The sequence below is a fragment of the Aquarana catesbeiana genome, linkage group LG10, assembly GCF_042186555.1.
Source record: "Aquarana catesbeiana isolate 2022-GZ linkage group LG10, ASM4218655v1, whole genome shotgun sequence".
In the NCBI taxonomy this organism is placed as follows: domain Eukaryota; kingdom Metazoa; phylum Chordata; class Amphibia; order Anura; family Ranidae; genus Aquarana; species Aquarana catesbeiana.
Window position 1 is genome coordinate 203,335,337 of NC_133333.1, and position 288,358 is coordinate 203,623,694.

Consider the following 288,358-nt stretch of genomic DNA (forward strand, 5'->3'; position numbering starts at 1 on the left):
TAATAAATTCGTGCTTAGTAATGAAATGTGGCACATTAAATACAAAATATGAATTAAATATGAATTAAACGTTCATTCTAAGTCCCAAAATGATTGTGAAAAACCATTTGGTGAATGGATGAATAAAAGTTAATTGAAAAAAAAAAAAAGAACATTTAAGGAAAAAGAAAAAAGAAAACACCCGTGCAAAAATCAAATAAATGAAAAGTCTATAAGATGCAGGGAGACTTTCTTCAAAAAACATTGAATAGGAGTTTATAGTTGAATCCACCACCAAATCAAGAGTAATGGACTCTTACCAGAGTTCCATGACAGAGGATCAAGGTATGCAGAGAAGTACTGGATGGCTTCAGGACAAGCAAAAACACCAATACCGGACGGTCCCCTCCCGACCGATCAGATCATGATGGAAATCCCAAGGTGCATAAAAATATATAGAGACTCCATAGTGTAAAACCGTAATTTATTCAATATGTTAAAACAAAAGAAACACGCTTACAATGTTGTAGATAGTAAAAAGCCTGAAGTCTGCTGTTCCGGCCGCTCTGTCCTACGCATTTCGTAATAACTTACGTTGTCCAGGGGCACATTTTCCACATTTTTCCTCTAGACATTATTTGGAAGCCCATAATAAGGATCCTGCTAAAACTATTTTTTTAGGGATCGACAAGTATACATGTCAATGGAGGGATGAGTCTTTGGTGCGAGGCTAGAGATGGCATGGATACACAAAATTAAATGCTACACACCGTTCGGGTTGAATGTCGACATAGACCTGAATGCATTTATTGATAATGCCTGAATTTTGTCCTTTTGGGAGGTTGACGCGCTGACGTCATCGCGACCTTAATGTGGGTGTATGCAACGCCGGCCGTTGAACTGTTCTTATGGATGTTTTATACTGCATATTCTTGTAAGTACAATTCCTTTTATTTATTAAACGTGTCAAGCGGATTCACACTATGGCTAGTTTTCTTTTTTCTCCATGATCCTGAGCCTGAGTTGATGTATGGTCCGTCATCTGCTGTACTTCCAAGTTCACGTTGAGCACAGAGAAGTAGCGCCATTGGTTTGGCGTCCAGATCTCCAGTTTACACACAGGCTTATTAAGCTTGCCTTTTGGTAAGCGTGAAATCTATGTGGTGGTGGATCACGAGTGATGTTTTTTATCCCATGTTTCTACAGAGCCTTCACTGGGAATAACTGAGGGATTCGTGTTTTTTGTGTTTGGACCTTTCAGTCTCTATGGATGACTTTCATGGTCACATACTTTCATTCACTTATTGACTTTTATTCATTTCCAAAACACTTATTGATTTTTATTCATTCATACATTGTTTTCACCAGTTTTTTAACACAATCATTAGTGCAGTTTTTTCCTGTTTTATTGTTGTTTTTTGTGTATATCTCACAATTTAACTGCTGCTGGTAGAGATTTGGTAGTTTTTCTATTTCCATTTACTAAATTTAATGGTTTGGCTATTGAAACCCACATTCTAAGGAATTGTGGCCTTTCAGGCTCAGAGATACCTACCTTGATTAATGCAAGGAAGCCAGGTTCCAGAGTAATTTATTATAGAGTCTGGAAGGCATATGTTTCTTGGTGTGAATCCAGGGGTTGGCATCCTAGGAAGTATGTCATAGGTAGAATTCTTGCCATTCTGCAAATGGGGCTAGAGATGAAACTGGCCTTGAGTACTATCAAGGGCCAAGTCTCAGCCTTATCAGTATTGTTTCATTGTCCACTTGCTTCGCTTTCTTTGATCCAAAGCTTTATACAGGGGGTAACGTGGCTTAATCCACCGGTTAGAGCACCCCTGAACCCTTGGGACTTGAATTTAGTTCTGTCGGCATTACAGAAACAGCCTTTAGAGCCGATACGGCATATTCCTTTGGTCCTTTTGACAAGGAAGCTAGTTTTTCTGGTAGCCATTTCTTCTGCAAGAAGGGTATCAGAGTTGGCGGCTCTTTCTTGTAAAGAGCCATATTTAATCGTTCACAAGGATAGAGTAGTATTGTGTCCTCATCCTAGCTTTCTGCCTAAGGTGGTTTCAGATTTTCACCTAAACCAGGATATTGTTTTACCTTAACTTTTTCCAGAACCCTGTTCTAAGGAAGAATAGTCACTACACCCTTTGGATGTAGTGAGAACAGTCAAGATCTATTTGAAGGCGACTGCTCAGATTCGGAAAACAGATGTTTTTTTCGTGTTCCCTGAAGGTCCTAGGAAAGGACAGGCAGCATCAAAATACACTATTGCCAAATGGATTCGGCAGGTAATTATTCAGACCTATTCAACGCGCACTTCACCAGGGCTGTTAGTGCTTCGTGGGCAGTGCATCACCAAGCCTCCATGGCTCAAATCTGCAAGGCCGCAACTTGGTCTTCAGTCCATACATTCACCAGATTCTATCAGGTGGATGTAAGAAGGCATGAGGATATCGCCTTTGGGTGCAGTGTGCTGCAGGCAGCAGTAGAGGTCACGGTCCCGAACCCACCCCCCCTCCTTAGGACATCACCGCAGCCGCCATCCAAGCACCCCGTTTCTCTAACAGCTAGACTCGGGGGACAGACCATGGCTGCGGCCTAGCCCCTGGCCAGCCAACACCTCTTACCCCTCCCACACCTGTCCATTGGTCCCCCGTGCCCTCTACACCTGGGACACCCCCTCCTCGATACTGGACCTCACTACAGGGGCACAGGTTAACACCGAAGACCAGGATATCCACGGCTCTGGCCCTGACCAGCGTCCATCCTAGATCCTCCTAGACGCAGCCGCAGCATCAGTCCAACCAGTAAGTAGTGGCCAGATTCCCCCTACCCTCTGCCCCCCCTCCTCATATTTCCTTCTGGACTATCCTGCAGACAAGCCACCGGGGTACCTAGTAGTTGATCCAGGGTCCTCGAGTCCGATTGCCCCTCGGGGGGTCAGGAAGGAATTTTTTTCCTCTGCTGTAGCAATTGGCCAGCTCAGATAGGGGTTTTTTGCCTTCCTCTGGATCAACAGAAGAGCGGTAGGTAGCCCCTCCATCACCTCCAGAACTTCCCGCACCATCATTTAGCCCGTCAACTACACTATTCCAGTAGCAGAGGCAGCTGTTTGATCCCTCCTCCCCAGCAAATTCATCATCCTTCCTTCAGCAACTTTGTCTTCCCCGCCATGTGCAATTTCAAGTACACAGCGGACGCCTTCCACAGAAACACTGCCTCAACTTTACCAACCGCCACTCAAAAAAGACTAAAAAAAGAAAAATTACTAAGGACCAACCCACAATCAACCATCAAATACAGGGAGTCACCAATCCAACCACAACAACTAGCATGCGCCCTGATCAACACCAGATCGGCAGTCAAGCACAGACTGGAAATCCATAACTTCATCATCGAAAACAACATAGACTGCTTATTCATCACGGAAAGCTGGCTAACATCCAACTGCAACACCATCCTAACTGAATTGGTGCCTGAGAACTACAGAATCCTAACTGAGCACAGAATAGGAAAAAAAAGGAGGAGGCCTAGCAGTGATCTTCAAATCGTACCTTGTGTTCACCAAACCAACTTTACAGAACTCAGTGCCTTTTATGGAGACACTCTCCCTGCATCTTCAAACAACACCCCAAGACACCATTCACATACTACTATGCTACAGACCACCAGGACCAAAGACCAATCTCCTTACACCACTCACTGAATTCATTTCAATGCACACCCTGAAAACCAAAAACTTTCTGGTTCTTGGGGACTTTAACCTCTGGGCAAACTCTACCCAAGACACTATCGCGACCGCCTGCATTAACCAACTGGAAGAACTAGGTCTTCAACAGCTGATAAATGCTCCCACGCACGGTTCAGGACACACTCTAGAACTCATCTTCAAACAGAATATGGACATCAACATATTCAACAACACACAACTACCATGAACGGACCACCACGCTATCAAATTTAAAATCACCACTAACACCACCCTCCAAAAACAGAAACATGCAACAACACACTGGAACAGATCTCAGAAGAAACTACATTCTGAACTCTTCAAAACCATACTATCAAACAAAATACCATTACTAAACTTAAACCTCTCAACAGAACAAACACTAAACTCCCTAAACAAGGCATTACTACAAACAGCAGACTCAGTGGCGCCAAAACGCAGAACATTCATCCGCAAAAAAAAACTCGAGATGGTTTAATGGCACTCTCACCCTACTCAAGCAAGAACGTAGAAGAGCTGAAAGTGCATGGAGAAGAAATCCTACCAAGGAAAACCATACAAACTACAAAGTACTCACGGTGAAATACCACAAAGCAATCTTCCAAGTCAAAAAGAACATTTCTCGAACACCATCTTAACTGCCTTAAACCAGCCGCGGGAACTCTTCAAAATAGTCGCCCAGTCAATGAACCCAACCTGCTTAGAGCCCCCAACAAATGATACTCAAGAATTTTGCAATGAGTTATCAAATTTCTTCATCAACAAAATCGAAAACATTCGGAAATCAATTCAACAGAAATAAACAACCAACCTCACTCAACCAAAGCAAAAAAGGGATATCGGCACGAATATCACACAACCACCGGATTTCTCTTTGACCCCAATCACTACGGACACGACTATAAACATTATGAGAAGCCTTCGAGACAGCACATCACCAAATGACATCATTCCCACAAAACTTCTGAAAGAATGTTCCGACATCTTGGCCCCTACTATAACACACCTCATAAATCAGTCGTTCAACCACCCTCAAGCAAGCCATCGTCAAACCCCTGCTAAAGAAACCCAATCTCTACCCTAAGGATCCTAACTACCGCAGACCGATAACAAACCTCAACACCATCTCCAAGATTATGGAGAAAGCAGTAGTACAACAGCTACAACGCCACCTGGATACCCACCAACTCCTGGACCCTCTGCAATCAGGCTTCCACCCAGGCCATGGCACAGAAACAGTACTGCTCAAAATGTGGGACGATGCCCTTGAAGCAGCAGATGACGGAGAATCATGTCTCTTGGTACTGTTAGACCTCAGTGCAGCATTTGATACAGTGGACCACAATACTCTACTTGTCCGCCTCACAGAAGTAGCAGGAGCCACAGATTCTGGTCTAAAATGGTTTGCATCCTTCTTAGAGAATCTCAGACAGTGAAACTAGGAGCATTCACCTCTGAAACCCGCGCAATCTCCTGTGGAGTCCCTCAGGGTTCACCCTTGTCACCAGTGCTATTCAACATCTACATCCGCCCACTCCTCAAAATCATCAAAAAATCGGACCTCTGCTTCCACTCATACGCTGATGACACCCAACTCTACTTTTGCATCACGGGACAAAAAGACCACCATCAGCAATTAGAGAAATGCCTCACTTTGATAGATGACTGGATGACCATTAGCTCCCTCAAACTCAACGGTTCAAAACAGAACTTCTTCTCCTACACGCTAACCAAAATTCCAAAACCAAGACTCCGTGGACACCTCCCACCATCTTTGGACAGACCATCTCTCCAAGCACCAAAGCCAAGAGTCTCGGAGTTATCTTTGTCTCAGAAATGACAATGGATGCACAAATAGGATCAGTAGTTAGCGGATCTCACCATCTCCTCTGCCTGCTACGTAGACTCATCCCCTTCATCCCAGAAGAGGACAAAGCAGCAGTAGTTGGAACAATCATCAATTCACAACTCGACTACGCAAACTCGCTCTACATAGGATTACCCCAATATCAGCTCCTACAGGTCATCCAAAACGCGGTGGCAAGACTGCTAACAGGAGAAAAACCCTGGGAGTCCATTTCCCCATCCCTGAGGAGCCTACATTGGCTAACCATAAAGAATCGGATCACATTCAAGACCCTTTGCCTCACCCACAAATGCATACAAGGAAACGCTCCTCAATACCATCGAGATAAAATAAAACGCTACACACCCAATCGCAATCTTCGATCAACTAACCAAAACCTCCTCCTCATTCCCAAATTCCGCTACAAAGCAAAGGGAGAACGAAGATTCGCAGTTCAAGGGCCTCGGCTATGGAACGCACATCCGCATGGAAGAAAACCATCTGGCCTTCAGGAAAAAAACTCAAGACCTTCCTCTTCTAAGAAGCTGACAACACAAAACGCATTCAGCGCCTTGAGGCGATTCAGTTCACATTTGCAGTGCTTTACAAATTATTCATTCAGTAGAGGTCCTCAGGTCTGATTGCACTCTACTTTTGTTTGTGTCCCCTCCCCTCAGGTGGCATTGCTCTGGGACATCCCAGACAGTAATTACTGTGGCTCTGTGTCCCGTGATGTACGATAAAGAAAATAGGAATTTTATAACAGCTTACCTGTAAAATCCTTTTCTTGGAGTACATCACAGGACACAGAGGTCCCTCCCCTCTTTCTGGTTACAGGTTTATTGCTTTGCTACAAAACTGAGGTACTCCCGGTAAGGGGAGAGGTTATATGTGGAATTGAACTTCCTGTTTAGGGTGTGCCAGTGTCCATCACCTGAAGGTGCCATATAACCCAGACAGTAATTACTGTGGCTTTGTGTCCCGTGATGTACTCCAAGAAAAGGATTTTACAGGTAAGCTGTTATAAAAATCCTATTTAAAAAAAAAAAACAAAAAACGAGGGTTTACAACCCCTTTAAACAACTGTGTACATTACATGTAACGTTGAAATTTGACCACTAGAGGTCATCATAAGTTATTTGATATAGTATAAGCATATATATAAGTAATATTAACTATTAATCCCATAAATGTGTTGCTTAAAATTAAGATCTGCTATAATAAGTTTGTAACTTATTTTAGGTATTTATATGTGGATAGGGTAAAAATGTTGATATGAATTTATATTTAAAGTAACTTGTATTCCAACTTTTAATACTTATGAATGAGCCCTACTGGCTTCCAATTGTAAACAGTAACCGGGAGCTGTCGGCAATAGCTTAGTTACAGCGCAGGGGGTGAGCGAGTGAGCTCCCAGCACAGAACTGTGCCAGCTGTTTGTATATATTTGTAAGCATGACGTAAAAACCCACTACAATGCTGCCCCATGTATGGGTATGGCTTTCGTGACAGATTAAGCATTCCAAAACTCTTCAGTGATCAACCCCACAACGCCCAAGTAGACATGATGAATATGAAAACGCCAATAAGAATAACATAATTTATTGCCCAGAAGTAATATTAACTATGTTTATTCATTTTTATTTCCAAAAAACACCACACAAAACACTTTTATTTAAGAATAAATTAACTGAAATATCATTTGACAATAACAATGTTATCCTACTTTTGTATGTAGTTTTTATATTATGGTCATGCATAAATACTACATATGTACACATTTTATCTAGTTTATAGTTTGCATTTGTAAAGTATCTGCAATCATAGTTAGTCGGCTCTTCAGGCTTTCCCTCTTCTGTTTTAAAACCGTTTCCACAGATTTGAATTCTTTAAGAATTTCATCAAATTCTTCCACAAAGAGTACGTCCAGTGCAGACTGCTCACTTTATAAAAACAGAATAAAGCATCTCTTTAAATTGTGCACACAACAAAGCAGTGTTTGGTAAATTTTATTTGTACGGCATCCCTCCAGATGTTACCCGGGCTGCATGCTTAACCCTCTTGGGTCGCTGCAGCTGTGGGTTGGACACCCCTGTCTTTGAGCTTGTGCCGAGGACATTGTTTGACATCATTCAGAATTAAATTACAGGTGCATTGATCTGCAGTTGACCTCCTCCTGACCTGCATTTGACTTGCTTCAAGCAAATTTAGCATTCTTACAGGCTTGTATGGGAATGCAAAAACCAGTTGAAGAAAACAAAAGGATGCTGGCACAAGCCCTGAGGCAGGTGTGAGAGTGCTTATTTGGTTTAGCATTTGATAGATTTCATAGATTATATTAAATGTAACCTCAATGCTAAAAAAGTGTTAAAGAATTATCACTGAATTTGTTTTTACAGTTGCAATAAAAAGTATGTGAACCCTTTTGGAATGATATGGATTTCTGCACAAATTGGTCATAAAATGCGATCTGATCTTCATCTAAGTCACAACAATAGACAATCACAGTCTGCTTAAACTAATAACACACAAAGAATTGAAGAAATGTTACCATGTTTTTATTGAACACACCATGTAAACATTCACAGTGTAGGTGGAAAAAGTATGTGAACCCTTGGATTCAATAACTGGTTGAACCTCCTTTGGCAAAAATAACTTCAACCAAACGTTTCCTGTAGTAGCAGATCAGTCGTGCACAACGCTCAGGAGTAATTCTTGACCATTCCTCTTTACAGAACTTTTTCAGTTCAGCAATATTCTTGGGATATCTGCGGTGAATCGCTTTCTTGAGGTCATGCCACAGCATCTCAATCGGGTTGAGGTCAGGACTCTGACTGGGCCACTCCAGAAGGCGTATTTTCTTCTGTTTAAGCCATTCTGTTGTTGATTTACTTCTATGCTTTGGGTCGTTGTCCTGTTGCAACAACCATCTTCTGTTGAGCTTCAGCTGGTGGACAGATGGCCTTAAGTTCTCCCGCAAAATGTCTTGATGAACTAGGGAATTCATTTTTCCTTCGATGATAGCAATCCGTCCAGGCCCTGACGCAGCAAAGCAACCCCAAACCATGATGCCCCCACCACCATACTTTACAGTTGGGATGAGGTTTTGATGTTGGTGTGCTGTGCCTCTTTTTCTCCACACATAGTGTTGTGTGTTTCTTCCAAACAACTCAACTTTGGTTTCATCTGTCCACAGAATATTTTGCCAGTACTGCTATGGAACATCCAGGTGCTCTTGTGCAAACTGTAAACATACAGCAATGTTTTTTTGGACAGCAGTGGCTTCCTCTGTGGTATTCTCCCATGAAATCCATTCTTATTTAGTGTTTTACGTATCGTAGATTCGCTAACAGGGATGTTAGCATATGCCAGAGACTTTGTAAGTCTTTAGCTGACACTCTAGGATTCTTCTTCACCTCATTGAACAGTCTGCGCTGTGCTCTTGCAGTCATCTTTACAGGACGCCCACTCCTAGGGAGAGTAGCAGCAGTGCTGAACTTTCTCCAGTTATAGACTTTTTGTCTTACTGTGGACTGATGAACAGCAAGGCTTTTGAAGATACTTTTATAACCCTTTCCAGCTTTATGCAAGTCAACAATTCTTAATCATAGGTCTTCTGAGAGCTCTTTTGTGCGAGGCTTCATTCACATCAGGCAATGCTTTTTGTGAAAAGCAAACCCAGAACTGGTGTGTGTTTTTATAGGGCAGCTGTAACCAACACCTCCAACCTCATCTCATTGATTGGACTCCAGTTGGCTGCCACCTCACTCCAATTAGCTCTTGGAGATCTCATTAGTCTAGGGGTTCACATACTTTTTCCACCTGCACTGTGAATGTTTACATGGTGTGTTCAATAAAAAACATGGTAACATTTAATTCTTTGTGTGTTATTAGTTTAAGCAGACTGTGATTGTCTATTGTTGTGACTTAGATGAAGATCAGATCACATTTTATGACCAATTTGTGCAGAAATCCATATCATTCCAAAAGGGTTCACATACTTTTTTATTGCAACTGTATATTATTTAGTTCCTGATGGGATAAAGTACATGTAGTACGAAGTCACATCTTTCTAGTTGCCCTAAAACACTTAGGGCTCATGCACACTGCAGCTAAAAAAAAAAAAAAAAAGCTGCTTTTACAGGCATTTGAGATTTTATTAAAAGAAGGGGGAAGAGAAGGGACACGCCACCTAAGTGTAGAGGTTAAAAATTCATTTAATAACACAAGGATTAAGAATCACTTACAAAATGATGTAATATACATTGCTCATCAAAGGCAGGGAAGGGAGGAGACCATGCCAGAGCATCCTCCAGATTCAGCACCTTCCACAGGGTCTGTAGGCATGATTTCAAAGTCCTCAGAGAGTCCTGTGGCCACCAGGAAGTAAACCAGCGTGGAACACGCTCGGAAATGATGTCACTGGACAAGAGACGGCTGGGAGATCAGGCTACGCGCTCGGAGCTCCAACTCAGGCATGTAGAAGGAGGTTTACTTCCTGGTGGCCACAGGACTCTCTGAGGACTTTGAAATTACTCCTGCAGACCCTGTGGATGGTGCTGAATCTGGGGGATGCTGTGGCATGGCCCCCTCCCTTCCCTGCCTTTAATGAGCCCTTTGATGAGCCTTTTATATCACATCATTTTGCAAGTGATTCTTAAAGTGGTTGTAAACCCTTTATAACCACTTTTTGCTACAGGTAAGCCTATAATAAGGCTTACCTGTAGCTACCCCGGATATCTCCTAACCCTGCACGGTTTCGAAGATATCCCTTGTATCAACATGTGCCGACGTCATCGGCACATGCGCACTGAAGCAACGGCGCGTCCGTGCCATTGCTTCAGCTAGTATGCCGTTACCGGCAGATCCCGTGTGCATGCGTGGGAGTGACGTCATCGCAACTCCAGCCAATCACAGCGCCGGAGCCTGCGATACCCAGAAGTAACTCCAGGAGCGATGGCGCCGGCCGGAGCGGTGTACGAGGGCCACTGTGGGGGCTTCGATCTAAGGTAAGTAATTCATAATGAGCTAGTATGCTGTGCATACTAGCTTATTATGTCTTTGTCTTGCAGGTTTTTTTTCTGTTTTTGTTTTTAAGTAGGTTTATAAATATACACACACACACACATACATATGTATATGTATGTGTATATATATATATATATATATATATATATATATATATATATATATATATATATATATATATATATATATATATATATATATACATATACACACACATACACACACACACACAGTATCTCACAAAAGTGAGTACAACCCTCACATTTTTGTAAATATTTTTCATGTGACAACACTGAAGAAATGACACTTTGCTTCAATGTAAAGTAGTGAGTGTACAGCTTGTGTAACAGTATAAATTTGCTGTCCCTCAATATAACGCAACACACAGCCATAAATGTCTAAATCGTTGGCAACAAAAGTGAGTACACCCCTAAGTGAAAATGTCCAATTAGCCATTTTCCATTCCCGGTGTCATGTGACTCGTTAGTGTTACAAGGTCTCACGTGTGAATGGGGAGCAGGTGTGTTAAATTTGGTGTTATCGCTCTCACTCTCTAATACTGGTCACTGAAAGTTCAACATGCCACCTCATGGCAAAGAACTCTCTGAGGATCTGAAAAAAAGAATTGTTGCTCTACATAAAGATGGCCTAGGCTATAAGAAGATTGCCAAGACCCTGAAACTGAGCTGCAGCATGGTGTCCAAGACCATACAGTGGTTTAACAGGAGAGGTTCTACTGAGACCAGGCCTCACCATGGTCTACCAAAGAGGATGAGTGCATGTGCTCAGCATCATATCCAGAGGTTGTCTTTGGGAAATAGACATATGAGTGCTGCCAGCATTGCTGCAGAGGTTGAAGGGGTGGGGGGTCAGCCGGTCAGTGCTCAGACCACACGCCGCACATTGCATCATATTGGTCTGCATGGCTGTCATCCCAGAGGAAAGCCTCTTCTAAAGATGATGCACAAGAAAGCCTGCAAACAGTTTGCTAAAGACAAGCAGACTAAGGACATGGATTACTGGAATCATGTCCTGTGGTCTGATGAGACCAAGATAAACTTATTTGGTTCAGATGGTGTCAAGCGTGTGTGGCGGCAACCAGGTGAGGAGTACAAAGACATGTGTGTCTTGCCTACAGTCAAGCATGGTGGTGGAAGTGTCATGGTCTGGGGCTGCATGAGTGCTGCTGGCACTGGGGAGCTACAGTTTATTGAGGGAATCATGAATGCCAACAAGTACTGTGACATACTGAAGCAGAGCATGATCCCCCTCCCTTCGGAGACTGGGCAGCAGGGCAGTATTCCAACATAATGATCCCAAACTCACCTCCAGTACGACAAAGCTAAAGGTGATGGACTGGCCAAGCATGTACCAAGACCTAAACCCTATTGAGCATCTATGGGGCATCCTCAAACGGAAGGTGAAGGAGAGCAAGGTCTCTAACATCCACCAGCTCTGTGATGTCGTCATGGAGAAGTGGAAGAGGACTCCAGTGGCAACCTGTGAAGCTCTGGTGAACTCCATGCCCAAGAGGGTTAAGGCAGTGCTGGAAAATAATGGTGGCCACACAAAATATTGACACTTTGGGCCCAATTTGGACATTTTCACTTAGGGGTGTACTCACTTTTGTTGCCAGCGGTTTAGACATTAATGGCTGTGTGGTGAGTTATTTCAAGGGGACAGCAAATATACACTGTTATACAAGCTGTACACTCACTTCTTTACATTTTAGCAAAGTGTAATTTTTTCAGTGTTGAAAAGATATAATAAAAAATTTACAAAAATGTGAGGTGTATACTCACTTTTGTGAGATACTGTGTGTATGTATATATATTTGTGAAAAAAGTCCAATAAATAAAATTTTAAAAATCAAATTTCTTCATAAATTTAGGCCAATATGATACAAAGTTTTTGGTAAAAAATCCCAATAAGCGTATATTGACTGGTTTACACAAATGTTATAGCGTCTACAAACTATGGGAAATACAGTGGATATAAAAGGTCTACACGCCCATGTTAAAATGTCAGGTTTCTGTGGTGTAAAAAATTGAGACAAAAATAAATCATTTCAGAATTTTTTCCACCTTTAATGTGACCTATAAACTGTACAACTCAATTGGAAAAAAAATGAAAGTGAAAATAAAAATGTGGTAGCATTAATAGGGAATGTGTGTGGTGTGGGAATGCTTACCATTCCCACACCAAAGCTGAAAAGTAGTTTTAACCACTTCAGTACTAGGCACTTTTAAACTCTTTCCGCCAAAGCCAATTTTCAGCCTTCAGTGCAGTCACACTTTGAATGACAATTGCATGGTCATGCCACACTGTACCTACAGTGAGGGAAAAAATAGGGTTTTTATAACAGCTTACCTGTAAAATCCTTTTCTTGGAGTACATCACGGGACACAGAGCAGCATAGTATTTATGTGGGTTATAGGCCACCTTCAGGTGATGGACACTGGCACACCCTAAACGGGAAGTTGCCTCCCTATATGCACTGCTAGAGTGCGCTTTGATTTGAAAGGGAGGAGTTTTCCTCTTTAAACCCTAAGCCTGAATAATAACTTGTCAAATCCATCTATACATTATACATATACTTTGACGCTGTCTGTCCTTTCCTAGGACCTTCTGGCAGTACAAATAGAACATCAGTCTTCCGAAACTGAGCAGTCGCCTTTAAATAGACTTTGACTGCTCTTACTACATCAAGGCAATGTAGTGACTTCTCTTCCATAGAACAGGGTTCTAGAAAAAATGAAGGTATAACAATATCTTGGTTCAGATGAAAACTTGACACCACTTTAGGCAGAAAACTTGGATGAGGACGCAACACGACCTTGTCTTTGTGAATAATTAAATATGGCTCTTTACAAGAAAGAGCAGCCAACTCTGATACTCTTCTTGCAGAGGATATAGCGACCAGAAAAATTAACTTCCTTGTCAAAAAGATAAAGGGAATATGCCGAATCGGCTCAAAAAGGCTGTCTTTATAACACTGATAAGACTAAATTCAAGTCCCAAGGGTTCAAGGGTGACCTAACTGGCGGATAAGCCGCGTCACCCCCTGCATAAAAACACGGACCAAGTAATGCGAAGCAAGTGGTCTTTGAAACAATACCGATAAGGCCGAGACATGACCCTTAATAGTACTCAAGGCCAGCTTCATTTCTACCCCTAATTGCAGAAAAGCAAGAATTCTACCTATGACATACTTGCGAGGATGCCAACCTCTGGATTCACACCAGGACACATATACCCTCCAGACTCTATAATATATGATTCTGGAAGCTGGTTTCCTTGCATTAGCCAAGGTAAATACCACTGACCCAGAAAGCCTGCGATTCCTTAGAATGTGGGTTTCAATAGCCAAACCGTCAAATTTAGAGTTTGTAAGGTAGGAAGGAATACTGGTCCCCGCAAGAGCAGGTCTGGACGTGGTGGAAGGGTCCATGGGTCCCCTACCGCTATTTTTACGATCTCTGCTTACCAGGAAATTCTGGGCCCACGCTGGGGCTACAAGAACCACGCAGCTTCCTTTCCTGCTTGATCCTGTGAAGAAGCCGTGCTAGCAGCTGAATAGGGGGGAATGCATAAATCAGTGATAACTGATCCCACGGGGTCACCAACGCATCTGTCCCGTATGCAAATGGGTCCCTTGTCCTTGACACAAAGTTGTCCAGTTTCTTGTTGAACCTGGACGCCAATAGATCTACATCTTGGGTCCCCCATCTTTGGCATATAGCCAAGATGTCGGGCTGAAGAGACCATTCTCTTAATAATAATAATAATAATAACTGCTGGCGACTCAAGAAGTCCGCCTGCCAATTCTCTATTCCTGGAATGAAGACTGCTGATAGGCAATGTACATGCTTCTCTGCCCAAGCTAGGATATGGTTCACCTTCCTTTGGGCTGCGTGACTCCTGATGCCCCCTTGGTGATTGACATAGACCACTGCTGTGGCATTGTTGGATTGGATCCTGGCAGGATAAACCCTTAACCTGAACGTCCAGGCCCTCAGAGCCAAGCGTGCTGCCCGATCTGATGTTGATGGGCAAGGCCTTTTCGGCTCTGGACCATTTCCCTTGGACAGTCGCTTTTTCCTGGACTGCTCCCCAAACCGAAAGGCTGGCATCTGTAGTTAACACCTTCCAGGTTACTGGTAAGAAGGATTTTCCCTTCTGCAGATTTTTGGTTATCCACCACCAACTGAGGCTCTGACGCACCTTTGGGGTTAGATGCATTGGGAAATTTAGACCTTGAATCCTCTTTGTTCCAAGCAGATAGGATACTGTTTTGCAACAGTCTCGAATGAAACTGGGCATATTGAACAGTTTTGAATGAAGCCACCATCTTTCCTAACAACCTCATGCAAAGGCGAATGGAGGGATTCTTTTTCATCCTGACCACCTGGACCAGCTCCTTTATGGCGCTGATTTTTGTCTGAGGCAGAAACACCCTTTTCTGGGCTGTGTCTACGATCAGACCTAAGTACTGCAGCCTTTTTAGTGGTTTTAAGGAAGATTTCTCTAGGGTGAGGATCCAACCTAGTTATTCCAGGTAGTTGACTGTGCTGACCACGCTTTGGTCTAAGCGGGCTACCTACTGATCTATTAGCAGGAGGTCGTCCAGGTATGCCAAAACTGTTATACCCTGAGCCCTTAGTCTGGCCAGAGGTGGGGCCAGAACCTTTGTAAATACCCGAGGTGCAGTAGCTAGACCAAAGGCAAAGCTACAAACTGAAAATGGTGCCGCTCCACCTCAAATCGCAGATATTTTTGGTGAGCGAGAAAAATAGTTACATGCAGGTATGCATCCTTGATGTCGATTGATGCCAGAAGTTCCCCTCCTTGTAGGTTGGAAACTACTGACTGGATTGACTCCATGCAAAAGAAGCGGATATTCAGGAACCGATTTAGATCCTTGAGATCTAGAATGGGTCTGACATCTCCATTTGGTTTTGGCACCGTGAAGAGGTTTGAATAAAACCCTAACCCCTGCTCTTCCATGGGGACTTCCATGAACCTTTTGAGACAACAACCGGTCTAATGCTAGGAACAGAGACTTTTCTGGATCTTTGGGGACGTTTGACTTCAGAAAGCAAGGAGATGGGAACTCTCAGAACTCTAGTTTGTAACCTAGAGCTACTGTGAAGACGACCCATCTGTCCTGAATTTCCTCCTGCCAGACCCCTGAGAACTGCAGAAGTCTTCCCCCCACTCGAGCGAGTGGGGACGCCCCTTCATAAAGAAGCCTTAGCATTCTGTTTTGTAGGTTTCCTTCCCCAGGACTTTTTCTGTCCCTGGGCTTGACCTTGAGGTTTACCTCTTGACTCTGATGGCGGAGGCCGTCGTGACTGCCTAGAGGCTGATGCCCCTGGGCCTGGAGAAGAAGCCCGTTTAAAGGAGGGACGTTTACTCCTTCTCTTAACTGGTAAAAGGGTACTTTTCCCACTTGAAATCTTTTGGATGTATTGGAAGACCAGCCAAAAGCTTTCTGCACGGCGCCTCGGCTGACCAATTTTTCAACCACAGGATCCTATGCATATGCACTAGCAAGAGGGTAAGGCACGATGCCTGATGAACAGAATCCTTAATAGCGTCAATTGCAAAACATAGTGCCCTTGGCAGTACGGCTAAGTCACAGGCCTGCTGAGTGGGGACAGCCTTAAGCACCTGCTTCAATAGATCTTTTAAGGATTGACAAATGCCTATTGCTGTGACTGCCGGTTGAGTCACTGCACCTGCCAAGGAAAAAGAGGTTTTCAACAAGAATTCCATCTTTTTAGCCGTTGGATCCCTAAAGATCTGGGCATTCTCCACAGACAAGTTAAGCTTTTATTCACACAGGATATACGTAGCAGCATCAACTGATAGTATGCACCATTTTTTGGTGAATTTTTCCTCCATAGGATAAAGTGTTGAAAACTTTATAGGAGGAAGAAAATGCCTGGGTGCCATTTTGGAGGAACCAGGAAGTAATCTCCATAATTTGCACTTTCAATCAGACGGAGCTGCCACTTGTTATGGGGGTAACCAGTATTTATAAATACTCAGCCAGTACAGTGGTCCAGCACCCCAGATGATGACTTCTAAGTCGAAACACGTCGGAAGGATATGCTGAGACCACTGTCTTCTTTTATACAAGCGCATGATTTTACTGCTAAACATGTGAGTGTATTTCCTTTGCTTTTTATATATTAAAATTTCCATATGGAGTTACGCTATATGCCTTCCTCTTTCTTTTAATGATTGGGATGACTGCCTATATCTACTGAGTCCATCCATACCTTACACCTGTCTGGAGGTCCATCTGGAGGTCATATCTGGATAGAGCATCTGATCCCCTTGGTATATTATACCACAAAGCTTGATTGATTCACTAGGTGTACACCTATTTGAGTTCAATCCCTCTGGTAAGCAGCTTCTGGTGTCTTTGGTGGTGGATCTACTATCAACTGTTATTACATCATACATATTTGAAGTTAAAGACTGTCACTATATTATATCCACATGTGGTTGAGGATTATCATCACACATGATTGAAGCTTGTCACTGACTTTTTTCTTTTTTGGACATCACACGTCCAAGTTCCTCTGTTTATAGACATCACATGTCATAATAGAGGACCGCTTGGAGTATTTTTGAGCACATCATTTATTATTCACGTTTTTTGTACTCATATTATTTGTTATGGTGTATATGATCACATAAACGCTGCACATTTCACCCAATTTGTCATTTTTGCAAATTTATCCACTGCTGTGCTGGCTGCTTTAGTTTTTTTTTAAATTTTTTTTATAGACAGTGCGGTATATATTTGTTTATAATTGGAAGAAAATGCCTATCTGGGTGATACCACTCAGCTGTATGAGCGGATCCAGTGTGAGGAGCTGGGGAGGAAGAGGAGGAAGGGGGCCGCCGCGACCCCTCGATTGGGGGGGCGGAGAGAGCACGGCCATCCACCATAGCTTCTATCCCCCTAGCTCCTGGAGGGAGAAGGAAGCCGTATTACCCATAAGGGGGACGCTAAGACCTCTTCTTGGAACACCAAGGGACTCCCCCTCCAACTTTCCAGTGGCTGAGACCAACTCCTGGAGAAGCCTGGCTGTCTCCTGCTGACACTGAGCGAAATGCTAAGTAGCATGGTAAGGTATGTGCTTTTACACCCTCTAGTGGTGAAAACTAGGCATGGCAATATTTAGCACAAAAAAGAAATCCATAAGTGAACTTGAAGTTCCTTAGGATTCCACTTACCTTTTCCCGCCGCAGGATTCTGTGGTATAACCAGACAGACCCAATCTTCACCCATCACGGCGGGCTGTGTTTAAAACCTTCAAGGACCGGGTCCCTTTTTATCGGGGTTCCACTCCCTTGGACCTGTATAGCACCCTGCCAGAAAGCTTTATGGTATTAATTGCATGACCAAAGCACTGGGTCCCAGGGTTCAGCCCTCCAAGGAGAGGCATTACAGGCAAAACCTTGTTTATTCCGGCACGAGGCCCGGGTACCATCCACTTTGGCCTTAATGGCACTTTGAATGGATCCGGTTGCATGGTTTGCTTGCTCCAGCAAGGAATGCTCCAGTGGAGATCTTCATAGTACATCTTTAACCGTGACCAACACCTTAGACAGTGGTGAAAAAACTGAGGTGCTCCCGGTATGGGAGGGGTTATATAGGGAGGCAACTTCCTGTTAAGGGTGTGCCAGTGTCCATCAGCTGAAGGTGGCCTATAACCTACATAGTAATTACTATGCTGCTCTGTGTCCCGTGATGTCTGATAAAGAAAATTGTTTGATCCCCTGCTGATTTTGTACGTTTGTCCACTGACAAAGAAATGATCAGTTTATAATTTTTATGGTAGGTTATTTTAACAGTGAGAGACAGAACAACAACAAAAATATCCAGAATTTCAAAAAAGTTATAAATTAATTTGCATTTTAATGAGTGAAATAAGTATTTGATCCCCCATCAATCAGCAAGATTTCTGGCTTCCAGGTGTCTTCTATACAGGTAAAGGACTGAGATTAGGAGCACTCTATTAAAAGGAGTTTGTCTAATCTCAGCTTGTTACCTGTATAAAGGACACCTGTCCACAGAAGCAATCAGATTCCAATCTCTCCACCATGGCCAAGACCTGTCTAAGGATGTCAGGGATATGATTGTAGACCTACACAAGGCTGGAATGGGCTACAAGACCATCCCCAAGCAGCTTGGTGAGAGGGTCACAACAGTTGGTGAGATTATATGCAAATGGAAGAAACACAAAATAACTGTCAATCTTCCTTGGTCTGGGGCTCCATGCAAGATCTCACTTCATAGAGTTTCAATGATCATGAGAATGGTGAGGAATCAGCCCAGAACTACACGGGAGAATCTTGTCAGTGATCTCAAGGCAGCTGGGACCATAGAGACCAAGAAAACAACTGGTAACACACTACGCTGTGAAGGACTGAAATCCTGCAGCGCCCGCAGAGAGTAGAATGTGAGTGTGTAGTGCTAGTGTACATTACAATTACAGCAGGCCTGAGGCCTCCCCTCTGACCATCGTCCGTCCAAAGCACTGTGCGTGCATTATCACAGGCCTCCTCTGACCACTGGCAGTGGCATCCAGGGTACTGTGCAATACAGGCCATCCTTCAGACCCGAGACCACCATCCAGCACTGTGCAGCATTACAGGCCTCCTCTGACCAGTGACCACCAACATGGCGGCATTAAGAGCACTGTGCATTACAGGCCATCCCTCAGACCTGAGACCACCATCCAGCACTCTGCAGCATTACAGGCCTCCTCAGACCCCCATCTAGAGCACCCTGCAGCATTGAAGGCCTCCTCGGACCACCGTCCAGAGCACTGTGCAGCATTACAGGCCTCCTCAGACCACCATGCAAAGCACTGTGCAGCATTAAAGGCCTCCTCAGACCGTCCAGAGTGGCTAAATATGTATCTGCGAGTTTGTTCAAACCTAATACCATAAATAATAACATGATATTAGATTTTTTTACTCCAGGAGTATATAATGAGTTTGGAAATTCTATAGAAATGATTAAATAATGCATTACAATTTAACTAAACGCATTCAATTTCAGTTGACTAAAATACGATTACTAAAATGGCACTAGAAGTAAAATGGCATTTTAGTCAAAAGACTAACTAAAACTAAATCTAAATTTGATGCCAAAATTAACACTGGTCTGAAGTTTGAACATTTGATTAAGAGGAGAACTGAGTGAAAGTGTTGTGGTCAGATGAGACCAAAATCGAGCTCTTTAGCATCAACTCAACTCACCATGTTTGGAGGAGAAGGAATGCTGCCTATGACCCCAAGAACACCATCCCCACCGTCAAACATGGAGGTGGAAACATTATGCTTTGGGGGTGTTTTTCTGCTATGGGGACAGGACAACTTCACCGCATCAAAGGGATGATGGACGGGGCCATGTACCACAAAATCTTGGGTGAGAACCTCCTTACCTCAGCCAGGGCATTGAAAATGGGTTGTGGATGGGTATTCCAGAATGACAATGACAAAACAAACAGCCAAGGCAAAAAAAGGAGTGGCTCAAGGAGAAGCACATTAAGGTCCTGGAGTGGCCTAGCCAGTCTCTAGACCTCAATCACATAATATGTGGAGGGAGTTGAAATTTCGAGTTACCAAATGTCAGCCTCGAAACCTTGACTTGGGGAAGACCTGCAAACCTGGTGGCCAACTACAAGAATGTCTGACCTCTATGATTGCCAACAAGGGTTTTGCCACCAAGTATTTGTTGTCATGTTTTGCAAAGGGATCAAATACTTATTTCACTCATTAAAATGCAAATCAATTTATAACTTTTTTTAATGCGTTTTTCTGGATTTTTTTGTTGTAATTGTGTCTCACTGTTAAAATAAACCTACCATTAAAATTATAGACTGATCATTTCTTTGTCATAGGGCAAATGTACAAAATCAGCAGGGGATTAAATACTTTTTCCCTCACTGTACATGACATTTTAAAAAAAATTTTTGAGACAGATAGAGCTTTCTTTTGGTGGTATTTAATCACCACTGGGCTTTTTATTTTTTGCTAAACAAACAAAAAAAAGACTAAAATTTTTGGAAAAAAAAAAGTTTTTTTTATTAATTTATGTTATAAAATTTTGCAAATGATAATTTTTCTTCTTCACTGGTGTGCGCTGATGAGGCTGCACTGATGAGGTGGCACTGATATGCGGCACTAATGGGCGGCACCGATGAGAAGGTACTGATAGGTGTCAATGATGGGCACCACTGATAGGGCTGCACTAATATTCAGGGCATATCTGTGTACATGTCGACTGTCACACTTGCCGGTTACCAGATCACCTCTTCTCATGCTGTGACAGCGTGTGAGGAAAGTACTGCCAATAACTGGCAAGTATGTTTACATTGTGATCAGCTGTAATTGCACACAGCTGATCACATGGTAAAATGGCACTGTGATTGGCCCTTTACTGTGTTGTGTGATCAGCTGTGTCTGAAGGTCACAGAACACGCTGGGCGGGTGTGGTTCTGGAAGGACATAGAGCCGTGCTCTAGCCTTCTTTCAGCTATAGCGCAGGTCTGAAGTGGTAAAGTCGTAAGGAAATGTGTTTAATTCTTGTCAAAAACTTCACAAAAGCTTGCTGATCACACTGCATTTACACTAGCTGAAGCCTATGGGAACAAGGCCTTAGAGGGGATGTCCCTCAATTGTGTTGTGTTTGCAGGATAGGAAAGAGAAGGTAAGTCCCCCAAAGGGACATAGATGGCAAAAAGTCCTGCCAGGGTTTTTTTTTTTTTTACCATTCCTTACTCGATCCAATGTTAAAAATTAAAAGGGAGCCTAATGCCGTGTACATACGCGCAGTCTTTTCGGCATCAAAGTTCCGACGGTCTTTCGACGGACTTTCGAATGAACGGACTTGCCTACACACGATCACACCAAAGTCCCACGGAGTCGTAGGTGATGACATACGACCGGACTAAAATAAGGAAGTTCATAGCCAGTAGGAAATAGCTGCCCTTGCGCCCTTTTTTGTCAGTCGGACTAGCATACACACGAACGGATTTTTCGACCGGACTCGAATCCGTCGGAAAGATTTGAAACATGTTTTAAATCTAAAGTCCGTCTGATTTTCGACTGAAAAAGTCCGCTGCAGGTCCGATGAAGCCCACACACGGTCAGATTGTCCAACGGATTCGTTCCGTCGGACCAGTCTGGTCGAAAAGTCCGCCCGTGTGTACACGGCATTAGATATGCTTTAATATTACTACTTATTTTGAAAGGCATTGCTGATATTACTGACTTTAATAAGCACGTTTACCTCAATGACTTTGCATAGTTTGAAAACAGGTGGTTTATTTCATTGCTTACATCTGTTAAAAGAAAAAAAAACTGCTTAATACCAAATAAATGTATTCACACACTGTGTAATTGCTAATCGAAAGTACTAACCTTTCAATAACTCAAAGTCTTCTCCTTGGTAGATGTCTAAATCAGAAGATGGCTGATTTGTTGGTAAGGCATACTGAAGCATTTCTGAGTCTGGGACCTATCAGCATTTGAAAGACATTAAAAGCAGATACATAATTACTGAGTTACTCTAGTTAAAAAGAGGACTATAGTTTAATTATCAATATGTTTACATGACTCATGCCATTCCTTCTTCTGTTCCAAGCTCCTCATTGATTCCTCTCATGTCACAGCTCTCTAGAACACTCAAGACAGCTGTGAAAACTCTGTAAAAATCAAGTTTACACTCTTTCAGGTTCCTGTCTTCATCGTTCTCCCATTTAGGTGGATTTTTTTTTCTATTGGCTGACCTCAGCATGCATGCACTTGAAGTAAAAAAATATAACTGATGCAGGTACACCCCAATGATTCTAAATCAGAGGATCCACAGAAAATGAACCTTAAATTTTAACAGTCCTATAAATGTAACACCCTGACACCACGGCATGTTTCCCTACATGATGATACAAGTCAGTGTTTCATATACCGTGCATTCAGAAAATATTCACGAAACTTCACTTTTTCCACATTTTGTTATGCTACAGCCTTATTCTAAAATAGATTAAATTCATTATTTTCCTCTAAATTCTACAAACAATACCCCATAATGACTACATGAAAGAAGTATGTTTGTAATCTTTGAAAATTTATTAAAAATAAAAAAAATGTAAAAATCATATATTGGGGTCTACCTTCGGGGACCCCTTCTCCTCTCCTCCCTGTCTTTTCTTTCTCTTTCTTCTGCTCCCCTACCCCTGCTGTTACCTCTTTTCTCAGGAAACTTCCATTGTGCTTGAATAGCATAGTCTATCTTTAGTGATGTAACTAGGCCGTAACTCAGCAGTTGAATGACCATGGTATTATACTCTTGAGGGACAGTTGAATGTATATTTTGTTCCGACTGAGTCTACATACGCAAGTTAAACCCTCAAACAGCTTGATAAGTCAAAGTCTTATTGCTTTAGTTACACAGATTGTCAATGGATAGGCCATGCACAGCTATTTTTTTTTCTTTACCTGTACTATACCTAATGCAACACAATGGCATTTCTTTATATATTATCTGTTATGCTATCTGTTGATCTTTTCATTAAAATATTTGAACGAGAAAAAAATCACATGTACATAAGTATTCACAGTGTTTGCTCAATACTTTCTTGAAGCACCTTTGGCACCAATTACAGCCTCAATCTTTTTGAGTATGATGCTACAAGCTTGGCACACCTATTTTTAGGCAATTTCTCCCATTCTTCTTTGCAGGACCTCTCAAGCTCCATCAGTTTGGAAAGAGGGGGTGTCGGTGCACAGCCATTTTAATCTCTCTCTCTCGAGATGTTCAATGGGGTTCAAGTCTGGGCTCTGGCTGGGCCACTCAAGGACATTCAGAGTTGTCCTGTACCCACTCCTTTGTTATCTTGTGTGTGCTTAGGGTTGTTGTCCTGTTGGAAGATGAACCTTCGCCCTAGTCTGAGGTCCAGAGCACTCTGGAGCAGGTTTTCCTCAAGGATGTCTCTGTACATTGCTGCATTCATCTTTCCCTCGATCCTGACTATTCTCCCAGTTCCTGCCTGCCCATCCCCACAGTATGCTGCTACCACCATGCTTCACTGTAGGGTAGGTACTGGCCAGGTGATGAGCGGTGCCTGGTTTCCTCCAGAAATTACGCTTGCCATTCAGGCCAAAGAGTTTAATCCTTGTTTCGTCAGACCAGAGAATTTGGTTTCTCATGGTCTGAGAGTCCTTCAGGTGCCTTTAGGCAAACTCCAGGCGGGCTGTCATGGTTGTTCTTCTGGAAGGTTCTCTTCTCTCCACAGAGAAACGCTGGAGCTCTGTCAGAGTGACCATCGGGTTTTTGGTCACCTCCCTGACTAAGGCTCTTCTCCGCCAATCACTCAGTTTGGCTGGGCAGCCTGCTCTAGGAAGAGTCCTGGTGGTTCCAAAATTCTTCCATTAACGAATAATAGAGGCCACTATGCTCATTGGGACCTTCAATGTTGTAGAAATTTTTCTGTATCCTTCCCCAGATCTGTGCCTCAATACAATCCTATCTCGGAGGTCTACAGACAATTCCTTGAACTCCATGGCTTGGTTTGTGCTCTGACATGCATGTTAACTGTGGGACCTTATACAGACAGGTGTGTGCCTTTTCAAATCATGCCCAGGCAACTGAATTTACCACAGGTGGACTTTAATCAAGTTGTAGAAACATCTCAAGGATGATCAGTGGAAACAGGATGCACATGAGCTCAATTTTGAGTGTCATGGCAAAGGCTGTGAATACTTATGTACATGTGATTTATTTGTTTAAAAAAAAAAAAAGAGCAAAGATTTCAAACAGACTTCTTTCATGTTGCCATTATAGGGTATTGTTTGTAGAATTTTGAGGAAAATAATGAATGTAATCCATTTTGGAATAAGGCTATGACATAACAAAATGTACTTGCCCAAATAGCACAAAATGCCCCCAAATGCCCCATTTTGGAAAGTAAACACACCAAGCTATTTGCTAAGAGGCATGTTGCAGATCTCGCTTTTGTCACAAAGTTTTGAAAATTGAAAAAAGAAAAAAAAAATATATTTTTTTTTACTTTCCTTTCTTAATTTTCAAAAACAAATGAGAGCTGCAAAATACTCACCATGCCTCTTAGCAAATACCTTGTCTACTTTCCAAAATGGGGTAATTGGGGGGAGGGTTGTGCTATCTGGACATTTCAGGCCATCTGTAACTGTGATAAGTAGTGAGGAGTAAAATCACAATTTTACGCCTTTAGAAAGCCTGAAAGCAGTGCTTGGTTTTTGGGGTCCTGTAAGTGGCTAGGCTCCCAAAAAGTCTCACACATGTGGTATCCCCATACTCAGGAGAAGCAGCAGAATATATTTTGGGGTGTAATTCCAAATATGCCCATGGCATGTTTGAGCAATATATCATTTAGTGACAACTTTGTGCAAAAAAAAAAAAAAATATTCCTTGGACTTAACATGCCTATCAGCAAATAGCTTGGGGTGTCTACTTTCCAAAAAGGGGTCATTTGGGGGGGGGGGGGGTTTGAACTGTCCTGGCATTTTATGCGCAAAATTAGAAGCTTATGTCACACATCACCCATGCTTCTAACCACTTGAAGCCTTTGGAGACACTTTTTGTTTACATGAAAAAAAACATTTTTTTTTTTTTGCTAGAAAATTACTTTGACCCCCAAAAACATTATTTTTTTTTTTTAAAGCAAAGATTAAAATGGTGGGTGCTGCAATTTTTCAAATGCAATTTTATGGGAGAAAAAAACACTTTTAAATTTTGCCCAAATGTTTGATGAAATAAAAAAGATGATCTTATGCCGAGTACCAAACACGACATGCTTTAAAATTGCGCCCGAGAAAACCATGGAAGACGGTGGGAGGGGGGTTTACGTTCCCTTCCACTGCTTGTAAAAGCAGTCTAGGGGCTAATTAGTTGCTAGGATTGCTTTTACATGAAAGCCGACCTCTGGCTGAAAAGAATGATACCAAGATGATACCTAAACCTGCAGGCATCATTCTGGTATAACCACTCAAAGTCCAGCAACATACCAGTACGTTGCTGGTCCTTGTTGCGCATATATTGTAATTTTTTTTGTTCATGCAGGCTGTGGGCTAAACGAAAAAAAGAGATTTATTGGTGGGTATGCCCATTATTAGAATACCGCCCTTCATCCATCCACTTCTAATGATGGGCATACATGTACCATTTTTTTTTTAAACTGTGGTGGTGAAATTACCTCCTACAGCTGCCGATTTTCGTATCGTGAGAGCAAACGCTGTTGCTGTCAAGATAAATAAATCAGTGCTGCAGCTGAATGGCGTGCCCGAAAAGGAAACAATGGTAACGATAAAACAATAACTCAATAAAACAACTTGATTTTTTAACGCAATCTGTGCCTAAAAAATATATGCCAAAGCATGGGGGCAATCCGCCTCTAATGTTAGGAGCAAATCGCTCCTCCCCCCCTGCACCATGTTTCGGCATATCTGCTCTTTTTTTTAACTGTGGTGGAGAAATCCCCTCCTACAGCGCTGGTGTCACGGCTCTACATATCGTGGGAGCAAACGCTGTTGCTGTCAGAATAAATAAACCCACGCTGCAGCTGAATGGCGTACTTGCTAAGCAAATGATGGTTAACAATAAAACAAAGTAACATTACAGTATAACAGTAAGACATGCCATACCTGCAAAGCAAATACAATAAAACATAGTAAAAATAAAACATTACAGTTCTAAAATACAGTAACAATAGAGAGAGAACAATAAATATAGAACAATAGAGAGCGAACAATATAGCGGACAATAGAGAGCGAACATAAGAGAGAGAACAATAGAGAGAGAAGAAAAATAAAACCACAACTATTTTTGGCTTTTGTTTATATTTGTTTTGCACTTTTATATAAACTGTAAACGTTCCAGATTAGGGTCTCTCAAAATGTGATGTCCATATCATCTTTCGAGACCCTGTGTAAGTGTGCCCTAGGACTGTGCAATGCTGTACCCTACGCTAATACTCCACTAGTGTGTGGTAGTGTTGAAATATTCACCAATGCAAAGACCAGGTTGGTCAGGACAGGAGGGACAATAAAAGTGGGGGTCACGCCTACATCCGTGTTTTCTGCAGACACATCTTCTTTGGGGATCTCTTTGGGTAGGGGTACCAGGGAGGACATACGGAAAATGCCTCTCAAGCAGCTGGCTCACTGCATTTGGATTGGGAAGTTGGGCCAAAGCACCGTCTGGAAACAGAAGGGCTGTGATGATCTCTTCCTGGAATTTAAGGAAGGATCCAGTTCGTCCTGAAGCTTTTATAGCAAATAAACATTCAGCAGAGCCAATTGGAATAAATATACAGACACTTTTTTATACCAGCGTCTGGGCCTTACGAGCAATTAGGTACGGTGCCTACAACTGGTCGTTGAGGTCCATGCCTCCCATGTTAAGGTTGTATGCGTGGACACAGAGAGGTTTCTCCACAACACCAGTCACCGTTTGAATTTGGACCGCCATGTCTGCGTGAAGGGAGGGCAGAACGAGCAAATTACTACATCTCAAGCAGGCTCTCTGCCCCAGCCAAGACGGGAATCTACAAGCCGCTAGGGTAAGCCCCAGAGATTAGATCGCACAGTGCTACATGCGCCAATTCCATGATCAAACAAGTGAATAAAAAGTGGTACGCTTGTGTGATAATTGTCCACATACAAGTGTCCACATACAAGCCTTTCCGAATAAGGGTGACACCAAGTCCCACACAATCTTACCAGCGCTCCTCATGTAGTCTGGGCAGTTCTCCAGCTCTAGGTAACTACAGTATCTCTTCCCTCGTAAACCATAAAACTATATGCATAGCCTGTTGCCCTGTCACAGAGCTTATACATCTTGACGACGATAGGATGTACTAGGCCGCTGGTGCCTGTCAGTTCACCAGAAGGATGAGCGGCACTAGTACTGGCTCTCTGCTCCATACAAGAGCCCTGCGGTTCTTGCACCTCAACAACAGCAGAAGAACGTGGTCGGGTACACCTGACCTTGGCAGGGACCACTACTCAGTCGTCAGAGCTATCTGTCAGGGTGCCACTGCTGTCTACAGGTTTGTATTCTGAGCCTAAATCTGACAGATGGGTGAGTTCCTCTTCATTCTCATCTGTCATGCTCAGAAACGTGTAGGCCTCTTCACTAGTGTACCTTCGATTGGACATTTTGGCCTCTAAATTTACTGCTACAACCAGTGAGACTCACAGGAAAAAAGAGCACCTGTCAGCAACTGCTTCAAACGCTACCAAAAAAACTTTTAGGGTTTGCATGGATCAGGCCTGACTCTGCGAATGCTGCAGTTATGAGTTTAGTGTTTTGTAAGTGACAGTGATCGATTGATACTGCACTTGGGTGGACTAGGCTGGGCTGGGCGGAGGGGCTAACGCAGGTGCTAGCAGGTATCTGGGCTGATCCCACCAACGCTGCGTTTTTGGGAACCCTAAACTATTGGGGACGCTAATATACTTCTGATCAGATCAAAGATATTGATCCGTTCAGACACTATACTACTAAGGGAGGTGTATGGTGCGTGCGAGTGTGTTAGTGCTACTGGCACTAATCTGACGCTTCCTGGGGCGACGCAGACCCTGACTGACACTAAAACCTAACTGATATCACCCGCCGGGTGATCAGGGGGTTAAACTTTTTATTAGGTAATGTACGGCAGGTGACGCTATAAAAAATAACTAACCAGCGTCACCTGTGACACTAATACGGTGATCATTGGTGACAGGGGGTGATCAAGGGGTTAAACCTTTTATTAGGGGGGTTTAGGGGGGTCCCTAGACCTATCTGGGCCTTCTACTAAGTACCCTAATGCTGATCAGTGTCACAAATGACACCGGTACAGTGATCAAAGAAAAATACGAACACTGCACTGGGTGACACAGTGACAGGGAGTGAAGGGGTTAACTGTGTGTGTGTGTGTTTGTGTGTGTGTGGGGGGGGCGATCCGGGGGTGAAATGTGTGCCTACGTGTACTATGTCAGTGCAACTCACGTTTGGGTGTCCTCTCTCCGGTACGGAAAAAAATTCAAGAGGGAGATAACATCGCTTCCCCTGCCTGTGTTTACACTTACAGGCAGGGGAAGCATTTCATTCGTCAGAACCAATCAGCAGGTCCAGGCCAGAAATCATTGGCCTGGGCCTGGAGACTGATCAGGTCTGAAACGAATCCGATCGTCATGCGCCCGCTAGGCGGCCGCCTGCCCGACGTAAGGTATGGTCATTTCACCCACCGTTCTGCATTCTGTAAAACTGCGGTGGCTGGTCGGGAACCGGTTAACTGGCTGACAGTGACGTCGCTAGTGGCACGAATACAGTGAACAGTGATGATATGTTATACTGTACTAATGACACTGGCTGGGAAGGTGTTATCATCAAGGGGAAATCAAGGGGTTACCTGTGTGCCAAACAAGTGTAATGTGTTCTGCTTTTACTCACATATCTGGCTGCCTTTTCTCTATGAAGTCAGATTTGATTTCTGGGAGAAGAAACAGCCATATCGCAGTCTGTGCACAAAGTTCTGTGCATTTGTAAACACAGAACTTTGTGCTGTGATTGGCCACAGTTAATCAGCAGGTTTCAACCAAAATCATTAGCTGAAATCTACTGACAAACTTGTGCTGTGTCCAATCACAGTACAGGTCAAACCCGAAAGAAAGGCTGAAACGTACAAATATTGTATCTGCTGACTTTTAATAAAAGGACACTTAGCACACTTTTATTGTGTTTCTTACTTGCAGTGTAATTTGCATATTTCTCAATAAAAAATGTATTATGGGGAAAAAAGGACACTTAGCTGTCCAGGGATCCAGCGCTGTCCTCACCAAGGCTAGTTCTTCACTAGTTTTTGGGCTCCCGACGCTGGCATCCCAACTGTTGGCAGCCAGCTATGCTGCTTTAAGCTTCAGAGCTGGCTGCCATTGCGCATAAGCGAGCTACGCCGGGCTTTGTGAATGTTTCTGCAATCTTCTGGGTCCTGTGATGTGTCCAAGAAGACTGCAGGGAGGGAGGGGGAGAGGAGAACATCAGCTTAGATTGCCTAGGTTCCAAGCCGAAGTGGGTACCTGTCAAAATTTGGGAAAGGATGGGGGGTGAATGACTTAAAGAGGAACTTCCCCTTTTGGGTGAAGTTCCGCTTTAAAGCTGAACTTTGGGACACCCAAAAAAATCTCCCAATCCTCCCTCTCCCTTTACGTAACCCTCACCATTTCTTAATTGTATGATAAAAAGTCGTATCATATGGAAATACAACCTTTAATGTCAATAATCGCTGTCAGAATTCTGGGTGCGGTGGGAGGGCCCTGTGTAGTGCCACACATTTCTTATGCCGCGTACACACGAGTGGACTTTTCGACCGGACTGGTCCGACGGACTATCTGATGGACTTTCGGCAGACTTCCAACAGACTTTCCCAACGAACGGACTTGCCTACACACGATCACACCAAAGTCCGACGGATTCTTACGTGATGACGTACGACCGGACTAAAATAAAGATGGTGATAGCCAGTCTGCTCGTGTGTATGCGGCATTACTGCACAGAACTACCTATCCCCCATTAACCACTTGCTGCCCACCCACTGTCAAATGATGGCGGGGTGGTGTGGCTTTCGTTCTGGGTGGACGTGATATGACGGCGCCCAGAACGGCCGCTCTCGCGGGCACGCAGTGCGGCGATCGCGGCCGCGCCGTGTTGCTAGGACACGCCGCAATCCCGATCTCCGTAAAGAGCCGTGGCCGCGGCTCTTTAATCATGTGACTGGCTGTGTCCACTCAAAGCCGGTCACATGTAAAAACAGAGATGCCGGTAATCGGCGGTCCTTGCCTCACACTGGTAGAGTGTGAGGTGAGGAGAGCCGATCAGCAGCATCTCCTCACAGAGGACATCTAGGCATGTAATCAGGGCACTGATAATCAGTGCCCTGAATACAATAAAGCGCCTACAGTGCCAGAAGTGAGTGCCCACCAGTGCCAACAAACAGTGCCCACAAGTACCAGCAATCAGTACCCATTAGTGATGCCAGTCAGTGCTGGCTATCACTGCTGCCCATCAATACCCATCCTTGCTGCCCATCAATGCCACTTATCAAAGCCCATCAGTGCCCAGTGCTGCCTATCTGTGCCCATCAGTGCCACATATCAGTGCCCATAAGTGCAGCATATTCGTGCCTCCTCATCAGTGCCCATGAGAGCCACCTCATCAGCGCCCATCAGTGAAGGAGAAAAATTACTTATTTACAAACTTACTGACAGAAACTAAGAAAACTTTTTATTTTTCAACATTTTCAGTCTTTTTTATTTATTTATTTTTTAGGAAAAGATAAAAACTCAGAAGTGATTAAATACCACCAAAAGAAAGCTCTATTTGAGTGAAGAAAATTATAAAAATGTCACATTGTTACAGTGTAGCATGACCGCGCAATTGTCATTCAAAGTGTGACAGCGCTGAAAGCTGAAAAATGGCCTGGGCAGGAAGGGGGTACAAGTGCCCTGTATTGAGGTAGTTAAACTTTGGGAGTGTGATGAAATGGTTGGGTTGTTCTGTTGGGGTGCCAGAGTTGTATTCTTTTCCTGTCACCGCTCCCATATCTGGCTTACCAGCCCCTCCTTTTACAGTTCAGGATTACATAAAGGCATGAGTGCTGTTAGTTTGAACTACAGCAGGACTATTCCATGATCCCTGCTCATAGAGAGAGTGGAAAGTGGTGACTTATGCCCCGTACACACGGTCGGATTTTCCGATGGAAAATGTCCGATCGGAGCGTGTTGTCGGAAATTCCGACCATGTGTGGGTTCCAACGGACATTTTCCATCGGATTTTCCGACACACAAAGTTGGAGAGCAGGAGATAAAATTTTCCGACAACAAAATCCGTTATCAGTAATTCCGATCGTGTGTACACAAATCCGACGGACAAAGTGCCACGCATGCTCAGAATAAATAAAGAGATGAAAGCTATTGGCCACTGCCCCGTTTATAGTCCCGACGTACATGTTTTACGTCACCGCGTTTAAAACGATCAGATTTTCCGACAACTTTGTGTGACCGTGTGTATGCAAGACAAGTTTGAGCCAACATCCGTTGGAAAAAATCCTAGGATTTTGTTGTCGGAATGTCCGAACAAAGTCCGACCGTGTGTACGGGGCATAACTGTGTAAATAGGAAACCAGTGCTTTCCTGATATAAATATCTACGTCAGCTGGTTCTCTGACAATATACTGCAGTAATGCAAGAATTAAAGTCGTTCTAAAGCTTCAAGGTTTTTTACCTTAATGCATTCAATCAATTACAGGATAAGTGCACCCTAACACTAAAATCTCTACATCTACAGACACTGAGGATCTAACACCAACCTATCTAACCCTGTAAAGAAGAAATCAGTATACATACCTTTTCTGAAGTCGATCTGACCAGATCCCACGCTGAGCTGTCAGCTGCAGCTTCGCTGTGGAGGTGAGTGCAGAGGACCCAGCCAACAACATAAGCCCCATAGTAAGTCTATGGGTAACGTCACTCCCCATTCATTTCGGCTGTGTCCTCTGCAGAGCTTCCACCACTGGAGACCAGATTGGCTTCAAAAAAGGTATGTATACTGATTTCTTCTTTATATAGGTTAGTGTTGGATCATGGATGTCTGTAGATGTAGCGATTTTAGTGTTAAGTGGTTAAAGGATAGGTCCACCCTAAGGACCAGGCCTAGTGTTGTTTACAAGTTTTGAATCAGGATTTTTTGCTAGAAAATTACTTAGAACCCCCAAACATTATATATATTTTTTTCAGACACCCTAAAGAATAAAATGGCGGTTGTTGCAATACTTTTTGTCACACTGTATTTGTGCAGCGGTCTTGCAAGCGCAATTTTTTGGGAAAAAAATACACTTTTTTGAATTAAAAAATAAGACAACAGTAGAGGTAGCCAAATTTTTTTCTATATTGTGAAAGATAATGTTATGCAGAGTAAATTGATACCCAACATGTCATGCTTCAAAATTGCGCCCGTTTGTGGAATGGTGACACGCTTTGACCCTTAAAAATCTCCATAGGCTCCATAGGTTTTAAAAATTTCTATAGGTTACCAGTTTTGAGTTACAGAGGAGTTTATTTGCTAGAATTATTGCTCTCACTCTAATGATCGTGGCGATACCTCACAAGTGTGGTTTAAAACACCATTTTCATATGCGTTCGCTTCTGCGCGCAAGCTCGGTGGGATGGGGTGCTTTACATTTTTTTTTTTCTTATTTATTTTACTTTTTTTTTACACTGTCTTTTTTAAAAAAAAAAAATTGAGTCACTTTTATTCCTATTACAAGGAATGTAAACATATCTTGTAAGAGAAAAAAAGCATGACAGGACCTCTTTAATGTGAGATCTGGGGTCAAAAAGACCTCAGCTCTCACATTTACACTTAAAAGCAATAAAAACTATATATATATATATATATATATATATATATATATATATATATATATATATATATATTTTTTTTTTTTCCAATAATTATTTTTTCCCCCTTTAAGACCATTGGGCGGAAGTGACATTTGACGTTGCTTCGGTTATTCAATGGTATGGAGGCCAGTGGGGGTTATCTTTCCCTCACTCTAATCCATGTCTCTCAGAGGAAAGAACCCGAACGTCTCCGCTGCTACCGACGGCTCCTGTATGCGTCGGAGACCACTGGGGAGCGGTGGGAGGCCCCTCTCCCACCCCCGATAAAAGTGATCTTGTGGCGAATCCAATGCAGAGACAAATTTTATCTGAAAGTGGACAGCCCGCTGTTTAAAAAGATAACGTGGTTATGGCAGTTATCTGCCACCATAACCCCGGTATTTAACGTCAAACAGCCGATGTATAACGATGGTGGTCGGTCCCCATAAGTGGTTAAGGTAAAAAAGCTTTCTCTGCTGCAGGACCCCCCCCCCCCATTTTCTTATTTTCTTACCTGAGCCAGATCTGATCCAGCGATGTGCACGAGAGCAGCCGCTCTCGCCACTGTCTCCTTCCTCATTGGGCAGATTTATAGCAGCAGGAGCCGCTGCCAATCAAATCCTGGGACAAGGAAGTATCAACAGACGCAGACAGGGCGGCTTGGGAGTGAGCAAAGTGAGTTTCCTCCTGAACAGGAGGGGCCTGGAGCATCGGCGTGGGGACCCCATAAAAAGCCTTGCACAGAGCTTCTATTCTATGCATTAAGGTAAAACACCTGCATGCAGTTCCAACCTCAACCCCTCCTAAATACTTACCTGAGCAAGAGATCAATCCAGCAATGTGTGAAAAAGCAGTGGCTTTCTCTCTCTCTCTCTCTCCTCTTTGGACAGCAAGGCAGCAGTAGGAGCCATTAACTCCTGCTGCTGTCAAAGACAGACAGTAAGGAGGGGGCAGGGGCCGAGCTGCGCCCTGTATATCATGGACACACAGAGCAGTGGCTTGGGAGTGAGCACACACGTGCGCCCCCACAGCAAGCAGCTTGCTATGGGGGCACTCCGCAGGAGGGAAGAGCTAGGAGCGCTGGTGGACATTGCACAAAGTAGGCAAGTATGAAATGTTTGTAATTTGAACAAATAATTGCCTTTAGAATCACTTTAAGTTGGCGTAGACAAGTCACCCACCTGCTATAATGTAAACGCATTATGCTTTTTTTCCCTGCTGTTCCATTGTGTGAAGAGATGAAACATGCAACCGCTCTTTAACAGTGCATATGAGTCAAAAATTCTTACCAAAATATATAGTAGAAAAATATTCCCAACACACTGAATTTACCCCCCCTTACAGGTCAGCATTTACAACAATTTGCACAGCCACATTCTTAAAATACATACTGTAATGCCCCGTACACACGGTCGGACATTGATCGGACATTCCAACAACAAAATACATGGATTTTTTCCGACGGATGTTGGCTCAAACTTGTCTTGCATACACACGGTCGCACAAAGTTGGTCGGACATTGCAAACGCGGTGACGTACAACACGTACAACGAGCTGAGAAAAATGAAGTTCAATAGCCAGTGCGGCTCTTCTGCTTGATTCTGAGCATGCGTGGAACTTTGTGCGTCGAAATTGTGTACACACGATCGGAATTTCCGACAACGGATTTTGTTGTCGGAAAATTTGAGATCCAGATCTCAAATTTTGTGTGAAGGAAATTCCGATGGAAAATGTCCGATGGAACCTACACACGGTCGGAATTTCCGACAAAAAGCTCCCATCGAACACTTTCCGTCGGAAAATCCGACCGTGTGTACGGGGCATAAGTCTACAACATATAAAAGGACGGTATTGCCACCTAGTGATGAAATCCAAAAATGTAGGTACTAAAATAGGTATTCCTGTCAGTAAAGAACTACTTTATTTACAGTGTCAGTAACAGATTAGGTATTAAGAGAAAGTACTGAACAGTACTAAGGGGGCGTGTCCGGAGCATGGCTGGGTAGGTGCGTACCTAAGGAGCTTCCGCATCTTTACCTAATTAATCGCATCCAGGGGGCACCTATTTTTACCACTTATGTCTCGTTTCCACTGAGCGGATCAGTTTGGTTCGGTACAGTTTGAATGGCCTAGAATGGTCCGGTCTATTCTGGTGAGCGTTTCCACTGCAAGTGGGACCACAAGGGGCCATAAAGGGGTTTAGAAAAAATGCTAGTGTGATGTCATATTAGTGCGACAGGAAACTGAGAATCAACAACAATGGAGGTCATCCAGCAGCTCATCTTTTCTCTAGTTGCCTTTTGGTTCTTTATATTTAAAAAACATGCCGCACTGTATGAGAGAAGGTTGCGAGCAGCAATGAGAAACACAGCAAAAAAGAAAAGAAAACTTCTAGCTTGGATATGTAGCCGAGAGGAGAAGTACACCTTTATGCGGCAAAGACAAAGACGGCAGCGCTATAGGGTAAGCAAATGACCCACCTTCCTGACACACACACACACACTGACCTACCTACCTGACACACACACACACTGACCTACCTACCTGACACACACACTGACCTACCTACCTGACACACACACACTGACCTACCTACCTGACACACACACTCACACTGACCTACTTACCTGACATACTCACTGACCTACCTACCTGACACGCACACACACTGACCTACCTACCTGACACACACACTAACCTGCCTATCTGACACACACACACACTGACCTACCTACCTGACACGCACACACACTGACCTACCTACCTGACACACACACACACTGACCTACCTACCTGACACACACACTGACCCACCTACCTGACACACTTACCAAGAATAATGAAAAATGTATATGTTGTATGAATATTTCTTTTATTTTATGATCTGTTACCATCTGTGTTTGTTATTTTTTTAGATGCTTCTCCTCTTGGCAAAGCAGCGCAGCCGACCAGTCATTTGGGCTCTCCCTCGCGCCAATGAATGGTGGGATGTGACCGTCCCGGGATTCACACACACACAGTGGGTGCACAATTTCAGAATGTCTAAGGAAACCTTCTCATACCTTTGTACAAAGCTAGGTCCAGCGATGGAGAAGCAAAACACTAACTTCAGAGCCAGTTTGCCTGTCATTTTTACAAGTTTTAATAAAGTATTACTGTATTGTTAATAAAGTGTTACATTAAATCAGACATACTCAAAAAAGTCTCTCATGATTTTTATTTCACAAAAAAAAAATCTATATATTCTAGAAAGTCAAAATGTGAAAAATATATTTAAAAATATTTTAATAAAAACTTAACTAAAAAATTTTTAACGAAACATGTACAAGTGTACAATTCCTGTGCTGCATGAAAGGCCCTACTGTCTGGGTGGTAACCTGGGATCACGACTGGCTCCAAGCACTTGAACAAGCTGACCCAGGACACCAAGGAAGGCCTGGTTGAAGGTAGCCAACTGCTCCATCTGCTGCCGGGAGATTTCTGCCTCCTGGCGCATAGCTTCCTGTGCATCCTGACGCAGTGCCTGAAATCGCCTCTCAAAAAGGTTCTCAATCCTTTCCAGCTGCCTTTCCTCTGATGCCCGCATCTCCTCCATGACTGTGCGCAGATCCATCTGCAACAGTCTCCTTTCACCTGTAATATACAAAAGACCAGAATAGTTTTTGGAAGCATCAGTCCCACCACACTGTACCCCCTGCTCTCCTGTCCCACCTCTGTTCCCCCTGATATTCTGCCCCACCTCTGTTCACCCTGCTCATCTGCCCCGGCAATACACCTCCTTTCACATCTGTTCCACTGCTCTTCTGTCCACTGCTGAACCCCCTTCTCATCTGTTCCACCACTGTACCCCCTGCACATCTGCCACACTGCTGAACCCCCTTCTCATCTGTTCCACCATTGTACCCCCTGCACATCTGCCACACTGCTGAAGCCCCTGCTCTTCTCTTCCACCACTGTACCCCCTGCACATCTGCCACACTGCTGAAGCCCCTGCTCATCTGTTCCACCACTGTACCCCCTGCACATCTGCCACACTGCTGAACCCCCTTCTCACCTGTTCCACCACTGTACCCCCTGCACATCTGCCACACTGCTGAACCCCCTTCTCATCTGTTCCACCATTGTACCCCCTGCACATCTGCCACACTGCTGAAGCCCCTGCTCTTCTCTTCCAGCACTGTACCCCCTGCACATCTGCCACACTGCTGAAGCCCCTGCTCATCTGTTCCACCATTGTACCCCCTGCACATCTGCCACACTGCTGAAGCCCCTGCTCATCTGTTCCACCACTGTACCCCCTGCACATCTGCCACACTGCTGAAGCCCCTGCTCATCTGTTCCACCACTGTACCCCCTGCACATCTGCCACACTGCTGAACCCCCTTCTCACCTGTTCCACCACTGTACCCCCTGCACATCTGCCACACTGCTGAACCCCCTTCTCATCTGTTCCACCACTGTACCCCCTGCACATCTGCTGAAGCCCCTGCTCTTCTCTTCCACCACTGTACCCCCTGCACATCTGCCACACTGCTGATTTATTTTAAGAAAATGCACAATTACAACTATCATGTCTTACCAGTGTGCCGGGGTGTATTGGGCGTACTCTGTGGTTGGCTACTCTGTGGTTGGCTTGAGGAAATAGTACTGGCGTTGCTGAAAGAGGTTGAAGGTCCATCATGGGAAACGTTTGATGCATCATTGGAAACTCCATCACTTGTTTCTGAAAATGCACATATGGTTATATATATTTTTTAAATGGTTAGCAGAGCAAAATTCTATGTATAATAAAAAAAAACTCACCAAAGGGGTCTATCATGGATTCTAGCATTGAAGTTGCAGAGTCCAAACCTCCCTCCCTGCCTTGGTTTGCTGGCCTATGACCGTAAATGGCGTCCATGGCATCGTACCACTTCCAAGTACTCCGACTGTTTCCACTACGGCTGTTGTCGTCCTTAAATTTTTTATATTGGCCTTTAAGCTTCTTAAGCTTTGCCCTACACTGACCCGACGTGCGTTCAAACCCCTCGCCTGCCATCCGCTGAGAAATATCTTTGTACACCTTTTCATTCCTTACCGATCCATCAAGCTCACTCTGAATAACGCTATCACCAATTATGCTTAGGAAAGTAGATAGTTCCTGTGATGACCAAACACGGCTGTTGTTAGCAGGCATCCTTCTCCTTTTATTCTCCTTTATATGCAGTTTGTGTGGCGCTTTCCTTTGACATCATCATAGCACAGCAGAGGGTTCTGTGTCAGCCAATCAGTGGAAAGTATCGTGTGATGCCGGTAGCTCCCCCCTAAACGAACCGTTCCATTTTCTATGGCCCCACATCTGAAGCAGGACCCTGAATGGAGCGGTACGGTTCAGCTGTATGGGCCGCTTTCGTAATGGAAACACCCAAAATAGCGTACCGTACCGAACCGATCCGCTCAGTGGAAACGAGGCATTACTGTCCCCTTGACATTATGTCCAGGAACAGAAGCTCCTAGGGAAGAAAACGGGATACCTCAGTGCCGGTAATTAATCAATTTTCTGCCTTACTTACCGAAGCAAAGGAGTCACATCGGCCCAGGATGGAACCGATCTTCATTGCGTCATGTCAGAGCGACAAGGCAAGAGATGCTTCAAGCCGGGAACAGATTGCGAGGACGGCTTGGCTGGAGCCCGTTCCACTCCCTTCACAGCTGCATACATGGTGTTCTGTGTCCCCAGATGACGGTTTAGCATATAATTCCAGCACTACAAACCCATCTGCTATTTTTTCTTGATTCCTCCATCTCATCCTTTATATTATTCCTCTATGATGATTTAATTTATGATAGAGATGTGATATTGCTGGAAGGTTAACATTTTAAAAATGTCATTCCGTATTATCGTATGACTTAAAAAAAGATTTAAACAGCTAGAGGACGCTACTATATTTTAAACTTACTATTCAGTATAAACTGATGTGCTGTTAATCTCCCCTCATAGGACTGTCATGTATTTAAAGCGGACCTTCAGTCATTTTTTCAACTTTCCATCTATTAAATCTTCTGCCCTTGTTGTTTTAACTTTGGATAGTAAAACATTTTTTTTTCTGCCAGTAAATACCTTATACAGCCCACTTCCTGTTTCTTGTCTGGTAAAAAGCCTAGGCTTATGACATCAAGCACAGCTCTCTCTTTCACCCTAGTGAGAGTTTGCCAGGAAGGGAGGGGGGTGAGTCATAAGAGGGCCAATGAGAGCTGCAGAGCTGGAGGTGTGTCTCTGTGTGAATCCAGGAAGTGAACAGGCAGCAGCTTCAGCTGCCCACAGTTAAAATGGTTGCAGCCAGACTCAGTGGAGGGAGATTTCTGCAGCATATTTGGCAAGTACAGAATCGCAGTATATATAAAATAATATGCAAAGCGGTTGGATGGAAGCTCTTTATTCAGAATGGCAAAGATATTTTTATTACAAATTATCTGATCAGACTGCTGTTCCTCTTTAATGGATTTATTTGGGATGTTCTATAGAACATATACTTTATTCGGTTCCTTGACAAATGTAACAATTTGGTGTTTAGTAGAGGTAACTTATCAAAGGTTCAAAATATACCGTATTTATATTGCTGAACTTGACATATTGATACATCGGGGTTGATTTACTAAAGGGAAATCCACTCTGAACTGCAAGTGCACTTGTAAGTGCAGGCGCTGTAGATCATTGTAGAACTGAGGGGAAGCTCTGAAATTAGGGGAAGCTCTGCTGATTTTATCATCCAATCATGTGCAAGCAAAAATGCAGTTTTTTTATTTTCCTTGCATGTCCCCTCAGATCTACAGCGACTGCACTTGTAGTGCAAAGTGGATTTGCCTTTCGTAAATAACCCCCATTGCATCATAACATCGTCCTTTGATTCTAATCCTCATGGACAGGACCCCAGTTTCCTTTGACTATGAATGTTGTTCAAATATTTATAGTTCTGATTTTAAAGTGAGGGAAAAGGTGTTTGATCCACTGCTGATTTTGCAGGTTTGCCGACTGACAAAGAAATGATCAATCTATAATTTTAATGGTAAGTTTATTTTAACAGTGAGACAGAACAAAAACATCCAGAAAACGCATTTCAAAAAAGTTATAAATTCATTTGCATTGAATAAGTGAAATAAGTATTTGACTCCTTCACAAAACATGACTTAGAACTTGGTGTCGAAACCCTTATTGGCAATCACAGAAGTAAGACGTTTCTTGTAGTTGGCCACCAGGTTTGCACACACCTCAGGAGGGATTTTCTCCCACTCCTCTTTGTAGATCCTCTGCAAGTCATTAAGGTTTTGAGGCTGACGTTTGGTAACTGAAACCTTCAGCTCCTTCCATATATTTTCTATGAGATTAAGGTCTGGAGACTGGCTGGGCCACTCCAGGACCTTAATGTGCTTCTTCTCGAGTCACTCCTTTGTTGCCTTGGCCATGTGTCCTGGGTCATTACCATGCTGGAAAACCCATCCACGACCCATTTTCAATGCCCTGGCTGAGGGAAGGAGGTTCTCATCCAAGATTTGACAGTACATGGCCCCGCCCATTGTCCCTTTGATGCGGTGAAGTTGTCCTGTCCCCTTAGCAGAAAAACACCCCCAAAGCATAATGTTTCCACCGCCATGTTTAACCACTTGCTGCCCGCCATATAGCAGAATGACGGCGGCAAAGTGGTTTCAATATCCTGACTGGGCGTCAGGATATTGACGTCCGTCATATGACGTCCGCAGGATATTGAGTCGCTGCGCACCCCTAGGGGGGTGCGTCACGGCGATCGTTGTTGTGGGGTGTCAGTCTGACACCCCGCAACACCGATCTAGGTAAAGAGACTCTTTACCACGTGATCAGCCGTGTCCAATCACGGCTGATCACGATGTAAATAGGAAGAGCCGGTGATCGGCTTTTCCTCACTCGCGTCTGACAGACGCGAGTAGAGGAGAGCCGATTGGCTGCTCTCCTGACAGGGGGGGTCTGTGCTGATTGTTTATCAGCACAGCCCCCCCTCGGATCCCACCCAGGACCACCAGGGAAGCCGCCCAGGACCACCAGCCATCCACACTGGACCACCAGGTATGCCCCCTAGACCTCCAGGGAAATACTAATCTGTGCCCAGGCAGCTGCCAATCAATGTCCAGGCAGCTGCCAATCAGTGCCCATTCACAATGCCTACCACTGCCAGTGCCACCAGGGATGCCTATCAGTGCCGCGTATCAGTGCCTATCAGTGCCACGTATCAGTGCCACCTATCAGTGCCCAGCAGTGCCGCCTATTAGGGCCACCCATAAGAACCCATCTTTGCAGCATTTCAGTGCCCATTAGTGTCGCCTATCAGTGCCACCCAGTGCCACCCATGAGTGCCCATCAGTGCCGCTTATCAATGCCCATCAGTGCTGCATATCAGTGCCACCCATCAGTGCCGCCTACCAGTGCCCATCAGTGCCGCATAACAGGGCCCATCGTCAGTGCCCGCTCATTGGTGCCACCTCATCGGTGCCGCCTTATTAGTGCCTGTCAGTGCCGCCTTATCAGTGCCCATCAGTGAAAGAGAAAACTTACTTATTTACAAAATTTTTTAACAGAAACAAAAGCAAAACTTTTATTTTTTTCAAAATTTTCGGTCTTTATTTGTTTAGCAAAAAATAAAAATCACAGAGGTGATCAAATACCACCAAAAGAAAGCTCTATATGTGGGAACAAAATGATAAAAATTTAGTTTGGGTACAGTGTTGGATGACCGCGCAATTGTCATTCAAACTGCGACAGCGCTGAAAGCTGAAAATTGGTCTTGGCAGGAAGGTGTATAAGTGCCCTGTATTGAAGTGGTTAAAGGTGGGGATGGTGTTCTTGGGGTCATAGGCAGCGTTCCTCCTCCTCCAAACAGGGCGAGTTGAGCTGATGCCAAAGAGCTTGATTTTGGTCTCATCTGACCACAACACTTTCACCCAGTTCTCCTCTGAATCATTCAGGTGTTCATTAGCAATCTTCAGACGGGCTTGTACATGTGCTGTCTTAACCACTTAAGGACCGCCTAACGCCGATTTACGTCGGCAAGGCGGCACGGGCAGGCAAAATCACGTACATGTACGTGATTTGCCTCTCGCGGGTGGGGGGTCCGATCGGACCCCCCCCCGGTGCCCGAAGCGGTCCCGTTCTGTTCCCCGGCGATCCGAGATGAGGGGGAGGCCATCCGTTCGTGGCCCCCCCCTCGCGATCGCCGCCGGCCAATGGGAACACTCCTTTGCTGCTGTATGCTAAACAGCAGCAAAGGAAATGATGTCATCTCCCCTCGGCTCGGTAGTTTCCGTTCCAGCGCCGAGGGGAGAAGACATCAATGTGAGTGCACAACACACACACACACAGTAGAACATGCCAGGCATACAAAACACCCCGATCCCCCCCCCGATCGCCCCCCGATCCCCCCCCAATCACCCCCCCCCCCTGTCACAAACTGACACCAGCAGGTTTTTTTTTTTCTGATTACTGCATGGTGTCAGTTTGTGACAGTTACAGTGTTGGGACAGTGAGTATTACCCCCCTTTAGGTCTAGGATACCCCCCTAACCCCCCCTAATAAAGTTTTAACCCCTTGATCACCCCCCATCGCCAGTGTCGCTAAGCGATCATTTTTCTGATCGCTGTATTAGTGTCACTGGTGACGCTAGTTAGTGAGGTAAATATTTAGGTTCGCCGTCAGCGTTTTATAGTGACAGGGACCCCCATATACTACCTAATAAATGTTTTAACCCCTTGATTGCCCCCTAGTTAACCCTTTCACCACTGATCACCGTATAACCGTTACGGGTGACGCAGGTTAGTTCGTTTATTTTTTATAGTGTCAGGGCACCCGCCGTTTATTACCGAATAAAGGTTTAGCCCCCTGATCGCCTGGCGGTGATATGCGTCGCCCCAGGCAGCGTCAGATTAGCGCCAGTACCGCTAACACCCACGCACGCAGCATGCGCCTCCCTTAGTGGTATAGTATCTGATCGGATCAATATCTGATCCGATCAGATCTATACTGGCGTCCCCAGCAGTTTAGGGTTCCCAAAAACACAGTGTTAGCGGGATCAGCCCAGATACCCGCTAGCACCTGCGTTTTGCCCCTCCGCCCAGCCCACCCAAGTGCAGTATCGATCGATCACTGTCACTTACAAAACACTAAACGCATAACTGCAGCGTTCGCAGAGTCAGGCCTGATCCCTACGATCGCTAACAGTTTTTTTGGTAGCATTTTGGTGAACTGGCAAGCAAGCACCAGGCAGCGTCAGGTTAGCGCCAGTAGCGCTAACACCCACGCACGCACCGTACACCTCCCTTAGTGGTATAGTATCTGATCGGATCAATATCTGATCCGATCAGATCTATACTAGCGTCCCCAGCAGTTTAGGGTTCCCATAAACGCAGTGTTAGCGGGATCAGCCCAGATACCTGCTAGCACCTGCGTTGTGCCCCTCCGCCCGGCCCAGCCCAGCCCACCCAAGTGCAGTATCGATCGATCACTGTCACTTACAAGGCACTAAACGCATAACTGCAGCGTTCGCAGAGTCAGGCCTGATCCCTGCGATCGCTAACAGTTTTTTTGGTAGCATTTTGGTGAACTAGCAAGCACCGGCCCCAGGCAGCGTCAGGTTAGCGCCAGTACCACTAACACCCACGCACGCAGCATACGCCTCCTTTAGTGGTATAGTATCTGAACGGATCAATATCTGATCCGATCAGATCTATACTAGCGTCCCCAGCAGTTTAGGGTTCCCAAAAACGCAGTGTTAGCGGGATCAGCCCAGATACCTGCTAGCACCTGCGTTTTGCCCCTCCGCCCGGCCCAGTCCAGCCCACCCAAGTGCAGTATCGATCGATCACTGACACTTACAAAACACTAAACGCATAACTGCAGCGTTCGCAGAGTCAGACCTGATCCCTGCGGTCGCTAACAGTTTTTTTGGAAGCTTTTTATTGAACTGGCAAGCACCAGCGGCCTAGTATACCCCGGTCGTAGTCAAACCAGCGCTGCAGTAACACTTGGTGACGTGGCGAGTCCCATAAGTGCAGTTCAAGCTGGTGAGGTGGCAAGCACAAGTAGTGTCCCGCTGCCACCAAAAAGACAAACACAGGCCCGTCGTGCCCATAGTGCCCTTCCTGCTGCATTCGCCAATCCTAATTGGGAACCCACCGCTTCTGCAGCACCCGTACCTCCCCCATTCACATCCCCAACCAAATGCAGTCGGCTGCATGAGAGGCATTTTTATGTGCTCCCGAGTACCCCTACCCAACGAACCCCCCCAAAAAGATGTTGTGTCTGCAGCAAACGCGGATATAGGCGTGACACCCGCTATTATTGTCCCTCCTGTCCTGACAATCCTGGTCTTTGCATTGGTGAATGTTTTGAACGCTACCATACACTAGTTGAGTATTAGCGTAGGGTACAGCATTGCACAGACTAGGCACACTTTCACAGGGTCTCCCAAGATGCCATCGCATTTTGAGAGACCCGAACCTGGAACCGGTTACCGTTATAAAAGTTAGTTACAAAAAAAGTGTAAAAAAAAAAAATATATATATATAAAATAAAAAAAAATAGTTGTCGTTTTATTGTTCTCTCTCTCTATTCTCTCTCTCTATTGTTCTGCTCTTTTTTTACTGTATTCTATTCTGCAGTGTTTTATTGTTATTGTTATTGTTATTATGTTTTATCATGTTTGTTTTTCAGGTATGTAATTATTTATACCTTACCGTTTACTGTGCTTTATTGTTAACCATTTTTTTGTCTTCAGGTACGCCATTCACAACTTTGAGTGGTTATACCAGAATGATGCCTGTAGGTTTAGGTATCATCTTGGTATCATTCTTTTCAGCCAGCGGTCGGCTTTCATGTAAAAGCAATCCTAGCGGCTAATTAGCCTCTAGACTGCCTTTACAAGCCGTGGGAGGGAATGCCCCCCCCCCCCCCCCACCGTCTTCCGTGTTTTTCTCTGGCTCTCCTGTCTCAACAGGGAACCTGAGAATGCAGCCGGTGATTCAGCCAGCTGACCATAGAGCTGATCAGAGACAAGAGTGGCTCCAAACATCTCTATGGCCTAAGAAACCGGAAGCTACGAGCATTTTATGACTTAGATTTCGCCGGATGTAAATGGCGCCATTGGGAAATTGGGGAAGCATTTTATCACACCGATCTTGGTGTGGTCAGATGCTTTGAAGGCAGAGGAGAGATCTAGGGTCTAATAGACCCCAATTTTTTCAAAAAAGAGTACCTGTCACTACCTATTGCTATCATAGGGGATATTTACATTCCCCGAGATAACAATAAAAATGATTTAAAAAAAAAAAAAATGAAAGGAACAGTTTAAAAATAAGATAAAAAAGCAAAAAAATAATAAAGAAAAAAAAAAAAAAAAAAAAAAAGCACCCCTGTCGCCCCCTGCTCTTGCGCTAAGGCGAACGCAAGCGGCGGTCTGTCGTCAAACGTAAACAGCAATTGCACCATGCATGTGAGGTATCGCCGCGAAGGTCAGATCGAGGGCAGTAATTTTTGCAGTAGATCTACTCTGTAAATCTAAAGTGGTAACCTGTAAAGGCTTTTAAAGGCTTTTAAAAATGTATTTATTTTGTTGCCACTGCACGTTTGTGCGCAATTGTAAAGCATGTCATGTTTGGTATCCATGTACTCGGTCTAAGATCATCTTTTTTATTTCATCAAACATTTGGGCAATATAGTGTGTTTTAGTGCATTAAAATTTAAAAAAGTGTGTTTTTTCCCCAAAAAATGCGTTTGAAAAATCGCTGCGCAAATACTGTGTGAAAAAAAAAAAATGAAACACCCACCATTTTAATCTGTAGGGCATTTGCTTTAAAAAAATATATAATGTTTGGGGGTTCAAAGTAATTTTCTTGCAAAAAAAAAAAACTTTTTCATGTAAAAAATAAGTGTCAGAAAGGGCTTTGTCTTCAAGTGGTTAGAAGAGTGGGTGATGTGTGACATAAGCTTCTAAATGTTGTGCATAAAATGCCAGGACAGTTCAAACCCCCCCCAAATGACCCCATTTTGGAAAGTAGACACCCCAAGCTATTTGCTGAGAGGCATGTCGAGTCCATGGAATATTTTATATTGCGACACAAGTTGCGGGAAAGAGACAAATTTTTTTTTTTTTTTTTTGCACAAAGTTGTCACTAAATGATATATTGCTCAAACATGCCATGGGAATATGTGAAATTACACCCCAAAATACATTCTGCTGCTTCTCCTGAGTACGGGGATACCACATGTGTGAGACTTTTTGGGAGCCTAGCCGCGTACGGGACCCCGAAAACCAAGCACCGCCTTCAGGCTTTCTAAGGGCGTGAATTTTTGATTTCACTCTTCACTGCCTATCACAGTTTCGGAGGCCATGGAATGCCCAGGTGGCACAAAACCCCCCCAAATGACCCCATTTTGGAAAGTAGACACCCCAAGCTATTTGCTGAGAGGTATAGTGAGTATTTTGCAGACCTCACTTTTTGTCACAAAGTTTTGAAATTTGAAAAAAGAAAAAAAAAAAAAGTTTTTTCTTGTCTTTCTTCATTTTCAAAAACAAATGAGAGCTGCAAAATACTCACCATGCCTCTCAGCAAATAGCTTGGGGTGTCTACTTTCCAAAATGGGGTCATTTGGGGGGGTTTTGTGCCACCTGGGCATTCCATGGCCTCCGAAACGGTGTTAGGCAGTGAAGAGTAAAATCAAAAATTCACGCCCTTAAAAACGCTGAAGGCAGTGATTGGTTTTCGGGGTCCCGTACGCGGCTAGGCTCCCAAAAAGTCTCACACATGTGGTATCCCTATACTCAGGAGAAGCAGCTAAATGTATTTTGGGGTGCAATTCCACATATGCCCATGGCCTGTGTGAGCAATATATCATTTAGTGACAACTTTGTGCAAAAAAAAAAAAAAAAAAAAAGTGTCACTTTCCCGCAACTTGTGTCAAAATATAAAATATTCCATGGACTCAATATGCCTCTCAGCAAATAGCTTGGGGTGTCTACTTTCCAAAATGGGGTCATTTGGGGGGGGGTTGTGCCACCTGGGCATTCCATGGCCTCCGAAACTGTGATAGGCAGTGAAGAGTGAAATCAAAAAGTTACACCCTTAGAAATCCTGAAGGCGGTGATTGGTTTTCGGGGTCCCATACGCGGCTAGGCTCCCAAAAAGTCCCACACATGTGGTATCCCCGTACTCAGGAGAAGTAGCTGAATATATTTTGGGGTGCAATTCCACATAGGCCCATGGCCTGTGTGAGCAATATATCATTTAGTGACAACTTTTTGTAAATATTTTTTTTTTTTTTTGTCATTATTCAATCACTTGGGACAAAAAAAATAAATATTCAATGGGTTCAACATGCCTATCAGCAATTTCCTTGGGGTGTCTACTTTCCAAAATGGGGTCATTTGGGGGGGTTTTGTACTGCCCTGCCATTTTAGCACCTCAAGAAATGACATAGGCAGTCATAAACTAAAAGCTGTGTAAATTCCAGAAAATGTACCCTAGTTTGTAGACGCTATAACTTTTGCGCAAACCAATAAATATACGCTTATTGACATTTTTTTTACCAAAGACATGTGGCCGAATACATTTTGGCCTAAATGTATGACTAAAATTGAGTTTATTGGATTTTTTTTATAACAAAAAGTAGAAAATATCATTTTTTTTCAAAATTTTCGGTCTTTTTCCGTTTATAGCGCAAAAAATAAAAACTGCAGAGGTGATCAAATACCATCAAAAGAAAGCTCTATTTGTGGGAAGAAAAGGACGCAAATTTCGTTTGGGTACAGCATTGCATGACCGCGCAATTAGCAGTTAAAGCGACGCAGTGCCAAATTGGAAAAAGACCTCTGGTCCTTAGGCAGCATAATGGTCCGGGGCTCAAGTGGTTAAGCAGGGGCACCTTACGGGCGATGCATGATTTCAGTCCTTCATGGTGCAGTGCGTTACCAATTGTTATTTTGGTGACTGTGTTCCCAGTTGCCTTGAGATCATTGACAAGATTCTCCCGTTGTAGTTCTGGGCTGATTCCTCACCGTGAGATCTTGCATGGAGCCCCAGACCGAGGGAGATTAACAGTTTATTTGTGTTTCTTCCATTTGCGAATAATCGCACCAACTGTTGTCACCCTCTCACCAAGCTGCTTGGCGATGGTCTTGTAGCCCATTCCAGCCTTGTGTAGGTCTACAATCCTGTCCCTGACATCCTTGGACAGCTCTTTGGTCTTGGCCATGGTGGAGAGATTGGAATCTGATTGACTGATTGCTTCTGTGGACAGGTGTCTTTTATACAGGTAACAAGCTGAGACTAGGAGCACTCTCTTTATGAGAGTGCTCCTAATCTCAGCTCGTTACCTGTATAGAAGACACCTGGAAGCCAGAAATCTTGCTGATTGATACGGGATCAAACACTTATTTCACTCATTAAAACGCAAATCAATTTATAACTTTTTAAAAATGTTTTTCTGGATATTTTTGTTGTTATTCTGTCTCTCACTGTCAAAATAAACCTACCATTAAAATTATAGACTGATCGTTTCTTTATCAGTGGGCAAACGTACAAAATCAGCAGTGGATCAAATACTTTTTTCCCCTCACTGTATGACCATTGACATGTTCACATAAGCTAGGGTTGATGTCGTGAAAATCATTAGCGATTATTTATTTTATTTTTCACTTTTAATATCTACTGCTGTTTTCTCATAATCTAAGAAAATAATAGTATGTTATTTGATTTTATATAATCAATCAATATTTTTGCTTCATCCAATTACTATAATTTTGCTGCGTTAATTTTGCTGCAGGAGCTCTGCCATCTATGTTCTACCACCTTCCCCTAAGTAGGTTTTCCCTAAATAGTTTCAGTATGTTTCAGGGCCTATTTATTACTTAGTTACTGAGGCTTAAGTTTTTTTTAATTTTTTATACCTCAATCCTCAGTCCCTCACCCTCCATTCCTTCATTACACCCCAATTCCCTTTCTCATATTCCCCTGATACAATCGGGGGGTCCTATAATTATATACTGAAAATTCTTCTCTTATACAGCTAAAATGTCTAAATTAACTATAACCTCACTAAATAGATGATGTTAACACATCCCTGAAAAAAGAAACATGATTCTAACGGATTTGCGAAAAAAAAAAAAAAAAATGTTGCTTTTCTTCAAGAAACACATTTTTTAGCTTCTAAAATACCTAAATTAACCACTTAAGGACCAGAAGGATTTGCCCCCTTAAAGACCAGGCCATTTTGTGCGATACGGCACTGCGTCGCTTTAACTCACAATTGCGCAGTCGTGCAACATTGTACCCAAACAAAATTTATGTATTTTTTCCCCACAAATAGAGCTTTCTTTTGGTGGTATTTGATCACCTCTGCAGTTTTTTTTTTTGTGCTATAAACAAAAACAGAGCGACAATTTTGAAATAAAACCAATATTTTTTACTTTTTGCTATAATAAATATCCAAAAAAACCACCAAAAAACTAAATTTCTTCATCAGTTTAGGCCAATATGTATTCTACATATTTTTGTTAAAAAAAATAATAATAAAAAAAAAAAAAAATCGCAATAAGCGTATATTGATCGGTTTACATAAAAGTTATAGCGTCTACAAATGGGGGATAGATTTATGGTATTTTTATTATTTATTTATTTATTACTAGTAATGGCGGCAATCAGCAATTTTTAGTGGGACTGCGACATTGCGGCAGACAGATCAGACACTTTTTTGGGACCAGTAATATTTATACAGCGATCAGAGCTAAAAAGTGTCAGTGTACTGACTAGAGGAGGAGAGAGAGATCGCTGTTCCTGATCACTAGGAACAGTAGATCTCTCTCTACTCCCCTGTCAGAACGGGGATCTGCCTGTTTACATTGACAGATCCCCGTTCTGGCTCTCTGAGGAGCAATCGCGGGTGGCCAGCGGACATCGTGGCCGCCGGCCACGCGCATCGGCTCCGGCGTCGCGTGCGTGCCCCCTATAGCTTCTTAAAGTGGATGCCGTACAATGAGGGTGATTCGCTCAGCTGTGTCAACCTGCCACAGTACAACTGCGGCGGCTGGTCAGCAAGTAGGTAAAAGATAAATATTTTACAGATATATATCATTCAGGCTCCCCATATAAAAAGTCGGGAGGTGTTAGTATTCTCCTAGCATGAACTTCCCAATGGACTTTTCTCAACGAATACAATAATGAAGGAAGATGTCTCTTCATTAAAGGGAGATGTGCCAACCAGTTAGTGACATTTGCTAACCTATATTTTCCTAATCGTAATCAAATAGATTTTTTAGAATCATCCCTATCCAAATTATCTGAATTTGCGGAAGGTATGGTACTAGTGGGAGGCAATTTTGATTTAGTACTAGACCCAACCATAGACTCCTCCAAAGCCACTTCCCATCTCTCACTTTCTGCTTATAGACGTATCAAAAAATTCCTTAACCAATATCAATTAGTCGATATTTGGAGAATACATCATCCAACGACTAAGGCAGGGATCTCCAAACTACGGCCCTCCAGCTGTTGAGGAACTACACGTTCCATGAGGCATTGTAAAACTCTGACATTCACAGACATGACTAGGCATGATGGGAATTGTAGTTCCTGAACAACTGGAGGGCCATAGTTTGAAGGCCCCTGGACTAAGGACTACTCTTTTTTTTCTTCCCCGTACATTACACATATACTTTCTTTTGCCACACATTCAAATATAGGGAATATAAAACATTATCTGACCATGCTCCAATCGATCTCACTCTGACCTTAGAATCACCATCATCTCCTTCTTGGTCTTGGCGATTAAATGAATCGCTCATACAAGACCCGGCCATAATAAATAATATATCTTCTGACCTACATAATTGTTTCACCTCCAATAATACCCTTGATTTTTCTCCTGACATGATCTGGGAAGTCCATAAGGCCTATATACAAGGATCTTTCATTAAGCTGGGAACTGCCCTAACTATGTAACTGCCCTTAAGAAAAAAAGGAATGAAAAACTTAAGGAACTGATATCCCAAATCCAGAAACTTGGACTTCTTCAAAAAAATTCCAAACTCATGATAAATTGGAGGAACTCACTTCCTTACACTTTGACCTCAAGACTCTTTGTTTGGATAAAGTAAAAGCCACCCTTATTAGATGCAAGCGTCATTTTTATGACTATGGAAACCAATGTAGCAGATCATTTGCCAATGCTTTGCGCAAACAGAGTCAAAACAATTGTACCTATGACCTTTTCTCTTGATGGTTCTAGGAAAATGTATTCCAAGGAAATAGCTAATAGTTTTAAGGATTATTATTCCTCCCACTATAATTTAAACACCCAAGGTACTAATAAACAATCAGAGATCATATTCACATTAAAAAAAAAAATGTTCTTTCTCATTCGGGACTCCCTTCCCTGTCGTCTACCTCATCATCCCTCTTGGATACACCAATCACAGACCTGGAATTTGCCCAGGCTATTTAAGAAACATCAACTGGTAAAGCACCCAGACCTGATGGCTTCACACTTTCCTATTAAAAACAATTTTTATCGCTCTTATATCCACAAGTATTTCTTAAAGTATTTAATTCTCTTCTTATCCAACCTTCTTCTATTTGTCCTACTGCATTATTGACATTCAGTTACAGACCCATTATTCTACTTAATGTAGACATTAAACACTTCAGCCCCAGTAGATTTGGCTGCTGAATGACCAGGCCATTTTTTTCGATACGGCACTGCATCGTTTTAACTGACAATTGCGCGGTCGTGCGATGTTGTACCCAAACAAAATTGACGTCCTTTTTTTCCCACAAATAGAGCTTTCTTTTGGTGGTATTTGATCATCTCTGTGGTTTTTATTTTTTGCACTATAAACAAAAAAAGAGCGACAATTTTGAAAAAAAAACACAATATTTTGTACTTTTTGCTATAATAAATATCCCCATTTTTTTAATTTAAAAAAGCTATTTTTTTTCTCAGTTTAGGCCGATATGTATTCTTCTACATATTTTTGGTAATAAAAATCGCAATAAGTGTATATTGATTGGTTTGCGCAAAAGTTATAGCATCTACAAAATAGGGGATAGATTTATAGCATTTTTATTTTTATTTACTAGTAATGGCAGCGATCTGCAATTTTTATCATGACTGCGACATTATGGCAGACACATCGGACAATTTTGACACATTTTTGGGACCATTGGCATTTATACAGCGATCAGTGCTATAAAAATTCATTGATTACTGTAAAAATGTCACTGGCAGTGAAGGGTTTAACACTAGGGGGCGATCGAGGGGTAACTGTGTTCCCTGCTACGTGTTCTAACTGAAGGGGGGACGGGACTTTCTAGGAGAAGAGATAGATCGGTGTTCATACTTTGTATGAACACACAATCTGTCTCTTCTCCCCTCAGAGAACCGTGTCACAAGCGACTCGCATCGGCTCGCATCGGCTCCGGGGACGAGCAGCGGGCACGCGCCCCTAGTGGCTACAAATAGAAGTGACGTAACATGACAGCGATTCGCGCAGCCGAGCCATGTTGCCGCAGTACAACTGCAGCGGCTGGTCGGCAAGCGGTTAAACTATTTGCAAAGATAACAGCATTAAGACTTATACCTCACCTTCAGAAACTCATTCATCTAGATCAGGTAGGATTTATGCCAACTAGAGAAGCTAGAGATAGGACAATTCATGCAATCAATATTATCCATTCGGCCCTTTCAAAGAACGATCAAGCTTTTATTTTATCTACAGATGCCAAAAAAGCCTTTGATAAAAGTGACTGGACCTTTATACGTCTCACTTTAGAAACTATAGGTTTAGGCCCTCATGAGATCCTGGATCTCATATGAGGACACAAGGTCACTGTTAGCAGCTGCAACAGACAGTATGTTGCAACTTTTAAAGGCACAGTAACAAAGGGAATAGTTGGTAAACTGTGTTAGCGAAGGACATTTTCTTTGTGAATGTTTACTCATCTAACAGGGACAAAAAAATGGAAAAAAAAGGATAAATCTACTCACCTCCATAATTCTCCTGCGTTTGCAACTTTTACGTTCATCCTCACAAGCAGTATTTGCCATCACACCTGGAAACAGATGAAAAGCAGATGGGGAAACAATACCTAAAATAAAGCAAAGCACAGTGAAGACAACAAAAATAACAATACAAAAATAAATATCATAAAGGGGTCCAGTTCACTTTTAGTCAATCATCGGCTGAATAAAACATGAATCCAAGTTCATTGCAGCCACAAACTTGTTTTAACCACTGCAGTACCATGCTATAGCCAAAGACGGCTACAGCGCGGCATCCATAGACATTCTCCCAGAACCCCGCCCCTGTAACCTGCATCAGGCGCGCTCTGTGGGCACTGTGTCCTTCGAACTCAACTTATCAGGGATTGGGGTAAAGGGCCAATCACAGCAGCCCTTTACCATGTGATCAGCTGTGTCCAATCACAGCTGATCACATGTAAACAGACTTGCCGGTTATCAGCAGTCCTTTTCTCACACGCTGTGTCAACACACTGTTTACTCTAATAATCAGGGGCACTGATCATCAGTGTCCAGATGATCAGTGCCGCCCCATCAGTATCAATCAGTGCAGTTTAAGTTTATCAGTGCCACCTATCGGTGCCCATCAGTGTCTCCTATCAGTGCCCATCAGTACCGCCTCATCTGTGCCCATCAATGCAGCTTATCAGTGCCCATCAGTGCAGCCTCAACTCCATAAAAGGCCATGTACACATAGGCTTTTACGAGAGTTTAGGAGCACGACCCTGTGGCCCATATAGGCTGTGTGTACATGAAGCCTAAACAGGTCTATGGAAAACATGCAACTGAAGGTTTGCATAGATTTCTTTCTCACCTTAGCCCCTGTGATTAGAGGTCGACCGATATGGGTTTTTCTCTGGCTGATGCTGATACTTAGAAATCGCGGTGGCCGATGGCCGATATAAGATGCCGATTTTTTTGGGCCGATATATTAGGCCGATTTTTTTTTTTCCCTTCATCTCATAAAATCTAACAGTTAGACCCCTTTCACGCTGAGGCGTTTTTCAGGCGCTTTTGGGCTAAAAATAGCTCCTGTAAAGTGCCTGTAAAACGGATCCCCTGCAGTCTCAGTGTGAAAGCCCGAGTGCTTTCACACTGAGGCGATGCGCTGGCAGGATGTTTAAAAAAAGTCCTGCAAGCGGCATCTTTGGAGCGGTGTATATCGCTCCTCCACCACTCCTGGCCATTGAAATGAATGCGCACCGCTGCCGAAGCGCCTGCAAAGCGTTTCGGCAGCAGCGCTTCAGGGGTGCATTTAACCCCTTCCTCAGCCGCTAGCTGGGTTATAAGCGCCCCGCTAGCAGCCGAACAGCGCCGCTAAAATGACGGTAAAGCGCCGCTAAAACTAACAGCGTTTTACCGTCAACGCATGCCTGCTCCAGTGTGAAAGCAACCTTAAGAAATACAGAAAATTTTTTACATTTAAACATTTATTAAACAAAACAAACCTTCACTCAGTTCACTTGTATGTATAATTTAGATTAAAAAAAAAAATTAACGATATCTTAAATATTAAATACACAAAAACAGGTAATCAAAACTTTTGGACGAAATAAAATGGGCTAACTTTACTGCTTATTTTTTTTTTTTATTTCATTAGTGTATTTTTTTTTTTTAAATTGCGTTTGAAAGACCGCTGCGCAAATACCGTGTGACATAAAATATTGCAACAACCGCTATTTTATTCCCTAGGGTCTCTGCTAAAAAAAATATATATATATATATATATATATATAATGTTCGGGGGTTCTAAGTGATTTTCTAGCAGAAAATACAGGATTTTTACTTGTAAGCAACAAGTGTCAGAAAAGATTTAGGCCTCTTTCACATGGACGATCCGTATGTCCGCTTTTCATCCGAAAACATACATTCATCCCTATGGAGCGTCGGATGTCAGCGGTGACATGTCCGCTGACATCCGACCCCGCTCCAATCCGAAAAGTGTAACGGAGGAAAAACCTACTTTTCCATCCGTTTTCGGATCGGATCGGGTGACGACGGACACTACGGTCCGTCATCATCCGATCCCCCCATAGGGGAGAGCGGCGCTCTGACAGGTCCGTCGCTGCATAGTGTGCAGCGATGCACCTGTCATCTTCCTGCTCAGCGGGGATCGGCGGAGCGATCCCCGCTGAGCCAGCGGATATTCACGGGGCGGATCATCACTGATCCGCCCCGTGAGAAAGAGGCCTTAGTCTTTAAATGGTTAAACTGAGAACTTCTACACAGGGAGTTCAGCTCATTGATAAAAGAACCTGAAAAGATACAAAAAGATACAATGTTTCTTCTTATCAGACCTGGCAGGCTACACAGAGGAGAGAATCCTCTCCACAGATAACAGAAGTCTAGTCTAGTCTATTACAGAAGTCATTTGCAAGTCCCGCTGAAGTTATAATCGGCTTTTTTTATCAGCACAATCGGCCGATGCCGATTAAAGTGGGGTTCCACCCAAATTTTGAACAATATCTGTATGTATTCTCTTCCTTGCCTAGATGCTGACATGCCGTTTAAAAAAATTTAAATCGCCGTAATTACCTTTTATTTTTCTATTCTTCTTTGCACTTCCTGGTTCTCCTCCCGTGGGAGTAGGCGTGTTTCTAGCCTCTCCCAGACTCCTGGGAGCTAGTCTCAGGCTTCCCAGGATGCCACTGAGCATGTGCGGGAACAACCGGTGAATGCTGGGAGCACAGCATTCACCACATCCAGGAAATAAATGCTTGTGGGCTTCAAATGCCCACAATGAAGATGGAAACCGCCTGCAGTGAATAATATAAGTTATTCTTTCCGACGAAATCTGACACAGGCGGACATATTACACACAATATGTGAGTATGTAATGCTGAGAAGAAAAGTTTGTGAATGAACTAAAAAAAAAAAAAACGATAGATAGGTGGACCCCCGCTTTAAGTAAAAAAAGACAAATATCGGCCGATATATTGGCCGGTCGATATATCGGTCGACCTCTACCTGTGATGTCATGACATGGGCTGAAGCGATCCTTCGGCTCCTGGAGCCAACATGCACTAAGCCCTGGTTCACATCTGTGTGGTTTCCCAGCGGCTGCATTTGATTAGGCACAGCACCCTATTCACTTGAGTGGGCTGTTGTACCCACTGAAAAAGCAGGGAAAGGTCCCTGCGACTGCATTTTCTGAAAACCGCAAACTGCTTTTCATGTTTCCCTAGACAAAAGGGAACATTTAACCCTTTCAGTGCAGTGGGAGTCCTATTGCAAAAGATGACTTTGGATTTTACATGTGCATGGTTAACTGCAATACGACAATATTGTCAATATGGCAATTAGGGTGAGATTTACTAAAACCAGTGTACTTAGAATCTGGTGCAGGTGTGCATGGTAGCCAATCAGCTTCTAACTTCAGCTTGTTCATCTTTGGTGTCATTGGGAGGAATGTGTGCCCCTTCATTGGTGTCAGTGGGGGGTATTATAGGTTGAATTTCAGTGTTGGCAGGTTGAATTTCAGTGTTGAATTTCAGTGCTGGCAGTCTGAAGGAAATGATTGGGTTTTGTGTTGCAGTTTGGGCACTCGGGCTCAAAAAGGTCTAGTTCCACTTTAACCACTTCCCGCCCGCCCTATGGCGGATTGACGTCCGGGAAGTGGTTCTGTTATCCTGACTGGACGTCATATGACGTCCAGCAGGATAACATGCCGCCGTGCGCCCACGGGGGCGCGCATCGCGGCAATCAGTGGATCGGTGTGTCAGTCTGACACACCGCTACACCGATCCTGGTAAAGAGCCTCCGGCGGAGGCTCTTTACCACGTGATCAGCCGTGTCCAATCACGGCTGATCACGCTGTCAATAGGAAGAGCTGTTGATCGGCTCTTCCTCACTCGTGTCTGACAGACGCGAGTAGAGGAAAGCCGATCGGCGGCTCTCCTGGCAGGGGGGGTCTGCGCTGATTGTTTATCAGCGCAGCCCCCCTCAGATCACCACACTGGACCACCAGGGATAGCCACTAGGACCACCAGGGAAGGGGCAACATGTGGATGGCCAGGTATGTACCCCATGGCCATCCACATGTGCCCAGTGTGCCCAATCTGTGCCAATCAGTGCCCACAAATGGGCACTGATTGGCACCATTATGTTGCAGTGATGCCCAGCAATGCCACCCTTAGAGGCATCACTGCCAATAACCAGTGTAATGAGTGCCACCCATCAGTGTCCATCGGTGCCACCTGTCAGTGCCCATCAGTGCCCACCTATCAGTGCCCATCTGTGCCAACTATCAGTGCCACCCATAAGTAACCATCAATGCCACCTACGAGTGCCCATCAATGCCACCTATGAGTGCCCATCAGTGCCGCCTATGAGTGCCCATCGGTGCCACCTATGAGTGCCCATCAGTGCCGCATACCAGTGCCACCTATCAGTGCCCATCAGTGCCACCTATCAGTGCCCATCAGTGCCGCCTATCATTGCCCATCATCAGTGCCCGTCAGTGCCACCTCATCAGTGCCGCCTCATTGGTGCCACTTAATCGGTGCCCATCAGTGCCGCCGTATCAGTGCCCTTCAGTGCAGCCATATCAGTGCCCGTCATTGAAGAAGAAAACGTACTTTTTTACAAAAAGTTTTAACAGAAACAAAGAAAAACTTGTTTTTTTTTCAAAATTTTCGGTCTTTTTTTATTTGTTGCGCAAAAAATAAAAAACGCAGAGATGATCAAATACCGCCAAAAGAAAGCTCTATTTGTGGGAACAAAATGATAAAAAAATTGTTTGGGTACAGTGTAGCATGACCGCGCAATTGTCATTCAAATTGCGACAGCGCTATAAGCTGAAAATTGGCCTGGGCGGGAAGGTGTCGAAGTGCCTGGTATTGAAGTGGTTAACCACTTCAGCCCCGGAAGATTTGACTGCTGAATGACAGGGCCATTTTTGCAATTCAGCACTGCCTCCCTTTTACTGACAATTGCGTGGTCGTGCGACACTGTACCCAAACAGAATTTATGTCCTTTTTTTCCCCACAGAGTTTTCTTTTGGTGGTATTTGATCTCCTCTGTGGTTTTTATTTTTTACGCTAAAAAACAAATAGGAGCGACAATTTTGAAAAAAACACAATATTTTGTACTTTTTGATATTTATATAATAAATATCCCAATTTTTTTTCAAAAAAGCTAATTTTTTTCTCAGTTTAGACCGATATGTATTCTTCTACATATTTTTGGTAAAAATAGAAAAAAAAAAAATCGCAATAAACGTATATTGATTGGTTTGCGCAAAAGTTATAACGTCTACAAATAGGGGATAGATTTATAACTTTTTTTTATTATTATTTTTTTTACTAGTAATGGCGGCGATCTGCGATTTTTATCGTGACTGCGACATTATGGCGGACACATCGGACAATTTTGACACATTTTTGGGACCATTGGCATTTATACAGCGATCAGTGCTATAAAAATGCATTGATTACTGTAAAAATGTCACTAGCAGTGAAGGGGTTAACACTAGGGGGCGATAAAGGGGTTAACTGTGTTCCCTGGGAGGTGATTCTAACTGAAGGGGGAGGGGACTGACTAGAGGAAGTGACGATTTGTGGTTTCTAGCTAATAGGAACACATGATCTGTCACTCCTCTCAGAACAGAACACGGATTTGTGTGTTTACACACACATTTCCGTGTTCTGTCCCTCGTGCTCACGATCGCTCATGGCCGGCGGTCATCGCGACCGTCAGCCACGAGCAACGGCACACCCGCTGTGCAGCAGGCACATGCGCACTCCTCCGGCGGTGCGTGCGCATGCTATCCCGATCCCGCGTGCCGACCTGCCGCAGTAAAATGGTGGCGGCTGGTCGGCAAGCGGTTAAGCTTTCTGAATTAAAGTTGAATTAAACCTATGAATTTAACTGCTTCCCAAAACAATATAGTTCAAGGCATGCCATTATAATGACTGTCACAGCTGTCTCTGCTCTCAACCGAACTGTCAAGCCATCCGACTTCAATGAACGGGATCCGACTTTGATCCCGATAATACCAGGCCCTGTGTGTATGAATCTTAAGGGGAAACTCCATGCCAAAATGAAATTAAAAAAAAAAAAAAAACGCATAGAATAGGATCCCCCCTCCAAGACCACATCAAACCCTTAGGTCTGGTATGGTTTTTCAGTTTTTAAGGGGAACCCCCCCCCCCAAAAAAAAGGGCCCTCAACATGTGTGGGGGGGGGGGGGGTCTTTGGGGCCTTCCAGATTCCGATGAGCCCTCCTGCCTGCAGACCCCCACAACCACCGCCCAGGGTTGTCGGGAAGAGGACCTTGTCCCCATCAACATGGGACAAGGTGCTTCGGGTGGGGGTGCAGAGCCCCCCTGCCCCAACCCCCCAATATTGAGGACATGTGGCCTGGTATGGTCCAGGAGGGGGGCAGCTCGCCCCCCCCCCCTTCCTGACCTGCCGGGCTGCATGCTGGGATAAGGATCTGGTATGGATTTTGGGGAGGACCCAAAAAGACGATGATCAGACTTGAATGATATTCAATGGATAAAATTCGGACCAAAGTAGTGCAGGAACCTTTTTCAAAGTCGAACCGACTTGTGTCGGACCAGTTAAGAGGCCTCTTATAGGGAACCATTGATTTATACACGTCATGCGACATGTACTCCCAATGTCAGGGCATTTTTCATACCAGTGTGAACCCGGCCTTAGGGTAGATTTAGAGATGTGTCTAAATCTCCCTTTCCTCTGAAGCCTGATCAGCGTCCAGATTGCACTCCAGAGGCTGACAGGTGGTGAGGAAGCAATGCGATGCCCCCTTACCGCCTGTTTTACCCCATTTTTGCTGACAAATACTCTGCAACCCCTTTTACTTAAATGTACAGTATTTGGCGGGCTTGGCCTCTGCTGATCGCTACATATCAGGTAAATTTGCCGCAGGTGTGAAGCAAAGCATTGTGCCCGAGTAATCTAAACACCACTGTCCGCTGCCTATTGCAGCTTAAGGGGGGCGATTGGCGGACAGCAAAAACGTGACTCAACCACGTATTTTTGCCATCCTACAATCACACGTCTAAATGAAGAGTTAAAGTGGAGTTCCACACACTTTTACAACTCTTCAGCATCCCTCACTAAGCTGTGCACTGTAAACAAATTGGATATATATTTTTTTTCTCAGCACCTACTGTATATCTGTTGTATTCATTTTTCACTTCCTCCTCCCTGGCCGTGGCCAATGACATAATTTCCTGTTTGCAATGCCTTCTGGGAAGGGGCAGCAACTTCCTCTGACACTGCCGTTGCTATGGAAACCTGACCTGAAACCTATTACACTGCTTGTGCTGCACTGAGCATGTGCGAGATCTGCAAGGATGAGAACCAGGAAGAAATACAGTCTGGCTTCAGATGCCCACACTTAAGATGGCCATGGCCTGCTGTAAGTTTATAAAATAACAAATTAATGCTATAAACTAACAAAACAGACCTTAGTTTACAGACTAACTTTACTAGAATACATTAAGCTTGTGTATTATAGGGGTATTTTTATTTAAAAATTATAATTTCGGCCGGAACACCACTTTAAGCAAGCCAAAGAGGAATTCTTTCCTTCCATCACTGTTTAGTTTCTGCATCAACACAGTCAGCATTGATGGGGGAATCCCTCTCACAGGGCTATGGTATTCTGCTGGTGGGGATATGCAGGGATCCTGGCCGGCAGAATACAATAATTACTGCTAGCAGCTATAGCTGATAGCAGTAATAGCATGTAAAAGAATCAGAAAGGCTTGTTGTACCCAAGTCGATCGATAGAATGACTTGTGGGTCGAATCAGCCTACCCATATAGGGATCAAAATTTGGCTGTTTCCTGCTGAACTAGCTGAATTTCGATCCATGTGTGGCCAGCTTAAGAGTACAAATATCTTTGACAGTTATCATTCATGCCTTGTATGTAATTGTTTTGCAAAATAATAATCTTGGTGGGTTTAGTTGCACTTTAAACTCTGGTTCACACCAATGCGATTTGACAGTTCAAACTTGAAATAAATAAAGTGGCATACCGCGCTGTGAGAAAATTGAGCTAATACAAAAATAATAAATTAAACTGAATACAAATACCCAAAAAGAAGCTGCTGCTACAAGTGAGATACACACAAAAATAGATAAACCAGAAAAAAGCAGCGCTAACCCACCTACATTGAAATTGTACAGTAAAGATCAATATGAAAAAAAAATTTATATAAAAGGTGATCTGTATATTGAAAATAGATTAAATTCAAACTAAAGAGTCCATCTTCTTAATTCCACAGTGCTAATAGTGCTGTAATCAAAAGTTCAATAGTATCCTCTGCCGCACCGCCAGTGCCAAACACCCAAAATGCTCGCTTACCAGACAGGCAAGCAATGGAAGCTTGCGACCTATACCCGGCCAGGGCCTTTATCCCGTCAGGAGCCAAACAGATGGATACCAGGAAGAACCCTCAGGCCAATCTCTATACCAGACAGGGACCACCAAACTCATGGTTCACAGATACCAAGTGTGAGTAGATGCAGATACCGTTCCTTCTTCCTGATCCTTCTCGATGCATGACTGATCACACCCCATTTGTAGCAATGGAACCGTTCAAAATCGCAGCGACTTTGAAAAAGGTTCCCGCACTATTCTGTAATTTCATTGCGTCTTGCATTGACTCCTGTTAAATTAAGTTGGAAGCCCCAATGAAATTGCATTGATAGTCAGTTTTGAAATTGCGCTGAAGTAGCGTGTTAACCCCTTCCCTGCCAATGACATTTATGCAGTAATCAGTGGCTATTTTTAGCTCTGATCGCTGTATAATTGTCAATGGTCCCAAAATAGTGTTAAAAGTGTCCGATCTGTCCGCCACAATGTCGCAGTCCTGATAAAAATCACTCATCACCGGCATTACTAATAAAAAAAAAATAATAATAATAAAAATGCCATAAATCTATTCCCTATTTTGTAGACGCTATTACTTTTGCGCAAACCAATCAATATACGCTTATTGCGATTTTTTTTTTACCAAAAACATGTAGAAGAATACATATCGGCCTGAACTGAGGAAGAAACCTGTTTTTAAAGCGGAGGTCCACCCATCTATGCAAAAATTAAAAGCCAGCAGCTGCACATACATAACTAATAAGCGGACACTTACCTGTCCTGGAGTCCAGTGGTGTCGGCACCGCAGCTGATGTTTCCATCAGCTGTCGGGTGCTGCCGCCTCCATTGCGAGTAAGGGAACCCAGCAGTGTAGCCTTACGGCTTCACGCCGGGAACCCTACTGCGCATGCGTGAGGCTCCACTCCTCTCTCCTACTGCCCCGGGACTGTGACATCATAAGGGGCGGGGTCACCGGGTGACATCACCCGGTGGCCACGCCCCATGCCTATATAATTGGTTGCAGACCTCGCTCACGGCATTACAGCGAGAGGGAGCGTTGTGTCAACATCTCTGGAAGAGAAGAGGGAAGAAGACATCTCTAAAGACCGGGCTCCTCCGCTAGCAAAAGAGCGGCAAAAGAGCAGAAGATAGCGGAGGAGCCCGGCAGAAGGAAGAAGGCACCGGAGAAGAACCAGAAAGCGTGGAGACGACACCGGAGAGAGGGAGAAGAGGCCTGAGAGACCCCCGAAGTCAGAAGAAGACCACCGGAGCTGTCTAATAAATTACTTTTAAAACCTGTGTAGTGTGTTTTTTTTATTGACACTTTTTCCCCAGGTGAATGGGTAGGGGTACGATGTAGCCCATACTCATTCACATAGGGTGGGGGGCCGGGATCTGGGGCCCCCTTATTAAAGGGGGCTCCCGGATTCCGATAAGCCCCCCGCCCGCAGACCCTGACAACCAACGGCCAGGGATGTCAGGAAGAGGCCCTTGTCCTCATCAACATGGGGACGAGGTGCTTTGGGGTGGGGGGGCGCCCCCCCCTTGCCCCAAAGCACCAACCCCCCCATGTTGAGGGCATGCAGCCTGGGACGGTTCAGGAGGGGAGGGGGGCGCTCGCTCGTCCCCACTCCCTTTTCTGACCGACTGGGCTGCGTGCTCGGGTAAGGGTCTGGTATGGATTTTGGGGGGACCCCCATGCCGTTTTTTCGGTGTAGGGGGTGCCCCTTGAAATCCATACCAGACCGAAGGGCCTGGTATGCTCTTGGAGGGGAACCCATGCCGGTTTTTTATTTAAAATTTGGCATGGAGTTCCCCCTCAAGATTCATACCAAACACAGTGCCTGGTATTGGCGGGGATTGCAGTCGGATCCCCGTGCTAGTCGCTCATCGGGAAAGGAAAAAACATTTTTCCTTTCCTGATGAGCGAGCCAGCTCGGCGCTGCTATCACAGCTGACACAGTGCACTGCGATTACCTGCGGTTTTGTGCGGATAGCTGCGCTAAATCGCTTCTGGACGCAGTCAATTCTATTTTTTCTATCCGCACAAAACCGCATGTAATCAAACCGCAGCTAAACGCAGTGTGTGAATGGGGCCATAGGAAAATATTGTCTGCGTTTATCTGCGATAGAAAACGCAGCTAAAACCACAATTCTATCCGTCCGTGTGAAAGGGGCCTTATACAGCGATCAGTGCTAAAAGTAGCCCCTGATTACTGTATAAATGACACTGGCAGGGAAGGGTTAACACTAGGGGGCGATCAAACAGTTAAGTGTTCCATGGGAGGTGTTTCTAAGACCCCTTTTACACTGGGGCGCTTTGCAGGCGCTACAGCGCTAAAAATAGCGCCCGGAAAGAGCAGCTCCTGTCTCTCCAATGTGAAAGCCCGTTCTTCTCTGATCTATTTAGATATACAGTATAAAATGCACTTTTTATCGTTTAAAAAAATGTTTCCCAGTGCTTAACCTTTCATCCAATTTCTAATTTGCTGCATTTGTAAATTGCAAAGGTCGGTATAAAGAAATAGTGAAAAAAAAAAAAAAAAAGCACTTGTGGGTTGAACGAATCTTTTTTTGTACAATTCTCCTTTAAGGGGCGTAGCAGGGGGTGTGTCCTATGTCTAAATCCTTTTGCTGATAGGTGTCCCTCATTCCCATCTCAAAAAGTTGGGAGGTATGAGCTGGCATACCTCCCAACTTTTTGAGATGGGAATGAGGGACACCCATCAGTAAAACTATGCAGGCATAGGACACACCCCCTTAAAGGAGAATTGTACAAAAAAAAAACAAGATTGGTTAAACCCACAAGTGCTTTTTTTTTACCACTACTATTCCTTTATATTGGCTTTTGGAATTTACAAATACAGCAATTTAGGAATCAGATGAAATGTTTAGCGCTGGAAAACACTTTTTGATAGATAAAAAGTGCATTTTATATACAACTATATAGATCAGACCAAAATGAGGGACAAATGAGGAGGAATGAGTGACAGAGGGACATATCTCCTAATCAGGGACAGTCCCTCGAAATCAGGGACAGTTGGGAGGTATGCGCTGGGGTATCAGACATCTGCAGGGTGGTCACTGCAGTAAAGCACTATACCTGTTGCAGTGATAATGTCCTTCCCAAAAAACACACAGTAGCTGCAATCACGTGCGGTATTGGTGCGTTATGCCGCTTTTAGATCTCTGCTGTCCAATGCCCTGTCGGTGGTTGCCACCTCATCCCTTTAATCCAGGACACATATGAATTACACAGTTTCTGAGGCTAAAATAATGCAGATAAGGCACCAAGTGAGTTTAATTACCACATTAATTAGCCACAGAACCTGTGTAATTAATGGCATCCTCATCTGCTGGTCCTACAATGTACGTGATGACGTCAGAGAGCTGTGATTGGCAGAGAGTCCTACAGCGTGGTAGCCAGTGATATCTTCTTATTTATCACCCCCCTGAATTAAACCACAACTATTAAACCCATTGTCATTTGAAGTTCTCAGTCCAGCCAGGGTTCAGGTATAGGTGGTAAACACGTCTATCTATAGATTCTGGGGATAAACAATGCTATGAGGAACACAACTGGTTCCCCTTACTGAGGTGCTCTCTCCCCCTCTATACCGTGTAGACACGACATACTGCTCCTCCCCTCCCCTTTGTACACCCCCTCTGAAATATACCGGGAGCACGTGACGTCACCAGAAGTACAATATGGCGGCCGGCCAGTCCTCGAAGGATCGCGCGTCACCACTGCGGAACTGCGCAGTAAAAGTTGATTGGCAGGGATGAGGGCGCCAATAGGAGAGCGCCGCCACACACACGTGACCAGCAGCGGGCGGGGCAGTGAGGGTGTTCATTTCTGGTCAGGTGATCAGTGCAGTGATAGTACAGCGAGGAGGAGTGACAGTGTAGGCGGGAAAGATGGGAGAAGCCTCCCTCAGTATATGTGTTCATTGGAACACTGCAAACCTCTAATAAAACAATTGAAAGAGTCATTTCTAATATTCTTGTTTACTTTGATGTGCTAGAAGTAATAGATGGAGGTTCTGCCATGAAGGGTTTTGTTCAAGGACTTCATGTTAGACTTCAGATAGACTTCAACATTGCTTGACAAAAGTTTCCCTGAAAAAAGAAGAAACTAAAAAGGAGCAAACATGCAGAGATTGGAATCTAACACATCCCCTCCCCATCATAGGGTTGTCACCTCATCCCTTTAAACCCGAACACATATGAAATTAAAGTGGAGGGCCACCCTGAAAAAAAAAAAAAAAATCACCAAAAATCCTTAAAAAAACATTTGAAAAAAAAAAAAAAGTTTTAAACATACCTAAACCTTTGTTGCTAGGCAGTCTTCCTAATCTGCCTCTTCCTCTTCCGCGGCGTGTTCTGCTCCTCGGTGAGCGGCCCCGTTGTCTTCTGAGAACTGTGTGTGTTCCCAGAACACCACGGAGCCATTCACAGAGCGCCGCGCAGTAGGAAACTGGCAGTGAAGCCGCAAGGCTCCACTGCGTGTTTCCCTTACCTCGGGCGGCCGACATCGCGGGCACCCAGAACAGGTAAGTACTTATTTAAAGTCAGCAGCTACAGTGTTTGTAGCTGCTGACTTTTAATTTTTTTTAAAGGCCGGAATCCCTCTTTAAGGCTTGTACACACTATAAAAAAATCGGGCCAACATTTTCGTCCAAAGAATTTTGGTTCATCTGTTCCGATTTGCTGTGAAACAACGAGAAAAATCGGACGATCATTTGCCCGATTTTCTTATAGCGTGTACCCCAATTACTAACTTAAAGGGGTTATAAACCCTCATGGTTTTTCACCTTAATGCATTCTCACACTTACCAACTGTCCCGGATTTCCTGGGACATTCCCGGGATTTGGACTCTTCCCGATTTTATTGTTTCCCGGGAAATGTCCAGAGAAATCCGATTTTTCACGATTTTTCCCTGCTGCCGCTAGAGGTCCGCGGCTGGCAGAGACATTTTCTCTGCCGGCCGCCATTTTTAAGAAGACCAGGAACGACTGGGTGGCTAGACGAGGCTCCTGCGTCGCCGCCCACCCTGTGCCCCGCTCTGCCTCGCCCCGCCTACCCCCCCGCCCCGCATGCCGGTCTACGGCGGGGGTTCTATTGTAACCACGCGGCTGGCGGAGGGAGACATTATTTTGTATACCCCCTCCTACTAGGACACCTGAGGTAAGGGGGGGCACCGCTGGGGACACCTGAAGTAAGGGGGGGCACCGCTGGGGACACCTGATGTAAGGGGGGCTCCGCTAGTGACACCTGATGTAAGGAGGGGCTCCACTGGGGACACCTGATGTAAGGGGGGGCTCTGCTGGGGACACCTGATGTAAGGGGGGGCTCCGCTGGTGACACCTGATGTAAGGGGGGGCTCCGCTGGTGACACCTGATGTAAGGGGGGCCCTGCTGGGAACATCTGATGTAAGGGGGGCTCCGCTGGTGACATCTGATGTAAAGGGGGCTCCGCTGGGGATATCTGATGTAAGGGGGGGCTCCGCTGGGGACATCTAATGTAAGGGGGGGCTCCGCTGGTGACACCTGAAGTAAGGGGGCTCCGCTGGTGACACCTGATGTAGGAGGGGCTCCGCTGGGGACACCTGATGTAAGGGGGGGGCTCCGCAGGTGACAACTGATGTAAGGGGGCTCCGCTGGGGACATCTGATGTAAGATGTAAGGGGGCTCTGCTGGTGACACCTGATGTAAGGGGGGGCTCCGCTGGCAACATCTGATGTAAGGGGGGCTCCGCTGGGGCCATCTGATGTAAGGGGGGGCTCCGCTGGTGACACCTGATGTAAGGGGGGGCTCCGCTGGGGACATCTGATGTAAGGGGGGCTCCGCTGGGGACATCTGATGTAAGGGATGGCTCCGCTGGGGACATCTGATGTAAGGGGGGCTCCGCTGGGGACATCTGATGTAAGGGAGAGCTCCATTGGGGACATCTGATGCAAGGACGGACTCTGCTGGGGGCACCTGATGCAAGGACGGACGGCTGGTGGCAGGCGACGTGGCAGGTGACACGCTCAGGGATCCCACTGATTCGGCATTATGGTGAGTTGAATGATTTCATTTTATATTACAATGTAATAATAGAAATAATGCACTTCAATCATCCTGACACCATAACAACCATGGTGCCGGGATGATTGAAATGCTAACACCAGGTGTTTGGAGTACCTTTATCTGCTGGTTATTAAACTTTCTAGAATACACATATTTCCATTGTTGTGTAGGATCTGGGCCTGCTGTGCCTCCACCCCTCTCCCCCCCTTTGCCTCTCCATCCCTCATTCATCTCACACTCTAACCACACCCCCTTTGAGCCACGCCCACTTAAGACACGCCCACTATTTTGTATAAACCACGCCACCACTCCGCCTACAGCCAAAAAAGTGTCCCTAAAAAATTTTTTTCAATGTTGGCAACTATGCATTCTATGCATTAAGGTGAAAAACCTGCTGTAGTGCTGCAGCCCCCGTTTTACTTACCTGAAAGCTGTCATCTTCCGTCCAGGAACAAGCACACCAGATCTAGCTGGTGTCTTGTGTCCTGATTGGATAGATTGAAAGCAGCGCAGCCATTGGCTCCCGCTGCTGTTAATCAAATCGTATGACGCGGCGCTAGGGGGTGGGGCCGATTCCTGCATTCTGTGTGAATGGAGACAGATGCAGGACTCGGGAGTGCGCCCGCACGGGTGTCCACCTTAGGAGAGCTTTCTCCAACATGGACACTCAATGCAGGGAGGAGCCACCAGCGCCGCTTAGGGACCCCAGAAGAGGAGGACCGGGGCCACAGTGGAGGTAAGTATGACATGTTTGTTATTTAAAAAAAAAAAAACGAGGGTTTACCCCTTTAATGCAGATAAGGCACCAAGTGAGTTTAATTACCACGTTAACCGCTTCCTACCAGCCCAACGTCATATGACGTCGTCGACGTTGAGTGGTGATTAAGGATGAGTTCAGGCGTGTTCGCGACTCCACGTGCCCGCGCTCACCAAGAAGCTGACACTCCGCAGTGCTAATCACAAGCAGTGAGACATTTCCTGGTCCGCGGCTGCACAGATCGGGAAATGTCTCACTGCCTGTGATTAGCGCTGCGGAGTGTCAGCTTCCTAGCGAGCGCGGGCACATGGACTTGTGAACATGCCTGAGCCCATTCTTGGCAGTGATATCTGAATGATGTCTGCAGTTACAGGCAGTGGCAGCTGGTGCTCAAAATTTTTTTTGGGGGGGCGCAAACAAACTGAAAAATTCTAAAAAAAAACCCCATCAATTGGAGCCTCACTGTACCCATCAAACGCAGCCACTGTGCCCATCAAACGCAGCCACTGTGCCCATCAATTGCAGCCACTGTGCCCATCAAATGCCGCCACTATGCCCATCAATCGCCGCCACTGTGCCCATCAAACGCTGCCACTGTGCCCATCAATTGCAGCCACTGTGCCCATCAAATGCCGCCACTATGCCCATCAATCGCCGCCACTGTGCCCATCAAACGCTGCCACTGTGCCATCAAATGCTTCCACTGTGCCCATCAAATGCTGCCACTGTGCCATCAAATGCTCCCACTGTGGCCATCGAATGCTGCCACTGTGCCCATTGAATGCAGCCACTGTGCCATCAAATTCTGCCAATGTGCCATTGAATGCCGCCACTGTGACCCCACCCCCCCGCCCGCTCACTTACCCTGTCTCGGTGGGACAGCGGGTGACGGCGGCGAGCGGTGTCCTCCATGCGTCTTCTCCCGTTCTCTCCTGTAGGCGATTGGACGCCTGATAGGCGTTCAATCACAGCACCTGACATTTCAGCCATTTAGGTGACGGGTAACAAACCCGAGCACCTGACTGGCGGAGAGGCGGTTCAGTGTTAGGAAAGCGAATATTCATTCGCTTGTTTAACACACCTGGGTGAACTGCGAGCGCCAAGGATGTTTACATTCCTTGTAATAGGAATAAAAATGATAAAAAAAAAAAATGTAAAAAGAAAGCATCAAACTAGAAAAATAAAATTAAAATAACAATAATGAAAAATCTGTTAGGCAATCAGCCACAGAACCTGTGTAATTAATATGTGTTTGGTTTTAAAGGGATGAGGTGGCAACCCTACCCCATCAAGGATAACCCCTGGCAGCTGCAGCTGTTAGGCCCCTTTTACACTGCTGTGACTTGAAAGTTGCGCGATTTTGTGGCCGCGATTTTGACACGATTTCAGGGAATGCCTGTGTAAACTTGAGGTCTATGGACCTCAACTCGCATCAAAGTCAGACCAGAGTAGTGCAGGGACTACTGTGAAGTAAGTGCGACTTGAAGTTGCACAGATAGGAATGGTTATCATTGGGAATCATAGGGTAACGACTTGTCATGTGACTTTGATGTCCAAAGTTGCAGGAAAAGTTGCATAAGTGTGAAAGGGGCCTTATAATACCAGAACATTACCTCCCTTTCCAGAGCGAACACACTGGCTGGAGACTGCACTGTCCACTGCTAACTCTTTCCTGGAAATTCAGGAAAGCAGTGCTGAGAGAGCAGAAGCGTGTGTACTGCAAGGGCTGGGATAAGAATTTTAACAGACAATTTACTTTGAAATGGTTATTTTATTGTGCTCAATGTGTCTAACTATAATATATACCCTCGCCGGCCACTTTATTAGGTACACCTGTTCAATTGCTTTGGTGACACAAATTGCTAATCAGCCAATCACATGGCAGCAACTCAATGCATTTAGGCATCCAGACTTGGGGAAGACGACTTGCAGAAGTTGAAACCGAGAATAGCGAAGAAAGGGAATTTAAAGTGTTACTAAACCCAGGAACCTGCATTATCTGGTCCCCCATGGTACACAGAGCATGGGAATGCAATTATTTTAGTAAATATGGATTTCTAAATACCCTTTTTCATCAACAGCAGTATATGGGAGCCTTGAGACTTCTATCAGTGTCTGCTTAAAGGAGAAGTCCAGGCAAAACCTAACTAACGCTAAACCTGCTCTGTGCCATATTCTAAGCCTAATCTATCTAACCCTGTAAAGCAAAAGTTGCTGTACTTACCTGTTCTGCACCAGATCCGGGCCAGTCTCCAGCAGCAGGTGATGTGTGCAGGAGAGGACCGACAACAGCTGTGAAATGAATAGGAAGTGATGTCACCCATAGACTTACTATGGGGCTTCCGTTGTCGGATGCCTCTCCTGCACATGCCTACACAGCGAATCAACGGCTGACAGCTGATGCTGGGACCGCAATCGGATTGGCTGCAGGATAGGTAAGTACAATGATTTTTGCTTTACAGGGTAAGATAGATTAGGTTTAGAATGTGGCACAGAGCAGGTTTAGCAGGAGTTTTCATTCTCCCCTGACCCTCTGTCTGGACAGTCCCGATTGGCCCTGTACTGATCAAATGCACTCTCCCAAGAAAAAAAAAAACAACTCTTTAGCAATACACACTAAACTGAGCATGTGCAGCCTGACTCCTAATGCTCTGTTCTATCCAGAAACGGGTTGGAGTCAGTGAAAGAAGGGGAGGAACAGAGAAGACAGGATCACACAGTCTTTATACACAATGCAGAGTATTAACCCCTTAGGTTCCACAGTGAGTATAACAAGCATGCTTTACTGCAATTACAGACTGATTTTACTGTTGTGAGTTTAGTAACACTTTAAGTATCTTTGAACGTGGCATGGTTGTTGGTATCAGACGGGCTGGTCTGACTATTTCAGAAACTGCTGATCTACTGGGATTATCACGCACAACCATCTCTAGGGTTTACAGAGAATGGTCAGAAAAAGAGAAAATATCCAGTGAGCGCCAGTTGTGTGGAGGAAAATGACTTGTTGGTGTCAGAGGTCAGAGGAGAATGGGCAGACTGGTTGGAGATGATAGAAAGGAAACAATAACTCAAATAACCACTCATTACAACCAAGGTATGCAGAATACCATCTCTGAATGCACAACAGATTGAACCTTGAAGCAGATGGGCTACAGCAGCAGCAGAAGACCACATTGGGTGCCACTCCTATCACCTAAGAACAAGAAACAGAGGCAACAGTTCGCACAGGCTCACCAAAATTGGACAATAGAAGATTGGAAAAACGTTGCCTGGTCTGATGAGTCTCAATATCAACTGCGACATTCAGATAGTAGAGTCAGAATTTGGTGTAAACGACATGAAAGCATTAATCCTTCCTGCCTTGTATCAATGGTTCAGGCTGGTGATGTAATGGTGTGGGGGATATTTTCTTGGCACACTTTGTGCCCCTTAGTACCAATTGAGCATTATTTAAACACCACGGCCTACCTGAGTATTGTTGCTGACCTTGTCCATCCCTTTATGACTACAGTGTCCCCATCTTCTGATAATGCACCATGTCACAAAGCTGAAATCATCTCACCACTGGTTTCTTGAACATGACAATGAGGTCCCTGTACTCCAATGGCCTCCACAGTCACCAGATCTCATCCAATAGAGCACCTTTGGGATGTGGTGGAATGGGAGATTCTCATCATGGATGTGCAACCGACAAATCTGCAGATTGAAGATTGATGTTGCACATGTAGCACTCTTCTAGTTAGGCTGCTAGAAAAAATGTAGTTATTGGCTGTTGCTGTAGCCAGAGGAGCAATGATTGTTTATTCGGGGCACTGGCTGGACATTGATTGCTTCCCCCTGCCTCTAGAAGAGGTTTCTAGATTTTAGTGAGGGAGAAATAAAATCACCAGCCTGAATATTGAGCAGGGTGCAGCCAATCCCTGGGGAGGTGTGCCCAGATGGTGGCTGGGAGAGTTGTTAACCACTTTCGCCCCCCTAATAGTACATTTACTGATAGCAGGCAGCACAGCCAGGCACAGCAATGTACAGGTCACAATCCACTCCCTAGTTTTCAGGCGAGCATACTCCCTGCTGATCTGTGCTGTGATTGGACACAGCATGAATTAGTCAGCAAGTCACAGACAATTATTTTGGCTGTATACCTGCTGATCTGGACTTTTTGGGATGAAGCATGCCCTCTTAAAGTATGTTTAAACTGCAGGTCAACTGCAGCCCATGTTTGTAAAGCGCTGCGTTTTCCTTTCAATTACAGCTGCATGTATTTGAATAGGAATTGCATCATTTCACTCACCCATCGTCATGAACTTTAAGGGACTGCCTCCACACCTTTGCTTTACCTTAATGCATGGGATTATGTACATTTTACTACAAAGCACAATAAGGCATGGCCAACGGTGAGTTGCAATGCTATTCATTTTTAATGGCACCCCAGCACACCTCAGTGTACATGTGTTTTAGCACACCACAACTCGTGGACGTGGATCACCTGTGCATTGTAGTGAAGTGCATAGAAAAAAGGTGCTATTTTTTAACACTGAGGGATTTTGCATAGCGGGTAGTAGGTAGCAAAAAAATGAGATTTCCATTAACGGTTGACTATAATCCTGTATTTGTTTTGTGTGAAAATCAATCTTAGTTGGGGAAGGTGGGTTGCTGTATAGGAGTTCCCTTTGGTCATCTACAAGGGCACCTACACATGTGTGTACCTGCCTCACAGTACTTGCGTGTGCACATACCTGGTGTCAACATTGATGATAAACAGGCCATTTAAGGCTCAGTGTTGACTTGTCTTTAGCTGTTTCCTTGCGGCCTGACTCATCATGGTACCTGGTTACCTGCCTGCTGACAACTCTGTCTTCCCCCGTGACCATGTTCCCGTCTTTGATACAGTATCTTGCCACCTAGCTGCTGAAGACCCTGGTCTGCTTTGTGACCTTGTCCTTGTTTCTGACCTGGTGCTTCACCTTGAACTCTGCCTCTGAACTTTACTCATTTACTACAATCGTGCCTGCTTGTAGGCAGGTACGGTCTACTTTCTCAACTGCAGTTGGCGCCGTTCCACAGTGGTATCACAGCTTGAGAGGAAGTCAAGGGGAACACAGTTCCTCTATAGTTTCCTGGGTCACTGGGGAAGCACCCGATTGGATGCTAACACCACATGTGAGCCATCTTGGGTCAGGCAGAATCCACTTAAAGGGGTTGTAAAAGCAGAATTTTTTTTTAATCTTAAAGGCTGAGCCCCCTAACACTTGTCTGAGCCCATCTCTGTCCAGTGATGTCCACGAGTCTCCTTCCTGATTGGCTGAGACACAGCAGTGGTACCACTGGCTCCCATTGCTTTCAATCAAAGTCAGCTAGCCAATCAGGGGAGAGAAGGGGTGGGGCGGGGTCAGGGCTCTGTGTCTGAATAGACACAAGGACCTGTGACTCAGCTTGGGTGCCCCCGTAGCAAGCTGCTTGCCGTGGGGGCACTGAACAAGAGGGAGGGGCCAGGATCACAGAAGAGGTGCCCGAGAAGAGGAGGATCAGGGCTGCTCTGTGCAAATCCAGTGCAACAGAGCAGGTAAGTATAACATGTTTTTGTTATTTATATAGGAAAAAAAATAGCCTTTACAATCACTTAAGGCCACAAGAGCTTTCCAGCCCTCTTTCCTGGATCCCCTCATCTACACAGCCAGCTTCCAGACCCAGCAGAGCGGCAACATCGGAAAGGAAAAGACTTAGCGGAGGACGATTTCTGCAGCATATTTGGCAAGTACAGAATCACAGTATATGTAAAATAATATGCACAGTGCTTGGAGGGAAGCTTCAGAATGGCAAATATGTTTTTATTACAAATTATGTGAGCAGACTGCAGTTCCTTTTTACCTACTTTAAGACCAGCTGGTTGGCTCTCCTGGGCGAATCGCCGTCATTGTACGTCGGCCACTTTAAGAGCGTCAGGATCGCGATGCCGGAACAGATGCGCGTGGCCACCCACCCGCGATTGCTCCTGAGAGAGACAGAACGGGGACCTGTCAATGTAAATAAACAGATTCCTGTTTGTCAGGGGAGGAAAGACAGATCTGCTGTTCCTTGTGATTAGGAACAGCGATCTGTCTCCTCCTCCAGTCACTACACTCCCCCCCACAGTCAGAAACACCTCCCTAGAGAACACTTAACCCCTTGATCGCCCTCTAGTGTTAACCCCTTCCCTGCCAGTGACATTTATACAGTAATCAGTGGGTATTTTTAGCACTGATCGCTGTATAAATGTCACTGGTCCCAAAAAAGTGTCAAACGTGTCCAATCTGTCCGCTGCAATGTCGCAGCCCCGCTAAAAATCGCTGATCAACTCCATTATTAGAAAAACATTTTTTTTAATAAAAATGGCATAAATCAATCCCCTATTTTGTAGACGCTATAACTTTTGTGCAAACCAATCAATATTCGCTTATTGCAATTTTACCCAAAATATGTAGACGAATACATATTGGCCTAAACTGAAGAAATTAGTTTTTTTACATTTTTTTTGGTTATTTATTATAGAAAAAAGTAAAAAAATATTGTTTTTTTTCAAAATTGTCAGTCTTTTTTTGTTTATAGCGCAAAAAACAAAACAAAAATAAAGGTGATCAAATACCACCAAAAGAAACTTCTATTTGTGGGAAAAAAATGACATAAATTTTATTTGGGTACAACATTGCACAACCGCGCGATTGTCAGTTAAATCGTCGCAGTGCCGTATCGCAAAAAATGGCCTGGTCATTAAGGGGGCAAATCCTTCCGGTCCTTAAAGCGGTAGTAAACCCTCAAAAAATCATTTAAATTTACAAATATTTCAAAAGACATCATCACTGATAAACGATTGATCACTCATTTGTTTTACAAAACGTTTCTTTTACTGTAAAAAATTGTTGTGCTATCGCCGTTTATTTTGTGTCTTCGCCAGCGCCATCTGTATTGTGGGTCTTCCGCGTCTGCTATGATAAACGCTTTCGCACACAGTACCTATTCATCTTGTTAATCCCGCACATGCGCAAGATCCTCTTGGGGACGAAAATGATCAGGAACCATCGCGGGAGGTTGGGGCTGACATCTACAACAGGAAATGACGCAGCCCCGACATACACAGGCATCTGTCCGGCCGGGTCTCGAGTTGCCGGATTTTAGCGATGTTACGGCGCATGCGCTTGTGACGTCATTCAACGAAAAAATTGCAATAACACAGGAAGGAAGCAGGTAGGCAAAAAATAGATAATTGCAATAGCTTGGGGATGTTGGGAGCCATGATAGGATTTAAAGTATGAAATTTGAGTATACAGGGTGAACTTAACAACTATTGCGCCCGTCTCTATAGTTTGTTGTTTACCGGATGTTTATTGCCTTCTGGTGATGAGAAGTGTCATTGCCTGCTAAGACCCGGGTAGTTCATTGCCTCCTAGGTAGTGAGAGATGTCACTGCTTGTTAACAATAAAGAAGTGGTGAAGCTGGAGTGACCATCATACATGACCTGCTTGCTGCTTTTCTCAGACATCTCAAGTCTCCCGTGACTCGCGTAATCAAGGTACTGGCGAGGCTGCAGATGGGCACTGATGAGGATACAGATGGGCACAGTGAGGCAGCATTATTGGCACAGTGAGGCTGCAGATGGGCACAGTGAGGCTGAAGATGGACACAGTGAGGCTGCAGATGGGCACTGATGAGGATACAGATGGGCACAATGAGGCTGCATTGTTGGCACAGCGAGGCTGCAGATGGCCACAGTGAGGCTGCAGATGGGCACTGATGAGGATACAGATGGGCACAGTGAGGCTGCAGATGGGCACTGATGAGGATATAGATGGGCACAATGAGGCTGCATTGTTGGCACAGCGAGGCTGCAGATGGGCACAGTGAGGCTGCAGATGGGCACTGATGAGGATACAGATGGGCACAGTGAGGCTGCAGATGGGTACTGATGAGGATACAGATGGGCACAGTGAGGCTGCATTGTTGGTACAGTGAGGCTGCATTGTTGACACTAATGAGGCTGCAGATGGGCACAGTGAGGGTGCAGATTGAGGCTGCAGATTGGCACAGTGAGGCTGCATTGTTGACATTAATGAGGCTGCAGATGGGCACAGTGAGGGTGCAGATTGAAGCTGCAGATTGGCACAGTGAGGCTGCATTGTTGGCACTGATGAGGCTGCAAATGGGCACAGTGAGGGTGCATTGTTGGTGAGTGTGACACAACATTATCTTTTAGAGTATTATTTTATTATGGCATTATATTGTTAATTATCTTTAAAGTACTATTTTATTATGTCATATTATTAATTATCTTTAAAGTATTATTTTATTATAGTATTTTATTATGAATGGGGGGAGGGTTGTCGGCACGGAGCGTGACCTCCCTGAAATGAGCTTGCCACCTCCCTGAAATGAGTTTTTGCAGGTTGGGATGTCTGTTTTCTTGCAGCTTAGAAGTCAGTGAGGTTGTAGAGCTGGAGGCGAGGTGTGAACAATGTGGTGTAATAATTTTCAGATTGGTGGAAAATACACACGGGCATGGTTGTTTAGGCTATAAAGTGGACTTTATTTTGTTTGGTTCAAGTTACAATACGTGTTATGATAAAATTGTTATTATTGCACTGTCATACAAATGTTTATATATATTAAGAGCACAAATACTGTAAATATTTTACATGGTGGCACTGGTATTGTAAGGGGGATATGCGGTATATACTAAGCATTATGGCTAGCTATCACACCCTCTTCCCTCGCTGACTCATTAGCTGTTTCTATATTAGCATTTAGCTAGTAACTGAATCTGATTCATCTGCTTCTTCCTCTTCTGTTATAAAACATACAGGGAGCCAGGCACGTAATGTTGGTGATGGACACACAAACAATTATGGACGTAGTAATCATGGTGGTGGGTATTCTGCTCAAGGTGATCATGCTAGGAAACAGCCATAGCCTCAGAAATGTGCACAGAATATGAATGATGACAACAAAAAACCCCACAATACACACAAAGGTGCCTTTTTGAGGGGTAATTTATATTCTACACACATATTATGATGTAAATGTTATGCATTTTATGGCATTATAAAGAATTAGGGAAGATCCCCAAGGAAGGGATTTTGATAAAAAAAAAATCTCACAAAAAGAGACGCTGGATTTGAATGCTCATAGCGCATAGCCTTGCTTCTCTATTGTTTTTTCCCCACTTGTCTGTGATCTCTGACCTCCGATCGTTCCGGTGATGTCACATTCGCTGTGCGTTCCAAGCTGGTTTAGCACAGCTTTCTGGATTTCTTGAGGCTCCAGGAGCTCTTTCCATCTCTGCCCACCAGCTGGAACCAAACAACACACAATCCCACAGGACGTGGCCCAACCAGTCACTAGCTGTAACTCAGTGTAGGGTGGTAAGAAACATAAGACTGTTTATTGAAACACAGGTACAAGGAGATATACACTCATAGAAATACCCCTTCTTTGCATAATGTCACAGGGCGGGGTAAACTACAATCAGTAACAAGAGACATAGGTATGTTCAAATTTTTCATCGGTAGATAGTCTTATCAGCAGGCAGGGCTGTTGGAGAAATCCCCCTCCCCCCTCTAGCAACTATTGATTTATGTGATTTAATTAACCCTTAAAATAGAAGTATGGGTTTGGGGGTTATTGCAGATTTATACTTACCTCAGTGGATCTAGCATTGTGCCGATGCTGCATCTGTCCCCTGGCGTCTCTGCACTGAGAACCGAGCCATCGAACACGGCCGATGGCTTAGTTCTCTCGGCTCCCCGAGAGGGGAGAGCTGCTGACTGCCAATCAGCAGCTCTCCTGCACTGCTCCTCCATGCTCACTGGAGCGCAGAGCTGTGGAGGGGCGGGGAGCGGCCATCTCAGCCTCTCAGCAGCTCACTGAGCGGCTGAGACGGCTATAAGTCCAGGCACCTGGTGCATCCAGACTCCCAGAGTCAGAATGATGCAGTGCCGGGACTGATATTGGTGATGTCAGCAGAGAGAGGAGTTCAGACTGCTCTCTGCTGAAAGCGGGTCACAGGAGTGCAAAACGAATGGCACTCCTAGGACCCATAGGAGCAGCCCAGCCAAACTTGCTCAGGCTGGACTTCTTCTTTAAGTTAATCCACATAAGCATATACATCCCATAATATTTTTATGACAGACAGAAACAATAGAACAATGGGATACAGCCACTTAACAATAAACACATAACAACCTCCACCCCACCTCAAACTGTCTAGCAATGTTCTATAAGACACTCCTACAATATTCTAGCAGTCTGAAAGGTGGAATTATTTATCTTCCATATGTTTCTTGAGGGAGATTGTTCATAAATATTACTGTCCCAAGTAAAAGAGCCCCTTCAACTTTCAACACAAACCACACATATAGAACCCAGGATAACAGGGGTAAAATGAAATAGTCTAATAGACACAGGGGGACTTACACATAAGAGGACCCGGGGGAGCTGGAAAATGGGTTTTCAGAGCTCTCTAAGGTAAGCTGGATTCCATGAGCCCCCCACCCAAAGTGACTCCCATCACAGGGGTGCTCTGTAATAATGTTAGGAATAAACTGCCCAACCTGTTCTCTTCTCTCTCCACAAACACTAAAAGGAAGTGATGTCACAGGATGTGGTGGGAATCTGTGCTTAAAAAAAATACATACGAAAAAAACATATGACAACAAGCATAAATACCTGTGTCTCTGGTTGGCAGTTGGACATTTTGGCTGAAACACCGATACATCCTAGCTTTATTGTTGCTGTGAAGCAATTCATCTACTGTCAGGTTTGGCATGTTTTACATTTATGACACTCCAAAAACACAACTTCCAAATGTAAATGTCCTCAATATAAATAAAAAAGGAAATAAATATGAGTGAAATATAAAGTCAGGAAATGGACGTCATTAGAAGTGCACTGATTCTACTAATAATGGAATATTTGAAATCATGCGAATCATGATATATTGCACAATTGGTTCTGTCTTTGCAGGAAACTATAGTTTGCTGCATGTGCAAGATAACCATTATATTATAAGTACTAATGCTACTGTATATGACGCAAGAAAATAATTGTACAACGCATTGTGTAATTCTTAATATTACTTACAGTATGTCAGTAAACAATATGATTCAAGTGTGGTCTGATAGCTGCACTCATGACTCAACCACTCAAGACAATGTCTTTGCATTGAAGAAATGGTTCTCCAAGATCTATTACTTGAGGACCCCTTTAAACCAAGCCACAGATGTAGAGGACTTTGCCCGTCCACATTTTAGATTGTAAAAATTGTCATCTATTTGTGTACTACTAAATATGACTGTTATTGAATATTTTTAAGAAACTTAAAACTTTCAGATCTCATAGGTGCGCGCAGCATATTGCATTAGGGCAGTGGTTCTCAACTCCTGTCCTTAGGACCCACTAACAGGCCAGATTTTATGTATTACCTTGGGGAGATGCAGACTAGAATACTGCAAGCACTGAGCAGCAAATGAGATCACCTGTGATGTATTTCCGTTATCTTGCAAACCTGGCCTGTTAGTGGGTCCTGAGGACAGGGGTTAAGAACCACTGCATTAGGTTTTGCACCCCAAAGCTCAAACACACTTGCTTTTCCCTGCAGCCTCAGCTGCACTAGACAGTAAATGAATTGGAAGTGATCTGTGCTGAGCAGCTTCCTGTTCATTCACAAACTGAAGCATAGTAAACACTGTTTACTATATTTCAGTTATGAATGAACACAGTGAGTGTGTTCATTTAGAAAAAGAAGGGGCAAGTAAATAACATATTGACTAGCCCTTTTCTCCGCTCTCCATTCTGAAGCATTCCCCGCAGCAGCCTAGGGGAGAGGAAAGAAGAGGACGGAAGGGAGGGGGGCAACATGGGGGGAAGCCTGGACAGTAGGGGCAGTTGGCACTGCACAGAGTGATTAGGGTGTTCCCAGGCACACCTGGCAACCCCCCTGCGCATGCCTGTAGCAGATCTCTGTAGGCAAGCAAAGGTATTGTTGAAATTGTGAGTTGCTTTAGGTGTAGCAATCCAAGAAGTAATACCTGGATCCAAGCTGGACATTCCTGGCTCCACATTTTAGGCAATTACTTATGAAGCAACACATCATCAACTGTTAAAAAAGGAACCCTGCGGTGGATTTTTATTACCTGGTGAAAAAAAATCCAATGTTCATATAGTCTCTGCTTTTTTATTGGTTTATTCTTGCAGATTTCAAAATAACAATTTTAGCTAGTAGCTAGTTTCTTCCACAGTTTCACTATAGCATTCTTCATTGTCTTTATTACAGTCAGGTCCATAAATATTGGGACATCGACACAATTCTAATCTTTTTGGCTCTATACACCACCACAATGGATTTGAAATGAAATGAACAAGATGTGCTTTAACTGTAGACTTTCAGCTTTAATTTGAGGGTATTTACATCCAAATCAGTTGAACGGTGTAGGAATTACAACAGTTTGTATATGTGCCTCCCACTTTTTAAGGGACCAAAAGTAATGGGACAGATTAACAATCATTCATCAAACTTTCACTTTTTAATACTTGGTTGCAAATCCTTTGCAGTCAATTACAGCCTGAAGTCTGGAACGCATAGACATCACCAGATGCTGGGTTTCATCTCTGGTGATGCTCTGCCAGGCCTCTACTGCAACTGTCTTCAGTTCCTGCTTGTTCTTGGGGCATTTTCCCTTCAGTTTTGTCTTCAGCAAGTGAAATGCATGCTCAATCGGATTCAGGTCAGGTGATTGACTTGGCCATTTCATAACATTCCACTTCTTTCCCTTAAAAAACTCTTTGGTTGCTTTCGCAGTATGCTTCGGGTCATTGTCCATCTGCACTGTGAAGCACCGTGCAATGAGTTCTGAAGCATTTTGCTGAATATGAGCAGATAATATTGCCCGAAACACTTCAGAATTCATCCTTCTGCTTTTGTCACATCATCAATAAATACAAGAGAACCAGTTCCATTGGCAGTCATACATGCCCACGCCATGACACTACCACCACCATGTTTCACTGATGAGGTGGTATGCTTTGAATCATGAGCAGTTCCTTTCCTTCTCCATACTCTTCTCTTCCCATCACTCTGGTACAAGTTGATCTTGGTCTCATCTGTCCATAGGATGTTGTTCCAGAACTGTGAAGGCTTTTTAAGATGTTGTTTGGCAAACTCTAATCTGGCCTTCCTGTTTTTGTGGCTCACCAATGGTTTACATCTTGTGGTGAACCCTCTGTATTCACTCTGGTGAAGTCTTCTCTTGATTGTTGACTTTGACACACATACACCTACCTCCTGGAGAGTGTTCTTGATCTGGCCAACTGTTGTGAAGAGTGTTTTCTTCACCAGGGAAATAATTGTTCGGTCATCCACCACAGTTGTTTTCTGCGGTCTTCCGGGTCTTTTGGTGTTACTGAGCTCACCGGTGCGTTCTTTCTTTTTAAGGATGTTCCAAACAGTTGATTTGGCCACACCTAATGTTTTTGCTATCTCTCTGATGGGTTTGTTTAGTTTTTACAGCCTAATGATGGCTTGCTTCACTGATGGTGACAGCTCTTTGGATCTCATATTGAGAGTTGACAGCAACAGATTCCAAATGCAAATAGCACACTTGAAATGAACTCTGGACCTTTTATCTGCTCCTTGTAAATGGGATAATGAGAGAATAACACACACCATGGCCATGGAACAGCTGAGCAGCCAATTGTCCCATTACTTTTGGTCCCTTAAAAAGTGGGAGGCACATATACAAACTGTTGTAATTCCTACACCGTTCACCTGATTTAGATGTAAATACCCTCAAATTAAAGATGAAAGTCTGCAGTTAAAGCAGTTAAAGCACATCTTGTTCGTTTTATTTCAAATCCATTGTGGTGGTGTATCGAGCCAAAAAGATTAGAATTGTGTCGATGTCCCAATATTTATGGACCTGACTGTATGACAAGCATCAAGCATGCTTTCAGCTTTGCAGTCACATTTATCATGCTGTTGGGATTTAAATGACAGCATCATTTTCATGGCTGACAAATCACTTCACTTTACTTTTATTCTGCCTGTTACTCACATTTTTGTTATCCCACAAATTTTGACATACAGACAAGAGCGGGTACACAGATCCAAACACAGACATCCTTATGACATAGATGCTTGACCAACAGTGGCACTGTAAAATATCCAGTCACAGAAAGATCCAGCACACTATGTGCAAATATAGTTTTTTTTTTACAGTAGACCCATATAAAACCTAACCAACATTTCTGAGACAATTGGTTCCACTTTATCAAGGTGATGATACAAAGCAGTGGCATGCATGTGATGTGTATGACACACATACATTTTATTACCAAAAGTATTGGGACACCTGCCTTTACACACGCATGAACTTTCATGGCATCTCAATCTTAGTCCGTAGGGTTCAATATTGAGTTGGCCCCACCCTTTGCAGCTATAACAACTTCAATCCTTCTGCGAAGAAAAGAACGGCTGCACACCACAGGAACGTTCCAATGATTTTATTCCAAAAATAGCAAATAACAACCAACAAAGACAGGATTCGGACACTCTGTCTTTGTTGGCTGTCATTTGCTATTCTTTGAATAAAATTGTTGGAACGTTCCTGTGGTGTGCAGCCGCTCTTTTCTTCCTATTGATCATCGGTGGTGAGCCGTGGCTTGCACCCAGCGCATCCGGACTGTAGTGATTGCTCGCCAGGAGCGGCGTCTTCCTCGTTTGACTCTTTTAGGAATGTTATTGGACTGTTTCCAGAAACAGATGAATGTTTCCAAATCCCTGGTAATGATTAAAATGAGAATAGGAGGGAGACAATGCTTCCTCTAAGAGAATGGGATCTTTATTGGAGACATCAGTGTCTGTTACCAAGGTAAACACACAGATAGTAAGGTTTAGTTTAAGAAAGTATTACATTTATTATCGCATAATTGCATAAAAAAAAATCATCTTCACCCCCCCCCCCCCTCCTTATCCACACACGCTTTACATTAATATATAGATTTACCAGGTTCCCCCTCCCCCTTTTTTATCTAGTGTGGCTCATTAGGGCTATGTATACAATTCTTCCCAAAGATTGATGAATATGCTCCACCTCATAAGTATCTGAGCTTGAAGCACAGATCTTATATGTTGTTTCTCTTTTTGTTTACGTTAGCTACTCACTAATTAATTTGAATTGCCTAACGGCATTATTCTACAAAATTTAAATCCTTAGATCAGGGGTCTTCAAACTGCGGCCCTCCGGGTGTTCAGGAACTACAATTCCCATCATGCCTAGTCATGTCTGTGAATGTCAGAGTTTTACCATGCCTCTTGGGATGTGTAGTTCTGCAACAGCTGGAGGGCCATAGTTTGAGGATCCCTGCCTTAGATTATTGGTATTATTATCCGATTCCCTGGTAATTACGCGATCCGATACCTCCACTATCCAACCCTGGTGGATCTGACTTCCACTGGGTAGTTGCTGTAGTTGGCTGGCCTTCACAGCTGGATCCTGTGCATGGAACCACGCCACGATTGTCCAGGGAGGCATCTTAAGCCTCAAATTGGGTAAGCACCCACATTTAAGTAACCAAAACCAAGTGATTATTATCTATGATTCTTAGACTGCGTTATTAATGATATGTTTTATGTAACCTAGATGAAACTATAGATGCATGCGGTACCTTTGAAGAAGCATGTCGGCCCTTCTGCATATCCAAGCATTTGTTGTTATTTCTTATATCAAGTATCACTTATTATCTATATACAATGATGACTATGTGCTTTTTCATGCTATTATGCGATAATAAATGTAATACTTTCTTAAACTAAACCTTACTATCTGTGTGTTTACCTTGGTAACAGACGTTGATGTCTCCATTAAAGATCCCATTCTCTTAAAGGAAGCATTGTCTCATTCCTATTCTCGTTTTCTTATGGAAAAGCTGTCCACAAGGTTTAGGAGTGTGTCTATGGAAATTTTTCAGAAGAGCATTTGTGAGGTCAGGCACTGATGTTGGACGAGAAGGCCTGGCTCGCAGTCTCTGCTCGAATTCATTCCAAAGGGGTTCTATTGGGTTGAGTTCAGGACTCTGTGCAGGCCAGTCAAGTTCCTCCACCCTAAACTCGCTCATCCACGTCTTTATGGACCTTGCTTTGTGCACATATTCATCAATACTACATAAAAATGATTATCTATATGGATACCTGTATAACTTCTGGTATCTCCACTGAATATTTGTTTATCCAAGCATAGGCTACAGTTTTATATAGTTATAATCATACTTATATGTTTTTCCTAATACTAATTAGTTTCTTAAAACACTTCTACTTATAAAATCACAATATATATTTTCTTCATACCAAAGTTGTTGGGTCCGCAGATGCCAAAATTATAATATGTCTCTGTGACCTACAATATCATAGATAGTTTGAAATGACTTATAATAACCTTATAGATACTTTAAAATATTTTTGACTTGCACCAACTTCAAATCTTTCCCACTGGATGTTTAAAGATGACTTGTTTGTCTAAACAGTTCCTAAAATTCACACAATGGGTTTTGTTAGCCAAGGTGTTAGCTATTTAAACAGTCCCTCACTTGAACACAATGGGTTTAGGCCAGGTGAGGTATTTTTTATGTGAGAATAGTCTGTATAACCTTGTATCCTATGGCTATAAGGATAGTTTTCGTTTATTCACTAATACCATGCAAATATCTCCTTGTTTTGTGACGAGAGCAGCCATTGTTCCATGAGTTTTCCTCACAATACATGCTTGTAAAAGTCTTCAATATTTGAAGTAGTAGAAAAACTTGGTAAAACACGAGAACGTCAATTTTGTCCTAAAGGTCTCCAAAAGGGCAACAGTTCAATTATTGCAACAACACAGTTCATTTACTTTTTGAGGCCTAAGCATCTCTCATGTTTCTGCCAGTAAATATAAAATATATTTCTTCATGAATTCACAACAGGGGGAACGCTGATGTAAGTGATTCCCACTTACCTCAGGGTCCACAGAGTTCCTCCTTGCACTGTAAGGGGGAATCCTGCAGACTGATGTAAAGGGGAATGCTGGGAACTCTGATAAAAGGTGGTCTCTGGTCATGATGTGGGGGAGACTCTGGTGACCAGAGACCACCTTCCACTGAGTGAATACACTAAGGTAAGAGGAGAACATTTAGATCAGTGTCCCCTTACATCCCTCAGAATGGCCTGGCAGCACTGTCATTGACCTCCTCTCAGGTGCACCATGCAGGGCTCAGTCAGACGGCTTTAGCTTGGAAACTCTGGTTTTATCCTAAAGTCTCCTCTCCAGTGTCCACACATGTCTGACCCCTCCCGTGACCCCCATTCTGGCGGCGCTCCCACTCTTGACTCCTCTACAAACTCTCCTTCAGTGACTACAGACATGATAAAAAGACAAGAGATGGTTAGAGGCTGCAGACATTGTACAGGAGATGGTCAGAGGCTGCGGACATTGTACAGGAGGTGGTCAGGGGCTGCGGACATTGTACAGGAGGTGGTCAGGGGCTGTGGACATTGTACAGGAGGTGGTCAGGGGCTGTGGACATTGTACAGGAGGTGGTCAGATGTTAATCTGTGGACAGCCTGTAAAAAATATGGCTGTCCGCAGCCTCTGACCACCTCCCGTACAATGTCCGCAGCCCCTGACCACCTCCCGTACAATGTCCGCAGCCCCTGACCACCTCCCGTACAATGTCCGCAGCCCCTGGCCACCTCCTGTACAATGTCTGCAGCCTCTGACCGCCTCCTGTACAAAATAGAACGTATTAACTCAAAAAGATAGACTCAAAACACATGTGAGACACCTGGTGGTTGAAGGTGGTATTATTTGAACTCACTAAATTTCCAGAGAAGGTTAATAATTAAGTCTCTTAAACCAATGGAAAGTGAACCAAACCTTCTGGGCAGAGCCATTATATTTTTTATGGTCTTATTATCTGAAATGGTATTTAGAGGCAAGGAAGAGGCCAAGAGGGGAAGGAAAAAAGAGGAAGAAAGGAGGAAAAGGAAGGGAGCTCAGGGATCCACCCTGAGGGGGGACACTGGGAGATACACACACTCCCAGGCTGACACTCATGCACCATGCATGAATACATATCTTTACATTCATGAAGATTCCTCGACACCTGACACTTAGAACTCGGAGGTCACAAGAAGTAAATCCTCTTTAAGAGTATCCATTTTGAAACTACGGCAGCCATCTTAACTCTGGTAACCAGCCAATAGGAACAGTAGCCATCCTGGAATGGGTAATTATGTTATGTGATTTTATCTTGTATGTTCTCTCAAATATTGATATTGTCAGAGAGGATCTCGGTTCAGGACACTTGCTGGGCACTCTGGAGTGCGCCCCGTCGCGCTGGCTCGCGCTGGCGCCGGTTGCCCTATTTAGGTTGCTGGGATGCTGTGCTCGATGCTGTCCGATCATCAGCTTCCTGTTCCCGTGCTTCCTGTTTCCTGTGTACTGTTTGATCTCTCTGTGACCCGGCTTGTTTATTGGACTCTGCTCTGCTATCCGCCTGCATCTGAACCCTGGCCTGCCTCCGACTTTGAACCTGCCTGACCCCTCTGTACCGTGCTGACCCCCTGCTGCCAAACCTGCTTGTGACCTGGACTTTGTATCTTCCTGCTCCTTTTGTACCGTGCTGACTGCCTGTTGCCAACCTTGCTTGTGTTCGGATCTGCCTGCTCCTGCTCTGCACCTGTAGCTGACCTACAGCCTACCTATCATCTCCTGCCAGCTTGCATCAGGACTTTGGGCCTCATCCCTGCTAACCACCCGCCAGGCTCTCATACCATTCTGTGCTCCAGTGCCTTCTGTGTGCTCTATCAGGGGCCGGGAACCAGATACGTACGGGAGGCCATCCTCTGCTATATCGGGTTCGAGAGTCTGATACGGGTAAGTCTGACAGTATCGAGCAGCCATGTCCGAGCCCGAGCAGGGGACCTCTCCCATGGAGGAGCTATGCAGACACCTGGCGGGTCTCACGCAGGCTGTGAAGAGCCTTCAAGAAGGTTATACCAGACTGGAGGAACGAATTCAGGTGCTATCCTCACCTGCTAACCCGCAAGGTGCTTCTGCTACAGGGCTCCCACCTGCACCCTCAGTGGTTATGCTACCTCCCGAACCCAGGGTCCCTACACCCGAAAGGTTTACCAGAGAGCGCAACAAGTATCGAGTATTTTGTAACGCTTGCGAACTGTACTTCGCCTTGCAACCACGCACCTTCTCCTTGCAAGCAACCAGGGTGGGTTTTGTCATCTCTCTTCTATCTGGAGAACCACAGGCGTGGGCCCACCGTCTCCTGGAGCAAAAGTCAGTCTGCTTGGATAGTCTGGATACCTTCTTTACTGCCATGTCTCAATTGTATGAGGACCCTCAGTTAAAAGCCACAGCCAAATCCGCCTTACACGCCCTACAACAGGGGCGCAGGCCTGCAGAAGACTATGTTCTGGAATTTAGGCATTGGAGTTCAGACACTGAATGGAATGATGCGGCCCTGCGATACCAATTCCGCTTAGGATTATCCGATTCGCTCAAAGACGAGCTGGCACGGGTAGGCGTACCCCAAACTCTTGAAGACCTTATTAACCTGTCGGTGCAGATTGATTGGCGCTTGAGAGAGCGTCGTTCTGAGAGGTCGGTCAACCAGTTCCGCCCCACTTGGGTCCTCCCCAAGGTCCCTAGTGCTACCAGCTCCGTAGGCCAAAGCCTTCAGGTACTGGCTGCCTCAGCCCTTGACACTTCTGAACCGATGCAACTGGGGCTTCTCCACCCATCCCTCACTCCCGAAGAACGACAACGTTGACGGGTCAACAACTTATGCATGTACTGCGGGGAATCAGGTTACTATGTGAGATCCTGCCCAAATAAGACACGTAAGTCTGTTTCAGCTACTTCTAAAATCGCACCTGCCTTGCCTAACCTTGCTAACCATCTGGCTCTCTCCATTACCCTCCAGATTCCAGGACAGGATCTGCTTACCCCAGTCATCATTGACTCAGGAGCGTGCAGTTGCTTCATTGATCCCACCTTTGCGACTCAACACCGTATCCCTCTCCGGACAAAATCGCAGGGACTTGCTGTCTATCTCGCGGATGGTTCCACCCTCAGCTCTGGTCCAGTCACCTTGGAAACCATCCCACTGCTAGCCACCATGAACACCTGTCATCAGGAAACTCTCCGGCTGGACGCCATTTCTTCACCACTCTTCCCTATTATTCTAGGAATGCCTTGGTTGCAGGCGCATAACTCCAGTATCGATTGGGTTTCTGGGGAAGTCAAGTTCTCTTCCAGTTACTGCCAACAGCACTGTTTGCACGGAACTCCTGCAAAACCCAGTCAACTCTTGTGTCTGAACACCGACACGGAATCACAGCAGGCGATTCCCATCCCTTACCAGGACTTCTCCGATGTCTTTAGCAAAAAAGGGGCTGAGACCCTTCCGCCTCATAAACCCTACGACTGTCCTATTGAGTTGTTGCCCAGATCTGAAGTTCCTTTTGGGAGAATATTTCCTTTAACAGAGCAGGAGCTGGGTACTCTCAAGGTGTATATCGATGAAAATCTTAAGAGAGGCTTTATCCGTCCTTCAACATCACCAGCCGGGGCAGGCATCTTTTTTGTTTGAGAAAAAGGACCACTCGCTACGTCCCTGCATCGATTATAGAGAACTCAACAAGGTGACCATCAAAAATCGCTATCCCTTACCTCTTGTGCCAGAGCTGTTCCAAAGATTGGGTTCAGCAAATATATTTACCAAACTCGACCTCCGTGGGGCCTATAACTTGATTCGCATCAGAGAGGGGGATGAGTGGAAAACAGCCTTCCGTACCAGGTTCGGACATTTTGAATACCTCGTCATGCCCTTCGGCCTGTACAACGCACCGGCAACTTTTCAACATTTCGTAAATGACATTTTTTGTGACCTCCTGGATTTATATGTTATCGTATACCTGGACGACATTCTGATCTTCTCCTCTTCTGTTACCGAACATCGCAGGCATGTCAGGAATGTGTTAACCCGGCTCAGGCAGCATGGACTCTATGCTAAATTGGACAAATGCGATTTTGAGCTCCAGTGCATTCAGTTCCTTGGCCTAATCATCTCTACCGATGGTGTTAAAATGGACCCGCAAAAGGTTGCAGCTATTCTGGACTGGCCCGCTCCCTCCGATAAAAAAGGGGTCCAACGCTTTGTCGGTTTCGCCAATTTTTATCGGAAATTTATAAGGAGTTTTTCTACTATAATTGCCCCCATCACAGAACTGACTAAACAGGAAAATCGATTCTGTTGGTCTCCTCAGGCGCAAGCAGCCTTTGATAAACTCAAGGAACTTTTTACTTCCGCTTCTGACCTGAAGCACCCAGACCCTGCCTTGCCGTTTGTCCTTGAGGTGGACGCATTGGAGGTCGCGGTAGGGGCAATACTGTCTCAGCGGCAAGGTGCCAAGGCTCTCCTTCATCCCGTAGCCTTCTTCTCACGAAAACTTTCTGATGCAGAAAAAAATTACGATGTAGGAGATCGTGAGTTGCTGGCCATTAAAGCAGCACTTGAAGAGTGGCGCTACCTATTGGAGGGGGCCGCTCACCCCATTCTGATTTACACGGACCATAAAAATCTTGAGTATTTGAGAACGGCCAAGAGATTGAGACCACGACAGGCAAGATGGGCTCTGTTCTTCTCGAGATTTCAATTCCACATTACGTATAGGCCAGGTACCAAGAACACCAAACCAGATGCATTATCCCGTATGTTTCATGACTCCAGGGAATCTCTGCCTCCAGACACCATTCTCCCTGCTGGAAGTTTTCTGCTTTTTCAGGGAGATCTTATATCCTGGATCAAACAGGCCTCAAGAAATTGGTCCCCTTCTGTGGAAGGCGAGGTAAGCTTGCAAGACGGCTTATTCCGATACAAGGATAAAATCTTGGTCCCAGAGGATCTGAGGATTGCTGTACTGGAACTCTGCCACAACCACAAATTGGCTGGGCATTTTGGTGTGTTGAAAACAACAGAACTTGTACAGCGTACTTTTTGGTGGCCCCAGCTGGTAAGCGACTGCAAGAGCTTTGTGGAGTCCTGTATTACCTGCGCTCGGAGCAAGAGCAGCCGAACGAAGGCCTGGGGGCTATTAAGGCCCTTACCCATGCCAGAAAGGCCATGGAAAATGATTGCGATGGACTTCATCGTTGAGCTCCCGTTGGCAGAAGGCTACTCCACCATCTTCGTCATTGTAGACAGACTGTCCAAGATGGCCCATCAGCTTTGGAAACTGCAAAAATATTCATTAACCGCTAGCCTACCGCCCACCGTCATATGACGGCCGGACGGTAAGCCTATTGTTCTGAGTGGACGTCATATGACGTCCACCGTTTAAACAGGGCATGCGCGCGATCGTGAGCGTGCAGCCCTGTACTGTCGGTGGCGGCGTGTCACCGAGACACCGCTCGTCACCGACAGGGGTGAACAGCCACTGCGCATGGTTGTTTACCACGTGATTGGCCGTGATGAAGTCACGGCCGATCACTAATGGTACATCCCGCATTGCACGGCGCATGCGCGCGATCGTGAGCGCGCTGCGCGTGCACGTCGGTGGCGGCGTGTTCCCCGGGAACACTGCTCGTCACCGACGATAGTTTACATCCATTGGCCAGTACTGTGTACCATGTGATCGGCTGTGATCCATTCACAGCCGATCACTAAGTGTAAACAAAGACCTGTCACTAGCTGTTACTAGCCCTTCTCTCCTCACACACCGTTTCCAGTGTGAGGAGAGAAGAGCCAGGAGCAGTGAGTTACAGATCTTTGTATTTGTAGTGTCTGCACCAACACCACTTCTGTCCCATCGCCCCCCCCAATTGTCATCTGTCACCCAACAGTCACCCCATAAAAAGTGCACCTGTCACATAGAGACTGCCATTAGTGACCATCAGCGGTGCCCTGTCACCCACCAGTGACCGTGCCCTGTCACCCGTCACCCATCAGTGACCTGCCCTGTCACCCGTCACCCATCAGTGACCTGCCCTGTCATCCGTCACCCATCAGTGACCTGCCCTGTCACCCGTCACCCATCAGTGACCTGCCCTGTCATCCGTCACCCATCAGTGACCTGCCCTGTCACCCGTCACCCACCAGTGACCGTGCCCTGTCACCCGTCACCCACCAGTGACCATCAGCGGTGCACCCGTCACCCATCAGTGACGTCGCCTGTCAACAATCTGTGACTGTCACTGTCCGTGGCCTGTCACCCATCAGTGACCGTGCCCTCTCACCCGTCACCCATCAGTGACTGTACCCTGTCACCCATCAGTGACCATCAGCGGTGCACCTGTCACCCATCAGTGACCGTCGCCTGTCAACTATCTGTGACCATCGCCCATCACACCATCACCTCTCAGTGAACGTCACCTGCCACCCATCGCACAGCCCATCAGTGACCGTCACCTGCCACCCATCTGTCACCTGTCGCACAGCTACCCGCCACACAGCCATGTCCAAAAGAGGATATACAAGTGAGGAGGCGTTCCAGATCCTCTCTATGACTGATGAGAGCACCGGGGAGCTCTCATCAGAGTCCCATTCTGATTCCGAATCAAGTTCGGCATTTGAGCCGATCGAGAGTAGCAATGGTTCGGATGAAGAATGGGTCCCTGCTAAAAGGGCACGACACTCTGGAACCCAGGAAGTCGCCAGCAACCGGGATTATATTCCCAGTACCAGCTCTGCCACCAGAAATAGGCCCCAGGAAGAAAGGCCCAGTACCAGTGCTGCCGCCAGCAATAGGCCCCAGGAACAAAGGCCCAGTACCAGTGCTGCCACCAGAGATGGGCCCCGCGCACAAATGCCCAGTACCAGTGCTGCCACCAGAGATAGGCCCCTCGCACAAATGCCCAGTACCAGTGCTGCCACATCACACCTGAGTTCCAGCACAGGAAATTCAACTCCCCCAACTACTGGAGTGTCACGTCCCCCAAGAGCCAGGGCCGCTACCTATATGCCAGATGGTCTTGCCAACCCAACATGGCTGCCTTCCAACTCGGGATCACCAAATATTCCCCCTTTCACAGCACAGCCAGGTGTGCAGGCCAACACCCAAAATTTTACAGAGATCAATTTTTTTCACCTGTTTTTGCCCGACACTTTGCTGCAGTTCATTGTCGACCAGACAAATTTGTATGCCCAGCAGTATATTGCCAGCAACCCCCAATCATCTTATGCCCGTCCGTTTGAGTGGAGAGATTTGAATATGGAGGAGTTCAAATTGTTTTTGGGCCTCACCCTAAATATGGGGCTTACAAAAAAAAATGAAGGACATACCTATTGGTCCACCAACCCCATACACCATATGCCCATGTATTCTGCCGCTATGTCCAGGTCCCGATATGAGATGATTATGAGATTCTTTCATTTTAACGACAACACCCAGTGCCCTCCCCGCAATCATCCAAATTCCGATAAGCTGTACAAGATTCGCCCACTAATAAATTCATTTTCCCAACGATTTGCAGAACTTTATGTCCCCGAGAAGATTATATGTGTGGATGAGTCCCTGGTACCATTTTCAGGCCGGCTAGGAATAAAACAGTATATTCCTACCAAAAAAGCCAAATATGGAGTCAAATTTTACAAGCTGTGTGAGAGAGCCACGGGATATCTATATGCATTCCGCATATATGAGGGAAGAGATTCCCAGCTCCAGCCCCCTGAGTGCCCGGCCTACATGGGCACACCTGGAAAAATTGTATGGGACCTGGCTTACCCACTTCTAAAAAAAGGCTATCATATATACCTGGACAACTTTTATACCAGCCTGCCCCTTTTCAGACACCTTTATATTGAAAAAACCCTGGCCTGCGGAACTTCAAGAAAAAATAGGAAGGGCTTCCCACAATCCATTGTGAACAAAAGGCTGAAAAAGGGGGAAAGAGCAACACTGAGATGTAATGAAGTGCTGGCCTTGAGGTGGAAGGATAACAGGAACGTGCACATGATGTCCACCATTCATGATGACACTGCAGTTGTAGTTCAGCGAAGACGAGGTCCCATTGAAAAACCGACATGTGTCCAAGACTATAATCTCTACATGGGGGGGGTGGATTTCAATGACCAAATAATTCAGCTCTATTTGTCAATAAGGAGGTCCCGATTCTGGTATAAGAAGGTAGCAATATATCTAATCCATTTGGCCATTTACAATTCCTACATAATCTACACAAAATCCACAGAAAGCCCCGCCTCCTTCCTAAAATTCATAGAAGAAGTAGTCACGTCCCTCATCTATCCACAAAGACCCCTCCCAGAATTACCTCGTTCTGATGCTGTTAGCCGACTTCATGAACGCCACTTCCAGTACAACATTCCACCATCGGAAACAGGCCGAAGACGGCAAAAAAAATGTCGTGTGTGCAGCAGAAGAGGTTTTCGAAAAGATACAAGCTACTATTGTCCCCAGTGTCCCTCCCAACCTGGCCTTTGCATTGGTGAATGCTTCGAACTGTATCATACATCCCCAAGTTATTAGCCCATATTTTCCCCATTTTCGCTGATCATTTTCCATGCTTCCCCAAAATAACCATGCCACTGCCTTCAATGTGAACTGACCCTGGCCTGCTTTTTGACTATGCCTCTGCCTACCGTTTGGACTGCTTCCACATGAACTGACCCTGGCCTGTTTTGACTATGCCTCTGCCCACCGTTTGGACTGCTTGCTCGTGAACTGACCCTGGCCTGTTTTGTGACTACTCTTCTGCCTACCGCTTGGACTGCTTGCACGTTAACTGACCCTGGCTTGTTTTATGGACTATGCTTTTGCCTACCACTTGGACTGATCTGTTGCCCTGCTACTATAGTACACAGGGGTCTCACATATGTGAGGGGCTCCAGAAAAGTTTTTCCGGATGGAGATAACAATTTTTTTTGTTTTCTCCCGGTTTTGTAATTTCCGGATTAGGGTCTGGAGTCCGGAGGCTTCATAGAGATTTGGGTGGGTCGAAGCCTCTACCCCTGTGCCCCTGTGCACAGGTCTTACCCGATTGCGGCCCTCAGCCTTCTGCTGACTTACTGCCATCATGCCTTTGCCTGCCGCATGAACGGACCACACATCTGCCTGCTACCTGGACTATGCAAATAATTCGCTGTAGCAAGAGGCAGTATGTTTATGAAGGGCTGGAGAGCGGTACAATAATGTGTGTCTGCAGGTAACAGTGTACCAGGACCAATATTATGGCTGTGCTGGCTGTCTCTGCCTGGACAATTCCTATGGACTGTGCTGTGCCGACTATAGACAATATTCCTGCCTGCTGCCTGGATAGTTATTGCTGTCGCTAAGCACATCCCTGACTGCTGCCTGGACCAGTGCTCTCTTCTGTGGACACTACTAAAAGCACAGGTAATACTTTTTTTTTAATCCTTTCCGCAATAGAATTTATTTTGGATTGTAATTCTTGGTATGTACATGCTATGTGTTACAAATATGAAGGGCCTTCAAAAATGATAGGTTGCCAGGAAATTATCTATGTAATGTATGCTCCTAGAACGCCTGATGGTGCTACTTGGATGTTGGGCCACTGTATGTGGCCAAGCTGTGTAAGTCTCACACATGTGGTATCCCCATACTCAGGGGGAGTAGCAGAATGTATTTTGGGGTGTCATTTTTGCTATGTGTTGGAAATATCTTATAAAATGGACAACTTTGTGTAAAAAAAATGCGTTTTTATTTTTTTTCCACATTTTCCAAAAACTTCTGGAAAAAAAATAACCGTTCAAAAGACTCATTATGCCTCATAGATTATACGTTGGGGTGTTTGCTTTCCAAAATGGGGTCATTTTGTTGGCAATTCCTTTGTCCTGGTGCTCCAGGGCCTTCAAAAGTGTAATAGGTGGTTGAGAAATGAGATGTGCAATTTATGCTCGTAGATCGCCTGATGGTGCTACTTCAATGTTGGGCCTTTGTATGTGGCCAGGCTGTGTAAAAGTCCCGCACATGTGGTATCGCCATACTCAGGAGGAGTAGCAGAATGTATTTTGGGGTGTCATTTTTGCTATGTATTTGCTATGTGTTGGAAATATCTTATAAATGGACAACTTTGTGTAAAAAAAAATGCGTTTTCATTTTTTTTCCACATTTTCCAAAAACATCTGGTAAAAAAATAACCGTTCAAAAGACTCATTATGCCTCATAGATTATACATTGGGGTGTTTGCTTTCCAAAATGGGGTCATTTTGTGGGCAATTCCTTTGTCCTGGTGCTCCAGGGCCTTCAAAATTGTAATAGGTGGTTGAGAAATGAGATGTGCAATTTATGCTCGTAGATCGCCTGATGGTGCTACTTCAATGTTGGGCCTTTGTATGTGGCCAGGCTGTGTAAAAGTCCCGCACATGTGGTATCGCCATACTCAGGAGGAGTAGCAGAATGTATTTTGGGGTGTCATTTTTGCTATGTATTTGCTATGTGTTGGAAATATCTTATAAATGGACAACTTTGTGTAAAAAAAATGCGTTTTCATTTTTTTTCCACATTTTCCAAAAACATCTGGTAAAAAAATAACCGTTCAAAAGACTCATTATGCCTCATAGATTATACATTGGGGTGTTTTCTTTCCAAAATGGGGTCATTTTGTGGGCAATTCCTTTGTCCTGGTGCTCCAGGGCCTTCAAAATTGTAATAGGTGGTTGAGAAATGAGATGTGCAATTTATGCTCGTAGATCGCCTGATGGTGCGACTTCAATGTTGGGCCTTTGTATGTGGCCAGGCTGTGTAAAAGTCCCACACATGTGGTATCGCCATACTCAGGAGGAGTAGCAGAATGTATTTTGGGGTGTCATTTTTGCTATGTATTTGCTATGTGTTGGAAATATCTTATAAATGGACAACTTTGTGTAAAAAAAATGCGTTTTCATTTTTTTTCCACATTTTCCAAAAACATCTGGTAAAAAAATAACCGTTCAAAAGACTCATTATGCCTCATAGATTATACATTGGGGTGTTTGCTTTCCAAAATGGGGTCATTTTGTGGGCAATTCCTTTGTCCTGGTGCTCCAGGGCCTTCAAAAGTGTAATAGGTGGTTGAGAAATGAGATGTGCAATTTATGCTCGTTGATCGCCTGATGGTGCGACTTCAATGTTGGGCCTTTGTATGTGGCCAGGCTGTGTAAAAGTCCCACACATGTGGTATCGCCATACTCAGGAGGAGTAGCAGAATGTATTTTGGGGTGTCATTTTTGCTATGTATTTGCTATGTGTTGGAAATATCTTATAAATGGACAACTTTGTGTAAAAAAAATGCGTTTTCATTTTTTTTCCACATTTTCCAAAAACATCTGGTAAAAAAATAACCGTTCAAAAGACTCATTATGCCTCATAGATTATACATTGGGGTGTTTTCTTTCCAAAATGGGGTCATTTTGTGGGCAATTCCTTTGTCCTGGTGCTCCAGGGCCTTCAAAATTGTAATAGGTGGTTGAGAAATGAGATGTGCAATTTATGCTCGTAGATCGCCTGATGGTGCGACTTCAATGTTGGGCCTTTGTATGTGGCCAGGCTGTGTAAAAGTCCCACACATGTGGTATCGCCATACTCAGGAGGAGTAGCAGAATGTATTTTGGGGTGTCATTTTTGCTATGTATTTGCTATGTGTTGGAAATATCTTATAAATGGACAACTTTGTGTAAAAAAAATGCGTTTTCATTTTTTTTCCACATTTTCCAAAAAAATCTGGTAAAAAAATAACCGTTCAAAAGACTCATTATGCCTCATAGATTATACATTGGGGTGTTTGCTTTCCAAAATGGGGTCATTTTGTGGGCAATTCCTTTGTCCTGGTGCTCCAGGGCCTTCAAAAGTGTAATAGGTGGTTGAGAAATGAGATGTGCAATTTATGCTCGTTGATCGCCTGATGGTGCGACTTCAATGTTGGGCCTTTGTATGTGGCCAGGCTGTGTAAAAGTCCCACACATGTGGTATCGCCATACTCAGGAGGAGTAGCAGAATGTATTTTGGGGTGTCATTTTTGCTATGTATTTGCTATGTGTTGGAAATATCTTATAAATGGACAACTTTGTGTAAAAAAAATGCGTTTTCATTTTTTTTCCACATTTTCCAAAAACATCTGGTAAAAAAATAACCGTTCAAAAGACTCATTATGCCTCATAGATTATACATTGGGGTGTTTTCTTTCCAAAATGGGGTCATTTTGTGGGCAATTCCTTTGTCCTGGTGCTCCAGGGCCTTCAAAATTGTAATAGGTGGTTGAGAAATGAGATGTGCAATTTATGCTCGTAGATCGCCTGATGGTGCGACTTCAATGTTGGGCCTTTGTATGTGGCCAGGCTGTGTAAAAGTCCCACACATGTGGTATCGCCATACTCAGGAGGAGTAGCAGAATGTATTTTGGGGTGTCATTTTTGCTATGTATTTGCTATGTGTTGGAAATATCTTATAAATGGACAACTTTGTGTAAAAAAAATGCGTTTTCATTTTTTTTCCACATTTTCCAAAAACATCTGGTAAAAAAATAACGTTCAAAAGACTCATTATGCCTCATAGATTATACATTGGGGTGTTTGCTTTCCAAAATGGGGTCATTTTGTGGGCAATTCCTTTGTCCTGGTGCTCCAGGGCCTTCAAAAGTGTAATAGGTGGTTGAGAAATGAGATGTGCAATTTATGCTCGTTGATCGCCTGATGGTGCGACTTCAATGTTGGGCCTTTGTATGTGGCCAGGCTGTGTAAAAGTCCCACACATGTGGTATCGCCATACTCAGGAGGAGTAGCAGAATGTATTTTGGGGTGTAATTTGTTGTATGCATATGCTCTGTGAGAGAAATAACCAGTTAATATGAAAATTTTGAAAAAAAAAAAAAAAAAAATCTTCCTTTTGCAAAGAATTGTGGGAAAAAATTACACCTTAAAAAAACTCACCATGCTACTTACTTAATACCTTGGAATGTCTACTTTCTAAAAAGGGGTCATTTGGGGGGTATTTGTACTTTTCTCACTTGTTAGTACCTCAAGAAATGAGATTCACCTGATGTACTGAAGGCCTGATCAGATGTTTTCAATTTTCAGTGATTGGCACCATAGTTTGTAGACTCTATAACTTTCACAAAGACCAAATAATATACACTAATTTGGGTTATTTTTACCAAAGATATATAGCAGTATAAATTGTGGCCAAAATTTATGAAGAAAAATTACTAATTTGCTAAATTTTATGACAAAAACAAAGAAAAAGGCAATTTTTCACAAAATTTATGGTCTTTTTTTATTTATAGCACAAAAAATAAAAAACCCATTAGTGATTAAATACCACCAAAAGAAAGCTCTATTTGTGTGAAAAAAAGAACACAAATTTCATTTGGGTACAGTGTTGCATGACTGAGTAATAGTCATTCAAAGTGTGAGAGCACCAAAAGCTGAAAATTGGTCTGGGCAGGAAGGGGGTTTAAGTGCCCTGTATTGAGGTGGTTAAAGAAATTGTACGCCTCCACGGAGTTCCCTCAAGTATAGTATCCGATCGTGGGGTTCAGTTTACCTCCAGATTCATCATATTTTTCTTTTTGCATAGTTGCCACATTTATTGACAATACAAACGTCTAATTTATTTCACATTTTTAACCACTTACTTACCTGCAGTATAGTAACGGTTGTACGTGTGAAATACAGAAGTTCTGTTTAATTGTCAAGTTCACAAGGTTATTGATTCTACCGAGAAGTTATCATGGTGGTATTAGGTCAAAGGGATGGTACGCCCATTTTTGCAAGTGTTTTTATTGATTTTCAAGACGTTCAAGTAACGCAATCGGTATCTTAATTTCATGTGATTATTTGTTTTTGTCAACCAATAAATAACTGCTTCGTATGCTCAGGTCTCCGTGAATAAGTTTCACATGCACAGACTGTGTCATATAGATTGATTTTGTATCTTAAAAATATCCTCGTTAAAAATTACTCAATAATAATTATTGTGCAGGAAACCTGTCCTAAAAAAGGCACAACTTATTCTAAATGATTATTCACGACATATTAAATGGAGGCACTGCGCTGAGATAACGTTGATGTTTTGTACAAGATCAATCATAGTTATGGTGGTGACATACATAATATTTTGCATGAAATTATTAATTATTAATTTTTGGAAAATGCTTTTTTTGTTTGCCAAAATGTCTGGTCAAAGTGAATTTTATGTTGATGGGGATTATCAGGAGTCAGCCCTTAGTGGTAGTATGAGTACTCAGAAAAAATTGACACAGGTACAGGAAATGTTGGAAACAATTTATAAAATGGAAACGGCGGATCAAGCCGGAAAAAGTTTGTCTAATGAGACTGATCTAGAAGCATTTGTTAAAGGCCTTAAAAACCACGCCAGAAATTTAGTAAACGGCATGTGGATTATAGGATTGCAAATCTATGGACTCACAGACAGATTCCCTGAGGCAAAGGGAATAAAAAGGCGCGATCACCTTCTTGTGGAATTATGCCTTATCCTGATGTATCTTCATAATGAGTTTAAACGTCAAAGTACCCAACAGGAGAGTGATATCTTAGAATCCCGATTAAAGGAATTGCATTTTAAAATAGAACAGTCGACAAAAGACACTAAAATAATTATGGACGGACTTCGCCAAATAAGTAAAAAGTGGGAACAATTAATAGAGGAGAGGGAGAGTTTTCTGCAGGAAGACGAGTCTCCTGACGAAAGTTGCCAAGTAATAGGCAGTGGAAATTTAGGAAGTTGCCGAGTAATATGCAGTGGAAATTTAAAAGAAGAAACAAATCAGCTTAGGTCAGGACAGGAATCCCTAATTAAGCAATCAATAGAATTAAAAGAACAAGTGAAGTTTGTGACCCAGGGTGATGCTCAGATGCTTAACCCTGAACGTGAAGAGTCTGACAATACTTCAGAATCTGACTCTAAATCTGAAATTTGGGAGTCAGACAATGAGGAGGAATCAGAAAAAGAACCAATATCCTACCCCAAGCCATCTGTAGAGCAAAGGGGGGTAAAAATTTAACCACCACATGAAAGGGGATATAATCAGTTTTCTTTGGGATCAGAGAAAAAGACAGACACCCCTAAACAAGACACCTCAGAAATAATAAAATTTGTAAATGATGCTGTCCCAGTCTTTAAGGAAGAGGGATCCATGTGCGTTATTGACCACATCGAGACCTATGAAAATACCCTATCAGTTTTAGGCCTAGATGATGACCAGTCTAGGATTAATTTCTTGCCGTGGATATTTGAAACCAAACACCGTAGATTCTGCGAATCTTTAAAAGGTCTGTATGGTGCTTCATGGCAAGAAATTAAACACCGCTGTCATCTAAAATTTGGCCCATACAAAAATGTTACCGCGGCTACAGCGGATATACCCAATCTCAGATGTAACAGTAATCAAAGCCCCAATGAAAATCTTACTGTGCTCAAAAGTGCTTCCCACGCAGCAGGAAAGGAGCCAGATTACAAAAACCCTAAGTTTAAATCCACATTTTTCGAGGCCCTACCTAACTACATAAAAGTGAGTTTAGCAAAAGATTACAAAGGGGGGTGTTCACCGGAGTCGTTGGTAAAAGAGAGTAACAATTTGTATTCTATCCAACAGACTGGTGAAAACAAAGGGGTGCCTAAACCCGTAAATAAATTTGTGGAGGAAATCCATGTATCTCATCAATCATTACATGTTGATACCCAGCAAAAGACATACGCTGACATAGCCAGAGGAGACATGCCAAAGAGTTTCCCCAGCAGGAGAGCAGATACCCCACCAAACAGAAGGGGGGAGCAAAGACCACCTCAGGAGTATCACCCATGGGATCCTGGCCCAAGGTTTGAAAGAAACTATAGGGTGTATCTCCCCCGGGTCAGATTTAAACCTAAGGGTAGACACCCTCACCAGTGTAATGGGCCCCGGGGGCCTACACAGGTAAATAGGGAGCAATCACAGGGTAAGACACCCCAAAATCCCCGGAAAAATAGGGAGCAACTAAGGCCCAGACAACTATCCCAGAATGAAGACAGTGGTTCTGATGGGGATATGTCTGATCAAACTGAGCCAGTAGTCCCTAGAAAGTACAGAAACCGGGTCCCACGACCCAATTCTGATCAACCTGTAAGCAATACGGAAACCAAAATAGTTCAAATTATGAATATGTTACACGGTTTCATTGCTATACGGAATGTGAATAACCCTCCTTCAAGGGGCAAATTCCGTGGCCAGCCAAGGGTCACAGAAAATTTGAAGCGCCTATGTTAAAATAAATCAGAGGAATGCACTGAATAAAGGTACAGGAGACAGAGGTTCTAACACCATGTTTTTCCCCAGGTCACAGTAATGAGGATCCTGAAATCCCTACCGGGGGATGGTGGTTGTTAGATATTAATTATTCTCCTATTTTTCAGTGGTCACTTCATTCCTCTGACATACACAGGTCGCTCCAAACAGTCTAATTTCCTTGTCAAAAGAAGTTTATTGAGTATACAATGTTATAAAGATACATAAAGTAAGTTTACAAGGATCTATAAAGTAAGTTCATTGTTTTACAGTAGGGTTTATATAGGTAAATATCATGAAATTTCAAATATTAAACATTGGGTTCACGTAAACCTAAATTAAAGATATATATCATTTCCTTAGTTACATTTGTAGGTATTTAAATGATTTATACCTACTATACATATTGTTTACAAGTAGAGTGTATATAGGTCAAATAAATTCTGATAATGAGCTTTAATCGTAAGGTGGAGAAAAGGAAAGAGAAAGAAGAAAAAGGGTTGAAAGGTAGAGGTATGGTCCACAAGGTTGTCCCGCTCGTCAGTTTATTATTCTTTTTAGTTCTCTTCGAAGCTTTATAATGGGTGTCTCTGTAAGTCATTTAATCCGTTACCATGGCAACAGGACAGAGTCATTGAAATTTGACAGGAACTGTTGTTTTATCCAAGGATGCCAAAGTTTTTCAAATTTTGGAATTTGATTTTGATCGATGGCTACCATCTTAGCATGGGACATTGTATTATTCATTCTGTGAATTGTTTCTGCTAGTACCAATGTAGGAGATTTCCATGCCTTGGCCACTGTTTGTTTTGCAGCCGTTATTAGTTGGATCATAAGTTTGAATTGAGAGAGTGTTAACCATTCCGGTTTTAGATTAAGTAAAGTTAAATATGGATCTGGTTGTATTATTTTTTTAAATATTTTAGATGCAATCACGAAGACTTCCTTCCAGAAGGTTTGGATTACTGGGCACGTCCACCATATGTGTAAATATGTGCCTATTTCTGGGCATCCTCGAAAACAAAGAGTTGAGGTATTAGGTGAATATTTTGCCACTCTAGCGGGTACAAGGTACCAGCGAGTTAGGACTTTATAATTTGTCTCCAGTGCTAAGATGTTGGGTGAAGATGACTTAGATGTGAGCCATATATTAGACCAGTCCGTGTCTTCTAAAGTTCGTCCCAGGTCCTCCTCCCACCTCTGAACGTAAGAGGGTCTATTAAGATTTGCTACTCCATATAATTGATTATAAAGTGATGAAATTGTACCTTTAGCAAATGGATCTTTTGTACAGATTGATTCAAAAATGGATAATTGGGATAATGGTGTATCCCCCTTTAGGAATGGTGTATAGAAATTTTTGATTTGGAGATATCTAAATATCTCAGAGTTTGGTAGATCATATTTTTCTCTAAGCGATGGGAATGAAAGGAATGATTTAGATACTATGAAGTCATTTAGTGTCTGAATGCCTGATGTTGTCCAAGCTTTAAAAGAATTTGGGTAGATCCATGCCGGATAAAAGGCCGGATTTCTGATAAAAGAAAGGAGAGGATTGTGTGGAGATTGTAACTGATATTTGGTTTTTAGTTTATCCCAGAGAGATAAGAAGTGTTTAGTTATGGGATTATGAATTTTAAAGCGGTCTTTAGGATCAAGCCATAATAAATTTGATATTAATAGAGGGTCATTTTCTGAAGCCTCTATAAATACCCATAATGGGATTTCCTGTTTTGCATGGTATTTGGTCAGACTGGCCAAATGTGCTGCTCTGTAGTAGTTAGTAAAATTAGGGTATCCCAGGCCTCCTTTATTTTTGGGAAGATGTAGTGTGTGTATAGGTATACGTGGTTTAGAAGAGCCCCATATAAACGAAGTTGCTCTTTTTTGTACTATTCTCAAAAAATAGGAAGGAATTGGAATAGGGAGGACTCTGAATAGATAAAGCAATTTGGGTAGAATAGTCATTTTGATTGCATTAATCTTCCCTATCCAGGATAAAGGAAGTTGCGACCATTGTTTTATTAGATTTGTGATCTGTCTTAATACAGGAGGATAATTGGTTGAGAATAAGTCAGAATGAGATGCTGTTAAATGAATTCCAAGATATGGGATTGATTTTTCTGCCCATGTGAATGGGAGTGCAGCCCTAGCCGGGATCAATTCCATGTTTGTGAGTGAAATATTAAGCACTGGGCATTTCTTAGGATTAATCATAAGGCCGGATAGGGCTGCAAATCCATCAAGAGCTGGTATTAAGTTAGGACCAGAGACCTGTGGTGATGATAGAAAAAGTAATATATCGTCTGCAAATATACATAATTTGTGTGTAATACCTCCTACTTCAATGCCAGTTATAGTTTGGTTTGTTCTGATGTATTGGGCCATGGGTTCGAGTATAAGGGCAAATAATAAGGGAGATAATGGGCAACCCTGTCGGGTACCTCTTTCGATATTAAAGGCTTCAGATTTGTATCCAGCATATTTTATATAGGCTTTGGGTTTATTATATAATGCTTTGATCCATGTTAAAAAGTGGGGTCCAAAACCCCATTTTTGTAATGAATATTGCATATATTGCCAGGATACTGTGTCAAATGCCCTCTTAATATCGAGAGATAGAAAACATAAAGGGATTTTACGTTTTTTAGCAATATGTGCCAATAACACTGCCCTGCGTATATTATCGCCTGCCTGTCTATTTGGCATGAAGCCTACTTGATCTCTATTTATTAATTTTCCTATAATGCTATTGAGGCGTTTTGCTATTATTTTTGCTAATAATTTAATATCGAGGTTTAACAGAGAGATAGGCCGATAATTCACACAGGAAGTATCATCAGAAAGGGGTTTTGGGATCATACAAACAATTGCCATTAGTGTTTCTTGCCGAAAAGAATGTCCATCTAGAAGTTTGTTAAAAGTTTCAGTGAGAATGGGAGAGAGTATTTCTGAGAATGTTTTATAGTATAAAGCCGAGTAGCCGTCTGGGCCTGGTCTTTTGTTAAGTTTTAGGTCTTTTATGGCGTTAGCAACTTCATCTATAGTTATAGGCTCATCCAAACTGCTTTTTTGATTCTGAGATAACTCAGGTAAGGTTATTTTTGAGAAGAAGGATTCAGCCTCTGTAGGATTAAATTCATTGTTTGTCTTGTATAAAGTTGCGAGATGTGAGTGAAATTTATGGACTATTTTAACTGGATTACAAGTGTAAACATTTTTTGATAATTTCAAACGTATTGGTTTGAAAGATTTGTTAGTTGAATTTAATGCCCGAGTCAAATATGTACCTGGTTTGTTTGTATTCATGTAGAAATTGTGTTTGGAGCGTTTGAGGGATTTATCAACTGACTCAGTGAGAAATAGATCGTATTCCAATCTAGATTTTTCCAGATGAGATTTTGTACTCTGAGATGGATTATCTTGAAATGATATGTAGGCTGCATTAAAATTGAGTTCTAGTTTTTTTGCTAGATTTTTGCGTTCCCGTTTAAATAGTGCCATTTGTCTTTGTATTGTACCACGCAAGACAGGCTTATGAGCTTCCCACAGTGTTATTGGGGAGATGTCTGTTGTATTATTAATTGATATGTATTCCTTTAAAGCTTGTTCAATGGCCATCTGATGTAGTGGGTGTTTGAGCATTATGTCCGGTAAGTACCACGTTGGGTCATGCGCTTTTGGTATGGCTGAGGCTATAGTAGTGTATACTGCATTATGGTCAGACCACGGAATCGGAATTATATCTGATGCAATAATTTCTGGTATCATTCCTATTGTTAGAAAAATATGATCTATTCTGGTGAAGGTTTGATGAGGGTGCGAGAAATAAGTGAATTTCTTTTTCATTGGGTTACTTTCTCTCCATGAATCTACCAGATTGTATTTGGAAAGAAGTTGAGAAAAAGGTAATCTAGAGGTTATTTTGGATGGTGTAAAAGGTGATTTATCTAGAAATGGGAGGAGGACCTGGTTCGAATCCCCACACATTATCACTGTTCCTATTTTGTGTGTATTAATCACTTGTAATATATGTGAGAGGAATGGTGTAGGTTGTTTGTTAGGAGCGTAGTAGGAAATCACCGTGATTGCTGTATCCATTATATAACCCATGAGTATCAGGTATCTACCTTCTGGGTCTTTAATTTCTGATGATAAGGTGAATGGTGTGGATCGGTGAAATGCAATTAGAGTTCCCCTTTGCTTGGTACAGGCAGAAGCCGTGTAAATTTGTTGATAAAAAGGAGAAATATATTTTGGAGTAGAATCTTTGGTGAAGTGTGTTTCTTGGAGGCATACTATGTGAGCCTTCTTGTTATGGAAAGTACGGAAGGCTTTGGTCCTTTTTTGAGGGACATTTATTCCCTGAACATTCAGGGAAAGTATATTCAGTGGTGCCATGGTAACAGAACAAATAGTTTTGACTTACTTTTTGTTATGCAGAGCTGACTGCGCAGATCAACCTGTGTGGACTGAAGAGATGAAAAGATAGGAAAGAAACCAGTGAATTCTGGAGTAAAGAGTAAACAAAAAACATATGAGATTAGATGATACATTGTATAAATTATTTTTTGCAAGTAATCACAATTTACCCGTGAAAGAGAATAAATATCTCTCTCAGGGGAATAAGTGCCTTCGTCACACTCCCACATAATATGGTTGGGAGAATGAGGAGGGCTAATGGGGGTACACGGATCTTCCGCTTACAGGAGAGAAGTGCTATGTCAAAAGACATCAAAATGATGATTCATTAATTGGAGTGCAGAATATAGTTTTTGTTGAAATTATTTATTCCAGGGTGGTTGTATATGGTTAGTTTTGCCCTAGGCTAAATAATTCAGTTAGAAAGGTACTGTTAATAACTTTGGTATTGATGAAGATGGTTTGAATTATTTTGGGATTTTAACCCTTTTAGAGTAAACAATTACATATTTTATTCATATGTAACTGTTTAGATATGTTAACTCATAAAATTGAGGTTGTATTGCTTCAGATTAGAATAAACAAAAACATAATTCTAGAAATCTAGGGACTAGTTAGGTAATAATATATTTGTTTTAAGAAAAGAAAGAGAAAGCTTCCATTACTTCTGGATTATTGAACATATTTGTCCTAAAAAGTAATAAATCTATTGTTATTACCTGATAATATATAACTGAACAAGAATTTCCTTATTTCCCTTATATATTCTAAGGCTATATGAATCAGAAGTAATAAGAAATATAACTGGAATGTAACATGATCCCACACAGTGTGTGACTATCAGAATGCAGTTACATTCAGTTATAAATATAGGTTTTTTATAGAGAACCATCTCTTAGTATAATAAATGAAGAGATATCAGGAATTAGGATGTCAGTCCATTGAATCTTCTTGGTCCATGGATGATGTGGCATAACGGCCTCTTTTGTGAGAATGATGATTCCCATTTTGTTCTGAAATTTTCTGGGTGCTGCCTGAAGGTGAAGATGATGCCATTCTTCTGCGTGTGGGAGTGTTGCTGCTTGTGGGTTCTGTCAGATTTAATTTTAAAAGGGTTTGTTGTAGTTCATCTGCTGATCTGTTTCTGTAAATTGTACCTTGGTAGTTAAATCTGACTGAAAAGGGGAAGCCCCATTGATACATAATGTTGTGACGTTGCAGTTCCATTAGTTGGGGTTTCATGGATCGTCTTTTAGTAATAGTAAGTTGGGATAGGTCAGCAAAAATTTGATAATTGTGTCCTTGAAAATTAAGTTCCTTTTTTTCTCTTGCAGCAATTAGTATTTGTTCTTTCGTTCTGTAATAATGAAATTTTGTGATTATATCACGTGGGGGTCCATCTTTCTTTTTGGCTGTGAGGGCTCTGTGTACTCTGTCCAGTTCTAAACGTTCAATAGGGATATCTGGCTTTAGTTCTTGTAATAGAGCAGTAATAGTAGATTGCAGGTCTGTCACAGTTTCAGGTATTCCCCTTATGCGCAAGTTTGAACGTCTGGCTCTATTTTCGTAATTTTCGAGCTTAGTTTGAAGTATTAAATTCTCTTTTTTTAATTGTTCCAATTCTGTTATATTTTCTTGGGTTGTAATTTCAATTTCATCCATTTTTATTTCTAAGGCTGCGGTGCGGTTTCCCAGCTCTCTTATTTCTTTGGTTAGGCTTTTTGTTATTTGGTCTGAGGTTTGTTTTAAAGCCTTATGAAGCATCTTTTCAAATTGTAATAATATTACTGGGGATACTGAGGAGGCTTGTGGAGAAGTTTGTGAGAGGATTTGTTCTGTATCTGACTCAAATGGAGAGTCTTGTTGTGACATTTTCTGTCTGTGAGAGCGCCCTGATGCTGTATCTTGTGAGGTGACTGGAGCTGCTTCAGCTGCAGTGAGTGCCTGTGAGCTCTTTGTGAGGTGATTTTTATTTCTGCCACGGTTTCCTCCCAGTACCATATTTCCTGCCCAAACTTTCACAGTTTGTTCCCTGGGGCAAAAAGGTTCAAATGGATACCTTTTGAGCCTGCAGGCTCCGCTTTGTCCTTCTCTTCTCTCCTCAGCGGTGTGGAGCTCTAACAATGCATGTCTGCTCTGCTAGGCTCCGCCTCCTGCCCCCCATCCAAACAGTCTAATTTCAAGAAGTCGCCGAAGACGGTAATTCCAGAGGAAGACCGAATCCTAAAGACATTAATATCAGGAGGCCTAAATGGTTTGATATGTTGGTAAAAGATGAGGAGTCACCCGCATAAGGTAGTTTGATTGCCTCAAATGAATTGTATTGACACCCCAAAGGGGGGAGATTTTATTTGTTTTATTCCTCACAAGTAGAAGGTTGACTATAATGTCAAATATCTTAGTACTGACAATAAGTGTCACATGTCAAACAGAAACATTTTTAATTGTTATTATTCCAGAATCGCTACAAGTAAAAAAAAAAAAAAAAAAAAAGGTTCTGAAGAATGTCAGTCAGTCATTCATGTCTGGTATCCACAGCTGTAAAGAAATGTCCTAATGTTAATGAGCCCTGGAGCTTTGTCTCCCTTAGCAAATGTTCATACATTGTCTTGCTATCCAGAGTGTTTAGTTAAAGGACTGATGACACAATAAAAAAAAGAGGGGGCTCTGAGGAAGCTCAGGATACCAGCTTAACACTGAGATCTCAAACACAGATCATATAAAAAAAAGGGACCATATATGTCTTTTCTAACGGAATCCATTTTCCCCCTACAGGACTAAGATGGCCATGAGCCGGTCAACAGAACCGAGAGTCCAACGTGTGTGAAACATCCAGAGAAGGAACCGTATGGGGGATTCAGGAACACCACTGATGGCCAGTCTACACGGACAAACCTACCAGGACGGCCAAGACCCAAAGGTGCCCGGAGTGATCCGTTTCCCGCCAACCAACGGATGACGGCCCTGAGATGCACACATCAATCACCAACCCATTTTGTATTTTCCCTTCAAAGAATTACACCCACATGAAGGTGTCTACACCCTTTTAAACATAAATCCACAATATGGATCCATCTCCACAGCTAGATTTACAAGGCCCGAATGAAGACATATTTCTTCAACATTTTGCATTGGTGAAGTCTTTCAAATGACTTCCAGATTTGAACACTTCACAAGGGGGGCTTTGTTGTGAATTCATGAAGAAATATATTTTATATTTACTGGCAGAAACATGAGAGATGCTTAGGCCTCAAAAAGTAGATGAACTGTGATGTTGCAATAATTGAACTGTTGCCCTTTTGGAGACCTTTAGGACAAAATTGACGTTCTCATGTTTTACCAAGTTTTTCTACTACTTCAAATATTGAAGACTTTTACAAGCATGTATTGTGAGAAAAACTCATGAAACAATGGCTGCTCTCGTCACAAAACAAGGAGATATTTACATGGTATTAGTGAATAAACGAAAACTATCCTTATAGCCATAGGATACAAGGTTATACAGACTATTCTCACATAAAAATTACCTCACCTGGCCTAAACCCATTGTGTTCAAGTGAGGGACTGTTTAAATAGCTAACACCTTGGCTAACAAAACCCATTATGTGAATTTTAGGAACTGTTTAGACAAACAAGTCATCTTTAAACATCCAGTGGGAAAGATTTGAAGTTGGTGCAAGTCAAAAATATTTTAAAGTATCTATAAGGTTATTATAAGTCATTTCAAACTATCTATGACATTGTAGGTCACAGAGACATATTATAATTTTGGCATCTGCGGACCCAACAACTTTGGTATGAAGAAAATATATATGAAAGTGTGATTTTATAAGTAGAAGTGTTTTAAGGAACTAATTAGTATTAGGAAAAACATATAAGTATGATTATAACTATATAAGACTGTAGCCTATGCTTGGATAAACAAATATTCAGTGGAGATACCAGAAGTTATATTATAATCATTTTTATGTAGTATTGATGAATATATAACAACATGTGTCTTTCATAGGTAGACCAGTTTTTATAAAGATACATTTATATATATATATATATATATATATATATATATATATATATATATATATATATATAAAACCAGTTATGTAAAAATGATTAATCAAGATTGTACTGAGTGTATTTTATATTAGACCGATTACCAGAATATTTAAAGGTATATACTCTTATCACCATTATACACATTATGAAAATAGAACGTATTAACTCAAAAAGATAAACTCAGAACACATGTGAGACACCTGGTGGTTGAAGGTGGTATTATTTGAACTCACTAAATTTCCAGAGAAGGTTAATAATTAAGTCTCTTAAACCAATGGAAAGTGAACCAAACCTTCTGGGCAGAGCCATTATATTTTTTATGGTCTTATTATCTGAAATGGTATTTAGAGGCAAGGAAGAGGCCAAGAGGGGAAGGAAAAAAGAGGAAGAAAGGAGGAAAAGGAAGGGAGCTCAGGAATCCACCCTGAGGGGGGACACTGGGAGATACACACACTCCCAGGCTGACACTCATGCACCATGCATGAATACATATCTTTACATTCATGAAGATTCCTCGACACCTGACACGTAGAACTCGGAGGTCACAAGAAGTAAATCCTCTTTAAGAGTATCCATTTTGAAACTACGGCAGCCATCTTAACTCTGGTAACCAGCCAATAGGAACAGTAGCCATCCTGGAATGGGTAATTATGTTATGTGATTTTATCTTGTATGTTCTCTCAAATATTGATATATTCTCTCAAATATTGATGTATTGAATATTATACATTTGATAATCATTCTCCCGAATCAATACCGCCTTGTAGATTTTTCTCTAAAGATTCAAATTTTTCATCATATTTTTCTTTTTGCATAGTTGCCACATTTATTGACAATACAAATGTCTAATTTATTTCACATTTTTAACCACTTACTTACCTGCAGTATAGTAACGGTTGTACGTGTGAAATACAGAAGTTCTGTTTAATTGTCAAGTTCACAAGGTTATTGATTCTACCGAGAAGTTATAATGGTGGTATTAGGTCAAAGGGATGGTACGCCCATTTTTGCAAGTGTTTTTATTGATTTTCAAGACGTTCATGTAACGCAATCGGTATCTTAATTTCATGTGATTATTTGTTTTTGTCAATCAATAAATAACTTTTTCGTATGCTCACGTCTCCATGAATAAGTTTCACATGCACAGACTGTGTCATATAGATTGATTTTGTATCTTAAAAATATCCTCGTTAAAAATTACTCAATAATAATTATTGTGTGGGAAACCTGTCCTTAAAAAGGCACAACTTATTCTGACTGATTATTCACGACACCCCTTAGATCATGATGCAGCATTCCCCTCTTTATGTCAGAGTTCCCTTTCACTGTAAGGGGGAATCCTGCAGACTCTGATATATGGGGGAACTCTGTGCTGGCTGGGTTATATTAACCTGACCTTCATGTAAATGGAAAAATATGTTTTTTGACTTTTGTTTAACTTAAACACATTGCTAATAGCACTAGCTACATGTTTATAGTTTAAATGTTGATATTTGCACTGTTTAGCAATGAAAACTGTCATTGTAGGTACTTTTTTGCAGTGTCAGTAAAAAATGTAGCTCTGTCAGTAAATGGCATGATTTCTGCCAGTAAAAAATTGGTGCCGTTGGTAAATTTTGGCACCCTGTCAGTAAATTTCACTTCGGGGGGGTTGGCAACACTCATGCGATAGCAGTACATACAGTATATGCCGTTTAGGTGTAATCGTTAAACTGAACATAATGGCTTGTCCTATATTGTTGCTAACTTTATATATGTATGTATGTAATCATTAACCTGTTGTTATGCTGAAAGGTCCTAAGTAATAATGAGTGTATAATCTGAAAGTTGCATAGTCTACTATGGATTTTTTTTTCTTTTGATTTGTTATTGTAATTTTATATGTTTAAATGGCATGTTTTGTATGTACGTATGTATTGTTTTGTTGTAAAATGCAAACATTTCTTCAATAAAAATGTGTATGATTTAAAAAAAAAAAAGTTACACAGTGCCCTATAGCAAAAAATGGCCTGGTCAGAAAGGGGGAGGGGAAATCTTCCAGGGCTGAAGTGGTTATATTGTACCAGGATCAGTGCTGCTTTGTCTTCAGCCTCTAGTGTATAGGCATGTGCATTTCGTTTCGTTCCGAATCGAAATTCGGACGAATTTTTCATTATTCGGAAATTCGGATGCATCCGAATTTCCGAATGACAAAAGTAAAGAATTTAAACGAATCCGAAAAAAAAACGAACGAATTCGAATCGAATTCGAAAACATATTCGAATCGAATTCGAAAACATATTCGAATCGAATTCGAAAACATATTCGAAAACATATTCGAATTGAATTCGAAAACATGATGCTATTCTTTTATACTTTCTATTCTATCCTAATCTTTTCTATTGGAATTCGATTTCATTCTATACGAATTTCAAATTTCGCAAAATGGTTATATATAGTTTACTTTTTCAAATTCAGTTATTGTTTTTTTCGAATTTGATAGTTTTTTCGAATGTGGTAGAAATTTTTCGAATTTGACAGTTTTTTTCGAATGTGGTAGAATTTTTTCGAATTTGACAGTTTTTTTCGAATGTGGTAGAATTTTTTCGAAATTGATAGTTTTTTCAAATGTAGTAAGAATTTTTTCGAATTTGACAGTTTTTTTCGAATGTGGTAGAATTTTTTCGAATTTGATAGTTTTTTCAAATGTAGTAAGAATTTTTTCGAATTTGATAGTTTTTTTCGAATGTGGTAGAAATTTTTCGAATTTGACAGTTTTTTTCGAATGTGGTAGAATTTTTTTGAATTTGATAGTTTTTTCAAATGTAGTAAGAATTTTTTCGAATTTGATAGTTTTTTTCGAATGTGGTAGAAATTTTTCGAATTTGACAGTTTTTTTCGAATGTGGTAGAATTTTTTCGAATTTGATAGTTTTTTCAAATGTAGTAAGAATTTTTTCGAATTTGATAGTTTTTTTCGAATGTGGTAGAAATTTTTCGAATTTGACAGTTTTTTTCGAATGTGGTAGAATTTTTTCGAATTTGATAGTTTTTTCAAATGTAGTAAGAATTTTTTCGAATTTGACAGTTTTTTTCGAATGTGGTAGAATTTTTTCGAATTTGATAGTTTTTTCAAATGTAGTAAGAATTTTTTCGAATTTGATAGTTTTTTTCGAATGTGGTAGAAATTTTTCGAATTTGACAGTTTTTTTAGAATGTGGTAGAATTTTTTCGAATTTGATAGTTTTTTTCGAATGTGGTGGAATTTTTTCGAATTTGATAGTTTTTTCCGAATGTGGTAGAATTTTTTCGAAATTTGATAGTTTTTTTCGAATGTGGTGGAATTTTTTCGAATTTGACAGTTTTTTTCGAATGTGTTAGAATTTTTTCGAATTTGATAGTTTTTTTCGAATACGGTCGAATTTTTTCGAATGCGGTCGAATTTTTTCGAATTCGAATACGAAACGAAACGAATTCCGAAAACTAATGTAATGAATGCAACGAATTTAACTAAACGAATTAAGTTAAATAACGAATCGAAACGAAACTAAACTAAACGAATTTTTTCATCCTGCACATGTCTACTAGTGTATCCCAAGACCCTGTGATTCTGTATGTATCCTGACTCCAGTTGCAATTCTAGCTTGTCTGCCTCTGCCTGCATTGACCTTGGCTTGTCCACTGACCACTGCTCCTGCCTGCACCATTTGCTTCTGTTCCCCTGATTGGTTCCTGACCCAGCTTGTACCCTGACCACACTCTTGCCTGTCCCTCTGTATCTGATCTGTCCTGTCAGTGCATGACCCGGCCTGCCTGACTCTTCTACTCTTTCTATGGTCACAGGTACCTGCCTATCATCCTGCTGTGCCTACTGATATACAGTCTGCTACCAGCACATGCCTCACCTGCCCGCTATCATCTGTACCAGTCTGCTGCCTGCCAGCCTGCCTGTTTTGCTGAAGACCACTGATGATTTCTCCTGCCTGGCGTGGACACCTGCTCTGCTACTAGCAAGACTTGCAGGCACTTGTGCCTCCTGTTCACACTACCAGGAGCCCTGAGTCAGGGGCTTTCCTCATAATATCAGGCTCTGCTACCACATACGTGATAAGAGATCCAATTCTAACATACAGAAAACAAGTGGATTTTATTGGTTACATATTAAATACTAGTTGTTACCTGTATAGATGGTTAATAAATGTCCCAAAAGGACAATATATCTGCCCAGGGCAGAATCGCAATAGAAACAGTGATAAGGCTACGTTGGCACAGGTGATCATCCACAGTGCAAAGGGCATCAGCAAGTTGTGGCCTCCAAGCCTGTACACTTTAGTGACAGGTCACCGGCAGACACAGCTATCCGTGGCCATCTGCACAGTCAATAATTACCTGCAGTAATCCCTGCTGGACGCGCTTTGTGCATTTCTAAAATTTACATTTATACCCAGAAGTCTGGAATCTTTGTGATTTATTAATCGGAGCTGATCCCGAAGATAAATACCAAAAGACACATTTTTGCATTTCTAGTGAAAAAGGACAATGGCGTCCCGGGGGGGGGCAGAGCGGGCCCTGACCCCCCCCTCCAACATTATGCTGTGCCCCACCATGTGCCCCCCCATTTAAAAAAAAAAAAATTTCTTTTACAAAAAGGCAATGTCTTTTTGTTTGCATTCGTAGCGGATATTACTTGGGCCGCCGCTGGAGTAACACAGTCTCTATTTAGAGGGAGAGTGTCCCCAGTCCGCTCCTGCAGGTGATTCCTCCTCCCTCTGCTCGATGACACTGCATAATGCGAGCGCTCACACAACCATGGCCGCTCGATCTGCTCCTTCCCCTGCATCCTCATTGGCAGGGAGAAGAGTGAGTTGCAGGAAGGACTCCACCAGGACTCTCAGTTACTGAAAAAACCAGACTGATTTCTCCCGTCCTTAGGACAGGAGAACCAGCCTGTAAATTCCAAGAGATGCCAGACCAGCACTGTCAATAGCAGGGGCAGGACAGCAAGGGGAGGCTGGGGAACCCCACAGTGGCAGAACACCAGGGCCCGGTGGCAAGACAACCTTTGCAACCCTGATAGTTCTCCCACTGCTTTGGACCCTTATATTTTCTTGGTATGCTGGTGACATATATCTCTTGTTTTCTGCCACCCTGGGGGGCCCCAATACAGTAGGAAGGGAGCTCACAGCAGACAGCAGAACATGTAAAAGGGCCATTGTGGCATCGTAGTAAAAGGCCCCAGGATATATATATATATATATATATATATATATATATATATATATATATATATATATATATATATATACACACATATATATTGCATTTTATAGTTGACCCTAGTTGCCCCCCTACTTTTGTCCCTGTCCCCCCATGTGCCCCCCCTAAATATGAAAGCTAGAGCCGCCACTGAAAAAGGATGCTACAAAGTTGCAACATATGTACTTCTACTTTCCGGCAGACGTCTATGCATACATGCTTAAAGCAGGACTTCACTCTAAAAGTAAAGTACTGCTGGTTGGCTCCCCCACCGCCCAGCCTGCAACTGAGTGTAGCCCTTAAATCCGAAGGAGCTGCTAGACATATTGGGTCCCCTGTTCCTGTGCCCACGACTCTGAAAATAGCACCACACACACTCTGACACACCTAGCGGGGTACAGGTGTATATGCAATACCTTGGTGGCAAAAGAGATAAGAAACAAAAGTGATGACACAGCAAACAGTTAAACTATAGCAAGAAATATATTGCAAATAGGTGAACAGTAGAAATTTACCATAAAAAAACCAAACAATAGGCGTAGAGAGCAACCCCTCCTAAACTGGGGTTGAGGCAATCCTAACTAAGGAGTAGGGATGAGCCGAACACCCCCTGGTTCGGTTCGCACCAGAACCCGCGAACGGACCGAAAGTTCGCACGAACGTTAGAACCCCATTGACGTCTATGGGACTCGAACGTTCGAAATCAAAAGTGCTCATTTTAAAGGCTAATTTGCATGGTATTGTCCTAAAAAGGGTTTGGGGACCCGGGTCCTACCCCAGGGGACATGTATCAATGCAAAAAAAACTTTTAAAAACGGCCGTTTTTTCGGGAGCAGTGATTTTAATGATGCTTAAAGTAAAAAAAAAAAAGTGAAATATTCCTTTAAATATCGTACCTGGGGGGTGTCTATAGTATGCCTGTAAAGTGACGCGTGTTTCCCATGTTTAGAACAGTCCCTGCACCAAATGTCATTTTTAAAGGAAAAAATCTCATTTAAAACTGCTTGCGGGTTTAATGTCATGTCGGGTCATGGCAATATGGATGAAAATCAGTGAGACAAACGGCATGGGTACCCCCCAGTCCATTACCAGGCCCTTTGGGTCTTGTATGGATATTAAGGGGAACCCCGCACCCAAATTAAAATAAGGAAAGGTGTGGGGCCACCAGGCCCTATATACTCTGAACAGCAGTATACAGGCGGTGCAAACAAGACAGGGACTGTAGGTTTGTTGTTAAGTAGAATCTGTTTGTAATTTTGAACATTTTTAACGTGTTTAGCTCCAGCCAAAAAATCTTTTCTAAGCTTTTTGGAAAACATAGGGAAGGGTTATCACCCCTGTGACATTTGTTTTGCTGTCTTTCCTCCTCTTCAGAAGATTTCACCTCACTTTTTTGTCCCAATGAAAAATGTTTTTTGAAAATTTGGGTTTTTTTGTGGAACAAGGATTGGAAAGCATCAGTGGAAAGGAGAAATTGTTTTCCCATATTAACTCTTACAGGAAAGAATTTCCCTTCCTAGGGGTAGATTTCATCTCACTTCCTGTTGTCTCCTTCCGTTTGCAAGTAGGAGTCGTTTGTAAGTTAGATGTTTGAAAGTAGGGTCCTGCCCTATATACTCAGCAGAAATTTGGGCCTTAGGTGTTGCTGTGGCCACAACACTGTAAGCCCTCACAGGGCCCTGCTGTGAAATATTAGATCAAGAATTGTAATTACATGCCCCTGTTGAACAGGAGCTGAAAAATTAGGCCTTAGGCACTGGTGCTGGTGCCACAACACTGCAACCCCTCACAGACACTCTAGTTGGAACGCAGGAACGAGCCCTGCTGCAAAGTATTGCTTCAAAAATTGTAATTACACGCCCCTGTTAGACAGGGGCAGAAAAATTGGGCCTTAGGCACTGGTGCTGGTGCCACAACACTGCAACCCCTCACAGACACTCTAGTTGGAACGCAGGAACGAGCCCTGCTGCAAAGTATTGCATCAAAAATTGTAATTACACGCCCCTGTTAGACAGGGGCAGAAAAATTGGGCCTTAGGCACTGGTGCTGGTGCCACAACACTGCAACCCCTCACAGACACTCTAGTTGGAACGCAGGAACGAGCCCTGCTGCAAAGTATTGCATCAAAAATTGTAATTACACGCCCCTGTTAGACAGGGGCAGAAAAATTTGGGCCTTAGGCACTGGTGCTGGTGCCACAACACTGCAACCCCTCACAGACACTCTAGTTGGAACGCAGGAACGAGCCCTGCTGCAAAGTATTGCATCAAAAATTGTAATTACACGCCCCTGTTAGACAGGGGCAGAAAAATTGGGCCTTAGGCACTGGTGCTGGTGCCACAACACTGCAACCCCTCACAGACACTCTAGTTGGAATGCAGGAACGAGCCCTGCTGCAAAGTATTACATCAAAAATTGTAATTACACGCCCCTGTTAAACAGGGGCTGAAAAATTGTGCCTTAGGCACTGGTGGTGGCGCCCAGAACCAAAAATGTTCTTACAAGCTATCAGCGTGATGATTGAGGAGGAAGAGGATAATTACTCAGGGATAGTCACTCAGCATCAGCATAGGCAGTCTTTGAAGGGATCTGAGATTTCAAAAAAAATTATTCGGTTACATCAGCATCAGGTGCTTGGTAGCTGGTGGTGATCCAAGACTCATTCATTTTTATGAAGGTCAGCCGATCGACCGAGTCGGTGGACAGACGCACCCTGTGATCGGTTACCACGCCTCCAGCAGCACTGAATGTGCGTTCCGAAAGAACGCTGGATGCAGGACAGGCCAGTAGCTCAATTGCATACTGTGCAAGCTCTGGCCAGTGATCCATCCTCAAGACCCAGTAACCCAGAGGATTTTCGGTGGGAAAGGTGTCCAAGTCTGATCTTGCCCCTAGGTATTCCTGCACCATGTAAAACAGACGCTGGCGATGGTTGCTGGAACCGATCATACCTTGGGGCTGCGGACCAAAAAATTGTCTGAACGCATCGGTCAGACGGCCACCTTCTCCACCGCTCCTTCTTTGACTGACCGAAGCCTCAGCAACACGTTGTCCAGAAACAGGAGTTTGTAACCTCCCAGTCTCTGGGAACGCGTTGCACAGACCTTTCTGCAAGGCCTCCCGAAGATGTTTCATCCTCTGCTCCCTCTGCGATGGCAAGATAAGGTCCGCAACCTTACCCTTGTAACGTGGATCAAGGAGGGTTGCCAGCCAGTATTGGTCCTTCTCCTTGATACCACGAATACGAGGATCCTTACGCAGGCTTTGCAGGATCAGGGAGGCCATGCAGCGTAGGTTTGCTGAGGCATTCGGTCCGGAGTCCTCTGGGTCACTAAGAACGACATGGTCCGCAGCCACCTCCTCCCAGCCACGTACAAGTCCATGTGTTTCTTGGGACTGATCCCTTAAAGACTGCTGCTGATGCTGAGTGCCAGGCTCCACCTCCATACTGACACAATCTTCCTCCTCCTCCTCTTCCTCCTCGTCCTCTTCCTGTGTGATCGGCGGGCACGCAGGAACACTGTCTGGATAAAGGGGGCCTTGAGAGCTAAGGAAGTCCTCCTCTTCCTGCCTCTGTTCTGCCTCAAGTGCCCTGTCCATTATTCCACGCAGCGTGTGCTCCAACAGGTGGACAAGGGGGACAGTGTCACTGATGCATGCACTGTCACTGCTCACCATCCTCGTGGCCTCCTCGAATGGTGACAGGACAGTGCATGCATCCCTGATCATGGCCCACTGGCGTGGGGAAAAAAAACCAAGCTCCCCTGACCCTGTCCTGGTGCCATAGTCGCACAGGTACTCATTGATGGCCCTCTGCTGCGCGTGCAGCCGCTGCAGCATGGCCAACGTTGAGTTCCACCTGGTGGGCATGTCACAGATTAGGCGGTTCTTGGGCAGGTTAAACTCCTTTTGGAGGTCCGTCAGCCGAGCACTGGCATTATATGACCGGTGGAAATGTACACAGACTTTCCTGGCCTGCCTCAGGACATCCTGTAAGCCCGGGTACCTGCCCAAGAACCGCTGCACCACCAAGTTAAGGACGTGAGCCAAACAGGGCACATGGGTCATTTGTCCCTGTCGGAGGGCAGAGAGGAGGTTGGTGCCATTGTCGCAAACCACCATTCCTGCCTTAAGTTGGCGTGGCGTCAACCACCTCTGAACCTGCCCCTGCAGAGCTGACAAAACCTCTGCCCCAGTGTGGCTCCTGTCCCCCAAGCACACCAGCTCAAGCACCGCATGGCATCTTTTGGCCTGCGTACTTGCGTAGCCCCTTGAACGCCTACGGAGCACCGCTGGTTCCGAGGAAGAGGTCATGGAGGAAGAAGAAGAGGAGGGGGTGGAGGAGAGAGGTGTGTCACAATCAGCATTTTGGAGGCGTGGTGGCGGAACAACCTCCAACACTACTGCACCTTGTCCTGCATCCTTCCCAGCTGCCAGCAGAGTCACCCAATGCGCCGTGAAACTTAGGTAACGTCCCTGTCCATGCCTGCTGGACCATGAGTCAGCGGTAATATGCACCTTACCGCTGACCGCCCTGTCCAGCGAGGCATGGACATTGCCTTCCACATGGCGGTAGAGAGCCGGAATCGCCTTCCGTGAGAAAAAGTGGCGTTTGGGTACCTGCCACTGAGGAACCGCACATTCCACAAACTCACGGAAGGGGGCAGAGTCTACCAACTGAAAAGGCAGCAGTTGAAGTGCTAGCAATTTTGCCAAGCTAGCATTCAACCGCTGGGCATGTGGATGGCTGGGAGCAAACTTCTTTCGGCGGTGCAGCAGCTGGGGCAGGGAAATTTGCCTGGTACAATCTGACGTCGGTGTACCAAAAGCAGATTGCCCACAAGTACTTGGCTGTGACACACCTAATTCTACACCTTCATTCCTCTCACTGCAGGTCTCAGAGAGGACTGAAGGTCTAGTGGGGTTGGAAATCTCAGCTGATGAGGAGCAAGGAGAGATCCTCTTTGTTCTTTGGTGTGGGTCTTTTAGATACGCTTGCCAACGAACTGCATGGCAGGTCAACATATGTCTGGTCAAGCATGTGGTACCCAAGCGGGAGATGTTTTGGCCACGCGAGATACGCTTGAGACATATGTTGCAAATAGCAGCGGTGCGATCTGATGCACTCGTCTCAAAAAAGGCCCACACCAAAGAACTTTTTGAATAACGCACAGAGACTGCAGCGCCCTGCACATGTGGAGCTTTGGGGTGTGATGCAGTCAATGTGCTGCCCTTAGGCTGGCCCCTGGAGGGCATCCTGCCTCGTTGGTGATGTGCCGCCGCCTCCTCCTCCTCCTCCTCCTCCTCCTCCTCTCTCCTATCAGGCACCCACGTTGAGTCAGTGACCTCATCATCCCCTCCCTCCTCATCACTGGAGCAAACCTGGCAGTATGCTGCAGCAGGGGGAGCATGACTGCCAGATTGCTGTCCTTCTTGGGCACCCCCTCTGTCCGTGCTCATGTTACTGCCTTCATCGAGCTCAGTATCGTCATCAGAGCCTTCCAAACGCTGGGCATCCTCCTGGAGCATGTACCCAACACTGTGGTCAAACAGTTCGAGGGAATCCTCATGAGGACATGGTGGAGCTAGGGAAGGAGTCACTGATGACATTGAGCTGAGGGAAGAGGCCGCTGCTTTGCCAGACAAAGCACCCTGGGCATGGGTGAGAGAGGATGAGGAGGATGAGGACGGCTTGGTCATCCACTCGACCAAGTCTTCCGCATGTTGCGGCTCAACACGGCCAGCTGCCGAAAAAAAGGCCAAGCGTGTCCCATGGCCACGTGCTGATGAGGATGTACCGTCTCCACGACCAGCACTAGACACAGAGCCTGCTTGCCCTCTCTTATTGGCTTGTGACTGTCTGCCTCTCCTTCTTGGCCTTCCAGACATACTAATGGCCTGTAGCTGCACTAAGCTGGGATAGAACACCTGTAATTTTCTTCAAGTAGCTTTATATACTGTAACCAGACAAGCCTGCCTGTCAGTAGGAAGATAACAGGAACGGATCTAGCTGAACACTGTGAGCAGGACGCACTGTACTAAATGTAAATAGTCTAGCTGCCTGACCGTGGTACTAATAGGATCAAATAGAACACCTGTAATTTTCTTCAGGTAGCTTTATATACTGTAACCAGACAAGCCTGCCTGTCAGTAGGAAGATAACAGGAACGGATCTAGCTGTACACTGTGAGCAGGACGCACTGTACTAAATGTAAATAGTCTAGCTGCCTGACCGTGGTACTAATAGGATCAAATAGAACACCTGTAATTTTCTTCAGGTAGCTTTATATACTGTAACCAGACAAGCCTGCCTGTCAGTAGGAAGATAACAGGAACGGATCTAGCTGAACACTGTGAGCAGGACGCACTGTACTAAATGTAAATAGTCTAGCTGCCTGACCGTGGTACTAATAGGATCAAATAGAACACCTGTAATTTTCTTCAGGTAGCTTTATATACTGTAACCAGACAAGCCTGCCTGTCAGTAGGAAGATAACAGGAACGGATCTAGCTGAACACTGTGAGCAGGACGCACTGTACTAAATGTAAATAGTCTAGCTGCCTGACCGTGGTACTAATAGGATCAAATAGAACACCTGTAATTTTCTTCAAGTAGCTTTATATACTGTAACCAGACAAGCCTGCCTGTCAGTAGGAAGATAACAGGAACGGATCTAGCTGAACACTGTGAGCAGGACGCACTGTACTAAATGTAAATAGTCTAGCTGCCTGACCGTGGTACTAATAGGATCAAATAGAACACCTGTAATTTTCTTCAGGTAGCTTTATATACTGTAACCAGACAAGCCTGCCTGTCAGTAGGAAGATAACAGGAACGGATCTAGCTGTACACTGTGAGCAGGACGCACTGTACTAAATGTAAATAGTCTAGCTGCCTGACCGTGGTACTAATAGGATCAAATAGAACACCTGTAATTTTCTTCAGGTAGCTTTATATACTGTAACCAGACAAGCCTGCCTGTCAGTAGGAAGATAACAGGAACGGATCTAGCTGAACACTGTGAGCAGGACGCACTGTACTAAATGTAAATAGTCTAGCTGCCTGACCGTGGTACTAATAGGATCAAATAGAACACCTGTAATTTTCTTCAGGTAGCTTTATATACTGTAACCAGACAAGCCTGCCTGTCAGTAGGAATTTAACAGGAACGGATCTAGCTGAACACTGTGAGCAGGACGCACTGCACTAAATGTAAATAGTCTAGAAGATAACAGGAACGGATCTAGCTGAACACTGTGAGCAGGACGCACTGCACTAAATGTAAATAGTCTAGAAGATAACAGGAACGGATCTAGCTGAACACTGTGAGCAGGACGCACTGCATTAAATGTAAATAGTCTAGATAGAAGATAACAGGAACGGATCTAGCTAAACTGAATACAGTGTATATATATATATGCAACACCTGGGATGCATATATATACACAATACACTGTAAGTGCAGCTAACTGACTGACTGTTCTGCCTAATCTATCTAACTCAAATCAAATGACACTGTCTCTCTCTCTATCTCTCAGCACACCGGAACACACACTACACAGGGCCGCCGTGCAGGCGGCCTTATATAGTGTGGGATGTGTACTAAATCCCCTGAGCCATAATTGGCCAAAGCCACCCTGGCTTTGGCCAATTACAGCTCTCTCTACTGACGGCGCTGTGATTGGCCAAGCATGCGGGTCATAGTGCATGCTTGGCCAATCATCAGCCAGCAATGCACTGCGATGCCGCAGTGAATTATGGGCCGTGACGCGCCACACGAATTTAGCGCGAACGGCCCATAACGTTCGCAATTCGGCGAACGATCGAACAGCCGATGTTCGAGTCGAACATGGGTTCGACTCGAACACGAAGCTCATCCCTACTAAGGAGTTTTACGTCACAATAACAGTTCAGCAGTTTGTAATATACCCTCTCTTCTGCTGGCCAGCTCATTGGGGTCCATCTCTTAAGCTTTGTTCACACTTGCTCAAAATACTGACACTTAACATACACACCTAAAACATTAATGCGAGTTCTTTATTGAGTTTGCGTCACACTTTACCATAAACTTGAATAGAAGAAGTTGAGATTTAAATCAAAAAGTCCAAAGTCCACACACAGTTTCATTTTTGAAGCACAGCAACTCAACGCAAATGCTTCATGTTTTGATAATATGAACGGCACTGTGTCCACATTATCAATTGCAGACTGCTTTAGTAGGAGTTTGAGAAGAGTTAAAGTAATGATAAAGGCACTAGCTCTGTGATATCTGCAGGCAATACTGTTTCTCTTTTGTCTGGACTCCAGGCACTGGTAAGTAACAAATCATTAAAAGTTAGCAGCTACACTGTAATAAAAAATGGAAGTTCCTCTTTGAATGTCCATGTTTTTTGGTTTATGTGGCGAAGACATCATGTATTACGCTATTCCTTCCTTTAAGACAGTAACAGCTAGGAGTTCTTGTGATGTCCCGTGCATGTTAAAGTGCTGATAAGTGGAGCAACGTGTAAGAAGGCCTTGTTGCGCCTACCTTTGTGGGAGACTGTATTTTCTGATCTTCACAGGATGAAATCTGTGGCAAACCATGAGATCAAAACCTGTGGACAAATCCATCACCTCATGAAGGCCCAACCCCCCCGGTTCTATAGGAGACTGGGCACACTTGATGGCTTTTGTGTAGGTATTTGCCTTGTCTATTCTTTATCAATATCCTCTTGCTAACAATTCACTGATTTGTACATTCATAATTTGCATAAGTTGCACAAGTTGTTACCTGTGTTAGGCCTCCACTCTATTCTAAGGATCTAACTTTAGTATTGTCAATGTTCCAAAACCCCCGTTCTAACCTGCAGTAAAACCTTGGTTTGAGAGCGTTTTTAAAGACAAGCAAAATGTTTTAATACATTTTGACTTGATATGCAAGCGATGCGATGCAAAACAGAATGGATGCTGGAGCAGGGTTTTCTATTGAGGCTAGACTGCTACTGTGTGGTGACATCAGGCTTCATAGCTCCACCCTACGCTGGCGTTTCTCCATAAGAGGCATCGGCTGGGAAAGGAGCCTGCAAGATTTACTGTGTCTGAGCCTGTTAGACCCCCGTAAAAGGGGTCCCATGCATCTGGTAAGCGGCCGCCCTTTTATTTCATCCTAGGATCATAGCACCTTCTAAAAGAACGTTTTCCTATGAAAAGCACCTATTTGAAATTATAGGACTGTTTGAATTGTTTTTCCACCACTCATTCCTCAAGGGGACTTTGTCACGTTAATCACTCACTTGTGTTCAATTGTTTTTACACATGTATTCATTTTTTGGATTTTGCTTCTAATACCCTTGTGGAGGCGGCCATTTGTGGATGGATATTTTATGTTTACACAACCTATCACATTGCTATAATCTTTTAATATGAATTATTAACTGAAGGACTTATGAATAAATGATTGTGGAATGAATCATCTGAGTTTCCATTATTTCTTATGGGAATATTTGCTTTAATATGCAAGTGCTTCGGATTACAAGCATGTTTCCGGAACAAATTATGCTCACAATCCAAGGTTTTACTGCATTTGGAACACTTTCTTGACATTGTTCTCCCGTGGGGTGGCCTTTCTCGTGGCCATCACTTCGGACAGAAGTGTTTATTAGTTGTCAAAAGGTATGTTGGCAGGTGCCAGCTACTTTCTACATGGCAGGTGATGCAGCGGCGCTACAGTTGGAGAAGAAGTCAGGAGAAACAGGATCCCTTTATAGTTTCCTTGGTCACTGGGGACCCTATACCATTGCTGCCCTATGTGACTCTGACGGCCACCTTGGGTCAGGCAGAGCCTTTTTAAGGCCCTAGCTCGCAGGTTTGGCATGCATTAACAAGTTGGTAGAGTAGGGACAGGTACCCTGCCTGGTAGGGACAGAAATAGCAACGGGGTAAGGTTCCTGATGAGAAGGGAAGACTTAGGGCTTGCAACTTCTCTGGACACCTGCCTGTTTGGGCATGAGATGGCCAGACCGCATTCTTCCCTTCTCAACAGAACTGTGATCTGCCTTCCCACTGGGTTATTTGTGAACTGTCTCTGCATTATTTCAATAAAAATTTATTGCACTGGGACTGAGTGTGGTATTCCCGAGGATATTGCGTTACCCTCTCCATGTTACCTTTCTCCATGGATGATATAGAATGTTTTTTACTCACTGTAAAATCCTTCTCTCTGAATCTATTAAGGGACATCTTCCTTACCGAAGGAGCTGATCTTCACTTTTCTATGTGCCTAGTGCCCATTCTTCTGTAGATGGCAGTATAACCCTAGCTTGGTTATTATCATCAAGCAGTGCCCCTCAATGGGATTTTAAGGTAAGTACAAAAATTCTGTTTTTCATTCATATTGATTTAGGTTCTATAGGCAGGGTTAGATTCTGCTTCCACTGCATTCTGTATTCATATGCCCCTTCCTTTATTTTCCTCTGTTTTTTCTTTTCTTTTCCAGCTGCAGCAGATTCTCTAACCTCTTCCTCTTCCAGTCTAATGAGAACCTTTGAGGCCACAGACCGCTGACATCCTTCAATATGTAGTGGGTTGTGAGGTATAGTGGGTGCACAAATGGTGAAAGTCATTGGGCGCCAGACACTTCTTGGATGCTAAAGAGGTTTTATTTCTTCTTTTTATATTTTGCAATGGAAAGAGGGTTAGGGCCAGGACACCCTTAAGTAGTTGCAATTTCAATAGGCAGACTCTGAAACTTCAATAGGAAGACAGCCGTACAGGGAAAGGCCCCAGCAAGGTACCACTTCTGCACGTGCAGGTTTGCTGTGTCCTATGGCAACAGTATTTAACCTCCCTGGCGGTATGATTATTTCGGATTTTAGGTGCTGAAAGCGGTACAATTATTTTGCATGGAAATTTGGCGTTTTATATTGTAGGTCTGTAATTCTTAACAATAACACACCTAAATCTGTCCAAACAAGAGTCTAGTAGATATCCCGGGTATGATAAAGTTTGAAACACAAAAACATAAATTATAATATAATAAATAAAAATAAATAATTAAAAAAATAAAAATAAAATAATAATAAAATTAATTTCCCCACGATTCACTATTGCTCAATTCTGCAAGTGTTCTAATTTACTATCGCAGTTTTCTAGCTGGTCTAAAACCATTTTTGACGTAAAGGGACACTTTTTGGTTGCTATGGACAATCTCCAGTTTCCAGCCAGAAAGAACAGTATATATAATATAGAACTGCATGCAGGGCATAGGACAAAGCACTGGGGACAAAAGGGATGCGAAATGATTTCATACAGTACTGTAATCTGTAAGATTGAAGTTCAACAGTTCTTTCAGCTTCACTAGAATGTCCATTTGTATCTCTTCAGCCGTGAGCTCCTCAAGGCTGTTGCGGTGGTATCTCCTTCAAGCGTCACCCATGTTTCCCTGCTGGGTCCCTAGCTTGGCACTCCGGATACCTTTCAAGCTTCACCCCCACTAACCAGCTTGGTCTCTGGCTTGACACACAAGGCTGCTCTGTAAGCGTCACCTCCGCTGGTTGGGTCCCTGACTTGATTACTGCCTGAAATTTCCCGATTCTCCACCGTGCCCGTTCAGTAATAATGTTGCTCCGGTACTTGCTTCAGTTACTCCCTTTGGTCCTTGGTAAAGGTGGTTGGTCCCTTAGTGGCAACAGCTTCCCTTCTACCTCCAACCATGTCAGGTTCTCCGGCTGTCACTTTTGGTTGGACTGCAAGCCGCAGTACCAACCCTGAGCTGTCCTCTTACTTCTGGATAGGCTCTCAAACAGCTTGGCAGCCAGATGCCCCCAGAATAGGCCCAATCTCTGGCCTAGCAGCCCTGGGCAGACGACACACATCCATCCAGATGGCAGTCATAACAATATACAAATGGTTAGTGTTGTTATCCGGCTAGATCCCTGTCTCTCCTTGGCCAAGGAAGACGTACAGATTCGGCAACACCTGAAAGAGACATCAAAACAATGCAAAAGCATCCTATCCTATAAAAATATGCTGCAATATGTACACAGTGATTTAAACTGGTCCTCAGCCGAGGGCAGCATGAAACATGAGAACATCTTATGCATGCCTACATTATTTATATTTTTTGAAAGCAGGCCCCATTCTCTTCAAGAATTATATGTATAAACACTATAAAACTCAGTAATACTCTGATCCAAACAGTCCTGACAGATGTGTATGAGTCCATTATTTGACGAAATAGGCAATCATTTCTCTATTACAGACTATTCTAACTACAGGCTCAGTGTCTATGACCGGTTATTGTCCAATTTGGCTTCACTTCAAATGAACTACATTTCCCAGTAATTCCCTTTTTTCTTTAAAAAGGGATTCCGGGCACAGGGCATGACTGCATTTCAAGCAACAAACAGTCAGGCCAGATTGCAAGGGACCACACTTCGGGACACAGGTCCACTTGCAAGAGTATCTTCAGTCTGCCCACATGGCAGCCAAAGACAGAAAATTTCTTCATTCTTCTGCAACCAACAACCTGTTGAAGTTCACAGATCGCTCTTCAGGTTGAAACACCTGTGCACGCTTAATATATTTCAGTGTGTTACTGCAATTTTAAGGCCGTATATTTCAGTGTGTTACATACCATTTAACGCAGTACATTTCTGCGCATTAGTGTACGTTTAACGCAGTATAGTTCAGTGAGTTACTGCAAGTTTAACACCGTATATTTCAGTGCGTTACCATCCATTTAACGCAGTATAGTTCAGTGCATTACTGCAGGTTTAACGAAGTATATTTCTGTGCATTACTGCACGTTTGATGCAGGATATTGCAGTGCATCAGTGCAGTTTTACTGCAGTAAATTATAGTGCATCAGTGGAGTGTATCTGTGTAGTGAGTACTCAAGGTAAAGTGCACCAAACACCACTTTCCACTGATTGAAGTGCATCCACGTACACATTTCCACATCTATTACATTTTGTTAATAAACAACCCCCTCATCATGTCTGGGAGCACAACAAGGAGAGACACACGTTCCCATTGCACTGTGAGGGGGCCAGCAGCGTATGTGTCCACAGGCAAAGGTGGACCTTTTTGGTGTAGGTTTCATGGGCACAATTAATACCCAAAGTCCAATTTTTCTGCACCTGTTTGACAAGTGCTACAAGAAAAACAGAAATGGAAGGTGCACACACCTAGCGCTTTGCCAAATATAGTTTAATAATAAGACATTTTTATATAAAAGTGGGTACTCACTGAATGCAACTGACAAAAGGCTATAAACACAGTGCATGGACATGCACAGAACACAGGGAACAGCTAACGCATTTCGGGGGCAATCCCCTTCCCCACAGCCAAGCTCTGAGGAAGGGGGTGTGCCCACGAAATGCGTTAGCTTGAGATGCTTCTTACGCAGCCACTCCTTAGTTGCTATAGCTGTGTGTTTAGGATCGTTGTCATGTTGGAAGACCCAGCCATGACCTATCTTCAATGCTCTTACTGAGGGAAGGAGGTTGTTGGACAAGATCTCTCGATACATGGCCCCATCCATCCTCCCCTCAATACGGTGCAGTCGTCCTGTCCCCTTTGCAGAAAAGTAGCCCCAAAGAATGATGTTTCCACCTCCATGCTTCACGGTTGGGATGGTGTTCTTGGGGTTGTACTCATCCTTCTTCCAAACACGGCGAGTGGAGTTTAGACCAAAAAGCTCTATTTTTGTCTCATCAGACCACATGACCTTTTCCCATTCCTCCTCTGGACCATCGAGATGGTCATTGGCAAACTTCAGATGGGCCTGGACATACGCTGGCTTGAGCAGGGGGACCTTGTGTGCGCTGCATGATTTTAATCCATGACGGCATAGTGTGTTACCTATGGTTTTCTTTGAGACTGTGGTCCCAGCTCTCTTCAGGTCATTGACCAGGTCCTGCCGTGTAGTTCTGGGCTGATCCCTCACCTTCCTCATGATCATTGATGCCCCACGAGGTGAGATCTTGCATGGAGTCCCAGATCGAGGAAGATTGACCGTCATCTCAAACTTCTTCCATTTCTAATAATTGCGCCAAAAGTTGTTGCCTTCTCACCAAGCTGCTTGCCTATTGTCCTGTAGCCCATCCCAGCCTTGTGCAGGTCTACAATTTTATCCCTAATGTCCTTACACAGCTCTCTGGTCTTTGTGGAGAGGTTGGAATCTGTTTGATTGAGTGTGTGGACAAGTGTCTTTTATACAGGTAACGAGTTCAAACAGGTGCAGTTAATACAGGTAATGAGTGGAGAACAGGAGGGTTTCTTAACCACTTGCCGACCGCCTCACGCATATATACGTGAGCAGAATGGCACGGGCAGGCAAAATCACGTACCCATACGTGATTGCCTTTCCGCGGGCTGGGGGTCCGATCGGACCCCCCCCCCCGGTGCCAGCGGCGGTCGGCATTTGGCTATGAGCGATGAGAGACGAGGGGGAGACCATCCGATCGTGGCCCCCCCCTCGCGATCGCTCCCAGCCAATGAGGAACATCCCCTGCCTGTGTATAGTACACACAGGCAGAGGATGTGATGTCATCTCTCCTTGGCTCGGCAGTTTCCGTTCTAGCGCCGAGGAGAGAAGACATGTAAGTGCACCAACACACACACACACACACACAGTAGAACATGCCAGGCACACAAAACACCCCCGATCCCCCCCCCCCCGATCGCCCCCCGATCCCCCCCCAATCACCCCTCCCTGTCACACTGACACCAAGCAGTATTTTTTTTTTTTTATGATTACTGCATGGTGTCAGTTAGTGACAGTTACTGCGGTAGGACAGTGAGTGTTACCCCCTTTAGGTCTACGGTACCCCCCTAACCCCCCCTAATAAAGTTTTAACCCCTTGATCACCCCCTGTCACCAGTGTCGCTAAGCGATCATTTTTCTGATCGCTGTATTAGTGTCGCTGGTGACGCTAGTTAGGAACGTAAATATTTAGGTTCACCGTCAGCATTTTATAGCGACAGGGACCCCCATATACTATCTAATAAATGTTTTAACCCCTTGATTGCCCCCTAGTTAACCCTTTCACCACTGATCACCGTATAAGTGTTACGGGTGACGCTGGTTAGTTGGTTTATTTTTCATAGTGTCAGGGCACCCGCCGTTTATTACCGAATAAAGGTTTAGCCCCCTGATCGCCCGGCGGTGATATGCGTCGCCCCAGGCAGCGTCAGATTAGCGCCAGTACCGCTAACACCCATGCACGCAGCATACGCCTCCCTTAGTGTATAGCATCTGAACGCATCAATATCTGATCCGATCAGATCTATACTAGCGTCCCCAGCAGTTTAGGGTTCCCAAAAACGCAGTGTTAGCGGGATCAGCTAAGATACCCGCTAGCACCTGCGTTTTGCCCCTCCGCCCGGCCCAGCCCAGCCCACCCAAGTGCAGTATCGATCGATCACTGTCACTTACAAAACGCTAAACGCATAACTGCAGCGTTCGAAGAGTCAGGCCTGATCCCTGCGATCGCTAACAGTTTTTTTGGTAGCGTTTTGGTGAACTGGCAAGCACCAGCCCCAGGCAGCGTCAGGTTAGCGCCAGTCGCGCTAACACCCACGCACGCACCGTACACCTCCCTTAGTGGTATAGTATCTGATCAGATCAATACCTGATCCGATCAGATCTATACTAGCGTCCCCAGCAGTTTAGGGTTCCCAAAAATGCAGTGTTAGTGGGATCAGCCCAGATACCTGCTAGCACCTGCGTTTTGCCCCTCCGCCCAGCCCGGCCCAGCCCACCCAAGTGCAGTATCGATCGATCACTGTCACTTACAGAACACTAAACGCATAACTGCAGCATTCGCAGAGTCAGGCCTGATCCCTGCGATCGCTAACAGTTTTTTTGGTAGCGTTTGGGTGAACTGGCAAGCACCAGCGGCCTAGTACACCCCGGTCGTAGTCAAACCAGCACTGCAGTAACACTTGGTGACGTGGCGAGTCCCATAAATGCAGTTCAAGCTGGTGAGGTGGCAAGCACAAGTAGTGTCCCGCTGCCACCAAGAAGACAAACACAGGCCCGTCGTGCCCATAATGCCCTTCCTGCTGCATTCGCCAATCCTAATTGGGAACCGACCACTTCTGCAGCGCCCGTACTTCCCCCCCATTCACATCCCCAACCAAATGCAGTCGGCTGCATGAGAGGCATTTTCTTTATGTCCTCCCGAGTACCCCTACCCAACGAACCCCCCCAAAAAAGATGTTGTGTCTGCAGCAAGCGCGGATATAGGCGTGACACCCGCTATTATTGTCCCTCCTGTCCTGACAATCCTGGTCTTTGCATTGGTGAATGTTTTGAATGCTACCATTCACTAGTTGAGTATTAGCGTAGGGTACAGCATTGCACAGACTAGGCACACTTTCACAGGGTCTCCCAAGATGCCATCACATTTTGAGAGACCCGAACCTGGAACCGGTTACAGTTATAAAAGTTAGTTACAAAAAAAAGTGTAAAAAAAAACAAAAAAAAACAAAAAAAAAAAAAAACACATACAAAAATATAAAATAAAAAAAAAATAGTTGTCGTTTTATTGTTCTCTCTCTCTCTACTCTCTCTATTGTTCTGCTCTTTTTTACTGTATTCTATTCTGCAATGTTTTATTGTTATTATGTTTTATCATGTTTGTTTTTCAGGTCTGCAATTTTTTATACTTTACCGTTTACTGTGCTTTATTGTTAACCATTTTTTTGTCTTCAGGTACGCCATTCACGACTTTGAGTGGTTATACCAGAATGATGCTTGCAGGTTTAGGTATCATCTTGGTATCATTCTTTTCAGCCAGCGGTCGGCTTTCATGTAAAAGCAATCCTAGTGGCTAATTAGCCTCTAGACTGCTTTTACAAGCAGTGGGAGGGAATGCCCCCCCCACCGTCTTCCGTGTTTTTCTCTGGCTCTCCTGTCTCAACAGGGAACCTGAGAATGCAGCCGGTGATTCAGCCAGCTGACCGTAGAGCTGATCAGAGACCAGAGTGGCTCCAAACATCTCTATGGCCTAAGAAACCGGAAGCTACGAGCATTTCATGACTTAGATTTCGCCGGATGTAAACAGCGCCATTGGGAAATTGGGAAAGCATTTTATCACACCGATCTTGGTGTGGTCAGATGCTTTGAGGGCAGAGGAGAAATCTAGGGTCTAATAGACCCTAATTTTTTCAAAAAAGAGTACCTGTCACCACCTATTGCTATGATAGGGGATATTTACATTCCCTGAGATAACAATAAAAATTATGTAAAAAAAAAAAATATGAAAGGAACAGTTTAAAAATAAGATAAAAAAGCAAAAAAAAAAAAAGCAAAAAAAAAAAAAAAAGCACCCCTGTCCCCCCTGCTCTCGCGCTAAGGCAAACGCAAGCGTCGGTCTGGCGTCAAATGTAAACAGCAATTGCACCATGCATGTGAGGTATCACCGCGAAGGTCAGATCGAGGGCAGTAATTTTAGCAGTAGACCTCCTCTGTAAATCTAAAGTGGTAACCTGTAAAGGCTTTTAAAGGCTTTTAAAAATGTATTTAGTTTGTCGCCACTGCACGTTTGTGCGCAATTTTAAAGCATGTCATGTTTGGTATCCATGTACTCAGCCTAAGATCATCTTTTTTATTTCATCAAACATTTGGGCAATATAGTGTGTTTTAGTGCATTAAAATTGAAAAAAGTGTGTTTTTCCCCAAAAAATGCGTTTGAAAAATCGCTGCGCAAATACTGTGTGAAAAAAAAAATGAAACACCCACCATTTTAATCTGTAGGGCATTTGCTTTAAAAAAATATATAATGTTTGGGGGTTCAAAGTAATTTTCTTGCAAAAAAAAATAATTTTTTCATGTAATCAAAAAGTGTCAGAAAGGGCTTTGTATTCAAGTGGTTAGAAGAGTGGGTGATGTGTGACATAAGCTTCTAAATGTTGTGCATAAAATGCCAGGACAGTTCAAAACCCCCCCAAATGACCCCATTTTGGAAAGTAGACACCCCAAGCTATTTGCTGAGAGGCATGTCGAGTCCATGGAATATTTTATATAGTGACACAAGTTGCGGGAAAGAGACAATTTTTTTTTTTTGCACAAAGTTGTCACTAAATGATATATTGCTCAAACATGCCATGGGAATATGTAAAATTACACCCCAAAATACATTCTGTTGCTTCTCCTGAGTACGGGGATACCACATGTGTGGGACTTTTTGGGAGCCTAGCCGCGCACGGGACCCAGAAAACCAAGCACCGCCTTCAGGCTTTCTGAGGGCGTAAATTTTTGATTTCACTCTTCACTGCCTATCACAGTTTCGGAGGCCATGGAATGCCCAGGTGGCAAACCCCCCCCCCCCCAAATGACCCCATTTTGGAAAGTAGACATCCCAAGCTATTTGCTGAGAGGTATAGTGAGTATTTTGCAGACCTCACTTTTTGTCACAAAGTTTTGAAAATTGAAAAAAGAAAAAAAAAAATTTTTTTCTTGTCTTTCTTTATTTTCAAAAACAAATGAGAGCTGCAAAATACTCACCATGGCTCTCAGCAAATAGCTTGGGGTGTCTACTTTCCAAAATGGGGTCATTTGGGGGGGGGTTTGTGCCACCTGGGCATTCCATGGCCTCCGAAACTGTGATAGGCAGTGAAGAGTGAAATCAAAAATTCACGCCCTTAGAAATCCTGAAGGCAGTGATTGGTTTTCGGGGCCCCGTATGCGGCTAGGCTCCTAAAAAGTCCCACACATGTGGTATCCCCATACTCAGGAGAAGAAGCTAAATGTATTTTGGGGTGCAATTCCACATATGCCCATGGCCTGTGTGAGCAATATATCATTTAGTGACAACTTTGTGCAAAAAAAAAAAAAAAACATTTGTCACTTTCCCGCAACTTGTGTCAAAATATAAAACATTCCATGGACTCAACATGCCTCAAAGCAAATAGCTTGGGGTGTCTACTTTCCAAAATGGGGTCATTTGGGGGGGTTTATGCCATCTGGGCATTTTATGGCATTCAAAACTGTGATAGGTAGTGAGGAGTAAAATAAAAAATGTACGCCCTTAGAAATCCTGAAGGCAGTGATTGGTTTTCGGGGCCCCGTATGCGGCTAGGCTCCCAAAAAGTCCCACACATGTGGTATCCCCGTACTCAGGAGAAGCAGCTAAATGTATTTTGGGGTGCAATTCCACATATGCCCATGGCCTGTGTGAGCAATATATCATTTAGTGACAACTTTTTGTAATTTTTTTTTTTTTTTGTCATTATTCAATCACTTGGGACAAAAAAAATTAATATTCAATGGGCTCAACATGCCTCTCAGCAATTTCCTTGGGGTGTCTACTTTTCAAAATGGGGTCATTTGTGGGGGTTTTGTACTGCCCTGTCATTTTAGCACCTCAAGAAACGACATAGGCAGTCATAAAATAAAGGCTGTGTAAATTCCAGAAAATGTACCCTAGTTTGTAGGCGCTATAACTTTTGCGCAAACCAATAAATATACACTTATTGACATTTTTTTTACCAAAGACATGTGGCCGAATACATTTTGGCCTAAATGTATGACTAAAATTGAGTTTATTGGATTTTTTTTAGAACAAAAAGTAGAAAATATCAATTTTTTTCAAAATTTTCGGTCTTTTTCCGTGTATAGCGCAAAAAATAAAAACGGCAGAGGTGATCAAATACCATCAAAAGAAAGCTCTATTTGTGGGAAGAAAAGGACGCAAATTTTGTTTGGGTACAGCATTGCATGACCGCGCAATTAGCAGTTAAAGCGACGCAGTGCCAAATTGTAAAAAGTGCTCTGGTCAGGAAGGGGGTAAATCCTTCCGGGGCTGAAGTGGTTAAAGAAAAAATAACAGATCTGTGAGAGCCGGAATTCTTACTGGTTGGTAGGTGATCAAATACTTATGTCATGCAATAAAATGCAAATTCATTTTTTTTAAAATCCTACAATCTGATTTTCTGGATTTTTGTTTTAGATTCCGTCTCTCACAGTTGAAGAATACATATGATAAAAATTACAGACCTCTACATGCTTTGTAAGTAGGAAAACCTGAAAAATCGTCAGTGTATCAAATACTTGTTCTCCCCACTGTATTAGCGCTGGAAGTGACTTTGTTTTTGTATCTCTACTGTTTGACAGGTGCATATCATTGCAATTTTTTACAGCAAGGCCAATTCTTGCTTTCATCAAGAGTACCTCTTATAGGGTTATGGTGTGAAGGCGCCACCGACACCCAAAGACCAATTTTTCTGCACATGTTTGACAGGTGCATATCATTGCAAATTTTGACAGCAAAGCTAATTCTTGCTTTCATCAAGATCACCTCTATAGGGTTACGTGTGCAGGCACCAACGACACCCAAAGACCCATTTTTCCACACCCGTCACTTCTATCCAAAGTCTGTGGAAGAGACACCAGAATTTGTCCAAAAAATCTCTAATCTTGTTCCCGGTGCACTACATTGTGATCTCATCCTACAGAATGGTTACAAAATAAAGGCAGCTTGCAAGGAAAATGTCTTTTTTTTTGGCTTTATAAATGCAATTATTGCTGCAGCATCTTCTATACACAATACAGATGTGTCACTTTACAGGTAGACTAAAGGGACCCCCCCTCCCAGACACTATATTGAAAGGAATTATATTATTTTTATGCTTTCACTTTAAGCATCAATAAATCACTGCTCATTTAAAAATGTTTTTTTTTACAAACTTTTTTTCATTGATATGAATGTGTTCTGGTCTGATGAAACCAAGGTTGAACTTTTTGGCCATAATTCCAAAAGATATGTTTGGCACAAAAACAACACTGCACATCACCAAAAGAACACCATACCCACAGTGAAGCATGGCGGTGGCAGAATCATGCTTTAGGGCTGTTTTTCTTCAGCTGGAACAGGGGCCTCAGTCAAGGCAGAGGGAATTATGAACAGTTCCAAATACCAGTCAATATTGGTACAAAACCTTCAGGCTTCTGCTAGAAAGCTGAACATGAAGAGGAACTTCATCTTTCAGCATGACAACAACCCAAAGCAGACATCCAAATCAACAAAGGAATGGCTTCACCAGAAGAAGATTAAAGTTTTGGAATGGGCCAGCCAGAGCCCAGACCTGAATCCGATTGAAAATCTGTGGGGTGATCTGAAGAGGGCTGTGCACAGGAGATGCCTTCGCAATCTGACAGATTCAAAGTGTTTTTGCAAAGAAGAGTGGGCAAATATTTAGAGGGCTCCTCCCCACCCTCAGCCTGTGAATAGTAACATTAAAAGTACCATACTGATGAGCTCATCTCTCTGCTCTCTCCTCCAGTCAGCATGCTACCTGCACAAATGATTGGTTGTTTGTGCTGCTTCTCCTGTCATCAGTCTGAACTCCTCCTGCCTTCGGTCTTGGCCGACCCTTCTATGTGGATATGCTCTTACTAAGTGCAAAAAAGCATCTGGATAGGAACAGCAACTATTGAGGTGTGTTGCACTGTGCTCGGCAAAACAGTTTGAATGTATGTTGAGGCAGATGAGCCTTGGATGACATGTTCAAATCCACACAATGCCCAAAGACCTGTCAGGATAGAAATATTGAGATTTGCCATTGCTGGATTATTTTTAAATTTGCTGTAAAGACTCCGCTCATAGTTATTGATTTAACTTAGTTCTGTTTAAAATATATTAAAACCCAATCACTAAAGTTGTATATAGGCTTTACCTTGTTGATGTAATATTTTAAAACTGCAGCTTTCATTTAAAAAAAATTTCCTGTTGCTCCTGCCATGAGGGTCATTGCTTAGGCAGTCCCCTTTATAGGGTGACAACGCCCTTGTCCTGTCTCTCAGTTATGCTCTTGCATTGTCACCTTGTCACCCTTCCAATGGAGCCTACAAGTGGCCATTGCAACACACATTTTGCAGGTGTATAATGTTCTCACTATCAGGAAACACCTTGAGGAATGGCATGCAGACATTTCTGGAATGCATGTGGGCTGCGGTAGATCGGCAGATCTGAAATGCTGCCAAGGATAAAAAAAGTGAAAACTATTTTAATTTAAAAAAAAATGACATTTGTTTATTCAATGTTCTTTAGCGTGATAAAGGCCGTTCAGTTTGGGATTACATGTACTTTAGCTTTGGATCACATGTGGGTTCATGCATTTTACTGTTTATACTATGACTAGTAATAGGCCTGGATATATTGGATGAATGAGTAGCCTGCAGCTTTTTTGCACCTGTAATGCTCTAACCTGAACACAGTTTGAAATGAGTTCTCATCACCCTTTTTTTTTGTCTTTTGCTAGCTTTGCATTAAAGTGTTATTAAACTCAAAAAGAAAGATGTAATATATTGCAGCTCACTAATCATTAGATGTGGTGGCTGCATTAGTTTTCTTTTCTTTGGTCTTTTCCCCTCTGTTTTCACCTGGTGATCTGGCCAATAGCGCATCACCTGTATTCGTGAGACACAAATCTGGATGAAGGAGAACAGGAGGCACAGCAGACAGCAGTATTGTCAGCCTTATGGGTATGGGTAGCGTTAAAGTGATATTAAAGTTTTAGTAAACCCAGGACCCTGCATTCACTATATCTGGTCTCCCACAGTACACACAACATGGAAATTATTTTTTTAGTAAATATAAACTGCCAAATATCTTTTCTCATCAGCAGTATATAGCAGTATTATGACTTCTTTCAGTGTCCGGCCGAGCTCTAGTTAAAGCTTGTTGGAGGAGTTTTCATTCTCCTCTGACATGAGGATGCAGGACCCGTGACTTTCTATCTGGACAGTGCTGAATGGCCCTGTACTGATCACATGCACCTCTCTAGCAATACAGTACACACCAAACTGAGCATGTGCAGAGTACCCCCAAGGCTCTATACTATCAGCAGATGGATTGGGGACTGTGGAAAAAGGGGATGATCAGAGAAAACAGGACCAAACAGCCATTTTTACACAATGCGTAGGATTAACTGCTTAGGTTCCACAGTGAGTCCTCATCTTCTCGGGTTCCTTGACGGCGCTCCTAAGTCATCCCTCCTGCTGAGTGCCCCCAGAGCAAACAGCTTGCTATGAGGGCACCCGAGCGGGCTGCTGCATAACGAAGGTTTTTTACCTTCACGCATAGAATGCATAAAGGTAAAAAACCTTGAGCCTTTAGAACCGCTTTAAATATATTAGCAAATTTAGCTGCACTAATAAATTGAAGCCAAACTTCAGCATAGGCCTCTTTCACATGGCGCCTCCTTGCAGCGGATTCCGCTCGCAAAGCAGGGGAGCGCTCCGCTGATCCCCACTGAGCTGGTGGATGACAGGTCTGTGTCCCGCTCTCTTCTATGGGAAAATCAGGTGGAAACGGACCGCCTGTTCATATCAATCCAATCCGCCAGAAGGATGGAAAATAGGACCACCATTTTTCTGTTTTTGGTGGATAGGATCGGATAGCAGTGGTTGTCAGCAGACATCCGCAGCGCCATAGGAGGAGACTGCAAGGTCCGATCAGGTCCACCTGAAAAACTTCTTTTCTTTTCCTTTTGGAATAAAGGGTTTTAAATGAATAAATAAAGGCTGATCATTTTAATCACCCCTGCAAGTGCTAAGTGGTTTTCCTCATTCATAAAAACTGATACATTCTGCTGGAGAGCTTGAGCTTCTGAAAAATAGCAGACCTACTGGCTTAGGCCCCTTTCACAGGAGGTGGACTCTGCTTCCACGGAGCCCGCCTCGGTCCGCCGGCACAGCGGGAGATCTCTCCGTTGATCTCCGCTGAGCCGGAGGATGACAGGTTCCTCTCTGCTCACTGAGCGGGGAGGGGCTTGTCAAGAGCCGCTGCTGCCTATGGAGAGATCGGAGGAAAATGGACAGCATGTCCGTTTTCATCAGATCTCACCTGATCCGATCCGCCAGCGATGGATCCGAACATAGAGGCATCCGTCTGCTTTTAGCGGATCGGACCGGGTCAGATGTCAGCACACATGTCTGACATCCGTCGCTCCATAGGCTAACATGGAGCGCCCGTTCAGGTCCGCCGTCAAAACTGACAGGCGGACCTGAACGGTCTGATTGTGTGAAAGGGGCCTAAGTCACCAGATGAAAATGGAAGAAAGCAGGCGTGGCCCGTCCATTAGAGGGGATGGGGCACCGCCTCCCCTTTCCATCGCCGCCACCACCCCCTATTCATGCGTCCGGCCCCTTTCAGGACGCCGGGCGCATAAATTGCGGCGGCTTTTTCTTTTTAAGCACCTGATTAGAGCCAGAGGCTCTAATAGGCTTCAAAATAGGGTGGACTCCGGACTTGGAGCCCACCCAGGTGTGTTAGGATAGCGAATGAATATTCGCTATTCTAACACTGAATCACCTCTCCTCCAATCAGGAAGCGCGGGTGTGAGACACGTTTCTCGATTGGCCGAAAGGAGAAGCGTCCACCGAGGAGAGGGCAAGGAGACGGAAACCGCCGAGCAGGGGAAGGAGACGCCCACTCGTGATGCCCACGGAGGAGAGATGGGGAAGCCGCCCGTGGTTGAGGTAAGTGCATCGACTGACCCAACCTGACCCCCAGCCGCCACCGGAAGAAATAAAGCCTAAAAAAGAAAATGAATGGAGCCATCACATCCAAGAATTAGTAAGCTGCAATATAATAAATGTTTGCTTTTGAGTTTATTATTGCTTTAATTGAAACATATTTCACGTCAAACTGAAGACAAAAAAAAAAAATGATGCAATCTTTGTAGAAAAGGTTCTAAAATCTTTGAAAATACAAACGCCCACAACACAAAGGGACAGATTACTTCAAATGGGAAACCCCCTTTTATACCAAAGTAACCACAGCAGGAGATCCCTCCCTCTATTTTATCACTGCGGACCATAAAGTATTTAAGATAGAGAATTTGTACCGGACAGCATACAACGCATCAGGCAGCAAGATCTCTACAAACTAGGTAAGTGAAAGGAGTTCATCTCACTTCCAGATAACACAGAGGTATGTTCAGGTGCAGAACAGTATTATTCATTTCCTTGTCTTTGGAAAAGGGAGTGTGCTTTTAGTCATTGTATATTGTCTTTCCGCCAGTTCATGTGCGCGCTGTGGTATGTAGCTTATTGCACGGTTCTTTAGATTCATTGCATGTGTATGTTTTGTTTTTTTTTCTTCATGTGGTTTGCTGATGCAAATTTTATTGCATTCCTTGAATAATATATTTTCTAAACAGACAATATGTGTGTGCGTATGTGTGTGTGTGTTATGGTTGCCACCTTATCCTTTTAAAACCGAACATATATAAATTACACAGGTTCTGTGGCTGATTAAGGCGATAAACTAAACTCACTTGGTGCCTTATCTGCATTAAATTAGTCTCAGAACCTGTGTAATTCATATGTGTTATATATATATATATATATATATATATATATATATATATATATATATATATATATATATATATATATTGTGTGTGTGTGTGTGTGTACAACAGCCTGGATATGTCCCAAGTGAGATAAGGAGGTTAGGTACCAGTGCTGTAAAAAGTAAAGATTGTGCCTTCAACTAGTATTGGTCTGCAGTTTTGGCAATATTATGTGGAGAGTTAACCCAGCTGGTTGAATGAAAGGTTGGAGCCGCTGTACTAACTTTACAAAGTTATATTTTGACAGGGGGATTCCCAACCCCCCCGCCAGAACCCTCCAATCAGTGCTCTCTGCCATTGACTGAGAGCACCGATCGGGAGTCGGTTGGATGCTGGTTTTCCAGCATGCTTGTCCAACAGAAGTCGGCCAAATGAACAGCTTCTGTCGGACAGACAGACATGCACATGGGGCGAATGTCAGGTTTTTTTTTCGAGCTGGCCAATGTCTCCTGACTAGGGTTGCCACCTTATCCCACCCTACTCCTGACATTCGGCCCAAGTGTATGGGGCTTTATATAATACCCCCACAATAGTGGCGGCTAGTGCTCAAAATTTTTGGGGGGGCACAAACAAACTGAAAAAAAAAACCCCATCAATTGCAGCTACTGTGCCCATCAAACGCAGCTACGGTGCCCATCAAACGCAGTTACTGTGCCCATCAAACACAGCCACTGTGCCATCAAACGCAGCCACTGTACCCATAAATTGCTGCCACTGTGCCATCAAATGCAGCTACTGTACCCATCAATTGCTGCCACTGTGCCCATCAATTGCTGCCAGTGTGCCCCATCTATTGCTGCCAGTGTGCCTATCAATTGCTGCCACTGTGCCCATCAATTGCCGCTAATGTGCCCCATCCATTGCTGCCAGTGTGCCCATCAATTGATGCTACTGTACCCCATCAAATGCTGCCAGTGTGCATCTCCCGGGAGTCGGGACTTACCTGTCCCGCAGCGGGTAATGGTGGCGTCGTCCACGCTCCTCAATGTCTCCGGTCCTCTCTATTAGGCGTCCAATCACAGCGCCTGTTGTTTCAGCCAATCAGGTGACAGGTAACCAGACCCGAGCACCTGATGGCAGAGAGGCGGGTCAGTGTTAGGAAAGCGATTTATTCGCTTTCCTAACATAAGACTGAGTAAACAGCTAATGCACAGCATTGCGTCCGCTGTTTACCATTTTGGAAGCCTATTAGAGTCTATGGCTCTAATCAGGACGCCTATTAGAGCCCACGGCTCGAATAAAGCGCTCCCAAAAAATACCCCGCCACTGTAATTCAGGAGTCCGATAAGGGTCCGAACACCTGAATAGGGGGCGGCAGCGGCAACCATATATAGATTCCTGCAATACATGAATCTATCTATGGTGAGAGAGAGGTGACAGGAGAGAGGGGGCGGCGCTCCTGTGCCCTTTATGGACGCACCGCCACTGCCCCACAAATGTCTAGTGTCATAGATCCTCTGCTATCCCCTAATACAGTTAGGGTTGACTTAAAGTGTTTGTAACCCTAAAAAAAAAAAAAATTGGATCCTGCTACTTTAAGGGTGGGTTCACACTGCCGTGCGGAGCAGGGGTCCGGTGTGTCCTTGTTCACCGTTTCAGGTCCGATTTCGATCTGAATTTTTGGCTGAATTTGGACCTGAAACGGACCAGAAGACACACAGGACTCCTGTACAATTCGCTCCGCAGCCATCCTGGAGCTGTGTGAACCGGCTCCATTGAGAGCCGCTCACAATCTCCTGACATGTGATTTGATTGACAGCAGCAGAAGCCAATGTCTCCCGCTGCTCCTGTGAGGAGGGAGAGAATAAGTAACGCTGCTGCAATCGAGCACAGTGTTGGACCAAGATCGGGCTTACGCACTGACCATTCGGGCACTCGGGCACTCGAGACCAAGGGCCAGAGGTCAGGGGGTTGTGGGCAAATCCAGGGGCTCAGTCTGCCCCTGGATGTGCCCACAGCTTAACATGCTGGATTGGGGAAATGTATGCACCGCAGAGGCAGTGAGCTATGTCATCCCTGCCTGTCATATTGCGGCAGAAGGGCACGTACAGGCAGATTAATGTACCTGTATGTTGCCCTTTAAGAGCCGGGTCGTGGGTACGTGCACACCTGCCGGGAGCTCCTTGACCGCGATCGCGGGTCCCGCGGACTCGATGTCCGCGGGGATACCCGTGATCATCTCACTGTGAGCAGGAATGGGGAGATGCTAATGTAAACAAGCATCTCCCTGTTCTGCCTAGTGGCACTGTCACTGATCTCTGCTCCCTGTGATCGGGAGCTGCGATCAGTGTCGTGTCACACACAGCCCCTCCCCACCACAGTTAGAAACACTCCCTAGGACACACTTAACCCCTACAGCACCACCTAGTGGTTAACCCCTTCACTGCCAGTGACATTTTTACAGTAATCAAAGCAATTTTTTAGCATTGATCGCTGTATTAATGCCAATGGTCCCAAAAATGTGTCAAAATTGTCTGATGTGTCCGCCATAATGTCGCAGTCACTATAAAAATCGCTGATCGCTGCCATTACTAGTAAAAAAAAAAAATATCAATAAAAATGCCATAAAACTATCCCCTATTTTGTAGACACTAAGTTTTGCGCAAACCAATCAATAAACTCTTATTGCGATTTTTTTTTTTAACCAAAAATATGTAGAAGAATACGTATCGGCCTAAACTAAGGAAAAAAAATGTTTTTTTAAATATTTTTGGGGGATATTTATTATAGCAATAAGTAAAAAATAATGTGTTTTTTTCAAAATTGTCGCTATTTTTTTGTTTATGGCGCAAAAAAATGAAAACTGCAGAGGTGATCAAAAAAAGAAAAACACCAAAAGAAAGCTCTATTTATGGTGTCCGTTAATAAAATAGCACCTGGCCCCTGGGCCCCAATTTGGAGACCACTGCCATAGACGATGCAATTTTATGAAAACCGCTTGATTCCCCTATCAACACATTCACTTCTGATGGGGGAATCCTTCCTGCAGCACTATTATGTTCCACCAGCAGGGAGCCTTCCCAGTCGGCAGAACATGGTTATTACTGCTAGTGGCTATAGCTGCCAGCAGTAATTGCATGCAAAATTTCTGACACGCTGATTGATGCATCGACTTCAGTACAACTAGCCTGCCCATAGAATGATCAAATTTTGTCCGGTTTCTGCTTAACCGGCCAAAATTCAATCCATCTATGGCCAGCTTTAAGTTGCATCTTGTAACTGTGATATTATTTTCCTTTGTATGTCAGAAAATGAGCAAACAACTGAATGTCTGCTATGATCAACAGTGATTTCTTTCCATTAAAGAAGAAGTATGGGAATAGAAAAAAACAAACACTCATACTCACCTTCATGCTGCAGCTGTCCCCCTGCCGGCTCTAAGCCTGAGAACTGAGCGACCATATGACCACTGATCGCTCAGTTTCCGTCTTCCTGGAGCAGAGAGTGGCTGTCAGTCACCACTCTCTGATCTGCCCCTCCATCGCTCACTGGAGTGCCGGGCTGGGGAGGGGACTGCTGGCTCAGGCTCTTAGCTGTGTTCTGAGAGGCTGAGCTAACTGTGTGGATGCCGCAAATTTCGTTGGGATCCTTCCAGAGCCTGGAGTGGCTTTGTGACGTCAGTCAACTTTAGCCCGCTGTCAACTGATTCTTGGGTCACAGCAGAGCAAATGTAAACCGGAGTTTCCTTTAAAAGAACTTCCTCTTATCCGTCTCCTCCTGTTTTTGACAAGTACCCATACCCCACTTCCGGAGATGACGCCCCTCCTCCTTCTTCTGCCGCCGGGCCAGTTAGAAAGCACAGCGCACTTCTCGCATGCGCAGTAGGGAACCGGCTGTGAAGCCGAAAGACTTCACTGCTGGGTTCCCTTAGGCCCCTTTCACACTGGGGCGGGAGGTGCCTCGCGGTAAAGTGCTGCTATTTTTAGTGGCGCTTTACTGTTGGATTTGCGACACTATTCGGGTTAAAATAGAGCCGCAAATCCAACCCGGGTATAGGGTTAAAAACCACTGCATAGCACCTCTGCAGAGGTGCTTTGCCGGCGGTATAGCTGCAGTGCCCCATTGAATTCAATGGGCAGAAGCGGTGGACACACCGCTCCTTCACCGCTCCAAAGATGCTGCTAGCAGGACTTTTTTTACCGTCCTGCTAGCGCACTGCTCCAGTGTGAAAGCCCTCGGGGCTTATACACTGGAGACACATCAGCGGCTATTTCAGGTCAGTTTGCAGGCGCTATTTTTAGCGCAATAGCGCCTGCAAAACGACCCAGTGTAAAAGGGGTCTTACGAGGAATGGCGGTGGCTGCACCCAAAGATCAGCTGGGATGCCAACATCGCGGGCTCCTTGGACAGGTAAGTGTTAGAGCTCCACGATTAATCATTAAGAATCGAGATTGGGTTTTTTTTTTTACCTTTGCAATCCTAACAAAGCATTTTCCTGATTCTTTCTATGCAGAGAATTCTCTGCACAAGCCGACAGCTGTCAAAAAAATAAATAAATAATAAAACCAGGCAGTCTGCCAAGTATCACAACATTCCTCTGTCCTGAGCCAACTATAAACATTGTAACGTTTTGTTCTTTAGATCAAAGGAATGAAATTCGGTCTGTAAATGAGGGAAGTTTAACCACTTAAAGACTAAACCTTTTTCTGACACTTGTTGGTTTCAAGTTAAAATCATTATTTTTTCTTAGAACCCCCAAACATTATATACAGTATCTCACAAAAGTGAGTACACCCCTCACATTTTTGTAAATATTTTATTATATCTTTTCATGTGACAACACTGAAGAAATGACACTTTGCTACAATGTAAAGTAGAGAGTGTACAACTTGTATAACAGTGTAAATTTGCTGTCCCCTCAAAATAACTCAACACACAGCCATTAATGTCTAAACCGCTGGCAACAAAAGTGAGTACACCCCTAAGTGAAAATGTCCGAATTGGGCCCAATTAGCCATTTTCCCTCACCGGTGTCATGTGACTCGTTAGTGTTACAAGGTCTCAGGTGTGAATGGGGAGCAGGTGTGTTAAATTTGGTGTTATCGCTCTCACTCTCTCCTACTGGTCACTGGAAGTTCAACATGGCACCTCATGGCAAAGAACTCTCTGAGGATCTGAAAAAAAGAATTGTTGCTCTACATAAAGATGGCCTAGGCTATAAGAAGATTGCCAAGACCCTGAAACTGAGCTGCAGCATGGTAGCCAAGACCATACAGAGGCTTAACAGGACAGGTTCCATTCAGAACAGGCCTCACCATGGTCAATGAAAGAAGTTGAGTGCACATGCTCAGCGTCATATCCAGGGGTTGTCCTTGGGAAATAGACGTATGAATGCTGCCAGCATTGATGCAGAGGTTGAAGGGGTGGGGGGGTCAGCCTGTCAGTGCTCAGACCATACACGGCACACTGCATCAAATTGGTCTGCATGGCTGTCATCCCAGAAGGAAGTCTCTTCTAAAGATGATGCAAAAGAAAGCAATCAAACAGTTTGCTGAACACAAGCAGACTAAGGACATGGATTACTGGAACCATGTCCTGTGATCTGATGAGACCAAGATAAACTTATTTTATTGGAAGAGGACTCCAGTGGCAACCTGTGAAGCTCTGGTGAACTCCATGCCCAAGAGGGTTAAGGCAGTGCTGGAAAATAATGGTGGCCACACAAAATATTGACACTTTGGGCCCAATTCAGACATTTTCACTTAGGGGTGTACTCATTTTTGTTGCCAGCGGTTTAGACATTAATGGCTGTGTGTTGAGTTAGTTTGAGGGGACAGCAAATTTGCACTGTTATACAAGCTGTACACTCACTACTTTACATTGTAGCAAAGTGTCATTTCTTCAGTGTTGTCGCATGAAAAGATATAATAAAATATTTACAAAAATGTGAGGGGTGTACTCACTTTTTTGTGAGAGACTGTAGGTGTATTTTTTTTAGCAGAGACCCTAGAAAATAAAATGGTGGTTGTTGCAATATTTTATGTCACATTGTATTTGCGCAGCAGTCTTTCAAATACAATTTTTGGGAAAAAAATACACTTTGATGAATTAAAACAAAAACTAGACTGTAAAGTTAGTCTGATTTTTTTTTTTTTGTATAATGTGAAAGATGATGTTACGCCGTGAGAATCGTGATCTTTAATCTAAGCAAAAAAAATTGTGATTCTCATTTTGGCCAGAATCATGCAGCTCTAGTAAGTGTTCTAAAAATAAAAGTCAGCAGCTACAATATTTGTAGCTGCTGACCTTTCATTTTTCGTGCGGGGGGGGGGGGGGGTGGGGGGGTCGTTGGGCTGGATCTCCTCTTAAGTGCACTCCTGTGAGCCAGAGAAGTATGGCCATAATTCTCTTTTAACTTTTAAATCTGCATCTATGTGAGATACATCTTACTGCAGAATGGATCAGCCTTTGAGCCTGGGTTCACACTTGTGCGTTGCAGACACCGCATATAATACATTTTATATGGCTCAAATCGCATCGCATCCACACCAAAATGACGCAGGACCCTTTTTTTTTGCGCACTGCATTAACGATGTGTTTTGTGATCCATTTCGGGGTGTCCTTAGTCTAACATTGATACCCGCAGCAGATTGCATGGACACTGTGCAATTTCAATGCGGAGCAGGAACCGCCCAGGATTCACTGCGTTTCCTGCATCGCATCAGTGTGAACCTAGACTCAAGGAAAATACACTGACAAAGCTGCAGGTCTGTCAGGAGAATGCACATGCTCCATGATATGATGTGAATTTTTAAAAAGCTATCAGGTTTGCATGAATTGTGTGTCTATCAACTGCCGGCAGTAGGTCAGCAAAGTGCAGCACATCAGAGAGTCTGGGAAGGATTTAGCCCCTCTGCCAGTGTCACAATAAAAAAACAGACACAGAAAGCTGACTCAGCTTTTCCTTTATTCTGAATTCTGAGGAAGTGAAAATGTGTGGTGAAACATAGAGTTTTATATAGAGTACGTATACAGTGTAGAACCAAATAGAAAAATACCCTAACTTTTTTAACATTTTGAATAAGAAAGGCTTATAGCCTCTGGCAGGTCCTTATTGCTGTCTGTGAGCTCATATTATTATTTGTGACCCCATCCGAAAGAATTCCTCTCCCTTTCTTGTGTAGTCAGCTGGGCAGGAAGTAAGCAGAGTCTCTCCAGCAGCTACACTGACAGCAATAACATAGGATTGCTTGTAGCAGCTGCACTGAAATGTGATAGGTGGAAGCAAGTCATGTGTAGTATGCTTTCAAATGGCTTTGATTTTCATTTGAATCACTAATGAAGTTAAATCAGGCTGCTTCTGAGATGCTTTTACAGTAACATTTCTAAGGCTCGCTTACACTACCGAATGGGTATTAGAAAAACCCTGCGGTTGAGCTGTGCTTTTACCTCCCTGCAGTGGCTGGGTGTGTGCACATGCCCGCTTCTGTGATGCTTTTCTTCGTGGTTGTGGCAGTAATTATACCCCCTGTCGCTTGCAATGGGCGTAGCTCCCACCGAACACGATTTATTAAGGTGACTGCAATGTATGCAGTTGTGGCATGCCAGTGTAGGCTTCATGGGGTTAAAGCAATAGGCAAATATAACGCTTCCTCACCACCTTTCAAATGCTCTCTGAAAAATGCTCTGAAGGAGGATCTCCTTTTAGAGAGCACCACTAGTGTGAATGAGCCCCTATGGCACATGTGTCAAACACAAGGCCGTGGGCCCACCAGGCCATTTCATTTTGCCCTTGCCTCTCTCCTGCAGTTGTTATACTCCTCTCATCTCTGCCCCCACTCTGTCTCAGCAGTTGGCAGCAGAGAGGAGGACAGAGCTCCTTCTACAGATCCTTCACTTCTGTGCAGATGCAACACCCCCTCGTCTCCGCCCCCCATCTTGTCTCAGCAGTCAGCAGCAGAGAGGAGGACAGAGCTCCTCCTACAGATCCTTCACCTCTGTGCAGCTGCATTACCCCCTTGTCTCTGCCCCATCCTGTCTCAACAGTCGGCAACAGAGAGGAGGACAGAACTCCTCCTACAGATCCTTCACTTCTGTGCAGCTGCAACTACCCCTCTTCTCCGCCCCCCATCTTGTCTCAACAGTCGGCAGCAGAGAGGAGGACAGAACCCCTCCTACAGATCCTTCACCTCTGTGCAGCTACAACACACTCTCGTCTCCGCCTCCATTCTGTCTCAACAGTCGGCAGCAGAGAGGAGGACAAAACTCCTCCTACAGATCCTTCACCTCTCTGTGGAGCCGCAACACCCCCTCGTATCCGCCCCCCATCTTGTCTCAACAGTCGGCAGCAGAGAGGAGGACAAAACTCCTAAATATCCTTCACCTCTCCGTGCAGCCGCAACACCCCCTCGTCTCCGCCTCCCCTGGTCTCAGCATTCAGCTGACTCCACCTCTCCTCTGGTTCTCCTCCAGACCCTACACTTTCTGCTTCCCAGCTCCACCCCCAGCTTCTTCCAATCAGCAGCAAAAGATAGGGGTGGCGTGCATTGTAATGTAAGGGAGGGTTGGGGACTCAACTTCTAATGGTGGGGGGGACTCTTGACCACTGATGTTAGGGGGGTTGGGTTGCTCTGGACATCTAGTTGCCCTTTGAGGGCAACTATATTGCTAATGTGGCCAGTGATGAAATTGAGTTTGACACCCCTGCCCTGTGGTAAAGAGAAGTAGCTTTGTGCACGTTGTGCATTGTGGTGTGCTGCAATGCAGGCGCTCTTTGTAGATCCATTGGAATATCATTTAAAATGAATGGGGCCCCAGCACATTGCAGCATGCTTTGTATGCTAACGTGTGTAGCAGCACGTATTTTATTGCTTGGTGTTTACTCAACGTGATGGTTTAAATGGGATTATATGATCCATAGAAACTTGGACTTTAATCCAAAACCATAAAAAGAGCAAAACGTTCCTTTGCCTTCAGTCGCAAAGCAGGAACCTGCTATTACACAACACACAATGGTTTTATTGTTTGGCCAGCTACACGATATTAAATAGAAAAAAAAATAAATTAAATAAAATGTCGGACATTCTCATGTCAAACGATATGATCACTGTAGAATTTAAATGACTCAAACCTAGCTTCATATAAAAAATCAAATGCTCTGCTTTCCGGGTAGACCTTCTATAACCGGGGGTTGTGGGACTGATATTTCTCTGATGATTCATTCACATTCCACCGTAGATAGACTTTTCACTGTGAAAGTCATTCTAGAAATATGTGTATGTGTTATGCATAGTGCCCAACTGTCTCTGATTTCGAGGGACTGTCCCTGATTTGGAACAAAGTCGCTCTTTCCCCCTCATTTGTCCCTCATTTTGGTCTGATCTATATAGTTCTATATAAAATGCACTATTTATCTTTCAATAAGTGTTTCCCAGTGCTAAACCTTTCATCCAATTTCTAAATTGCTGCATTTGTAAATTTCGAAGGTCAGTATAAAGGAATAGTAGTGGTAAAAAAAAGCACTTGTGGGTTAAACCATTTTTTTTTTTGTATATGTAGCGCCCTGCTCCTGAAGAGCAGACGCTATTCTTTTGAAATCTAAGTTAGTTGAAGCTACAGTTTGGCTCAGCTTATTATTACCTAAATTTATTGGTTTCTGTACCAGTTTAGCTGGACTGTGCAGATTTCCATCCGACCATGGGTGGTGCTATTACCATTGGTGGATATTGTAAATACAGTCTGGTTGGACATATTGAACACTCTTTGCTCAGAAACAGTTCAGTGGGAGTGTTTCATCCACCGTGCATTCTGGGTAGAGGTATTTAAGGGACAGACACCATATGGTTAAGGTTGGCGCTTCCTGACCTCATGGCCCTTCTGGCCTGGGGAATTGCTGTTCCTTAAAATTCTGCCTTGAGGTTGGCGGACCCAAGGCCTAGCTACTAGAAGAAGGCTCAGAGTTTTAGTGGCCTACTGGTCCATAGGTTGGTCTCTTTGCTGTCTGACCTGCGGGAAGAAGCAAGGGATTGTAGTGACCAGGGGAGGACTCTTCAGGAGAGGACCGAGCATAAGGCTGGTATCTTGAGAAGAGCCTGGGAACTCAGTCGGAGATGCATCTGGGATCAAGCACAGCAATCAGTTCAAGCATCACATCGGCTGCTAGGTTGGTGATAGAGACCTATGCTAAATCCAGCTGTGGAAGTGCTATTCGCTGGATATAGAAATTACCTCTAACCGCAAGATCCAAGCTACCTGAATCCTTTTCACCCTCTACCTTGCTATTGCATATTTTGTTTTTTTAATAAAAAGGACTAAGTGTTGGAGCCAGTGTTTTCAATTGAGCAACTGCTAAGGGACACCTATGATGAACACTGTTAAGATGGTAACGGTAAGCTCAAATAAAAATATCAGCAGCTCCTTTGGGGGTTAGTGCTACATGTGAGGGCTCGTCTGGGATTTACGGTTACCTATAGCAACAAAAGGAACTTTTTGCCAAGGAATTAATGCAATAGTGGGTTTTGGACTTTGCCATTTTTTTGTTTGTGTTCAACAACATGATCGGTTACGGGTTAAGGTACTGGCGCGTCGGCTGTGGGCGGAGTCAAGAAAGCCCGGGAGTTGTGTGACCAGAGGAGCCAGTGGGAGGAGTTGTCCAAACTACGTGCTGAGTGAGACACCGCGTGGTCTGGCTAAACGCAGAGAAGGAAGGTCCTGCTGAGTCGTCGCCATGTTCCGAATGCCAGGAATGCAGTCTGCTATGGGGCCCAGAATGTTCTTTGGAGGCACCACTACGAGTATCAGACTGCCTGGAACGTTGCTGATGGACACAGGGATTCGCTTACAACCGCATGGGCGTTTCATCCTGTATACAACGGGAGACTCAGAGGCTCTGGGCATTCTGTGTAACGGATGCGAGGGACTGGTCGCAAGTCCTCGGCCGTTTGTTCGATGCCTGCACTGCGGTGAGTATCTTTCCAAAGTGGAACAACCCACCGTGTCGCCCCGGGCCTACCGGATGGATTAGGCCACAGGCATCGCCACGGAAGAGACTGTTGTATTCAATCCTGCAATCAGGCCTACACTCTCAAAGTCTGCTACGCCAAGTGTTCCTGCTAGAGATGGTGTTGTAACTACCATTGAGGAACCGACAGTGGATATTGCTACTACCATCACTTCTACCATTACCGACCTTGTTGTTCCTACTCAAAAGAAGGTTGGGTATGTGAAGGCCTCCCGTGGCCGCGGTCGAGGTTTACCTCAGAGATTGCCTGAACCAGATCCACCGAAGGAGTTCACGTCAGGAATGGGTGAGATCTCAGGGGACATTGTGCATGGGGGGACTGTTTGCCGATATACGCCTGCGGAGGAGTTGCGGGACTTGGAAATAGACTCCCTCTCAAACCTTTCAGGAGATGATGATCTCTTTGAAACTATGTCCCAGGAGATGCTGTGGGCGAATAGTGATGATGTTGCTGCAACATTTAACTTGTCTGACTGGGCAGCCGTGAACTCAGGGAGCACATCACCTCAGGTGGAAGCCCCTACAATTACTAGCGGGACTTTGTCTAAAAATACCAGTCCGTCCGGATCAAACAAATCATCTCTCTTTGCCATGGTGCACAAATCCCCGGTTTCATGTGCGCCTTCTGGTTTGGGAAGTTTCCGTTCTTTGCCAAGGCTTGCTCGATCTCAACGGCTGTTAAATAAGCGAGTGGCCACAGAATATGCAAGGGTTTGAAGGGAACAGTGAGAGCTGGTATAGTGAAGACGTTTGGGACTATTTGAAAGAACCAAAGCCCTTTAGGAAGCCAGGATGTTCTTCGGTGATGGATGATCGGTTTGCCGGATGCCTGTTGCATTGGAGCTATGGGAGGCACATATATCCGGATAAAGTTATCTGTCGGCCGGGAAAAGATAACATTGTATACTTCATCACCACAGTAGATGCACAAGGGAAAGCTTTGCCTGATCCCCGTTTTTATTGGTGATCGATATTGGTGACTGTTTTTGTTGGTGTCAGTCTAAGAAGAAAACTTCTATTCTTTTTTTTTTTTTTTCCTTCGATGCAAGGACTACGGGGAATAGTTAGTTAGTGTCAGTTGATAGAGAAACTGTGTGTCAAGGTTTTTGAACTCTTTCAACACTTGCTTATGTAGCGCTGGTAGATTTTCAATCTACTGCTTATAGGTAAATTTAGTGGGTTATCTGTTTATACATAGTCAGATTTGCCTCTGTTCCAGCTTGGCTGAGTTGCATGTAGTTTCACACTGTGCCTGTGGGTGTCGTTGTCACCATGGGTTGGTGTTGGAAAGGCAACACGTTAAAGCGTATGAGTGCTCCTCTGTCCCGGAGATAACTTGGTGGAGGTGGTCCTCCGAGTTGCATTCTGGGAAAGGGTATTTATGGGACAGACGCCATGTTTTAGGGTTCTTTTTCGTTCCACCTGCTGGCCCTCCTGGCCGACAGGTATGTGCTAGGAGTACTACCTCGTGGTCCTCCAAACAGGAGGCCCACGTTGCTGCAGCGTGTGGGTGGGCCCAGAAGCCTGTCTGGGGCCTACCACAGCGGCAAGGGAATGGTCCTGGGCTGTCTGTCCTACGGGAAGAAGCTGGACAACTGAGAAGATCCCAGGGGAGGACCCGTCATGGAAGGATCATGCAGAGTGCTGGTCTGGAGAGGGGCCTGGTGACTCAGTTGGAGGACGTATCCTAAAGTAATCCTACTGCATAGTACTGCCGGGTCGGCTTTAAGGTTATAGTGCTGTGTTTGCTATTCATCATAAACCATTACATCCTGTGGCAGAGGATCGTATGGGTTTCTATTCCATTCAAGTCTGTGGCAGAGACTTTTGTTCATGCTGCATACTGGCTGCTAGGTTAGTGAGAGAAACCTATCCAGGCGGGCAAAGATTCAACTCCAAAAAGTGAGTACATTCATCTACAAGATTCCAATTCCTAATACTACACTAAGAAAAGGTATTTGAACTTCCCTGCAACTCTTCTTCTACCTCTTTCCTGCTACTTCTTTCAATTACGTTTATTAAAGCATTGGAAAAGATACTCAAGTGTCCGGTACCTACATTGTCTGGTATTAAACTCAACGGTACCCTAGACCCGGTTCCGGTGAAATTGAGGTAACGAAGGTGACGGTAACAGCCGCTTTAAACCAGCAGCTCCACCGAGAGTTATTGCTACACTTAAAAAGACTTGCATTGCAATGACTTCTGCCACTAGGCAGTAGCAGTTTGCCTGACAAGGTTGAACTTTCTGCACTCAGTCATAAAAAAAAAAAAATATAGATCATGGCGAGAAAAAAAAATTCCATTTTCCAGGAAATGGGGTTTTGCTTCTTGCAAGGAAGGTACTGATTTGTATATTACTGTTTTGTTTTGTGTGTTTTATTTCAGATTCAACTGGATCTTCCAGCAAACAAACGGAGAGTGGGTGGCACAGATAGCTAGACAGGTCATGGGAAAGTGTTGCTGTACTTTCTAATTCATGTCTGATGCTGTTAACCATTTAATGTGTTGTTACTTTACCCTTCTTCTTTCTACTCAAGTGGTGGGATTCAGGTATTTGACTCTCAGGATTGATTGGACACGGCTGATCACGTGGTAAAGAGCCTCCGTCAGAGACTCTTTACCAAGATCGGTGTAGCAGTGTGTCAGACCGACACACCACACCACCGATCGGCGCAATGCGCACCCCTGGGGGCACGCAAGAGCGGTCGTTCTGGGGGGCTGTCATATGACGTCCACCCAGAACGAGAGCTGCGCCGCCCAGCCGTCATTTGATGGCTGGTGGGCGGAAATCAGTTAAGGGGGCCTGGCAGGGGGTGTGTCCTATGCCTACATACTTTTGCTAATAAGTGTCCCTTTTTCCCATCTCAGAAAATTGGGAGGTATTGTTATGTATAAAGAAACATACACAATTAGATTTTACTAACTCTGATGAGCAGAAGCAAAGATATGGGCAGAGGTCAGCTCCAAAAGAGCTTAATCATAATATGGTACCAACATCCCTGAGATATATGAGACAGTAAATAAGGGATAGGAGACTTTAAAGGTACAATGTGTATAAAGGAAAAAAACAAAAAAAAAGTGTGTATACCAAAGTCTAAAAGATGAATTAGTTTATTACAAAAAATTTGATAAAAAGTAGAGAATACAGTATATAACACAGTCATAGGTGTATACGCATCTGCCTATTATTGACAGCGAAACCAACTGTAATCACATACAAAGAGCTGATGCGTCCACAAAATTCTCAAAATAACTCTGATGAACAAGAACAGGGATCCATTCCTTCAGTAAGCTTGCATAGTCCTGGGCCTGTGTCATTTACTGGCTGCTTCCTTTTCTGAATAAACACAGTGAGTGATTGGTAGAGATCACTGTGTTCATTCATAATTGAAGCCTAGTAAACTATGTTTACTAGGCTTGAGTTTGTGAATGAACAGGAAGCCGTTCAGTACAGAGCGCTTCCCATTCATTCACTATTTAGTGCCGCTGACACAGAGAAAAGGACTGGGGAATCTCTGTCCTCAGCCCTTTTCTCTGTCGCAAAAGTGAGACATCAGAGGTCTGTTTAGACCCCTGATATTTAACCAATAGCGGGGCTTCTAAAAGAATTGTAAATAAAAAATACTGTAAAAAAATAATAGAAATAAAACTACTGACACCCTCTACGTTTTAATACATTTTAAAATGTTTGTTTGCACTTTGGGGTACACACCCCAATGCACACCAATGCTAATCACACACAGAAGTTCAATGCGTACGATACAGTCCTAGTTTTTAGTGTGTGTCCCTATGATGCTTTTGTGCCTTCTATTCTGATAAGGTGCACCAAGACATGCCCATGTCAATACTTTATATGAAAAAAAAAAAAAAAACTGACATGACCAGCTCACTATGGGCCAAGCAAAACAGTGGGTCTAAAAAAAAACATACAGCCCGCTTTCAGAGCAAGAAAAGTCTGAGTATGTACAGGAACGTATCATTGAAATATTCATTCCAAGCATGAGCGTACAGGAATAATCAACCAGCTGGTCTGTGAACTCCTGTGCATTTATTTAATGGTACAGCCATGCCCGATGCAATATTCCCAGTGTAGGGTTCATTAAGGCTTTTTACAGATCACATTTTATTTTTACAATTTCTTATAAAGCTACATTGGCGGGCTGAAAAAAATGCAAAGAAATGGTTCTTGCAATAGAACAGCCATAGCTCCCAACTGTCCCTGAATTCGAGGGACTGTCCCTGTTTTCGAGCAATGTCCCTCTTTTCTCATCATTTGTCCCTCATTTTGGTCTGATCTATATAGCTGTATATAAAATGCACTTTTTATCTTTCAAAAAGTGTTTCCCAGTGCTAAAATCTTTCAGCCAATTTCTAAATTGCTGCATTTGTAAATTTTAAAAGCAAATATAAAGGAATAGTAGTGGTAAAAAAAAAGCACTTGTTGATTTAATTAACCTTTTTTTTGGTTAATTCTCCGTTAAGGGGGTGTGTCAGGGGGCGTGTCCTATGCCTACATACATTTGCTAGTAGGTGTCCCTCATTCCCATCTCAAAATGTTGGGAGGTATGGAAAAGCTGTTATAACACCATAAGAATCTTCAGCATTTAACCCTTCTGGGAGCATTGGATGCCCGTTTTCCCGCCGTGCATCATGGTTCCATTCCGGGTTGCCAACCTCCCGCAGCATTTTTTACTGAGAAAACATGGAAAATTTACTGGCAGAGCACATTTACTAATGGCAACCTGAGAAATTACAGAACTCCTATTGAAAACTAACACAGTGAATATTTGAACAGTATAAACATGATATGGAAACACTGACAATACCTATAACAAAGTCATTTGCTTGATTTACACTTAAAAAGTCAACACAGCATGAAATTATCAGCCCCTGATATTTACTTGTGGTTGTAAAAAAAAAAAAAATCGCAGATTTTTACAAACTGTCAGTAAATTTACATTTGGCAATCCTGGTTCCATTCCATGACCTCTATGTCACTACAAGACACACAATAGCAAACCAAACTTGTAAATTCAGTGTAGCCTGTGGGCAGGACCAGAATCAGGGTTGCCATCCTCCCGCTGCATTTTTTTTTTACTGACAAAACATAGGACATTTACTGACAGAGCACATTTTTTTTACTGACAACCTGGAAAATGACAAAACACCTATTAAAACTAAGAGAATCAATATTTAACCACTTCACCCCCGGAAGATTTTCCCCCTTAAACATCAGACCATTTTTTGCGATATGGTGCTGCGTCGCTTTAACTGACAATTGCGCGGTCATGCGACGATGTATTCAAACAAAATTGACGTCCTTTTTTTTTCCACAAATAGAGCTTTCTTTTGGTGGTATTTGATCACCTCTGCAGTTTTTATTTTTTGCGATATAAACAAAAAAAGACCGACAATTTTGAAAAAAAATAAAAATTTTTTTTTACTTTTTGCTATAATAAATATCCCCCCCCCCCCAAAAATAAAAATAAACAAATTTCTTCATCAGTTTAGGCCGATATATATTCTTCTACATATTTTTGGTAAAAAAGTCACAATAAGCGTATATTGATTGGTTTGCTCAAAAGTTATAGCATCTACAAAATAGGGGATAGATTTATGGCATTTTTATTAATTTTTATTTTTACTAGTTATGGCGGCGACCTGTGATTTTTAGCAGGACTGTGACATTGCGGCGGACAGATCAGACACTTTTGACACTTTTTTGGGACCAGTGACATTTATAGAGCGATCAGTGCTATAAAATTGCACTGATTACTGTATAAATGACACTGGCAGGGAAGGGGTTAACACTAGGGGGCGATCAAGGGGTTAATTGTGTTTCCTGGGAGGTGTTTCTAACTGTGGGGGGGAGGGGACTGACTGGGAGTACAGAGAGATTGCTGTTCCTAATCACTAGGAACAGACGATCACTCTGTACTTCCCTGGCAGAACGGGGATCTGTTTGTTTATATTGACAGATCCCCGCTCCGGCTGTCTGTGGAGCGATTGTGGGCGGCCAGCAGACATCAATGTGCATGTCAGTGCGTGTCTCTTCTGCAATAAAATGCCCCTAAGTGCCTGCTCACCGTCTCCTGCGGCACTGTAAGCTGAGCTGCACATATGCAGCTCAGCTTACAGTGCCGAGCAATGGGATTATAGGCAGAACACATTAACATTAATAAATAATCACGCTTGACCCAAACCTGTGGATTGAATAGACCATGGACCTTTATTATAGGTATTAAAAAAATAATACATTTATTATATCAATTTTAAAAATTTAAATAATGAAATAATTAGGTACACAATGCTCATAACATAAGTATTAACATTTTATATAGAGTATAACCATATAGCTCAGCTATTGAAGCTCAAGCTACCAATTTCAATTAAACTTCAGAGAAATGGACAAACCTCATAAATAGAGCCACAACGGGTGGGACGTGTGTCCTCTAATTCCTCCCGCCGACTACCTATCTAATGACATATCCTCTCTCTTTTTATAGGTGACAGAAGACTGTTTTTGGACAACTACCAACTCATTAACCAATCACTGGTAAGTGTTTACATTTACATTTTTTTTTAACAGCTTCTAGCAACTTTCATAGTGATGATATTGATAATGATGCGGTCTAATTAACTTTACAATCTGTGCACAGTTCCTCTAAATTCCTGCAAATCCCAATAGTGTTACTGGTGGTAATAAAACCAGATCTACAATATATAACATATGTGAATACAAATTCCAAAATCTCATATAGTGAGACTGCATCTATGTGCAAATCTAAACGAATAAGTGGATGACATGTGAATAATCTAAATGTACAAGTGGTGTAGATAATGATAAATATAATAAATCACTAGCCAAACTCAAAAGCTGTAATAACATCTGGAAATGCAAAAATGCAAAACACCAAGACTCATAAAAGTAGGGCTTGTATGATAATATTGCATCCAAATAGCTATGCCCCCAAAACAAAGTTAATAATGTCCAATTACAAGTAATAGTGTAAGTCTGTTTTGTTTCTTAGACCACTCTTAAAGAGGGAGTCCAACTAAAAGAAGACACCGGTTCAGAACCATACATGTATAATTATAAAGTGTTTTCTGCCACCTAACCGCCCGTTATTTCAAAGTAATTTGTAATTATTCTGCTGAATTCTTAAAGCGGTAGTAAACCCGCTGAATTTTTTTTTTCATTCCCTACACCTGTAAGGGAAAATGCATAATGAGCTAGTATGCACCGCATACTAGCTCATTATGAGATACTTACCTTAGAACGAGGCGCCGGCATCTCACCAGGTCCACGCCAAGGGAGCTGACATTTCCCCTCGGTTTGTCTTCCGGGTATCGTGGCTCCGGCGCTGTGAGTGGCCGGAGCCTCAATGTTATCACTCCTGCGCATGCGCGCGGGAGACTTCTTTCCGGCAAGGTCCGGAGTTTGCCGGGCTTTCAGATGAGAATTCTCTGTGTGCATGCGCCACTGCAGTCAGCGGCTCATTGCGAGGGGAATATCTCCTAAACCGTACAGGTTTAGGAGATATTTTTTTTACCTACAGTAAAAGTTTTAAAAATAGGTATACAACCGCTTTAATTATTCTATATAACTGTAGAACGTGTTATCAGCAAAATTAACAATATTACTTGTCCATCTGGTTATAAAAAAGAAGATTAAAAAGAATTAGGCTTATTAGTGATCTCTGAGGAACACCACTGCAAACATTGTTCAATGTACAGTTAGGTCCATATATATTTGGACACAGGTACAGCCTTCATACTTTTGGCGCTGTATGCCACCAAAATAAAATTAAAACAAAACAATCCAAATGAAATTGATTTGCAGACTTTCAGCTTTAATTCAAGGGGTTGAACATAAATATCAAGTACAAATTTTAGGAACTGCAACCATTTTTATACACAGCCCCCCCCCCCCCCCCCCCCCCCCATTTTCAGGGGTTCAAATGTAATTGGACAAATTAATATAATCATAATATAATCATAAATAAAATGTTAATTTTTAATATGTTGTTGATAAACTTTTACTGTCAATGACTGCCTGAAGCCTGGAACCCATGGACATTACCAAAGACTGGGTTTCCTCTTTTCTGATGCTTTGCCAGGCTCTAACTGCAGCTGTCTTCAGTTGTTCTTTGTTTGTGGGTCTTTCTGCCTTTAGTTTTGCCTTCAGCAAGTGAAATGCATGCTCAATTGGGTTGAGATCAGGCGATTGACTCGGCCATTACAGAATATTCTACTTCTTTTCCTTCAAAAGCTCCTATGTTTCTTTTGCGGTGTGTTTTGGATCATTGTCCATCTGTACAGGGGGTCCCCTAGTTACAAACATCCGACTTACAAACGACTCCTACTTACAAACGGAGGGTGACAACAGGAAGTGAGAGGAAATCTACCCCTAGGAAGGGAAATTCCTGTAAGAGCTATTATGGGGAAAAGGTACCTCCACTGATGCTTTATCACCAAGGCTTGTTTCCACAACAACCCAAAATTTTCAAAATCCAATTGTCATTGGGACAGAAAGTGAGGTGAAATCTTCTGAAGAGGAGCACAGACAGCAAAACAAATGTTACAGGGGTGTTAACCCTTCCCTGTGCTATCCACAAAGCTTAAAAATTGTTTTTTTGGCTGGAGCTACACTTAAAAAATGTAGCTGTTCCGACTTACAAACAGATTCAACTTAAGAACAAACCTACAGTCCCTATCTTGTTTGTAACCCGGGGACCCCCTGTACTGTGAAGCGCTGTCCAATGAACTTTGCTGCATTTGGCTGAATCCGGGCTGACAGTATATCTCTAAACACTGCAGAATTCATCCGGCTGCTTTTGTCTTTTGTCACATCATCAATAAACACCAATGACCCAGTGCCACTTGGAGCCACGCATGCCCATGCCATCACACTGCCTCCACCATGTTTTACAGATGACATTGTGTGCTTTGGATCATGAGCTGTTCCAAGCCTTCTCCACACTTTTTTCTACCCGTCATTCTGGTACAGATTAATCTTAGTTTCATCCGTCCAAAGAATGCTTTTCCAGAACTGGTCTGGCTTTTTTAGATTTTTTTCAGCAAAGTCTAATCTGGCTTTTCTATTCTTCATGCTAATGAAAGGTTTGCACCTTGTGGTGAACCCTCTGTATTTGCTCTTGTGAAGTCTTCTCTTGATTGTGGACTTTGACAACAATACGCCCACCTCCTGGAGAGTGTCCTTCACTTGTCTGGATGTTGTGAATGGGTTTTTCTTTACCATGGAGAGGATCCTGCAATCATCAACCACTGTTGTCTTCTGTGGAAGTGCAGGCCTTTTTATGTTGCTGAGCTCACCAGTGCGTTCTTCTTTCCTCAAAATGTACCAAACTGTTGATTTTACCACTCCTAATGTTGCTGCTATCTCTCTGATCTCCTTTGAATGCATGATGTAGGTTCACAGCAATAGTTTCCTAATGCAAATACCACACTTAGAATCAACTCCAGACCTTTTACCTGCTAAATTCATGAAGAAATAATGGAGTAGCCTACACTTGGCCATGAAACAGCTTTTGATTCAATTATCCAATTACTTTTGGCTCCTTGAAAAAGGGTGATGGCTATTTTTAAGAGCTCTAATTCCTAAACCCTTCCTCCGATTTGGCTGTACATACCCTCAAATTAAATCTAAGAGTGTGCACTTTCAGCCCATAACTATAACTATAGCTTGAATATGTTTTGGTAAGTATCTGAAATTGTGCCTATGTTCGAATATATATATATGGACCTAACTGTACATACACTATATTGCCAAAAGTATTGGGACACCTGCCTTTACCCACACATAAACTTTAATGGCATCCCAGTCTTGGTCCATAGGGTTTAATATTGAGTTGGCCCTCCCTTTTGCAGCTATAACTGCTTCAACCCTTCTGGGAAGGCTGTCTACAAGGTTTAGGAGTGTATCTATGGGAATGTTTGACCATTTTTCGAGAAGTACATTTGTGAGGTCAAGCACTGATGTTGGACGGGAAGGCCTGGCTCACAGTCTCCACTCTAATTCATCCCAAAGGTGTTCCATCGGGTTGAGGTCAGGACTCTGTGCAGGCCAGTCAAGTTTCTCCACCCACAAATTCACTCATCCATGTCTTTATGGACCTTGCTTTGTGCACTGGTGCTCAGTCATGTTGGAATAGGAAGGGGACATCCCCAAACTGTTCCCACAAAGTTGAGAGCATGAAATTGTCTAAAATATCTTGGTATACTGATGCCTTAAGAGTTGCCTTCACTGGAACTAAGAGGCCAAGCCCAACCGCTGATAAACAACCCCACACCATAATCCCCGCTCCACCAAATGATTTGGACCAGGGTAGGCTCTTAGTCCCTTAGAGTATCACAATGTGTTGTGAACTGCATCCTGGAGTACCTCCAACTTCCTTGTAGATACTGGTCGCAGCTCTACCACTGCATGAAATGCTAGCCCACCTGGCTGCCTCTTCACCAGTCCACTCGACTGTCTCTTCACCAGTCTACCCGACTGCTCCAAAAGATTTATATACACCACTGTCTTCCAGAGAGACCTGCTACATTTCGCAGTCTCTCCCCTTGTAAATCCCTGCACCATGCTGTAAAACTCACTGTCCTCCTTGCTCCCGCTGCCTCTCAGGAAAGACTCCCTCCAACTGCTTCTGTGGTAGGATTCTTTGAGGCAACACCTGAGCCCCAGCCCGAGGTAGAGCACCCCCCCACCCCCACACTAGGGGGTTCGCCTCAAGTGCCACCGACAGTCTCCTCAGCACTCCTTCTCCATCTTCCACCCAACTCCCCTGCCAGCACGACTCATTCATACTTAGGGGCTGGCCTGACCACCCTGCCGGGCCCACTGCCTGGGGATTGGCCAAGCTTCCCTGAGTGTGCGGGACAACCCTCCTAGCCTTTGCCCTCCATCTTCCAGAACATTTTCCAACATTCCAGAACCAGGGGGAGGCACCAGCAAGCTGCCTGCATGAGTCATCCATTGGATTGGACACGGCTGATCACGTGGTAAAGAGCCTCCGCCGGAGGCTTTTTACCAAGATCAGTGTAGCGGTGTGTCAGACTGACACACCGCTCCACCGATCGCCGCGATGCGCGCCCCCGGGGGCGCGCTGCGGCATGTTATCCTGCTGGACGTCATATGACGTCCAGTCAGGATAACAGAACCACTTCCCGGACGTCAATCCGCTATAGGGCGGGCGGGAAGTGGTTAAAGTAATGATGGTACAACGGTAACTGGAATTATAATCGCATAGCCATGATAATAATCATAATCATAATAGGTGCCGGAAATGGCATGCCCGGAACCTGGTAGCTGGAGTTTTAATCGCATGGTAATAATAATGGTCATAGTGGGTGCCCGAAATGGTGTGCCCGGGACCTGGTATGAAAAAAGCATAATACTGGTAATGATATAAAAATATTAAAAATAATGATGACATCAGAGTGCAAATAGTTAAGGTTGAAGCATCAAGTGTAGCTCGACGCGTTTCGTGGATGGTTTTCTCCACTCATCAGGAGCTGATGCAGTGCAAACCTGTAAGATATATATATATAATAAACCTCCATCTTAATAGAGAGGAGTAAAATAGATCTATTCACAAAATGGTTGGTCAGAAGACATACACTTACCAACCTTGGCACTGAGTGCGACGCACGGCAAATGGCACGGCGTGAGCCAGAGGCAACAAACCCCAGCACGGGAGCTGAGGCAGCATAATATGTCTGAGTGGCAACGGGTGATGGAATGGCAGTGTCCGGATAATGGGGGGGTGTCCATGTGACAGCAATGATAATGGAGAGCTTGTCAGAATGAAGGGATATCTGGGAACAAAATGTTAATTTGTAGATGGTAATTATTTGTAATCTGAAATAAAATTAGTAATATTGAATACTGTATAGATAATGTACCCAAAGATACCCTTGTATATGATGTTAATAGATAATATTATGGAAGTAATGAAATTAGTAATATTGAGTAATGTATAAATAGTGTACCCAAAGATACCCTTGTGTATGATGTTGATAGATAATATTATGGAAGTAATAGTAATAGAAACCTTTATATATAATATTGATAGATAGTATTGTGGGAGTCATGGTGAAACAATTAAAATAGTGACTAGTGCAGATCTAGATGGTGTGATTTGTTAGAAAGGGAGTGTTAAAAATAGATAGTGACTAATGTATGAGACAGGATGTGCAGTGAAACAAAGCAGGAGCATAACAGGGAAAGTGAGCCCATAAACCAAAGACTTACCCGATGCTATAGGTCAAGCACAAACAGCAGGAGGAGAACAGCTGGTGTGTTGAGACCCCAATCGGAGACAGGCCATGTGAACAGCCCACTCAGATTGGGGGACATATAAGTATATGCCGCCAACGCCACGTGCGTGAGCCTGGCGGGAGGAGGGGGCGGCGTCCGCACCTGAGCTGAGTAATCGCTCAGTGTTTGGCGCCAAAACCGTCCTCCTCCCAGAGGTGAGTCACGCAGATGACGCTCCAAGCGTCAGCGCGGTGACGTCAGTTACGACGTCCCGCGCATGACGCAGGGACCGTGGCGCCGATGCGCTGGATGATAACCGCCCGAACCTCCCAAAGGGGAGGAGGGGGAGGGTCCAAGGAGCGCATCGCAGCTCCCGCACCGAGGAAGAAAGCCCCAGCACAAAACCGTGACAAGAGCCACGCTGACGCAAAACAGTGGCAGAACTGTGGGGTTGAATGTATAGCAAAAAACTAAAGTCAATGTATATAGCAGCAACTAGTACAGGACATGCCATCCGTGGTAACATAAAGGAAATAAGTACAAGCATAACAATATGTGTAAAGGATACGACTGTTCCAAAAATACAGCCCTTTGTAGGGTCTGCATAGAACCTCTCGCGTAGATAGCAGGGGAACACTGTTAATCCAACTATCCAAACGCTTCCATCCCGGTACTATATTTGGCATAAAGAGGGGAGTTTGGGACTTTAAATGAGGCGCACTTGTCGCCTCCATCCCGGAATCAGGTATATACAAAAAGGGGAGTTGGGACTTTAAATGAAGCGGTTGGAATGCGGAGGGTTGAAAAATGTAAATTTAATAGTCATAGTAAATAAAATACAAGGATTTCACATATATCAACACACATAAATGTTTTTGCATAAAAATAAAGCATATAGTATGGAAAAATACATACAGTAGATATAAAATCATACTAGGTAGATGGTAATTAAAGTAATGATGGTACAACGGTAACTGGAATTATAATCGCATAGCCATGATAATAATAATTATAATTCCAGTTACCGTTGTACCATCATTACTTTAATTACCATCTACCTAGTATGATTTTATATCTACTGTATGTATTTTTCCATACTATATGCTTTATTTTTATGCAAAAACATTTATGTGTGTTGACATATGTGAAATCCTTGTATTTTATTTACTATGACTATTAAATTTACATTTTTCAACCCTCCGCATTCCAACCGCTTCATTTAAAGTCCCAACTCCCCTTTTTGTATATACCTGATTCCGGGATGGAGGCGACAAGTGCGCCTCATTTAAAGTCCCAAACTCCCCTCTTTATGCCAAATATGTTGGCGATGTGCTCACCTAGTCTGACCTGTAACTTCCTGGTGGTACGCTCTACGTATTCTAACCCGCAAGGGCACCTTAAAAGGTATAATACACATTTTGTGGTATAGGTAATAAAAGATTTAACAAATATGTGGTACCTGTCCCAACTGATGTAAATTCAGTTAGTCTTCTCCCTTTAAACTCATTAATTTTACAAATCTGGCATTTTCTGCAGGGGTAGAAACCCTTCAAATCACCAAAGAAAGTAGGCCTTGTGGGTGGATCCGGGACATTAGGTGCTATAAAATGCCTAAGGTTCAAGGCACCCCTGAATAGCACACAAGGTTTGTCTGCCAACAGAGGCCCCAAAACCCTATCATTTTTAATGATGGGCCAATGTCTTTTAATTATTCGTTTTATGGCCCAGTGCTGACTGGAGTAGGTGGTCAGAAAAGCTAGTCCAAAATCCTCCCTATTCTCTGCTTGTGGGGATTTGTTGGCTGGGAGGGATTGACGATCTCTATTGCCCACTTCCGTTATTATTGAATCCAGGGCCTGGCTCCCATAGCCCTTAGTCAAGAATCTGGATTTGAGAACCAAAGCTTCTGTTTTATAGTCCTCTAGATTGGTGCAATTGCGCCTGAGTCGCAAAAATTGTCCCTTCGGAACTGATCATGAAATCATTCTGTTTCATGATAAAAAATTTGATTCATGATCGGTTACTGTTTTTTTCTTATTGGAATATTGTTTCATTTATATAAGTTTTTGTCTCTGAAGGGTGACACGAATGATTTCCAGCCATTGGTTTCTTTCCTCCCCGATTTTTAATCTCTAATTTTTAATGGTGATATAATATAATTAATTGCATTTGAAGCAATATTGTGTTTGTCCACAAGATGGCACTACGACAGCTTCATGTAGTTTTATATGTCTTAATTAAGTTAGTTAGCATCAGGGGTGCTTGACACTCCCCCTGTATTGTTAGCTGATTTCAGCTCCAAGTATCCTCCTAGTGCAACCAATGGCTGAACCTTTTTTGTTTTGCCGTTTGGGTATATAATGCGCGGACGTGTAGGCGTGCCCCTGATGATGTCATTTCTGACGAAACGGCCGTAGGGTAGACACGCTCGTACCGACTGCGCATGCAGTTTCGATATCTTAGTGGAGCTTGTTTTAAACGTCCTTGCAAGGAAAACTTTTATGGATGCCTGTTTGGCAAATTTTTTAATAAAGGAAAGTCAAAACGCTCTATACTATTGGAGTTTCTTTCTTTCCTCTTGGATATTTTACTATCGTTGAGTGATCACTCCTGATTGGACCACTACCTGGAGGCTTATGGTGACCGTCTGCTGACACACATCCACCATCCTGGATGAGATCCATCCGTTGAGAAGACAACACACCAAGTTGATGTTATTATGCCTCTGATTAGAGGCCGTCTGGTAAGCCTTTAATCTATTCAAGGTGATGTGCGTTCACTGATTTATTTATACAACAAAGTCACTTTAAACTCTTTATGGACACTTTATGTTTGTTTATGCATTTTGAACTTTACTAAGACAGGTGGATGTGGTGGTGATAACCACGCACATATCCCTATAGTGAAGCACCTTTTTCACCTACTTGTTTGATTATTTATGGACTAATTATATGATTTATTTCACTATTTATGGATCACATATAACAGATATTTAATTAATATTACTAATTTTGGGTTTTATATATTTTATATATATCCAGCGCTGCACTTCTTTTTATACATATCTAGCAGTGCCCCTTATCAGGGTTATAGTGTACAGCTGCAGGATACCAGTTCACAGGTTGTTGTATTCACATAATAATTTTTCTGCACACCTAGCGCAAATTTTTTTCTTTAGAATTTTTGGTTATTTTGATAAACATTATTTGCTGCTGGTGTATCCGTAATGGATATTTTCGAATATAGGTCCCAGATTGTTACTAATACAGAAGGGGTTTCTGATGGTAATGATGACCCGAGAGATGATTTAGCAGGCTGCTTTTTAAGATTAAAAAACTTAACCATCGCTGAGGTCCATACCAGGTGGGACATAGCGTATTTGGAGGAATATGTTTGATTAAATATGGTCCCTAGGAGACTCAGATGGGATGTTAACCCTCAAAAGGAAGATAGTGAGTTAACCGAATGGTTCAAATATTTTAATGAGGCGGGAGTAAACTTTTTACAGTTTCTAATAGCAAAAAAGAAATGAAAATTAACTACACTTGATTTGGAAATAAACAACATCAAGAGTAAGTTAACACCCTTCAAGAGTGAATCGGAGTACATGCAGAGATCGGAAGCTTTAAAAAGTATTTTGATCAAAGAGGAATCTGAACAAACAATAAAGAAAAAAAGGAAATATAACAGAGACATTAAAGACTATAGTGACAATATAGTCTTTAGGTGGCAGGTTATAGCCTCCCCTGAACCGTCACCAGTTACCACCTTAATTGATCCACGGCCCACCCCTGTAGAAAATAGTGGAGCCACTACACGTCATGCTTCTCCTAAACCTCCAAGAGGTAGAGCAGGCTCACATCAACATCAGGGCCACTCCAGGGGTGGAGGGGGAAGAAGAGGTTCCCTCCCTCGCCCTAACTATCAATCACCGCCCCCTTGGAGGCATTGGGAGGAACAACACCCTCACCTTAATCACACTGAAGCACCTAACCCTCATGGGCATAATGATCCACAGGCTCAATATGGGGTGGTTACTAGGAATAGATATACCCCCCTATCTAAAAACACCAGAGGGTTTAATCCAAAAACAGGTAGGAGTTATGATGTTCCCCATCCCTCCTGCAAATCCTGTTGGTTCAGGAAGGCCAACAGGGGAGGCCTAAAAAGAAATGGGGACGGAAGAGAGGGAGCAGAGGGGGGAGGAATCTTCACCCCAAAAAGAAGGAGAACTTAGACACCAATGGTATCATTAATCTCAGTAGTAAGGAACTAACTAAGGAAGAACTCTTGACCCTAAGTAAGGGATTAAAATTTGCCCCAGCTCGGAACCTTAATAAGTTCCAAACTTTCATAGATATACATAAGTACACAAGGAAATTGAACATCAAAAGGTATATCATGAGTGATCCAGCTAGACAACTGGTAAGGGAAACCTCTACCATTGTTCATTCTAACTTGTCTAACGCCTCGCTTTTCAACCCCCCCCCCGGGAAATTTGGCTCCAAATGTCAACATTTTCTGGGATTTGGTTATTAAAGACTTGGCAAGTTTGAATACAAGAGCTATTCGATCCAAGCAGGACATTACTGCGGGAATGGAATCTCTCTGTAGTAGGAAAGATATAGTGGTCCACCCTGCCGACAAGGGAGGGGCCATTGTCATTTTGGATAAGGAAGCTTATTCTAATGAAATGAAGCGGATCCTATCGGATTCCGAGACATACTCTCCCCTGTCGGCAGATCCCACTTCTAAATTTAAGCAAAATTTGAGAACACTCGTTCAGAAAGGTTCAGATATGGGCATTCTGAACAGAAAGAATATTTGGTACCCTTGGCACCACAGCTGCCAGTTATGTACATATTGCCTAAGATACACAAAACCTTGGTTAATCCCCCTGGGAGACCCATCATCAGTGGGATTGACTCTGTTACAGCACGAGTTGGTAAGTACATTGACAAGTACTTGCAACCACTGGGGATGGGGACCCCTTCTTTCTTAAAAGATACCAAGCATGTTATTAACCTACTTGGCGAGATAGAGTGGAAGTCAACATATTTACTGGTAACTGCAGACGTTGCATCGCTTTACACGGCTATTTCTCACCGTTTAGGCCATGAGGCGGTGCAGCATTTCCTTTATCGAGACTCCAGTATCTCGATCACGCAAAGCAAATTTGTGTTGGAGCTACTGGACTTCTCGATGAAGCATAATTATTTTTGGTATAGTGGTACCTATTACTTACAGAAGAAGGGAGTAGCCATGGAAGCAAAATTTGCTCCCAGCATGGCCAACTTATTCATGGCTAAATGGGAGGAAGATGTGGTACTACACGAGAGGCGTGATGAGCTTATTCTATGGAAAAGGTTCATTGATGATGTTCTTTTTATATGGGATGGTGACATTGAATCTGTCATGACCTTTCTATCCTTTCTGAATAGTAATGATAGGGGCATTGTTCTTACACATGAGGTAAATCCCTTCCAGATTCATTTTTTGGACTTAAAAATAACCATAGAAAATGGGAGGATCATTACATCCACATATTTTAAAACGACAGACAGGAACGGATATATCCCATTAGATTCTTGCCATCACCGTTCCTGGCTGTCAGCAGTTCCGAAGGGACAATTTTTGCGACTTAGGCGCAATTGCACCAATCTAGAGGACCATAAGATTTTTGACTAAGGGCTATGGGAGCCAGGCCCTGGATTCAATAATAATGGAAGTGGGCAATAGAAATCGTCAAGCCCTCCTAGCCAACAAATCACCACAAGCAGAGAATAGGGAGGATTTTGGACTAGCTTTTCTGACCACCTACTCCAGTCAGCACTGGACCATAAAACAAATAATTAAAAGACATTGGCCCATCATTAAAAATGATAGGGTTATGGGGCCTCTGTTGGTGGACAAACCTTGTGTGCTATTCAGGGGTGCCTTGAACCTTAGGCATTTTATAGCACCTAATGTCCCGGATCCACCCACAAGGCCTACTTTCTTTAGTGATTTGAAGGGTTTCTACCCCTGCAGAAAATGCCAGATTTGTAAAATTAATGTGTTTAATGGGAGAAGACTAACTGAGTTTACATCAGTTGGGACAGGTACCACATATTTGATTAAATCTTTTATTACCTGTACCACAAAATGTGTATTATACCTTTTAAGGTGCCCTTGCGGGTTAGAATACGTAGAGCGTACCACCAGGAAGTTACAGGTCAGAGTAGGTGAGCACATTGCTAACATACGAAGGGGTTTTGATAAACATAATGTTTCGAAACATTATGACCTTAAACATAATAGGGACCCCACAGGTACAACGTTTTTTGCTCTGGAAAAATATACACCACACTGGAGGGGTAGTAATGGTAAACGCAGCATATCCTGGAGTGAGACCAACTGGATATACAGATTGGGATGCCATGTACCCATGGGCTTAAATGTGGAGTGGGACATCAACTGTTTTATTAATAACAATTGATGCCCCCCCCCCCCCCTGGCCTCCTTCTTTTTGTCTCTTTAATGAAATCATTGTGTTTCATGATAAAAAATTTGATTCATGATTGGCTACTGTTTTTTCCTTATTGGAATATTGTTTCATTTATATAAGTTTTTGTCTCTAAAGGGTGACACGAATGATTTCCAGCCATTGGTTTCTTTCCTCCCCAATTTTTAATCTTTAATTTTTAATGGTAATATAATATAATTAATTGCATTTAAAGCAATATCGTGTTTGTCCACAAGATGGCACTACGACAGCTTCATGTAGATTTATATGTCTTAATTAAGTTAGTTAGCATCAGGGGTGCTTGACACTCCCCCTGTATTGTTAGTTGATTTCAGCTCCAAGTATCCTCCTAGCGCAACCAATGGCTGAACCTTTTCGTTTTGCCGTTTGGGTATATAATGCGCATGCGCGGACGTGTGGGCGTGCCCCTGATGGTGTCATTTCTGACGAAACGGCCGTAGGGTAGACGTGCTCATACCGACTGCGCATGTGCGGAGTTTCGATATCTTAGTGGAGCTTGTTTTAAAGGTCCTTGCAAGGAAAACTTTTATTGATGCCTGTTTGGCGAATTTTTTAATAAAGGAAAGTCAAAACGCTCTATACTATTGGAGTTTCTTTCTTTCCTCTTGGATATTTTACTATCGTTGGGAGTGATCTCTCCTGATTGGACCGCTACCTGGAGGCTTATGGTAACCGTCTGCTGACACACATCCACCATCCCGGATGAGATCCATCCGTTGAGAAGACAACACCCCAAGCTGATGTTATTATGCCTCTGATTAGAGGCTGTCTGGTAAGCCTTTAATCTATTCAAGGTGATGGGCGTTCATCACGGTGGTAGTCACAGATTTATTTATACAACAAAGTCACTTTAAACTCTTTATGGACACTTTATGTTTGTTTATGCATTTTGAACTTTACTAAGACAGGTAGCTGTGGTGGTGATAACCACGCACATATCCCTATAGTGAAGCACCTTCTTCACCTACTTGTTTGATTATTTATGGACTAATTATATAATTTATTTCACTATTTATGGATCACATATAACAGATATTTAATTAATTATTACTAATTTTGGGTTTTTAGTGCATATCAGTGCCACCAATCAGTGCCACCTAACAATGTCCACCAGTGGTGTCAGTCAGTGCCTCATCAGTGCCAGCTAGCAGTGCTGTCTAACAGTCTCACCTACCAGTGCCCATCACTGCCACCCATCAATGCCAGCTATCAGTGCCACCTTTCAGTGCCCTTCAGTGTCAAATACCACCAAAAGAAAGCTCTATTTTTGTGAAAAAAATGATTAAAAATGTCATCTGGGTACAGTGTTGCATGACCGCGCAATTGTCGATCAAATAGTGACAGCTCTGAAAGCTGAAAATTGGTCTGGGCAGCAAGGGGGTTTAAGTGCCCAGTAAGCAAGTGGTTAATTTCCTGCTTGTGTTTCCTGCTAAGATACAAGTCAGATATCAAGTATCCCCTGAAACAAAAATGTCATTTTTGGTGAGATACTCCCAATAGGAAATTACATCTAAAGGGATGCAGGCCCAGCAGCTTTCCTCATTAGAGCCCTGCAGGTGCAGCAACTGATTGATAATTATGAAACCACTGCCATTAGACTCACTTTCCCACATGGACACAGGCAAACACACAGGGATTTCTTCGGAATAATAAAAGGTTGGTTAAAAAGTTTGTTAAAACCCTTGTAATGTACATAGATCACCCAGAGGGGGGTGTTTTTTTTTCTCAACAAAAGTAGATTTACACTTTAAATCGCTCACTGGCTTTTTGTATTTCTTGAGAACCCAGTGGTGGAATTTCCAAACCAGAGTTTGTTTTTACTGTTCTCTCCTCCTCCTCATTCTGCAATGCAAAATGGCAACTTCTCCCCTCCTTCCCTTCCCGCCATAATGATCAGCAGCTGGGCATACTGGGAATTTCCAAGTCACCACTGAGAAATAAAAAAATAACTGACATTTTGTTCAACCTACTGTGACCTGGCCAATACAGAAATATCAGGCTTGCTAGGCGAACACAAAAGCCATTCCATAAGTTGAATGTGGCAATGTGACTCAATCTGGCGAGGTCATCAAACGAAAAGGAGAACTGCTGACATGGCATCAGTTATCGGTATTAATGTGATGCAACATCTCAATTCTTGCACTTCTATGCAGTAAATATTGTTATCCAGACGTTCCGTTTTATTTTTTTAGTTTGATCCAGTTCTGCTTAAAAATGTTGCATTTATGCAATATTGTTTTTAAGATTGTTACCTCAATCACAGATGAGCTTGTCATTGTCAAATGCACAAATGTTCGTGTTTATCCGAAAATCAGGATTTTTAACCACTTCAGCTCCAGGCCTTTTTTTTTTTTGTACACTTTTTTTTTTTTTTTTTTTACATGTAAAAAATCTGTAGTTTTTGCTAGAAAAATAGTTCGAACCCCCAAACATTATATATTTTTTGTCACACAGTATTTGCGCATTTTTCAAACGCAATTTTTTAGGAAAAAATACACTTTCTAAAATTTTAGTGCAAAAAAAAAAATCTCCATTGCCCCTGCGATGAAGTCTATTGGGACCAAACCTATGTCGGGTTGGAGGACATAGCGGTGATGTCAGCAGGCCCACTGGGGAACAGGACGATAATTTCTGAATGCCTGATGTATTCATTTTACTTGTGAGAAGAATACTCTTCTTTTAATGACTTTCTTATACTTGGAAATTGTGCAATGAGCGATTGTGTTCCTTTTGTATACTATACACATGCCTGGTTAATGAACGACGACAACTAATCAGCCGCATTATCGGGTGATCTATTGGATGACACATCTAACATACAGGTCCTGTGAAGGAAGTGTTACCTGCATACCCACAGTGGGGGGTGTTGCCCACTAATGTGTGGCTAAACCTTGTTTGGGGTCTCCTCATCTGGTAAGCGTCCATTTATTATTATATATGCTGGAGCACAGACAAGGGATCACTTGGAGCACTTGTGGACTGTAATTAAGCACATGTGGAGCACCCGTGTGACCACCAGTATTTGAATTTGGGATTCCTCTGTCTATATCAGGGATATGCACAGGGGCGGACTGACCATTCGGGCTCTCGGGCTCTGCCCGAGGGCCCCATGCCCTAAGGGACCCCATCAGGTTTGCCAACCTCAATAAAACCAGAGAAAGTATGTAAAAATCTGTGTTTTTTTTTTTTAATCCCAAGATTATAGCTGCCCCGCCTCTCCAGTACCTTTTCAGTGTGTGTATGTGTATTCTGTGTGTGTGTGTATACTGTGTGTGTATATTGTGTGTCTGTGTGTGTATACTGTATGTGTGTGTGTGTATACTGTGTGTCCCCATAATCTATTGCCTGGGGGCCCCATAATCTCCTATTGCCTGGGGGCCCCATAATCTCCTATTGCCCGGGGGGCCCCATAATCTTCTTCTATTGCCCGGGGGCCCCATAATCTCCTATTGCCCGGGGGCCCCATGAGTTGTCAGTCCGCCCCTGGATATGCAATTAGCGGACCTCCAGCTGTTGCAGAACTACAAGTCTCATGAGGCTTAGCAAGACTCTGACAGCCACAAGCATGACACCCAGAGGCAGAGCATGATCGGACTTGTAGTTTTGCAACAGCTGGAGGACCGCTAATTGCATATCCCTGCTCTATATCATTCGCCAATTTTATGCCACATTTGAAGATTTGGCATTTTGAATAAACATCATTTGAGTTTTTTTATGCTTTGCATAGAATAATTGGTACTTTAATTGAAAATATTCAATTTGTACAGTGCCTTGAAAAAGTATTCATACCCCTTGAAATTTTCCACATTTTGTCATGTTACAACCAAAAACGTAAATGTATTTTATTGGGATTTTGTGTGATAGACCAACACAAAGTGGCCCATAATTGTGAAGTGGAAGGAAAGTGATAAATGGTTTTCAAAATGTTTTACAAATAAATATCTGAAAAGTGTGGTGTGCATTTGTATTCAGCCCCCTTTACTCTGATACCTACAACTAAAGTCTAGTGGAACTAATTGCCTTCAGAAGTCACCTAATTAGTAAATAGAGTCCACCTGTGTGTAATTTAATCTCAGTATAAATACAGCTGTTCTGTGAAGCCCTCAGAGGTTTGTTAGAGAACCTTACTGAACAAACAGCATCATGAAGGCCAAGGAACACACCAGACAGGTCAGGGATAAAGTTGCGGAGAAGTTTAAAGCAGGGTTAGGTTATAAAAAGATATTTCAAGCTTTGAACATCTCACGGAGCACTGTTCAATACATCATCTGAAATTGGAAAGAGTATGGCACAACTGCAAACCTACCAAGACATGGCCGTCCACCTAAACTGACAGGCTGGGCAAGGAGATCATTAATCAGAGAAGCAGCCAAGAGACCCATGGTAACTCTGGAGGAGCTGCAGAGATCCACAGCTCAGGTGGGAGAATCTGTCCACAGGACAACTATTAGTCGTGCTCTCCACATCTGGCCTTTATGGAAGAGTGACAAGAAAAAAGCCATTGATTAAAGAAAGCCATAAGAAGTTCCATTTGCAGTTTGCGAGAAGCCATGTGGGGGACACAGCAAACATGTGGAAGAAGGTGCTCTGGTCAGATGAGACCAAAATTGAACTTTTTGGCCTAAAAGCAAAATGCTATGTGTGGCGGAAAACTAACACTGCACATCACCCTGAACACACCATTCCCACCGTGAAACATGGTGGTGGCAGCATCATGTTATGGGGATGCTTTTCTTTGGCAGGGACAAGGAAGTTGGTCAGAGTTGATGGGAAGATGGATGGAGCCAAATACAGAGCAATCTTAGAAGAAAGCCTGTTAGAGTCTGCAAAAGACTTGAGACTGGGGCAGGGGTTCACATTCCAGCAGGACAACGACCCTAAACATACAGCCAGAGCTACAATGGAATGGTTTAGATCAAGGCATATTCATGTGTTAGAATGGCCCAGTCAAAGTCCAGACCTAAATCCAATTGAGAATCTGTGGCAAGACTTTAAAATTGCTGTTCACAGACACTCTCTATCCAATCTGACAGAGCTTGAGCTATTTTGCATAGAAGAATGGGCAAAAATTTCACTGGTGTAAAGCTGTTATAGACATACCCAAAAAGACTTGCAGCTGTAATTGCAGTGAAAGGTGGTTCTACAAAGTATTGACTCAGGGGGGCTGACTACAAATGCACGGCACCCTTTTCAGATATTTATTTGTAAAATAATTTAAAAACCATCTATCATTTTCTTCCACTTCACAATTATGTGCCACTTTGTGTTGGTCTATCAAAAAAAAAAAAAACAATAAAATACATTTACAATTTTGGTTGTAACATGACAAAATGTGGAAAATTTCAAGGGGTATGCAGCGCGGCGATCGTGGCCACGCAGTGTTGCTAGGACACGGCGTGCCCCCGATCTGTGTAAAGAAATAGTGCCACCTAATCAGTGCCCATAAGAGCTGCCTCATCAGTGCCCATAAGTGCTACCTCATCAGTGCCAATCAGTGCCGCTTATTGGTGCCCATCAGTGCAGCCTCATCAGCACACATCAGTGAAGGAGAAAAATTACTTATTTACAAAATTTACTGACAGAAACGAAGAAAAACAGTTTTTTTTTCCAAAATTTTCTGTCTTTTTTTTGTAAAAAATAAAAATCCCAGCAGTGATTAAATACCACCCAAAGAAAGCTTTATTTGTGTGAAGAAAAAGCTAAAAAAATGAATTTGGGTACAGTGTTGCATGACCGCACAATTGTCCTTCAAAGTGCGACAGCGCTGAAAGCTAAAAAATGGCCTGGGCAGGAAAGTGCCCTGTATTGAGGTGGTTAAGATACAATTTTTGTTATTAGAGCTTCTCATCTATGCAGGGTTAAGGGTTCTGGGGTACTTCGGTTGAAAAGGAACCCGGAATTCAGAGGCTCCTAAAAAACTTTGTGTGGGAAAGAGCCCCCAAACCCTGATTACAGTATAATTATTTATAAAGAATAAACAAAAGGCATTTTTTTATTTCTGATAGAGAGGAGAGGGATTAGGACACCTGTCAGCTTTTAATGTTGTCTGTGCCCCCATTAGGGAGGTCTCTCTATTTGTCCTGTTTACCATTACCTTTGAACGTGAGAGTAAAAGAGAATTCCAAATTTTGGGTTGTCCCTACAAAAGTAATAGAGGGGAAATCTTCCAATGGGGACACTAGTTCAAGTGATCTGGCGGACCCCAAGGAATTCCCTTAATTTGCAGGGATTTCCTCTCACTTCGTGTTTGGCTATAGGACAGGAAGTGAAGGGAAAGCTCCCCAATGGGACACAGATGGTGAAAAAAAAATCTGACGGGGGTTATTATAACCCTGCCTTGCTCTATCCAAAATGAAAAATAAAAATTGCCTATAGCTTGGGCTTTTGGGTGAAATCAAGTGTAGTATCTGTTCTTATCAGTTGCCAGGGACAGAACCCTGACTCCCTTTGCCAATTTGGGGAGTCAGCTAGTAATTCCTGATGTAATTAGGTGGGAAGAGCGGGGGTGGCAGGAGGGCCTTTTTCCTCCTGGGTTTATTTTGGCCTGGTGCACCAGGCTTGTCCCCGGTTGTAGGCAAGGCTCTCCCTAAGCTCTCTAAGTTATGATGCCTTTCTGGTAGGGATGGGGCTGCACTGGTCAGGGCTGGGCTGTGAAAGAAGCCTGCGGTGTAAATGCCCCTGGAGTGGCAGTCCAGGGGTGCCGTAATTCTCATGGTGGGTGGAGCTCACCTTGGGGTTTTGGCACCATGGCCACTGCATCCTTTTTTCACACCTGCCTCTAGAGCCAGGCCTTTTGGCTAGGACCAGAGGAATAATTTATTCCTGGAAGAAGGGCTTGCCATGGTACTTCACCATGGCATAAGCCAGGGGCGTTGCTAGGGCTACAAAAGATCTGGGGCTAGAGCCCATAGTAGTGAAGTAAATAAAGTCATACACATGTATATATTATACGTGTGGGTGTACAGTATATATATCTCTGAGTGTGGATTCCACCTTACATCAGGGTCCCCAGAGAGCCCCCCCACTTACATCAGGGTTCCCAGAGAGCCCACCCCCCCTTACATCAGTGTCCCCAGAGCCCCCCTTACATCAGTGTCCCCAGAGCCCCCCTTACATCAGGGTCTCTAGAGAGCCTCCCTACTTACATCAGGGTCCCCAGAGCCCCCCTCATTACATCAGGGTCCCTAGAGCCCCCTCTTTACATCAGGGTCCCCAGAGATCCACCCCCTCTTACATCAGGGTCCCCAGAACCCCCCTTACATCAGGGTCCTTAGAGAGCCTCCCTACTCACATCAGGGCCTCCAGAGCCCTCATCATTACATAAGGGTCCCCAGAGCCCCCCTCATTACATCAGGGTCCCCAGAGATCCCACCCCCTTACATCAGGGTCCCCAGAGAGCCCACCCCCCCTTACATCAGGGTCCCTAGAGAGCCTTCCTACTTACATAAGGGTCCCCAGAGCCCCCCGTTACATCAGGGTTCCCAGAGATCCCACCCCCCCCTTACATCAGGGTTCCTAGAGCCCCCCTTACATCAGGGTCCCCAGAGAGCCCCAGGGCTCAGGAGTTGGCTACATAAACAATGCAGGGCTCAACTGTGCCCATCTGTGCAGCCTCACCAGTGCCCAGTAATGCAGCCTCACCAGTGCCGAGCAATGCACACCCCCACTGCAGTGCCCTCTGTCCCCTGTACCCCACCACACACACACTGTGTAAGTAGAACTCTTACCTTACACAGGTGTACAGCAAGCAGAGCATCTGAGATCGGCATCACAGAGCCGGATGGGGGGCGGGAACTACAGAAGGTAACTTTTCACATTAACAGGCTGGTGATTGGTTGCTAGGATTGTCCAGCAACCAATCACCTGCTGTTTAATGAAAAAGTTAACTCCTGCGGTTCCCGCCCCCATCCAGCCCTGTGATACTGGGCGCTCGCCACTGTCCAATGAAGGGGACAGCAGCGAAAATTTCCATGGGCCAGGTGCCCGCATTTAGTGGTGGCGGGCCAGGTGCCAACCCCTGCCCTAGAGACTCGGGGCTATGGGCCCCAGATTCGGGGCTATAGCCTCAATAGCCACCCCCTAGCAACGCCTCTGGCATAAGCACTTATCCACTTCCCCTTTTCCCTTTTTTTATGTGTGTTTGTCACTGCACTTTTATCACAGCACTGTATGCACTTTCTCACTCCCCGATTAGTAGGGTGTAGGTCCTAGGGCCTGCCCTGAAAGTCTTGGGGGGGGGGAGTCACATGACCTTTCGGTCAGGTTCTCCCCCTCCCATGGGGTCTCCCTTTGGTGGAGTCCCACCCAGTACTTGGGGTTGATCTGTTTCGGCAGGCCTCCCAAGAGAGGGGTCCGCCTGATTTTGGCCAGGTGGACCAGTGAGTACCCCAGTCCCTGTCAGGAGCCTTATGCCACAGGGGATCAGGGCAAGGGTCTTTTCTCTTTGGAGGAGGACCATGTGTACACCCTGTGCACTTTTTTGTGTTCTATCTTTTGGGTGCACACTTTTTTTTGCACCGGGTCTTACGTTTTTGTGAGTGAGTTTCACTACGCCACAGGACTTCTATCTACTTTAACCTGCCTGCAAAGAAAGCATGAAAAAAGCAGCAAGGAGTCAGCATCTGTCTGTGAGGTAGAGCGGAGTGGTTCACAGCTGCGTGAAAGTATGGACTGTCTGGAAACTGAGGCTGCTTGCTTAACTCCTGTGGCCTTGGTGGCAGGGCGAAGCAGACGGGAACCCTAAAAACCCTGGTGCGGGACTAACATATTGGCAGTGAGCCTCTGTGTTGTTTTCTGTGCACCAGAATTATGGATTGTTTCAGTTTACTTTTACTGAAGAAAGCTGCTTGATTTTGAAAACATTAAAGACTGTTTTACTTTTACAAGCGGCTGGCTTGTGAATCACAGGCTCCCTATGTTACAATATACATAACGACAGGAAATCTTAGTGCAAAAGTAGCATAGTGTATTGGCTGCCAAAACAAATGACATTATGCGTGACTCAATATGACAGCGCATTATGAGGTTGATTCACAATACGAGTGGAGAATTTTCAGCCTACTGTACAGTACTTAGTAAATAAAGTAAGGCTGTGTGCACATTGAATGGATCTTTGCTTACATATGATAAGGTGATTGAAGACACTGCTTCATATTACTCACTAAGCTTGGCAATCATCCACTTTGCTTAGAAAACTCTCTCCACTCGTGTGGTTACTTAATCCCGCTGTTTTGACACATAGCAGCCAGTTAGCTTCTTTTTTTTTGTATGTTACGACAGATCAGAATGTAAAAATTTGAAGCTTGTGTAGCTAAGAAAAGGTCATCGTGCCTCTACAGACACAATATCTGCTAACAAAAAATGTAAAAGTAAATGAAAACCTGCATACTAAAAGTATTTTGTAAGCGGTTACTTCTGTGCCATATGGCTCAGTGCCGTGTGTCCGAAGATAACACGAACATCAAAAAAGAAGTCTGTTAACTCTTTATAGAGAGGCAATATATGGATTTCATCATAACTCTGTCCACTAAAAGAGAAAAAGCAATACTGCCCCTGCCCCTTATTCACCTCATTGTCCCATGACAGCTGGTGATCCTCAAAATGGAATGTGGATAGCACTCAACAGCCATATCCCACCATGAAGATGTGGCTGCTGGTCCTGCTAGATTACAGTGCGCGCATGATAATGTTAGTGAAGGGGGGGGGGGGGGGGCAAGAACATGGAGGAAAGCTGCTTGGTGGACCAGTTGTTATAACCAGAACCTAAAACTAGCAAAAGATCTTTTTTTATATACCTTGCGAGGGAGGATGGTCAAGGACAATTTATTTATGTGGCCAAAATTGGGCTTTTACATATACTAAGGTGAAGAATAAAGTGAGAAACATTTTTGTGAGACAAATAAGATACTTTTTTAGCAGTGGCATCGCTAGGGGGCTGCTTTTGGGGCTATAGCCCTGAATCTGGGATCCATAGCCCCGAGTCTCTGCAGGGGTCCCCAAGGGGAGGGGAGACTCTCTCGGGACCCTGATGTAAGTGGGGGGGCTCTCTGGGGACCCTGATGCAGGGGGGAGGCTCTCTGGGGACCCTAATTTAAGGGGAGGCTCTCTGGGGACCCTGATTTAAGGGGAGGCTCTCTGGGGACCCTGATTTAAGGGGAAGGCTCTCTGGGGACCCGAATGTAAGGGGGGCTCTCTGGGAACCCTGATGTAAGTGGATACACACACACATATATTATATATGTGTATGCCCGCCCAAGCGTATGACTTTCTTTACTACGCTGCTATGAGCTCTAGCCCCAGATCTTTTGTAGACCTAGCAACGCCCCTGTTTTTTAGTAAAAGTCACATGGTGAGAAGCTGCACCAGGGCACTGATCTGAACCAGACATTTGTGAACCCAAGCCATGGACAGCTCAGGTGCCATGATGTACAGGCTCTTCTCAATATGACAGCAGCTGACTGCAGGACAGAGATGCTGGATGATGCCTGAACAAAAAGGCCACCATCCTTCTGATGAGGAAAGCAGATAAAGGCATAGTCAGAGGGAGTAATGTGATCTCTGAGAGGTAATAACTACATATTAGTTACAGGAAGTCAAAAGAATGCTACACTGCTCCAAACTTCATGTATGATCCTCCGGTCCTTATTTGTACCACGTACTGGCCTCCAATAGCTCATCTCACTTGGAATAACAGTGGGGGGGAAAACGAAGCCGCACCCTGTAGATGTCAAGCCATGCGATTTATTCAATGAAACGGGCTTCCAGACACAGTCCCCACCAGTGGTGGCCTGGTCGATAGGGGGCTCACGGGCGCCACCCCCCTGATCTACATGCAGGACGCCAGACACATGGATTCCAATGGGGGATTTTTTTTTTTGAAGCACGTGATTAGAGCCAGAGGTTCTAATAGGCTTCAAAAAAAGGGTGGGCTCAGCGCGCCCAAAGCCCACACAGTTGTGTGAAAATAGAGAGTGAATATTCGCTATTGTCACACTGACTCTGCCTCCTGGCCAATCAGGAACCAGGAACCTGAGACCCGTCTCCCGATCGGCCGAAAGGAGAAGCTCCCTATTGGCCAAGGGAGGAGGGAGGAGACACACGACGAGGACACCGTTGTGATGCTGAGGAGAAGACGCATGACGAGGACACTGCCGTGATAGGAGGAGATGCAGGAGAAGCTGGCCGCCCATCGCCCGGAGGGAAGTGCCGCCCGGGGTAAGTGTTGCGGGTGACTGACCAACCGACCAAGAGGGTGGGTTTATGCACTGTTTTCCGCCCCCCCCCCCCCCCAAAGAAATATACCACTGGCCGTCCTTGGTCCCCACCTTAAGCTACACTGCTCTGTTGTATTTCACCCTGAGTGGGCTTATTCATAGAGCACATGTGATGCTGAGCCACCATATGTGAATGTGCTGGAAATCCAGTGAATGAAATAGGAAGAATGCATCTGAACATTGCTGTGATGTTTTGATCAAAAAAGAGTAACATACCTTTCCCTGTACGAAAGATGAGAAACTGACATGGTAAATCACACTCTGCTTCTGCTATAAATTGAGGGGCCGTGGACAGTGATGCTGGGGGGAAAGGGCCAGATCAGGGGTAGGGTATTTTTATTTTTTACAATATTATTTGTTATATTTTTTTTAGTATTTTTTTAGGAGCCCCGTTGTGGGTCTTTGGTGAAGTATCAGGGATCTAAACAGAGCCCTGATATCTCACTTTTGAGACAGAGAAAGGGACTGAGGACAAAGATTCCCCTGTCCTTTTCTCTGCATCCTCAGCTGCACTGTACAGTAAATTAATGGAAAGTGCTCTGTACTGAGCGGCTTCCTGTTCATTCACAAACTGAAGCATAGCAGTTTACTATGCTCACATTATGAATGGACACAGACACGATCAGTACCAATCATTCACTGTGCTCATGTAGAAAAGGAAGAGATGGTAAATTACATATTTACTGGTGCCTTCCCCAGCTTTCCATCCTAAAAAACATCCTCCGAAGCAGCAGGAGAGGAAATGAGGGAAGCTGGCAGCACTGGGGGGGGGGGGAGGGGTTGGGACACAGGGAGCACATGGGGAAGGACCGGGCAGCTGAAAGATGAAGAACAGGAGGGGTGGCATTTATGTAAACCAATCCTCTTTCCCCCTGTAGCACTGAATGTCGAGGGGAGGGAGAGAGAAGAGGCGGCTTTCAGTAGCTGCAGGATGAAAGGGGATCAGTACTCGTAAATGCTGCCCACTGCCCTCCTGTCTAGGTTCCAGGGGCTGGCAAAAAAGGATTGTGGTCTACCAGTAACCTACCCATGATCAGTTGATCATGCGATCAATGGGTTACCAACCCTTAGGCTAGATGATGCTGGATGTTCTCCAGGCAGGAAATGGGGTGGGCTCTATTTGACTTGATGCAGCTTTTAATGGACGCTGGGAGAAGCTAACAGTGTGCAATTAAATTTAGGTTAAGCAAATGTAGTACAGGAAAGGAGCCTATACAACTGTGTAAAACTGAAGGCAAGGCTGGAGTTCAGCTTAAAAAAATTTGACAAAAGTGTAAAATATATATTTACCTTACACCCAGATTGGCATCATTATCTTTCTGGAGAGATCATGGGAATGTTAAGAATCCCAAAATGTCCATGAAGATGTTCTTGCACGGTGCTGAAGCATCTTGCAAGATTTTAGATAATCAGCAATTCACTTTTTTTTTTTTTTTTTTTTTTAGCAGATTGATTTAGAAGTTCACTAATACTTAATAAGCAGACCTTAAAATTGGGCCTTTTCATGTGATTTGGGATCTCCAGCTTTCCTGGAATCCTGCTGGATGGCCTAATGACATCATGCATATCTTGGTGCTATGAGCAAAAGCCAGATATTTTTCAATTTTCATGTCATTTTATATGTAACTCTATGTTGTTCTTGGGGAAAGGGGGGGTTAAAAGATAAGCAGACCTTGCATTTTCATGCATAGTCTGTTATGAGGATGAACACTGGCAGAGATAACATCTGTAGGGCTCGTTCACATGTGTTTGATGGGACAGTACCATCTGTCAAATGCAAAATGCTGTTTATAACAGTTGGAAAAGTTCTTTTTTTTTAAACAGTAAAGATGTTTTACTTGCCTGCTCTGTGCTATGGTTTTCTCTAGGGTATCCCGCTGGTGATCTTGGCTCCTGCTTTCTTCTGAGTGCCCCCATAACAAGCTGCTTGCTTTGAGGGTATGGGAGCTCGTGCGGGCTTGAATATAAGCCAGGCTGTGTGTCTATAGACACATACAGTGTGGCTTGGCCCTGCCCCTCCCTCCCTCTTCACAGGATTTGGTTCACAGCAGCAGGAGCCAATGCCGAAACGCGGGCAACCACCGGCGCAACCCGCTCCACTTCACCAGTGCACAGCCACGGATGGACGGCCACGGATGGACTCCCTCCCGGATATTTATTTACCCACTCTTGACATGCTTCTTTTTATCCTACTCTTGTGAGTATATATGCACAATTTGCTCATTAAAAATTCAACGTTTACTGCTCTTAGAGTGGCGCCTCTGTGTTTTCTCCCTCAGAAGATGGGAGAGGCTCAGAAGAAGTCCTGGAGGCAAGCATTGGATGAGGTGACAAGGGTGCTAGAGAGCAGGAGGTCTTGGGAGGATCGTAGAGGACGAGGAGGTTGGTATTTTGAGACCGGATTAGAGATGTAGCTGGGGGCCAGGTTGTGAATAGCTTTGTAAGTTACTGTTAGTATCCTAAATTTATTTTGTTGGTTGATTGGCAGCCAATTAAGGGTTTTGTAGAGAGGGGTAGCAGACGCCGAGTGGTTTGTAAGGTGGATGAGCCTGGCAACAGCGTTCATGATGGACTGAAGGGGGATGGCCTATTTAGATGATTTAAGTCAATGAGGAGGGAGTTGCAGTAATAGAGGCGAGAGATGAACGGGGAGTGTATTAGAAGCTTTGTGGTGACATTAGTTAAGAAGGGGGTGTATCTTGGAGATGTTGCTGGGGTTGAGGCGGCAAGCTTTGGACAGTGATTGGATGTGGGGCCGAAAGGATAGTTCAAAGTACAGGATTACACCTAGGACCTTGGCGTGGGGGGACAGGTTGATAGTTGAGCTGTTGATTTTGACAGAGAAATCAGGGGAAGTGGCACGTGGGGGGAGGAAATATCATGCGCTCGTTTTTGGATAGGTTGAGTTTGAGGAAGTGATGTGACATCCAGGATGATATACCTATTAGTAATTGGTGATGTGTGAGGAGACAAATGGAGTGAGTTGGGGGGTGGAGAGGTAGATTTGGGTGCCGTCTGTGTAAAGATGATATTGAAAGCCATGGGAGGCAATCAACTGACCCAGGGAGGAGGTGTAGATTGAGAAAAGGAGAGGTCCAAGAACAGAACCTTGGGGGACCCCGATGAAGAAAGGAAGAGGAGAGGAGGAAGTAGAGTTGTAAGTGACACTGGAGGAGCGGTGGGATAGGTAGGATGAGAACCAGCGAAGAGTACAGTCACGAAGACCTAAGTAGTGGAGTTTTTTGAGGAGGAGGGGATGGTCCACTGTATCAAAGGCAGCAGAAGAAGTAGTACAGAATAGTGCCCATTGGTTTTAGTCGTTAGTAGCTGGTTAAGGGTGAAATCCGGACTGAAGGGGATCGAGAAGTTTGTTCATAGTCAGATGGTTGCTCAGTTGGTTGTAGACCAGTCTTTTAAGGAGTTTGGAGGAGAAGGATAGTAAGGAGATGGAGCGTAGGTTAAGATTGGTGGGGTCCAGTGAGCGCTTTTTAAGGATAGTACATTGACATTTGGTTTTATTCAATAAAGAGTTTTTATGGTATTGCAGTAGGCCGGTGCACCTTCTTCTTTTGCTTCTGTTTTAGTACTGGTTACCCCAAACTGAAGTGGGTAGCAATGACGGTGTAGCATGCAGTGTGGTGGTGTCCAGTGGCAGTGACTGTTTGTATTGACAAGATTGAAGAAAAGCCTGTTTTGAGCCCACACATAGATTTACATCTCTGAGGGCCTTTCCTACCAGTAGCACTCACAGGAGTGTTTGTATTGTGCCTTTTTTTAAACCTGCAAGCAGTGTAAGTACCTGAATTTGATTGTCATAAGCCTTTTGCAATCTCCTGTACAGCAGAGGTCAGGGAGATGGAGCACGGGGTGCCAATTAGTTGTGCTGCAGTGTGGGAGCATGTTGATAGGAGGAGAAGGCAGAGTGACAGAGATGATGTCTGATGCTTCTCGTTTTTCTGTGCAGTCACAGGCTGGGTGTAGGGATTGAAAATGGCTTTGCTGTGTGACAGAGCTATGTACAACTCAAGGCTGGATTTTATTTTAAGTGGAACTAAAGTCTCTCAATTAGCATGAACTAGTTTTTTTTCTTTATGCTGCTAGCATTAGTAAATAGATAGGAAGATATAATATATTTTTCTTGTTTTACTCCTTTTTTTTTTTTTTTTTTTTATTTCTTCAGTTGCTTCCTGGTTTCTGGCCTTGGCCAAATTGATGTCATACATCCCAGGAGTCTTCATGGGTATCTTTTTCTTTCATCTGGAGGAGGGGAGAAGGTATTTTCTCAGCTAAGCACCCTCTTGTCTGCATGCCTGAGCTAAGAGTAAATGGATTCCAGGAAGTAAATGCTACATGAATGATCTGCCCTTACTCAAGATGGCTGTGGCTAGAAATGCTAGCGGGGTGTTTTAAAAAAAAACATGGAGACATTGATGGATGGGGGTAGTTTGCTTTGAATATTAAAATAGGATTCAATTCTCAGTTTGTAGTGCTCTGATACAGTTTAGTTCCACTTTACTAAAAAAAAAAAAAAAAAAAGGTTGCTGGAAAGTTGAAGCAAAGTCAGCGTCACTGTAATGCCGCGTACACACGGTCGGACTTTTCGTCTACAAAAGTCCGACAGCCTGTCCGACAGACTTCCGGCGGACTTTCGGCGGACTTGCAGCAGACTTTCTAACGAACGGACTTGCCTACACACGACCACACAAAAGTCCGACGGATTCGTACGTGATGACGTACACCGGACTAAAATAAGGAAGTTCATAGCCAGTAGCCAATAGCTGCCCTAGCATGGGTTTTTGTCCGTCGGACTAGCACACAGACGAGCAGATTTCGGGGTCCGTCGTAGTTACGACGTAAAGATTTGAAGCATGTTTCAAATCTAAAGTCCGTCGGATTTGAGGCTGAAAAAGTCTGCTGAAAGTCCGGAGAAGCCCACACACGATCGGATTACCAGCCAGCTTTAGTCCGTCGGCGTCCGTTGGACTTTTGTAGACGAAAAGTCCGACCGTGTGTACGCGGCATTAGGCCAAACCACAAGCTAGTACATGCGGTCACAGTGTGGTCTGGCAAAAATATTACCGTAGGTCATGTTCGGCAAGCTGTAACATCTCTAAAATTCACCCCTTTTGAACTAAAGAAACCACCAAGCTCCTCATTCTCTCCCTTGTTATCTCTCGCCTTGACTATTGCAATAAGGCAATAAGTCACCTCTTGGATGCCTGTTTTAACCATTGAAAGCCCACAGCGCCCTGCCGAAAGCTGCACACATTACATGCAGTTGCAGGGCTTTTGTAGTCCATTCATTTGCATAAGTGATTGATGGACAAATTGAGGTAGAGAGTTCCAGAGAATGGGAGAGGCTCTGGAGAGGTCCTGGAGATGAACATGGAAGGAGGAGACAAGGGGGCTAGCGAGCAAGAGGCCTTAGGAGGAACGGAAAGGACAGTTTGGGTGATATTTGGAGACAAGTTGGTGATGTAGTCCAGGCTAGAGTCATGAATGGCTTTGTATGTTGTTATTATTTTTAAATCAATTTTGCTGGGCAATCGTAAGCCAATGGAGGGATTGACAGAGAGGGGTAGCAGACACTGAGCGGTTGGAAGGTAGAGGAGTCTGGCAGCCACCTTCATGATAGACTGAAGAGGGGATAGCCTATGGAGAGGTAGACCGATGATAAGGAAGTTGCAATAGTCAAGGCGAGAGATAACAGGGGAGAGAATGAGGAGCTTGGTGGTTTCATTAGTTAGAAAGGAGTGAATTAGATGTTACGGAGGTGAAGTCTACAAGATTTGGACAGGGACTGGATTTGGAGCTGAAAGGACAGGTCAGAGTCCAGGATTACACTTAGTCCCCTAGGGGGGTGAGGGAAGGTACTGATAGTTGTGTGGTTGATCTTTTATGAAAAAGTCAGGGAAGAGTGCACAGGCGGTGGGGGATATTATCAGCTTGGTTGTACAAAGATTTAGTTTGAGGAAGTGGTGTGACTAGGGTTGCCACCTGTCCGGGACTCACCCGGGCAGTATGGGTTTTGAAACCTCTGCTCGGGTTTCTGCCCGCTCGAGCCCCAGACACATCAGTGGCAGGCTGGCTGCACCAATCCTCCTCTCTCTTACTGTCGGCTCAGGGAAGGCGGAGCTTTAACTCACGGCATAGTGCACATGCTTCAGCATCCCCGTCTCCTCTCTGCATCCTCCAGCCTCCCCCTTGTACAGAGATCTTGTGAGTGAAGAGAGAATGGCTTCAGCGGTGTGGAGAACACAGACAGTAGTAGAAGTAGCAGTGACGGCTAGGGTTGCCATCTGTCTGGGATTCACCCGGACAGTTTGGGTTTGGAATCATGCGCCCAGGTTTCCGACTGCCTGAAACCCGGACACATTATTCAGACCGGACTATGGCTTCCCAGCAGGGTTTCTGGCTGCAGTTGCCTAAGCTGAGATAGTCTGTTACACTCTCTTAAATGCTGCCCAAAGCCAGCACTAACAATCCCCCCCCCCCCCCCCAACACACATACAGACGGGAGAGGAGAGAGGGCTCAGTCTGTCCACACTCCTCAGAAAAGGAAAGTGCAGGCTGGAAATTTGAAGTTCAGCAGCCTCAGATATATCTGGACGAGAGTTGCTGACTGCCAAGGGGTGAGTGAGCTCACCATCCATCCCTGTCTGTGACTGAAGCCTCCCCCTTCTCTCTCCTGCCTCTGAGTGAGTACAGTAAGGTGAATCGGGGTTCTCAGAGCACCCCTTACATCAGAGTTCCCCTTTACACCTGAGGCCACAGTGTTCCCCCTTACATCAGAGTCCTCTCCGTACATCAGTGTTCTCAGTATTCCCCCTTCAATCAGGGTTCCCAGAGCATTCCTTATGTAAGAGTCCCCAGAGTTCTCCCTTATATCAGAGTCTGCAGAATCCCCCTTACAGTGAAAGGGAACTCCGCGAGTTCAGATGTAAAAGGGGAACTCTGTGGCCTCTGATGTAAAGGGGGACTCTTCTTATTAACTTCATATGGTTACAAATGTTATTTAATAGCAAAATATATGTATAGTTTATACCAAGGTTTCTCAACCAGGGTTCCTCCAGAGGTTGCTAGGGGTTCCTTGAGCAATGAGCAATTTCTGCCTCTCATATAAGTTCCCAGTGAGATCATTGACCTTTTTAGCTACGCTATATTGTCAAAAGTATTGGGGCGCCTGCCTTTACGCGCACATGAACTTTAATGGCATCCCAGTCTTAGTCCGTAGGGTTCAGTATTGAGTTGGCCCACCCTTTGCAGATTTCGATATTCCTGGATTGGAGTCCCTTTTCATCATCCCACTGCAGTCCTCACAGCTGGGGGTCTTTAACTAGAGGGGAGTTCCTATCTTCCTGGGTGGGGATCCCCTCTTATCACCCCCCAGCAGTCATATTATTCAGGGGTCTCCTTTAACCACTTCCGGACCGCCGCACACTGATATACGTCCTAATTTTCAAGAGGAATATCGTTGTTATGGCAGCAGCTAGCTGCCATAACCCCGGTATCCTCTTCTTCAGCGGGCAGTCCGCTTCAAGATAAAAGTGGTCTCTGCAGCGGATTCGCTGGCCCCCACCCATCTGAGGGGAAGACTAGTAAGGGTAAGATGCCCCCCACCCTGGAGATGAGTGAGGGGAAGATGGCCCCCACCCGTCTCCATACCATTGCAGGGCGGAAGCGACGTCAAAACGTCACTTCCGCCCATAGCTCTTAAAGGGCCATTTAAAAAATAAAAAAAAATTTAAATGCCGAAATTATTGCATTTTAGTGTAAATGTGAGACCTGAGGTCTTTTTTACCCCAGATCTCATATTTAAGAGGTCCTGTCATGCTTTTTTTCTATTACAAGGGATGTTTACATTCCTTGTAACAGGAATAAAAGTAACACAATTTTTTTTTTAAAGAACAGTGTAAAAATAAAAAATTAAACAAAAAAGTAAAATAAATAAGGAAAAAAAACCAAAATTTTTTTAAACGCACCCCGTCCCGCCGAGCTCACGTGCAGAAGCGAACACATACGTGAGTTGCGCCCGCATATGAAAACGGTGTGCACTCCACACTTGTGAGGAATTGCCACGATCAGTAGAGCAAGAGCAATAATTCTAGCCCTAGACCTCCTCTGTAACTCAAAACATGCAACCTGTAGAATTTTTAAAAGTTGCCTATGGAGATTTTTAACGGTAAAAGTTTGTCGCAATTTTGAAGCGTGACATGTTGGGTATCAATTTACTCGGCGTAACATTTTCTTTCACAATATAAAAAAAATTGGGCTAACTTTACTGTTGTCTTATTTTTTTATTCAAAAAAGTGTATTTTTTTCCAAAAAAGTGCGTTTGTAAGACCGCTGCGCAAATACGGTGTGACAGAAAGTATTGCAATGACCGCCATTTTTACACTCTCTTAAATGCTGCCCAAAGCCAGCACTAACAACCCCCCCCCCCCCAACACACATACAGACGGGAGAGGCGAGAGGGCTCGATCTGCACCTCTTCCTACCGGCCCTACCCCTTTTGGGTCTGCCCACACTCCTCAGAAAAGGAAAGTGTGGGCTGGAAATTTGAAGTTCAGCAGCCTCAGATGTATCTGGACGAGAGGTGCTGACTGCCAAGGGGTGAGTGAGCTCACCATCCATCCCTGTCTGTGACTGAAGCCTCCCCCTTCTCTCTCCTGCCTCTGAGTGAGTACAGTAAGGTGAATCAGGGTTCTCAGAGCACCCCTTACATCAGAGTTCCCCTTTACACCTGAGGCCACAGTGTTCCCCCTTACATCAGAGTCCTCTCCGTACATCAGAGTTCTCAGTATTCCCCCTTAAATCAGGGTTCCCAGAGCATTCCTTATGTAAGAGTCCCCAGAGTTCTCCCTTACATCAGAGTCTGCAGAGTCCCTTCTTACAGTGAAAGGGAACTCTGCGAGTTCAGATGTAAAAGGGGAACTCTGTGGCCTCTGTTGTAAAGGGGGACTCTTCTTATTAACTTCATATGGTTAGAAATGTTATTTAATAGCAAAATATATGTATAGTTTATACCAAGGTTTCTCAACCAGGGTTCCTCCAGAGGTTGCTAGGGGTTCCTTGAGCAATGAGCAATTTCTGCCTCTCATATAAGTTCCCAGTGAGATCATTGACCTTTTTAGCTACGCTATATTGTCAAAAGTATTGGGGCGCCTGCCTTTACGCGCACATGAACTTTAATGGCATCCCAGTCTTATGCCCCGTACACACGGTCGGATTTTCCGATGGAAAATGTCCGATCGGAGCGTGTTGTCAGAAATTCCGATCGTGTGTGGGCTCCATCGGACATTTTCCATCGGATTTTCTGACACACAAAGTTGGGGAGCAGGAGATAAAATTTTCTGACAACAAAATCCGTTGTCGGAAACTCCGATCGTGTGTACACAAATCCGATGGACAAAGTGCCACGCATGCTCAGAATAAATAAAGAGATGAAAGCTATTGGCCACTGCCCCGTTTATAGTCCCGACGTACGTGTTTTACGTCACTGCGTTCAGAACGATCGGATTTTCCGACAACTTTGTGTGACCGTGTGTATGCAAGACAAGTTTGAGCCAACATCCGTCGAAAAAAATCCTAGGATTTTGTTGTCGGAATGTCCGAACAAAGTCCGGCCGTGTGTATGGGGCATTAGTCCGTAGGGTTCAGTATTGAGTTGGCCCACCCTTTGCAGCTATAACAGCTTCAACTCTTCTGGGAAGGCCATCCACAAGGTTTAGGAGTGTGTCTATGGGAATGTTTGACCATTCTTCAAGAAGTGCATTTGTGAGGTCAGCATTGATGTTTGACAAGAAGGCCTGGCTCGCAGTCTCCGCTCTAATGCCCCGTACACACGATCGGACTTTCCAACAACAAAACTGTGGATTTTTGTTCGAAGGATATTGGCTCCAACTTGTCTTGCATACACGCGGTCACACAAATGTTGGCCAACAATTATGAACTTAGTGACGTAAAAGACGTACGTGATATCTCCATTACGAACGATAGTTATATCTCTGGCGCGTACTTGATTCCGAGCATGTGTGGACTTTTGTCTGACGGGCTTGTGTACACACGATCGGAAAGTCCGACAACAAACATTTGTTGGCGGAAAATTCGATAACCTGCTAGCCAACATTTGTTGGCGGAAAGTCCGACAACAAATGTTCGATGGAGTATACACACGGTTGGACTTTCCGCCAACAAGCTCACATCCAACATTTGTTGTCAGAAAATCCGATCATGTGTATGAGCCATAAGAGTTGTTATAGCTGCAAAGGGTGGGCCAACTCAAGATTGAACCCTACGGACTAAGACTGGGATGCCATTAAAGTTCATATGTGTGTAAAGGCAGGTGTCCCAATACTTTTGACAATATAGTGTATCTGTAATGCCGCATACACACGACCGGACTTTCTGGCAGAAAAGGTCCGATGGAATCATTCCATCAGACATTCCAATCGTGTGTGGGCTTCATCTGACTATTTCTTTCGAAAATTCTGATGGACCTAGAAATAGAACATGTTTCAAATCTTTCCGATGGAATCAGTTCCTATGGGGAAAACCGTTTGTCTGTATGCTATTCCGACGGACCAAAAACGATGCAAGGGCAGCTATTGGCTACTGGCTATTGAACTTTCTTTTTCTAGCCCCATCGTACGTCATCGCGTTCTAAACGATCGGACTTTGGTGTGATTGTGTGTAGGCAAGTCCGTTTCAGCGGAACTCTGTCGGAAAGACCGTCAGAGTTTATTCTGACGGAAAGTCCGGTCGTGTGTACTCAGCATAAGGGAGTAATTCTTCCCAATGACCACAAGCGTAAGGAGCTTTCTTCCCACTGACTGTCACACAAATGTATCATGAGTTATAGATTTTTAGCAGGGTTTTCCCGAGACTGGAAAGTTATTTCAAGGGTTCCTCTTTGTTGAAAAGGTTGAGAAAGGCTGGTTTATACTAAAAAAAAAAAAAAAAATTGCTGCATGCCGCTAAAGTGTGAAAAGTGAAAAGGTGGCAACCCTAGTGACTGCCCAGAGCTCCATCGCAGACATCGGAGCTGTACTGGGGATTTCTTCCTCTTCTGCTAGTCTTTTCTCCCCCTCCAGGGCTGCTTTATGTGTATGGTTCTAGATCAGTTCACACTCACTACACACTATTCACTTTCTCAAGAGGACGGAGGGGGCAGCTGCCTGCAGTCTACCTGGTCAGTGGACTTTTTCTACTAGAGGAGGGTGAGCAAGATCCTCCCAGCTGGGCTTCTTTTTAACTTGGGAGGGAGGGGAGTTCCTATTTTCCTGGATGGGGTCCCCTATTATTACCCCCCTGCAATCCTCCAAGCTGGGGATCTCCTATAACTGGAGGGGGAAGAGAGAGAGATTTCTACATTCCTGGATTGGAGTCCCTTTTCATCACCCCTCTGCAGTCCTCACAGCTGGGGGTCTTTAACTAGAGGGGAGTTCCTATCTTCCTGGGTGGGGATCCCCTCTTATCACCCCCCAGCAGTCATATTATTCAGGGGTCTCCTTTAACCACTTCCGGACCGCCGCACACCGATATACGTCCTAATTTTCAAGAGGAATATCGCTGTTATGGCAGCAGCTAGCTGCCATAACCCCGGTATCCTCTTCTTCAGCGGGCAGTTCGCTTCAAGATAAAAGTGGTCTCTGCAGCGGATTCGCCATGAGATCACTTTTATCGGCGGCGGAGAGGGGCTCTGTGCCCTCCGCCGCTTACCGGAGCCATCGGCAGCGGCGGAGGCGACCGGATGTTTTCCCTTGCTGGGTATGGAGACGAGTGAGGGGAAGATGGCCCCCACCCGTCTGAGGGGAAGACTAGTAAGGGGAAGATGCCCCCCACCCTGGAGACGAGTGAGGGGAAGATGGCCCCCACCCGTCTCCATTCCATTGCAGGGCGACAGGGACGTCAAAACGTCACTTCCGCCCATAGCTCTTAAAGGGCCATTTAAAAAATAAAAAAAAATTTCAATGCCAAAATTATTGCATTTCAGTGTAAATGTGAGACCTGAGGTCTTTTTGACCCCAGATCTCATATTTAAGAGGTCCTGTCATGCTTTTTTTCTATTACAAGGGATGTTTACATTCGTTGTAATAGGAATAAAAGTAACACATTTTTTTTTTTAAAAGAACAGTGTAAAAAAAAAAAAAAAAAAAAAAAAAAAAAAGTAAAATAAATAAATAAGGAAAAAAAACACTAAATTTTTTTAAACTGTCCCTCCGAGCTCGCATGCAGAAGCGAACACATACGTGAGTTGCGCCCGCATATGAAAACGGTGTGCACACCACACATGTGAGGAATTGCCACGATCACTAGAGCAAGAGCAATAATTCTAGCCCTAGACCTCCTCTGTAACTCAAAACATGCAACCTGTAGAATTTTTAAACTTTGCCTATGGAGATTTTTAACGGTAAAAGTTTGTCGCAATTTTGAAGCGTGACATGTTGGGTATCAATTTACTCGGCGTAACATTTTCTTTCACAATATAAAAAAAATTGGGCTAACTTTACTGTTGTCTTATTTTTTTATTCAAAAAAGTGTATTTTTTTCCAAAAAAAGTGCGCTTGTAAGACCGCTGCGCAAATACGGTGTGACAGAAAGTATTGCAATGATCGCCATTTTATTCTCTAGGGTGTTAGGAAAAAAGATGTAATGTTTGGGGATTCTAAGTAATTTTCTAGCATAAAAACAGTTTTAACTTGTAAACAACAAATCTCAAAAAGAGGCTCGGTCCTTAAGTGGTAACTGGAGGGAGAGAGGTTCCTGTATTCCTGGATGGGAATACGTAGTCTGTCGTCCAGTATATCCCCCCAGGTCCATCTGTCCTCCAGTATATCCTCCCAGGTCAGTCTGTCCCCCAGGATAATTCTGCCCCCCAGATCAGTCTGTCCTCCAGTATATCCCCCAGATCAGTCTGTCCTCCAGTATATCCCCCAGATCAGTCTGTCCTCCAGTATATCCCCCAGATCAGTCTGTCCTCCAGTATATCCCCCAGATCAGTCTGTCCTCCAGTATATCCCCCAGGTCAGTCTGTCCTCTAGTATAGTCCCCCAGGTCAATCTGTACCTCAATACATCCCTCAATACACCTCTGTACCTCAATACACCCCCCCAAGTCAGTCTGTCCTGCAGTGTAATTCCCCCCCCCCCCCCAGATCAGTCTGTAGTTCAGTACATTCCCCACAGGTATTCTGTAACTCAGTATAATCCCTCCCCCCAGGTCAGTCTGCCCCCCCCCCCAGGATAATTATGCCGCCCAGGTTAGTCTGTCATCCAGTATATCCTATCTTTACAGTATATAACTATGTTTACTATGCTTTGGCTTGTGAATGAATAGAAAATGACAGGGAAGATTATACTGGGGGACAAATTGACCTGGGAGGGGGAAGGATTATACTGAGTTACAGACTACCTGTGGGGAATGTACTGAGCTACAGGCTGATATGGGGGGGATTACACTGCAGGACAGACTGACTTGGGAGGGGGATGTATTGAGGTACAGAGGTGTACTGAGATACAGATTGACCTGGGGACTATACTTGACCTGGGGGATATACTGGAGGACAGACTGACCTGGGGGGCAGAATTATCCTCGGGGACAGACTGACCTGGGGGGATATAATGGAGGACAGACTGACCTGGGGGGATATACCGGAGGACAGACTGACCTGGGGGGATATACTGGGGGACAGACTGACCTGGGGGGATATACTGGAGGACAGACTGACCTGGGGGGATATACTAGAGGACAGACTGACCTGGGGGGATATACTGGAGGACAGACTGACCTGGGGGGATATACTGGAGGACAGACTGACCTGGGGGGATATACTAGAGGACAGACTGACCTGGGGGGATATACTGGAGGACAGACTGACCTGGGGGGATATACTGGAGGACAGACTGACCTGGGGGGGATATACTGGAGGACAGACTGACCTGGGGGGATATACTGGAGGACAGACTGACCTGGGGGGATATACTGGAGGACAGACTGACCTGGGGGGCAAAATTATCCTGGGGACAGACTGACCTAGGGGGATATACTGGAGGACAGACTGACCTGGGGGACAGAATTATCCTGGGGGACAGACTGACCTGGGGGGATATGATGGAGGACAGACTGACCTGGGGGGATATAATGGAGGACAGACTGACCTGGGGGGAGGGATTATACTGAGTTACAGACTACCTGTGGGGAATGTACTGAGATACAGACTGATCTGGGGGGGGGGGGGGGAGAGATTGACCTGGGGAGAGGATATAATGGAGGACAGACTGACCTGGGGGCGGATATAATGGAGGACAAACTGACCTGGGGGGGATATAATGGAGGACAGACTGACCTGGGGGGGATATACTGGAGGACAGCCTGAGCTGGGGGGATATACTGGGGGACAGGCTGACCTGGGGGGATATACTGGAGGACAGACTGACCTGGGGGGATATACTGGAGGACAGACTGACCTGGGGGGATATACTGGAGGACAGACTGACCTGGGGGGATATACTGGAGGACAGACTGACCTGGGGGGGATATACTGGAGGACAGACTGACCTGGGGGGATATACTGGAGGACAGACTGACCTGGGGGGATATACTGGGGGACAGACTGACCTGGGGGGCAAAATGATCCTGGGGACAGACTGACCTAAGGGGATATACTGGAGGACAGACTGACCTGGGGGACAGAATTATCCTGGGGGACAGACTGACCTGGGGGGATATGATGGAGGACAGACTGACCTGGGGGGATATTATGGAGGACAGACTGACCTGGGGGGAGGGATTATACTGAGTTACAGACTACCTGTGGGGAATGTACTGAGCTACAGACTGATCTGGGGGGGGGGGGTGGAGATTGACCTGGGGGACTATACTGGAGGACAGACTGACAGACTAACCTGGGGGGCAGAATTATCCTGAGGGACAGACTGACCTGGGGGATGTACTGGGGGACAGACTGACCTGGGGGATATACTGGAGGACAGACTGACCTGGGGGGCAGAATTATCCCGATGACAGACTGACCTGGGGGATGTACTGGGGGACAGACTGACCTGGGGGATGTACTGGGGGACAGACTGACCTGGGGGGGATATAATGGAGGACAGACTGACCTGGGGGCGGATATAATGGAGGACAGACTGACCTGGGGGGGGGATATAATGGAGGACAGACTGACCCTGGGGGGGATATAATGGAGGACAGACTGACCTGGGGGGGATATACTGGAGTACAGACTGACCTGGGGGGATATACTGGAGGACAGACTGACCTGGGGGGATATACTGGAGGTCCGACTGACCTGGGGGGGCAAAATTATCCTGGGGACAGACTGACCTGGGGGGATATACTGGAGGACAGACTGACCCAGGGGGATATAATGGAGGACAGACTGACCTGGGGGGATATAATTGAGGACAGACTGCCTGGGGGGATATACTGGAGGACAGACTGACCTAGGGGGATATACTGGAGGTCAGACAGACCTGGGCGGCATAATTATCCTGGGGGGGGGGGGCAAACTGACCTGGGGGGATATACTGGAGGACAGACTGACCTGGGGGAGGGATTATACTGAGTTACAGAATACCTGTGGGGAATGTACTGAGCTACAGACTGATCTGGGGGGGGGGGGATTACACTGCAGGACAGACTGACTTGGGGGGGGTGTATTGAGGTACAGAGGTGTATTGAGGGATGTATTGAGGTACAGATTGACCTGGGGGACTATACTAGAGGACAGACTGACCTGGGGGATATACTGGAGGACAGACTGACCTGGGGGGGCAGAATTATCCTGGGGACAGACTGACCTGGGAGGATATACTGGAGGACAGATGGACCTGGGGGGATATACTGGACGACAGACTGACCTGGGGGGGGGATATACTGGAGGACAGACTGACCTGGGGGGATATACCGGAGGACAGACTGACCTGGGGGGATATACAGGAGGACAGACTGACCTGGGGGGGAAGAATTATCTTGGTACAGACTGACCTGGAGGTATATACTGGAGGACATACTGACCTGGGGCGGATATACTGGGGGACATACTGACCTGGGGGGGACATACTGGAGGATATACTGACCTGGGGGGGATATATTGGAGGACAGACTGACCTCAGGGGGTATACTGGAGTGCAGACTGACCTGGGGCGGATATACTGGAGGACATACTGACCTGGGGGGGATATACTGGAGGACAGACTGACCGGGGGGGATATAATGGAGGACAGACTGACCTGGGGGGGGTATACTGGGGGACAAACTGACCTGGGGGGGTATATTGGGGAACAGACTGACCTGGGGGGATATACTGGGGGACAGACTGATGTGGGGGGATATATTGGGGGACAGACTGACCTGGGGGGGGATAATACTGGGAAACAGACTGACATGGGCGATGGAATTATACTGGGGGACACCCTGACCTGGGGGGATTGTACTGGAGACAAACTGACCTTTCGGCCAAACACAAACTGTTCATCACGGCGCCACATTACTACTCTTCTTGGGGCACCCAGAAGGGTGTCCCATGTCTTTTACAATTCTATATTGTATACTGCCGTGCGTGACTAAAGTGTTCGGGTTTGGCTTGACGAAAAGGTGACAACCCTAGGTGTGACATCTGTTTTGATATTTCAGTTAGTAAGTTATTAATGTGAAAGAAGACTGAAGGAGTGAGGTGAGGAGTAGAGAGATAGATTTTGGTGTCATCGGCATAGAATATATGAACACATGCTATTTGTCTATCACTTCTCTAATGTCTTATTTTTGTGTGTTTTTGTCATAGAAGAAAATGGCTTGCTGTCCTGCTGCTGTGCCAATGAGATGTCTATATAAAGGTAAGAAATATAAATTTGTGTTCAGTATATTAATAACCATGAAAGCAAACCTTGCAATTCTGTTCATTGCCTTCATTTTTTGCAGTGGGATACACTTTTCTATAAGGCTATTTAAAGAGCAGCAATGACATGCAAACTGTACTTACATGTTTTTCATGTAGAATTATTTGATTATCTGTTAACTGACCTTATGAGAGGAAACAGCTTGCTCGCTGTACATATCTGTGTAGGTCCAAACCTTTCATCTACCCAACCATAATGATAGAGAATTGCTCACGAGTACAGTGCGCATGCTATATAACAGGCAGTTGTATTATAAATGCACTGTGCATATCTTACGAGCCTTCCATTTATTTAGCATGTTGTGTGAGATATAATTTTTCCCCTATACAAAGCATTAGTAAGACCTCATCTGGAATATGCAGTTCTGTTTTGGACACCAGTTCACAAAAAGGATATCAGGGAACTGGAAAAACTGCAGAGAAGAGCAACCAAACTGATAAGAGGCAAGGAGGAGCTCAGCTATGAGGAAGGATTAGAGGAACTGAATTAATTATCGCTTGAGAAAAGGAAAAGGAGAGATTCAGTGGGGGTACAATCAACATGTATAAATACATACAGCAAGTGGTCCATATAGTGAACTTGGTGTAGAGTTATACACTTTCAGGTCATTACAAAGGACAAAGGGGCATTCATTACCTTTGGAGGAAAAGAGAATTAAAGTGCCTGTAAACGATATTTTTAAAAATATAATAAACATGCTATACTTACCTCTCTGTGCAACCTCCTCTTCTGGGTCTCCCCTGCCGGCGCTGATGGCTCACCCTTTCCTCCAAGTACCCCCCGTGCTATCTGGGGGGAGCAGCTCTTGAAAGGTTTTGTACCTTAATGCAGATAATGCATTAGGGTAAAAATAATTTTTGCTTTTATAACCACTTTATCCTCCACATACAGAAAGGCTTCACCACGGTAAGAGATGTGGAATAGATTCCCTCAAGAACTAGTTCTGGCCAGCTCAGCAGATTGTTTTAAAAAGGGCCTGGATTCTTTCCTAAATCCACAAAATACAGCTGGATACTAACATTTATAGGCAATAACACCAGGGGATCAAGGATTATATCTGATTACTTCGTAGGGAATCGGGAAGGAATTTCCCCCCAGCTGGAGCAAATTAGATCATGTTTTATTGTTTTCCTTCCTCTGGATCAACCGGGAGCAGGCCTTTTTTTCATCAGGAACTAGGGGGAACTCAGTTCCACCACCTCTGGTTCAGGTCTTCTGCTCCCTGCTCACCACTATCACTTGGTAACACTAAAGTCCAGCTTCTGCGTTTACAAGTGATAGCTTATCTCAGGTGCCCGGGGTTCAATGCAGTCATGGGCAGAACAGGGTGAGTGGTAGGCTGCACCCTCTGTGGTCTCCATTTTTTCCCTGGTGACCAGTTGTTGATGCTCCTACTGCATTATCTCCCTTGCAAGTGACTGTAGTATAGTATAGTATGCTGGGAGGTACTACAGCTGGATAAGTGTTTCAGCTTAATATTGCATCAAAGGTAAGACATACGACAGATGGTGGAGCTTTTAAGGAGGGGGGAGAAAATGAGGGCAGTGGAGGGAGGGGTTGTATGCAGAGGGAGGAGCTACTATTTGATGCCATTTGGTAGTTATGTGTGTGGGGCGGGCATGGTTGAGTTCCTGCACCTATTCTCTGAGAAAAAAAGCCCTGACCAGGAGTATAGAATTGTGTATATGGATGCTTTCTATTTGTGTTTGTAGTTTTTTTCTATTGGTTGAACTGAATGGACTTGTGTCTTTTTTTCAACCAGACTAACTATACAACTGTTTTCATTGTACACCAGCATAACGCTAGGTGGAAAGATAGAGACTTTCTGTTTTTGAAATATAACGTACTCACAGTGATACATAGTAACTTTGGCTCTTTTGTAAGGTTATATTATTTGATAAATGTTAAGGGGAAGTAAGCATTTATTTTATTTTTCAATATGGTCATTATTCTGCTGGTGTAAAGGCTTGCCCCTGTGGCATTTATGCACCATGGAATGCCTAAGTAACTAAGAAGAAAAAAATAATTTCTGTATACCCATTAACCACTTCAGCCCCGGAAGGTTTTACCCCCTTAATGACCAGAGCGCTTTTTGCGATTCGGTACTGCGTCGCTTTAACTGACAATTGCGCGGTCGTACGATGTTGTACCCAAACAAAATTGATGTCCTTTTTTTCCCACAAATAGAGCTTTCTTTTGGTGGTATTTGATCACCTCTGCGGTTTTTATTTTTTGCTCTATAAACAAAATAAGAGCAACAATTTTGAAAAAAAAAAACAATATTTTTTGCTATAGTAAATATCCCACATTTATTTTTTTGAAAACAAGTTTCTTGATCAGTTTAGGTCAATATGTATTCTTCTACATATTTTTGGTAAAAAAAAAAAATCACAATAAGCGCATATTGATTGGTTTGCGCAAAAATGATAGAATCTAAAAAATAGGGAATAGATTTATGGCATTTTTATTTTCTTTTTTACTAGTAATGGCGGTGATCATCGATTTTTAGTGGGACTGTGACATTGCGTCGGACAGATCAGACACTTTTGACACTTTTTTTGGGACCATTGACATAGCGATCAGAGCTAAATATAGCCACTGATTACTGTATAAATGTCACTGGCAGGGACGGGGTTAACACTAGGGGGGCAATCAAGGGGTTAACCGTGTTCCCTATGAGTGTTTTTAACTGTGGGGGTGGGGGGGCTTACTGGGACATGACAGAGATCACTGTTCCCGACCACTGGGAACAGTAGATCCCTGTCATGTCACCTGTCAGAAGGAGGAAATGCCTTGTTTACATTAGCATCTCCCCGTTCTGCCTGTGAACAGGGCAATCGCGGGTCGCCGGAGGACATCGAGTCCTCCCAACCCGCAGGCACACTCCCACAGCATGCAGCGGGAGCGAGCGCGCACCAACAGCAGTGTGCGCCCCCCGCAACTGAGCCTGCGCAATCTGCCGTACACCTACGGCGATTCACGCAGGAGAGCCATTGTGCCACCGTTCAAACGATGGCGGCGGGTCCTAAAGCGGTTAAAGTATAATCTCGTATAAATGTTGCAGAAATAGCTCTACAGCTGGTCAATTTTACAACCCCCCTCCATCGGCAGCTGCTACATTCAGTCAGGCCAGCTGCAGAGAGAGGAGAAGGAGGAATCACCATTTCCCCTCTTCCCCTGTGATGAATGAAACTACACATTTTGGTTGTATGTTTATGCTCCACTACCATTAAGTATCAGGATCAAGCAATAGAAAGATCTCCTTGGCAAAACATTATTTTTATTGTGAATGGAAGAGGGAAAGAGGAACAAGATAAGAGGAACGGTGCTGCTCTTAAAGGGAAGCAGTAGTGATTGGTAAAGGTTTTCTAATTGAGATGTCAGGCTGTAGGGTCAGAGGTTACCCATAATCATGAGATAAATGCCCGATATGGAAAAAAAAGCCAGGCACACTGTAGTTCATGGTCACTCAAATCAGAAAACAGGCTGTGTATTTTTTTTGCAGTTTATGTTGCTGAAAGAACTGGTATAGGGTGAGGGTGAGCCTTGGGATACTCCAAAAACTTCTAACGAAACTGTAATGGAGTACTCTAAATCTGATCTGCTCTTTCAGGGTAAGAACCACCCTCTTGAATGTGAAGGGTATCTAGATTTCAAACAGGAGCTCCTCAACTGAATTCACATGGCAGCTAATCACTGTACCCTGTATACATACTGTGTTGCCACCTGCAGTACCAATCATTTTCTGTACTTGTTGCCTATGTCCTGAACCCTCAGATAAGCTTTCTGCATGCTTTCAGGAGGCTAGGCCAGAGGTTGGGACCCCAAAAATTGATTTATGAAGCTGCAGGTAGTTTCCCAGGGATGTCTCAGCTCTCAGGCTGGGTCTTACTCCCCTAGGAACAAAGAAAGCTGTTCCAGGCCCCATCCTATTTATACCCCTCTCACATAGTTGCCAACATTGTAAAAAAAAAATGTGGGACACTTTTGTGGCTGTAGGCGGAGCTGTCCAATAATTAGGGGGCGGGGCATTCACCAGCAGGCGTGGCCTATCAAAAACAGACAAGTGCGGCGCGCGAAGCCGTGCCGAAAAATGGGCGTGGTTTACGCGAAATTGTGGGCGTGGCTTAAATGGGCGTGGCTCTAGAGGGTGTGGTTAGAGTCTGAAATGAATGAGGGATGGAGAGGGGGGGAGAGGGGGAGAGAGAGGGAAATGACGGGACAGCAGCCCCAGATCCTACACAATAAAAATATGTGTATTCTAGAAAGTTTAACAATCAGCAGATAAAGATACTCCAAACACCTGGTGTTAATGCTTCAATCATCCCGGCACCATGGTTGTTATGGTGTCAGGATGATTGAAGCGCATTATTTCTATTATTACATTGTAATATAAAATGAAATCATTCAACTCACCATAATGCAGAATCAGTGGGATCCCTGAGCGTGTCACCTGCCACGTCGCCTGCCACCAGCCGTCCGTCCTTGCTTCAGATGTCCGAGCAGAGTCCGTCCTTGCATCAGGTGCCCCCAGCGGAGCCCCCCTCACACCAGGAGTCCCCGGCGGAGCCCCCCTCACATCAGAAGTCCCCAGCGGAGCCCCCCCTCACATCAAGAGTCCCCAGCGGAGCCCCCCTCACATCAGGAGTCCCCGGCGGAGCCCCCCTCACACCAGGAGTCCCCAGCGGAGCCCCCCTCACACCAGGAGTCCCCGGCGGAGCCCCCCCTCACATCAGGAGTCCCCGGCGGAGCCCCCCCTCACATCAGGAGTCCCCGGCGGAGCCCCCCCTCACATCAGGAGTCCCCGGCGGAGCCCCCCCTCACATCAGGAGTCCCCGGCGGAGCCCCCCCTCACATCAGGAGTCCCCGGCGGAGCTCCCCCTCACATCAGGTGTCCCCAGTGCCCCCGCCTCACATCAGGTGTCCCCAGTGCCCCCCCCACTCACATCAGGTGTCCCCAGTGCCCCCCCCACTCACATCAGGTGTCCCCAGTGCCCCCGCCTCACATCAGGTGTCCCCAGTGCCCCCCCCCTCACATCAGGTGTCCCCAGTGCCCCCCCCTCACATCAGGTGTCCCCAGTGCCCCCCCCACTCACATCAGGTGTCCCCCCCTCACATCAGGTGTCCCCAGTGCCCCCCCCACTCACATCAGGTGTCCCCCACTCACATCAGGTGTCCCCAGTGCCCCCCCCCACTCACATCAGGTGTCCCCCCCTCACATCAGGTGTCCCCAGTGCCCCCCCCACTCACATCAGGTGTCCCCAGTGCCCCCCCCACTCACATCAGGTGTCCCCCACTCACATCAGGTGTCCCCAGTGCCCCCCCCCACTCACATCAGGTGTCCCCCACTCACATCAGGTGTCCCCAGTGCCCCCCCCACTCACATCAGGTGTCCCCCCCCTCACATCAGGTGTCCCCAGTGCCCTCCCCCCCTCACATCAGGTGTCCCCAGTGCCCCCCCCACTCACTTCAGGTGTCCCCAGTGCCCCCCCCACTCACATCAGGTGTCCCCAGTGCCCCCCCCTCACATCAGGTGTCCCCCCCTCACATCAGGTGTCCCCAGTGCCCCCCCCTCACATCAGGTGTCCCCAGTGCCCCCCCCCTCACATCAGGTGTCCCCCCCTCACATCAGGTGTCCCCCCCTCACATCAGGTGTCCCCAGTGCCCCCCCCCCTCACATCAGGTGTCCCCAGTGCCCCCCCCTCACATCAGGTGTCCCCCCTCACATCAGGTGTCCCCAGTGCCCCCCCCCTCACATCAGGTGTCCCCAGTGCCCCCCCCACTCACATCAGGTGTCCCCAATGCCCCCCCCCTCACATCAGGTGTCCCCAGTGCCCCCCCCCTCACATCAGGTGTCCCCCCCTCACATCAGGTGTCCCCAGTGCCCCCCCCCTCACATCAGGTGTCCCCAGTGCCCCCCCCCACTCACATCAGGTGTCCCCAATGCCCCCCCCCCACTCACATCAGGTGTCCCCTGTGCCCCCCCCCCACTCACATCGTGTCCCACAGCGGTGCGCGCGCTCACCCCCCACCTAGAACCCCCGCCCCTTTCCATAACAGACTGGCAGCGGGGCGGGGGGTAGGCGGGGCGAGGCGGAGCGGGGCGGGCCGAGGCGGGGCGAGGCGGAGCGGAGCGTGCCGAGGCGGGGCGGGCCGAGGCGGAGCGGGGCGGGCCGAGGCGGAGCGGGGCAGGGGGTGGGCGGCGACGCAGAAGCTTCGTCTAGCCCCCCCCCCAGCCGTCTTCCTGAACTCCAACAAAATGGCGGCCGGCGGAGACAATGTCTCCGCCGGCCGCCGACCTCTAGCGGCGGCGGCGGCGGCGGTTTCAAAAACCGGAACCGAATTTTTCGGGACATTTTCCGGGACGCCACAAATCCGGGAATGAAGTCCAAGTCCCGGGAATGTCCCGGGAAATTCGGGACAGTTGGCAGCTATGCTCTCACTCTCCTGACCAGGGATTGGCTGAAGAGGCATGAATATGCAGACCAGGGTCAAAGCTCTTCCGCCCACTATACAGTGGGGAAAATAATTATTTGATCCCCTGCATATTTTGTAGGTTTGCCCACTTACAAAGAAATGAAGGGTCTATAATTTTTATCATAGGTGTATTTTAAATGGTAGAGACAGAATATCAACCAAAAATTCAGAAAAAAAACACGATACAAATGTTATAAATTGAGTTGCAGTTCAGTGAGTAAAGTAGGCTGAAATGGACTACAAGACCATCAGCAAGAAGCTTGGTGAGAAGGAGACAACTGTTGGAGCGATTATTTGCAAATGGAAGAAATACCAAATAACCATCAATTGTCCTCAGCCTGGAGCTCTATGCAAGATTTTGCCTCATGGGGTAAGCATTATCATGAGAAAAGTGAGGGATCAGCTCAGAACTACACAGGAGGAGCTTGTGAAATATCTCAAGGCAGTTGGGACCACAGTCACCAAACAAACCATCGGTAACACAATACGCCACCATGGACTGAAATCCTGCAGCACCTGCAAGGTCCCCTCCTAAAGAAGGCACATGTACAGGCCTGTTTGAAGTTTTGCCAATGAACATCTAAATGATTTAGAGAAGGATTGGGAGAAAGTGCTGTGGTCAGATGAGACCAAAATTGAGCTCTTTAACATTAACTCGACTTGCCATGTTTGGAGGAAGAAAATTGCTGACTGTGACCCTAAGAATACCATCCCTACAGTCAAGCATTTAGGTGAAAACATGCTTTGGGGCTGTTTTTCTGCTAAAGGTACAGGCCAACTTTGCCGCATTGAGGGGCCAATGGACAGGGCCATGTATTGTAAAATCTTGGATAAGAACCTTCTTCCCTCAGCCAGTACACTGAAGATCGGTGGTGGATGGGTCTTCCAGAATGACAATGACCCAAAACATACCACCAAGGCATAGGCATGCACAGGGGGTGTGCCAGGTGTACCTGGGCACAACCTAATCACCCCCTGTTAGTGTAGCTGCATGCTGCCTGTCTCCCGAGTTCCCCTATGAAATGCTGCAAATAGCGCTTTCTCACTGAGCAGATCGCCAGGCTAAGAGCCACTAAGTGCGATAAACTATCATGTAATGTCACTGCTTGCAGAGACTAGCTGTCAAAACTCGGCAGTGATGTCAGGGGTGGGTGGGACCAACCAGCTAGCCTATCAAACATAAGACAACGGGATAGGGGCTGGGCGGCCGCTCCGTGTATGTGGCTCTGCCCCTTTCTTAAGCAGCCCAATCATTGGCTGGTGTTTGATAGCTGATAGGGGGCGGAGCCACATACACGGAGCGGCCCGACCAGCCCCTATCCCGTTGGCTGGTGTATGATAACTGTTTGCTCCCGCCCACCCCTGACATCACTGCCGAGTTTTGACAGCTTGTCTCTGCAAACAGTGACATTACATGACAACTTAGTGGCTCTTACAAGCCTGGTGATCTGCTCAATGTGAAACTCCCCCTCTCCTCTATTAGTGCCAATCAATGCCACCTGTCAGTGCCAATCAATGCCAACCAATGCCACATATCAGTGCCAACAAATGCCACCTATCAGTGCCAATCAGTGCCACATGTCAGTGCCAACCAATGCCACCTATCAGTGCCACCTGTCAGTTCCAATCAGTGCCAACCAATGACGCCTATCAGTGCCACCTGTCAGTGCCAATCAATGCCACCTATCAGTGCCAATCAATGCTACCTGTCAGTGCCATTCAGTGCTGCCAATAAGTGCCAACCAATGCTATCTATCCGTGCCAATCAGTGCCCATTAGCGCTGCCTATCAGTGCTGGCAATCAGTGTTGCCTATTAGTGCCTATCGCTGCCGCCTATTAGTGCTAACCAATGCCACCAATCAGTGCCCATTAGTGCTGCCTATCAGTGCCCATGAGTGCTGCCTATCAGTGCTGCCAATCTGTTCCCATCAGTGCTGCCAATCAGTGCACTGAGTGCAGGGATGGGGAAATTAACTCAGCAGCCAGGCACATTGTCCATGGGGGGGCCGGCCTGGTGGAGCACAACTGAAATCTGTTAATGTTTATTAATGCCACATGCCGATTGTTAGTATAATACGTAATCACCACGCTACTATCTACAATAAACTACTGGAGGTAAAAAAAAAAAGTGTCAGCAAAAGGCCTGTCGCTAAACACTGTTATGTGTTCCCACACCACAAAAATAAATTTAAAAATGCAGCGCTAACTTACTAATCAACAACTTAACAATAATGGTAGAACCCTCTAATGTATGGAAATCTCAATTAACTTCAATATATTCCCACAATACCGGTCTCTGTGATATGTAACATCCCATATAATACACATCAAACTGAAAGAAGAAATAAAATGAAACTTAGCAGGGATGGTGGAAACCCCTCCTATAGATATTTGCCATACAGATTAACTTCAAGTGCAATAATTCCAGTGATATGTGATTTCACATGTAATACACATCAAAATAAGAATAAGACATATATATTTTTTAAAACTTAGCAGGGATGGTGGAAACCCCTCCACAGATAATTTCAATACAAATTACTTCAAGTGCAACAACTTTTTAGTTTGGAGGTTCACACTGTTATAGCACTTTGGAATTTTTTTAGATTGTTATGCCCTGTACACACGATCGGACATTGAACGGACATTCCGACAACAAAATCCATCAGATTTTTTCCGACGGATGTTGGCTCAAACTTGTCTTGCATACACACGGTCACATAAAGTTGTCAGAAAATCCGATCGTTCTGAACGCGGTGATGTAAAACACGTACGTTGGGTCTATAAACGGGGCAATATCCAATAGCTTTCGTCTCTTAATTTATTCTGAGCATGCGTGGCACTTTGTGCGTCGGATTTGTCTACACACGATCGGAATTTAAAGGATTGGATTTTGTTGTCGGAAAATTTTATAGCCTGCTCTCAAACTTTGTGTCGGAAATTCCGATAGAAAAAGTCTGAGCCCACACACGATTGGAATTTACAACAACACAATCCAATCGCACTTTCTCCGTCGGAAAATCAGACCGTGTGTACAGAGCATAACACTTAATTCTATATGTTTTAGTTATTATTATAATGTGAATTTTTGCACTTGAAGTTAATTTTCCGCCACCCTTGCTAAGTCCATGTCTTTATGGAGCTTGCTTTGTGCACTGGTGCTCAGTCATATTGGAACAGGAAGGGGCCATCCCCAAAGAGTTCCCTTCACTGGAACTAAGGGGGCAAGCCCAACCCCTGAAAACAAACCCCACACCATAATCCCCCCTCCACCAAATGATTTGGACCAGTGCACAATGCAAGGTCCGTAAAGACATGGATGAGTTTGGGGTAGAGGAACTTGACTGGCCTTCACATTAGAGTGGAGACTGCGAGCCAGGCCTTCACATCCAACATCAGTGCCTGACCTCACAAATGCGCTTCTGGAAGAATGGTCAAACATTCCCATAGACACACTCCTAAACCTAGTTGACAGCCTTCCCAGAAGAGTTGAAGCTGTTATAGCTGTAATGGGTGGGCCAACTCAATATTGAACCCTACAGACTGGGATGCCATTAAAGTTCATGTGTCTATAAAGGCAGGCGTCCCAATACTTTTAGTAATATAGTGTAAATATATTTATACACGCATGTGTGTTTAAGCTTTGGGGTGCACCCCCAAATGCAAAAGGCTGCGCATGCCTATGCTCCAAGGCAACAAATGAGTGGCTCAAAAAGAAGCACATTAACCGCTTCAGCCCCTGAAGATTTGGCTGCTGAATGACCAGGTCATTTTTTGCAATTCGGCAATGCGTCACTTTAACTGACAATTGCGCCGTTGCACGTTTTTAAAAAAGCAAATTTTTTCTCAGTTTAGGCTGATACGTATTCTTCTGCATATTTCTGGTAATAAAAATCGCAATAAGCGTATATTGATTTGTTTGCGTAAAAGTTATAGCGTCCACAAAATAGGGGATATATTTATAGCATTTTTATTATTATTTTTTTTTTTACTAGTAATGGCGGCGATCTGCAATTTTTATCGGGACTGTGACATTATGGAGGACACATCTCACTTTTGACACATTTTTGGGACCATTGGCATTTATACAGTGATCAGTGCTATAAAAATGCATTGATTACTGTAAAAATGTTACTGGCAGGGAAGGGGTTAACACTAGGGTGCGATCAAGGGGTTAATTGTGTTCCCTAATGTGTGTTCTAACTGAAGGAGGGATGGAACTGTCTAGGGGAGATGACAGATCGCTGTTCATACTTTGATTGAACACACGATCTGTCTCTTCTCCCCTCGGAGAACCGGAATCTGTGTGTTTACACACACAGATCCTGATTTTCGGTGTGTTACGAGTGATCGTGGGAGCCCGGCGGTCATCGAGACCGCCGGCTACTGCATCGGCTCTGGGTGAGAGCAGCGGGCGCGTACACCTCTAGTGGCCACAGGGCAAAGCGACGTTACATAACATTGTTTCGCCCAGCCGTGCCATTCTGCCGCAGTGAAACTGGGGCGGCTGGTCGGCAAGTGGTTTGTCATGGCCTTGCCAGTCTCCAGACTTTAATCCTATAGAAAATTTATGGAGGGAGCTGAAACTTCGAGTTGCCAAGCGACAGCCAAGAAACCTTAAGGATTTAGAGAAGATATGTAAAGAAGAGTGGACCAAAATCCCTCCTGAGATGTGTGCAAACCTGGTCACCAACTACAAGGAACGTCTTACCTCTGTACTTGCCAACAAGGGTTTCTCCAGCAAGTAAAAAGTGCTTCAATATTATACTGCGCTACTAACAACTGGAATAGGCAGCTGCAAGCACCACAATCTGACAAACCTTGTGTAATATTTGTAAAGGGAAAATAGTACTGTGCTAGAATTTTTATATAAAGTGACTTGTGCAAAATGAATAATAAATCTCAATACTTCACTCAGTACATGAATTCACAATGTGCCAAGTGCATATAGTGCAAATATACAAATGAACAGTGTGTGAAGAAAAGTCCAAAGGGTGTGCTTAATTTCCAATAAAGAGAAAAATCCATAAAATAAAAAGCCACTGGTGTTCAACTTAATTGTTGTGATGAGAAACCACATAAAGAGTTTATTTAATAGAACACCATGGGGTTAAATACGCTTACCGAGATTCATGGACTCCAATGCCATCAGCACTGAGTCAAACAGGCATCAGAAGAATAAGCTCTACAAAGCAATGATCTGTAAGGGGAAGCCAATATTCTGACACCGCATCAGAGTGCAGACTCCATACTAAAAATGCTGTGAGAGATCCTCCACCGACAGCAATACACACACTGACCCTTACCATCAGGGGTGGATCACTACACACAGTGGTTAAATACGCTTGTTACAACTCCTAATCGGCAAGAACACCTGATATCAGCAATCTTTCATGATATAAACGACTTCGCTTCAGATGGACCTCAAGGCAAGCAGGGTTCAGGAATAGGCAAATACGTTTTTTTTTTTTTTTTAAAACCCGGCAAAAACACTCACCAAACCTTAGATAAAATCTTGCATGTAAATTAGTATTACAAAGGAATGTTTCCAACCATCAAGATGGCTGATCTCTGTGTGCGGCGATGTCACGTGATCCAGATCCACTCAATGTGTTTTGTCATACAGGCGTCATCAGGGGCGTCCCTGGGTTTGGTGAGTGTTTTTGCTGGATTTTAATACACTTGGATGCCATGAATTCTACACAATGAAGTGTTTCTTTGCCTATTCCTGAACACTGCATGCCTTGAAGTCCATCTGAAGTGGAGTCCTTTACATCATGAAAGATTGCTGATACCAGGTGTTCTTGATGATTGGGAGTTGTAATAAGCGTATTTGACCGCTGTATGTAGTGGTCCACCCCTGATGGTAAGGGTCAATGTGTGCATTGCTGTCGGTAGAGGATACCTCACAACATTTTTAGTCTGGAATCTGCACTTATTGGACTCTTTACTCTGAATTTCTATTGAGTTACTAATAAGGACTTTCTTTCATGCTTTTAAAGCGCTGCACTTATATGTGTTTTTATCTATATGACATTGACAGTAAATTATTTGGTATTTACAGATGAAGTGGATGCTTTTAAGTGTGCATCCAGTGAAAGTATTCCTTGCAATTTTAAAAATATCTTCGATCAAAAATTAATTCCATACCCGGAGAAATGCTTTGCAGCTTTTCAATCTCGTGGCTCTGAAGAAGAAACTGATGGTAAGCTTTACTTTATTTCTAACATGTATTTTGGTTGTAATTGGAATTCATGTAAACCAAAGATAGTCTGTCCCATTGTGGGGGGTGCTTATTAGGAGACTGTTGTCTTGCCATGAATAAGCATAGTCACAGTGTAGAGTCTCCTTAAGATGCACACATATGTGTATATTAAGCACCATGGCTAAATTGTAGAAAAAAATTGCTTAGTTGCACAGAGCTAAAGACAACATGTACTGAGAAAATATATAACTGTCGTTGCCGCCATCACTGTTATCTGAAAAAAAAACATGGCTGCCTTTGCTGTGTTTTCCATTTTAAAAAGTTGCCTGCTTTTCCTTTTGACTTACCTAGCTGCATGCTTGTTTTGGACCACTGTGTTTGTGTCAGGCTCTAAAAGAATATTAACCGCTTGCCGACCGGCTCACGCCGATATACGTCGGCAGAATGGCACTCCTACGCAAACTGACGTACCTAAAAGTCATTCCGCAAATGCAGGATAGTGGGCGCACGGGTCCCGTGGAAGCGATGTCTGCCGGCGGCCCGTGATCACGGCGAGGAGAGGCAGAACGGGGAACTACCTATTTAAACAAGGCATTTCCCTGTTCTGCCTAGTAACATGGCAGAGATCTTCTGTTCCCTGTCATCGGGAACATCGATCTCTGTCATGTCAGTAGTAGCCCGTCCCCAGTACAGTTAGAACACGTTGAGGGAACACACTTAACCCCTTGATTGCCCCCTAGTGTTTAACCCTTTCCCTGCCAGTGACATTTATACAGTAATCGGTGGCTATTTTAGCTCTGATCGCTGTATAAATGTCAATGATCCCAAAAGTGTCTGATCTGTCCGCTGCAATGTCGCAGTCCCGATAAAAATCGCAGATCACCGCCAATTACTAGAAAAAAAAAAATTATAATAAAAATGCTTTAAATCTATCCCCTACTTTGTAGACGCTATAACTTTTGCACAAATTTGTTTTTTTATATATTTTTTGGTGATTTTTTTTATAGCAGAAAGTAACAAAAATATATATTTTTTTTTTCAAAATTGTCAGTCTTCTTTTGTTTATAGCGCTAAAAATAAAAACCGCAGATGTGATCAAATACCACCAAAAGAAAGCTCTATTTGTGGGGAAAAAAAAGGACGCAGTTAACGCAGTGCCAAATTGTAAAAAGTGCTCTGCTCAGGAAGGGTGTAAAACCTTCCGGGACTGAAGTGGTTAATAAATAAAAGGCTGCTAGAAACAAGTAAGCATACAAAAAAAAAAACTAAATATAACAGTAAAAAAGGGGCAGCATTCCTAATATAGCAACAAAAATGTAGGTGGCACAGTGGTGTAGTGGATAGCACTTTCAACTAGCAGTAAGAAAGGTTTCTGGTTCAAATCCCAACCACGACACTACCTGCCTGGAGTTTGCATGTTCTCCCTGTACCTGGGTGGGTTTCCTCCCACACTCCAAAGACATGCTGGTAGGTTAATTGGATCCTGTCTAAATTGTCCCTAGTATGTATGAATGTGAGTTAGGGACCTTAGAGTGTAAGCTCCTTGATGGTAGGGACTGATGTGAATGTACAATGTATATGTAAAAGCGCTGCGTAAATTGACGGCGCTATATAAGTACCTAAAATAAAAATGTAATAATCAAGTAAATAATAAAATAAAACATCCACTATAAATCATGTGCTTAAAAAACGCCAAAGTGAAAATCACCCACAAAAAATGCATTAATGAATTAAAAAGTCCTTTAACTCCAGAAATGTCAGTGTATTGCTTCCACCATCCAAAAAAGGGAGTACCACGTGCACCAACTCACTAGCTGCAAGTCACACTTTGGGAATTAACAATCTCAGCTTCTACTCTATGGACATCCATCCAGCTAAGGTTCTTTGACTGTAGCAACAGCAGCCCACCACTGAGGGAGTTTTGGAAAAGCTCACAACGCCACTAGATGGAAAAGAAGCACTCACACAAGGAGCCAAACACCAAAAAGGGCAAGATATAGAGTAGCAATTTATTACTGATGCATAAGTACCACATAAAAAATGATAAAACATCCAGATGCCAAGTAGTAAAAACATATACAGAGGTGCACTTACTCAGATGGCCACCAATTCTGAAACAGTAAGTGATGGCGTGACATCAGCATATAGCTCCGCCCGTTGCGTTTCATGCCAACGCACGTCTTCTGGGGACACTAGTGGGAAAAGTGCTGTTAAGGGAAACCTGCACTAAAAGAAATACAGAGGTTGGCATTGCTGAAGTCCATGACGTCATTGTGATTCCTAGTATATGGTATATATGCCACTGTCCATGAGATTGATGTCTATACAGTGCTGTTTGCAAGTGGATTCTTGTAAGTGTTTAGATACTTTTTAAATAAAGGTTCTTTTAATGGTTTTACACTATGTGTGGATGCTTGCTGTTTCTTCACATGTATACATGAGTCTGGGAGTTTGTCTTGTGAGCGTTGAGACCCCCTACTGGGATCTGGAACATTGGGAGATTAACAACATCCATTAAAGAGCGATTGGGTTTTATTGGAAAGACCAAGTTCTGTCAATTGCCTGTTCTACTCAATATTTATGATATGTGAGTAAATATCTTCTGATAAGCGAGCTGACCTTACATGTTGGTGGTGGAGCACTGATTGATGGTGAAAATTCAGATACAATTGTGCTCATAAGTTTACATACCCTGGCGGAATTGATGATTTCTTGGCCATTTTTCAGAGAATATGAATGATAACACAAAAACATCTCTTTCACTCACGGTTAGTGTTTGGCTGAAGCCATTTATTATCAATCAACTCTTTACTCTTTTTAAATCATAATGGCAACGGAAACTACCCAAATTACCCTGATCAAAAGTTTACATACCCTGGTGATTTTGGCCTGATAACATGCACACAAGTTGACACAAACGGGTTTGAATGGCTATTAAAGGTAACCATCCTCACCTGTGATCTGTTTGCTTGTAATTAGTGTGTATGTATAAAAGATTTGATAATGATGATGATTTTCTGGACTCCTGACAGACCCAGTGCTGCACTGACGTTTCTGGATTCTGAGTCATGGGGAAAGCAAAAGAATTGTCAAAGGATCTGCAGGAAAAGGTAGTGGAACTGTAAAAAACAGGAAAGGGATTTAAAAAGATATCCAAGGAATTGAGCATGCCAATCAGCAGTGTTCAAACTCTAATCAAGAAGTGGAAAATGAGGGGTTCTGTTTTTTTTTTTTATAAATTCTTGATTTAAGAGAGGTGAACATGCAGAAATACATTGACTACACTGGTACATATCACAATAAAGAAGACAGTCTCCCAAGTCCCACAGATAAATAACCCTGAAAAGAGGGGATCTCAGCTATCAGAGGGGAATCATAACACGTATTAATGGAACGGGAGTGTTCCACATCCTGCACAACCATTTTAACGGCAAATGCATTTGTAGGTTTTGGGGAGAGAAGGAAAAAAAAGAGATTTGAGCCTGTAAGTGACCAGCTCAAAAAAGGCATAGCATGTTAGTGCTGATAACCTAGACAGTACAAGAGAAGAGAAAGAAGATGGGACAGGGAGCATAGAGGAGGGGAATCAAAAAAAAAAAAAAGGGGGGTGGTTGAAAGTCGCAGCCGCAGCCACCCTCTTTTGGGTCCTCCCAGAGACAACCTCCTCAGGGGTGCTGAGCCACCAGCTGTCCGTACTCCTTTCTCTGTGGCCACAAAGTCCTCCATCTCATGTATGTCCACCACTTTTTTCAATCAACCCACCACCGACGGAGGCTGCGTCTGTTTCCAATTCAAAGGGATGCAGCTCTTTGCAGGAGTGTTCCGATCTCATCCCCGCATCTCAAGCATAGGTCCGTGCACTGAGGGAACATCCTATGTATCTTTTCTGGTGTATAGTACCAACGGGACAGTATTTTGTATCCCACTTCTTGTTGTCTTGCGCAAATTGAGGTCTTGTGGGTGAAAAGAATGATTCTGGCTACCTGCTTCTCCGTCAATTGTATATCCAATTCACGCTCCCACCAGGAAATATAGGGAGGCCTATACTCCGGGGGCAGCGATACCAATAGTTGATATGTCAGGGATATTGCATGTCTCAACAGTGTCTGATCCAGGCACAGTGATTCAAAGGGGGTCAATTGCCTCTCATAGGCGGCCAGCAATGAGCCAATGAAGTGGGACAGCTGGACCTTTTGCCAGAAAGAGAGCCCACTCAGGGCCGGATCGTCCAATATTTGCTGCCTATTTCTCCACTGTCCATTAGTGAGGAAATTTTGCGCCTGTGACCTCTCAATCTGTTTCAAAGCCAGGAATCTAGGATCATTCAGACCCGGAGTGAAAGCCGGGTTGCCCACTGCCGGGGTGAGTGGGGATGGGGGCGGCGCGACCGACAAATCTCGGAAAACCTTCCAAGCCGTCTGTATTGTCACCCCCACCGTGGGGTGGTCTGAAATCTGTTTTGGCAAGGACTTCTGGCACCAGGGCAATGATCAGAGGTGGGCCCCTGTTAGGGATTGTTCTATTTCCACCCACTGTTTCAGGGAGCCGTGACGGCACCAATCTAGTATACGGGTTAGATGGCATGCCGTGTGGTAGAGATTGGCGTCCGGCAGGGCTAAGCCTCCCTTCAGCTTTGGGAGCCGGAGAACTGTTTGGGTTAGCCGTGGCAGTTTCCGGGCCCACACAAAATGAACCAACACTCTGTTCACCGCTTTTAGGAAGGATGTCAGCACCTGTATAGGTATTGCTTGAAAGTGATATAACAGTCTGGGTAGGATATTCATTTTTACTATGCTGCAGTGACCAAACCAGGAGAACAGCCCATGTTGCCACTCCTGTAGATCCTTCTTTATAGCTGTTAAAAGGGGAGGGAAGTTGAGGAGGAAGAGTTCCTCCGTCTTGCTGGACAACAGGATCCCCAGGTATTTAATTTGTGTAGCCGCCCATTTAAACAGAAAGTCTACCCGGAGCAACATAGCTAGGGATGGAGGCAAAGAGACAGTAAGCACTTCCGATTTTTGGTAGTTAATATGGAACGATGACAAGGCCTTGTATATCTTCAGTTCTTTAAGCAAGTTTGGGATAGAAACAAGGGGATTGGTCAGGAAGAGTAGCAGATCATCTGCGAATGCTGCAATTTTCGGGGACAGTGTGGCATCGAGGCGGGGGGCCCGTAATATTTGGGCTGTCCCTGATGAGGTGCAGGAAAGGTTCAAAAGTAAGAACGCATATCAGGGGTGATAAGGGACACCCCTGTCTTGTCCCATTTGCTATTGCAAATGGAGAAGAGAGGTGACCGTTGATCTTGACCTGGGCCGATGGGCAAGAATAGATAGCTTGTACCCAATTCATCATGCGCTCCTTCAAGCATATACAACGGAGGGTTTCAAACCGGAAAGGCTAGCTCACCCTGTCAAACGCCTTTTCGGCATTCGTTGAGAGGAGCAGTAGTGGGGTTTTTCACGTCCGTGCAGCATAGGTAATATTGATTGCTTTTGTTGTATTGTCGCGCGCCTCCCTTGTAGGGACAAATCCGACTTGGTCGGAATGGATCAGTTGTGGTATCAGGTCGATCAGACGCATAGATAACATTTTTGTAAAAACCTTGAGATCTGCATTTAGTAATGAGATCGGCCGATAATTTTGGCAATGTAATGGGTCCTTGCCCTCCTTTGGGATCACTGAAATGTGTGCTCTTAATGCGTCCCCTGGGAGGGCTGTCCCATCTCCTGCCGCATTATATGCTGAGAGAAAATGTGGAATCAACAGGTCCCCAAAGGTCCTGTAGGAAAGAAGGGAATAACCATCAGGACCCAGTGCCTCGCCTAATTGCATGTGTGCCATTGCCATGGCCACCTCATCCGCCGAGATTTCTCTAATCCGGACAACTCCACCTCCGAAAGACTGGGTAGGCCAGACCTATGCAGGTATTCTCGAATTTTCCTCCGCTCGGAGGATTTTTCCTCCTCAGATGTTGGGCATGGGAGATTATACAGAGCTGTATAATACTCCCGGAACAGTTTAACGATACCTTCTGTAGTGTGGACTTTGTTGTTGGTGTCGTTAAGAAGTTCAGGAATGAACATGCGAGCCCTCTGAGCTCTCAGGGCCCCATGCTAGCATTTTCCCGCATTTGTTTCTGTTTTCATAAAATGACCAGCGACATTTAGATATCACCGCCTTGGCCCTAAACAGGGCCAGGGAGCGGAACTGGTTCCGCAAAGGCCGTCAATTTAAGGAGGGTTTTGGAGGCTAAAGACTGTTTATGGGCTGTTTCTAGGTATCTGATTTTTTCCAAAATGTCTACGATTCGCTTTGATCGCTCTTTCTTGATTTGTGATCCTATTTTGATCAGAAGGCCTCTGATGTAGCTTTTGTGTGCCTCCCACACTATTGTCGAGGGAACCTTGGGGCCCACATTCGTGGAAAAGAACTGTCTCAGTTCCCTGGACACCTCTTCAGGCACCTCAGGCAGCTGGATCAGTGAGTCATTAAGCTTCCATGTCCACTGATTCACTGCGGGCTGGAGCAAGTCGACGTCTACAAAAACCGGGGCATGGTCCGAAAAAGTAATAGAACCAATCAAGGCTGAGGTGACCTTAGACAAGAGCGCTTGTGGCAGCATGAACCGATCAATTCTGGTATAGGAATTATGAGGATACGAATAGAATGTATAGTCCCTGTGATTTGTATAAAGAATCCGCCACACATCTACCAAGTGGAACTCATGGAAGTTCTTTTTAAGGCGCTTCAGTGTTGCGTAAGAGATCTGAGATGTGCTCCTGGTAGAGTCCAAAGACGGGTCCATGACAAAGTTCACGCTGCCACCCAAAATCACTGCTCCTTCGGCAAAGTCGACCAGTTTAGACATAGCTGGTTCCAGAAAAGAGATCTGGTTGGAATTGGGGAGGTATAGGTTGACCAGGGTAATCAGAGATCCCCCAAACGTCCCCTTAACAAAGAGAGCTCTTCCCTCTGCATCGTCCCACCGATCCTTAAACTGCCATGGGGTAGAGCCTCGGGACAAGATGCTCACACCCCTTGACTTAGAGTCAGAGGAGCAGCAGTGGTACACTGTCGGGAAAAGGCGGTTATGGAGTCTTGGTGTTTTATCCGCACGGAAGTGGGTCTCCTGAAGGAAACACACTTGGGCCTTCATATGTTTTAGATTAGCTAGCACCATGGAGGGCCTCTCAGGGGTATTCAGTCCCTTCACATTAATGGAAATGAGGCGGACAGGCTCTGTTTCACCTGTGGGCACGATCGCGACCAGAGGATGCAAACAAGAAAAAAAAAAGGGGGGGTTGAAGAGGAGGGGGAGGCAGGAAAGGGTACAGAGACTAAAGAGTGAGAGGAAAGACAAGGAAGAAGTGACTGTGAACAAGAGAAAGCAGGTGAATAGGGGAGAAAGAAAGATAGTCAGAAAAGAAAGAAAAAAGGAGGGGGGAACTAAGAAAGGAAGACTAATACGCCTTGGGCGTAGGAGAGACCTAGTCTCACAACACCCCTGTAACCCTTAAACAAAGGTCACTGAATGGGTGCAACCCTATGTGGGGAAAGTGGTTGAACACAACAGTGGTCGGAGGCTCCCTATCCCGACCCACTGAATAGATTGCGAAGAGCTAAGCACTTCACAAAGGCCTTTTATATCTAAATAACAGTTAAACAGCTGAACAACACAATATCAAAGGGGTTCTGTTTAAAACAAACCACGGTCAGGTAAACCAACTAAAATTTCAGCCACAACTGCCAGGAAAATTGTTTGGGATGCAAAGAAAAACCCACAAATAACTTCAGGTGAAATACAGGACTCTCTGAAAACATGTGGTGTGGCTGTTTCAAGATGCACAATAAGGAGGCACTTGAAGAAATATGGACTGCATGGTCGAGTCGCCAGAAGAAAGCCATTACTATGCAAATGCCACAAAGTATCCCGCTTACAAAAAGCACAGAGACAAGCCTCGAATCTTCTGGCACAAAGTCATTTGGAGTGATGAAACCAAAATTGAGCTTTTTGGCCACAACCATTAACGCTACATTTGGAGAGGAGTCAACAAGGCCGATGATGAAAAGTACGGAGATGGATCGCTCATGTTTTGGGGATGTGTGAGCTACAAAGGCACAGGAAATGGTCAAAATTGTTGGCAAGATGAATGCATAATATTATCAAAAAATACTGGAGGAACATTTGCATTCATCAGCCAGGAAGCTGCGCATGGGACGTACTTGGACATTCCAACATGACAATGATCCAAAACACAAAGTCAAGTTGACCCGTCATTGGCTACAGCAGAACAAAGTGAAGGTTCTGGAGTGGCCATCTCAGTCTCCTGACCTCAATATCGTTGAGCCACTCTGGGGAGATCTCAAACGTGCAGTTCATGCAAGACAGCCCAAGAATTTACAGGAACTGGAGACTTTTTGCCGAGAGGAATGGGCAGCTTTACCATCTGAGAAGATAAAGAGCCTCATCCACAAATACCACAAAAGACTTCAAGCTGTCATTGATGTTAAATGAAGCAATACATGGTATTAAGAACTGGGGCATGTAAACTTATGATCAGGGTCATTTGGGAGGTTTCTGTTGCCATTATGATTTAAAAAGAGTGAACACAGTTGATTGATAATAAATGGCTTCAGCCAAACACTAATGCCGCGTACACACGGTCGGACTTTTCGTCTACAAAAGTCCGACAGCCTGTCCGACAGACTTTCGACGGACTTTTGGCGGACTTGCGGCAGACTTTCTTACGAACGGACTTGCCTACATACGATCACACAAAAGTCCGACGGATTCGTACGTGATGACGTACACCGGACTAAAATAAGGAAGTTGATAGCCAGTAGCCAATAGCTGCCCTAGCGTGGGTTTTTGTCCGTCGGACGAGCACACAGACGAGCGGATTTCTGGGTCCGGCATAGTTACGACGTAAAGATTTGAAGCATGTTTCAAATCTAAAGTCCGTCAGATTTGAGGCTGGAAAAGTCCACTGAAAGTCCGGGGAAGCCCACACACGATCGGATTGTCAGCCAGCTTTAGTCCGTCGGCGTCCGTCGGACTTTTGTAGACGAAAAGTCCGACCATGTGTACGCGGCATAACTATGAGTGAAAGAAATGTTTTTGTGTTATCATTGATATTCTTTGAAAAATGGCCAAGAAATCATAAATTCTTCCAGGGTATGTAAACTTATGAGTACAACTGTATATTATCCCTTCATGTGGGAATATGATTTAACCTCTTGGGGACTTATTATTTTTCACAGCAATCATTTCTGCTCACTGAATTCTTCACTTTAACACTAACAGGAGTTCTTACAGTGATTCATTGCTGTCTATTGAACTTTTCACTCTTATATTAGCAGGAGAACTTGTGTTATTTATACCAACAGACAGTATCCTATGTTACTGTTGTTTACACTTGGATTTTTCTATATGACATATCATTTTTCACGTACCGTATATACTCGAGTATAAGCCGAGATTTTCAGCCCCCTCGTCTTATACTCGAGTCAAGCACTTTTCTGGTGCAAAGAATGACATTTTCTGAACCGACTTTGGGACCCTGTAACTCGCGATCACTTGGTGCCGGGAGTGCAAAACCAGTGGAAGTATCACTACAACATATCCAAAACTGTGGTTCCTAGCACCAAGTGGCCCCGAGATATGGGGCACCAAAGTCGGTTTGGAAAATGTCATTCTCTGCTGCAGAAAAGTGCTTGTCATTTTCCGAACTGACTTTGGGGCCTCGTATCTCTGGGTCACTTGGTGCTAGGAACACCATCTTTGGACATGTTATAGTTCTAGTTCCACTGGATTTGCAGACTGGTTCCTAGCACCAAGTGGCCCTGAGATACGGGGGCGCCAAATTCAGTCAACTGTGTCCATCTGCAGGATTTGTCATTTCGGCACCCTTTGGCTCCAGAGACCCCAAATTTTGGCTGCAGCTAGGGGGCATCTAGGAATCCTTAACTACCATGTTTGAAGTTCGGGGGACCTATGGCTGCAAATGGGCACAGTGAGGCTGCAAATGCCGATGACACACAGATCTATCTCTCCACTCCTCAACTCACCCCCACTATCTCCTCACGGATCTCAAACTTGCTGAATGACATATCGGTATGGATGTCACACCACTTCCTCAAACTTAATCTTTCTAAAACTGAGCTTGTTATATTTCCTCCTTCACGGTCCCCCTCCTGTGACTTCACCATTAATATCAACAACACAACCATTGATCCCTCCACACATGCCAGGGTCCTGGGTGTAATCCTTGACTCTGACCTCTCCTTCAGCCCCCATATCCAATCACTGGCTAAATCCTGCCGCCTTAACCTCCGCAACATCTCCAGAATTTGACCCTTCCTGACTAATGACACCACAAAGCAACTTATTCACTCCTTGATTATTTCCCGCCTCGACTACTGCAACTCTCTCCTTAATGGCCTACCCTTAAGCAGGCTATCCCCCTTCAGTCTATTATGAATGCTGCTGCTAGGCTAATACACCTCACTAATCGATCCATGACTGCTGCTCCTCTCTGCCAATCCCTTCACTGGCTTCCCCTACCCCACCGTGTAAAATTCAAAATGCTAACCATAATATACAAGGCCATTCACAACATCGCCCCCATCTACATCACCAACCTCATCTGCAGATATCGCCCAAATCGCCCCCTCCGCTCCTCCCAGGACCTCCTGCTCTCTAGCTCCCTTGTTACCTCCTCCCATGCTCACCTTCAGGACTTTTCCAGAGCCTCTCCCATCCTCTGGAAATCCCTACCCCAGTATATCCGATCAGCCCCTACCCTGTCCACCTTTAGGAGATCCCTGAAAACTCATTTATTCAGGGAAGCCTATCCCACACCCACATAACTGTCCCTGAGCCACCCCCATCAATCTTTGCAGCTATTACCTTTTGTACCACCACCCCCTCCCTTTAGAATGTAAGCTCTGCGAGCCGGGCCCTCCTGTACCTTTTGTATTGAACTGTACTGTAATGGTGTTGTCCCCCTTATACATTGTAAAGCGCTGCGTAAACTGTTGGCGCTATATAAATCTCGTATAATAATAATAATAATAATAATAACATTGTTGACCCTCTTTTCCACTTACAGTAGCTGCGCATTTCTCACCCTAGGCTTATACTCAAGTCAATAGGTTTTCCCAGTTTTTTCTGGCAAAATTAGGTGCCTCGGCTTATATTCGGGTCGGCTTATACTCAAGTATATACGGTATTTTCATTTATTTTAGCACTGCACTATAATGTATACATCCATTGCTGCCCCCCCAAGTCCTCCACAAATGCTAGTTGTCTAGCTGTCTCTGATTTATCTTTTTCAAAGAAGAGTTTAACTACGACAGTCTATTTCCCTTTGGTGACAAAACAAAGGCATGCCCTGTCTTCTGTACCAATGAGCAACGAGGAGCTGCATCTAAACTGCACTGGTGGGTAGGGCGGTAGTCTTTATTATTTTTGTATTGTGTTACTAGCAAGCATGACCCTGGTATGTTTGTGACTGTGTGCAGCACCTGCTGCCTTAGGCCATGCCCTCTATTAGCTATGCACAAATTTGGCCCAGAATGTGTCTAAGAAGGAGCCACTACCCCTAAACTATAGTGCAAAGCTTCCAAAGGACAGACGATCATTTTTAAAAAGTCAAAGTGACCTTCGGCCTTCCAGGATAGGGAGTTAAAGGGGTTGTAAAAGTAATTAAAAAAAAGAAAAATAAATAACAAACATGTCTATATTTACCTACTCTGTGCAATGGAATCACAGAGTGGGCAGGAACCTCCTCTTTTCGGTTCCCCCACCGGCACTCCTGGCCCCTCCTCTCTGGTCAGTGCGTGCTCGCTTCCGAGTCCCTCTGCTGCGTCCATTGACAAAGACATCCGTGCTCGGCCCCGCCCCCGCTTCCTCATTACTGGCTTGGATTGACAGTACTAGGAGCCAATGGCTCCCGGTGCCCCGGCAAAGCCAGCCAGACCTGGAAGTGAGGGGAGAAAAGATCTGCAGACGTGCACACCGCTGGATCGAATGAGGTCTCCGGTAAGTAAAGGGGGGCTGAGGGGACAATGCTGACACCCAAACATTTTTTACCTTAAAGCAAGGAATGCATTAAGGTAAAAAACGTTTAGACTTTACAACCACTTTAACTAGAACTAAAAACCAGCCAGCTGACTTAATCAGAACTAAAACTGAAATGGTTAGGCTTGTGTGTCCCATTAAACTGTGAACTATGTGATACCATTTTTTTAAAGGCATCTTCCTTTTAAGCGATAAAATCAGTATGATTCACTAATAACATTGTTCAACAAAAGATAAAAGCATTCATTTAGATATACAGTAAAACCTTGGTTTGAGAGTGTTTAGCAAGACAAGCACATTTTTTTTAGAACGTTTGACTTGATAAAGGAGCGATGTCTTGATATACAAGTAGCCTCACTTCACAACTAAGTACAAAAGGGATGAGAGGCGCCTCTAAGTGTAGCAATATGGTTATATTTAATGAAGGTAGAACATTTAGTAACTCAAATGGTTGAAGATTAAAAGGCACATTTAAGTATGCAGGCATCCGGGGGTAAAGCTGTCCCCATAGACCATCCTCCACACCGCCATCGACGTCATCACTTCCACTCTGCACTCCACGAGCGCTTCAAGCCTCGCTTTCTCTGTCACAATTGCAGACTGACAGCGGTGAGAGTGCGTAGGATGGTCTATGTGGACAGCTTTACCCTGGATGCCTGTATACTTAGATGTGCCTCTTTTAAATCATCAACCATGTGAGTTGCTAAATGTTGTAACTTCATAAAATGTAACCATATTGCTACACTTAGAGGCGCCTCTCTTCTCTTTTATACTCTGTAGCTTCTGATGGATTTTGCTTCTAATCCCCTTTGTGGAGGCTTCCATTTGTGGATGGACATTTTATGGTTACACAACCTATCACATTGCTATAATCTTTTTATATGGACTATAAACTGAAGGATTTATGAAAAAATGTTTGTGGAACAAATCATCTGAGTTTCCATTATTTCTTATGGGGAAATTTGCTTTGAAATACAAATGCTTTGCATAACAAGGAACGAATTATGCTCGCAATCCAAGGTTTTACTGTACTATGTTCTAATATTAAACATAGATCTCAGCAGGTTGATTTGAAACTTATCACAAATATTTCATAATGCCAATGTACAAACATGAGGCATACACACTAAAGGGCCTGCTTCCTTTTGTTTACAGAAGAGGGATCTATCAGTGTCTAGTTGCTGTGAGGTTGGAAAATCTTTGAGTGTGATGATAAACTAAAATTTCAGTATTGTCTAACCATTGATAAAATGTGGCAAGTGAAATTCAAATCTGGCACAACTCATCAAAAGCTCATAATTGTCATATTATAATATTAAATCTCTGTTTTTTTTTTTTCAGGTAGCCAACCGATATTCTTCTTAAAAAAGTACAAAGAACTTGCTTGGCATGATAGAGGACTGGCAGTTGCCATCACTTTCAAAGAGAACAATAAAAACTACATTGTGAGCGTTAACAGTGATTCCTCTCTTGCTTTTAACGTAAGTATGTCTCCAGAGCGATCTATCCACTAAAAGAGGACACCTGTCACTTCTTATGCCCTGTACACATGATCGGATTTTCCGACAACAAATGTTGGATGTGAGCTTGTTGGCAGAAAGTCCGACCGTGTGTATGCTCCATCGAACATTTGTTGTCAGACTTTCCACCAACAAATGTTGGCGAGCAGGTTCTCAAATTTTCCACCAACAAATGTTTGTTGTCAGACTTTCCGATTGTGTGTATACAAGTCCGTCGGACAAAAGTTCACGCATGCTCGGAATCAAGTACGAGCCGGAAGTGCTCGGTCTTGTAAAACTAGCGTTTGTAATGGAGATATCACGTACGTCTTGTATGTCACTACGTTCATAATTGTTGGCCAACATTTGCGTGACCGTGTGTATGCAAGACAAGTTGGAGCCAACACCCTTCGAACAAAAATCTCTGTTTTTGTTGTCAGAAAGTCCGATTGTGTGTACGGGGCATAAGAGTACATTTCATATGATATCGCTATAGGTGTAATCTATTTTCTAATGTACAGTATTGGATACTTTTCTCAAAATGACAACAATTTTTATATGAATTAACCTGATAATCAAGTGAAGTGGTCCTGCCCAACACAGTCTGAACAACAGGGAGCTTATGAAACTTGGAATCTTATTTCTCAGGTTGATGGTGACCTATACTGAAGGACCTCTAGACTTGTCCTAATTTATTCCTGTGACAAGCTTCGACTAGATATCCCTTTCCATAATCCATACACATGAAACCCTTGTCCCTTCCATGGACATTTAGCCCTTATGAAGGTCAGCACAGTGGATTGGTGGTTAGCATGTCTACCTTTCAGTCACTGGGATTCCTGGTTGCAATCCCAACTAGGACACTATGTTCATGGAGCTTGCATGTTCGTCCTGTGGTTGTGTGGATTTCCTCCAGGAGCCCTGGTTTACAGCTACTCTAAAAGATATGCTAGTAGGTTAACCAGCTCATGTCTAAATTGGCCATACTATATTTATTTACACATGTAAGATTAAATTGTAAGCTCATTGAGGGTAGAGACTGATATGAACATATACTAAAAAGTAATGGACTTTGGTGGTGCGCAAGGATCCACAAAACAAACTGTGCATTAAGGCTCCATGCACACTAGCGGTTTTTTTTTTAAGCTCCTAGAAGCTGTTATTAGTATTTTTTTCTGCTCCTAGAAGCTAAATAGTGTTATCCTATGGGGTTCATTTACTAAAGGCAAATAGTGCGGTTGCTCCAGAGCTTTGTAAATGAGGTAAAACTTCACTTTGCAAAGAATACCCAATCACGTGGAAGGAAAAATAAAAAAACAGCATTTTTGCTTGCTCATGATTGGATAATGGAAGTCCGCAGAGCTTCTGCTCATTTACTAAGACCTGGAGCAACTGCCCTTTGCAAAGTGCACAGTCAATTTGCCTTTAGTAAAACAAGTCCTATGTGTCCATGCAGGGCTGGACTGGAACAAAAATGTGGCCCTGGACTTCATCCAGACCGGCCCAGGGCACAACACATCAGGGCACATCAGGGCGCATAGCACATCGGGGCACATAGCACATTAGGCATAGGGCACATTAGGGCACATCAGGGCATATAGCACATGGGGGCACATCAGGGCTTGGGGCACATAATGGCACATGGCACATCAGGGCACATTATGGGGCACATCAGGGCACATTATGGGGCACATTGTTTACTAGCCAGCATGCAGAGTAGCACAGGAAGCGTCTGTGATAGGTTCTCTCTCATGTCACGCTGCTCCCCGGTGGCCCCTCCTCTCTTCTCGTCCATCCCCATTTGCTTTTGACATCATCTGGGATGGACGAGAAGAGATCTACCCGTCAGGTGCCAGCTGTCGGCGATTGATGGGTAGATCGCTGCGGACCTCCGATGCAATAGGCGGCCGCTGAAACTGGCCCACTGAGCAATCGGCCCACCGGGAAGCTCCCGGTAGACCCGATGGCCAGTCCATTCCTGTGTCCATGCACACTACTTTAGGCTATTAGAATTTTTTGAGCTTTAGCGTCTAGGAGCAGAAATTTTTTTTTCTTTGTAGTTTCTTGAGGCGTTTTTCCAGCAGAAACGTTCCTAAACGCTACTAATAGTGTTTTTTTGAGCATTTCTTCCCTTTTACTGCAAAAACGCGAATAAAACCTTAACGCTCCTAAAACTCTACTAATACGCTACTACAAAAAGCTATTACCAGCGTTTTTTATCCCAAGTTTTTTCCAGTTTTTTTGCACTCTATTGTTTTTCTCAGCTCCTAGAAGCTGTTATTAGCATTTTTTTCTGCTCCTAGAAGCTAAATAGTGTTATCCTATGTGTCCATGCACACTACTTTAGGCTATTTAGCATTTTTTGAGCTTCAGCTCCTGGGAGCAGAAAAAAAAATAGTTTTTGTAGAGTTTCTTGGAGCGTTTTTCCAGCAGAAAAATATGCTGAATGCTCCTAACTGCTCCTAGCTGCTCCTAACAGCTTTTTTTTTAGCTTTTTCTTTTTCTTAAAGTGGAGGGCCACCCTAAAATAAAAAATTGCATCAAAAATCTTAAAAAAAAATAAAAAAATAAAACATTTGAAAAAAAAAAAATGTTAACTTACCTGAAACCTTTGTTGCTAGGCAGTCTTCCTAATCTGCCTCTTCCTATTCCGCTGCGCTTCCTCCTCTTCGGTGAGCGGCCCCACTGCCTGTTTCCCTTCTTTAAGATGGAGGCGCCAGCGGCAAATCTGATGGACGGATCGGCCTCGTGGGGCCGACATCACGGGCTCGCTGGACAGGTAACTGTCCTTATTAAAAGTCAGCAGCTACAGTGTTTGTAGCTGCTGACTTTAAAAAAAAAAAAAATATATTGCGGCCGGAACCTCCCTTTAAAGTGGTTGTATACACATTCTGATGACTTTCCATTACATGTGCAATTGGTGGTTTTACAATTAGTTGCGCCTGATGATTTTCTCCTTACCCGCATGATTTGCGAGTTATCGCTATATTTGTTTCTGATGACGTCGCCCACGCATGCACTGTATCTTCTACTTTTCCGGCAAGCAGAGACCCTGCTGTAAAAATGCAGTGTCTATGTCGGGGCTGCGTCATTTCCTGTTGTCGACGTCAGCCCCATCATCCCGCAATGCTTCCTCCTAATTCTTTCAGCATTGAGAAGAGGCTTGGATAATGGTATTACAGCGCATGCGCGGGATTATGGAGAGGGAAATATAATGCAGACAGAAATAAAGAATAATACAGATGCAGAAGACCACAGTGATGGTGCCGTCTATTATAGAGAAGATTATTTACAGTAAGAACGATTTTTGAGCTTACACTTAGTGCCCATTTTGTTCTAATGAATAGGTAGTTTATAATATTGGAAAAATCGGTTTTCTTTTGGAGCGTTTACTACCGATTTAATGTACTAAAAAAACACCAATAAGATGCTAATGCTTCTAAATGCTACTAAAATGCTACTAGAAGCTGGCACAAAGATGCTAGTATCTGCATTATTCATCCAGAATTTATCTGGCATTTTTTTTTAGCTTATAGGGGTTGATTTACTAATTACGATCGTGTGTACGGGCCATGAGGCCTCTTGCACACTGCAGCTTGAAAAAGCTCAGTACAGCTTTTTTGTTTTTTACGTGCCTATGAACACAGGCGCATAAACAAGCGCCGTGTATCTTTCAGTAAAAAAAAAAATATAGAAAAATCAGCTTTTTTGGTCAGTAATTTATGCCCCAATGCATGCAAATGGGTGCAAATACGTATGAATGTGCGCAAATGCCCATTTGAAGATTGTGCAGAATGAGAACGCGAAAATATGTTTTTGTGCATTTGTGCAAAAATGCGCGAGTGCGCGCCAGCATATACACGAAAATACATACAAAGAAAAAACTTCTGAAAAAGTAGATGCTCAAACAGGAGTATCATGTGCAAAAGCCTAACAGCTTTTTTTTCTTTATGTACTGTAAAAACGAGAATAAAATGCTACTAAAACGCTACTAGAAGCTGGCACGAAAACAATGTTATCAGCATTTTTCATCCAGCGTTTTTTTTCTAGCATTCTTTGAACTTATAAAAAACGCCTAAAGCTCCATGCACACTAGTTTTTTTTTTAAGCTCCTAGAAGCTATTATTGGCATTTTTTGTCCATTCACACTACATTAGGTAGCGTTTTTTGAGCCTTGGTGTCTAGGAGAAGAAAAATAAAACGAACAGAGCCCTGGATAGCAGTAAAAGCCTGACAGGGGGTCTAACCCTACCTCAATAAACTAGGAAAATACGAGGAAAAAAATGATTTGACTGGACATACACTTTAAAGTAAGTGTGCAGTTCCTGACTAATGGACAGGGAATTTCTGTGGCCTCGGGTGTGTGTGTGAAAAATCTGTGTGAAGAGTATAATCCCATGAGGTTCTAAACCACATATTCGAAAAATCATTGTTTAAGTGATGTTAAAGTGTTACTAAATCCACAACAGTAAAATAAGTTTGTATATGCAGTAACGTGTGCTTGTTATACTCACTGTGGAACCTAAGGGGTTAGTCCTCTGCATTGTGGAAAAAGGGCTGTTTGATCCTGTCTTCTCTGATCCTCCCCTTTTTCCACAGTTCCCAATCCATCTCCTGGTAGTACAGAGCCTTGGGGGCGCTCTGCACATGCTCAGTTTGATGTGTATTGCTGGAGAGTTTTTTTGTTGTTTTTGTTTTGTGAGGATGCATGTGATAGGCACAGGGCAAATCAGCACTGCCCAGACAGAGGGTCAGGAGTCATGCAACCTCATAAGACAGCCAGGGGAGAATAAAAACTCCTCCTACAAGCTTTAACCAGACACTGATAGAAATCACAAGACTGCTATAACTGCTGATGAGAAAAGGTATCTAGCAGCTTGTATTTATGAAAATAATTGCATTTCCGTGTTCTGTGTGCTGTGGGGGACCAAATATAGTAAATGCAGGGTCCTGGGTTTAGTAACACTTTATAAATAACAAACGTGACATACTTACCTGCTCTGTGTAGTGGTTTTGCACAAATCCTCCTCTTCTCGGGTCCCCCGATGGCGCCCCTCCCTCCTGTCGAATACCCCCATAGCAAAAATTTTCTATGGGAGCATCCGCGCAGGCTCGCTCTCGGGCCACTGCTCTGTGTGTTATGACTCTCCTCATTGGCTCACTGGCTGTGATTGACAGTAGTGGGAGCCAACGTCTCAGCCAATGAGGAGGAAGAGACTGCTGCTTTCTAGCACATCGCTGGGTCAAGATGTGGCTCAGGTAGAATGAATGAAGGTAAAAAACTTAAGCCTTTACAACCACCTTAACTCGCTAGCAACGCAAATATATGTAGAAAAATATATATATATAATATCTTAAAGGACATCCTCATTCATTCATTCATTTAAAGGAGTATTTTTTGGCTTATAAATGCAATAAACCCCTTTTATTTCATTTCTTTCAGCAACGTGAGCTTCCTCAAGATATACCGGGGGTGCAGAGTGAGATTATCTTCTATCAAAAAGTATTTCGCAAAGAGCACCCAAACTCGTTCTGTTTTGAGTCATCACTCAAACAAAATTGTTACCTTGGTTTCAGTGCAGACGACAATAATAAAAAGCTGGTTCTAAAGCACCTTCCTGGAAATAACCTCGATGAAACAATTATGTTGTTTGTATGATATCTGACAACGTGCCAGCATTTTTAATGAGACGTCTCTAGCAAACCATAGGCCTTGTCTCCGTTTTGGTAGATAGATATGATCATTATTATTAAGTTGATAGGGCCCCTAACCATTCTTTTTTTATGGTATGTGGAACTCTAGCCAAATATTGGTTCCCTTTGGAAAGGGTGGGGAAAAGTTAGAAATGAGTTGATTTTTCTGTTGCCCCGGTGGGGACCTTTCTCCTCACTAGTAACAAGTGAGAGGACATCTCTCTGACCCAGGACACCACAGTAGTAAATGCACTTTATAGTAGATTGGAGAAGAGCTAAAACCTACATTTTTGGTTGTTTTTTGTTCTCAGTGTCCCCTGGTGAGTTTTCCATTTACTTCCTTTTTTCAGTAAAAATATTTTCACCAGTACAGGAAGTGAGGGGAAATTTACCAAACAGGTTTACAGATAGCAATACAAAAAAAAAAAACCTGACAGATGATCTAATCCTTCCTGCTCTCCTATTAAAAACTGACCACACTAAGCAGTAGTTAACACACAGTAGTGTTACTAAGCCCACAACAGTAAAATCAGTCTGTATTTGCAGCAAAGCATGCTTGGTAGACTCACGGTGGAACCTAAGGGGTTAATCCACTGCATTGTGTATAAAGGCTGTGTGATCCCATCTTCTCTGGTCCTCCCCTTCTTCCACTGACTCCAGTCCATTTCCCGATAGAACAGAGCCTTTGGAGTCAGTCTGCACATGCTCAGTTTGGTGTGTATTGCTAGAGAGCTTTTTTTTTTTTTTTTTTTGGGGGGGGGGGGGGGGGGATGCATGTGATCAGCACAGGGCCAATCAGCACTGTCAAGATACAGGGTCAGGGTCCTGGACCCTGATAGGACAATCAGGGGAGACTAAAAACTCCTCCTACAAGCTTTACCAGACACTCATAGAAGTCACAAGACTCCTATATACTGCTGATGAGAAAGGGTATTTAGGAGTTTATATTTACTAAAACAATTGCATTTCCATGTTCTGGGTACTGCGGGAGACCAGATATAGTGAATGCAGGGTCCTGGGTTTAGTAACACTTTAATTCTCTAGCTGTGCTGAGAGCCTGCTCTCTTCCAATGATCAGACTTGTGCTGACACACTTTGGCACAGCCATTCACTGGGAAGATTAGTGTGCTGCTGTTTCTCCTCCCCCAGCACTCTAAGTTCCTTAGAGAACAGAAGGAATGTGATCACTTATAAAAAAGTTCCTTAGAGAACAGAAGGAATGTGATCACTTATAAAAAAGGGGAAAATGTAATTATAATGTTTTTATACGTATACACAAAATGTTGCCTTTTATTTATATTTTAAACTGAATAGGTTGTTTTACAAGGCGAGGGTTGACATATTAATTGACGCAGTAAATGTTTTTTTATGAAAAGTGAGGGCTGAGGTCCTGTGGGTATAAAAGGATATTTTTGTGAATAATATTTATGGTGACAGTCACCTTGCTGAAACTTTTTTTTGACCTGGTGGTAAAGGTGTGCGTTTCAGAATATATTTTTATCAGTTCTGAGAATGTAAAGTAACCTGTATTTCCTGTATCTAGCAAATGATGTTCATGTGGATTTTTGAAGGGTGTATAAAAATATTTAAGGCTTCTGTTACATACTGTCTGCACATTCCAAATTTTGTTAAAAATAAAATTTTATGTTAAAAAACACTACCGCTTGCCTCAAATACTTTTGAAGGTTTTTTTTTTTCTTCTAAACAGGTTCATTGATTTTTGTAGATTGATCTTGCACGTGTATCTATGTATTCTACTTTCTTGTACGTTATTTTATTCATTTTCAAGTATATGTTTTCTTCTGAATGGGCACAGTGTATAAATGATTCTAAATAAAGAACAATCCGAATTGTTTAAACTAACACTGCACCTGTGTATCTAGTTTAGCATAAGGTTAACTGCAGTCTGCTCAAATAATTTGTAATAAAAAACATCTTTGCCATTCTGAAGCTTCCCTCCAACCACTTTGCATATTATTTTATATATACTCTGATTCTGTACTTGCCAAATATGCTGCAGAAATCTCCCTCCACTGAGTTCGGCTGCATCCATTTAACTGTGGGCAGCTGAAGCTGCTGCCTGTTCACTTCCTGGAATTACACAGAGGCACACCTCCAGCTCTGCAGCTTTAATTGGTGCTCTTATGACTCACCCCTCCTACCTTCCTGGCAAACTCTCATGAGAGTGAGAGAGAGAGCTGTGTATGATGTCATAAGCCTAGGCTAAGACCAGACAAACAGGAAGTGGGCTGTATAAAGTATTTACTGGCAGAAAAAAAAAAGTTTTACTATCCAAAGTTAAAACAACAAGGGCAGAAGATTTAATAGATAGAAAGATGAAAAAATGATTGAAGTTCTGCTTTAAAGTATAACTAAAGGCGAAACTTTTTTTGTTTGTTTTGAATTGGCCAGAGAGGGCTTAGAACACACCTCAAATTTATATTGATGTCACTGTCCTCGTTCAGCCTTCCTGTTTCTCTCATTTACTATTGTCACCAAGTGAAATTTAAAGAGTAACTCCACTTTTGCTGACAAAAAAAAATCCCCTCTGGGTGATCTATGTACATTGCAAAGATTTTAACAAGCTTTTTTGCGGATTCCTACCTTTTTGTTGTTTGTTATTTTGTTATAGCTGTTTGTTTGTCTGTGTCCATGTGCCAAGTGAATGAGAGTGACATTAATAATCAGCTGCTGTTGCTGCACCTGCAAGGTTCTAATGAGGAAATTGACAAGGTCTGCATCCCTTTGGATGTGATTTCCCTTTGGGAATATCTCATCAAAAATGCCAATTTTGTTGCAGGGAATGCCCAAAAATCTGACTTGTATCTTAGTGCAGACTTCTGGGAAATTAGTAAGTGAATAAATCAAGCAGGGAATAACATTTTTGGGGGGCATTCTGTACACATCTGTGTACAGAGCACCTCCAGGTGGCCATATTGCATTTACAGAAAACCACAGCGCCTGTAAATTGAAAAGGAAAGGTAATTTTTAATAACATGCAATTACAATATGACTTGTGTCACAATTGCATATGCTATATTAGTTCCCACAACAGTGGAGTTACCCTTTAAAGAAAATCCCACATTTTGGGTTAAGTTTATAAAAAATGTTCCCTTTTTGTTCTACTTTTTTTTTAATTGTTTATTTAACATTTTTGCATGGTATACATAGTAGCATTTTTATCACAATCATTCCAAGTGATAAACATAAACACTGTCATTGAAATAATTACAGAATTAGGACGATTTAAAGAACCTATGAGATAAACAAAAATATATAGAGAATGCTATCTAGGTAATAGGAAGTTGTAATACACCTATTGTAACCTTTCTGTGGAAAGAACGTAGCATTTCTTTATGAGAAATTGAGGTACCGGTGAGAGGGACCAAAGGGAACATTAGGTGAAGTCAGCATAAACAATAGAAAATAATAGATAAAGAGCTCTATGTATATCTAAGATTTTCAGTTGGAGCCGGTTGCAACAGCACTATACTCAGAGTCATCCCATGTCTGCCATATTTGTGAAAATTTCTGTGTGGAATCATCAATTATGGCTGTTAGATGTTCCATTCTACGGATGTCAGCTAAAATTGAGAGAGTTTGTGAGAGTGTGTGTGGGGGGGGGGAGCCAAAGCTTAGGGATAGTTTTTTTGGCAGCAAGTAGTACGAAAGACATCAGTTTCCGCTTAGTTTTGTGAACCCCAGGGAAAGGGAGGCCTAATATAAAGGGCATGGGATTCAGGGGTATGGAGACTTCTAGCAGCCTTTCTAGGAGTGTTTAGATCTGATCCCAGAATTGGGAGACTAAGGGACATTCCCAGAAAATATGAAAATGGAAGCCCACTGCTTTATTGCATCTCCAGCATAGATTTGAAATTGTGGGATTATATGCGTGTAGTCGTTCTGGAGTTCTATACCAGAATAGTAGGACTTTGTAGGCGGATTCCTTGTGAGAAACACAGCGGGAGATTTTTGAGGTATATTCCCAGATACTTCCCCAGTCAAACAGAGATATGTCATGTTGAAGGATCTGGGACAATTTCCTCATGTAGTGGTGGGTGTCCACTTTCAAAGGGGTAGCCTTGTGTAATATTTTATAAATGGTGGAAATCAATTGGGGTTCGTAGGGTCCCTTGGCACAAATCAATTCAAAGTCTGTAGGTTTGTCTAGGAATAGGGTGAGGGATTTAGTGGAGAAGAAATGTCTAATTTGTAAGTAGGAATAAAAAAGTGTTTTGGGTAATTGGTGTTGTTTTTGAAGGTCAGCATAGGTTAATAGGTCTTGTAGCCTTTTTGTTCTACTTTAATAAAGTTTTTACTATTTCACAACAACTAGTGGTAACCAAGTACTCCTGTTTCCTTATCTTATGCGCCCCTTGACAGGTGTACAATCATAAGTATCGTTTCCTCAAACATCCTCTACTTGGCAGGGGGCCCCCTGCGGTAGCATGTTCCTGGCTGATATTGCAGCAGCTTGTGATTACAACCTGGCCAACTCTGTAACAAAAGCATTAAAATTCACAAGCCATGAAGTCCTGGGCACAGGAAATAGGATATATGAAGTGTAGGGATCCACTGCCCTCTACTGTCAGCTGCTACGATCACATTGTAATGTATATTTATGTATGTCACTTCCTGACTCTGGGGTTGTTAGGAAAAGATCCTGGGAGGAGGTAGTGGAGAGAGAGAGAGAGAGAGAGAGAGAGAAGGCCACATAGCATGTCCATGCTACTATTACCAGATCAGAAGAGATGATTATGCAAGTATTTCTATGTTCTAGTAGTTTAACTGCAGCAGCCCATAGCTTTGTGAGTGTATTGCTTTATCCTTGTGACAAAGGAGTATCCCTGTCCTATTACTATCCCACTTGCACAGTGCCCGATAACTAGGACTGCATTCCTGGTTGGTTAGGTAATGGTTGGAGGGTCTCCTCATCACCACCAGTCTTGTCTTAAAGTGGATGTAAACCCACTCTCATCCTTTCTAAACTACTGCCATAGTGGTTATCCATAAGGATATACATTCCTCCTGCATGTATCTTTACCTGTCAAATGTCTCCCCTCTCTGTCTGTTATGAGACCCGAAAAACTGCAAGTTCTGTGGGTGAGTCTGTTGTCTGGAGCTCGGTGGGTGGAGTCGTAATGTCAGTAGACTCCCCGCCCACCTTTACACTCCCCTTGTCAACATGCATTTTCTCCTGTGTATTTCTTACACTGAACTTCTGCTATGATCTCTAACATCCAGTCAAAACCCAGAAAAGTCACCACATGACTTCAGCATGCCCAATCATGCTGAGGTGTGGAGCAGCCAATCCTGGGAGAGCTGGAGAAGAAAGGAGGAGGGGATCTGAAGTACACAGAATGACTCCCTCAGGCTCGTGCATGAGGTATGTAAATCACCTGTCATTCACAGCAAGGGGGAAGAACTGACTACTATTTCTCTGTGTCAGTTTTAATCTCACTGAAAAAAGATAAGAGGACTGCTCGGAGCTGGATTAACTCTTCATGTCAAGACTGGGCATAGATGACATGAAATCATAAACTGTACAAGGTACAAGCCTTAATTAAAAAAAAAATGTTGAGTTTACATCCACATTAAAATCTCTGACAATGACAAACTCCACATCATCCTCAGGAGCCCCTGCAATGCAACATTCATTTGGAGGTACTGCTATAAATAATTATATATACCTGAGTATGTGCACAATTCTACCAGGACTCCTATCGGGCCCTTTGCTGATAATATCTGTTTGTACATTGAATGTATGTTCTATTATTAATCTTTTCTTATATAAGGCTTGTATTATTTATTTACTGGTGTACATCTATATGCTTAAGAGCAATGTCATATGCTGGTTGCAGTGGTTCTTCTTCTTCCAATCATTTTGATTAGATTACTGGATAATTTATCAGGATGGGAATCCCCTCTGTTCACAGAAGCCCTGCCCTGGGTGGAGACACTGACAACTTTATTATTAATCCCCTTCTTCCACTTAGCAAAGGTAAGTGTTCTCTTATTTACCTACAGGTGCAATATCTTATTTAGGGAGGGCAATTTCTCATAACTCCCACCAAAAGAGGGCTACAGAAGCTAAATCAACTTCTACAGGAGGCTACGGGTCCAGAGCTGGACTTATTATCATGGGTGGAACCATATATAAATCTAGATCATCATGCATTATACAGAAACCATCAGGGAACAAGCTGACAATAGACCCGAGAGTTCAGAGCAGGTTAACCTGAGGAAACAGGAACCATAAAAAAGGATAGATAATCCAATTATTAGCTTAAGAACAAGCAGGGTCATATATCAAACAGGAGAAGGTGGACAAGTTCACCATAACTGATGACGCAATGGGCCATGTACACAGCAGTATGGATGTTTCCTGCACCCTATTTTTATAAATTGCTGATTCAATTAAATGAACAGGCAACCCCAATGAAGGCAGAAATATATTCAATAAAATCACTAAACGCATTTTTCTAACTGCAGTGAGTGTAAGTGCCTAAATTTGACTCGATTTTACCTTCTTGTAGTAGTAACAAAACTGACTGGGCAAGGAGGGGCCAGCTTTAGGGGGCCACTGAGGTGTGCTGCAGGCACATATGCTAACAAGAAAAAGCTGAAAGGAGAAGGAACAAAATAAAATTTTATAGGTACAAAAAGCGGGACTTTTAGGGTGCCAATAATTAAACACCTTATTTAAAAATGTAAACATTTTATTGAGTAACAATATTTTTAAAATTACATTAAATAGTCAAATACATACATTTCATACCCTATTGCAGCCACTTGTGCTCATCATGTTTCGCTCAAAGGAGCTTCTTCAGGAGCCTTATAATGCTGCATGAAGTTGATACTGAAAAAAGAATATGTAATTGAAAACATTAAACAATATTAACAATAAAGTATTTTTACAACAATGAAGTTACAATGAGTATATATTTACATTTATATTTGACAAAATTGCATATAATTGTTATCAGGCCGAGAGAAAAACACCTACCAAATGCTTTAAAATCAATTCTTGAGCCGGTTAGTTCAGACAATTCTAAATCCTGGGTCAAGGCAGCACGTTGCAACCATAGGGAGAAGGACATTTTCTAAAACTGTATAAGGGAGGCGTTTTAATACAATTAAATGGGACAATGTTGATATCTAATAAAGAAAATTCTAGTTTATCCTAGATGAAGGAAATTACCTTTTTCACATAGATGTCTAAGTCTGACCAATCAATTCCTAATTTCTTATGGGGCGTACACACGGTCGGACTTTTCAGCTACAAAAGTCCGACAGCCTGTCCAACAGACTTTCGAAGGACTTTTGGCGGACTTTCGACGGACTTGCGGCGGACTTTCTAACGAACAGACTTGCCTACACACGATCACACAAAAGTCCGTCGAATTCTTACGTGATGACGTACACCGGACTAAAATAAGGAAGTTGATAGCCAGTAGCCAATAGCTGCCCTAGCGTGGGTTTTTGTCCGTCGGACTAGCATACAGACGAGCGGATTTTTCGACCGGACTCGAGTCCGTCGGAAAGATTTGAAGCATGTTTCAAATCTAAAGTCCGTCGGATTTGAGGCTGAAAAAGTCAGTTGAAAGTCTGGAGAAGCCCACACACGATCGGATTACCAGCCAGCTTTAGTCCGTCAGCGTCCGTTGGACTTTTGTAGCTGAAAAGTCCGACCGTGTGTATGCCCCATTAGAAATAAGTGAGTGACTGCTGGGTTTTAGGAAGGCAAATCGGCAGGTGGCTTTATCCTGATAATCAGGGGAAGCCCACAAAATAGGAGCCTACAGCAGTGGCAATCCCCACTGCTATATAGACTTGTTGGCTCAAAAAATCATCCAGCAAAAATCCTAAAGAGAGGAAGAGGAAAAATATGTATAATATATATACTGTATGATGTCTCATAAAGAGTTATCATTGCATGGGACGAGACGGGGCTATAGAGTCAATTAAAATGAAGAGCCAAACAATCAATCCTCCCATAGGAGTGATCAAGAACTTGTCTAGTGATGGTAAATAAAACCCTCCATAAAAATTGGTGACCTGTTTAACCCTCGTCTCATCCACAACACTATGCTGTATAGCTACTTTTGAAAACGTCCTCCAACCGAGTCACCAGGCCCCTCTACAGACCAGCACGCTGCGTGATCTCTCCAAGATGGGTCCTCCCCTGGGATCTCCTCGGCTGTCCAGCTTCGTCACACAGGACTGACAGCTCAGGACCATTCCTCGGCCACGGTGGCAGGCTCCAGACAAGCCTCTGGACCCACCCCTGCGCCTCTGTATCGTGGGCCTCCCGATCGGAGGACCACAAGGTAGCTCCTTAACGCATACCTGTCGGCCAGGAGGGCCAGCAGGTGGCTGTAAAACGAACCCCAAAATATGGCGTCTCTCCCATAAATACCCTCGCCCAGAATGCAACTCGGAGGACCACCTCCATCGAGCGTGCCTCTGGGACAGAGAAGCATCCATTCGCTTCAACACGTTGCTTTTCCAAACCTGACCAGTGGTAACAGTGACACCCACCGCTCAGCACGGAAGTACACACAACGTCAGCCAAGCTGGAACAGAGGCAAACTTTAACCTTCCTAACGCACAATTTACTAAATTTACCTAACATGCGGTAGATTGCAAATCTACCAGCGCTACAATAATTTTTCCCCAGCCCAGCCCCCCCACCTTTACTCAACTCTGGTCAAACCAGAGCTCCCTCTGGGTTACATGAATGGACCATTCCAAAATCTACTAAAATAACCTATATCAAGCTTCCCAATTCATATATGGCAGACAATGGCCCTCCATTGCCGCTCCAGTGGCTAACACAGGTTCCTTCAACTTAGATGCCTGGAAAGCCTCGCAACTGAGACACTGTATCCTCTCTCTACCAATCCCTCTGGCATTTTTAAGACCCCTTACTCAGTTTGAAATGCTATGCCCTTGAGTAGAATTATAGGTGTCTAATAATGTTGAGATATATATATATATATATATATATATATATATATAGAGAGAGAGAGAGAGAGAGAGAGAGAGAGAGAGATAGAATATCACTATAATGCCATGTGCACACGATCGGAAGTGCCGCCAGCAAAGGACCGATGTGAGCTTTTGGTCGGAAAATGCGATCATATGTATGCTCCATTAGACTTTTGCTGGCGGAATTCCAGCCAGCAAAAGATTGAGAGCAGGTTCTCTATTTTTCGGGCGGAAAAAGTTCCAATCCGAAAATGCGATAGTCTGTATGCAATTCAGACGTGCAAAAAATCACGCATGCTTGGAAACAATTCGATGCATGCTCGAAAGCATTGAATTTCATTTTTTCGGCTCGTCGTAGTGTTGTACGTCACCGCGTTCTTGACGGTCGAAAGTTCAGAGAACTTTTGTGTAACCATGTGTATGCAAGGCAAGCTTGAGCGGAATTCCGTCTGAAAAACCATCCAAGTTTTTTCTGACGGAAATTGCGCTCGTGTGTACGGGGCATAAGAATTGGTTAGTTGTTTTATATTTTCTCTTCTAGATGTTCTCCTTTTTTTTTTGCTCTTCCTTCTCTGGTTTCAACTCCTTGGAAAACTAAACTGCAGGATATGTGATGGTACAAGTTGCTGATAAGAATACAGGAAGCTGCTAAAAATGACTTCCTTATCAAAACCAGTCTGAATCGACCAAATATTGTTGAATTGTCTTTTTTTGAGAGTCACATGATATATACACCCATTTAACTGTTCCCTTGCTACTAAGAAGATATGGACTAAACTATACGATCACACCTATATCACGCCTACAATACACTTAATACACAACCATAACTTATGCATATTCATACGTATATATATATGTATAACCCATAGATGTAAGTTAAGAAACACTTTCACTTTTGCTCGCTTATAGAAGCCGAGAACTGTGTTGTATTTCTCCACTGCAGTGAATAAAAGCACCTACTTATCTTAAGATCTGGACTCACTATCTCATTATCTGTCTTGTTTTAAGACCCCTAAATTGGATTTAACAGAATGGTGCCTTTCGACTCAGATACAGTCCAGTGGGCTCCCGGCCAGGGAGACAAGAAACTCATGCTGAGCAGACAAGTGACCACGGTAAGAAACTATTATTCTTACTTATTCTGCTCTCCGTGGCGAGTAATTAGTCAGTGTCTGGGGTCCATTGACTGAAGGAGTCTTATGCTGTTGATGAGATGGTGAGATTAAGGAAAAAAAATTGAGTGCTAACCAGAGTAATGTTGATGTTACACAGTTTGACCCAAATAACTCCTTTACTTTACCTGTTGCAGAAATAATAGATCCAATAATATTTATCAATGTTGATGGTTTGTTTATATGCTTGGGGTGTCAATAGATTTATGAGACTTGTGAGAAGGTGTGACTAGAGGACTGTAGTAGTGATCCTGTGTGGCGAGTAATGCCTATGTGGCAAGTGTACAGGCCTGTGTGGCAGAGGTGTAACTAGAACCTTCAGGGCCCCGGTGCAAGAAACCATGATGGGCTCCCCCTTTCATCCGAGCTCCGGGCTTCCAATTTTGGGAGGGTGTCCATGGACATCCTCCCAAAACCGTGATAAATTATATGTAAGTGAATAATTGCGCTGATATTAACCTCTCATATGCAATCCTTGGTGTATAACTTAATGTTTGACAGAAAATTAGATAAATAAATATATGAATAAACTCTGTATATATACACCTATATCAAAATACTGTGAAGTAAATACCACAATAATCCTAAAATTCCCGAAAACTGCATAAATCACTTATGTGCATCACCAAAAAATGTGTCCAAAATTAAAAACCTTGGTGCATTCAGTGCTAATTCTCCTGGATAAAATGTCAAGATTATATAAATAGCTAATATGCATCAACAATAAGGGATCAGTAAAAATATTTGCATAAAATGATTTCAGTGCGTTTGAACAATAAATAATAAATAAATAAATGAGTAGATTGCAAATAGGTGAGTTCAGTGCCAAAACTCCAATAATAGTAGCAAGTTCACTGTCACTTTCACCGCTCCGTTCCCAGTAAGGTTTAGACTGATTTTCCGCTCAATTTCATGCCATATAAAATATAAAAAGAGACAAATCCATTGCGTAATAATCTCAGCAAATGTTGTTAACTGCAAGGATATTTGGTTGTACTCACATATCCCCGCTCACAGGATCGCATATGGAATGTAATGATCAGCTGCATAAAGCTCTGTATTACGGGCTTCTCGTTCACCGCCAGTGCTCACACACAGCCACTACTAGCAACGTCACAGGCTCCTCCTCCCGACGCGTTGCGTCACCGACACATGACTCAATTTTAGTCATACATTTAGTCCAAAATATATTCAGCCACATGTCTTTGGTAAAAAAAATGTCAATAAGCATATATATATATATATATATATATATATATATATATATATATATATATTGGTTTGCGCAAAAGTTATAGCGTCTACAAACTAGGGTACATTTTCTGGAATTTACACAGCTTTTAGTTTATGACTGCCTATCTCATTTCTTGAGGTGCTAAAATGGCAGGGCAGTACAAAACCCCTCCAAATGACCCCATTTTGGAAAGTAGACACCTCAAGGAAATTGCTGAGAGGCATGTTGAGCCCATTGAATATTAATTTTTTTTGTCAAAAGTGAATAAATAATTGAATGAATAATGACAAAAAAAAAAAAAATTACAAAAAGTTGTAACTAAATGATATATTGCTCACACAGGCCATGGGCATATGTGGAATTGCACCCCAAAATACATTTAGCTGCTTCTCCTGAGTATGGGGATACCACATGTGTGGGACTTTTTGGAAGCCTAGCCGCGTACAGGGCCCCGAAATCCCAAGCACCGCCTTCAGGATTTCTAAGGGCGTAAATTTTTTATTTCACTCCTCACTACCTATCTAAGTTTTGAAGGCCAGAAAATGCCAGGACAGTTCAACCCCCTCCCCCAAATGACCCCATTTTGGAAAGTAGACACCCCAAGCTATTTGCTGAGAGGCATGTTGAGTCCATGGAATATTTTATATTTTGCCACAAGTTGCGGGAAAATGACAAACTTTTTTTTTTTTTTTTACAAAGTTGTCACTAAATGATATATTGCTCAAACATGCCATGGGCATATGTGGAATTACACCCCAAAATACATTCTGCTACTTCTCCTGAGTATAGGGATACCACATGTGTGGGACTTTTTGGAAGCCTAGCCGCGTACAGGGCCCCGAAATCCCAAGCACCGCCTTCAGGATTTCTAAGGGCGTAAATTTTTTATTTCACTCCTCACTACCTATCTAAGTTTTGAAGGCCAGAAAATGCCAGGACAGTTCAACCCCCTCCCCCAAATGACCCCATTTTGGAAAGTAGACACCCCAAGCTATTTGCTGAGAGGCATGTTGAGTCCATGGAATATTTTATATTTTGCCACAAGTTGCGGGAAAATGACAAACTTTTTTTTTTTTTTTTTACAAAGTTGTCACTAAATGATATATTGCTCAAACATGCCATGGGCATATGTGGAATTACACCCCAAAATACATTCTGCTACTTCTCCTGAGTATAGGGATACCACATGTGTGGGACTTTTTGGGAGCCTAGCTGCGTACGGGGCCCCGAAAACCAAGCACCGCCTTCAGGATTTCTAAGGGCGTAAATTTTTGATTTCACTCCTCACTACCTATCTAAGTTTTGAAGGCCAGAAAATGCCAGGACAGTTCAACCCTCCCCCCCCCAAATGACCCCATTTTAGAAAGAAGACACCCCAAGCTTTTTGCTGAGAGGCATGTTGAGTCCATGGAATATTTTATATTTTGCCACAAGTTGCGGGAAAATGACAAACTTTTTTTTTTTTGCACAAAGTTGTCACTAAATGATATATTGCTAAAACATTCCATGGGCATATGTGGAATTACACCCCAAAATACGTTCTGCTGCTTCTCCTGAGTATGAGGATACCACATGTGTGGGACTTTTTGGGAGCCTAGCTGCTTACGGGGGCCCGAAAATCAATCACCGCCTTCAGGATTTCTAAGGGCGTACATTTTTGATTTCACTCCTCACTACCTATCACAGTTTCGAAGGCCATAAAATGCCAAGATGGCACAACCCCCCCAAATGACCCCATTTTGGAAAGTAGACACCCCAAGCTATTTGCTGAGAGGCATGGTGAGTATTTTGCAGCTCTCATTTGTTTTTGAAAATGAAGAAAGAAAAGAACATTTTTTTTTTCTTTTTTCAATTTTCAAAACTTTGTGACAAAAAGCGAGGTCTGCAAAATACTCACCATACCTCTCAGCAAATAGGGGTGTCTACTTTCCAAAATGGGGTCATTGGGGGGGGGGGTTGCCATCTGGGCACTCCATGGCCTCCGAAACTGTGATAGTCAGTGAGGAGTGAAATCAAAAATTTACACCCTTAGAAAGCCTGAAGGCGGTGCTTGGTTTTTGGGGTCCCGTATGCGGCTAGGCTCCCAAAAAGTCTCACACATGTGGTATCTCCGTACTCAGGAGAAGCAACAGAATGTATTTTAGGGTGTAACTTCACATATTCCCATGGCATGTTTGAGCAATATATCATTTAGTGACAACTGTGCAAAAAAAAAAAAAAATTTGTCTTTTTCCCGCAACTTGTGTCACAATATAAAATATTCCATGGACTCGACATGCCTCTCAGCAAATAGCTTGGGGTGTCTACTTTCCAAAATGGGGTCATTTGGGGGGGTTTTGAACTGTCCTGGCATTTTATGCACAATAGAAGCTTATGTCACACATCACCCAATCTTCTAACCACTTGAAGACAAAGCCCCTTCTGACACTATTTGTTTACATGAAAAAATAATTTTTTTTTGCAAAAAAATTACTTTGAACCCCCAAACATTATATATTTTTTTAAAGCAAAGGTCCTACAGATTAAAATGGTGGGTGTTTCAATTTTTTTTTTCACACAGTATTTGCGCAGCGATTTTTCAAACGCATTTTTTTGGGAAAAAACACACTTTTTTTAATTTGAATGCACTAAAACACACTATATTGCCCAAATGTTTGATGAAATAAAAAAAGATGATCCTAGGCCGAGTACATGGATACCAAATATGACATGCTTTAAAATTGCGCACAAACGTGCAGTGGCGACAAACTACATACATTTTTAAAAGCCTTTAAAAGCCTTTACAGGTTACCACTTTAGATTTACAGAGGAGGTCTACTGCTAAAATTACTGCCCTCAATCTGACCTTCGCGGTGATACCTCACATGCATGGTGCAATCGCTGTTTACATTTGATGCCAGACCAACGCTTGCGTTCGCCTTTGCGCGAGAGCAGGGGGGGACAGGGGTGCTTTTTTTTTTTTTATTTATATTTTTTTTTTGCTTTTTTATCTTATTTTTAAACTGTTCCTTTCATTTTTTTTTTTATCATATTTATTGTTATCTCAGGGAATGTAAATATCCCCTATGATAGCAATAGGTAGTGACAGGTACTCTTTTTTGAAAAAAATGGGGTCTATTAGACCCTAGATCTCTCCTCTGCCCTCAAAGCATCTGACCACACCAAGATCAGTGTGATAAAATGCTTTCCCAATTTCCCAATGGCGCTGTTTACATCCTGTGAAATCTAAGTCATGAAATGCTCATAGCTTCTGGTTTCTTAGGCCATAGAAATGATTGGAGCCATTCTGGTCTCTGATCAGCTCTATGGTCAGCTGGCCAAATCACCAGCTGCATTCTCAGGTTCACTGTTGGGACTGGAGAGCCAGAGAAAAACATGGAAGATGGTGGGAGGGGGAGACATTCTCTCCCACTGCTTGTAAAAGCAGTCTAGAGGCTAATTAGCTGCTAGTATTGCTTTTACATGAAAGCCGACCGCTGGCTGAAAAGAATGATGCCAAGATGATACCTAAACCTGCAGGCATCATTCTGGTATAACCACTCAAAGTCCAGCAACATACCAGTACGTTACTGGTCCATGTTGGGCATATATTGTAATCTTTTTTTTCATGCAGCCTGTGGGCTAAACAAAAAAAAAGAGATTGATTGGTGGGTATGTCCACCATTAGAATACCTCCCTTCATCCACCCACTTCTAATGATGGACATACATGCACCATTTATATATGCCAAAGCATGGGGGCATCCACCCCAAAAGTTAGGAGCAAATCGCTCCTCTGCCCCTGCTGCCCCCATGCTTCGGCATATATCACCTCCGCTGGAGTCGAGGCTTTATGTATCGTGGGAGCAAACGCTGTTACTGTCAAGATAAATAAATCCGTGCTGCAGCTGAATGGCGTACCTGAAAACAAAAAAATGGTTACCAATAAAGCACAGTAAACAGTAAAGTATAAAAAAATTGCATACCTATAAAGCAAACATGATAAAACTTAATAACAATAAAACATTGCAGAATAAAATACAGTAAAAGAGAGCAGAACAAGAGAGAGAGAATAGAGAGAGAGAGAACAATAAAACGACAACTATTTTTGTTTTTTTTATTTTATATTTTTTTTTTGTGTTTTTTTTTTTTTTTTTACACTTTTTTTGTAACTGTAACTTTTATAACTGTAACCGGTTCGGGTCTCTCAAAATGTGATGGCATCTTGGGAGACCCTGTGAAAGTGTGCCTAGTTTGTGCAGTGCTGTACCCTACGCTAATACTCAACTAGTGAATGGTAGCGTTCAAAACTTTCACCAATGCAAAGACCAGGATTGTCAGGACAGGAGGGACAATAATAGCGGTTAATCACGCCTATATCCGCGCTTGCTGCAGACACAACATCTTTTTTGGGGGGGTTCGTTGGGTAGGGGTACCTGGGGAGGACATATAGAAAATGCCTCTCATGCAATCGACTGCATTTGGTTGGGGATGTGAATGGGGGAAGTACGGGTGCTGCAGAAGTGGTGGGTTCCCAATTACGATTGGCGAATGCAGCAGGAAGGGCATTATGGGCACGACGGGCCTGTGTTTGTCTTCTTCTTGATGGCAGCGGGACACTACTTGTGCTTGCCACCTCACCAGCTTGAACTGCACTTATGGGACTCGCCACGTCACCAAGTGTAACTGCAGTGCTGGTTTGACTACAACCGGGGTGTACTAGGCCTTTGGTGCTTGCCAGTTCACCAAAACGCTACCAAAAAAACTGTTAATGATCGCAGGGATCAGGCCTGACTCTGCGAACGCTGCAGTTATGTGTTTAGTGTTTTGTAAGTGACAGTGATCGATCGATACTGCACTTGGGTGGACTGGGCTGGGTTGGGCGGAGGGGCAAAACGCAGGTGCTAGCAGGTATCTGAGCTGATCCCGCTAACACTGCGTTTTTGGGACGCTAGTATAGATCTGATCAGATCAGATATTGATCCATTCAGATACTATACCACTAAGGGAGGTGTATGCTGCGTGCGTGGGTGTTAGCGGTACTGGCACTAACCTGATGCTGCCTGGGGCGACGCAGACCTATCTGACCCTAAAACTTAACTTATATCACCGCCGGGCGATCAGGAGGTTAAACCTTTCTTAGGTAATAAATGGCGGGTACCCTGACACTATAAAAAATAAACTAACTAACCAGCGTCACCTGTAACAGTTATACGGTGATCACTGGTGAAAGGCTTAACTAGGGGGCAATCAAGGGGTTAAAACCTTTACTAGGTAGTATATGGGGGTCCCTGACGCTATAAAACGCTGACGGCGAACCTAAATACTTATCTCCCTATCTAGCGTCACCAGATCAGAAAAACGATCGCTTAGTGACACTGGCGATGGGGGGTGATCAAGGGGTTAAAACGTTATTAGGGGGGGTTAGGGGGGTATCCTAGACCTAAAGGGGCTAACACTAACTGCCCTACCACTTATAACTGTCACAAACTGACACCAATGCAGTAATCAGAAGAAAAAAAAACTGCTATTGGTGTCACTGTGACAGGGGGTACAGGGGGGTGATCGGAGGGGTGATCGGGGGTGATGGGGGTGAAATGTGTGCCTAGTGTGTTTTACTGTATGTGTAGTGTTGTGCACTTACTCAGATGTCTTCTCTCCTCGGCGCGGGAACGGAAAATACCGACGCGAGGAGAGGTGAAATCACGTTGGGAGCGATCGTGAGGGGTTGGCGATTTTCATTAGTTGGGAGCGATCGCAAGGGGTTTTGCCTGCCCGTGCCATTCTGCAGCAGTATATCTACGTTAGGCGGTCGGCAAGTGGTTAACTAGTTATGAGCCTGTTGACATTTTTATAATGCATATCACTGATGGGTCTAGCAAAAGAGAATTAGACCAGGGAATGCAATTGTTATCTAAATGTTTGAGAAATGTTTGAAAAGCAGAAAAATAATGCTAAGTATCGCTGAGTTGAAAAATAAGTGTGAGAAATAATTTTGGGATATGAGAAACCTGCTTGTTTTTTTTCCGCAGATTCCTCACCCCCCCCCACCCTTGTATTTCTGTGTAATAAAGGAATAAGGTGCCCCCCTCCTCTCTTCAAATTCCTGTGTAAAGCAGGCGGAAAGTTCTGAATATCTAAGTAATTAGTAATTATGGTGTTGTTGTAGGAATATAATCCTAATTGAAATTGTTAGTGTTTACTATATAAATAAATATAAATATAAATTATTTTAAACAAAGAAAGAAAACAGCCGATTACGGCTGAAACCCTTTTAGATTCCTAAAAGATAAGAACTGATAAGAACTGGTTGATTTATTATTTTAGCATGCCAGAATTTCTTTAAAAAAGTTGTGCCCGGCTGAAGCCAGAGATTTTTTTTTTTTTTTTTAAATCTAAGTACAGTAGAAAATTGTAGATGGGAAAATTGAACGATACAGAACACAGAAATCAGAAGGTTAATTGATGGTTTAAAGAAGTAGATAGTAAACATGAAAGTGGAGAAAGGCAAGCTTCTTTAGAAGAGGAAATAAGTATGTTATCTTCACAAGTAATTGATTTACTGACAGAAAAATCTGAGAGGAACAGAGCAAGAATGGAGATTTCAGGAAAGACTGTAAAGCCTCAACGCTCTCTCCTGCTGTAATGCTGTGTGCGAGGAGCGTGACGACTTATATAGGCATTTGGCGTGGTCACCAGGTGATGTCACCCAATGACCACGCCCCATTATGATGTCACAGTCCCAGGGCATGATGGGACTGTGACGTCATAAGGGGGCGGGGTCACCGGGTAACATCACACCCCATGCCTATATAAGTCGTTGCGCACCTTGCACACAGCATTACAGCGGGAGAGAGCGTTGTGTCAAAATCGGAAGAAGAGAAGAGGGAACAAGACGACGGAGAAGACCGGGCCACCGCTAGCAAAAGAGCAGAAGATATCGGAGGAGCCGGCAGAAGAACCGGAGAGAGGGAGAAGAACCGGACACCTGGAGAAGAGGCCAGAGAGCGGGAGAAGAATCGGACACCGGGAGAAGAGGCCGGAGAGAGCGGAGAAGTCGGAAGAAGACCCCCGAAGTCAGAAGAAGACCCCCGGAGCTGCCTAATAAATTACTTTAAAAACCTGTCTAGTGCGTTTTTTTATTGACACTTTTTTTTCCCCAGGTGAATGGGTAGGGGTACGATGTACCCCATACTCATTCACATAGTGTGGGGGCCCCCTTGTTAAAGGGGGCTCCCGGATTCCGATAAGGCCTCCGCCCGCAGACCCCGACAACCAACGGCCAGGGTTGTTGGGAAGAGGCCCTTGTCCTCATCAATATGGGGACAAGGTGCTTTGGGGTGGGGCCCCCTGCTCCAAAGCGCCCACCCTCCCATGTTGAGGGCATGCGGCCTGGTATGGTTCAGGAGGGGGGGCCGCTCGCTCGTCCCCACACCCTTTCCTGACTGGCCGGGCTGCATGCTCGGATAAGGGTCTGGTATGGACTTTGGGGGGGAACCCATGCCGTTTTTTCGGCGTAGGGGATTCCCCTTAAAATCCATACCAGACCTAAGGGCCTGGCATGCTCCCAGAGGGGAATTCCCTCTCACGCTCGCTGCAATAGGAAAATGTGTTTTTCCTATTGCAGCCAGCGCAAGATGTACAGTACCCTGTCGCTAAGAACCAGCGCGATGGGATCGCGCTGGAAACATTCACGCGGGCAGGTACTGTAGTTTGTACAAAAGTCCGACGGCTTTGTGTACACATGATCGGACTTTGCTCCATCTGACTTTTGTTGCCGGAAAGTTTGTCCGTTCGCACAGCCAACAAAAGTCCGATGAAAACCGAAAAAGTTTGTCCGATGGAGTGTACACCTGGTCGGATGTTGCCCCAAAACAGCTAATTTGCATGTTTGTTGTCAAAAAGTCCGATCGTGTGTATGGGCCTTAAGAATGCTGATGTGATGAGACTTAAGGAATCAACAAGGAAATGGTTAATGGCAACAAAACTAAAATAGTTTAATCATCTCAATAAGGGCATTTTAACCCCCTTCCTGCCCAAGCCATTTTTCAGCTTTCAGCGTTGTCACACCTTTTTTTTAACAGTGAATTTTTATTTGAACGTTTAAGACAGTACAAACATTGTCAGCATTATATATGGATCCAACATCAGTCAGTTGACTACAAATGTGCGACATTACATGTATGAAAAGTGTTCCATTCCTTCCCAAACTATAGGAGTACACAAAATACATACAGTTCATGAGGTACGACATCCTTAATGTAGTGTTTCGTTGTTAGGTTATTCCAAGGAAGTATATAATGTTACATCTAGGTGAAAGCACCCGAGCTACCCTACTCCATCCCGGGAGGGGGGGGGAGGTGAACACCTGAGGCAACCCCCCTATATCAGGGGTCAACCGCATGCGTCCACCCAACTCGACCATACTTTATTGAATTTTTGAGGGCAGTTCCTGCTCTCGTAGGTCAAACGATATAACGGCAGTACATAGCGCTGTCACACTTTGAATGACAATTGCGCAGTCATGCAACACTGTACCCAAATGAAATTTTTTTTTATTTTTCCCCCACAAATAGAGCATTATTTTGGTAGTATTTGATCACATTTGCGGTTTTTATTTTCTGCGCTATAAACAAAAGAAGAGAGACAAGTTTGAAAAAAAAACACAATATTTTTACCTTACTTTTTGTTATAATAAATATCCATTTTTTTTTAAACAAATTTTTTCCTCAGTTTAGGCCGATACTTATTCTTCTACATATTTTTGGTAAAAAAAATCGCAATAAGCGTATATTGATTGGTTTGCGCAAAAGTTATAGCTTCTACAAAATAGGGGATAGATTTATAGCATTTTTATTATTTTTTTTTTTTTTTACTAGTCATGGCGGTGATCTGCGATTTTTATTGTGACTGCGATATTGTGGCGGACACATCAGACACTTTTGGACACCTATTGGAACAGGTGCAATTGAATCTGTCAGCTAAATCATACCTGGTAACAGCCGATGTTGCCTATTTATATACCATCATACAGCATGATGATGCGTCCTTGGCCCTTAATTGCGAATTGAGTAAACGGGAAGACATTCCGGACGCACAGAAGAGGTTTTTGGGACATACATTGGAGTTCTGTATGTCCCATAACTACTTTTGCTTTAATGTGCAGTTCTTTTCCCAGCAGGTTGGCGTGGCGATGGGGGCGAAGTATGCCCCCAGCCTCGCCAAACTGTTTATGGCAGAATGGGAGGATAGGCAGGTATTTAAGAAAAATATGCCCCAGTTAAGGTTCTACCGCAGATTTATAGATGACATCCTGTTCATCTGGGAGGGGTCGAAAGAATCTGCGGTGGAATTTCTGGATGATTTAAATAAAAACACAAATAATATTAAATTAGAATACCAGATCAGTGAGAAAACCATCAATTTTTTGGATGTCACCATAGAAAAGGAATGTAATGGACTTAGTACTAAAGTGTACTTTAAACCGACGGACTGCAATAGTTACCTATCCATCAGAAGTGGTCACCATCCGGCATGGATAAGGAATATCCCAAAGGAACAGATATTGCGAATCCGACGGAATTGTACACAGATAGAGGATTACTTTGTACAAGCTAATGTCCTCAAAGAAAAATTTATACAGAAAGGTTACAATAACAATAACCTTACAGAAATAATTCCGGAGGTGGCGGAGATCCCTAGGAACCAATGCCTGAAGAAAAAAGAACCTCAAATACGTGATAATCAACACCAATTGAGTTTTATTTCAGGTTTTCACTGCCAGTATAGGGAAATTGAGAGTATATTTAGAAAATACTGGCATATTCTTTGTAAAGACAGACACTTAGGGGAAATATTACCAGAGCAGCCGAAATTCATTTATAGGAGGGCACCGAGTTTCGGTTACCAAATAGTTAAAAAGATCTTGGATCCACCAGATCAAAGGACTCTTAAAATAGATTTAAAGGGTTTTTACTGCTGTAGGAAATGCATTTGTTGCAGAACAGTAAAAATCAGTAATAGAGGAGTGACAAGTGTTACTAACAGAGATGGGGAAACATTTGAAATAAAGGAATTTAGTACTTGCAATTCCTCTTATGTGGTGTATCTGATGTGGTGCCCCTGTGGCCTATTCTTTGTAGGAAGAACCAAGAGGCTATTGAAAGTTCACATAGGAGAGCATCTGGCTGATATAAAAAATGGGTATAAATACCACAGTGTCTCATTACATTTTAAGGAAAAACATCATCAGGATCCCTCCTTGCTACAGTTTTGTGGCATTGATGTTGTACATCCATCTTGGAGAGGATCAAACAGGGTCAGAGATTTGTCACGGAGGGAAACCGAATGGATCTTCCTTTTCAAGTGTTTGGCCCCTAGGGGGCTGAACATTGAACTGGATTTGAATTGTTTCATTAATGATTTATAATAAAGAATATTTTATAATAGGAATTATGGGGTGACGTTTTTCTTGTTTGAATACATTGTACCCATATCAAATAGACTTTGGCTCCATTAAACAAATTAACTAATTAAGTGATTTTTAGGTTTTATAGCACTGTCACTTTAAATAGGGGGCACTGCACATGCCACTGGAGGTTGTCTGATCAAGGCATATATTTGCAGATTCAGACACCCCATTGGAAAGGAGTTTTTATATCTCTCCTGTGTAGTGCACTCCTGATGTTTCTAGTATGAGGTATGGACATAATGAGGTATAAACAGTTAAAAAATTATTCTGTTGTGAGTTTCGACTGATTATTATGTCTAAATTAGCTGTGGATTACATGTTTTTATATTTAAATATATGATTCGCAAGTGACGGGGAGAAACCTAATGGTGAAACCCAAATGACTGACAAAATTAGTTTTAAATTAGAGGGGGAGATAATGACTGGGCTGCAGTTAGCCCCTACCAGTGGTTGCTTTAAAGGATGCCTAAGCGAGTTCTATACCCCAGGTTATATATACCCTCATGTAATAATGATTAGGTATGGTGCTTGTTTATGATGGAAAATGTCTGAGCACAATTTTATACTATGAATTCATATATTTACAATATAGATTTGTATATTAGAGAATGCCAGTTTAGTAGTTAATAAATGAGATTTTATTATTTATAGAGGTTCCAGCCATCCATATACATATAGACTATTAATATATATGATTATAAACAAGAGAAACCTGCACTAAAAAGCAAAAAAAAACAAAGTGCATCTGCAACAAAAAAACACCAATATCTGTGCATTCAATCAATATAAATACAATAAGTGCGCTTGCAATCAAATAATAATAGAAAGATGATAAAAAACTAAGTACCCATACTACTGGTACGAATATATGCATGAATGTATTATGCGCAACAAGTGAATCGCACAACACACTCACGCACAGTGCTAGAAATTAAATGAACAAATACATGTGTATAGACATATAAAGACCAAAAATATCCTAAATAGTGAAAGTGGAAAAATTGAAAATAAAAAATACTGATAACTGAAATAGAGAAATAAAGTTCCTCAAGGAAAGTTCACTAAGGATGTATCAGTCCCTTTAAAGGAAGGATTACACATCCACAAGTCCTTAAAGATCATCAATACAGGTGAAAAAGCGGAAAAACGGATGTGAAGGGATATCCGGACAGACAATGACTCCAGAGGATATTAACAGATGGACCCTTACCAGGAATGGTGGACCTCCCTGATAGCAAGGTCTCGTGAGCATGCAGATATAGCCCTCTGCAGGGACAGCTGGATGGTAGCGTCCAGATCGGCCAGTATGTGCAGCGCTCCAATGAGGGATGGTTCCAATGTCACAGCCTGGGAGGGGACACCCGCTGGTCTGTGTATCAGCCTTGAGGAACCAGTAGTATGGGTACTTAGTTTTTTATCATCTTTCTATTATTATTTGATTGCAAGCGCACTTATTGTATTTATATAAATATATATGGTTTATATAAATTTTTAATTGTACTATAGGTAGTTTGTCCTTTGTTTCAATTAAGAGATATTTCAGAGCAATGTTTAACCGGTGTTTTTTGGTAACTAAATGTCATATATCTAATGTGGAGGTTGTAATAAACATACATGAATATATGAATTATATGTGAAACCGAAAGTACAGAATTGTGCCTGTAGTCTGGAATTAGTAGATAATTTACAGTGTACTATACGTGATTTAATGGATGCTATTTCCCAGTGATGGGGATATTGCGATCGCGGGTACACGAATTATGTGCAGGCGCGCCGGGCGTTACCCTATCAGCTGGTGATAGGAGGGTATATAAGGAATGACTGTCATCCCGTACGGCCAATCCCATGAATAAGTCACTGTGTGACGAAACATGTCGGCGCGTGGCCGTATGATGGAGTTCACCAGTGATGAGTGACGCTTTCTAGTTGTACCAGAAAGGGGGATCTGTCAGAGTGGCTGGCCATCGAGGAGTAGGTGAGAGGAGCGATCTGACCACTGCACACCTCGGGTCCGCCGTGACCGCAACCCTTACACTGTGGTTATCCTATTGTTTGCTGTGCTGTGCTTTGGAGTTCATTGTGCTGTGGAAGTTTAACTCTGCGTTTTTTTAATTTGAAAAGGGTGAGTTTAAACATTGAAGATTGTGTGTGTCTTTTAATAAACTGGTTATACGATTTACACTATTAGCATTTTTTTCATTTACATGTGGAACGATTCCTGCACACAAATTTGGATGTTTGGTTTGCCGCTGTTTGGTTATATAAGTAGTGTACTTAAGCCTTACACGAGAGTGTGGGCAATTGGAGTTGGTGAGTGAATTTCTTTAGGGAGTGGGCTCACTCAGCACCCGGGTGTGGTGGAAGCTGCAAAGAAGACATCACTTTATACAGACTTTATTTAAGTTCTTTATGCACTTTTTATGAAAAAAAAATTTTCATGCAAAAAATTTTTTTACAATATAATCAGTTGTGCATTTTTTATATATTTTTCACTTGTCACTTGGTGTTCATTATATATATTTGCATTTTACATTTATATGTTTATTTAGTTAAAGGGTTCACTCTAAGGGTGAAGATATTAGGTTTTAAGATAGCGCCACTGTTTTTTTCACTTTGGTCCAATTTCAGGATTATGTATGTCACAGAAGAAAACACTTTATACATCAGACACTTTTGACACATTTTTGGGACCATTCACATTTATACAGCGATCTGTGCTATAAAAATGCACTGATTACTGTATAAATGTGAATGGCAGGGAAGGGGTTAACACTAGGGAGCGATCGAGGGCTTAACTGTGTTTCTAGGGAATGTTTCTAACTGAAGAGGGAGAGGACTGACAAGGGGAGGAGACCGATCTGTGTTGCTCTGTACTGAGAACACAGATCGGTCTCCTCTCCTCTCTGACAGGACATGGATCTGTGTGTTTACACACACAGATCCACGTCCTGCTGTGTTACAGGGCAATCGCGTGTGCCCGGCCATCGCGGCCGCCGGGCACGCGCATCGGGTGCTCAGTGACACGGCGCGCGCGCGATTGCTGGCGGCGGCGCGCGCGCCCCCTGGTGGGTAGGGAAGGCGAGGGCGTCATATGACGCCCTCCCAGAACGAGAGCCGTGCCGCCTGGCCGTCATATGACAGCCGGCGGGCGGCAAGCTGTTAAAGAACATGAAAGTGAATTGCACTATGTGTCCAGTCCATGGCAGAGTAAATGCGGATGTGACTGAGTACTAACTTTACTGCAATAATAGGGGAAACAAGGTTTTGAATGAGCTTCGCTGAGAGAAGTGTGCAGTAGCATTGAGGCTCAGGAAGAAGAAAGAAAAGAGAAAAGGCTGAATGCTTTTAGTCAAGGCTCTGTTTCTCAAAACTAAACCAGGAAATGCTATAATTGTGGCAGAACTGGCCATCTTGCCAGAAAATGCCGATTGCCTGACAAATGTAAGCAGAAAAATAAGAGGGAGATGATGAAAAATAACTAGTAAGGCAACATGAAACTTCTGAGCACACAGACGTTAATTTGTGCATCTCTGAGATGGATGGTAAAGACACTTTTGTAACATTATGCTTTCCACAACTAACAGATCTGGAAATGTCATGCTTAGTTGATTCTGGCTCTCCCGGGACTTTAATTCAAAAGTCCCACCTACCAAAAGAATCCCCCTTACATCTGAGCCACTAGCAGTCGGAGTGGGAGGAAAGTCTACCCCTCTCAAGGAAACGCCCCCCATACAAATTGGAATTGGAAGCCACAATATGTTTCATAAGCTGCTTGTCTCTGACGTACCATGCAACCTATTGGGAAGAGACCTACTGAGTTACTTACAAGCCTGTGTACAATATACACCCAATGGAGTAGAAGTACATGTTGGAGAATTAGATGAAGAAATTATATGTGGATTGACAGCAATTGATTTAGAGCAAGAGATTGGAGGTAATATTCCACCTGAAATTGTTGCTCAAATACCTAATTTTCTTTGTGCCAAGGGAAAATATGATGTAGGACGTCTACAAGTCCCTCCGGTTAAAGTCAAAATAAAAGCAGGAGCTCAAATCCCACGCATAACAGTATCCACCGTCACCAGATCAACTCGCTGGTGTACGAGTACAAATAAAATAATTACTTGAAGCAGGTTTCATAAAGAAAACAGAAAGTAGAGCACAGACCCTATTGTTTCCTGTAAAGAAAAAAGTTAAAAAGGGAGAAAAGCCAGTATATGTAATGGTACATGATTTAAGGGCCATCAATCAAATCATCGAGGAAGGCACTCCTGCTGTCCCAAATCCCAGTACTTTGCTCAATGACAGACCTACAGGAACATGGGTGTACACTGTAATAGAACTGGCAAATGTTTTCTTCAGTGTCGCCTTATATGAAGAGAGCCAAGAACTCTTTGCTTTCTGGTTTGAAGGAGCAAATGTTTATGTTCATCTGATGCTAGAGACCAGCAACATGAAGAAAAAGATGGTGACAATTGCAAAGATGGGACTGGTGCCAGTACTTTAGCATTAAGATCAACTGAGAGGTGTCCAATTTGTCTGAACAGTCTTTTCCTGGAGGCTGGCTTTCCAGAACTATGTTGTCACGTTTGCTGTATATCCTGCCCTGTTAACCGCGAACCCTTTCCATCCGCGTATAAAATAGATCCGATTGGTTGATGCATGTTGTGGCAAGAACACAAAAAGAAAACTGCAGCTGCAACCTGTGCCAGTGGTGCTGTACAAAATAGAAGATATGCATCAGAACAGATGTTATGAAGAAATTTGCAAATTAAATCTTGAAAGGAGCAAGGACAAAACATTTGCCATCAGCAAGGCTGAGCAGGTATGAAATTTAAGGTTGGGCGTCACCATTTGGCCGTACTGTAAGTTACACACCTTTATTTTGAGAGATTGTTCTCCGTTTAAAGGATATCCTATTATCACGGGTACTCACCGAGGCCGAGATGCTGGGAGTGGCTTCCCTTGCGGCTAAGCGCACCACACCCCTGGTAGTGGTACAGAGGGTGTAGGGCACAGAGAGGCACGGGTCGCCTGCAGGCAGGAAGCTTCTTGAGAGGAGGACTTCAGTCACGCAGAGATGAGAGCAACGGTGGCTCTGCCCCAGAGCTGGAGAAGAAGACCCGGCCGGGGTTCTAACCCGCAAACACAATGGGAGCTGGGATAAGTGCAGGAGATCAGGCACTGAGAACCCAGTAGTGGAGAGTCTATGATGCAGACCGATAACTTAATACTGGAGACTGGTAGATGAGGAAGTCCTTGAAGCAGGCCGAGGGTCAAACACAGCAGATGGTAAGTAGAGGAATCCTGAAGGCAAGCCAGAGGTAGGGGAATGGAGATGTCAGCAGAGAAGTCCGTTTAAACAAGCCGGGGTCATACACGAGAAGGCAGGAGAATCCGGAGACAGGCAGAGGGTCAAACACTGGAAGCAGATCGTGGGAAAGTCCTTTAAACAAGCCGAGGTCAAAATGCTGGAGAGAGACAAGGTAGGTCAGGCAAATCCGGGTCAAACAGGTAAACACAAGAAGCAGGAATCAGGAACGGAACACTGGAAGCTGAAAGACAAACCAGCAATTAAACAGGGCACAAGTCAGTCCTTATATAGGCCAGAAAGGGGGCGTGACGCTGACGAGCGAACGTTCGTACGCCATTACGCCGTTACGCCGTGTGTGCCGCTACTTTGCTAACGCGCATGCGCCGAAGCGCGGCTCCGCCGCGCAAACGCACAGGAACCTTCCGATGTTGACAGGCTCTTTTCTGACAGTGCCCCCCCCCAAAGGGCAACCTCCGGGTGCCCAATCTGGCCAGTACTCCCGGATATTTCTTGTGGAATGTTTGTATTAACCGTGGGGCGTGTATATTGGAGGAGGGTTCCCAAGAATTATCTTCTGGGGGGTACCCCTTCCACTTGACCAGGTACTGGATATGACCCCCCCTCCTTCTACAGTCCATTATAGCCTCAACCTCGAATTCATCTTCGCCTTCAATATTAATTGGAGGAGGTGGCAACTTCTCCCTTCCTGGAAAAGAACTGGGAGTTACTGGTTTCAAAAGGGAAGTATGGAAGACAGGATGAATTCTGTAAGAGCTGGGTAAAGAGAGTTCAAAGGCCACGGGGTTCACTACTCTCTTTATCTTGAAGGGACCAATAAACCTTGGGCCTAATTTGCGTGAAGGACAAGAAAGTTTGAGGTTTGTTGCAGATAGCCAGACTTCATCCCCAATCTTAAAAATTGGGTTGCTCCTCCTCCCCCTGTCATAGTATTTCTTGTAGCTGTCCTGAGCCTTCTTCATAGTTTCCTGAATTATTTGAAAATTGGCTTGAATGGAATTTATTCGGTCTTGCACCGCGGGAACTGATACTTCTGAAAAAGAATTAGGCAAAAAAGAGGGGTGAAATCCATAATTAGCCCAGAAAGGAGTTTGATTGGTTGCTGTATGTATGGAATTATTATAGGCAAATTCTGCACAGGGGAGGAGTGAAACCCAGTTGTCTTGAGAGCACGAGCAGAAACAGCGCAGATATTGTTCCAGCGTTTGGTTCGTCCTCTCTGTTTGGCCATTACTTTGAGGATGATATGCTGAGGATAGGCATACCTTGATTTCCAGGGATTTACAAAGGTCTCTCCAAAATTTTGAGGTGAACTGGACTCCTCTGTCAGACACAATGCTAACGGGTACTCCATGTAGCCTAACCACTTCCTTGATGAATATATCCGCGGTATCTGAGGCAGAGGGTGTGCCCTTCATGGGTAAGAAGTGGGCCATTTTTGAAAGGCGGTCGACCACTACCAGAATGGTGGAGAATCCTTCAGCAGGTGGTAGGTCAACGATAAAGTCCATAGCCACTTCCTTCCAGGGTTGCTCTGGAATGGGTAATGGTCTTAATAGACCCCAGGCTTTTGCATTGGATCCCTTGCTGCGCTGGCAAATAATACAAGAGTTTACGTAGTTCTTACAGTCCTGACTCCACCCTGGCCACCAGAAGGAACGATGTATTAGTTCCGAGGTCTTTTGTACCCCGAAATGTCCTGCAAATTTGTTATCATGAAATGTCTTTAGTACCAAGGGTCTTACTTGCGCTGGAACAAATATTTTGTTTTGGGCCCATAGTAAACCATCCTGTTTCCTCAGTGTGGGTACTTCAGGGTTTAAGCATTGGCTGGAGGCCTGTTCAATGGCAGTTCTTAGATCTGGCTGGATTGAACAAAGAAAATTCTGTGAGGATAGAATAGTACCAGGTTCTGCTGTTTGAGAGGTTTCTGGGAACATTCGAGATAGGGCGTCCGCTTTCCCATTCTTGGAACCAGGCCGATAGGAAATGTGAAAGTTGAACCTGGAGAAGAACAAAGCCCAGCGGGCTTGCCGGGGTCTGAGGCGTTTTGCTGTTCTGAGGTACTCCAGGTTCTTGTGATCTGTGAAGATCATAATGGGGTGAGAAGCGCCCTCCAAAAGATATCTCCACTCCTCAAGAGCAAATTTGATGGCCAGTAGTTCACGCTCCCCCACGTCATAGTTCCTTTCCGGCGGGGACAGTTTCCGGGAGGCAAATGCCACAGGATGAAGAAGGGCCTTCTGGCCTCGTCTTTGGGATAGAATTGCTCCTAAAGCGGATTCTGAGGCGTCTACTTCCAACACATAGGGAAAAGCGGGGTCTGGATGCAGTAGTACCGGGGCAGAAGTAAATAGATTCTTCAGTTTATCAAATGCTTCCTGAGTTTCTGAGGACCACTGGAATCGACTTTGCTGGCGAGTCAGTTGGGTTATGGGAGAAATGATCGATGAAAATCCTTTTATGAACCTGCGATAAAAGTTGGCAAAGCCCACAAATCGTTGGACCCCCTTTTTGTCTGTAGGGGCTGGCCATTCTTGGATAGACTTCACTTTCTGAGGATCCATTGAGACCCCTTCAGTGGAGATAATGAACCCTAGAAATTGGACTACTGTTTTTTCAAATTCGCATTTCTCTCCCTTTAGGTAAAGTCCGTGCTTCCTGAGGATCGTGAGTACCTTCTTCACATGGACCTGGTGTTGCTCAATGGTTGTAGAGAAAATCAGAATATCGTCAAGGTAAACAATCACAAAGTCATCTAAGTATTCACGAAAAATATCATTTACTAGGTGTTGGAATGTAGCTGGGGCATTGCACAGACCGAATGGCATCACTAGATATTCAAAATGTCCGAACCTAGACCTAAAAGCCGTTTTCCACTCATCCCCTGGGCGTATCCGCACCAAGTTGTAGGCGCCCCTTAGGTCAAGTTTAGAGAAAACTCGTGCGGTTCGAAACCGTTGGAACAGTTCTGGGATGAGGGGAAGTGGATAACGGTTCTTGATGGTGATCTTGTTGATCTCCCTGTAGTCCACACAAGGCCTTAAAGTACCATCTTTTTTTTCAACGAAGAAAATCCCTGCTCCAGCCGGAGAAGAGGAAGGACGAATGAATCCCTTTTCAAGGTTTTCGTTGATGTAGGACCACAGAGCCTCCAACTCCTTTTCTGATAGAGGGAATATACGACCAAAAGGAATCTCGGAACCAGGTAAGAGATCAATGGGACAGTCGTATGGTCGGTGAGGAGGCAAACTGTCAGCTCTCCTTTTGTCAAAAATGTCCATGAATTCATGGTAGGCTGCAGGGACGTGCTGAAGGTGATCAGGAACTGGCTGGACAGTTAGACAGGAAGCTGTGCAGACAGGACCAGAGGTGAAGCAGTGCTGGGAGCAGTAAGCCGAAGAGAAGGAGATCTTCTTCTCACTCCAATTGATATGGGGGTTGTGAGCTTGCAGCCATGGAAGTCCCAGGATGATAGGGAACATGGGGGAGCAGATGATGTCAAAGCACAGAAATTCTTGATGTCCTGAATCTGTGATGGTGAGAATGGGTTTAGTTTCTTGGGTAACAGGCCCGGAACAGGGGGATGATCCATCGGCCAGGTGGATTTGGAGCCTTTGTCTTTTATTTTGCAGAGGGATGCGTAAACTTCGAGATAGGGATGTATCCAGGAAGCAGCTGCAGGCGCCAGAATCAATAATGGCTGGTAGCCGGATCTCCTCGCCTGCCACCTGTAGGGAGACAGGAAGGACAAGATGAGTTGTACTTGAACCATTGACTTGAAAGTTCATAGCTGTTTGTAATTGGGACTTACTGGGTTTTATAGGACAGTTGCGCAAAAAGTGGCCTGACCCTCCACAGTATAGGCAGAGATTGGCCTCCCGCCGGCGTTGTTTCTCATCAGGTGTAAGTGGAGCCCGGATCAGTCCCAGTTGCATTGGCTCGCTCTCCAAGGTAGAGGAGGAAGGGACTGCAGGAAGAGGATGACCTGTGGGGACCCTGGGTAGCATCCATGTAGGCCGAGGAGATTGAAGACGTTCAGAACGTCGTTCCCGTAGACGTCGGTCTAGTTTTATGGCTAGCTGGATCAACTCCTCCAGGGTGGAAGGAGAATCCACACGTGCCAATTCGTCTTTGAGAGTCTCTGAGAGTCCCTGGCGGTACTGGTATTTGAGAGCCGCCTCATTCCATCCAGTGTCCCCTGACCATTTCCGAAATTCGACCGTATAGTCCTCCACCGGTCTTTTTCCCTGGACTAAGGTATGTAAGATGGACTCGGCCGTGGCTATGCGTTGGGGATCATCATATAATCTTCCCATAGATTCAAAGAAGGTTTCCACGGAGTTTAGTAAGGGACTTTTCTGCTCCAGGAGGTTGTGAGCCCAAGCTTGGGGTTCTTCGGACAACAAGGAAATGATGAACCCTACTTTTACTGTCTCAGAGCTGAAAGTCTTAGGTTGGAGAGCCAGGTATAACAAGCAGGCGTTTTTAAATGCTCTAAACCTCTTCCGATTTCCGGAAAATCGTTCGGGTGTGGGCACCCTAGGTTCTGGGAGAGTCATAACAACTGCAGGAGCTGTGCTGGAGTGATCTTGTGAAGAGCTGGCCCCACTGGGGGATGTGGAAGTTGCATCCCCGGGAGATAAAATTAGGTGCTGGAGACGACCTTCTAGTTGGAAATAGCCATCTTGTAGCCTCTGGACTGCTTGCGTAAGGGTCGTTACCTGCTGGCATAGAGCTTCGAGAGGGGAACCCACTCTGTCGGCCTCAGACATCTGGCTGGTTTGTACTATCACGGGTACTCACCGAGGCCGAGATGCTGGGAGTGGCTTCCCTTGCGGCTAAGCGCACCACACCCCTGGTAGTGGTACAGAGGGTGTAGGGCACAGAGAGGCACGGGTCGCCTGCAGGCAGGAAGCTTCTTGAGAGGAGGACTTCAGTCACGCAGAGATGAGAGCAACGGTGGCTCTGCCCCAGAGCTGGAGAAGAAGACCCGGCCGGGGTTCTAACCCGCAAACACAATGGGAGCTGGGATAAGTGCAGGAGATCAGGCACTGAGAACCCAGTAGTGGAGAGTCTATGATGCAGACCGATAACTTAATACTGGAGACTGGTAGATGAGGAAGTCCTTGAAGCAGGCCGAGGGTCAAACACAGCAGATGGTAAGTAGAGGAATCCTGAAGGCAAGCCAGAGGTAGGGGAATGGAGATGTCAGCAGAGAAGTCCGTTTAAACAAGCCGGGGTCATACACGAGAAGGCAGGAAAATCCGGAGACAGGCAGAGGGTCAAACACTGGAAGCAGATCGTGGGAAAGTCCTTTAAACAAGCCGAGGTCAAAATGCTGGAGAGAGACAAGGTAGGTCAGGCAAATCCGGGTCAAACAGGTAAACACAAGAAGCAGGAATCAGGAACGGAACACTGGAAGCTGAAAGACAAACCAGCAATTAAACAGGGCACAAGTCAGTCCTTATATAGGCCAGAAAGGGGGCGTGACGCTGACGAGCGAACGTTCGTACGCCATTACGCCGTTACGCCGTGTGTGCCGCTACTTTGCTAACGCGCATGCGCCGAAGCGCGGCTCCGCCGCGCAAACGCACAGGAACCTTCCGATGTTGACAGGCTCTTTTCTGACACCTATACTTATAGATATCACTGATTTAATTTCAGAGCATTTTACTCCTGATGATTGGCATGAGCCATGAAATGTGCGTCGAGTTACATCGAACTGATGCTTAGACAATTTTGGCTCACCATGAAAAATCGATTATGTTCATTGAACTTTTATGAATGGATGCGTGTCCTTTTGTAACTATAATGCTTATTATGTTTTATCTTACTCTGTATAACTATTACATATTCATGTAAATGCATTACATTATATTGTGTCCTGTATCACAGATTGACACTCTCTATAATGTGATTTGTTATTAATAAATAATTTTATAAATGAATTGAATAAGGTATGCATTCAGTGACTTGCCACATATAAAGTCCCATTTCTTTCCTCCTTTTGTTGTATAAATATCAGGGATGGAGGCTTGTCATTGTTACAATTAGGTTGTGTTAGGTCGCATCCACTACAAGGAAAAATAGAAGTGAAAAGATGTACTACAATTATTATTATTATTATACAGTATTTATATAGCGCCAACAGTTTACACAGTGCTTTACAATATAAAAGGGAGACAATACAGTTATAATACAATAAAATACAAGAGGATTAGAGGGCCCTGCTCAGAAGAGCTTACAATCTAATAGGGTGGGGCAGGTGGTACAAAATGTTGTAACTGTGGGGAATGAGCTGATGGAAGTGGTAAAAGATTAGTTAGAGATGTGATAGGCTTTCCTGAAGAGATGAGTTTTCAGGGATTGCCTGAAGGTAGCAAGAGTAGGGGATAGCCGGACAGGTGGAGGTAGCGAATTCCAGAGGATGGGAGAGGCTCTGGAGAAATCCTGGAGACGAGCATAAGAGGAGGAGATGAGAGAGCTTGAGAGAAGGAGGTCTTGAGAAGAGCGGAGAGGATGATTTGGGTGATATTTGGAGACAAGATTGGTGATGTAGCTCGGGGCAGAGTTGTGAATGGCTTTGTATGTTGTGGTTAGTATTTTGAATTTAATTTGCTGGGTGATTGGGAGCCAGTGTAGGGATTGGAGTAGAGGGTTGGCAGACACTGAACGGTTGGTAAGGTGGATAAGTCTGGCAGCAGCATTCATGATAGACTGAAGAGGGGATAGCCTATGGAGAGGCAGGCCAATGAGAAGGGAGTTGCAATAGTCAAGGCGAGAGATAACAAGGGAGTGAATGAGGAGCTTGGTGGTTTCATTTGTTAAAAAGGGTCGAATTCTACAAACTTTTGACAACGATTGGATTTGAGGCTGAAATGACAAGTCAGAGTCTAGGATTACACCTAGTACCCTGGTGTGAGGGAAGGGACTGATGGTTGCATTGTTGATTTTGATGAAAAAGTCATGGAGGGGGGCATGGGTGGGGGGGGAATATTAATAACTCAGTTTTAGAGAGATTTAGTTTAAGGAAGTGTTGTGACATCCATGCTGATATGTCAGTTAGTAAGTTAGTAATGCAAGAGGAGATTGAAGGAGTGAGGTGAGGAGTAGACAGGTAGATTTGGATGTCATCAGCGTATAAGTGGCATTGGAAGCCGTGGGTGGTTGTCAAGTGACCAAGGGAGCAGGTGTAGATAGAGAAGAGAAGGGGTCCAAGAACAGAACCTTGGGGGACCCCCACAGAAAGGGGCAATGGAGAGGAGGAGACAGAGTTGTAGGTGATACTGAAGGAGCCCTGTGATAAATAGGCAGAGAACCAGGATAGAGCAGAATCTTGGAGGCCAAGGGAATGTAGTTTATTGAGAAGGAGTGGGTGGTCAACATTATCAAAGGCCGCAGAGAAGTCAAGTGGTAAGAGTATGGAGTACTGGTTGTTGGTTTTAGCAGTTAGTAAATCGTTAGTGAGTTTTAATAAGGCAGTTTCCGTCAATCAATCCTGCCAGCTTTTTTCCTAGAGAGAGAAGACCTTGAAGAGGAGGGTGACCACATCTGCTTAAAACTTATGGAAGAAGAAATGCAGCAAATCTCCTCAGTAAAGGACACTCCTCTTGAAAGTTCTGATCTGATCCTATTTGCAGAGGGTTCACACCTGTACAAAGATGGAGTACCCAAGAATGGCATATGTGGTGACAACATTGGAGGAAGTGATTGAGACCCAACTACTTCCTTCATCACTTTCAGCACAGGTTGCCAAAGTGGTAGCACTCACAAAAGCCTGTGAGACCGCAAAGGATCAAACAGCCAACATCTACACTGATAGCAAGCATGCTGTCGAAGTAGTCCATGATTATGGACCCATAATGAAGAACAGAAGATTCACAACTGCTGCAAGAGAGCCAATTCAAAACTGGAAATATGTTTGTAGCGCTGGCATTTTTGCCTACTAATGCAATGTAATGTGAAAGTATGGACAATACATATATTGATATTTGGCTCCCTCCAGTGGCGAAGAATGTGAATAGACTTCTTTATTTTAACACTCAAGACTTCGCAGAGCCTAACAGGAAGTGACCTGATGTTTATTTTGTGGGAAGACTGACTTACCCACAATGCCCACTCACCTACCCAAGAACACATAGTGACTGAAATGCATGCTGGGTAGGGTATAAAAGGAGGATCGGGGCCATTTTTCTTTCTCTTCTGGACGCGTGGCCTGCCTGCCGGGATCACGGAGGAGGTATTCCAGAGAGCGTGGCCTACACCAACTGCAGAGCGTAACGACCAGTGTCTCTGTTTTACACCTCTGTGCTGCAGAGACAGTGTGACCGGGTCAGGAAGGATCCAGAGACACCTGACGGAGCCATCAGAGGGTCCCGGTCATCTTGCAGAACAGAGACAGTGTGACGGTTCTGGCTGCAAGCAGGACAGAGACAACAGGAGTGGAGGTTTTCCTACTCTTCCAGGCCTGATTTGGTGAGAGGGCTGCCGCCCATAATTCTTAACGCACTTTTGTACACTTAGACCCATACATCAGTGTCACTGGAACCTGCAGTTCCACAGAAAAGGTCCTATCCTATTAGACTGAGTTTAAACAGGCCTCAAGCCTGTACTCCACTGAGGACTGACACTGCAGGGTTTCGAGACAACTACATCGGAAGCAGTTTTAAGTGCGCTATACCACAAGAACAGTTACAACAATTACTCTACACTATTCATTGTCTGTTAAACCTCCTGGATTACAATACAATGGCTAGCAGAAGACAGAAGACTACATCTTCTATTGCAAGGAAGGACTGTATTATAAGGCAGGGGGAGCTCCTTAGCAACTGTGTTGTGCTGGGTGAATAACTCTACATTACATGTGCTGGAAGTGGGAAGGTACTCAGAGTCAAGACATTGTCATTCTGAGCATTGGTCCCACTTGGAGACACGCCTGAGAGGGTCATCTAAGCGTTCCTTATATGTTAAAAATCTTGTGAATGCTCACTGTGTTGTCGCATTACGTTAGTGTGAAGGTACAGCATTGTAATTATTGTTTTATGCCAGTTCCAGTAAAGAACACATTCTGGTTAATTACAATTGGTGTGAAGCGTTGTTCCTTTTCCCTGCAGGTGGAACAATGGATACCCAAGGTAATGGTAAGGGTACACTATTGTTATATTGTACATTGTGTGATTATCCTTTGTTGCTAGCTTCGCACCAACACTACATCACAGCTGTGTCAAGGGGATTGATCTCAGTATTGGGGGTGTAAGAAGCAGAGTACAGGCCCAATCTAAACCAGCAGCTCCTTCGGGGGTAAGTGCTACATGTTCAAGAACTTTTTGAACCAGTCACCCTCCTAAAGGAAGTAGCCCTGAAGGTCAAGGCACATACTGGAGGACAACCCCTGGAAGAAAAAGGAAACCAGTTGTCTGATCATACTGCCAGGAAGACTGCTGAAACACCAATGGAAGCAATCATGACCCTAATCACTGATTTTGCAAAGGAATAAGAAGAAGCCCATAACAGGTTGAAGGAAAAGAAGAGAACAAATACTGAAAGTAAAGGAACTGATTAAGAAATTGCAAGAATCTGCACCGGATGATTGGTATAAAATCATGTAAAGGGAAGGAGCAAAGAAGTATCAAGATTGATTTTTGTGCAAGGAAAATGGAATATGTGTCCCACTTCAAACGGGGAAGATGATCATGCCACTAGCTCATGGACTGAGTCATATATACCCTAAGGCAATGGAGAGAAACATAAGCAAGGCTGGATGGTTTATTCGATACTCCAGAAATGCATGTCAAGATTTTGTTGAGGGATGCATAATCTGTGCTAAAAATAACCCAGGAAAACAGCCCAGAGTAATACAAAGACATTTGGCCAAGTCACTATTCCTTTTCCAAAGACTTCAGATTTATTAAATCTAATTGCCCAAATCAGGCCAATATCAAAATGTTTGTTGTGCGTAGACATGCTTTAAGCTGAATAGAAGCCTGACTGGTGGCTAGGGATGAGCTTCGAGTTCGAGTCGAACCCATGTTCGATTCGAACATTGCATGTTCGACCGTTCGTCAAATTTGGAACCTTATGGGCCGTTCGCACCAAATTCCAGTGGCGCGTCATGGCCCGTAATTCACTGCGGCATCGCAGTATACTATGATCCGCATGCTTGGCCAATCACAGCGCCGTCTGTACAGAGAGCCGTAATTGGCCAAAGCCAAGATGGCTTTGGCCAATTATGGCTCAGGGGGTTTATTACACGCCCCATACTATATAAGGCTGCCTGCATGGCGACCTTGTGTAGTGCGTTGCAGCGGCGGCGGAGAGATAGACAGAGAGACAGTGTCATTTGATTTAAGTTGGATAGAGTAGGCAGGCAAGTCAGTTAGCTGCACTTACAGTGTATTGTGTATATATATATATATATATATGCACCCTAGGTGTTGTGTGTATATATATATCTATATATATAGATATATAGATATATCTATATCTATAAATATATATATAGATATATATATATATCTATATATATACTGTATTCAGTTTAGCTAGATCCGTTCCTGTTATTCTCTTCCTACTGACAGGCAGGCAGGTGTTTTTACAGTATTTACAGCTACCCGAAGAAAATTTCTGGTGTTCTTCTGATCCTAATAGTCCTATTAGCTACAGTATTTACAGTTAGTGTAGTGCGTCCTCTGCACAGTGTGCACCTAAAGCTACCTGAAGAGAATTGGTGGTGTTCTTCTGATCCTATTAGCACCGCAGGCAGCTGCAGTTTTTACAGTTAGTGTACTGTGTCCTCTGCACAGTGTGCACCTAAAGCTAGCTGAAGAAAATTGGTGGTGTTCTTCTCATTCTATTAGTACCACAGGCAGGCAGCTGCAGTATTTACAGTTAGTGTAGTGAGTCCTCTGCACAGTGTGCACCTAAAGCTACCTGAAGACAATTGCTGTTGTTCTGATCCTATTAGTACCACAGGCAGGCAGCTGCAGTATTTACAGTTAGTGTACTGCGTCATCTGCACAGTGTGCACCTAAAGCTACCTGAAGACAATTGCTGTTGTTCTGATCCTATTAATACCACAGGCAGGCAGCAACAGTATTTACAGTTAGTGTACTGTGTCCTCTGCACAGTGTGCACCTAAAGCTACCTGAAGACAATTGCTGGTGTTCTCATACTAATAATACTACAGGCAGGCAGTTGATTCTGCTAGCTGCAGTATCAGTATATATACATCCCACCTTTGTTCAGCTACATCTCAGACCATTAATATGTTTGGAAGGCCCACAAGACAATCACAAGCCAATAAAAGAGGGCAAGCAGGCTCTGTGTCTAGAGGCAACAGTGCTGGTCGTGGAGACGGTGCATCCTCATCAGCACATGGCTGTGGGACGCGCTTGTCCTTTTTTTCGGCAGCTGGCCGTGTTGAGCCGCAACATGCGGAAGACTTGGTAGAGTGGATGACCAAGCTGTCCTCATCCTCCTCATCCTCTCTCACCCAGGCTCAGGGTTCTTTGGCAAAGCAGCTGCCAAAGCAGCCTTTTCTCTCGGCTCAATGGCATCAGTCACTGCTTACCTAGCCCCACCATGTCCTCCTAAGGAGTCAGCCGAACTGTTTGACCACAGTGTTGGGTACATGCTCCAGGAGGATGCCCAGCGTTTTGAAGGCTCCAATGATGGTACCCAGCTAGAGGAAGGTAGTAACGTGAGCCCAGAGAGAGGGGGTGCCTAATAAGGACAGCAATCTGGCAGTCATGTTCCCCCAGCTGTAGCATACTGCCAGGTTTGCTCCAGTGATGAGGAGGGAGGGGATGATGAAGTCACTGACTCCATGTGGGTGCCTGATAGGAGAGAGGAGGAGGAGGAGGCACAACCCAATGAGGCAGGATGTCCTCCAGGGGCCAGCTTAAGGGCATCACAACGACTGCATCACACCGCAGAGCTCCGCATGTGTGTGGGCGCTGCTGTCTCTGCGCGTTATTCCAAAAGTTCTTTGGTGTGGGCCTTTTTTGAGACGAGTGCATCAGATCCCACCGCTGCTATTTGCAACATATGTCTCAAGCGTATCACGCTTGGGCACCACATGCTTGACCAGACATATGTTGACCTGCCATGCAGTTCGTTGGCAAGCGAAAGACCCACACCAAAGAACAAAGCGGACCCCCTCCTTGTTCCTCATCAGCTGGGATCTCCAACCCCACTATACCTTCAGTCCTCTCTGAAACCTGCACTGAGAGGAATGAAGGTGTAGAATTAGGTGTGTCACAGCCAAGTACTTGCGGGCAATCTGCTATCGGTACACTGACATCAGATTGCACCAGGCAAATTTCCCTGCCCCAGCTGCTGTACCGCCGAAAGAAGTTCGCTCCCAGCCTCTCACGGAAGGCGATTCCGGCTCTCTACCGGCATGTGGAAGGCAATGTCTTGGCCTCGCTGGACAGGGAGGTCAGCGCTAAGGTGCATATTACCGCTGACTCAATGTCCAGCAGGCATGAACAGGGACGTTACCTATCTTTCACCGCGCACTGGGTGACTCTTCTGGCAGATGGGAAGGATGCAGGACAAGGTGCAGTAGTGTTGGAGGTTGTTCCGCCACCACGCCTCCAAAATTCTACTAGTGGTGATTCTGTCACACCTCTCTCCTCCACCCCCTCCTCTTCTTCTTCTTCCATGGCCTCTTACTGTGCTGATTTGTCCTCTGAACCAGCGGTGCTCCGTAGGCGTTCAAGGGGCTACGCAAGCACGCAGGCAAAAAGATGCCATGCGGTGCTTGAGCTGGTGTGCTTGGGGGACAGGAGCCACACTGGGGCAGAGATTCTGTCAGCTCTGCAGGGGCAGGTTCAGAGGTGGTTGATGCCATGCCAGCTTAAGGCAGGTATGGTGGTTTGCGACAATGGCACCAACCTCCTCTCCGCCCTCCAACAGGGACAACTGACCCATGTGCCCTGTTTGGCTCACGTCCTTAACTTGGTGGTGCAGCGGTTCTTGGGCAGGTACCCGGGCTTACAGGATGTCCTGAGGCAGGCCAGGAAAGTCTGTGTGCATTTCCGCAGGTCATATAATGCCAGTGACCGCCAAAAGGAATTAAACCTGCCCAAGAACCGCCTAATCTGTGACATGCCCACCAGGTGGAACTCAATGTTGGCCATGCTGCAGCGGCTGCACACGCAGCAGAAGGCCATCAATGAGTACCTATGCGACTATGGCACCAGGACAGGGTCAGGGGACCTTGTTTTTTTTTCCCCACGCCAGTTGCAGGGATGCATGCACTGTCTTGTCACCATTTGAGGAGGCCACGAGGATGGGTTGGAGCACACGCTGCATGGAATAATGGACAGGGGCACTTGAGGCAGAACAGAGGGTGGAAGAGGAGGACTTCCTTACCTCTCAAGGCCCCCTTTATCCAGACAGTGTTCCTGCGTGCCCGCCGATCACACAAAAAGAGGAGGAGGATTGTGTCAGCATGGAGGTGGAGCCTGGCACTCAGCATCAGCAGCAGTCTTCAAGGGATCATTTACAGTCCAAAGAAACCCATGGACTTGTATGTGGCTGGAAGGAGGTGGCTGCGGATCATGTCGTTCTTAGTGACCCAGAGGACTCTGGACCGAATGCCTCAGCAAACCTACGCTGCATGGCCTCCCTGATCCTGCAAAGCCTGCGGAAGGAACCTCATATTCGTGGTATCAATAGGAGGGATGATTACTGGCTGGCAACCTTCCTTGATCCACGTTACAAGGGTAAGGTTGCGGACCTTATCTTGCTGTCGCAGAGGGAGCAGAGGATGAAACATCTTCGGGAGGCCTTGCAGAAAGGTTTGTGCTAAGCGTTTCCAGAGCCTGGGAGGTTATAATTTCCTGGTCCTCCTGCACAACGTGTTGCTGAGGCTTCGGTCAGTCACATAAGGAGTGGTGGAGAAGGTGGCTGTCTGACCGATGCGTTCAGACAATTTTTTAGTCTGCAGCCCCAAGGTCTGATCGGTTCCAGCAACCATCGCCAGCGTCTGATTCACATGGTGCAGGATTACCTAGGGGCGAGATCAGACTTGGACACCTCTCCCACCGAAAATCCTCTGGGTTACTGGGTCTTGAGGATCACTGGCCAGAGCTTGTACACTATTCAATTGAGCTACTGGCCTGTCCTGTATCCAGCGTTCTTTCGGAAAGCACATTCAGTGCTGCTGGAGGCTTTGTAACTGATCACAGGGTGCACCTGTCCACCGAATCGGTCGATTGGCTGACCTTCATAAAAATGAATCAGTCTTGGATCACCAGCTACCAAGCGCCTGATGCTGACTTAACCGATTGATTTTTTTTAAATGTGAGATCCCTTCAAGACTGCCTATGCTGATGCTGAGTGACTATCCTGTTATGCTGAGTTACAATCCTCTTGCTCCTCAATTTTCATGCTGATAACTTGTAAGAACATTTTTGGTTCTGGACACCGCCACCAGTGACCAAAGCCCAATTTGTGAGGAGTTTCAGTGTTGTGGCACCAGCACCAGTGCCCAAGGCCCAATTTTTCAGCCCCTGTTTAACAGGCGCATATAATTAAAATTTTTGATGCAATACTTTGCAGCAGGGCTCATTCCTACACTCCAACTATAGTATCTGTGAGGGGTTGCAGTGTTGTGGCACCAGCACCAGTGCCCAAAGCCCAATTTTTCAGCCCCTTTTTAACGGGGGCGTATAATTACAATTTTTGATGCAATACTTTGCAGCAAGGCTCATTCCTGCGCTCCAACTATAGCATCTGTGAGGGGTTGCAGTGTTGTGGCACCAGTGCCTAAGGCCCAATTTTTCTGCCCCTGTTCAAAAGGGACATGTAATTACAATTCTTGATCTAATATTTCACAACAGGGCCTATTCCTGCACCCACCAAGAGTAACTGTGAGGGCTTACAGTGTTGTGGCAACACCACCACCACCACCAAAGGCCCAATTTTTCTGCCCCTGTTCAACAGGTGCATGTAATTACAATTCTTGATCTAATATTTCACAGCAGGGCCTGTTCCAGCGCCCACCAAGAGTAACTGTGAGGACTTACAGTGTTGTGGCACCAGCACCACCACCAAAGGCCCAATTTTTCTACCACTGTTCAACAATGGCATGTAATTACAATTCTTGATCTAATATTTCACAGCACAGCCCGTTCCTGCGTCCACCAAGAGTAACTGTGAGTGCTTACAGTGTTGTGGCAACACCAACACCTAAGGCCCCAATTTCTGCAGAGGATATAGGGCAGGCCCCTACTTTCAAACATCCAACTTACAAACAACTCCTACTTGCAAATGGAAGGAGACAACAGGAAGTGAGATGAAATCTACCCTAGGAAGGGAAATTCTCTCCTGTAAGAGTTGATATGGGAAAAACGTGTCTCCTCTTCACTGATGCTTTATCACCAATCCTTGTTTCACTAAAAACCCCAAATTGTCAAAAACACATTTGACATTGGGACAGAAAGTGAGGTGAAATCTTCTGAAGAGGTGCACAGACAGCAAAACAAATGTTACAGGGGTGATAACCCTTCCCTATGTTTTCCAAAGCGCTTAAAAATAGATTTTTTGGCTGGAGCTACACTTTAAAAATGTACCAGTTAAAAATTACAAACATATTCTACTTAACTCTTCAGAGTATATAGGGCCTGGGGGCCCCACGCCTTTCCTTTTTTTAATTTGGGTGCGGGGTTCCCCTTAATATCCATACAAGACCCAAAGGGCCTGTTAATGGATTGGGGGTGGGGGGTACCAATGCCATTTGTCTCACTGATTTTCATCCATATTGCCTGGACCCGACATTACATTAAAGCCGCAAGCAGTTTTAAATGACTTTTATTCCTTTAAAAATGTCATTTTGTGCAGGGACTGTTCTAAGCACGGGAAACATGCACCACTTTACAGGCATACTATAGACACCCCCCAGGTACGATATTTAAAGGAATATTTCACTTTTTTTTTCACTTTAAGCATCATTAAAATCACTGCTCCCGAAAAACGGCCGTTTTTAAAACCTTATTTTGCATACATGTCCCCTGGGGCAGGACCCGGGTCTCCAAACCCTTTTTAGGACAATAACTTGTATATTAGCCTTTAAAATTAGCACTTTTGATTTTGAACGTTCGAGTCCCATAGACGTTAATGGGGTTCTAAAGTTCGCGTGAACTTTCGGTCCGTTCACAGGTTCTGGTGCGAACCGAACCGGGGGGTGTTCGGCTCATCCCTACTGGTGGCTAAAGCAAATGCCAAGACAACAGCAAAGAAACTCCTTTCCAAAGTAATACGCTTTAGAGTCCCTGAAACCATAGAGAATGACAGAGGAACACATTTCACTGGACAGATCATGCAAATTACATGCAAGGATTTGGCAATTGAGCAGGCCTTCCATGCCCCTATAATCCTCAGAGTTCAGGGAAGGTAGAAAAATATAATGGAATCATTAAAGACAGGTTAGCTAAATTAATACAGGAAAAGGGGAGATGGGTCAGTTTAAAAACAGTGGCCAGTGCAGTTGCCTCTGTTTCTTTATAACATCAGGATTACCCCTACTTATAGGACAGAGAACTTGAGCCCTTATGAGATTTTGTTTCGGGGCCCACCTAGGACAGGGTTGTATTTTCCACATCAGACTGCTGTAATGTATAATGATTATGTTTTGTTATGTAATTGTCTAATAAAGCAACTAACTGCGATGCACAAGTTTGTTTTTGATTCAATTTCAGATCCAGATCAAGTAACTGGAACACATGATTTACAGCCAGGTGATTGGGTCCTAGTAAAAGAACACGTGAAAGTATCTTTGGGACCAAAGTTTGAAGGACCCTACCAAGTGTCCCTGATAACTGCTACAGCTATAAAGTGACATGGATACATGCCAGCCATTGCAAGAAAGTACAGCTAATTTCAAAAGATGAGTAATCTACTGTAATGCCTCTGCTTGATCTTAGCAGTCAAGGCTATACAGGAAAATCACCTGTACAAATCACACATGCTAACAGGCATAAGGAGTAATTTGAGTAATTGCTAGATATGTTCAAATAGGCCAGACAGTTAAAAAAAAGGCACACACCTGGTACACATTTACTTTCATTTTGAGTTTAAGCTACACAAAGCTGCCAAAAATACCAGTATGTCTAGAAATACCACAAATGTTCTATTATTGTGAAAATTCATTTTATGTTAAATATAACTTAAGGACTTTGGGAATATCCCCTTGTTTAGTAAGGGAAAGAGGTATACAATGCGATATTATGATAGGAAATATGATAAACCCAGATTTTGTCCTCATAAGAATCATCGTTATAGGATTGCTTGTTTGTTTTTTTTCAGCTGTGGTAAATGGAAATACAAGGATTACTACAATGGCAGTTAGAACTGAGGAAGATGACCCCAAGGAAGTGATAGAGTGTTATCAGATAGTCAGATTAGCGGATTCATATGATGCTGAGATGGGTGATGCGAATGAGTAAAACATATGTATCCACATACACCCTAAGAAGATCTTTACTCCACATAGATGTGAAGTAGTACTGTGGACCCTCTGGTATCATACTAGGTGGGGAAGATATGGTAGTGACCCCTCCATAGGGGTCAAGAGGAGGGAAATTAGTAGAATTATAGGGGTCCAATAATGTTGAGCTCTATATATATATATAGAACATCACTATAAGAATTGGTTATTCACTTGTTTTATATTTTCTCTTCTAGATGTTCTCCTTTTTTTTTGCTCTTCCTTCTCTGGTTTCAATTCCTTGGAAACCGAAACTACAGGATATGTGAAGATGCTGATAAGAATACAGGAGGCTGCAAAAAATGACTTCCTTATCAAAACCAGTCTGAACTGACCAAATTTTGTTGAATTGTCTTTTTTTGAGACTCACATGATGTATACGCCCATTTAACTGTTCCCTTGCTACTAAGAAGATATGGACTTTGATTGGACTAAACTATACGAACACACCTATGTCACGCCTAGAATACACTTAATACACACCCATATCTTATGCATATTCATACGTATATATATATATATATGTATAACCTATAGATGTAAGCTCAGAAACACTTTCACTTTTGCTTGCTTATAGTAGCCGAGAACTGTGTTGTATTTCTCCACTGCAGTGAATAAAAGCACCTACTTATCTTATCCTAAGATCTGGACTCGCTGTCTCATCATCTGTCTTGTTTTGAGACCCCTAAATCGGATTTAACACCCACTTAATCACTCTTTGTCTCTCCTCTATTCCCTTATCTCCCAAGCTCAGGGTGATTATAAGACCCCATTTCTTACACAATAGAAACAGGACTTACAAATGACATCTTAACAACAACAAAGTCAAAGAATTCTTTGCTTCTCCTTGATATCCCCCATATGCACCAGACTACAGGAAACCAACTTAAAGAGGATCTTCAGGCTTAAAAAAAAAAATTAAAACTCATCAGCTACAAATACTTCAGATGCTGACTTAAAAAAAAAAGGGGGCACTTACCAGTCCAAGGATCCAGCTCTATCTTCACCCGGGCCGGTTTATCACCAGGTCTCTGAAGCCGGCATGTTACTGAGGAAAGACAGGGGCGACTCCTTATGGCTTCACAGCTGCTGTACATGCTCGAGCCGCACTGTGCTGTATGAATGGTCCCGCATCTTCCTGGGACCTGTGACGGGCCCAGAAGGTTGTGATCCAGGAGGGAGGTGGGGGAGTTGGGAGAACTTCCACTCTTATCATCTAGGAGGTCGGAGTGGGAATGGGTACCTGCTAAAACTAGATAACCCCCCCCCCCAAAAAAAAACCTCCAAAAGGTGGAGAGGAGGGGGGAAGGAGGTGGTAAAGTGGAACTTCCCTTTTAGGAACAAGTTCTGCTTTAATATCCAGATGGTATAGCATCGATTCTCCCCCACTTCCTAATGGCAGCTAAATCTTGCATTCCCTTGAAATGAAAAGACCCTAAACCTCCATCGATCTCACTATGGTTACACAGAGTGGATGACATCAGGCAAATGGAAAGCTTTATTTTCTCCTGCCAAATCAAACAGGATGTATACAGAAAGACTAGGCATGTGCATTCCGTTTAGTTCCAAATCGAAATTCGGACGAATTTTTCATTATTCGGAAATTCGGATGCATCCGAATTTCCGAATTATTATTATTCCCTATTATTTTATATTCTAAAATAGTCTTTTCAATTCAAATTCAAATTCATTCTATACGAAATTCGAATTTCGGAACATGGCTTCTGAAGTTTGAATTTCGTATAGAATGAATAATGCCCCGTACACACGGTCGGACTTTGTTCGGACATTCCGACAACAAAATCCTAGGATTTTTTCCGACGGATGTTGGCTCAAACTTGTCTTGCATACACACGGTCACACAAAGTTGTCGGAAAATCCGATCGTTTTAAACGCGGTGATGTAAAACATGTACGTCGGGACTATAAACGGGGCAGTGGCCAATAGCTTTCATCTCTTTATTTATTCTGAGCATGCGTGGCACTTTGTCCGTCGGATTTGTGTACACACGATCGGAATTTCCGACAACGGATTTTGTTGTCGGAAAATTTTATCTCCTGCTCTCCAACTTTGTGTGTCGGAAAATCCGATGGAGAATGTCCGATGGAGCCCACACACGGTCGGAATTTCCGACAACACGCTCCGATCGGACATTTTCCATCGGAAAATCCAACCGTGTGTACGGGGCATTAGAATTTGAAAAGAAAAGATTAGAACAGAAAATAATAGAAAAGAATAGACTAGAAAAACAATAGAACAGAATAGAAGAAAATATAATATATATTATAGTTTCTTCTATTCTGTTCTATTGTTTTTTTAGTCTATTATTTTCTATTCTATTCTAATCTTTTATATTTAAATTTGATTTCGGTCTATATGAAATTCGAATTTTGGAAGATGTTTTATATATATATATAAAACATCTTCCAAAATTCGAATAAAATAAAAATTCATTCTATACGAAATTTGAATTTCTAAAAATGGTTATACAGAAACAGAATGAAATAGAATGAAATCGAATTCCAATAGAAAAGACTAGAACAGAAAAATAATAGAACAGAATAGAAAAAATTATATATATATATATATATATATATATATATATATATATATATATAAAACCATCTTCCGAAATTGGAATTTGGTACAGAATGAATTCAAATAAAAAGATTAGAATAGAACAGAAAATAATATAAAAGAATAGCATAGAAAAACAATAGAGCAGAACAGAAAAAAATATAATATATATATATATATATATATAATATTTCTTTCTATTCTGTTCTACTGTTCTATTGTTTTTCTATTCTATTCTTTTCTATTAGAATTTGATTTCATTTTATTTCTATATAACCATTTTCCGAAATTCGAATTTTGTATAGAATGAATTTGAATTCAAATAGAAAAGATTAGAATATAATAGAAAATAGAAAATAATAGAAAAACAATAGAACAGATTAGAAAAAATATTATATATATATATATATATATATATATATATATATATATATATATATATATATATATATATATATATATATAAAAAACCATTTTCCGAAATTCGAATTTCGTATATGAATTTGAATTTGAATAGAAAAGATTAGAATAGAGTAGAAAGACTAGAAAAACAATAGAACAGAATAGAATAAGATATAATATATATATTATATTTTATTCTGTTCTGTTCTATTGTTTTTCTAGTCTAATCTTTTCTATTATTTTCTATTAAAATTCAAATTCATTCTATACGAAATTCAAATTTCAGAAGCCATCTTCCGAAGTTCGAATTTCGTATAGAATGAATTCAAATTCGAATGGAAAAGTTTAGAATAGAATAAAAAAGAATAGCATAGAAAAACAATGAAACAGAATAGAAAAAAATATAATATATATATTATATTTTATCCTCTTCTGTTCTATTGTTTTTCTAGTCTATTCTATTTCTATTATTTTCTATTCTAATCTTTTCTATTCAAATTCGAATTCATTCTATACGAAATTCAAATTTTAGAAGCCATCTTCCGAAATTCGAATTTTGCATAGAATTAATTCAAATTTGAATAGAAAAGTTTAGAATAGAATAGAAAAGAATAGCATAGAAAAACAATGGAACAGAATAGAAAAAAAAAATATAATATATATATAACCATCTTCCGAAATTGGAATTTGGTACAGAATGAATTCGAATTCGAATATAGAAGATTAGAATACAATATATTATATTTTTTTCTATTCTGTTCTATTGTTTTTCTATGCTATTCTTTTATATTTTCTATTCTATCCTAATCTTTTCTATTGGAATTCGATTTCATTCTATACGAATTTCAAATTTTGCAAAATGGTTATATATAGTTTACTTTTTCAAATTCAGTTAATGTTTTTCTCGAATGCGGTAGAATTTTTTCGAATTTTACAGTTTTTTTCGAATGTGGTAGAATTTTTTCAAATTTGACAGTTTTTTTCGAATGTGGTGGATTTTTTTTTAATTTGATAGTTTTTTTCGAATGTGGTAGAATTTTTTCGAATTTGACAGTTTTTTTCGAATGTAGTAGACTTTTTTCGAATTTGATAGTTTTTTTCGAATACGGTCGAATTTTTTCGAACGCGGTCGAATTTTTTCTAATTCGAATACGAAACGAAACGAATTCCGAAAATGAATGTAACGAATGCAAAGAATTTAACTAAACGAATTTAGTTAAATAACAAATCGAAACTAAACTAAACTAAACAAATTTTTTCATCCTGCACAAGAAAGACCTTGTTTTATTTGACTGGTTATACATTTTCTGAGAAGGGCAAAGCCTTTAAATTCAGAGACAAAAAGAGGACTCCTTGCCCTGAGGTTTTTGTGTATCTTTAGGACTCTTTCTTATGGCACAGTAATTACCGTATTTTTCGCTCCATATGACGCACCTAGGTTTTAGAGGTGGAAAACAAGAAAAAAAATTCTGAACCAAATGGTGTACTAAAATATTTACCAGTGCCCATGAAATGCAGCCTTACCTGTGCCAATAAAACGCAGCCTTACCTGTGCTAATAAAATTCAGCCTGACCTGTGCCAATAAAATTCAGCCTGACCTGTGCCAATAAAATGCAGCCTGACCTATGCCAATAAAATGCAGCCTGATCTGTGCCATGAAAGGCAACCTGATCTGTGCCATGAAATGCAGCCTGATCTGTGCCATGAAATGCAGCCTTACCTGTGCCACCTCCACCTCGCACAGACTGACATTCCTTATGCATCCGCCTGTCACTCAGAAGACAGAGCAGCCCGAGCAGCTGAATGGAGTATGGGGTGCTCTGTCTTCGGTCTTCTGTGAATAACAGGCCCAGTGGGAGATTGCCCGGTGGGAGACGGCTGCACTGCCGGCCCAGTATTGTAACATGGCGGTGACAGGGGAGGGTGGCTGGTCAGTATTTGCTCCATAAGACGCAGAGACATTTCCCCCCATTTTTGTGGGGGGGGGAGTGTGTCTGATGGAGCGAAAAATACGGGGTGGGTGCATATTTTGTGGGTGCAATGACTGTGGCATATGTGTGCAATGTATACAGCATATTAATGAAACATAGTAAGATAATATTAATGAGACCCTGCATATTAAAAATTCCTGCATTGTCCAAACATGACTGGTTCTGTTTAAAGCTACAACCAGCAGTTTTAACTCCCCCCTACCCATCCTTCAATAGGTATTTTGCCCAGTGGCGGAACTACCGCCATAGCGACACACGCGGCCTCTATGGGGCCCGCAGCCATTAGCGGCCTGGTGAGGACAGACGGCTCCACGGGTAACAGCGGGTGAGAGCGGGCGGCTCTGCAGGTCTGCGGTGAGAGCGCAGGCGGCTCCGAGGGCTGTCAGGCGGTGAGTCAGCTGGGCGGCTCGGATCGTGTGTGAGCGGGCTGGCCAATCAGGGATCTGGCAGCCAGGGGTGCATAGAGATGACATCATATCTCACTGCCCGGCACCCTCCCTGCATCCCTGCAGTGCAGTTCCCCCCTCACTGTGCAGGCAGCCTCGGGAAGCAGAGAGATGACATTATCTCTCTGCTGCCTGACTCTGGGACACAGCATGAAAGTGACACAGCAAGTGACAATCCGTAATGTGTGACAGGTGAAGTGGCAAGTGACAATCCGGGACGTGGCAGCAAGTGACAATCCGTAATGTGTGGCAAGTGACAATCCGGGACGTGGCAAGTGACAATCCGTAATGTGTGGCAGGTGACGTGGCAAGTGACAATCCGGGACGTGGCAAGTGACAATCCGTAATGTGTGGCAAGTGACAATCCGGGACGTGACAAGTGACAATCCGTAATGTGTGGCAGGTGATGTGGCAAGTGACTATCCGTAATGTGTGGCAGGTGACGTGGCAAGTGACAATCTGTAATGTATGGCAGGTGACGTGGCAAGTGACAATCTGTAACATGTGGCAGGCGACGTGGCAAGTGACAATCCGTAATGTGTGGCAAGTGACAATCCGGGACGTGGCAAGTGACAATCCGTAATGTGTGGCAGGTGACGTGGCAAGTGACAATCCATAACATGTGGCAGGCGAAGTGGCAAGTGACAATCCGTAATGTGTGGCAAGTGACAATCTGGAAAGTGGCAAGTGACAATCCGTAATGTGTGGCAGGTGACAAGGCAAGTGACAATCTAATGTGTGGCAAGTGACAATCTGGGACGTGGCAAGTGACAATCAGTAATGTGTGGCAGGTGACGTGGCAAGTGACAATCCGGGACGTGGTAAGTGTACAATCGGCAACATGTGGCAGGTGACATTCTGCAATGTGTGACAAGTGACAATCTGCATCTGGTGGCAGGCGACGTGGCAAGTGGACAATCCGCAACGTGTGGCGGGTGATGTGGCAAGTGACATTCCGTGACAAGTTGCATCTGGTGGCAGGCGACGGTGGCAAGTGACACGCTCAGGGCTCCCACTGATTCTGCATTATGGTGAGTTGAACTATTTCATTTTATATAACAGAACAGAAATTGGTTAGAAGGCTGGAGGTCAGCAATGTGTGTCCTTCAGGGGCTGCATACAGTATACTGCATACTTTGTTGTTCAAAATTAATATAAGCTGTTGCCTGGGTACTGTGCCACATGGGTGCGGTAATCTGTTGTTCAATGGCATTAGTTCTTTTTTTTTGTGGAGGGAGCGGTTTGCAGGGGGGGAGGGTTTGCAGGGGGGGCCCATACAACATTTTGCTATGGGGCCCTGTGATTTCTAGTTACGCCCCTGATTTTGCCTGCCCCCTTGGGAAGTGAAGGGGGGGCGAAGATAATGTTTGTTTTACTAGGTTTAAATTTGATTTAAATTTGTATTTGATTTAAATACCTGACCGCAATCATCCACTTTTTTATTATTTTATTGCTTTAATGTATTAATTATCTGTCCAAAAAAGATATGACTTAGAGCAGCCTTTTTCAACCAGGGTGCCTTGAGGTTTCTTTGTGGATGTCTTGGTGAAATGCCTAAAAATTGCCCCACAATTATATACAAGCTGGTGGGTAGATGAAACCTGCCTTTAATTACACAAAACCACAGGTCTTCATTGTACACCATTACAACCTTCTAGCTGCCAATCTCCTATCGACCAATGGCATCATCAGTTAAGGAGGATGTCAGATGCCTAAATATCATCCTTGTTTGACCCTCCCTTGCCTCCCTTCATTATCTTTGGGGTCTCATTAGCTAAGTGATGGAGAAACACTGGAACATTGGCATACTAGTCAGTACTTCCATTTGCTTTGGAAGAATAAATCACCTCCAATGCTGGGTGTATTGATGTTGCTGCATTATGTAAAACTATTAGAATAGTTTTTACATTTTAGAATGGGGCACCACTTAAACAGTGTACTTAGAAGCCATTCATGCAGGAACCTGGAAAATTCTAATTTTTTTCCATGTTGTGTCTAAGATGCATTTTGTCATGGCCGAGATACCTCAAAATATTACAATTTTCATGTGGCCTTCAGCTGGGGAGTCGTCACTCCAGGAGAGCATCCCCCCCCCCAACAGAGAAGGCTGAATTACTTATCCTATCCAGTGGAGAGCTGAAGTCAAGAGACAAAACTTATGTTGAAACAGAGTAAACTGAACAATGATGCCACCTTACATGAAACCAGCTAACAATGGTCAAATTCGGTTTTAAGATCCAAATAACAAGGCCTTTGATTAAAGGCACAGCTAGGATAAATAGGGTGAGAACGTCTCCCTAGTAAGAACCCAATGTTGACTCAGCTTTCCCTCAGACAATGACTGAGATGCAAGGTTAATGATACATCAGAATGACAACAGTCACAAATCTCTGAACTGTCGATAATGAATATGTGTCTAAAAATGCCTCAGAGGAATTATGACATTTTAAGTATATGGATAGAACAATTGTTTATTGAAAATCCCACCACCTATGCTAACATCTAACAAGCCATTGTCTAAACTCCAGGAATTGTTTGTACAGCTAAACCCTTATCTAAAGTGTATGATTATTCCTGCGCTACCATGTAAAACAGGAGTAGCTAAAGGTGGAACTGCTGCAGGCACCGAATATGGGTCAAACCAAGCCCATGAGGCAATGGAATAAGGATAGGGGTTGGTGCTGCGCTGTTCCAGAGAGAGTGAAAAAAATATGCTGCTAAAGGTAGTAGTACAAGTATAGGTAAAATAAATAGATGGTGTCAATAAGCATAATAATCCAAAATACAGAGATAAAGAACTACTGTAATAAAACTTCTATAAAACAGTAGGTGCAATGTGATATAGCACAGTATTAAGTGATAATGACAAAGTGTAACATGCAGAAGTAAATCAATAATAACACTAAAATAGGTGTAATAAATATATGGTATATCCAAAAACTGAATGGACTGTGCAAGTAAGCAAAAAGTGTGCAAAATCAGCAATAGCGATCTTCCTGTATAAAAGTGCAAAAAACTTGTGCAAAATACAAACGGTGTGCAGCATATACAAAGATGTGTATAAGTAAAAAAGAAGAACTTCAACTACTGTTGAAAATACTACACTATCCGATTCCCCTTTTTTACTTCTCCTCCTGCACCCGCTGAGAGACAAAGACACACAAAGAACCCAATCTGGTCCAGGAACATAAGGGAGAGACAGCCATTACCAGTGTTTGTATGCGGTTACCTCATTGCCGCAAGGTAAGAGGCCACTTCTCACCAGTGTGTGTTTTGTGCACGAAGAGCAGACATCCATTTCCCTGGCACCTTATTTCACTTCTTGCACAATGGAATGCTCTTTCATAGAAAGAAGATATATTCCTATTGAACTATATTCACAGCCTTATTGCATTTTATACACTGTTGATTTGTTTGGACTTTTCAGATATAAACCTGTATTACAACAATTTAAATGACTATGGTCCCAGGGAAAGTATTTATCGCCCCATTCAAGTTAGTAGCTCTGTTGGATTAACCACTTGCACTTAAACCCCCTTCCTAACTAGACCAATTTTCAGCTTTTGGTGCTCTCACATTTTGAATGACAATTACTCAGTCATGCAGCACTGTATCTATATGAAATTTTTGTCCTTTTTTTCACACAAATTGAGCTTTCTTTTGGTGGTATTTAATCACCGCTGGGTTCTTTATTTTTTGCGCCGTAAAAGAAAAAAGACCGAAAAATCTGTAAAAAAATATATTTTTCTTAATTTCTGTTATAATATTGTGCAAATTAGTAATTTTTCTTCTTATATTTTGGCCAAAATTTATACCGCTACATATCTTTGTCAAAAATAACCCAAATTGGTGGATATTATTTGGTCTTTTTGAAAGTTATAGAGTCCAAAAGCTATGGTGCGAATATCTGAAAATTGATCACACCTGAAGTACTGACAGCCTATCTAATTTCTTGAGACCCTAAAATGCCAGAAAAGTACAAATACCCCCCAAATGACCCCTTTTTGGAAAGAAGACATTCCAAGGTATTTAGAAAGATGCATGGTGAGTTTTTTGAAGTTGTCATTTTTTCCCACAATTCTTTGCAAAATCAAGGTTTTTTTTTTACTTTTTTTTTTTTCCACAAAATTGTCATATTAGCAGGTTATTTCTCACACACCGCACATGCATACCACAAATTACACCCCAAAACACATTCTGCTATTACTCCCGAGTATGGCGATATCACATGTGTGAGACTTTTACACAGCGTGGCCACATACAGAGGCCCAACATGCAGGGAGCACCTTCAGGCGTTCTGGAGCACCCAGGCCAATTCTGACATTTCTCTCCTACATGTAAAAATCATCATTTATTAGCTAGAACCCCAAAACATTATACATGTTTTTTTAGCAAAGACCCTAGAGAATTCAATTGCGGTCGTTGCAACTTTTTATCTCGCACGGTATTTACGCAGCAATTTTTTTAACGCGTTTTTTTGGGGAAAAAAAACTGTTTTGTGCTTTACAAAAACCAAAACAGTAAAGTTAGCCCAATGTTTTTGCATAATGTGAAAGATGAAGTTACGCCGAGTAAATAGATACCCAACATGTCACCTTTCAAAATTGCACGCGCTTGTGGAATGGCGCCAAACTTTGCTACTCAAAAATCCCCATAGGCGACGCTTTAAAATTTTTTACTGGTTACATGTTTTGAGTTACAGAGGAGGTTTAGGGCCAAAATTATTGCTCTTGCTCTACCGATTGCAGCGATACCTCACATGTGTGGTTTGAACACCGTTTTCATATGTGGGCGGGACTTACGTATGTGTTCGCTTCTGCATGCGAGCACACAGGGACAGGGGCGCTTTAAAAAAAAAATTTTTTTTTATTGTTCATTTTACTTTATTTATTTTAGTTTGATGCTTTTTTCCAAAAAAAAAAAATTTGAAAACTTTTATTCCTATTACAAGGAATGTAAACATCCTTGTAATAGGAATATGGCATGACAGGTCCTCTTTACAGTGAGATATGGGGTCAATAAGACCCCACATCTCACCTCCAGGCTGGGAAGCCTGAAATTAAAAAAAAAAAAAAAAAAAACGATCCTGGCTTCGATCATAGCGGTGAGTCGGTAGAAGCGCGGGAGGGGGGGACATCCCCTCTCGCCTCCCGTAAGAACGATCAAGCAGTGGAACAGCCGCTATGATCATTCTTATGGTGTAGGGAATCGCCGGCTGAAAAAGCTGATATCTGAATGATGCCTGTAGCTGCAGGCATCATTCAGATATCCCCGCACAAAGTCAAGGACGTTGTATGACGGCCGGCGGGCGGGAAGTGGTTAAAACGCATTTTTTTTTTAACACAAAGTTTTTTTAACACAAAGTTTAACTGTTCCCTTGCTACTAAGAAGATATGGACTTTGATTGGACTAAACTATACGAACACACCTATGTCATGCCTAGAAAAAAATGTAAAACGTTTTTCTAAAAAAAAACAATAAGTTAGAATATAAAATAATAAAGCATTAGAATATATATATATATATATATATATATATATATATAAATATAAATATATATATATATATATATATATATATATATATATATATATATATATATATATATATATATATATATATATATATATATATATATATATTATTATTCTCTTCTATTTTTTTTATGCTTTTCTTTTCTATTATTTTATATTCTAAAATAGTCTTTTCAATTCAAATTCAAATTCATTCTATACGAAATTCGAATTTCGGAACATGGCTTCTGAAGTTTGAATTTCGTATAGAATGAATTAGAATTTGAAAAGAAAAGATTAGAACAGAAAATAATAGAAAAGAATAGACTAGAAAAACAATAGAACAGAATAGAAGAAAATATAATATATATATTATAGTTTCTTCTATTCTGTTCTATTGTTTTTCTAGTCTATTATTTTCTATTCTATTCTAATCTTTTATATTTAAATTTGATTTTGGTCTATATGAAATTCGAATTTTGGAAGATGTTTTATATATATATATATATATATATATATATATATATATATATATATATATATATATATATATATATATATAAAACATCTTTCAAAATTCGAATAAAATAAAAATTCATTCTATACGAAATTTGAATTTCTGAAAATGGTTATACAGAAACAGAATGAAATAGAATGAAATCGAATTCTAATAGAAAAGACTAGAACAGAAAAACAATAGAACAGAATAGAAAAAATTATATATATATATATATATATATATATATATATATATATATATATATATATATATATATATAAAACCATCTTCCGAAATTGGAATTTGGTACAGAATGAATTCAAATAGAAAAGATTAGAATAGAACAGAAAATAATATAAAAGAATAGCATAGAAAAACAATAGAGCAGAACAGAAAAAAATATAATATATATATATATATATATATATATATATATATATATATATAATTTCTTTCTATTCTGTTCTACTGTTCTATTGTTTTTCTATTCTATTCTTTTCTATTAGAATTTGATTTCATTTTATTTCTATATAACCATTTTCCGAAATTCGAATTTCGTATAAAATGAATTTGAATAGAAAAGATTAGAATAGTGTAGAAAGACTAGAAAAACAATAGAACAGAATAGAATAAGATATAATATATATTATATTTTATTCTGTTCTGTTCTATTGTTTTTCTAGTCTAATCTTTTCTATTATTTTCTATTCAAATTCAAATTCATTCTATACGAAATTCAAATTTCAGAAGCCATCTTCTGAAGTTCGAATTTCGTATAGAATGAATTCAAATTCGAATAGAAAAGTTTAGAATAGAATAAAAAAGAATAGCATAGAAAAACAATGAAACAGAATAGAAAAAAATATAATATATATATTATATTTTATCCTCTTCTGTTCTATTGTTTTTCTAGTCTATTCTATTTCTATTATTTTCTATTCTAATATTTTCTATTCAAATTCCAATTCATTCTATACGAAATTCAAATTTTAGAAGCCATCTTCCGAAATTCGAATTTTGCATAGAATTAATTCAAATTCGAATAGAAAAGTTTAGAATAGAATAGAAAAGAATAGCATAGAAAAACAATGGAACAGAATAGAAAAAAAATATAATATATATATAACCATCTTCCGAAATTGGAATTTGGTACAGAATGAATTCGAATTCGAATAAAAAAAGATTAGAATACAATATATTATATTTTTTTCTATTCTGTTCTATTGTTTTTCTATGCTATTCTTTTATATTTTCTATTCCATCCTAATCTTTTCTATTGGAATTCGATTTCATTCTATACGAATTTCAAATTTTGCAAAATGGTTATATATAGTTTACTTTTTCAAATTCAGTTAATGTTTTTTTCGAATGTGGTAGAATTTTTTCGAATTTGACAGTTTTTTTCGAATGTGGTAGAATTTTTTCGAATTTGACAGTTTTTTTCGAATGTGGTAGAATTTTTTCAAATTTGACAATTTTTTTCGAATGTGGTAGAATTTTTTCGAATTTGACAGTTTTTTTCGAATGTGGTCGAATTTTTTCGAATTTGATAGTTTTTTTTCGAATACTGTCGAATTTTTTCGAATGCGGTCGAATTCTTTCGAATTCGAATACGAAACGAAACGAAT

The 288,358-nt window shown here is 43.7% G+C and overlaps 2 protein-coding genes across 10 annotated transcripts; one reads left to right on the forward strand and one right to left on the reverse strand.

Annotated features, from left to right (window-relative positions):
* Window positions 1-7,176: 7,176 nt before the first annotated feature.
* Window positions 7,177-228,043, reverse strand: TEX12 (testis expressed 12). Of its 7 annotated transcripts, none has more exons than XM_073603156.1 (5): window positions 227,891-228,043; window positions 53,122-53,186; window positions 22,047-22,143; window positions 21,916-21,967; window positions 7,177-7,507 (listed from the first exon to the last, which is right to left on the reverse strand). In XM_073603156.1, exons 2-5 carry the CDS (start codon window positions 53,179-53,181, stop codon window positions 7,351-7,353), a joined length of 366 nt encoding a protein of 121 aa, XP_073459257.1. In that variant the 5' UTR covers window positions 53,182-53,186; window positions 227,891-228,043; the 3' UTR covers window positions 7,177-7,350. The 7 variants fall into 7 exon arrangements, with proteins under 7 accessions (XP_073459257.1, XP_073459255.1, XP_073459253.1 ...); XM_073603154.1 differs by having other exon boundaries at window positions 53,122-53,222; window positions 227,891-228,042; XM_073603152.1 differs by lacking the exon at window positions 227,891-228,043 and adding an exon at window positions 79,029-79,175.
* On the forward strand, window positions 139,918-231,376 carry LOC141111118 (interleukin-18-like). Of its 3 annotated transcripts, none has more exons than XM_073603148.1 (6): window positions 139,918-140,239; window positions 158,171-158,220; window positions 198,548-198,599; window positions 211,205-211,345; window positions 224,772-224,911; window positions 230,373-231,376. In XM_073603148.1, the coding sequence occupies exons 3-6, from the start codon at window positions 198,554-198,556 to the stop codon at window positions 230,586-230,588; spliced, it is 543 nt and encodes a 180-aa protein (XP_073459249.1). In that variant the 5' UTR covers window positions 139,918-140,239; window positions 158,171-158,220; window positions 198,548-198,553; the 3' UTR covers window positions 230,589-231,376. The 3 variants fall into 3 exon arrangements, with proteins under 3 accessions (XP_073459249.1, XP_073459251.1, XP_073459248.1); XM_073603150.1 differs by lacking the exon at window positions 139,918-140,239 and adding an exon at window positions 140,336-140,387; XM_073603147.1 differs by lacking the exon at window positions 139,918-140,239 and adding an exon at window positions 171,032-171,242 and having other exon boundaries at window positions 158,173-158,220.
* The last annotated feature ends 56,982 nt before the right edge of the window (window positions 231,377-288,358 follow it).

What these genes read in the sequence shown, in the direction of transcription:
- LOC141111118 (XM_073603147.1), top strand. Translation starts at nt 171,219, where the DNA reads ATGCCTCTGATTAGAGGCTGTCTG. An exon ending in CTCTGAAGAAGAAACTGATG is followed by an intron (nt 211,346 to 224,771) that starts GTAAGCTTTACT and finishes TTTTTTTTTCAG; the next exon opens with GTAGCCAACCGATATTCTTC. An exon ending in ATTCCTCTCTTGCTTTTAAC is followed by an intron (nt 224,912 to 230,372) that starts GTAAGTATGTCT and finishes CATTTCTTTCAG; the next exon opens with CAACGTGAGCTTCCTCAAGA.
- TEX12 (XM_073603151.1), bottom strand. Translation starts at nt 79,128, where the DNA reads ATGCCAAACCTGACAGTAGATGAATTGCTTCACAGCAACAATAAAGCT. An exon ending in ACTGCCAACCAGAGACACAG is followed by an intron (nt 53,223 to 79,028) that starts GTATTTATGCTT and finishes GCTTTATTTTAG; the next exon opens with GTATTGTTTCCCCATCTGCT. An exon ending in AACTATGCAAAGTCATTGAG is followed by an intron (nt 7,508 to 21,915) that starts GTAAACGTGCTT and finishes GTTTTTATAAAG; the next exon opens with TGAGCAGTCTGCACTGGACG.